General features: G+C 45.0%; 9 protein-coding genes and 3 long non-coding RNA genes across 34 annotated transcripts in view; 7 read left to right on the top strand and 5 right to left on the bottom strand.

Moving 5' to 3' along the window:
* Positions 1–14,167: 14,167 nt before the first annotated feature.
* Positions 14,168–131,077, bottom strand: ANTXR1 (ANTXR cell adhesion molecule 1). Of its 4 annotated transcripts, XM_068920693.1 has the most exons (19): positions 131,022–131,077; positions 127,870–127,941; positions 114,766–114,837; positions 114,047–114,118; positions 110,645–110,726; positions 109,382–109,415; positions 107,184–107,263; positions 104,609–104,677; positions 102,215–102,295; positions 94,760–94,820; positions 91,090–91,188; positions 79,610–79,679; positions 78,180–78,258; positions 64,144–64,239; positions 53,123–53,164; positions 44,610–44,705; positions 43,992–44,159; positions 39,295–39,375; positions 14,168–18,585 (listed from the first exon to the last, which is right to left on the bottom strand). In XM_068920693.1, the coding sequence occupies exons 1-19, from the start codon at positions 131,039–131,041 to the stop codon at positions 18,313–18,315; spliced, it is 1,647 nt and encodes a 548-aa protein (XP_068776794.1). In that variant the 5' UTR covers positions 131,042–131,077; the 3' UTR covers positions 14,168–18,312. The 4 variants fall into 4 exon arrangements, with proteins under 4 accessions (XP_068776794.1, XP_068776796.1, XP_068776793.1 ...); XM_068920695.1 differs by lacking the exon at positions 127,870–127,941 and having other exon boundaries at positions 131,022–131,062; XM_068920692.1 differs by lacking the exons at positions 127,870–127,941; positions 131,022–131,077 and adding an exon at positions 124,429–124,895.
* A 4,638-nt stretch (positions 131,078–135,715) lies between these two features.
* GKN1 (gastrokine 1) lies at positions 135,716–141,460 on the bottom strand. Its single transcript, XM_068920696.1, has 6 exons — positions 141,381–141,460; positions 140,695–140,748; positions 139,720–139,857; positions 139,389–139,499; positions 137,161–137,302; positions 135,716–135,981 (listed from the first exon to the last, which is right to left on the bottom strand). Exons 1-6 carry the CDS (start codon positions 141,390–141,392, stop codon positions 135,887–135,889), a joined length of 552 nt encoding a protein of 183 aa, XP_068776797.1. The 5' UTR covers positions 141,393–141,460; the 3' UTR covers positions 135,716–135,886.
* Positions 141,461–145,440: 3,980 nt separating this feature from the next.
* LOC138062457 (uncharacterized) lies at positions 145,441–147,624 on the bottom strand. 2 transcript variants are annotated; one of them, XR_011136472.1, is made up of 4 exons: positions 147,539–147,624; positions 146,625–146,735; positions 146,213–146,347; positions 145,441–145,644 (listed from the first exon to the last, which is right to left on the bottom strand). It is a non-coding gene; the product is annotated as an uncharacterized lncRNA (long non-coding RNA). The 2 variants fall into 2 exon arrangements; XR_011136471.1 differs by lacking the exon at positions 145,441–145,644 and having other exon boundaries at positions 146,212–146,347.
* A 36-nt stretch (positions 147,625–147,660) lies between these two features.
* On the top strand, positions 147,661–149,905 carry LOC138062458 (uncharacterized). Its single transcript, XR_011136473.1, has 3 exons — positions 147,661–147,777; positions 149,101–149,263; positions 149,799–149,905. It is a non-coding gene; the product is annotated as an uncharacterized lncRNA (long non-coding RNA).
* A 1,971-nt stretch (positions 149,906–151,876) lies between these two features.
* On the top strand, positions 151,877–155,516 carry GKN2 (gastrokine 2). The gene is made up of 6 exons (XM_009669379.2): positions 151,877–151,980; positions 152,309–152,362; positions 152,882–153,013; positions 153,529–153,639; positions 154,513–154,666; positions 155,261–155,516. The coding sequence occupies exons 1-6, from the start codon at positions 151,906–151,908 to the stop codon at positions 155,338–155,340; spliced, it is 606 nt and encodes a 201-aa protein (XP_009667674.2). The 5' UTR covers positions 151,877–151,905; the 3' UTR covers positions 155,341–155,516.
* A 5,903-nt stretch (positions 155,517–161,419) lies between these two features.
* Positions 161,420–168,669, top strand: LOC138062455 (uncharacterized). The gene is made up of 3 exons (XR_011136470.1): positions 161,420–161,490; positions 166,090–166,178; positions 167,658–168,669. It is a non-coding gene; the product is annotated as an uncharacterized lncRNA (long non-coding RNA).
* Positions 168,670–171,901: 3,232 nt separating this feature from the next.
* Positions 171,902–178,579, top strand: BMP10 (bone morphogenetic protein 10). Its single transcript, XM_009669378.2, has 2 exons — positions 171,902–172,386; positions 176,064–178,579. Exons 1-2 carry the CDS (start codon positions 172,053–172,055, stop codon positions 177,005–177,007), a joined length of 1,278 nt encoding a protein of 425 aa, XP_009667673.1. The 5' UTR covers positions 171,902–172,052; the 3' UTR covers positions 177,008–178,579.
* Positions 178,580–189,257: 10,678 nt separating this feature from the next.
* ARHGAP25 (Rho GTPase activating protein 25) lies at positions 189,258–206,281 on the bottom strand. Of its 2 annotated transcripts, none has more exons than XM_068920502.1 (11): positions 206,084–206,281; positions 203,909–204,108; positions 202,592–202,679; positions 201,900–202,019; positions 198,839–199,046; positions 195,847–195,979; positions 194,734–194,807; positions 194,020–194,141; positions 192,888–193,093; positions 191,809–192,392; positions 189,258–191,132 (listed from the first exon to the last, which is right to left on the bottom strand). In XM_068920502.1, the coding sequence occupies exons 1-11, from the start codon at positions 206,142–206,144 to the stop codon at positions 190,922–190,924; spliced, it is 2,007 nt and encodes a 668-aa protein (XP_068776603.1). In that variant the 5' UTR covers positions 206,145–206,281; the 3' UTR covers positions 189,258–190,921. The 2 variants fall into 2 exon arrangements, with proteins under 2 accessions (XP_068776603.1, XP_068776604.1); XM_068920503.1 differs by lacking the exon at positions 206,084–206,281 and adding an exon at positions 205,673–205,792.
* Positions 206,282–208,350: 2,069 nt separating this feature from the next.
* Positions 208,351–231,023, bottom strand: CDS2 (CDP-diacylglycerol synthase 2). Of its 5 annotated transcripts, XM_068920506.1 has the most exons (14): positions 226,015–226,134; positions 221,795–221,994; positions 219,848–219,990; positions 218,751–218,847; positions 218,253–218,350; positions 217,396–217,535; positions 216,935–216,993; positions 216,089–216,171; positions 215,342–215,429; positions 214,745–214,813; positions 213,755–213,907; positions 213,030–213,149; positions 212,270–212,373; positions 208,351–211,804 (listed from the first exon to the last, which is right to left on the bottom strand). In XM_068920506.1, exons 4-14 carry the CDS (start codon positions 218,805–218,807, stop codon positions 211,675–211,677), a joined length of 1,101 nt encoding a protein of 366 aa, XP_068776607.1. In that variant the 5' UTR covers positions 218,808–218,847; positions 219,848–219,990; positions 221,795–221,994; positions 226,015–226,134; the 3' UTR covers positions 208,351–211,674. The 5 variants fall into 5 exon arrangements, with proteins under 5 accessions (XP_068776607.1, XP_068776606.1, XP_068776608.1 ...); XM_068920505.1 differs by lacking the exons at positions 221,795–221,994; positions 226,015–226,134 and adding an exon at positions 230,900–231,023; XM_068920507.1 differs by lacking the exon at positions 221,795–221,994 and having other exon boundaries at positions 225,862–226,134.
* Positions 231,024–231,267: 244 nt separating this feature from the next.
* PCNA (proliferating cell nuclear antigen) lies at positions 231,268–234,513 on the top strand. Its single transcript, XM_068920819.1, has 6 exons — positions 231,268–231,842; positions 232,693–232,790; positions 233,057–233,124; positions 233,202–233,396; positions 233,731–233,854; positions 233,969–234,513. The coding sequence occupies exons 1-6, from the start codon at positions 231,622–231,624 to the stop codon at positions 234,049–234,051; spliced, it is 789 nt and encodes a 262-aa protein (XP_068776920.1). The 5' UTR covers positions 231,268–231,621; the 3' UTR covers positions 234,052–234,513.
* A 2,343-nt stretch (positions 234,514–236,856) lies between these two features.
* On the top strand, positions 236,857–253,569 carry TMEM230 (transmembrane protein 230). 8 transcript variants are annotated; one of them, XR_011136487.1, is made up of 7 exons: positions 236,857–237,012; positions 239,630–239,757; positions 240,286–240,408; positions 241,374–241,542; positions 244,367–244,508; positions 247,647–247,742; positions 253,243–253,569. XR_011136487.1 is itself a non-coding variant. In XM_068920821.1 (5 exons), the coding sequence occupies exons 2-4, from the start codon at positions 239,659–239,661 to the stop codon at positions 241,512–241,514; spliced, it is 363 nt and encodes a 120-aa protein (XP_068776922.1). In that variant the 5' UTR covers positions 236,857–237,012; positions 239,630–239,658; the 3' UTR covers positions 241,515–241,542; positions 253,331–253,569. The 8 variants fall into 8 exon arrangements, 4 of the variants coding, with proteins under 4 accessions (XP_068776922.1, XP_068776921.1, XP_009667669.1 ...); XR_011136486.1 differs by having other exon boundaries at positions 247,359–247,742; positions 253,331–253,569; XR_011136485.1 differs by having other exon boundaries at positions 247,359–247,742.
* A 977-nt stretch (positions 253,570–254,546) lies between these two features.
* The window catches only part of SLC23A2 (solute carrier family 23 member 2), a 57,766-nt gene continuing 54,633 nt past the window's right edge, over positions 254,547–257,679 (top strand). For 5 of the 7 annotated variants that reach the window (XR_011136484.1, XR_011136483.1, XM_068920815.1 and 2 more), the window contains exon 1: positions 254,574–254,700. The gene's annotated coding sequence lies outside the window, so the exon portion shown is untranslated. Of the gene's footprint in view, positions 254,701–257,679 lie in introns of all 7 variants that reach the window. The other 2 variants (XM_068920816.1, XM_068920814.1) reach the window with 2 other exon arrangements.

The raw sequence follows: 257,679 nt of genomic DNA, 5'->3' as shown, positions 1-257,679 counted from the left end.
CAAGACACCGGTCTATAGATATCTCCCTTCCCACTTCCCTCCAAAAAATAAGTTGCTTTGAATGTTAATGCCTTTCTTTTGTATTTAAGCAGCTCTAAGTGCCAGATGTGGGGGCTGAGTGGTGCTCGGAGCCTCTCGCTCACACACACAGCCCATTAAATAAGCTGTCGCAAGCAACAGAGCGATTCCCATCTCGCTCTGTTCCCACGGCCTCCCAGGAACAGGTATTGCTCTGCGCCCTGAGCGGGCAGCGCGCAGTTGTAGTTCCTCAAGTCTTCAGACAGCCGAACCTGGGTGGCTGCTGCTTCCCAGAACGGAAACAGGTCAAAAAGCTCAAAGCAAGGGACTCCTGCGCAATCCACAGGCTGTTTCAAAGCAGTGCCCTACCTGGCACAGGGCTGGTAATGACATTGGTGATTTTACTGTTGATACCTGTCTTCCCCCAAATCAGTTTGGGAACTCTGGTGCACCCCCCAGGCCCTCGGTCCCTTCAGAGCCAAACCTTCACCAGAGGCCCTCTGCAATGTTGTTTCCCAGAGAAACAACAGCCAAGATAACATGAGTTTCAGGGCAGAGTTTCAATGCAAATAACGGGGTTTCCAAACCTGCCCAGCATGTTTCAACGGTAACTGTAGCTCGGTGCCCTGAAAACATCATCTCTGCTCCACGAGCGCCCATAGCCCTGCACAGCTATTTGCAAACTCCCATCGCAATCCCAGAGATGTACAGCAGGCAGCATTAGCCTCTGCAGTTGTCACAGCTAGGCAAGAAAGAGAAGGACCTGAGCTATGCTACATCACGTGTCCCTTGAGAGCAAGGATTAGCCTCCCATCACGCTGAGTTTTCCTGCGGTATCACAATTACAGTGAGTAAACCCACCGAGCCTGGGTTGTTCTCCTGCACAGAGAGTCCTTTGTGAAAGCCCAGAATTAACGCTGCAGACAGCGGATACCAGATCCGAGGAGTCTTTCAAACACAACGCTATTTTCCTGCGGCTGATAGGGACTGAACCACTGGCCGTTTCCTTATTTCTGGATGCCGGATTGGCACCCCTTACAGGAGCGGGTGCCACAGCTCAGGCGCACCTCTCCGCTCAAAAGGCTCTTCTTTTTACGGCTGCCTGTCCTCTTTGCAGGTGGACCGCATTGCTGCCTCCAGAGAGTGAACACCATCGCCTCTTCGCCACTGTGTGAGCAAAGCACCTTGTGGGCAGCTGCCCGAGAGAGCCTCGAGGAAAAGGAGCAACACGAGCAAGCTGCAGGCAGCCGAAACAACTCCCCTGGGCTGCCACCTTCCCGGCCCGCTCAGGTCCTGCCTGCTCTGTGCAGCACAGGCCGGCAGGCCCAGGTTTAGAAGTGTTTGGCATTGAGACAGAGCGATAGAAAACCCACTAAATAAGTGACAAACAGTCACAGATTAGGTATTCTGTATTTGCTGGTTGCATTTTGCACTTCAGCTTTGGCCTTGTTTTTAAACAATAAAAGACTCTGCAGATGTCTTTATTTTTAAAGCAAATGCCAAAAATAGGGCATTCTGCTTTGGAAACGCCAGCGTATCTTTTCTTGGCTGATTCCTTCCCTTCCCATGTGTCAAAACCCCTTTCTGTTGCTGCTGAATTGCTGAAGAATTCACACTATGGGCTGGTGTATGCCCTTATGGGGCAGGGTAGTGGCAGATAAATCACTAGAGAAGAGAAAGGGGAAATTTAGGGAGGGTTTTCACCCTATAAAATACCCAGCAATCTTGCTGGCACTCAATAAATAAACAGGAACTAGTGCAACATGTCAGAGGGGAGCGTGCCCTGCTCTCTGTGAATCTTCTTAATAGCATCTGTCTGGGTCATGCTCCGGGTTGAAGATTAGCATGCTCTGTTTTACCAGCGCTCTCAGTTGCACAGTCAGCTGAACAGCAGTGGGAGGGAGAAGAAAAGGAGAAACAAAAGCCCAACTTTGTTCCCCTCACTGCCTTTTACCTGGAGAGCCTTCTGTCTGAAGCAGCCCTCAGCGCATGCAGACAGTGATTTGCACTCTGGCTGTGCTCAGAGCAAGCAAAAGATACTGTTGAGATATTTATGGCAAGCTCCTGGGACTGGAGAAAAACCATCAGAGGAAGGGTGGCTTTGTGTTAAAACCACGGGTCCGGCATGTCAAGAAATACCCCTCAGGCCCTAGGCAAAGCATGGGTGCACCATTACCCAGAATTATGGTTCCCAGGGCAGCAGAGACAGATCCCACATTAGTTCAGGGGGAATGTGGTGGCCTTAATTTCTCAGCACTGATTGATGAACAGAGAAGTAGATTTTCAGAAAGGGGCAGGGAAAGCCAAGAGACAAACAAAGAGTCTCCCATCGAAACGCTTTTGTCAGGCTGTAAGCTTGACTTCTGCCCCGCTGAATTCCCCTTCCACACCTGGGCTGTGCCATCGGGTCATAAAGATCTGCCTCTTGGAGAAAAAATACTCAGCTCTCAGTTTCTGGAATAAGTTTCATGTTTGTGAAAGGCAGTGCCATTAGGTGTAAGCGCCTTTTTATGGGAACTTCTTTCTTTCTACGTTTCACTTTGGATGACACGGTCTAAGTCATAGTGCCTACTGCTTGGCAAACGTTGCTTTCAGTGATCGCCATCACAGACTAGCTAGTTTGTACAGGAAGACAGAGCTAGGGAGAGGTTTGGGGTCTGAAAACAAGCAGGATTTACACAAAGTATTTAGCAATGACAATTACTAGCATTTTGCCTATGTAATGTTCACATGGATGCCGTTTAAGACAGATGCTCTTTTTCAAAGCGCTTAGAGCTTTGCTAACACAGATCGCAGCAACAAAGCGAGAAGGCGTTGGCCTTCTTGTCTGTTGTGCAAGACAACGGTTACCGCTGGCTTACACAACCACAGGATTTCAGAAGGCAGTAGTAAGACTGCATTGGCCTCCCTTTGCTCACAGCTTTTTGGAGTGAAAGTTTCAAGCTTTTTTTAAAGTTAAAGCTATTTCTAAGCAAAACTCAGGATGTTCGGCCAGCTCTGGGCACTAAGGCTTTTAACAGACTTGTGATAAGACCACGAGGGAGAGGTGGGCCACACAATTTTGCCACAGACCTAACAGGACCCCGTCACCACACCCACAGTGCCCACAGCCTGCTAAAAGCAGGATTGTCAGGGTCCCCGTTTTCCTCAGGGCACCAAAGCCCAGACTGATTAAGCAACTTGCCCGATTTCCCACCTGGAGTGAGCAAGAGACCTGGGCGCTGAGTCCACAACCTACGAGTCCCAATCCAATACCTCAGCCACAAAACCAGGTGTGGATCTGCCAGCAGTTGCCCTTCTGAGAGTGGAAGGGCAGGAAACCAGACTTCTGCTGTTAAATACAGGCCAGAAAAAGGACTCTGCAGCACACTGAGCATTAACGTGCAGGGTTTCCCGGACAGTCTCGTGCTGCAGCTGGAAAAGAAAAAATCCCAACTGCTTCCAGTTGCAGAAAGCGGGGCTGATGCCTAAAGCAAACCGTGACCTGCTCTGCTCCAAGGACAGACCAGAGTCCCTCACACTTACACTGGCAAGATGTCTGGACAGACTAGTTGAAAAGGGCCAGCAGCACAGAAGCTCTGCCAGGAATGGTGCCGACAGCCCTTTAGCTTTAAGACTCCCATCGTTGCTGAAACCAGAGTTAAACTCTGGAAGCCTGATGGAGACTGTGGCCCTGTGCAGCCAGGCGGGCACAGGAAGGAGGATGGATGGAGACAACGCACAGCCTGCATGCCAGTCCCCCCAGCACGCTCAGCTGTGTAAAGTCTAGCAACGTCAGTGCTCTCCAGAGCATGGAAAACCTCTGGCACATGGGCTGTTTGAGTTATAAATTATTTTCCACTTGCTTGAGTTCTGGGAAACCTTTCTACTTCCCTTTCAGGCACCAGCTGAAAGATCAAGTGGGAAAAAGTGTAATTCAAGGGGTCCTGCTGGCAAATCCCTTTTCCCACACCTATAGCTCTAGCAATAGGAGCGCTCCCACAACTGCTTTGCAAGGTCTGGAGTTATGAATGAGCACCGAGCTTGGGCTTTGTATCATGTCCTGTTCAGAATGCAACTTGGATAGTCCCCAGTCCTTCATCCGCTGCTCTATTGTGTAATCCTTTCTTATCCTAATTCGATCAAAACGACCCAGAAAGGGGGCAGGGCTGGGGAACCAACTCCCAAAACTACTGCTTGTAATATCTAGGCTAACTCGGTCCATTTTGACTGAGCTGGGCTAGGAAGGTGCATAGTCAGTTGTGCCTCCAGATCAAGGGCATGTGATAAAATTAAAAGAAGAGCAGACAAGCTCATTCTTTAGCAGAAGGTCAGCCTACTGCAAACAGGGGGAAATATTAATTACAGCAGCACTGCAGAGGTAAATCTGCTGAAGACACCGGATGAGTTTTCTGCCGGTCTTATAACGCTAATTCATACAGGCACCCAGAGGCAACACAGATGCTCAGGGTCTGATGTAAGACGCTGTGCATTAAGGGGGAAATTTTTCCCGATTGCTTCGGCAAGCTCTGGAGCAAGCTGTCCAGGAAGGACGTGGGATTGGAAGGGATCTCATCCCTGCAAGCACAATGCCACCACGCCATCTAGTCCCACTCACAATTCAAATGCTTGCTCCTAAGCCTGTGCGGTCCTGGAGCTCGTGCATAGTTCCATGTTAGCCCTGGAACATGCTCACTTTTTACTGCCATCTGAACAAGAGGGTAGCTGCTGTTTGCCAGAGCCGCTTTTTAGAGGATAACGAAGGACAGTTGCATACGTGTGGAAGCAAGTTTGCCCTCTCCCCCTGTACTGTTTTCAAAAGCCACGCACACACAGGCCTAAAAACCCAGCTGAACTACTCCCAGCGCACTCTCATCAGTCACCGTTCCACAAGACAGTCAACCATACTGAATCTGAGAATTTTTTGCAGACAACTTTTCTGCCACACCAGATAGCTCATCCTTCAACACTGATGGAAGGGCTGAACGTCCATTTCCTCCTCTCCCACTCTGGGAATGGGAGTTAGGAAAAACATCCTTACGTTTAGCAGGGTCATTTCTGCAGGAAGAAGAGGAAGATCTAGCCGACACCATTTTCATGCCAACGTGGCTGCAGACCCACTAGCACCGTACCTGTCCAAATTAGACCATTAGAGCAAAACTGAGAACGCTCAGCCTTTCCCCACAAAATTCGTAGCTATAGCAGGACCAACAGTGCAGAAACGTGTCCACAGTCTGCTTGAATTCGCCCCCACTGTGTCTGCAGTGGAACAGCATTACAAGGAGATCCATTCCTGCTGGAGACTTGTGCAGCTGTGCAAGGAAAGTGCTGCTTGAGACAACATCCCCCCTCCTGCCTTTCACAGGCTAAAGATCTTCTAAACTCCTCCAATAGCCTGAACACACTGCTGTCCTCCCTGAGGCATGGGAAGCAACTGTGAAATTCTGCAATATTTATGCGTTAGCAAACTGTAGCGTTTTGAACTTGCCAGTACACAGACTATCCCACCTCCCAGCTGCAAACCCTTTGAGGAGTGGGATGAGCGTCAGCACAGCTCATCTCTTCCACGTCTTTTCTTCAACAGAAAGGGAGGCGGAGGAAAAAAAACATCTTGAGTTTCCAGTGAAATGATTAATCATGGAGCTGGCTGCAAACAGACAGACGCACATCACCATTGCAAACTAATTCTGCCTAACTGTCTCCCCAGCGGAGTTAGCAGTGATTAAATCATATTCCAACAATGGAGGAAAGGGAGGAAAAAAGAAGTCAGGAATTTTTTGAACAGGAAATACATGGAAAGAGGAGGGAACAGAGGGACTAAATGGGAGCAGCACATCAAGTGTGAAAGACCCAACCTTTGTGCTGCTCTCTGGTGCACAGTTTTTGTCCTTCTCCTACAGTGGTCTGGGGCAGGAGTTTATTGCCAACTGCTGACCCCGATCAGCTGGAACTCACTGCCTCAGGGCTCAGCCGCTCACTTTGTGGAAGAGCATGAAGGTCTCTACTGAGAGCAAAACCAGGGCGCAAGGTAGTTTTGGAGGCTGTAGAACGCTTCCTGCAAGATATTACGTATCCCCAGTTGCCATTGACCATGTTGGTGGGGGAAACTGCTCAGAAAAACTATCCCGCGGCCTCCAGCCACGAGCATCCACCACATCAGTCTTCTAGAGCAGAGATGCATAAAGCTGCATGAAAATTACCTGGCTCTGCCAGCAGCCAGGGAGCCTGATACGTTTTAGAGATGCGCACTAGAGCCTACAGTAATATTTGACAGTTTAAAGAAAATAAATTCAATCTAAAAAAGGCATTTAGTAAAATAAATAAATAAGTAAATAAATGCCAGGGTTCCTTTTTGGCCAAACCAGTTTTCAGTAAATATTCTTTTTCCGGAAAAATCTGTCCCTCTTAATAAATAAATAAATAAATAAATAAAAAGCTTGCCTGTCAAAGCCCAAATCTGAATTAGTTTTTAGGGAAATTAAAACATATTTTGCCTTTGGCTTTCCATCACCATTCCTCTCCCCCCAAATACTGAAAGAAACAAATAAGAACAACCGTAAGGGGAGGGAAAAGGAAAAAAACCCAGAAAGTAGCTCGTTGCAGACACTTCTACCCTGCAAAATATGAGTGGTTCCTGCTAATGAGTTTTACACGTCTCCGCTGTGCTCCTCTCCCTCGGACTCACCACCCCGTCTCCCACACGTGCACCGTTCCAGGAGTGCAGCCCCACGCAGTCGCAGCAGCTCGGCTCGCTGCTGACCCTTGGAGCCGTGGGGAAGTTTTGCTTCCGCCTTGGCAATCCTATGCGGCAATTTGTTTAAACGGCGTTGCCCCTGACTTTCAGAGATGTTCTGCTGCTAATGCACAGACTTCTAGCTAAAGAGAAGACTGTGTTTGCAATGGTACAGTTCTTTCTCTAAATCTAGCTTATTATATTCTCATGAATTTTGCCTGTAACACCAAAGTATTAGAAGACCCTATCAGCTAATGTGAGTCCTACCTACTGTTCTGATCAAGATCTGCATTTAACCCACTGAACCAACTGATTCCCTGGCTGTTTTCCAGCAATTCATGCCTTCTCTTTTGCTTCTCACATTCTGGTCTGTTTCTTATTTATTTAAATTTTATGTTGTGGGAATGTAAAAATGTGCCACAGTGGATTAGACCAGTGGCTTGGGTGGTCCAGCACTTGGCTTCAGCTGGTGTCTGTTGCAGCCAAATCGTTTCAGTAAGAAATCATTTTGAAAAAGACATATAAAGCAAAGGCCAAATCCTACAGTCCTTATTCAGGCAAAAATCCTTGCAGACGTGCGAGTGGCAGGATGCCCCAGCACTTACAGCACTGGCAGCCTTCTCCAGATGCGAGTCCCTTTCTTCCTAAGCCTGCTCACTGCAATGCAGAAGGCCACTTTTTTGTGACGGGACAAGCTACCGTCACAATCAGGAGTTGTACAATTCTGCCCATTCTAGAGACGGGGACATACAGATTGAGCAAATGGGAAAAGCTGTGCTATAAAAGGGCACCGACTATGATGCAGGACCCCTCTAATTTATGCTGCCTCCCCACTGAAGGGTACTTTCCCTAGAAGGAAAGCACAGGCTAAGAGAGCACACATGCGATGGTACAATATTCTGCTGCTGAGCAACAGATAGGAGAGATCTGCACATACATTGTCCAACAGAAGACAAGTCAGGGAAAAGCACAATACAGTCTGTGCATAGCCCCTCTGTTTTCCTGTGGTGCTTTTCAAGAGACTGTCTAAACAGCACACAGTAAGCCTTTCCACTCCAAAAGTCAACGGCTGCAAGAACGAGAGTGAAAGACCAGGCACAGAACTACGCCGTTGCTGCTTACAACCTGCTTGCAACAGCTTCTTTGTAAAAGATGGACAGGAGGAAGTGAACAAGGCATTTCTGTGGCATTCGCTTGCCTGCACAGAGCCTACTTCTCTAAACTGTCCAGTATATATGACTCATTAGCCACTTCTGTTTTACAAGGAAATTTGTTATTGAAGGTCAGGCTTGGAAGGCTCTGAACACAGCTATGGAGTTACAGCTGGAACAGGCGTAAGATCAATACATCTGGAGATAAAAGAAAGCTCTTGCCAAGAGAAAAATCAAAAGTTGTTTTGCAAATGCAAGGAGAGCCAGATTCCCTTCTAAGGCATCCTATAGATCAAGGCCTAAATCCTGGAGTGCTTGTCTTGGCAGAAATCCTACCGTACCAACCTCCCAAACATACCATCAATGCTACCTGAAGGCCAAGCAGTGCCTCTGCAAAGCACAAAATGCTGCGGTCTGTGCCTCCCATCTGCATTGCAACAGTAGAAAGCATGCCCATGTTGTGCAATGGTGCATGACCAAGGGATGCCCAAAAGAGACTAAATCAGAGCCATTACACACATGCACCAAGATACATATTCACCTCCACTTAGCACTGTGTGCCAGACTAACAAGAAATCTGGGGACTTTTCATGGCTTGCAGAGAACTTCCAGATCCTAGGATATAATTTCTGATGCTGGTCCTCACATTTCCAAGGTGCTTCTCAGAAACGCTGCAAAACTTTTGGCTTTGTGAAGAAAACGCAAGCCCTCGCTTCCCTTTAACGTTTGCCTTTCATTTGTTCCCACAAGTCAGAAAATTCACTCCCACACAGGGAACTCCTTTGTCTGCTCGGCCTTCACATGGAAACAAGACTGGATGATGTATTGATAGCATCCAGTCAGGATTAGCAGCCAGAGCAGGGCTTTCTTAGTCACTATCGCTGATGTCTTCCATTTATAATGGGCACTCTTTCAAACCTTGCCAATTTGGCCTCAGATAAGGAGATAGAGTTACCTCCATACTTGCAGCATTACCTAAACTTTCCTCTGCTTGCTATAGGGAGTGCTCAGATATTTTAAAGAGCTAGCGACCTGTTAGCAGGAACTAACTCCAGAGTTTCTTTTTCAAAAAGCCCCAACAACCACACAGTCTTGCAGGCCCTAACAGAACAGCAGCAAATTAGAGATTGAGCTGTAGTGGTTCGCACTAGCCGAGAGCCTGGCTCCAGGACCTATTGCAAGCCTGAAGGGCACAGGCATCACAGTGGATGCCCAGGGGTCTCTCACAAAGCCAGCACAAAAACCGGGGTCAGAAGCATAAACCTCCTGAGCATGTGTGAGACACCTGGTTCCAGTCATTAACCACGAATGCCAGAGGAATGTGCATGCTGGCTGGAAATAGCTTGTGAGGCAGCACAGGGTTAGGTTTTAACCACTGAAAAAGAAAGCTTTCATAGTAGCCTGCTAATCTATTCATCTGAGCTTCAATCTTATTTCTGAAGCAACAAGTGCTACCACCAACTCTGTTCCAGGAGCTTCCTCCCTATATCCTCCAAATCCTGCTTTTCTTGAACCCTGCAGACACTCCTATCCAGACGGAGCTGACGCTCGGGGTCTGCAGCACAGAGATTGCTGCCGTCTAGGTGATGGTTGGCATCACCAGTGCCAAGTTCCCCATCTGGGCTTTATTGGACATAAATGGTTTCTCTTGCTGTGAATGCACCTACAGACTGGATTGCACACAGAACAGGAAAGCACGTGGGAACCTGATTTCATAAGATCACCAACCCTGGTCAGGAAAGCCCTACTGCCCTGTAAAGCTAAAGGGGCCAGGAAGAAAATTACTGAGAACTTGCTCTATTTTTGTTGCCTCTGAAGAACCATTGTGTCATGTCTACTCCCAAATCATTCAGTGCCAGGGTCAAGAATTGAAACTGCAATCCCAACTCACTGCACGTTTGGGTGGCAAATGACTCAGTCTTGTAAAAAGAAGCTTATAAGATCTCCTACAACTGAAAAGGAGAAAATAATGGTCTAGTTTGCCGCCACATTTTGAGGACAGGCTATTCACCTGGGAGCCTAAGCACCTACCTCTTTCATCTTTGGCAGGTTATTTACCTCCATAATCCTCCTCTAAGATAAAGACATTTGTTTTATTTTTTAAGCCACTCTGAGCCAAGTACTGTCACCAGATTATCTCGTGCAGGACTGGGGAAGAAGCGTGCACCAAGCCACCCACATCCCTACCCAGACAGGAACAGAGTTGGAGGCAGGCAAGTGAGAATGACTTCAGAGTTTGACCTTCTGAGCTGGACTGTTAAGAAAACAAACAAGAAACTGTCCGATGCTACTACAGTTATTTCAGTACTTTTTTAGCAACTGGCAGGGCTCTCCTGTTTCCATGACAGCCTGTGAAATACGCATCTGTAATCATTATTATTTTAAGCCAATATAGTATTACCCGCATACGTGGGCAGACGCTGTAGTCTTTTCCCAACTGAGTAACTACCATCAACTCACATTATATCACGTCAAAATAGAAATTCCCAAGTTCTGCCCCGTGGGCTCTTTTCTGGCAGTCAATGGAAACACTGCCCATATAGATCACGCTGGCTCCTTTGGCTCCCTGCTGCTGCATTGCATTAGAGACAGCTAAAAATACCTTCGATCCATTCCTAATATTTTTTCCACATCTGCCGTTGCTGTAGTTACCAGAGAGCCTGCTATGCCAATCTGAATGGGGAGGGTAAGGCCGTTCACACAGCCATGAACGGCGAAGGAATAGTCCAGAAAGATGAGCTATTAAATGCACCCTGTAAATCCCTCTGGGTGCAGGCAGGATTTGCTGCTCCATGAGCAGCAGGGGCTCTTCCCAAACCAGCAGCCACTGCCCCTTTCGCTGTCCCCAAGAAAAACCTCTTTTGCTTGATACCCGACCCTGCTCCCACTGACTCCCCAGCTCTGCCCCAAGACTCTGATCCCTACTCCGCGTTAACAGGCAAACACTGGGGCCAAACCAAAACGTACTACGTGGCCAAGTGGAACAAAGGGGCCATCGATTTGTGTTTTTCATTTCAAAACAATTAAATGACACCCATCAAGGTGCTTGTGAGCCCTGCCTTAGTAACAGGGCAGCAAAGGCTGGCGTTCAGAGAGAATAAGTGGAGAAGGAAAACTTGGGGAACAAAACCAGCACTCTCCTCAGCAGTACCCCTTCACTCTAGTCTGCCTGAAGATTTGACATCTACAGAAATTGTAATTGTAACTGAACTTGGACATTATTGAGCCAAGTTTAAAAAAAAAAAAAACAAAACTCACTCTCCCAGAAGATTTTTCCCAGCTTTTCTTAAAAATAGTTCACAGTTTGCTTCCAGAGCTCACAGCAATGATAGGATAGGATATTACAGGGCAATGCTGACAGGCAGACAAACCTTTTTAAGGCCATACATGCTCACATTTCACATGTCATCAATCACCAAACATGGATTAAAGGAATGCAGACCTACTCTATTTCTGGTTGGCTTTTACTTTCCCAGAGAGATGCCATTGAGTAAGAACTAAAATGCTTAGAAACAGGTTCCTCACACCCACATTCCCAATCTCCTACTAGTGGGGCCTGGATGTACAGAAAGGGCACAGGAGTGCAAATGCAAGAAGAAATAAGCGCTAAAACTAAGCATCTTCTATGAGCAGCTAAAGACATACACACTCAGAAAGGCATACAGGAGCAGGCCTCAAGGCTATGCCAGGAAGGATTTTAAATGGAAATGGAAAGTAGAATATACAAGTCCCCAGCTTTCCCACAAGTAAAACTTACTCATGTGCTAAGTTCAATTTTCCATTTGCCATGGTAGTTTAGCATGCTATATTTTCTCCATCCATATTAACTCCTACAGCTCTGAAGAAGGCCCCAGGATTCAATGTCTATGAAGGACTAGGAAAATTCCTGCTCAGGCTGCAGCCTGGTTAGCTCGTGCGATCGTATCCGCTCACAGCTGAAGGTAGCACAGCCTGGATTACAGCCCCAGGCCACCCACAGCATCAGTGGGGAAGATACCCCCAGCAGAGGGGACCATTCTTCTGCGATCAGGGGCAGACTCCTTTAAGCAACATTTACATGGGCATAGCGGCATCAGAAAACATGTCCCCTGACAGTGTGGGCCTTCCAAAAATATTTTGCCTTCCCCTGCTAGCAAGAAGAACCTTTGAAAGCATTCAAATATTAAAAGATACTTAAATAATCTTAAGAAGTATCAGCAGCTTATTCCAGCAGCATGCTACAGACTTTCAGCCACTCTCCTTGCCTAACATAATTTATTCAATTGCTTATGTTATTTTCCGAGTTTTTAGAGCTATTTCTTAAAAAAAAAAAAAAAAGGTGTATTACACTATCCAGCAACGCTAACAAAAAGAGGATCAGATTATGCTTGAGTCTCCCTGGCATTTCCACCAAACCCTTTACAAAAGCCTTATCTATGACTCAGAAGAGGCTGTCTCTGCCAGAATTAGAAAACCCAATACTTTCCTTTCCTGCCTAGCAAGGAACCCTCAGCTGCGCAAAGCCAGATGAGGAACAAGCAGGGCTCATCTGCAAGGAGAGCCCTTGTGAGCAGACCGCCCCCTCCCCCAGCACAAACACAACTGCTGTTCAGGAAGGGGGCTGCTCTCTGCACCTCACTCGGGTGCTTTAATGCTAAGATGAAAACAGTTCGCTTGCCAGCCCAGGGGGCAAAGGGAGCCTTCTCCCGTTGTTGAACATCAGCCCTTCCATGACCCTGTGGAGCCAGCCCAGCATCAGAGGTCTCTGTCTACCCTGGTACAGCCTCTAGCCCTGAGTTGCAAAGCTCTGGAGAAAGCAGCCCCTTTCCCTCACAGCCTCAACAAGAGAATAAAAGAAGGTGCTGGAAACAGTCCAGCTGGGACTCACCGTTTCGGCTTCTTCCAGCTGCCGCAGGCACAGTCCTGATCTCCTTCACTTCTCCACTTGTGGACAGGCTGGATCCTAAAGCACTCTGTCACCAACCACTCCAAAACCACCTCCTGCAGCCCCAAAGCCACCCGCTCCCTCCCTCAGGAGCCGCTGCCCTGGGGCCCAGCCCCGTTCCAGGTGGGACTCGTTGAGGGGAACAGGTGGCTAATTAGGAGCAAGCCCGAGAGCAGGGCGTGGCCAGGTGCTGCCTCCTGCTCAGGGCTACAAAGAAGTCTTGTGTGGGTATGGCTCTCTGCTTCATGGTAGCTCCAAAAATGTCCTATCTTGAGGTGCTTTTGTCCTGCTGAAGGCGCAGTGATGTAGTCAGCTGAGATGGCCGGCAGAAAGGGGTTTCTTGACCAAGAAACAGGCTCAGGAAGCAGGTGGCTTCCTGAGGTAGTTGAGGCTGGTAGCTACCTGAAAGTGCAAGCAAGCCTACCTGGGTCTCTTACCGTGGTGTTTTTTCAGGCTTTCTGCTCAATGTAGCCATGGGATTTTGCACAAAGCTCAGCTGTGCAGCTGTTTCTGTGCAAGTGCACGCCCTGAACAACCCGGAGCTACCATTAAGGTTGGGCAGGTTTGCGCCATCTCCTCTGAATCTGGGCTAGGCTAAGGTTTAACTTTCCTTACTTTTTTTTTTAGCTGTCCTCTTTGGAGAAGAGTAACTACGAATTTTCTTGATAGTCCCCATAAATAAGCAGTTCTCGTCAGAGCCAGAGAGCATGACTTGCTGAGTACTGTTGCTTCCTCTTTTTTGCATTTGCTAGGTGTACAGGTTTGGTTTAAAAAAACAAAAGAAAATGAACCCTGACTGAGCCTAGGCTTGCTGTGGAAATGGCTAGCTGTCTTTTTTCAAAGGAGGCTGAAAAGCCTGGGCTTAGGTGCTTTGCTGAAACAGGACAGGGTGTTGATGCTGAATATCTTTGTGCTCCATTAATCTTCTTTGTGGAATGAAATATTCCAACTATAGCAAAATCCAGATGGGTTAGTGATGGTTAGGCAGGAAGGAAAAAAGGACTACCAGCAAGTGTGGGTGGAAACATGCTTAGTTATTTCTCGCAGTTGTTATATGAAGTAACTGCCTTTTTGTTAAAGGTTGCTGAGTTTAGTTGCGTGAAATGAGAAGTTATTCTGTAGAAGGCGAGGCTGTGGGTTATCGGCAGAAGAGCAGACTGCTTAGGCTACATCACATCTGAATGCTTTTGTGTCAGATACAAGCGCTCTGGGCCGTCGGGGAGAAAATCACAAGAAAATCACCAAGTACGAATTCTCTAAGGTGACGGAAAGTCAGTTTTATGAGAAAACTTCTTGATCGGGATCCTCCAGTCTCTTGCTTCGTTCCTCTTACCTAGTCAATTAATCTTACGGAGCCCAGCATAAATTTGTGTACTTCTTTAATAATAACATCAAGGTCAGCAAGAGTAACGACTGAATTTAACAAATGACACATGCAACAAACACAGGGAGTAAAACATCATTGCATAGCACTGGCTGAACTGACAAAACTTAAATTGACATCAAAACAGAAGGCTTGTTTTTTTTTTTTTCCTTTGCTGCATCAGGACCACGTTTAAGGCGATGTTACTGACTTGTTACCCTCAAACCTTGCCAGAGCTCTCAGAAAGACAACGTTCCCCTGCTTTCCCAAAGTAAACGGTGACAGAAGATGCCTTGACACACCAACGAGTAGAGAGAGAATTCTGAAGACCACTAAGGTTCACATGGGTGAATGCTTCAAAATACAGCCAGCAACAATTTGTAACTGTTTTAACCAAAAAAAACATCTGAATCCTTGTCAAATGCAACTGCTTAGTCCTTTGAGGCCACAGGACACACTGACAAAAAGTTTTGGATGAATTAAGAACAACAGGAGCAGTTGAAGTGACCTATTTAGAGCAAATGAAACATAACTGTTTGTTTAATGTCATCAGACATCTGGTTAGTGTTGTTTAGACCAATCCTATATATGAGCATGTGCAACTAGTAAACAGCGAGACCTGATGAAGTCTTTTGAAATTGCAGAGCAGATGTAGTGCCACTCAACTCCTTTTGATCTATAACGAATATTTACTTAAAAATTGGCTAGTGTGGATTGATAGCCTGTGTAATGTGTTTCTAGGAAAGTTCTACAGAGAGAGAATACATAGGGTACCATATGTCAGTATATAGTACACCAGCTAATTCAACCTCATTTCCATAGCATTAATTGTCAGTGGAAGCTGATTTAAATTCAGGCCCAAATTTTCACTCTCAGTTGCCTTAAGTTAGGTTTGGAAGTTAATCTTTAGGGACTGGCATTAAAAAGTATGGTTTTTATAAAAAAGCACTGGCAGTACTTTTGAGGATGCCGTTTTAGCAGGCAACGTAGGTTGATCCTAAATACAAGACCAGATACAAAGTCTGCCACTAAACATCTGCTCTATTTTTTCTGAGAATGTTAGTGAGGGTCTACCGAAACCAATTCACTGACAGTAGCGTGCTTCTGTGCCCAGATAATCGCTCCATTTGTAAGGCAGGAACAGTTGGTGTGTCTGTACCCGCTGCACTCTGGCCGTATCCTGCCCTGGATTGGTGTGCATAACACCTTGCCTATGGATCAAGGGCGTATATAGCTTAGAGTTCTAGTGCTCCAATTAATGCTATGTAAAATAGGTATTCGTCACTACAGGAAATATTTGTACATTTATAAAAAAAAAAAAAAAAGCAATACAACCATAAAGAAAAAAATACAACAAGCACAGCTTGATACAATAACATGCCATGAAATATCATTGGCTTTATAATAATTTACTACAACTTGAAAAATGTTCTTTTATCCACACTGGATAGGAAATGCTTCCATCTAACATATGGTAAGCATGCAACAACAATATGTACAACAAAAAATTTGGAGTTTGTTTTTTATTCATAAACTGGATGATTGCATAGAGGATATTCTTTTGTTTCTTTTGTACTGTTAGGGGTTTCCCCCCTTGATTTGGGGAACAGAATGAAAATTTGTATACGCATCTGCAACAAGTTAGCTTTAATCATGGAGTATACAATGCTTTTATTTTTTTCCCCAGCAGTAGGTTTAGATTTATTGGTTAATTGACTGACACACATACACAGACACACACACACACTCAATGCCATATTGTTGAAAACCAATTTCCTTTCCAAGCTTTTTTGAAATATTGAGGATCTGTTAAGAGAAATATCTATCGATCCCGTATTACACTATACCCAGTTTTTACACCTTTCACCATCATACCAAATCAACAACTATTTAACTAGATCCCATCCATCATAAGAGGGAGTCCAATCAAACTTGTGTCAGGGTGTTAAAAGTTTCCCAGTCCCACCTGACAATCACAAAGTCGTCTTGTTGAACTAACCACGGCCTGTAGCTGATACAATCTGACATAGTGAATATCAAAATTATTGTTTTTGCTCCTAATTGGGGACTGCTTTGTGCCGCCTGCAGACAAAACAGTGATATGGGCGAATTAATCAGCCTTTTTGCAGAACAGCCAGCCCTTGGCTGTAGAATGAGTCTTCAGGTCTGTTGTCATTGCTGTATTTATCTCATCTTGTAGATGATACATGGCTGTAATGGTGGGTGAGGTTGGTGAATGACAGTCAGACTGACTCCGAGTCTCACGGTAAGGGTTCATTCACAAAATTCCTTAGCAAAAGGACCCCAGGCCAAGTCTTCGCTGAGTCTTTAACTGGTCTGTTCTTTTTCCTTTTTGAGCTTTTTTTTTTCTTTTTCCTTTTTTTTTTTTTTTGCTAGAAAAGCTAGAATTAGTATTTCCAACAGCATTTACTTGGCAAAGCATTTCTTTATCTGGTAGAAAATTATGAGTATGAAAACTCTTAGATATTCATAGAACTGCAGCTACAAAGACGGTTTACCTTTTATGACTTCGTAATTTCCACAGAGAGTCATTTTGTGAGAACTGATCCTGACAGTAAACTAGGGAGCCAGAGGCTTGACGGAAGTGCCGAGTGATCTCACCTATTTCTAGCACTGTGTGTTGCAAAGGCAGGTGCTCAGAAAGTTTGCTATAGGTTAAAACGTGTGCATATGCAATATTGTGGAATACGATGGGGTCCCATAATGGTAAAGTGAGGAGAAAGCATGCAGAAATGCAGCCAGTGCATTTCTTGGAAGACTGATTCCCATCTTACATGTCCTGTGTGTGATTTTTGCCTTCGTCAACAACTGCTAATAAAAGTGATGCTGTTGAGAGTTGACAACAGTGAGTAAGCACACTGGCTTGTCTTCACTATGAGTTTGGAAGGCATCCACTACTTATTCAGGAAGGGAAAACAAAAAATAAATTTCCATGTGGAAATATTTTTAGGGCGAAAGAATGTAATTTACAGAAAAAACAGAAACGCATCAGTGGTAATCATTTCAAACTGACAATAACAAGGAGCCTAAGGAGACTGGATTTAAAGAAATCAATACACCTAACCACTTGTTCATCTTCAGAAACTTTCCTTTTAAAAAGGAAAACAGCATTAAATTACACTGCTGAACTCAGCAAAGCGATTAATTAGATGGACAAAACTTAGTCTCAACTAAATGCTAAACGCTTCTATCAACCACACCCTCCCTAGATTCCTTTTTATGAACTCTCAATTCAATTCAATTTTTATGAACTCTTCTGTCCCACTGGGAGCACTGAAGGCTGACCTGCTGCGAATTATTGCTTGTCCTCAGGGATGGGGTCAAAGCCTCGTGGGCATACTGATTGGTTTATTTTTCCATGTGATTCATTTTCCTAGTGGCACTCCATTTTCATTCACCTGCACTTCCACATACCAACATACTCAAATCCAGACACCAGAGACCTACCCATTCTCCTTCCTGGATCCTCCAAGATGACAATAATTTCCCTCCTCCAATGCATGGTCCATGGCAACAGCTGCTTGTCATCAGTTCTTTCTGGATTTAAAAGGGTTTCTACACTTGCAGACCTGCTGTTGCTATTATTTGCCCGGCAGCTGGCACGTGGGAGAGACGTGATTGGCTTTCTGTTGTACCTTGAGTCTTGTACCACGAAGTTTGTGCAATTGTCTCCAAGTAGCTAGCTGGGACGTCTGCTCCTGCAGAGTCTTTTATTGTCCTCCCTGGGGGGAACTGCCTTTCCTGAGAGTTACCCTAGTTATTCATTCATTTCTTCAGTTTCTCCTGGAATCACCATGGTAAGACACAGTGAAGTGGCAGGGACAAGAAGGGGAGAGAGCCTTGCTGAAACAGACTTAAGTTATTTGCCTTATTCTTGCAGTCTCTTGGCTTTTCTTGCTTCGATAGTTTGGTGGCACTGATGCACAAGGGATTAAAAAAAAAAGAAAATAGAAGGAGAAAGATGACTACTAAGTGGTTCGTTCTGTTGTCATCCATTTCAAAAATGGTCCGGCTTCCTCTAATCGCCCCTCCCCCCCACCCCCCCGCAAAGATGGATGTCATACAGTACTGCTGAAAAAGCCTCTCAAGCACTTCTGGGAGAGACGGGAGCAAGGCTGACCCCCTAGACAGCTGGGCGAGGCGGGGGCCGGGACGGAGGGGGGGCCCGGTTGGGAGGTGGGGCTTGGGGCGGCGGGGGGAGTGGCGGGAGCGTGGAGGATGGGGATGGGGTAGGGGGTGTGGGTGAGCTGGGCGGAGGGGGGGTGTAGATTGGGGCTGGGGGTGGGGGGTTGTAGATGGGTGCCAAGGGTGGAGATGATGGAGGGTAGGCGTTGTTGAGTGGATATTTAGGTGGGGCCTCTGCGTTCTTCACTCTGGTGAAATTGATGCAACGGCCCTAAAACAAAAGAGGAAAAAGTGGAAAAGCAAGGTTACTGACTGGGGAAACGACATCTTAGCTGAGATACCTTCCTGGCTGAGTGCATATCTGAGGTCACTTTTTATATTCCTGGGCATACCACTGTGTCCCCTCTTGTTCCCCGAGATGGACACTCTAAGCACAAGAGCTGTTTTAGCAACCAAGAGGTAAAAATTAAACACAGCTTTTGTAGTGAAGGAGGACGCAATCCTCTTGTGCTGTCTCCTCATTCCAGGAGCTTTATGCAGAGCATGAAGTACTTCAAGTCATACTGAAGTTGCAAGAGCTGTTCCTGTCCTTCAGTGCTGGCTTCTGACTCAGTGCAAGACCCATGGTCCCTGCCTCTACAGCTGCCTCTCCCCAGACCTCAGTCTTAAATTTCCAACAGAATGAAATCTGGACTTTGCACCTTTGGGGTCTCTCTCTCCTTCAAATATACAGCTTTTGCGTTCTATTTCTAATCATTTACCAACCAGGCAGGCAGGAAGATTCATTTCACTAAAACAGTTACTTGCTCAGAATTTTTCCTGAAATACTTCCATTCTTCATTGGGCTGTCTTGATATTCTAGTGCTCATGTGAAGCCAATAAACTGCTTTTCTTACTCTTCTGTGGGAATGGTGCTAAGCTACAGTTTGTTGTACATTTTTAAACAAAACCTTTGCCCCCTGAGCTGTTCCCTTTTTTTTCTCCTAACTTCCACCTGCAAAAGATCCCACTGTAAATACTCAAACGTCAGAATCAGCATTATTGTATTATGGATTCATTCTTTTAGATATGAAGTCATCCAAAAAGGCACTAGAGGATTTCTGAGTCCCTAGTTTGCTTTTGAATTTGTGAGCGTGAGCTTATTTTCTGTTTTCCTCATTCCTCTCCCAAAGTAAATGTTTTTCCTGGTGAAAACATGCCAAAAGGAGTGTGGAGCCCATGCAGACTGGAGTCCATCTGCTGGGGTAACAACATGAGTAGCTCTGAATCCTCTGCCCAGCTCTGCATCTTGTCCCTGCTGTACCCAGCCTATGGGCAAGTGCTCTGCAGAAGACAGACTCATAGTGAAGTGAGGCAGATGTTGGTACAAAGGCAGAGGGATGCTGGAGAAGGATTGGATGGGGACGAGAGGAGCTGGCGTGGAAGGGACTGACACATAAAGAGACACAGATGGCTCCTCTCCAAGGCCTCTGCCAATTATATCATCATGCTCTGTGGATACGAAGAAACATCTGTCTGAGCCTTAGCCTCTCAGCAGAGGAAAGTGGATTCCTTGCTGAAGCGATGAAGTACGCAGAGCAGCCCACAGCTGAGTGCAGGCTGTCATGTGCAAGCAAAGGTCACTTAAGGAAAACAAGGCATTCAGAGCGCCTTGAACCCTGACAGCATCACCTTGAGGCTGCTCTGAGTGCTGGACACCGTCCTCAGAACGGCTCAGCCCTGGTCTTCTGCCTGCAGGAAGAATCCTTGGCTTCAACTCAGGCTCTCCTTAACCAATGGATCTCTGGGACAGAGCAGAGACCCATATAACTGGCATCAATACACCTAGGGTAATGCCCCTCCTTGAGGATTAATGCCTCTCAGTTAATGCTTGTCCTTACAGCATGAGAATACATGGAGGGGGAAAGGGAGGAGAGGGTTAACCACTGCCCTGTACTGTCTGCTACCATTAGCATCTGTGCAGTGGGGTCATATTCTCCATCTTTTGCACGGGACAAAATGTTGACACACAGGGAAGTGCCGGATGGGCAATACCCTTGACCCGAGACACTACACTCCCTCTGCAGTATCCCAGCATCTCTGATGCTGGCCAACAAGGGGGCACCATATGATCAGGCAGAGAAAAGCCTGAAATAAGCACGCAGCCATCTCAGCTCAGAGTCCTTAGTTCTGTTTTCTCTTTGTAGGCTGGTGTCTGTGCTTTAACAGTGTTTTAATGCACTTTGCTGTGATTTTAAGTAAATAGGGTGAGATAGGCCTGCTGAGTGAGTGAAAGTCTGAATTCAAGATTAACCAATTTTACTCAGAAAAAAGCCCCATGAGAATGTTTTCCTTGTTCTAGTTCCATGTCTCCTGCAATGCAACTTTAGTAGCTTCAGACTATTACTTGCACTGGTTTTGTTTTCTTTATTTATGTTGAAAATAAAATAAACCCGAACAAAAAGCAGCAGTCCAGGAATCCCAGCCAGAGAATAAAAAGTTGCAATTGTTTTTGTGTGCAGAGATATTCTGTCCGGATGCTCCCGGGGGTGACGTTAAGGTGCCGCTGATCCAAATGGAACGGAACACTGCCCAAAGAGCGTTCAAGAGGATGCAGCGAGGCTCAGAAATCCTCGGGTTTGGGGCTGGGGCAGGGCTTGAGGACTAAAAGCCATGTAGCACTCCTGTTGATGCCCAAAGGGTGGCCCCAAATGATAAGATTCTGTGAAGAGTTTGACTTCGCTGGCAAAGACTTGACTTCTTGTTGATGAAAACTGGCTTGGATAAATCAGCAACGCCATTATCATAAGAGAGTGCTAGCAGCTCATACCGATATATAGCTGCACTGTGCTTTACACTAGTTTTTGTGGTCAGCTACCATCCAGTGATCCTGTGTCCAAGAACTATTACTCATATCCATGACTAATGACAACTCGTCACCAGTACTAGGGCTGCTTTGAAATCAGAGAGCTCTTTGCTCAAATGTCTCCACTATCCTTGATAACCATGGTTTAACACAGACTTGTTGGACATGCCTTCTGGCTTGAATGAGAGTCAGACTGGAGCTCTGAGTGTGAGCCGGTCAGATGCAAGCCAGAGAGCAGACAGCATGGGGAGTGCAGACATGAAAGCCAGACTCAACCCTGAACTAGCACAGCATGTAGCTGTCCTCCTTAGACACCCCTTCCTCATTCCCATATGCATTACACTGGTCATACTTTAGTGTTCAATCCTTCTTCCCCTTAAAACAGGATGAAGAGTGGGCCTTTATCTCAGCTCTAGCACACAATTTCCCACCTCCTATTTCCTTTCTTGCCTGGGTCAGCTGCTCTGTGGTGAATTGACTGGGACCTGTTAGGCTACACTTTCTTCTACTGTGCAAGGGGTAATTCTGCAGGGTATCCAACATGTGTGAAGGGCATATACACAGTTCAGGATTCTTCCTCATTTCATGTGAACTGAAAGACCAAGGGAATTCTTCTCGTGTTTCACTGCTTGACGTTTCCCTCACCCATGCAGCTGCGGGGACAATGCCAGATAGGAGTTTTCAATCCAGAATGGACTTTGGCAGCTACGTTGCCTCACAGGAGATGGAGAAGCCAACATCTCTGAGGGAAGGGACTGTCAGACTGAATGACAAGGAGAAATCCAGGAAAAAAATTACTATGCTATTGCACAGGAGAGACAGAAAATGTTTTAGTAGTGCTCTGGGTACGAATGCAAAGCAGACCTGCAGGGAAGAGAACTACTTTAACAAAAAAACTGGATACTAAACACGGATTTCATCTTGCATCTAGCAATCTGATAACAGATACAGAGCTACAGAGGTTGCGCTAGCCAGATTGTGACCACAAACAAGTAATCCTAGAGCACCGGAAGATCCAGCTTTCTCTGAACTGCATGGCAAGAGATGTGTTTTCCCACCTGCAGTTACCAGAAGGGGGCCCTGATTCACAGCTGGGCTTTGTACCATATAATTGCAATAGAAAAACAAAACATCAGCAGCATTGGCCTACTCCTCAGTTCAGTGCTGTTTTATCTGGAAAACTGTCTGGATGAAGATCAAGTTGGCTGGCCAATCACCTATCCATTCAAGTTTTTACAAGGCTCTCCATTGCCAGCATAGTTCAGTGCATCCCACAGAAAAAATTTGATGTGAGCAGTTGTATACCCTCTAAGGATCTAGGCATAAATGTCTTGTTCAGCCTTGGGGAGCTGGATGCATAACCAGCACGGGTATCTGAGGTACTACCGGTAAGAGGAGTGCAGAATCTCTCTACAGTCAACGGAAACATATGGACCTTTGCATGACTCACATTTTAGGAGGGACTGAATGGCCACCTGCTAGGAGCTCCTCTTGGCTATCTGCCTAGGTTTCTCACCTCATTTAGATGTCTAAATTTAGATGGGGTAGATATGGGAGATGGTGGCAAAATCTCCAGCAGGCATTTCCCCTAAGTGCTACTTTGGAGTCTTAAACAGAAGTTGCCTTTTATCTCAGGAGAAAAATCTGTTTAACTAGAATATAACACAGCTTTGAGAATAAGAGGAGCCAATTCCATCAGCCTTTTTAGCATGGAGAAAGTAGTTGGGAGATACAGAATGTATGAACGTTGGGAACAGACTGAATATTAAAGGGTTGCTGCACCGAATGCCTTGGCTAGGTTTTATTTCCCTTTTCTGCAGCCTCAACGCTTCAGGGGAGAGTGTCACAGCTGTGCCTCAGAAGAGACAATTGAAGCAATATGGACACGTTACTAGATGTGAAGTTTAGTGGAATCAGCAAATTCACTCTTGCATTTTCTGTTGTTTTTTAGAGAATACTGCTCGCAGGCACAGGCCTAATGAATTCTGCTTGGAGTGGCCTTGCTCTTTCACCTTCTACAGCTAATTGTTTTGGGGATGAAGGCAGGCAGCACTGCCTCTAAAACAGCAAAGCGCTCAACCTTAGGAGGTTCACCTCCTCTGACCATGGCTCTTGCCCTGTGAATGCTCTGCACACACATTGCCGTGGGGTTGCACACTTGATCCAAGCTTTTCCCTTTGTGCTTTACATCTGGCTGAGAGAGGAGGGCTGCCAGGGCTGAAAGAAAAGGGTGGGATCTGGGGTGAGGGGGATGTTAGTCTACTGCAGTTGTAGCTCAGGGTGGTGGTTGCTGTGCATTCATGAGAACAAGCTATAGCATTTGTGTCTTGGACAGAAACCTGGCAAGCAGAGGTGCATAGAGCAGCAGATGCTCCAGCCAAGCTGGGGCACTTCCTAGGAACTCCACAGCCTTGTCTGAGCCACTTCTCCACTCCTCATGTCTCTCTGTTTTCAGCTAAGATTGTAAACTAGCTGGGAGAGGGACTATCATTTAGAGCACGGTGCACAATGACCTGCTCAGATCTCCACCTGCACAGACCCACTGAATGCAATTTGGCACACTGAATCCAGCCGAGCGGAAGACGAACCTTTCTCCTGAGACACTGCAGTGTTTCTTTCTTCTCTAACCAGCTAACTATCTGGCCCCCACCAGTGCAGGGCTCAAAATTGGAGAAAGCTTTTTTCTTGTTTCACTCCAGCCCTGCTCTTTGTGATTCCAGCTGTTTAGGGAGAGGCTCACATAGTGCACAGCAGAAAGGTAGTATAGGAATGGGAATTCAGTCCCAGAGCCGTGGCATGCCCTCCATAGTACTGAAAAGATATCTCTTTAACAGAGGAAGACTGAGCACTTTTTTCTGAAGTGAAGATGAAAAATGTTTCTGTTTCTCTTGGTTTCCTATCAAGCTGGAATTAATACCTGGAAAAATATCAAGATTTTAAAATCATAAAACACTGGGACTATCTTCTGAGCTCCTGGGTTTAAAGAGAGGCACTGGAAAAGACATGATCCTTAATGTTATTTTGTAAGTCTTATTAATAATTCAGACTTTCCATAAACAATAATCTGTTTTACCCTACTGTTATGAGAGAGAGAAAGAAAAAGAAATGAATAAATGAAGAAAATAGAAAAGAAAGAGAGAAGAGAAGAGAAGAGAAGAGAAGAGAAGAGAAGAGAAGAGAAGAGAAGAGAAGAGAAGAGAAGAGAAATTTAAAGATAAAATTTTGATTTTGTCCCTGATTCTGAATCAAGCACAAAAACTTGCTGGAGCTACTGGCCAAATGAGTAACAGGCAGACATTAAATATATGCAAGAGTTACTGCTAGTCTCTGGAAAGAGATGATGTACTGAACTGCAGCTACTTGAAAAACAAAGAAAGCATATATATGGATGAAAGAAACTAACGCTAAATTTCGTAGGCCATACCCTCCCTACCAAAGATTCCTGGTGCTTGATTTGAACTCAGCCCAGGCATAAAACTTCCACAAACATCTGTGAGGGTGATGAGTGGGGAGAGAACGAAGACTACAAAGCAGAGAGTGGCAGTGGATCTGACAGCAGCTCTGAGCCCCACAGGGAGAGGAGGGCAGTAAACTGGCAGTTTGCCTCCCCACAGCCTACAAGAGCCAAACAGCACAGAGAACTCATGCTGCCTCTCCTGTGGCTATAGAGAAAAATAGCCTGTAGCCAAAGCGCTGTGGATGCCCTCTTGTGAAAAAGGTCTTTGCATAGGGCACTTTACAAAATGTCTCTCCAAAAAGCCACTCTTTCGCGCTGGGATGACGTGATACTGGGAATAGACCAGGGCAGGAATAATCAATATCTGCTTTCCATCACCGTTTTATCATTTGGGGAAAGCAAGGATCAGGGCGCTCTTGGGTTCTAGGGGGTTTTGCTGCCCTGAAACCCTCTGTCAAGATAAACCTCAAAATCCCAGACAGCTTCTGGCATGTGATGGGATTCTGAGAGCTTAAAATAGCCCTGCTTTCACGACCCAAACTGGTGGTGTGCTGCCTTTCAAATCACACAAGGGTGTCTGGAGACAGTTTTACGAAACTGTTAACTAGCTCCTGGGCTTTGTTAGCCAGCCTCTGTGAGTGAGATCAGTCTGTGTTGTGCAGGCTTGGTAATGCCAGGAAAACAATGCTTCCTGCAGCAAGCACAGTAATTACACAGCTACCTCTCTATCTGTTAGTCACCAAACAACTATTAAAACTGTCTCATTTTGTGATAAAACGTGACCGCAAAAAACCCATTCTCATCTGTCTCTTGTTACTAAATACAAAGCCTTGAACTCAGTGTTGCTTATGAAACCTACCGTTCCCAAGACATTCCAGCCACCTTGCTCATTCAATAAATGATAAATTGGATGCTTGATCTATTTTCTCCCAAAATGAAGACTTCCACTATTGGATCATGACTACAAAAGGGTTCTAATAAGTTGGTCTTCTATTGTAGAGGCAACACTGAAAACTATCAACTATTATGGTTTAATTTAAAAGACCTTGTGAAAAGTATTGCAGAGTGCTGAAGTCTGGAGCAAGAGCCAGAATTTTCAGTCGGGTAGCAGTACCACATGACACACTAGATTTAACTTTCTAACACCATGGAAAGAGTGGTAAAACATGGCATTTCCTTCTGAAAATAATAAGGGGGTGGAATTTACCCCACATGAGAATGATAAGCACATTTGCAAAAGTAGTGATAAGTGATCTTATGCATGACTGGTGAGCTCCAGTTAGATCAGAGGCAGTTTCCTACACTGCAGATAAGCATCCTGTCCAAATTCAGGAGGAAACACAGAAAAAAAAACTCTCTAACTTTCTTTGATGCCTTACATGCGGTTTGGTCTTTTCAGATGTTAAGGCAATGGTTTTTATTTATATTTATATTATTCTTTTCAAGCAATATGTATTCCTACAAATTGAAGAAGAAAATCCTTTAAACTCAATAAAGTGATGCAGTTTTCTCAGCTCTTTCACAGAATTTGAAATAAGAAAGAGTTATAACAGCTCAGTCACACTGGCTTATGACTAACGCACAGACATACATACATATATAGCACCATGTATCTGAGGGCCCCACAGTACAAAGAGCGGTTCTGCCAATTCAACCTCCAGTTGAAATCTTACTCATAGGCTTACTCATAATTTCTGGCCTGTGATTAGCTTTTCAGACCTACCACAATCCAGATAATACCCATTGCTCTGCCAGTCTCTGGTGCTTGGTATCTCCAGCTACATTGTGCAGGACTGAACCAGCTGGGAACCTACTGAAAAGAAAACATTCAAGGCAAACTCCTACAAAAAGTGAAACAAGATGATACAGGCTTCTACCTTGCCAAATTGAAGCGTGGGAATGAGCTTAATATCCTCATCTTCAGCTTGTGCCAGAGAGTTTGGGAGCGTGGCTCTTTCAGTGATGAGTGGGCATTTGTATGTCAGCAAATAAGGCCTGATTGCTTTTGCAGGAGCTTTTGCTTTTTTGGCTTATTTTACACTGTGGGACGGGTGTCATTTCCAGGAAGATCTGGTCATTCTTCCCATTGTCTTTCTGGAAAGAGGTAGCTAGTCTTGGAGAAAGGCTGAGTGACACATCAAAGACACTCTCACACAGGACTGTAATCTTTCATCTAAAGTTTGAATAACAAAGTCTACTGGGTATGAGGAAAAGAGACAAAAATTCAAATGAAAAATGAAACACGTTCCTTTGGCAATAGTAATTGGAACAATTAATCAAGGGTAACGGTAAATATCCCTCTGGGAGACAGAAAGAGCCTGCAGGATCTACTCTTCCAGAAAGCAGTGACTCCGGGATGATCTCTTTGGGTGCAATTTGCCTTTGGGCAGAGAAGCCAGGGCATGGTTCAGGACAGGATCTTCTGCTATGCGAATGGGAGAGCAACACAATCCCATGGCTGTTCTCATGTTTTGTCACCCAGGAAAACTGCTCTGTGCAGGGCAGTGCTAATGGCTCAGGGAAACAGAAATTATTGTCCACTTTGCTTCCTATCAGTATTCAGCGAGAAATCACTGCCATCCCTGCAATCCCATTTGCAGGATTTGGCTTGGTTTCCTAAGTAGATCTCTGCATGTCGATGTTAAAGGTATAACCTCGTAATTCTGTCCAGGAGAAGTTTTGCCCTAGATCAGTAGATGACTGGGATGCTCTACTTTATGAGCTGGCTACTCTCTCCACTTCAGAAACAGAGGTCCGGCACTTAAAGAGCACAAGGCCACGCCTGTGCTTTGTTTTTACAGTAATGCGCAGTCTGCTTTGCAGTAGCCCTGCAAGCAGATGAGCAGATCATCAGGCTTTTGGCTTCAGAGCTGTTAGTTCCAGGAAAAAGAGCTAATGTTTAGGTTAATTTTTCCATGGCTATTAATGGAAAACCCCACTGCAGTAATATGTGCAGAAAGGTTACAATTTTGTTCTCAAGCTCTGCAGCCTATCAGCAGAAACCTGTTAGCTTAGGCTCAACAGAGAGTTGAACAATAGCTTCTTATTAGTATCGGTGCGCTTCTGAGTCTGCAGAAGGAGGAGTAGCAGGCAGGAGTGTACATGTGTATGTGGCGACTTGGAGTCCCTGTGGCTGGTTTTATTCTCCGGTCTGAATAGGGAATGTGGTCTAGTGTTTAAAGCAGGGGAATTTTAAATCATATCTCCTGGTTTCTGTTTTGAGTTTTGGGAAGAGGTGGGTTCTTCATAGTTTCTATTCATGATGCTGTGAAAGAACATGGTGTGCAATCAGACAATTACCTTAAATCTGAATTCCCTCATCTCTAAAATAGACTCCAAATTCAAAATAAGAAAGGACCCCAGGGGACTTTGAAGGGGAATATGTTCTGCTCCTGTGCTTTGTGATATTCACAGTGAACTAATAATGCCTAGCCTGCCCCATATTACCATTCTTCTTGGCTACTATGGACTGAACTAGACTTCATGACTTTCAGTGGGAAACACTGGAGGTTTGTGTGGCAGAATTTGAATCCAATTATGAACAAATACTTACAGCTTTTGGGACGTTTTGATTGGATTTGTGCATTCCAAGTAAAGGCTAACTGCTACATTCCTTCTGTGTTTTTTGATATAGCTCTAATAATGCGTCCTCAAGTCAAAAACAGTATTTCTGTGCGCCAGCGATTCTTAACGGGCTTTACAGTTCCTCATGAACCTGCAAACAGCTGAGTTTATTGCAAGTGCATAGCGGCTGACAACCAGTCACTGGTGATTAACATTGAAATAAATTGTGCACTTGTGTTCCTCGTGGTCCATAAGCCACTGGCAATATGAGGTAAGACACAGGCGGTTGTTTTACCACGTATAGGTGCCCACTGCTTCTAAGGATGTACGGGGCTGGGGTCCTTCATTATTGGTATGGTCCTTCACTCCTCTTTGAAAGAGACTGGGCTTTGCTTATCCTCTTGCCTTGGACAAGGGGTGGCGCGCACAGCGCAGTACCTGGAGGCTTCATTGAGCAGTTGATTATAGCAGAGGTAATGCGGAGAACTGAAGCCCTGGCAGCAGAATAGCATTATATAAAGCAGCGCAAGGCTAGCTGGAATTACACTAACCATCCACACAGGATGATCGCTGCCCTGCCATGCACCACATGGTCTCTCTTTACGGCTCTTCTGAAATACCACATAGATGTTCGGATTTTATATGTACATTAACAAAAATAACTGCAGGACCCTGCACTCATTAGGCATTACGCATGTGTACAATGTTAGGGACAGCTGACCAGAGAGGTCTGGCTCTGTCTGACATCCCTGATGTTACATTTCAACCGGCCTGTTGCATGACAAACTGATACGATGTGAGCCACTCTGCTGACATTCCCACTCCTAGATCTGCTGTGCCTTCGTCCTCATAACTTTCATCCTAACTCTTCAATCTGACACTATTCGCTTTTCTGTCTAGGATCCTGCAGGCACCACTTGCTTTCACATCCAGGATGCAGGACTGACCAGGGAAAACCTGGGATTGAATCAAGCTGTAGTTTAAGGCATCCTTTTCTGTGCCTTGGAGTACACATAAAGCATTTGCCATTGGTGCTTTTGTTTCTGGGGGCCTTTGAGTGCCTAACAAGTCCCTGAGCACCCTTTCATTTCAGACATAAGACTTAGGGTTCCCCTCACAAGTTCTCAATGCAGCTGGCCCAGATACAGTCCAAAGTTTTCAGCTGTAGCTGCTGCTTATTTTTAGGAATTTATCGCAATCCCACAGGAAACAATGACCTCACTTTCCCATAAGGATAAGGAGCGTAAGCCCGGCCCTCTGGTAGAAGCTGCACCAGGGAGAAAGTACAAATGTAACATCAAAATGCACTCAGCAAGGAACACACATGGGAGCGCTGTGTTTTCTAGACATGTGTCACAAGGTGACTCTCTCTGCATCAAATTCCTACCCTTCCTGTGAGGACAGTTTCACTTTCTATGATTTTACTTTTGTTCTAAGACCTTAAACACCTACTGAACAAACCTGCAATATCTTCTGTGACAAAATACATGCCCAGACACTTCTGTACATCTGTATTTCAGTCTCCTGGTGCCTCAATTCTACCCCTGTAGCATAGGAATGTTATCACTGTGCTGTTTCAGTAAGGGTTTTATTCCAGTTGGTATTTCATTCACTAAGTGGCTGCAGAACTACTCACTCCACTCAGAGGAAAGGCTGTTTCATTGGCTTGTTTTGCCTTCTGCTCTTTGAAACAAATTAGGAACCTCTGTTGTTTCTCAGCTCGTTGTATGGGAAGGCTGCCCCTTCCACAAGCATACACACACACAAGTGGCATACACTCAGCTCTGGCTGGGAGATTCAACTGCTGCTTCTCTGGAAGCTGCATGAGAGATGTGCTGAGGAAAGAACAAACTAGCAAGAAAAACTGCCCCTTGCAATTAAGGGAAGATTTGAAATACGTTTACAGCTATTCCAAAGATACTCTTAGGTAGCTGGTGTTGTAGGTCCACTGTTTAGCATGCAGATAAATTAGTATTGCTGCACTGTCTCAGTTTCTCACAATATCTGTCCATACTTACTCTTGCCCTTTGCCTCAAATAAGGCTGAAATTCTCTTTTCGTTTTGCATCTGCACAGCACCTAGCACAGTGGGTTTGAAGTTGATGCCTAGAACATATGACTACACCACCATAATGAAGAAGGGGCAAGCTCCCGGGCTATGTGACAGCACTCTCCCTCCCTCTCTTTAGTTTAGATTTCATCTCCTTCCATTTCAGCACTGTGGGGGGAGTGAGAGATGATTAGGTATTTCCCTGAGAGCTCTTTGGAAGCACACAGCTTTCTCCCCAAGATAACGGAAGCCATGGAATGGAGACTTCATTTTCTGAGAGTTTGGATTTCCCAGAGATGAGAAGAAGCTCACATTCCTCAAACAGCACAGCAGTCCATGCTAATCTCCTCCATGAAACACCCAATTATGTGCAGCAGATTAGAGGTCTTTCAACGCATAAGAATGGAGGGAGAAGAAGGGAATAAGGAAATTTTACAGTAACATGGTAATGATTCAGGCTGTTTTAAACTCCCCTGCACTTTCAAGAGACCATGAAGAGTGCCCAGCCAGCAAGGAGTGCTCAGGAGAGCTGTCCCATGAACTCAGAACCATGGTCCCTTAAAGCAGGAAAACTCATGACACATGTGCCAAAGATGATGTGTGGACAGATTTGGCACGGCTAGCTCCTAGTTTCTGCTGAGTTTCTTGTAGCAGCTTGCAAAAAAACTAATAAACAAACACCCAATCCACACACTGGTCAGACTTCTCCTTTAAACTATCTGAGCACCATACAGGTCTAAAATTTACAGTCCTGAACCTCAAAACCCTGAAGATCAGTATTATTAGCACCACATTATAACTACCTGAACCAACAGGCCACCATGCAAACCTACACAAGTACAGAGAACTACCTGCGAATATAGTTATCCCAGCCCACAGCCATGATTGTTGCTAATACTTTATATTTATTACCATGTTCCATCCTTTCCTTTCACAAATGCTTTGGGAAGGAAAACACATTGGACTAGCCTCACTTAGAAGGCAGGAAAAGCCCCTGAGAAATGGAAGGTGTTTAAGTGCCTTGGTCAAGGTCACTCTGTGTGTCACTGGCACAATTCAAGATGCAAGTCAAGGCCTCCAGACTCCCGGTCTACTGCCTGAAACAGAAGATTGCTCTGCTCCCATATGAGAATAGTCCACAGACCTCCAGCTCAACCGGACATCTCACATATTTCCTGTCCTGTGTTGCATAGCTGCGTAGAGGTAGACCCAAACCTGCAACATCAGAGCATACGCTCAAGCGATTCTCAACGAATGCAATGGGGCTTAAAAGTGACCAACATGCAGCACAAAGTCCATGCTTTGCAGAATTGGGCTTTTCACAAGGAATGGTCGTTTGAGATGATCAACTGATATAATCCAGAACGGTCATCTGAATTCCTTAGGCCGTATAAACATTCACAGTGAAGCCTGAAATCATTAATTTGAGGTTTTGGCATTTCACTGCAATATAAAAATATTAGTGTGATGGTAGGTCAGAGGGGAGTTTTGTAAGCTTTTGTTGAAAAACAGGGTTTTTCTGTAGTGAAGATTATGCAATTTGGCTGTAAACTGGTCTTATTTCATACACTGGCTGTTCTGTTTATATTAAGATCACTTTTTATGTCATCACATGCACATACACATACACACACATTCTTCCCTTCCTTGTAGCAACACTTATGATCACTTTAATAGAGATATTTTCATATATTTCATAGCCCCATCCTCTTGCCATAACTAACCACAGTTTGTCCTAAGATCATCTTACTGAGATCTAACAAGATACTAGCTTAAGTGATTTGACTAGTACACTCGCAAAACCATACTAGATCTGGAAAAAGCTCCTCTCCCTGCATTTTGGCTAATTTAAGCAGGACATGTCTTTACACACATGGCTGTGTTATACTTCTTCTCCATATATATACCTATCTGTACCTATCTATAAAACACACAAAATGACAATGCAACTAACACACTACAACAAAAATTTAAAATATAATTTGCTCCCAGACTGAGCTGTTTCAAGCCAAGCTTGTGAGCTTGAAACACATTGTAATAATCTCCTCATAAATTTCTGACAGAACAATGTTTATCATGGAAACGCAACTGACAACTTTAAAGTGACACTAGTTAATTTTTTGGATCCTGTGCTTAGCGAGCACTTTGCACTAATAAGCATTCCCATACTCCATTATAGAAGTGATAAAGTTTTCTAAAATATATATATATACAGAGAGAGAGAGAGAGAGAAAATATATATTTAAATCATCCCCATCTGATGATGTTTTGAATGTAAAAATAACCTCATTAAGGCTGACAAAAATGCAAACCTAGTCTTTCGAAAATGTGAGAAGACCACAGGAATCCCATGTGACTCTGACTTCCTTGCCTTATTGGAAACAGCTGTATCTGTTGCTAACCTCAGACCATTTCCAGGTTTGACTCCAAGGACAGAATTTCACAACCTTCTTGTGCATCTCAGCCGCTTTGGCTACATGTAAAACAGGTCCTCAATGTCCCTCTCTTTTCCTTCTACTTTGTGATAAAAGATGCACTTTAACAAGCCTTCTGCTATTGCAAACCAGACTGAAGTTTGCTTCATGTTTTGTTCTCGGAAATGCAAACAGGCATGTGGCCAGCTGCTGCAGATATAAAAACATGCTGAGTGGGACCTGATGCCGATGTAAACTGGTGTAGCTTTCATGGAGCTACAGTGGTCAAGGCCAGCTGAGATTCTGGTTCAGGCTGCTGCCTAGGCTATGGACAGGCATCCTTTCTGGTAGTCCTGCTTGAAGAAGTCTCAGCTCTCCAATGTCCAGAAACGTATGGCTCTAATCCACTGTCAGAGATCATGATCCCATCGATCTGCAGGCAGCATTCCTCATGAAGGTGCTGGGAGAAGAAGCTGGGCAGCCACACAAACAAGGTGCATTGCCCAGGCAAAGTAGTCTTGATGGAAGGCAGGACTTAGCTCAGGGGCAGCATGCTACTTCAGCTGTCTTGCCTTCAGATCCTGTGCATCCATCCCTGCTAGCATCAGCTTGCCCTGCACCAGCTGGGGCACCTCTAATGCAAAGCTATGCATTGTACATCGTGCCCCAGGAACCACGAATGGAGAATTTGCAGCCCCACGCAAGACTATTTTTCTTGAGCCTGTGTGCAGAGTCTGCAGGGTTAAGCCTTCCAAAATCTTTCCAAATTAGAGAGATCCCTTGACTTCAACAGATCAAGGCAAGGCTTTGTAGAAGTTTAGCTTTTATTATGACAACTGGTACAGTTGGAAAGAAAAAAACACAGCTCAATTTTGGGGCAAATCCATCTTTCTTACTGTATCAGGCACTTAGTTATTCTGATAACAATATCTTTTGCAGTGAGGAAATAGTCCTAGTACAAAGCATCTAAATCTCGATTAAAGGGTTCAGAGCATGAACAGGCAAGAGGCAAAGAGAAGGGATGGCCTGAGGTCACACAGGGAAGGACTACTGGAATCTAAGCATTAGTCCCCACGCTATCCACTGCAATGTATGTAAATTGCAAGTTTCTTAGTCACTACCCTTGAACCTATGTCTTGTTACAGCCTAATGTGAACTTCTCAGGGCAGGGATGGTCTTTCTTGACAATTTGCATGGTACCTAGCAAGTTGCGTGGGCTGCAGCAGATAAACAGTAACAATTTTAGTCAACACAATGCTTGAAGCTAGATCCATGTTTCATTCTACGCAAGCAATCTTTTTGAACAGCTCAGCTAATGTGCTGGCAGCGGATAAAGTAACTGATTATAGCAAGGGATTGCTTATATATGAAAATGATGTAATCCTGGGATTGAGTCCAATTCCTTTTCAGCCTCCAAAGCAAACAGAGATTCTTTTCAGTTACTTTTCATCTGGCTTCATATTGTTATGTTGACCACGTGGGTGAATTAAGGTGCCCATGTGACAACACCAAAGGTTTGAAATCTGCTTCCTTCTGGAAGGAGAAGTAAGGGGGTGCAATTTGCTTTCAGAACGGCTCCTCCTTGCACCTTTTAGGAATATCGTATGATCAAAGGCTCCCATCTGCAAATTTCAGGTGACTCTTTACCAGCCATAATTTTTGCCTGCAAGGGTTTGAATATTTATCTAGCCTTTCCCTGAGAATGCACTATGTGCCGGGTTTTTACCCTGGTGGTTGATTTTGAGGTTGCTGGTTATTGTAGGATGCTTTGCTACTCACTGATTCTCTCATTCCCAGGGTATGTCCATGCTGTAAAGGTTGCTATGGCTGAACTTTGATGGAGACCCACCCTTGGTAGTTTGCATGCAGCTGGCTGCATGGGCATGCTCGTTTTCTGCTAGGCAACCCTGGAGTATTTACTCAGTTTGTGTAATGAAGTCTACATTGAGTGGCTGGTTGCAATTGAGCTAATTAGCCCAAAACGACTCTGGGTGACAGATGGGTAGAAGAAGCCAGAGCACCCAACACAGTTTCCATTGCCTTGCATTATTGCAGAGGATCTGGGATGGGAAAAATGGTTAGCATGGTCTCCCCATAGCACAGCAGGTAGGCTCACACTGCACTCCCCTGAGAACTAGTGCAGCCACCACTGCAGGGCGAAATTATATGGAGGTAGCAAAGGAACTGGGGACGGCTTCAATCTGCATATATCCAGCTTTGTGCTTAGGTGTGGGTGCTTTCTTCAGCTGACAGTGGCAGTGTGATGGAGGGCAGGTGGCGGGGCAAAATTGGATTTGGGATCTCCAAAATCCCTTGGTCTCTCCTCCCCTTGCTTTGCAGCCATCCTTCCAAGGCACAAAACTCCAGCATTTCACAGATAGCTTGGGGCTGGCAGACTCTGTGGTGCAAGGAAATGAGAGCTTTGAACTCTTTTCAGGGCATTTGTCATAACCAGAAGCCAGTTCTCATTCTGGAGAGCAGAGACACTGCCCTGCAAAGTGGTGGTATGGAGAGGAAGTGAGAGAAAGTCAGGAAAAAGCTGGAAAGCTGAAGCTGACCTGCCTTGTGCTGCAAGAACTCAAAGCCCTGTGTCTGACTGCCTGAAGCTTCCTGTCTTCTACAGCTGGCAAGGCTGGGTTTGCACATGGCTCCAGTGTATCAGGGCTGAAGTTTCAAACCAGCTGTGCCTCTGCCTTAAAATCACAATGCTGGCTTGAAGTTGCTGATACCAGCTCTGAGTGGGCTTGGCTCTCTCGGTCGACAAGCTGGGTAGAACACTCCTTTACCTGCCCTTCCTTCCCAGGAGGAGAACAGGATCAAGCCCAAATGTGCTGGTAGACAGCTATGAAATCCCCCTAGCTGGAGGCCATTTGCCAGCGCTGAAGATTTCACAACCTGGTGAGGACCAAGTCTGCCCTTGCTGTGCTCCCTGTCCATGCTGCCTGGTCCAACGAAGCTACTTGGAATCACATGGAGAGACCACAGGAATTTACAGCTGAGCTTGCCACTGCCAAGACAACTCTCACAGCTCTACCCCACTGGCTAATCTTCAGTGCTGGCAAACCCTGTGCCAGAAACACTTTGCTGGGAGAGCATGGGTGGGATGCCTGTGTGTGACTTTACTCCATAGCGCCATGCTGCTGGGATCATCCAAACCTGTCAGATATAGCCAGAGAACATGTTAGATCAACAGGTGAGGTGCCTTATCTCAGAGTGCCGTGCCAAAAACCACCTTCTTCACAGTAGCTGTCAGCCACCAGACACACCACGTACTTAGCTGTATATCTGGCAAGTGTGCTAGTATATACATGAGCCTGTTAAATAACCCAATGCACAGGTGATGCATCCATCACAAGATGCAGGCGTGGTCCTGACTTTGGACAATGGAGAATTGAAATGCTGCTGCTGTGGATGTTGTTGCAAGCTGGAGACACGTCAAGAACCAAGCCCCAGGTTGGAAGGATGAAATGATGAAGAGATTATTCAACTTTAGATTATTACACATCTGCTTCAGAGGATGGGCTGTGTTTACAAGTGATACCAGAGGTACTCTCATTGTGATAGCGGTGAAAAATCTCCAAGCTAATGGAAGGGACTGGATCCAAGCTCCAGTGCACCAAAAGCAGCCCTGACTTCCTGGGTGGGGGATTCTGGCCACATGGCAGTTTGCATGGGTAGAAATCTCCCATCATTTCAAAGAAATGCATTAGAAGCTTTTCTTTGCAACACTATCCTCCAGACACAGGTTTCCTTTAGAAAAAGATTTTCTGTGGGGTTGTTCCTTTTTCTTGATGTTTTTTTCCTGCAAGGAAAGCAAATCATTCACACTGAATCAGGACCATCTGCATTCGAGGCACTGGCAGCTGCAGGAGACACTGGCAGCCTTTTCCATGCTGCTGTCCCCATCAGTTCAGCACTGACCTTCCCACTGGATTTCCAGTCACATTGAAACACTAATGTATTTTATGAGATAGTATTTGATGTGTACTGGCCTGAGAGAAGCAGCTAACCAGCAGGTAACCTGGACCATGTAGGCTTGTCCAACCTCAGGCTTGGACATGCATTTAAACTCTCTTGGGAGAACTGTGGCCCAGAGAACAATACAGGAAGATTTGGTTGGGATCACACAGGGATTGGAGTCTCCGTATTTTGTGAGGCGCAAATATCACAACTATTTTTGCAACTTTTTGCTATTTTTTGATTAACCCTTCTCTCAAGGCTGGTTGCATTTTCCCATAGTTCAATTAACAGCAATACTGCTTCATCCCTTTGCAGTCTCTCGCATGGAACTCTCTAAATATTGTAAAGCTAACCTTCCCAACACCCAGTTCCGGTAAAATCACTTTCTACATCTACAAAGGAGAAAGTGAGATATGAGAAACTAAATAATGGCACCCAAATCACAGGGAATGTCTATAGCAAGACAGGAGGTGATTCAGATATCTCAGAGACTAACCCAGTTCTTGAAAGCTTGGTTCTTCTTCCAACTTTAAATCTAAAGTAGGGAAACACAAAAATCCACATCTCTGCTGAACAGGGGAGGGGAAAACCCTACCTAGTTCTGTCATTTCAGCTGTGTAAACTAATGAATGTCATTGCAATTGTAGTGTTTTACAGTGAGTTCTCACATTGCTTTGGCCTGTGCTGTGGGTGGTGACATCATGTGGTAGTTAGGTCACTACTGTAAAGGAATAAACATAAACTGCTCACTCAAGTCTAAAAGTTATTAAGAATGTCACGAGTGTTGCACATGGTTATTCAGAAAAGATGAACAATTAGGCACAGTTTTGTCTACACAGGGGAAAACAAATGTTCTAAGAGTGGTCTAACCTCCTAGAAAGTCAGAGAAGTGCATCTACACATGAAAGTGCTCCAAATATTTGCAAGCTTTCTAGAAGTCAGCTGCAGAGAAACAGATACTTAGCAGCTATAAGCCTAGGTGTATTTTGAGCCAGTTTCTCTTTCACACTAAATTGTATTTGCACCCAAGTTAGAGCCCGTTTGTAGCATAGCGGAATCATACAGAGGTAAATTTACTTAGAATCTGGATCACATAACACCTATATGGTCTCATTCTGCTATTCCTTATGGTGACAGGACACAGAACTACATGTCTAAGAGATACATCTCCAAAGAGGGAGGGAGTCTGCTCTCAGTTGCACTAATATAGATCACTACTAACTTTATTGGCTTCGATTAAACTGCTCTGGATTCACCCTAGTGTAAACGGAAGAGGCATCTTTCTCATAACATAATCTTAGCTCATCAAGTCAAACAATTTATTCATGGAATAGGCATTCTTCAAACCCTGATTTCTGTGGAAAAATTTCACTAAAGTTGCCAGGCATTAGCAACTAAGCGAAGACACTTTAGCAAATTTTCCCCTTGAAGCAAGAAAATATTAAAACTTTTATTCACAATAGCTCACTGGTCCTGCATTCAATGGAAAACCTTACAGGGAGCCAAATATTATAGAACTATGCTTCTCCACCAAAAAAAATACTTTGTTGTTTCATATCCAGTTAAGTTTCCTGACAGTGCTACATGCAGTTACTTATGCTTTAGGCCAAATATATTCCTGAAGTAACCCCAAACCACTTTGTTGATTTATGTCCGAGGTGTGTAAATTGACCAGGTAGATAGTTAAGGGGGCTCAGAAAGATGTTGAATCTCCATCCTTCAGAGAGGATCATTCAGAACGCAGCTGGACATGGTCCTGAGCAACTGGATGTAACTGTCTAAATTGCAAGGAGAGTTAGGGAATGTAAATTTTTTGGCTCCCATAGTGATTTCACTTCACCCATGTTGCGGACCTTGAACAGACACTAAGTTTGCAAAGGTCAGGTGCAGCTCTTGCTCTCTTCCCAGCTGCATGTTCCTGCATGTCTGCTGGGTGCTTAGAGCATGTGTGAAATGATTGCAGAAGCACCCAGACATTTAATTCCACTCAATAGGAGGAGAAAATACTTTGCAGGAGAGATGTAGCTCTATGGTATCCTGCCTCCCGAGACAGCATCATCCTGTTAAGTGACATTAGTCCATTCTCTTGAATGGTTTCTCTTTCTGCCCATAAACACACATAAATATATAAAATTTCACTGTCCCTTACTCATAAATATGAACACAGATTTTACAAGATATAGAGGGGAATACCTCCTGCCTCTCACAGAACTGTTCCAATTCCTATTCTGCAAACCTTGCTCTGTAAAAATGCCGATGAAATTTAAATTTATGTATCAAAAAATATACTTTTAACATGTTTTCAGAGTTTCACTTTGGAATGTAAGACTTTAATGAATGAAAAAATGCAGGAATATTTCCTGATATTTGTCAGAATTAATTATGTAATTAATTGAAAATGGTTAAGGTTTCTAAGAGCAAGAACGTGCTGGACTCTTACATGGGTATTTTTGTCACTGCACTTGGACAGCTTTCACACTTGATGTTGTGTTAGTCTGAAATTGCATGAACTGCAGTGGCAGACAAAGCTGATGATAGACACAACTGAATTTTTGTTTCTGAGATGTCATGAGTATCTGCCTCAGCAGGGGAAGAGATTCACAACCCTTCTGTCCCACTTGAAAAGGGAGTCAGAAACGTTAGTGGAACTTTTTTTCCCTAGCTACAAGAATTGTTTTGAAGGTACGGTACCTTGTCTCCTGGCTGTGGGCGCATCACAGATACACGGTCATAACCTTTCCGCAGCAAGACCCAGAGAGCATCCAATTTCCCCTGCAATCAAAAGAAATATAGTGTGTTAACTTCAGTACAAGAACAAGCACATTGTGCAGAGTGCAATGCAGGGACAATGCAGACATAAACGTTTTTTACCTATTTGCTGTGCTTTCAAAAGATGCTGAAGAGCAATGTTTTCTCTCCTAGAAACTCCCTCAGCACGTGCCACAGGTGCAAAGGATGAGGCTTCCAGATGAGCAATAAGCAGAATGACAATCGATGGTATCCCTGTGTCTAGCTTTCATGTATACTTTAGAAAATCTCCAAAGGTAATAGGTGACTTGGATCTAGAGTGCCTAGAGTGCTCTTGAGACCTGGTATCTGGTGGTGTTTAGTTTTGTTAGCTGCCTATGAATCCAATCTGCCCTCGTGCCTCTTCTAACAAGGAAATTGGGCCATGAGGTCTTTGTAAAGAGAGACAGGAGAGAGAAAGGCCGAAAAGTGTGCCAGGGCCACACATGGCATAGCAAATCCTTAAGCAGCCTCAGCTTACGATGCATTTGAGATTTCTTTCTGGGAGCACCAGCTGTTGCTTCAACCTCGGCCTTGAGGCAGGTCCTGCAGATGAGTCGTTGCGAATGATCAGTGAATTTAGCCTTGTCACATGTTCCTTTCTGTGTAACTGTTTAGAGACTGCCCGTAGCCCTTTTAAAGTCAGCCAGGTACTATAAATGCCTTGAGGAGGAGGGAGAAAGAAGAGGTAGGTAGGTAGACCAGTAGGTAGAAGCAAAGGTTGAAACAGAGGTAAAAAGAAAGCTGTTAACCAAACCAAAGCAGGCAGAGCTGTTTGGCTGGCTGTAGCAGGCAACACGTCCTGCACCAAATTAGGATGAAAGGCACGGTCCTTTATGATCTTCACTTGCATCTATGTTTCGTGCTGTCCTTCCCTCTGTCAGATGGACTGAGGATTTGGCAAGTTCCTTGAGAAGCTTTTAGACTTGTCATGCTCCTTGGATTATTTGCACTGACCTTTTAAACTGCTGAAATGGTATTTTAAAAGGGGGAAAATCCAGCTGGCATCATGCTAAGAACTAGCAGCAGCAAATAAGAATAATAACAATAATAATAACAATCTTTTAAGTGTCGGTAGCCACATTTGGCACCAGATAAAGCCCTGGGGCATTTCAAACAGCAATCTATCCATTCTCAGTTAACAGCTGTGTACCTACTATACAGACATTACTTTGCAGAGTGGATGTAGAGGGAAAAAAAACCTCTATCAGATAAGCTGGCAAAAGGCAGGACACTCCCAGTAAAGGCTGCTGCTTGTGCTGCACGGAGAGATGGAGGCGTGTTGGACAGCGAGATAACTGGCCCTAAAATGTGAATTTCCTGGCTTTTTGTCAGATCCAAGCTATCTTGGTTCAGTGTTCCTGATTTTAATTCCTTGCTCTCCTCCTCTCGCAAGGTTTTTTTCCCTTAAAGTAGCTTGTTACATGCGTATTTACCTACTTTCCAAAGAGGTATTTCAAGGAGTCCAGTGGAGCAGACGGAAATTTAACATCTGCTCTAACCGAAGGTATCGAGTGCATTTGGAGCATGGGGACAAGGGAGAATTTAAGCTGAATATCAGAAACATTTCCTATGGGTGAGGCCTGTTAGTCTGTGAAATATTTCCCCTGAGAAGTGGTGGAAGCTTCTGTGTTATTTTAAAAACCAGACTGGAAAAAGTAGTGAAGGATAGACTCGAGTTAGCGATCCTGCTCTGGCTGAAAGTGCAGACCCAATGACCTAATAGGCTATCCCTCCTCGCCTCCCTCTGCATGTTATGACTCCGTGACAGCTTCTCTGAATAACACAATGCAAATTCATCTTCATATGCTCATGTCTTCTGGACAAAAGTTTCTGCCAAGAGTGCTGATGAGTTTTGCCAATTTTGCTAATTCCTTACTGCTCAGGAAGAGCAACAGCAGGACCTCTGCCTCATAGAAATCATCCCCTGTTAATGATGAGTGCTCATGGTTGCACTTGGGGAAGTGCTGAGTATAGCTATTCTGTCTGTATACGCGGTCTTTCGGGGTGCAGTCCAGTAAGGGGTGTGGTGGGGATTAATAATTAGGTAAACTTTCATCTACAGATAGACTTAGGCTGCTAAACACCATCCACATGCGGAATATCTCGAAGTTAGGGAATATTTGGATTGAGGGTCTTGGCCTGGACCTGTCCTTATACTGTGTGGAGTTTGGATGGTGGAAAGGAGAGATTTTCTAAAGGAACTAAGGACAAATATCACCCCTGAGATGCTCCTAACACTTATACTCCCCTTTATAATTGAATTCTTGCTGTTACGAAAAAAAAGCTGTTCCTAGTCAGAGTCAGAACTGAACTTGAACCCAACTTACATTGCATCTTTTCTCCAAGCATCCCTTGAACTTTGGAGAATTTCCAGCTGGGCCACAGATCTGCAACAAACTTTTGACTCCTCTGTTTAGAATTGATTTCCTACCATGCAGAATAAACTCTGAAAATTTATTGAAAATCTCCCAAGGCTGTAATCCAACAGCATGAACTGATGAAGGAAGAAGGAGGAAACTCAGCAGTATCTTTGATGGGAAAGGACACAGCTCTCAGCTACCATCTCAGGTAGCCGTGCCCACATGGATTCCAGCTGCCTGAGCACATATTCAGGGTTCTTTGTGCCAAAATCAGCGCTGCTCTGCTTTAACTCCAATCAGTTCCTTAGCTGGTTAGAGTACAACTTTGTGCACTATGAACCCTTCTGACTGCAGAATGCAGAAAGCAACTGAGCGGCATCTCTCAGCTGGATAAGGTCCCAGCAGGAGTGAAACTCCTCCAGATGAGACTAGCATGTTTTATAAATGATTTGCACTGATGCAAATGACAATGCAATGCATTTAGGAACAAAGGAGCAGCTATATGAGATGGTGCTTCCTGCATCCCCACTCTGAACTGAAAACTGTTGACTCTGTAACCTGTCCCACTGTGGGAATGAATAACCTTCATGAACACATGCTGAAGTCATTATGATTATAACACAACTGTAAATGACTTTTTGGTAGGCTATGTTTATTAGATGATAATCTTTAAGGGGGAAAAGAGAGAGGGCATTGGACCAAATTTTCAAACAGGCTCACATTTCCGGATCCTCCGGAAACCACTCTTACTCCCTTGTGCACCCTTGCCGTTTCCATCACTGGATTTGAACCAGCTGCAAGATCAATGAATGAAGAATGCCAAAACATGTGACTTGCCTAAATTCCCATGGGCACTGCTTGGAGCTGATCAGTAACCAGACACAATGCAGGCAAACCTAGTGGTACTGCAGTGAAATCTATCTGCATTGCAATGACTTGGCTAACAGAATATGGCTGAGTAGGGTGACTGCTGCTGGGGAGGAAGAAAACAGGAGAATAAAAACTATATTTCCAGCAGCGAGGCACCTCCCCACTTCGCTTAAAGTTGAAGGAGAGTTCTATAAACATGAATTTATTTTCAGTCTTTTCTGTTACCGATAGCCACAGAGCCGCTACAAATAGCTCTGGACTCAAAAGAGATGGGAAGGATCTTAGCATTTTCCAAGTGGGTTAACACTGAAGAATAAGTGTGTTTTCTTTTTCATTAGAGGAGCTGTAATTATAGAGGTGTAACCTCTTGAAAACCCTTTGCTGAGGACAGCCTAAATTGCCTTGAATGCAAAAGATTAGCTTTCTAACATCTGAGTGTCTTTGTACCACACCCCGGGTGATATGACTGTTGTTTGTGGCTTGTTTCTCTTAACCCAGGAGGAGCATTCACACGTGCAGCGCAGAATTTTCCTTAAGTGAACTATCTCCTTCAGTGAACTATCCTTGCTTGCTTCTTTCAGTTTTGCACACTGCCAACCATTTGTATTAGGAAAGACAAACTGATGGCCTTGGGACAGATGGCAAGAGATGGCGCGCAGGTCCTGTGGGAGACTGTTGTGCTGCTTTGTACCACATGGGACCTGGTATCAGCGTGAATTTGACCTTTCACTTCTGAGGGAGCTCTAATTCAGCCAAACACTTCTTGCAGGGCATCCCCTCCTTGTGAGGGGAGCATGCTGCCCTGCAGCAGGCCTGGCCCTGTGACCCATGCCTGCTGGCAGGCAGACATCCGTCTGCTGCACTGCAGTCCTTGATCTACTACTCTCCCTGGTGGCATCTGGCAATGATTTTTGTCTTTTCTCCCCTCTTTTCAAGAAAAGTGGATGCTTTTTATTCCCTACATCTCAGGGAACAGGCAGTGTGGACTGGAGGGCCTGCCTTTAGAAATGCATTAGAATCTGTAGGAAGAGGGTGGGAAAGAGAGCACTTTGCAGAAGCTAGCTACACCCCTGGCAGAAACCAGAATCCTTTTCTTCAAGTGCACATTAACTGGTCTAAGAAAGCGAAGCATCCCTAAAACCTGATTAAGCTGACAGGAAATTCCCACCGCCCCGTGTGGCTCCTTTCTATGGCACCTCCTTGGCCACATGTGCAGCAGAACTTCCGTATGTACAGCTACTCTAACAGCCTCTTAAGATCACAAGTTCCTGGAGAGTTCTGCGTCTTTGCCTTGAATGTGAAAATAGACCACTTAGCAGAGATCCCCAGGAAATATCCTATGCAATGCAAAAGCTGGATAGAACTTACCTTGATTGGAGAGTACCACTTCCGAGGAGAGGAGGGCCTGCGCATGTTGTTCCCAAGGTTCCTGGGTTCAGGGAACTCATACTCCTGTTCTGGCATCTTGACTCTGGCATTCTTGGCTTTCTCCAGCTTAGCGCCTTCTTCCGTGGAGCCCTTTTCTCCCCAGCGCACCTGAAAAGATAGCATCAAGGCATATTATAACAGCAACTGCTAGAGAGTTACATTCCTGTTGTAATTGGATCCTGGTCCATATTTTCCCTGTGTCCAGATCCAAGGTGAAGAGTGGGGCACAGGCTGTGAAGATTGGAACCCAAACCTTGGACTTTTCCTTCTTTGTGATTCATGAGAAATGTTTAAGTGGAGAAGGTCTTCAGAAAAATTGTCAAAATACTATCTTGTAATTTGTACTGCAACACTGCCCAGCTACAGCACGGACTAGGATCCTGTTGTACTGGAAGGAAAAGACAGTCCCAAACCTAAGGAGTCTATGCTTGGCTCTACACAAGAGCCTAAAGAAGTTTGTGCCTGTCTCCTAAGTATCTTTCTGGGTAAATTGCAAGGGGATATCGTGGCTCAGTTCGCAAATGAGTCCTTCTGATACATGAACTCGTGTCTACTTACCTCCATCCGCTTGATGCCGCCAACCCCTCGACCACCATAATAAGAAGCATCTACTGTTGGCCACTTCTTCTTTGGAAGGCCATCATCATCTTCCTCCTACAAAACAGGAGGTTGCATTGTTAGGGAGCATGAGTAGAGGTGGTAAGGAATAAACAGTCATAGTCTGTGTGGTCCTTTGAGCCTGCTAGAGCCAGCGCACAGTAAAGGTTCTGGTCTCTTGCTGGCTATTTTCCAGAGGATGTACACTCATGAAAACAAAATGTTTCATGATATAAACACCACCACCACTTGAAAGGTACAGTCCAGCTCCAGTAAGAAAGTGTGTTTTCTTTTTAAAGAAGACTCTGTCTTTTATCATCTTTAAATTCAGGGAAGAAAATTGTTTCCGAGTTGCAAAATCATAGAAGCAGCAGCCAAAATAGCATTAAGCATAGCTCAAGAGCTGGGGTCTTTTGGCTGCAAGCCTGGTTGATATGCTAGACATCCGTGATAGTGGCAGGGACTTACCCCTTTGCCATCCTTTCCCTTCCCCTATGCTTGTGGTTAGGGAGGGAAGAGCTGTTGCTGTGATGGGCGTTCACTGACTCATGGCTCCCCATGCTGGAGACAAGATGCTCCTTGATGACCCAGATAAATCATCATATTGTAGTTCAGATTTGACAGAATACAGAGAAAAGCAAGGAAGCAAGAAAGTCAAATTTGCTCCCGAGTTGTTAGAAATAGTCCTTTATGTGAAGGTGAATTAGGAACTACCTCAGTGTGAATGCTCAACAGGGAGAAGAGTTCTTTGAGATGAGTTGGCCAAGTGTAATTAGGACAGAAAGGTCTAATGGAAAAGTTACAAGAATAGAATTAGCTCTTATAATAAGCTTCTGCCTCTGCTGGGGAGGCTGCTCAGGGAAAGCTACGTGGCTTCAGCGGCTTTCTTGGGCTTACACCTGCAGAAAGTCTGGCCCTGTGTGAAAAAGCCGACTTAAATTCTGGCCCTGTGTAAAAATTGAGATTTAAATTCTGTACGTGATTGCATGTGTTTTACATACAGCAGGTAGGAATCTGTGGGACATCACCATACGTAATTCAAGCATGTTCAGGATCCTGGCCTTCGTGATGGCATTCAGATATGGCCCAATTAATTCAATCAAGGAAGTCTCCCTGAGTTTATTTCAAATGGGTCTGGCTAAAGTTCTAGTGAATGTATTCTACATAACAACGTTGCACTGTTCCCAGTCCACACATGCCCTGATCTATAGAGTTCCTTTCCCTTTAATTTCTGCAGTTCAGGCTGCGAACTGGCAAAGCAGAAAAGCAGAGTTCATCAGAAACGTGAAGTATTTCCTGTGAAAAATGTGGAGAGAAATGAAAAACGGTCTCTCTCTTATTTTCTTTCTTTAATTTTTCACAGGGATTTGGCCAAACTCCAAAACTTAATAGCTCTCCAAAACTGGAAAAGCCAAAAATACTTTGAAATTGAACTCCCCAGTAGGAAAACTGAAAAACTGAGGGGAAAAAATCCAAGACAAACTACGCTTTTCATGTCAAACGAGACCATTTTTGTAAAAACAAAAACAAAAACAAAAACTCCCATGAATCTGGCTGCAAAATTTGTCCTGATTTAAAGGAAAAATGAACAACTGAGGCAGAAATACAAGTTTTTTTCCTTCTTAGCTGACCTCTCTTTTTTGCTCTCTGGTTAGCGCTGCTGAGGCTCTTTGCTGCAACCTTAGAACTTAATATCTCTGCATGAAGTTTTCCATGAAGACTTAAAAAAAAATGGAATCAAAGCCATCTAAATATTTTCCTTCAGCAATTCTCTTTCTTTCTCTTCAGCTTAGCATAGACTGGACTTCTCACAACAGGAAATGCCAGGGTTTAGGAAATCTTCCCCACAAGCCCTTAAAAGCCCTGCAAGTCACTTCAGTCTAAGATAGGAGTTCATCTGCCAGAACAACAACAGAAACAGCACACGCACAAAAAGACAACAGTAGACACTTGAAAAACAAGGGAGTCACAAGCTTTCTTCAGGATGAGTCTGTTTATATGTTTTGAAGGGCACGGGAGGTTTTGCAATACAAGCAAGGAAAACATCAGTGATGTCCTACACACTTGGCAAATGTGCTTACAATACATGTGAGTAGCTAAAATAAAGGAATTGGAAACATGGGGGTCAGGGTGGGGAGAGAGCAGGAAAAGGTGAAGGAAGAGGCATATAATACACACCTCCAGCACCCCAGCTCACTGCCCCATTTGTGAGATCTGAGCCAATAACATGGGGCTGAATTCTCAAGTCCCGGCTCAGTTTTGCCCATATTGTTCTACACTTAGCTGTAATGGGGTTCTTGCCTGAAGGAAGAACTGCATAAGGACTTCAGCTTTAACCCAGTAGCGGTATAAAAAACAGTCCCAGAAAATTCAAGTGCATTTAAGGATGCTGGAAATTGACTGTACAGAACTTGGCATCTTTTCCACCCCTAAAATCTGCTTTAGATGGAGCTAGAGTTTCTTTTAAAAAATAAGCAGCAGGACAGAGCTACACTTCAGAGTCAGAGATCCCAATTCATAACTGCTGGATTTCAGAAAACAAAGAGCCGTGTTTATCTCAGAGTCCATGCCGGGCTCTGTATGCTTTGACCTTGACCTGAGGGAACCTCATCTGTGGGTAATACAAGGACAATTCAGGCTCCACCAGGGACATACGAACCACTCCGGGTAAGAATTCAAATTAAATTTGGCCAGATATGAAAAAACTTGGACAACCTACCCTTCTCCCCGCCCTAATAATTATTTTCACAGTCGCTTCTACTCTGCCTGAATCTTGTCAGAATTTAGCTTTTATGGAGCGCTCTGCTGGCACAAAGCACTGTAAGACTCTGGCTAGCCATTCCCCTGAGTAGGAGATGTTATCATCCCTTTTTACAGCTGAGGGAACTTGGAGGTGAAATATGATGTGCTCGCAGCCCATGGCTCCCTCCTGACTCCCTTTCCCCCAAAACTGGACTCATTTCCAAATTGCATGGCCACCTCCCTCAGCTGCAGAGGCATCATAACGCCTTGAGGACACCTTGCTCAGTTCAAGCATTCAAATGCCAGCTGCATAAACCCTGCCTGTTCCAAACCACCCCTGAGGAGTTTTGCAAGAAGATGGCCTTGGTATTTTTCATATTTTTGCCTCTCACTAGTGTAAACCTGCAAACTAATGTCAGAAAGCACTCACAGAGCGTAAGAACATCTGAGAGAAGGCCCTTCTACACATGCTCTGCTAAGGTACAGGCTGAAGAAAGAGCTCAGCCTCATAAGGCACCAGAAAATTCACATACAAGTTCATCCTTGACACGCAAATGCTTAGAAAACCATGTTTCATTGGTCTCACTAATTGTGAAACTCCTAGTTTATTTATGGTACAGATTCTTAAAGATCCTTCCTGAGATTACATCCTCCATGTGCAAAGTGCCGCATGCTCATAATTCAGAGAGAATCCCTGTCTTGATGGAGGTGAAGGAGAAAGCACTTTGAGATATTCACACTCTATGGCTGAGACACTGAGCTGCACAAAAATGAAATAATGTGCCCAAGGCCACCCAGGAAATCCTGCTGCAGAACAAAACACTTCAGGTCCCTGGATTTATACCCCTAGCTCCCAGGTTACATTTGCAGGGACTGTACTGCTGGAGATGGTCATGCCTGAACTACGATTGGAGTGGAAGTTGCTGCCCCATGGAGTCTTGCAGCACATAAGTGCTTCTTACAAGGTCAAGAGGATTAACACTAGTGCTCTCTTTCTAACTCTGAGGGTGAAAAACACCCAGCTGTTCACTGCCTCTACGCAAATGCAATTTGCTGTGCTGGGCCTGCCTAGACATTTTGTATTCAATTTGGCTATTAAGCCAGCACCTTCACAGGGCAAGACCTACACCTCATCTGTTCCCAGTAACATCCTAATTCTTTTTCTCTTAAATGCCTGTCTCTTGAAAGGTTCCTTTTCTCCTCCTCCCAGATTTCTGCACCTCATGGTAAAAGGGCAGTAAAAGGGAAGGAAAAGTGCTAGCATACCACTGTGACCTGGCCTTATTTCAGGAATAACAGAATATATTTCCTGCACTGGTGTCTACAAAAAATTCAGACTAGACCCTTGCTCTGGAGTTTATTTTGCTATCCCCCCAGCAAGGCTTTTCAGGAAGAGAGAGGAAAACGATCTGGAAAAGATTAATAAACACTGATAAATGAGGGTGCCAGAGGCTCCCAGAGCAGACGAATCACTGTCAGTCATTCTTTGGCTTCATGAATGTGCAGTTGTATGCCTGGGAGAAAGAGATTAGCTCAAAAGAGGATCGACTTGGTTCAAGCTGAACAAAAGGTTTCATCTTCTGGCTTAATAATAGCTGCCATGTAGTGAGTTAAATTCCGCCTTTTCACGCTGGCATCCTGTAACAATGATAATCACCTTCAACATCTCATGACCGTGTTGCTGAATAGTCCTTTCTCTCTGGGACTTTCTTCTGTGTGTTTGCTTTGGTGTATGTGGGTAAGATGACAACAGACATAAGGATTATCCAATTACAGGCTGGTTGGTGGCTTGGCCCTGGTGCCATGTTAGGGCGGACTGAGGAGCTCGGGTGATAGAGCAGCATGGAAAAAGTGGGTCTGAGTGATGAGGAAAGAGGGCATGCTCTGGTCATCTGGTAGGTTTCCTGCCTAGTTTTGCCAGGCTTCAGGATACTTTGTGGTCCTGAGTCCCTTTTGCAAGAGAAAGAGCTGCAATGACAGAAAACGAAGCTACAGCAGTGTATTTTAACATTGCCTGGTCTCTGCTTACGGAGCAGAGAAGCAATGAGAAGACCGGGGGATACTCTGGAGTGCTCCAGTTTACACACCCTCTGACTGTAGTCACAGTCTCTCCTTTTGTGGAACAGCCTCGTGGCAGATCTTTGGCATGGGTCAGGTAGCGGAGAGAAAGTTGTTGCAAGCTGCAAAGAGCCCTCCAACATGTCTTTTTTTGATGTACAAGAGGGGTTGAGAACCAGCTTCAGCCTCTTGGTAAACTCCTGGTCTGAGCTGAATAAGAGTTGTTCCAATAAACTCAGCCTGAAGGTGACGGACACATGAATAAAAGCAGCTGGGTCTTCCTCCAGCAGGGCTAGAAAGAGCCATCCTGTGCACGGGAGGTAGAAGAATGTGGTTTTGATCCACCATCAATGAGTCAATCACAGGCCAGAAAGGTGCTCGCTGGTTCCTCAAGGCATTCACCTCTTCCGATTGGCATTAACTCGATCTTTCCTGGCCGTAAGTAAAACCATCTGTCCTTCATCCAGGCTTAACCTCCTCCAGTGTCCTGCGTTGTCTAAGAAGCACAGCAGTAAGTTGACAACCTTTGCAATTTCTGAATGAATTAATTGGAAGTTTCTGGCCAATAATGATTTCCTTCACCAACAGTGAGTGTGTCTCCAGCATGTCTCAAAAGGCCTTTAAAGCAGAGTTCAATAAAACCTTTGGCGGTTTCCTGACGGCAGTGCTGCTTTCCCTTCATTGTTACAGTATAATGCATTCTCCTTGCAACGCAAAGACATATGGGCCTCAGCTCCTAATTCTGCTGATGCAAGAATTCCTCTTGTCTTATTTTTGCCAAGATTTCTGGGAGAAGAAAAAATCTTACTGTAACTGTAATGCTGCTGCTTAAGGGATGAGCCCTCTTTCATGCTGGAGACGAACAGTTACTAGGTTTTCTGCAGGGGGGAAGCTAACTACAACATGTAAAAAAAACTGGATTGCAGAAAATCCAGTCCATTTTCTGTTTGTTTTTAGCAAAGTAGAAAATCTGGAGTATTCAATCCTCCCTGAAAGCATCATATTACAGCCAGTCCCATTCTCTGGACCAGGCTCCATAACAGTAAATGGGACCGATGAAATGTATCCTTTTAGAGCTTCTGCCATTTTTTCCACTAGTGAGAAGCTCTTCTGTCCAGGAAAAAATGCAAAGTGCAAGTCATAGCCTCAAATCCTATTAATTTTTGAACCAGGACAGAGAGAGCTGTGCAGTTCTGAATTTTAGAGGATTTACGTCAATTGGATCTGAAGAATTTTTGAGTGATTTGCTATCTACAGGAGCTGTCAGTACCCTGCTCTGATGCTTCATGATTTCTAAAATAGTATAAACTACATTTACACCTTTTTAACGCCCTTTTGGCTTTTAATTCTGTAAGGTGGTTCTAGGATAATTGAGTATTGAGCTTAGAGGATGCACTCTGGTGGAAAGTACATGCCAATTTATGTGTATCTACTATCAAACTAGTCCTTACAATGTTGGCACATTGTTGTAACTAAAGCCGTCCATCCCAGGGTCCTGAAACAGTAAGAATTATAGCCCAAGTAGACCTTGTCTTGTATTAGCTGGGAAGCAGGTAAACTACAGATCCAAGATTAACGCCATTTTTCAGGCACTGTGCAATGCCTGAACAGCAAGCAGACCGATACTCTGCTCCTATATGAAGAGGATTTGCCCTACACTCTCCAGAGTACAAGATCAGCCTACTTAAAATGAAAGGCCAGTGGCAAACACATCACTAGAGGAAAGCTGTGAAACAGACAGATGAAGAACTCCGTGGATTCTTCCTCACCATCAGAATTAGGGCTCAGAGAAACTACAACCTGTCCAGAGAAATTGTTACATCAGTTTAACCAAACTGAACCTGAGGTGAATAACAACTGGGATGCTGCAACTGGTCTGTTCTGCAGCAACTGGTCTGTTTTTGCAGCACTTAATGGTTTGAGAAAAGGCCTCCCTTGTATGTGAGGCATGCCTTCCACCTTAGCAGAGATGTAATTTCCCCTTCCACTCCTTTGCCACTGAGCCAGCATTCCAGAATGATGTATTTCAATTAATTTCAGCAATTGAATCCCTTGGCTTGGAGGCATGTGTGATGCAGAACAGAGCATGTACAATTTTAGGTTAATATTTTCCTGTGCATTCAGAGGACAGAAGCTGACAAAAGCCAGTGGATTTATTTACAGGCCATAACAACAGAAATGGCTACTTAAGAAAATGGATCAGATGCCTGTGTATAGAGGCCTAGGTTGACATGTCGTTCTGAGAGGGGGGTGCCTTCAGCAGCACATGGATCCAAATGCAAATCTCCTTTGGGTCGAGGAATTTTCAGATTTTGGGTTTTGCTTCAGGTCTGTTTTAAAGGGGAAAAGTGCTACCAAGGTGGATGGATGTTCCAGTACTGGCCTCAGCTCCAGCTGCCCTGAACTACTTCACTGTGCTCAGTGCAGGCAGAAGCTAAGTTGGATTCCACCTTGGTAACACTGCAGAGCACTGAGATTTAATGGCCTCTGCCTTGGCATAGAGCACACTCACTGAGCCAGATTTTATGGAGAGCTGGGAGAGGTTCCGTTCAGCAAACTTTCACTTGCAAGCTGAAGCAGGCAACGAATTTGTCTCCAGAGGCAAAAAGCAAAGGGAATTAACCAAACACATCACTCTGAGCATGGATCTAAGTCTTCTCTCACTTACCTAGTTAGGAGGAACTGATCCAAAACCCAGTGAAGTCAATGGAAAAATTCCCATTGACTTCAGTGTGCCCTAGACATAGCCCAGAGACTTTTCAATGAAATCCTAGGTGCAAAACGGTGCAAGCAAAAGAAGAGACCCACTGTGTGCGAAAGCAGGAGCCTATAAAAAGGGGCAGATAAAAAACTGGGCATATTTCTAGGGAGAATCTACTAATTAAGTAATGGTGATGTTGCTTTAAACCAGTTAGTTGCCGGATTCATCTAGAAAGAATGAGCAGCGTTAAGTTGAAGGTTTTAATGTTGCTTTCTTGTTTCCCTCCATTAAAAAGTTCCCTGCCGGTGCAGCTCTTCTGATGTTCAGATGGTTATATCAGAATTTACATCTGTTCAGAATCTGGTCTGCTGTCTTCAGACCCAATGGCAAAGATTGCAGGCTGCTGTACTCTGCCTTTGCTCATAGCAGCAAAGTCCATGGGATCAGCGCTGTGAGTTAGTGCTCAGCTGCCAAGAGTGATTATGTAGGCTAAAACACCAAAATCATTACCGTGCCATACCAGAAAGGCAGTTAAGCATATGTTTAGGTTCCATTAACTTCAAAGTTAAACTGCTTAGGAGTTGTCCTGTCTGTGAATCAGAGCCTAAGTCTGCAGTACTGTTCTGACCAAGCCAAAGAAGCATCTGCTTTTGTCCTCCTTCCCTCTCTGCTCCCTAGAGGTACTGTATGCATGTACCTGCAATCATTCTTAAATAAATAAAAAACAGATCTCTACCTCATGTCTGGGTAAAAGCAAAGTGACCAGAGTGAAGCACACATGGCAGACATCAGCTAGAAAGTCCCTGGTTTAGCTAAACTGCTATTGGGTTTGAGGGCACAGGGCTGAGCACAAATGCTTAACTTCCTGCTGTGGTCTATCTTCTGCCATGCAGCAGAATCATGACCTCTTGTGAGAAAGCGGAACAAAACTCGTCCTAAACATTGAGGAAATCAGGTTGTCGGCGTCACTTACCTCGCTGTCTTCTGCAGGAGGCGGTGGGGGCTCTTTGATGATCTAGAAGGATCAAAGAGAAACAGAATGGTAAATCCATACTTTGTTCTTTAGCATGATGCAAACGTCACTTAGAAAAGGGGTATATGCCACTGTGAGCTTCTCTGAACTTAGCTATGATATTGTGTGACTACAGGGTGAGTGTGTGCGCCACTGGTGTCAGGGTCACTGAGAGTGAGGGGGAAACAGGGGGCATGCCAAAGGCCTGCTGTACAGACTTTCCTAATTACAGCTCTGGTCTCACGTTGCTCTTTATGTGAGCCCTGCCCTGTGTGAGGTCACAGCAAATTCAGAGAAATATATCCTTGATTCTCCAGTTTCCTAATCCCACTAGGAGCAATAGTCAGGCTGGCCCTAAGCAACACTGATAGCAATCACTGTTTCACCTGAACAACATGCTAAAATCAGCATCTTCTTCTACCGGACACTGCATATGCATATAGTTCCTGCCTCAAATAATTTACAGCCTAAACGGACAAAGATTGGAAAGAGAAACCAAGGTAAAGTGAAATACCCTGGAGGCATTGCAAAGCAGAAACAACCCAACAACCCCTCCCCCCCCAGGTTGTCTCCTGGGCCAATACTTCATTGCAGAGCACCATGCCACCTCATGCTCTTGTGAAAAATACTTTTCACACTGTCAGGCTAATATATTTTACTCTCATAAGCTCTTTAAAAAATAGGTGTGTATATATATATATGTATGTGTTTGAGGTCCTCCCAGCATTTCTAACTAATAAAGCAATCAGGGTGAGGTTTTAGACTGGTCCAGGATATTCTCCATAGAAACAATTTAAGTTTATGTGGGTGTGAGGCTATTATTTCATGCAAAAAGTTTGCATCTGAGGCTCGGCCGGCAGTTGGCTATTATCACAGCCCTCCACTCCAAAAGTAACAGAGAGCCTTCCAAAGGGAAAGCAGTTGCATACAGACACGTCAAACATTTCTCCCTTACAGCAGATGCACCCCTGGTGTAAAGCTATTAAAATGAAAAGATTCAATCCAGCCAGTCATGTGAAGACAATTGCCCCAGGGATGGATTTTCTCTGGGAGATTTAAGTCTATCTGGATGAAGGAGCTCTTCCTTTACACAGCAGGCAATGAGTCAGATGCTATCAGGGTGCTGGAGTGCCTCTGGAGACATAGTGAGTGTCCCCAGCCCCTCTCAGGCCTGGATCCTAGCTGACGAGGCTGCCTAGGCATGGGGTGCAGATGTGTAGGCCTAAAAATTGCCCTTCAAAAAAAATCACAGTCCAAAACGGTAACAGCTTAGTTGTTTAAATGCAGAAAATGACTGCTGCCTAAAGGCCCTGAAGATATAAATATTTACAACAATTCCTCTCACTCGTGTTTTTCCTTCTCCGATGAGCTCACTGTTTTTATTTTCTTCTGCAAACCCCGAGTCATGCAATGTGGCCATTAATGAAGAGCATGTGCCCTTGGCTGCGGAGGAGATGGGGGCTGGTTCAGTCTTTTGTTTATATCTCAATCCATAGCAATGATGGCTGTAGACCTCTGTCTCTACCTGCCCCTGGGCAGCAGGGCTCCTGGTGGCCTACAGTGCTCTCGGGGAACCTGTTAAAGAGCCTGCACACACTGGGAATCAAAATCAAGTCTTTGTTTACTTGCACAGAAGCACAAAGCACACGCGGAAGCACGAAGCGACATTTGAGGAGTGCAGTATGTGTACCCACTGCCCTGCGCCCAACAATACTCGTTCTGACGCAGCAGAAACATGAGCCAGGCTGTGGCTGTAAAGCCACTGACCACGTTATGGAGAAAGGAGGGGTGATGGCCCAGTGAGAGCTCAGGCTGACAAGCAGAGCTGGTGAGTGTCTGATATAGCATCCCTCTCCCTGCCTGCCCCTGGGATTCCTAGCTTGTGCTTTCAGCTCTGGGGGATCCTGGCTCTCTCCCTCAGGAATTAGCCTAACTCCTTGGCTAACAGGCAAGCGCTGCAGACTGAAGCAGGGCGCACGCAGAAACCACATGGCCTCAAGAGGGACTGAGACTCCCCTCTCCAAGATACATTCATCCTTCTTCCCTGCATCCACCTCCAAAAGTACAGTTTTGCTTCCCCTGAGCTCTTCCAGGGCAGGCCTGCTGGGCGATCTAAGCCCACCTTGGCACGCACTAGTGCAGGGCAGGTTGTGAAGCAGGACATGCGAATCAGCTTGGCTTCCATGGACAGCTCTGCCCTGACTTGTGGTTAAACTCTAGTTGCAGTGTACTGCCCTGTACCATGGTATATTGCTGAATCATTTACAGAGCATGCAGCATTTCATTTGGCGGCACCCTGCACCGTCTTCAGTGAATAATCCTTCTTGATCCTCCAGCGTTTTTCCATGAAGTGCTTTATCAGGTTTTTTTTTTTTTTCAGGTTTTTTCAATTTTTTCAGTTGCGCACTGCTGTTGCACAAGTTGCATGCTGACTGTACTCTGTTTTCTCTGTGTATTTCTGGGATGTACTGATTGCATTTGGGCTGCAATGCAACTTGTTGTGTTCTGTGAGGGTTTCACTGTAAATTCTCTGCATGTTCATTGCGTATTTGTTTGAATAGAATTAATGCTGTTGATTAAGTGCATTCTCCTATTGCATTGATCTAAAGCCAGAAAACGAGAAGAAAGAAGAGGGGAGAGGTGAAACAAATGAGATTCAATTGCTAGGCAAACTTACAAAGATCAGAGATAAATCCACTCAATCATCCCAGTTAGCACAAGTACACATGGTACAGAAAGCAAAACATGGAAAAAATCCTGGAAAACACGTTAGAAGAGATTGATCTTTTGCCATCTCTGCTGGCCCTGCAATTCCTTCTGCAGGATGCCATCCTGACAGCATAAGGCATTGAATTATCTTGGAGAGAGGAAAAGCCCTCTAGGCTCTAACCCTGTTCAGCTTCCTGGGTACGTTTGCACAGCTTTGTACATATATCCTCTATATATCTTTGTGTCCATTTGCCTGGCCTTCCATTGCTCAGCACTTTCTAATGTCACACCTGCTCAGGGTATTTTGAGTACGCAAAAGCTATCTGGCTTGTTCGGCTCAGAGGGCTGAACTAATAAACTGCCTTGATGAAAGACTTCAGCTTTGGGTGGGTGAAAAGGGTCTGCGTCAGAGTACTGCTTTCCGGAGAGGAAATTGTGAGTTACCAGCATGGTTTACTCAAAGTTGTGCTCCTTGTTTTAAGAACATGGAGACAACACAGTCTCTTATACGTATTTCTTGACAGGATAAATACTCACACAGCATGTACAAAGTATCAAAATACACAGAAAACCTTTTTAGCCACACTGCAGCTATGTTTTGGTTACTGGCCACTGTGATGGGTGACACGCTGCAGCAGACCTCCTTTTGAGTCAAAATCCCTAATCCAAACCCACTAGATGATGAGAAATTTCACATCTCTGATCCAAAATATACCCTACTGGAAGTGGCCTTATTCCCTCCTCTGATGTTATTCTGGTGTAACATCATGGATTTCAGCAGAGTTTCTCTTGATTTGCATTGGCATGAAACGTCAGGATAATCTGGCCAACATCCTTGGTCCAGCTAAGGATTCAGACACAACTTCTCAGCCAGTATCACTGGAAACTCTTGAGATTACAGACTTGGAAACGGAGATGGGTGTGATTCCATGTATTTGTGTTCTTTCTTGCAACACACACACACACACACAATTTAATATCAATTTCTAAGAACGGATCAAGTTTTATCCACTACATGCCGAGAGGAAGAAAAAGTGATTACGTCCACTTTTAAAGCTAATTACTTCTAACGGCAACTGAACACCCCATAAGTTCGTGACACAGATGCTGAGAGTTTGGTTGTCTCTGCCTCTGAGCCTGCAGGAACTTTGGAAGTTCAAGTCATATGCAAAACATATCTTCTGTCTTGCAGCCCAGGTTTGGAAAGACCTGTGATCTATAAACGGTACAAATCCTTTCTTTCTCCATTTTGGATCCTCATAGTTACAGCTGTGCACGCACATGGGACCCTCCTTCTGCAGTACTCATAGCAGTGAAGCAAATGGGATTTTTGTCCTGTCACACACAAGCGAGCAAAACAAATGCCAAGTAGGAGTAACAAGATCCCAGAGCCAAAAAGCAGTGCCTTGCTCCTGCTCATTTTTCAGAAACAGAAATGATTACTTAAGTGCAAGAAAGAAAACGCCACTGCAGGGAACCCAGTGAGGATACAGCCTGTACTGGCACAGAAGGCTTGAGTCCACCACATTTTGTTCTGGGCTGCGGCTCTTGCCTTCCCTTCCCTCTGCCTCACCAGATGACACATGGACCCGCTGAATGCAATCAGCTGGGAGCACGCTTGGCCAAGCAAAACGCTTAGGCTAGTTTAGCTTGGCAAAGCCAAAGTGTTTGTTCATGTGTGCTGCAATTGTTTTGATAACCCCAAGCCATTTCTGTGATTGCTGCTGCGACTGTATCGCCTGTCCCTGTGTTTTAAAGAGGGAAATTATGATCAATCATCGACCACGTTCGCTTGCTAGGTGAGGGATACCGAAGGATTTCTGCATCATTATTGTGCTATAAAAAACTCACAATATGGCCACTTGTTTTCAAGCAGCAAAGGCCTGTGGGATAGAGTGGTGGCCCCGGCTTTTCTTGTCAGAGGAAGGAACTTCAAGAGTGGCTGTCACCACTTCTAGGCATTTAGCTGTGAAAATTCAGGACAGTAAAATAATTCCTTGCTTTTCCTTCATCTTTCCTCAAAGATCTCAACGTGTATGCGACTGACACAGGTCTCTGTTAGCTGACATGCCTTGATGTCACAGATGCACAGAGGAGCAGCTGTTTCTGCTGAATGACCCAGTGTAAAAGCAGAGCGATGCTATTAGCCATGTCCTGGAAGCGTAAAAGCATTGGAAAGGACTGCAATTTCTGTAGCCATTCAGGCACAAGCAAAGAGACTACATGTTGAATCCAAATTTTGCATACTCCAGGAATGTGTCTAGGATGTTTTCCATCTTGGGAGAGTAGAAAATTCCACCAGTTTGCAGTGTCCAGCAAACAAGCACTCAGAAATTTTCCCTGGAGTTTTGTATGATAAATAGGGGCAATGTGTTCCTCGTCAATGAAGGGTATCTGCTTTAAGATGGAACAGAACATCAGTTAGAATGAGGGCCGTGCGTGAAAACAATGCAAAATTAGATATAAAGGACTCTGCCTCTAACTGGAATGAAAATGTGGGAAGGGAGGATGCCGATGATTTGGAATTTGTCCTAATTTACATGCACTCTTTTGGAAATTATATAACATGTATTGTCGCTGTCTTAATAAGCAGGATTTTCATAGCACTTACTTTGACATACTAGTGAACAAATAGAAGTTAAAGACATTTACAAGTAAGCAGGAAAAAGCATCAGGGAAACATGCTGTAATTCTGCCTGGGTGCATGAGAAAGCATGAATCCATAGCCATAAAAAATACTGTATTTGAATAGACCAAAGTCCATAAGGTCAGAATCTTTCACTGACAGCGTTTGATGCTAAGGGAGTAAGTATAAGAACTGGACAGGTACGGAGGGCATCTTCTCTCACCGTTTGGCAACCAGCAGCTCTGTGACCAAAACCAAAGCCGACCTTTGTCACTCCTAGACACCAACGAATCTGTTCTCTGTGAATCTGAACCATCCATTTTCAGACTAGTTTTGACCTCCTCCAAGTCCTGTGGTAGAGAGCTTAATGGTTTATTTATGAGTTAGGTAAAGGAACATTTCCCTTTTATTTGTTTCCTATCTGCACCTACGGGTGCCCCCTAAGCACCCATTAATTCTTTGGAAATTTGGTCTACGCTTCATAGCCTCTAACATAAGCAGGAGCCTATCTCTGTTTCTTTAACTGCAATACAATATATCCTCCTTCCTAAACTTAGTAGTAAGGGGTAAATGAAGTCCAACAGAAAAGCTAACTCATACTTTTAAGCTAACCTCTGTTGTTGACCTAGAGGCAGATACAGGAATCTCGATTTCTAACAAAACTAGTAGAAGGAAAGACAAGGCTGCTTCAGACCTAAGACTTGAAGCTGACACGCAAAACCAACATTTAATACAGATAGTAGCACATGTCAACATAGGATCCACGCTAACTTGTTTAAAGACAGCCAGTTACAGGGCATTATATCCGTATCTAAACTATCCTGATTTGACTGACAGGATAGCTGAGAGGGGTGGAGAACTGCTGTGAGCGTTCTGGATGATTAATAAGACTATCTTTACCTTCCTACTGCCCTTTGTGCACAGCAATTGCTATACCTCCCTTAGCAGAAATATGGGAGCCACAACAAGGAAGCTAGCTGAAGGGCTATGTCTTCCTTCTTGAAGCAAAGTCAGGTCCTGTTGTTATTTACGCTAGTTTGAATCTACGGTAATGGTGCTGCCTCCAACTATTCTGGATCGACTGTGGTGTAAATGAAGGCACTTATTCAGCGCAGTATGTGTTGACGCAGAGCTTGGATGCTGCACACCAAGTTAGCTCCAATAACTTCAGTGAAACTGTACCGCGTTACAGTAGGTGAGTGCTTGGCTCAATAGTTCAGATCCTAACCCGGGGAAGGGACTGTGGAGCCCACAGGCAATCTCCCTCTCCACATTCATGTCTCTTTCTCTCCGCTTGCCTCACTAATATTGTGAACGATTCATGACCCTGTACTCCCTCCTCCCTAAATCACCTGAACTGTGGAAAAACTGTGCCTCAGGCACACAGGAGAGCGGGTGGGAGTCAGAATACGTGGACCCTCGTTACTAATCTCCATCAAGCCAATGTGCACCACGTAATTTTATGACTCTTCAGGGTTACTGTAGCATCGATGCATTTCCTCCCCTCCCCATCCTCCGGATTAGCTATGATTTTCATGTGTTTTTAATATACATTTACTGTATTTTCTCCATCCAACTTTTTGTTTCCAAAACTCTTGGTCAGCTGCAGTACAGACCAAGAGCCAAACAAATTGCTGGGTTCTTCCACGCTTCCTTCCAGAAAGCGGCGTAAAGCTAAAACTGGCGTCTAGATGCTTAAATACCAACACCTCGTTTATATGCCAGCCACACCCCTGTATTTAAAGAAGCGGCAGTAGAAAAATGGGTAAGATGATGCATATATTCAGAAGGGGCAATTACCATAGGCCAGCCTCTCAAGCCCCCTCGGCCACACAGCATGGATGCGTAAGGGAGACAAAAGACTCATATTTACCTCATAAAGCTGTAAGGACTTGTGATATATGAGTATGTGAGGAAATGCTTCAACTCAGAATCCCAGATGCACCAGGGAATTGTTTCCACTCACATTCTCTGTGTTTTTATCCCCTGGCCTGCCCCAGCTAAAATTCAGCCTGAGGCTCAGGACTGGTTGACTCTAACGACTGCTTCAGTTGTGCCAGGGCTGATCTTTCATGCAGGCTCTGTTCAGGTGCAAAGCATGGCCCAAACGCAACTCGTTTTACTCCGTCAGTTTGCCAGTTTCAGTGTCTATGGGTGACTCCTGCTCTGTGCACTGCAGTGCGTTGGCACAAGGAAATTGTCCTAGCATAAACAGGCCTTCCAACTTTTGTATTAATTAGGGCCTCACTACACATACAAAACACTGTAACAAACTCCCTTTTCAAGTCAATTATTTAACAGTGCGCCTGCAAGCCTCTTTAAGGCTGTTTTGAAGGCTTACTATCTATTTGGCTTACATCTACATTAAACCTGAGCCTTATGTTGGCCTCCTACCCAGAGGAGGATTTCACCCTTGGGCAGATAGAGAGCCTCTTGCACACACAGTTCTCTTCGGAGCTCTTTCACTTGTTCGGTTTACTTATGTTCAGAAAAAGGGTGGGGGGGAAGAGGGGAGAACAGGATGGGAGACAATAGCAAAATGCGCACTGATACGAACAGGGCAAGGATCTGGCAGCTGCTGTTTTGCAAATATGTTCTGCACAGGGAAAGTGCAGTTGTCCCGCTATAGATGTTCTCACATTTTCCATTGTTCTTTTCATGAGCACATTGTTGGGTATGTCAGCTTAGCTGAATTTCTTTCTCTCTCTTCTGTTGTTGTTGAATAAATAACCGTGAAACCTCTTCAAAGGTTAGCACCTGGCTCCGATGCTTTTATATCTCTTCACTGATGCCACGGGAAATTTTGCCTGTGCTGATATCAGGCACAGCAAAGGCCTAATTCTTGTTCTGATCCACTAAGCAACTATTGCATCTACTGTAAACTGAGTGGTAAATTCCAGACTTCATCCCAGAATACTCTTGAGACCAATAAACTTGGATACACTTGGAAACAGCATTTCTTGATGGGTGCATGCCAAGGAGATACTGGGTTCCAGACAAATCCCTGGGGTAAGTCTATTGACTTCAGTGCATTACTCCTGGGATGAAGCTGGCTTGGTGTCTTTCCTGGAGAACTGCTGGATAATAATGATTCCTATTTAATTAAAAAGCACGCCAGGAGGAATTTCAGGGTTTAGAAATGTGCTTGTCACTCAGAAACAAATTTATTCTTGGTAAGAAAAAAGTGTTGTTTTTTTTTTTTCCCCCTGGACACATACACAATTATCTCTGAAACGTCCCTGGGCTTGGATCCACAGCAGTGTCTCTGGGTCTGCGGTTTGATTATTAGAGGTTATTGCTTGCCTGCTTTTCTCGTCTGTTGTGCAAGCCAGTTCCTCTGCCCTTAATTCACTCGCTGTTTCTGACAACACTGCATTCCTTAACATGCCATTACCAAACTAGTAAATAAGCAGTGTTTCTCTGGTCTCCGTTTCCCCACCCGAAACCAAGGGGGCTGGGTACCCTTCCAGGAGTTACCTTTAATTTTACAAAATCTTTGGGTAAGCAATGCACAATGAGATAGCATAGCTGCTGATCTATTTCCAGACATACTGGACTGTCATCCCTGAGAGATGAAGAGATTTAGTACAGACTCCCGAATTAAAAATCTTTCCAGCAAGTCAAGGGATGTGTTTAACATACATTTGGAAAATATCAGTGTGCTAGTCCCCAGCTGGAGAGCTATGTAAGAGGGAATGTGGGAGGTAAAGCAGAAGAGAGGGTGAGGAAAAGCTTTTATCTGCAACAAATTTTTTAAACATAGAACCTAAATCTGGAAAATATTAAGCTCACAATGTTTCGTGTGGATAGCAGACTCCATCTCTGCTGCGCTCGCTTTGCTTATCTGGATTGTATTTCTCACACTGGAAGCAATGCTATTGTATGACCATTACCCTTGTATTGTTTCAGTGGAGCAGTCCCATACCACCTTTCTTGAAGCATAGCTCCATACTTCCTTTACTCCATACCCTGCCTCTTTTGTCTATGCCTTCTTCACACCAGCTTCACCACTCTCCTGTAACAGAACCTTAAAAGGGCAGTGTCTCCTAAGGGCCTTTCCTCTGTTCCACCTCAGTTCTCTACCAAATCCTAGCATAAATCTCTGCACAGGGTGTATCTCCATTGACTTCCATGCAGTTGTACCAGTGAAGACGACGGCCAGACTTCTCTGGGGATGTGCCATCTAGTTTAGACGAATAACTCTCGGCCACCTACCACACCGCTGATCCTTTATCCGTTTTTAGAACGGATATTTTTTATTGTTCTGAAGTGTTCAAATAAATTTTTTCCCTTCTGGTTTTCATCTCAAGACAGAGGTTTGGTGCAACAGGGTGTAAACTTAGAACACTATACCTGATTTAAAACCAGGAGGAATGACAGTCACCCAGGAACCTCAGCCAGTTTGGACAGTCTCAAAAGAAGTATCTGAAACATTACACACAGCCTCACACCAAAACCAGTCTCCAATTCCGCTGACATCTGTACATCTCTAATTCTTGTTCTATATTTGCAACACAAAAGATCCAAAGCAAGAGTAGAGCTTTGCTGTATTATATATTCCGCAATAATCAGTCCTTGTCCTGATCCCCATAGGAAAAGGCAGCCCCAGGGGATGGTCAGGAAAGATGTACAGGGGCATGGCACATCTTTGCAGTCACACAGCTTGAGCAAGTGTGAGAACAAAGCTCATCTCTTAATTCAAGTCCCCTGATTTCTGCATAGTCTCCTTGACCACTTCTTTCTGAATGTTTTCTCCTGATTTTTGCCTGCCTTTTAAAATTACTAACTCTGTAATTGTGTTTAACTCTGCAGAACTTTTTGTGAAACAGTATGGATAAAAGATATCGCTCAAGGTGAAAAACAGTCCTACTTCTAGGGAAAATTGCCATTTGGATATTCCAAAGTGCTTTTTAGACATGCTGAGCCTGAAAAAAGTAGCTTAATTTTGCAAACATTTGGAGACTTAGAAACATCTTCTCCTTGTACATAAGGCAGAACAAGGACTTTAGCTTGGGTTCAGCATGCCTACCCTTTACAGGGGTCCTGCAACATCGGGATGCTGATAGAGGGATTAGAAAGCTCAGAAAAGCTATTCCTTTCTAAAAATTTATGGAAACTAACATGTTTCAGCCAACCATTTCCATTTTGTGACCGAGAAATAAGACTGAAAGGCTCCTGACAAGGTCTGCGTGCTAGCAATATTTCTGTTTCCTGGGGGTAATCCAAAAGGCCAGCGAGATTAAGCAGCATGAAACAGTGTCAGCAGTGCAAGACACCATCTTGTTCAACGACCACGCTCATGCTCTTTCGTACTAAAAAACTTTGCCTCCTATTCACTCGTCACGCCCAGGAGATGCTGAATTGCTGTTGTGTGCTGATGATTTCTGTCCCGCATTTTACTTTAATCAAAATAAAAGAAAAATAGGGAAGAACTCTGCATGTCACAGCAACACAAATGCTTGATGAAGTGTGGTAGAGACCACTCAGAGCTGGAAGGCTCTTCCATCTCCAGGGTTTAGAATTCATTGCAGCCTGTCAGCAAATTGACTTCCCTATCCTATACATAATTGCTGGCAGCTCATTCACAGAGAAATGGCACGACGCAGTTAGCAACGGTGCAGATAGACCAGGGTTGGGAAGGACTTACCACTGTGCAGCAAAGAGGCCAGAACCACCAGAGAAGAGCCAGTGCCATCAGGAGGAAGAGGATCAGCAAGGCAATAGCCAGGATAGTCCCATCTGACTGGAAGAAAAAAAACCACAGACTGTGTGTGAACACCATTAACCCGAAACTCTCCTCTCCAGAGCACCTAGGCAGTACATCCTACCTGTAGGCATACATACACACACAGCCCAAGGGCCATTGCCATATTCCATTTACTTTTCAGCCAGAACACACAGTTTGGCTCCCTCCTCCTACAGATAAGGGTGGCACCCTCCCCTCCCTCACCTATTGCATGAGGGGCTGAGACATCTAGTTCATTTCCTAGAGGTGTAGGCTTTGTTGTGTCTTGATTTCCGGGCCAACCTCACAATTACAGAAAACACTTCGGAGCAAAATTATAATACTCTGAGGAATATGGAGAAAGTAAAGACTGGGAAAAGTTTTCCCATAAAAAAAGAACATAGAAACTCGCAACATGATGTTTCACTACAGTTTCATTCTCTTTTCTTCGCAACTATTTTCCCTCTTCATATAAACGAAAAAGTAATGTCAGAACTAAAGCTTACTCCAAATGGAAAACTTCAAGGAGGAGCTCTATGGGCCCATATGGCTCTACGGCCCCATGGGTCATCCTGCGTTTCTCAGGTTTTTAGCAGTGGGGAGTCAGGATAGCACTGCCATGAGCTTTTCAGGGAGTTTTGAACATACACGTGAACACAGCAATAGTAAGTTTTTTCTGCATCAAAAGCCACTACCTCTGGAAGATCCCCTTCTTTGCTAACTGGGAAACTTCCCCTGTTTGAAAAGGCATTTGCAATTCTCTGATCACGATTTGCAATCCCAAGTGCTGCACAAACCAGCTCAACACAGCAATCAGAATTGAATATGCATTTTTTCTCATTCCTTAGATTTAATCTGAAACATACGCTCTTGGCTTCCTGAGGCATGCCAGCTTCTCTACACTACTCCCCCACAATATCATCATATTCTGAGATAAGCAGGCAGGCAGCTAGTCCGGACTTGAGCCCATTTGAAATGTTCTTGATATAAGAGCCAAACCTTTAAGAAATCCGACTGAAACCTCAAGATGACAATGCCATATTAAGGATTCATTCAAGAGCAGACTGACCTGTAGTGTTGGGAAATAGGGTGACTGCTTAAGTCACTGTCATTCAACAGGCCAGATGATCTCCCATCATACCATAATGTCAAGAATAACAGATAAACAATCAGGTTAAGAGCATTTACCAAATCCTCGTTTGGTGTAGGAGGAGTTACTGGAGAACTTGGATCAAGCCAACCTGATCTTTCAGACTTGGAAACAAAAGAGAGGCAGTCCACACAGGAGAAGAATTCACCTAAAACATCTCTGGGAATGGAAATGGGACCCCAGAACAAAATACAAGCTAGTTCAAGATGACAGGGCTGTGTGTTTGGTGCTGTTCCTTTAGAGACAGAGCATAAAGTCACATCCATCATCTGCAGAACGGAATTTGCTAACTTTAGAAAATGTGGCCCTGACTTTCTGAACTACCATGAAATCTTAGCAATTTTCTACATCTAGAGGCAAAAGATGCAGACAGCAATCATGCTCACACATGCACTACTTCCATTAAGAATACTCTAAACTCAATTTGCAAAAAATAAGACTATTTAAAATGCCTTTTAATTAGCTTTTTAACAGCACTCATTTTTACATTTTTCTTCTGCAAATATCAATTTACATTACCCTAACACATCCAGGTCTCTGTGACACACCTGATACAGCCAGCTGGTATTCTGCGTCTCACAGCAGTGAAACAGTCCTGAAGACTTGAAGGATTTGAATTGCCAGATCTTATATTTCTCACTCAGATAATGTCTCATGTTAAAGTCAGTGTTGCCAGGCAAGTCTGCAGGAATCAGTCCATTTTTGATATCAGAGACTGACCTCCCCCCCCCTCCCCGAAGTTTGTGCTTGGTTTAAACCCCTTCTTTTGGTTTGCTTTAGAACTAACATTGAACTATTCCAGACAAACATGAACTGAATTTTCTGGGCTCAGCCAATAGCTACTAGGTGTCAAACTGGGACTCTTAATCAGGAACTGCAAATCCTATCTTCATCTGCTTTGACTGTGCTGTAGTTGCCTGCAAACTAGGCTTTGAGGTAAACCTTAGCAAGTCAGACAAGGATAAAGCGCACGCATACAATAAATTCTATTAAAATCACCCAAAGTGACCTGAACTCTGCTTTTGCTTTGTTTTATCTTTATTTCATCATCATCTGCTATAATTTAGCTATTATTCTGGGCAATATCTATGGTTTTATAAAACTAGAACTTTGCATAGATGGAAACAGCCATTTTATCTGAGATGAATAATAAACAAGAAGGAAAATATGCCTGCTAAAACATTTTGCAGAATTTCCACTGACATTTTGAAATCTCTCTCCCAGTCTTATAGCTGGTTAAAAAGCAGCACTGAAGACTTTTGAAACGTCTGTTTTTATTCCATTCTTTTTTTTTTTTTAAATCAAAATTTGGAAGGTAGTGCAAATGTTCATGGAAACACTGAACCACAGAATATTTCAAAGAGCTAGGTTTGACACAGTTTTTCTGTCAATTTGGACCAAGAAAACAACTTCCATTCTAAAGACAGAAAAGAGAATTTTTTCATGAAACCAGTGACGTTTTCATGGCCATGGTCATTTTTCCCCTAAGGGAAGCTTCTGACAGGAGCTTCAGTTCAGACCCTTAGCTTTGCAGCAGCAGCGTTCTGCTGTGCACTTAGTAGCCGCTAGGATTTCTGCGCCGGTACATGTAAGAAGCCAAACTGTGATTGGGGGATTCCTCTTGTCATGGGAGAAAAACCTGATCCACCTCCTAGATTATAGGTACTCCCATCTGGGATGGTGGAGGGGATGGCAAATTCCAATCCAAAAAATAGCATAGGCTATTTTTCCTTACGTCTACCCCCTAAACATTCAGATAGGTGCTATCCTCTAGAGGAAGTCACTCCTCCAGTAAAAGCACTCAGCCTCCAGGATGACCATATCTAACTTAGAGGTTAGTATAAACTAAGTGCATACATTCCTATAACAGTCAGTGAACAGAGATGACCACTCCAGAGATGTTCATCCCACAGAGGACATGACTCCCCCTCCAGAATACATGTCCCCAGCTACTGCCTACTGAGGTCGCTGCCTAAAACCAAGCTCCTAATCTTTTGGCCTCAGGAAACACAAATGCAATCATGTGGACAGACAAAATTTGTGATCCTAAGCCCCTGTTTTATCTTAGGCATCCATGATGCTTCCAACAAAGAAACTAGCATAAATCAATGAATTGCAATTTCAGTGACACCATAGCTTTTTCTGAAGTTTTTTCTAAAGAACATTCTACTAGGCCGCAGATGCGGATGTTTCTTTTTCTTTATTTCATTTTTCCCATTACTTTCGTTTAACACTACTTCCTAGCTTCCCACCTTACTGCACTGGCATTTGCAACATGTGTTAAATATTCCAGAAAAGTAACCTGGAATAAACAGCCCCAGAGCTACAGTGCATGGACCTTCAAAAGCTTTGACTACTGATAGGCAATAGCGATGAATGAAGTGCTAGCTCCAGCTAATAAACGTGCTCATATACTGCAGTGACAAATTAACACACCACTGATTTATAGGGATAGGAGGGTGGTTAGCATGCACGCTTGTTACCGCAACAGTAAACGGATTTCACTTTAAGCATATGTTTAAATGTACCAACTTCATCCTGTGCCTAAGAGGGATGGACTTCTGTTAGATGCATGCATCAAGCCCTCAGCTTTAATAGGTTGTTAAGGTTAGGTTTAGTAAGAGTACTTGATCCTAACTCCTATTGACTTTACTAGAAAGTAAGAAGTCTAAATGGTCTGTTGAATCTAGATCTTACTGCTTAGTTCCGCACATGCTACTTTGGAAAACTCAAAGGTGACGCTCCCTATCAGCTAACTGCTCTTAGGATGACAGGCAGCCCATCAGTCCCCTCCACTGTGCAGCAGAGTAAGTCAGAGCCTTTCCAGTTGGCAACTGCAGCAGAGGATCCAAGGCTGTTGTGCAGCCTGGCTGTGTCACCTCAAAGGCAGGCTGCAAAGCTGTTACCATTACTGCTTCACTGCTAGGAGTGCAGAAACATCTGAAACAGTCTGAAGACGGCCACACAACCAAGCAACGCTTCAGACTGATTCTGCAGCAAGAACAATTTAAGTGACGCTTGTCACTCCTAAATCTTGGGTTCTTGGCAAAATTTAGGGCAATATTCTTTCTGAAACTTGGTTTAAAATAAAAATGACATTTGGTAGGGAAGCGGGCAGAACAGTGCTGGAAAGGTGCTGGATGGAGTTTCTGGAGTCTACAATACTACAATATTTTTTTCAACAGGCAAGTATTTCAATAAAGTAAAAATATTTTGTTTTGAAAGTGTGTTCTCAAAGTGCTGTTTCAACTTAAACTTTCTTACCAAGGATTTCAATATTGCAGGTGTTCTTGTGCTTAGAGATTATACCACATATTTTCTAGTCCGGTTTGGCATGGTCACAGGAAAAATAGTCCACATTATCTAGAGAAACTGTTTTGATGCTTCCAAATTAAAATTTTTCAGAATTTCCATTATGTGATTCCATCTCTACCCCCAATTTATTGGTCTGCTTTGGAAATCCTATTTTCTAAACCATAGGAACACGCTGTTGGTAATATACCTACCACACTTCAGGGTATCATAAAATAGTTTATGTAGTGGTGTTAGAGTGAAACAATTTATGTTGTTTCTGTTTTAGATTTAACTGTTTGGGCAACCTGTATCAGCAAAAACATTTACTGCCTATTATATTTGCAGCATAAAGTAATTAAGAGCAATTTATTTTAGAATCAAACCTGAAGTCATATGCCCTGGAATTCCCATGGAGCAATTCCTCAACTGGTAACATACAGGGCAAGGGCCTAGGAAAGCGCTCATTAAATTTAATCTACAGTTTCATAAAGCCTCTATTGATCCAATGGTGAATGCACTTTAATTGCCTGCAGACTTAGCAACACTTGATAACTAGCAGAGCCTTAATTGTGCAACCCAGAACAGAGTTACAATTGAAAAAACCCTACTTTAACAGTGAATTACGTTCCCTTTAAGTAAAAATGGGCCTTCAGTGAAGGGAGTCATTAATTTTTACTCCAAAACTGCAGTGTTTTCTTGATTTTTCTAACCTTTTCTTTCTCCATATTGAAAGATCAAATCCAAACACTGTTTAACTAGATGCGAAAGTTACTTTTGTCCTTCAAACAGCCACAGAAAATACCTGGACACCTAGGTGAAGCGTGCCAGTGCCCACCTCCTTTTGTCGAATGCAAAATCTGTCGAGGTTAAGAGGCCCAGTTCTTTGCAGCTGACTTCAATGCCTCCTGGGCCGTTGGGAACGCAAACGTGGCACCCAAGAGCCTTTCCAGAACAGTAGGCCCATTCACAGAATTCCTCATGTGGCATCTCGCTGAGCATCCCAAGCCCTTTATCACAGGTTGTCACCGAAATAACTGCTCCAGTATAAGATGACCAGTTCTCTGGTCTGGTCTATGCAAGATTTCCTCATTGCCCCAAGCGCTGCCAGGCGCAGCAAGTCACTGCACCCATCACTTCAGCATGTACAGTTTCAAGAAGCCCCATTTCTACAGCAAGGTCTGCCTTGGCCCAGCTGCCAGCCAGCAACTCCAGGATCTGACACCCTGCCCAGGGCTGTGGAGATGTTAAATGCCTGGCAATGCACCAACCACCTTGCAATCTTCCTACCCCAGAGCCATTTTGTAGCACCAGCATCTCAGGGAAGGACAGGTTCGTACACACTAGCACTGCGTGGGACCCTAACTTTAAAGGGAATAAACCTTCCAGAGAGCCCAGTTTAGGCATCACCTAGGCCTCCAAAACATAGCCTCTCCCCCAAACCGCCCTAGCCCAAAATGTCCCTTTTCATCTGCTCCTTTTTACAAGCGTAATTCCCCTAGCCTTCCTCCTGAAGGAGCAGGGTGCAACGTGGGAAGACATCCATTATAAACTGGATACACACAGCAGATAAAAATGACTTTCAGTCATTGCTAGTCTAAGGCAAGTCTGTAACATCCTGTCACAGAAATGTTCTCCCACCTGGTGTGCGACTATCTCCATCGTCTTGCCTTCTTGCAAAGAAGTGCTGTATGTTTCTCATCAGGTGATACAGGACTCCTTGCTCTTCAAATCAAGGCACTGGAGCTGCCTATGGAGACCTGTTTTACATTGTCACTGGAGCCCTGCAGTTTTCACCTCCCTTCCAGCTTTCAGTCAGAGAGCTGCTGGTGCAAGAGGTCATTAGTGGTTTTTCCTCTTCTGGGAGGGTTTTAGAAAATGAACAAAGACTTATTTTAATTCCTAGTCTGGCTTCTCTCCGAGATGCTCTTTCTGCACTGAAGAACTTGGCAGCAGCCCTCCAGTCAGCAGAATAAGACTGACTTCCTGCCTGTAAACACTGCCTCATAAGTTATTTCCTCTATTGGACGTTCACTTTTCTGACGATGCTTGGCATGCAACCTGTTTTGCGCGCATCCGCATGCGTACACATTCATAAAAAAAAGCATTTAAGTAGTTTCTCCCTCTTTAGTTCTTTAGCAAACTCCTAACCTGGGAAAAGGAATAAATCTCTCTTTAAGAGTTTCCCAACTCTACCAGCCATTGCCTGCTGATTCTTTTTCAAGCAACATGAAAACCACGGCAGCATATACTCTCCAGGCAATTAACAGGTGAAAACGAAAGTGCCTACTGTGCTCACACCACTAAAGCTTAACACGGGGCAAGCTGCTGTATGAAATTGGTAGCATGCTGTGATTCATAGCTGAGGAAGAAGAAATAATCTGTTAAGTCTTGGCACCAGTGGATGCCGAGGATGCTCACTTCCCATTACATTTGGGGTCCTATGCTTTGTATTATTTGGTGTCACAAGATGGGGTTTTCACATGTTTAGGACAGAACAAACCTTAGGATAGATGACACCTTTGGTGCCATCAACTATCAAATGTCCACTGATGCGAGCAGTTTCATTCTACTGCTGACAAAACACACATCCTTAACTATCATCTGCTGCACAATTACAATACTCTGGGTCCATCAGATAAAAGGTGGAAAAATGGGGAACCGTACGATAGTATCTGTAGGATAAATATAAGCTGTATAATTCCAGGCTGGGACTAGAGGTTACATGAATCTTTATTTTCCACCTCAAAAGAAAGTCTCTCTCAAATACAGCCACTCTAAAAAAAACAAAAAAAAACAAAAAAAACCCATCTAGTATTAAAAGATAAGAGTGAGGAAACAGGTTATGGCAACAAGAATTCAGTTTTCGTGGTCTATGAAAATACACCATTCATGTACTGCAAAGTCAGACCTAGGCACGTCCAATTGTTTCTCAAGTCCTTACTGTGATCACCTAAAGCTTTTTTCAGCCATTGGAAGCTTTTGGCTTCTGCTAGCACGGAAACCTTGGCAACAGAGAACAAAGGTTTGTCATTTACCTGCAAAGCAGACAGGTCAGCCCACCTAGGAAGATGCATGCCTTTGTAAGGGCATGGAAAGCTGACAGCATCTGGCTGACAGCAACAGCATTGTAACGCTTCAAGTAAACAGCCTTGCTGCAAGGACTTCAGACTGGAGCAATTTGGGGCAGGATCTGTCTTTGTCTTCTGTGCTTACACAGCACCTGGAGCAAGTCAGATTCAGAAATGTGACTGACTGGTACAAAGGCCAAATAATAAAGACACAAATAAGAATATCAGCAGAAGGCTGGGGGGGAGGCAGGGTTCTCTGCCCAAACCGAGTCAAGAAACAGAGCCAGAAAGCAGCAACGAGGACACAGATAACTAAGCATTATTTGTAACCACAATAGCTCCTAGACACTCAGAACTAGAGGCTCCAGTTGCTACTACAGACGCCCAGGACACATCCACAACCCTCCTAAAGAATGGTTTCAAGGGCAGTCTCCTCCTGAGAGCTCAGTCCAAGTAGTCACAACAAGGCTGAAGAGCGAAAGGATTTTAAAATCCTCACTGCATACTACACAGAAAAGATGAACTTGTCCAAAATCACAGGGGGAAACAAGCCCAGCTTCTCTCTAGACCAGGGTGATGCCACAGCCTTTAGAATATCTTTCACTAGAAGCAATGCCCTGCCCTAAGTGTGCCTGGCCTTTGCAGGCTTCAGTATTCAGGGCTGCCGTTCAGCATCTTTTGCCAGCAACAGAGGTCATCCGCATGTCCCTGCATAATTTTGTTCTCTTATGCTTAAGCCATGCAGCAACAACACAGCCTCATCATCCTCTCTGTGGAAGGGGGTGGGGGGGAGATTCCTTCCCCTACAGGGAGCTTTCAAATGAAAGAACATTCTTTAAAAGGTGCAGATATTGAAAAAACGTCTTCAGATAAATAAATTAGTAACTCTCCAAGACAAGCAAGCCAAGAGACAAATTCATCAAATACTTCGAGGCAGCTGAGCTCTGTCATACTAGAGATGTTGGCATCTTATCCCCCAGCTAAGCACATAAACAGCACACTGTCTCCAAACCTTAAGAATGCTCTCATTCCAGCCATTCCCTTGTTCTGGTGGAGTAGCTGCCAATGGTCACACAGCCCGGGCAAATGCCACCCTAAATTATACTCAGAAGAGTCCTGTCTTAATTTTACTGGGTAATATGCAAGATAGTGGGGGGTAGAATTTAAACTTCTGTCCGCAACCCCTGTTTTACAAGTGTTACCCTCTCGCTCCTGAAATAAACCCAGCCTTCTACTGTTAGCAGCTTCACCAAAAGCTGGCCAGGAATCCTCGGTTTCAGGTGTGCAGTTAACAAAACCTTTGAAGGGAAAATAACATCAGCCATCCACAGAGAGGGCACAAACAAGCTTGCTCTTGACATGCAGTAACAGTCTGTCTAAGCTGGAGGGTTTCATCTGCATTCCATAATTTAATAAAACAAATGCTCTGCCCAACCACAACAGTTCCTGTGTCTGGCTCATTTTTGACAGCTAAATGGAAATCACTGCATTCCTCCAGTGGTCAAACCTGCTTTTCTCCACAGAGCTCCTCACTAAGTACAGACCCCTGCCTGCTGGGCCTGGCTGCCCGTTTCTGCTGCAGGCACACTGGGAGAGGGAGCAGGACACAGCCCTCCCAGTTTCCTCTCCCCTGGAGCACATGCCTCTTTGCCCTACACCAGCTGGGGATCTGTGAGACTGTATGCTGGCAGTCCCCAACCACCCGTGGGTACGCAACAGCTCATTAACTGGTGCAGGCTCACTTTATAATCTGCCAAGCAGCAGGTGCAGTATCCCCAGTTTCTCTCCAGTATGCCTCAATTTTCCACCCCTGGCAGACAGAAATATGCTCCGATATATAATTGTCTTGGGGCATCTGGCATGGTCCAGCCACGTTTCACGTTACAGACTTCAGAGCCAAACAGCAGAAAAGCCAAGATGATGATAAAACCACAACAAAAGCCTAATTCCTGAGAAACTAATGCAAGGGTGGGAGAACGGAGGAGGAGTTGTAATCACCAAAACAAAGCAATTCTCCACTAATCTTGATTCTATCTTTACCACAAAGAGACCTGAAACCTGGGAAAGGCTGAATTGCCATTTTGCAACCAAATCTTACCACTATTAGAGCCCAATGAAAATAATCGATTAGCTCTCAACTCAGAGATGCGCATGCTTGGATTTTTAGCCAATTCCAAACTTGGCTTGGGAGCATCAGCGAATCCAGTGGAAGTAATGCCCTAGCTACAGTACAGGCAGACCAAACCAGACCCAAACCAGTTTTTACCCACCATAGTTATGATCCTACAAACTGCTACTGTCTTCAGGGCCACACATTTCTTGTGGTGATTCACAAATGAAAGTCATGAAATCCTATATAAAAATCCACTTCCTCCTTTTATTTGAAGGGAACCTGGGTGTAATCCATGTTCCCTTCTTTCATTCTTCTCTTTGTGTTAAAGACTGCCCTCTGCAAACTGAGTGGTCCTGTGGAATTCCATGGTCAATGTTTCTTACTACCTCCAGAAAAGGACAACTCAACCTTTGCTTACAGGCCACCCCTGCATGAGATCAGTGAGTCAAGCCAGGTTCTCTCTGACCCGTACTTCCTTACTAATCAGAAGGGCCTTGCATTTGGAGTTTGCTTGCTAACAGGTGTATGTGCCTGGGCAAATTCCGAACTGTTACTTATCCCAAGGGATTTAAAGGGGCTTCTTCACATGTGTAATCAACTTTCCTGCCTCTAAAAAAAATCCTCCTGAAAAATCCACTCTGTGGCCAAGTTCTGAGGAAGAAAAACAAAGTAAAATCCCAAACCAAAGACCCACTATCGACTATTTTGTACCTCAGGCTTGAAAATAATGGCACCTATTGAGAAGAATTTTGATTCTTTTCTTTTAAATGGAGTCTTCGTTCCACCTGATCCAGCTAAGATCACATTTACATGATGATAAATCTTCCAACAAACGTACTCTAAATTGGAAAAGCTGAAAGTCCCTCAGCAACAAAAGCATCTTTACAAGTCTCTCACATCTTCCGTTTTTCTTTTATTACATGAAAAGAATCCATTACTTTTGTCAGAGAGGAGAGAATTGCAGTGAAGTACCAGGAAAGCCTGGGGAATTGCTTTAAAATGGGATTTGAGCACTTCTGGCAATTTTGTTTTGGGAACCTAAAACATAGCAGTTTCTTGAGCCCCATGGAAATTGGGGTATAAGTGGATATACAGTCATGCCTATACACTGATTTTAGAAGGCATAAGCAATTGAGCAAAAGACAGAACATAACAGGAGCCCGTGCGGTTTATTTTAAGGCATACCTTGCATTTTTTGGCTTCAAACCTTGAAGCCTGCCACATTTCAGGAAACAGAAAACTAGGAAAAGTGAGAAGTCCCAAATAAAGCACAATGCACACACGGAGTCCAGGTGAGTGGATTCCATCTGCCCTTTTGTATGCTCACATTCAATGGCGGCTAATTTGGAGTTGATGGATTTGACAAGTCGTGTCACTTAATGCTTGGAAGTGAGACATTTAAGTCACTCTCAAGAGACTAGGAAGAGGATGAGGTCAGCCATTACATATGCCTTCATTCCTAACCTTCCCTCATTTTCTCCCCCCCACCCCCACCCTTGAAAAGCTGTAGCAGACTTTACACCTCAAGCGGAAAAAACGCAAATAACAGATTAAGCTGGGCAATACGGGCTCAAGCAAAAGCTCTGTCAGTTCCCAGAGACTGTCAGGTTATACCAGAGAGGGATCTGCATCATTGCGTTCAGGGCTACAAAACTCTTGACGTTCCCTGAAGTGGGCCACAGGAACAATACTTTTGCCACGCATTCAGTGTTTAAATACAAAGGCAGCATAGCCTGGGAAAAACACTTTTACCTGGCAACCTCACAAAAATGACTGCAATGGGCAAGGCAAAGAGTCCCAGTATCCCATTTTCAGGGGCCGGCACTCAGTGTTAGAAAACATAAGAGTACCCAGTGCTCTTCCCTCCATTTCCCTTCCCCGCTTCTAACAGTCACAGGAGTTGGGGCTTGCTGAGTAACAGCACGTGGCACTGACACGGTGATGCTCTTCTGAAAAAAGTGAAAGCTTTGATCCCTTGCTTCTTTCCCCAGAAATGACCTATTGTTCAAAAATGAAAAGTGTTTTTTTTCTTCTAGAGTTTTCACTGCTTAATAAAACTGATACTTAGCTGTCTCATTCCTAGGAGTCTTCAAATATTAGATACAAGGTCAGAACCTATGCTAATATAAAATGGCTTTATGGTCCCATAAATCCATGAGAAACTGGTCCAGCTTTCTGATCATGGAAACCTACACTCAAATTAGTGATAACAAGACTGATAAGAGATCATATTAGCTGGATAGTTAGAAGTCTAGGCTTGATCTGTCCTGATCCTCAAATACCTATATTAATCAACAACTTGAGTTAGAGTGCTTTTCCGACTCTCAGTTTTTTTGATCTTTGTGTGCTGGGAATGTAGCTTTCTTTGCTTCATCTATGCTCTTAATTGAAAATAGTTTTTCATGTCATTTCTTTGAGCTAGGTCATAGCATAGAAATATAAAGTACAGAGAAGAACCAAACTACCCATGGTTAGTTTGCAGACAAGTCTTACTGTTTTTTTTCCCCCTGCTTGTTACTCTCACTTCATTTTACAGCTTTCCAACTTTGTCTTCAGTTCTTCAAAGAAACAAACTTCAGGTCTAAAGTCAGTTAAACAATATATTTGCTACTTATTATATATATAATGAGATGAGTGTTTTCAGGATAGGAACCTTTGCAACCTTAAAGCGGGAACAGCAGTCTTGGCAAACCACTTTTATTATTAAGAGGACAAACACCACTACAAAAAAAAGACAAAAATGCCTGCTTACCCAGAAGAAGCTTTCTAAATTAGTGAAATCCACAATATAATTTTGAAAGTAGCCACTGAACGTCACTGCTTCTGGGTTTAAGATGTACGAACTGGATTTGAATTCTGGCTGCTTAGGTGCATTGAAAAGCCAACTCCCCGTTTCCCTCTCTAGAGGCATCAAAGAGTAGCAGGCACTGCTGTGAAGTGTAGGGATTTCTGAACACTTCATTATAGCTATTAAAAAGTACAAAGAGGAACAAATATTTCATCTCCTATAACTTGGAAGTAATAACCTCATTTCCAGAAGAAGCAGTATCATCAGGAAAGAATAATTTTTTTCTAAAAATTCCTCCCAGGTCTTGCTTCACATGAGCAAAACACAGGAAAACATTCTTGTGTTTGTGCGTGTCGGCAAATTACATTTTCACCCCAAGAGAAAGGGAACTTGAACCAAAAAATTAAACCTTAATAAAATAAACCCCTTCTTTCAAGGCATAAAGATGTCTTTGTAAGCTCTGGAGAATAACCCTTCGTGTAAACTTTGAAAACTGCGTCTGCGTACAATCTTGTCTTTGTTCAAGAAGTGAAAAGACAAAGTGACACAAAAGATGATTTTCTTTCCTAGTCTTGCGCATCAGCCTTTGTGGGCCACAGAAGACTGCTAGTAATCGGATGTTATACAACTCGGCCTTTCACTTATTCTGTATGGAAACACCACGTGCCTTTGCCAGATAGGGAGCAAAGTTGGCACCCTCAGAGTTTCAAGGCTTGCAAGTCTCTCTCTGGCAAGAATCCCCTAGCTTTCCACAAAAATCTATGTCCACATAGTTTAAGTCAGTACGTGAGAGAACTAAAGCAGAGCCTCAACCATTCCCTGTATAGAAAGTGAGCCTTACTGGAGATGTATAAAGCTGAATACACTGACACATGAAGGATCGTTCTGAACTCAAAGTAAATTCCTCCAATACCTTCCTTAGCACAAGTCATTTCAACCCTATAGCTGTGATTTCATAGAAGTAGCGTTTTCAGCAACACTGGGAATCGTAAGTGGTTTCATTGTCCTATGCCTGATTCCACAGAAGTCTTAGGAGTACAGTAATCCAGGCACTACTGGCAATGAAGCACGTGACTGGAGCTTAAGCGAGCTGCTTCAGTGGAGAAACCCTCTGATTTTTTGGCAACCATACTGGTTTCCAGACAAAGGGTATGATCACTACTGCTGTGTGCCTCTCATCATTGGCACCACCCACTGCGAAAGAGGAAAGTCTAGGTATGAAGCCAGCGGACTTGTTTCTTCGTCCCTGTGTAACGGACGAGCAAACATAGCCACCTCCAGGCTAGTCCTGTTCTAGTCTGTGCATCCCATAACAGATACAGAATCTGAGTTGTTTGCTGAAGACCCAAGTGCTTTGCCATATTACGGTGCCCATGATACAGAAAATACGAGATTACCATGCTTACAAGCTCACCTTTAGAGCAGGGTGACATGTCCTTTGCACACCAAGCTTACAAGCTTGAATCCCTAATACTGGTATAACACATCTGCTGTTAAGTACCACCATCCCACTGAATCGTTTCAGAAGCATGAATCAACACTTACGCAATGTGTGCTGGAGATGATGACGGAGCTAGAGATGAAGCTCAGGCCATCATTCATACTGACTTGTAGAGCTGCTTCCCTGGAGACAGAGGAGGGAGGGGAAAAAGAAATAAGTCAGGCCAACTAGCCCCACAATCCTTTACTAGATACATCCCCTGGAACTGGGGCTTCTGATGCTTGGGAGCAGCCTTCCATACAGACTAATTCACACCTTCGGTTCTGTCCCCCCTGCCCTCTAATGCACAACTGCCAATTTCAACCTATGCTACCTGCACAGCCAAAGTTTGCCAGCACAGGTAGCTTTGTTTCAGTTCTCCTTTCCCTAACCCCAAGAGGGACATAGCCATAGTATGCACGTTCATGTCTGTCACATTTTCCTTAGCCAGGTATGATTTAGGTTGCCTCTGATCTCCTCCCACCTGTCTTCAGGGAACACTACTTCTCAGTTGACTAAAATGCTATTTGCTGCTGAAACACCCTACTTTGAACATCGTTAGTCATTAAATGTCTATACCTTTGAACTGAGAAGCCTAGAGATATACCTCTGCCATTATTAGAGTTGGCTAACAAATACAGTATAACAGTGAGGAAACATCTTTCATTAAGCAATGTCACTTATTAGCTAGACCTGGATTAGTTAATCTCTCTCCTCTAAGTACCTAACTTTGTTTAAACTGAGACTATCAACACACCAGTCCTCTGCTGTGATCGGAGCTCGCTTTATCTGCTAAGGGGAAGCCATAACTATCAGGCACAGCTAAGTTCAGATCACAAACCCCAGAGAAAGAAAAGAAAAGGGAGCAGAAGAGTCAAACCATTTCTGGATTTGTTGGTGGGAATTAAATCCAGATTAGGATTAGATGAATTCAGAATCTTTCTGTCTTTTGCATCAACTGCATAAAATCTCCCCTTTGAAGTAAGGGATGATTTTCTTCATTAACAGGACGATGTTTTCAGTTGAGGCTCTCCCTTGCTTTGCCCCCCCCCCCTTTTTTTTTTTTGTGCTAAAGAAAGAAATCTCTGTTCATGCAGAGAAGTCCTTCTGCTGAAAACCCCACCAGAAGTTCTGGCCCAAGCATTTGAACTATTAAACTACTGCTATCCTGAGGTTTTTGAGATCATTTCAAAGAGGGCCTCTAAATTTATTGATGCTTTGCAGTTAAAACCTGCTGTAGCCAGTTTTTGCATTCATATATTTGCCATGACCCGATAATCTCTGATCCACAGTGGTAAACAACACTCTGCATATTCTAAAGCAGTGTTTTAAGTTCCCCTGTTTGAAATTTGTGGTCTGGAAAGTGTGATCCATTTGAATGAGAAGCATAAGAGAGTGTTGGAATTAGATGCGTATAAGATCAACAGAATATAGAAATGAGACAGACTCATTTTCCCATAGGAAGAGTAAGTATTTGAATGTGTAGAAAACATACATGCCAACTTCTCGTAACACAGGTGCTGGGCAGAGCAAATAGGTATCTTCCACGACGAAAGGCTTCTCATCTGGAATGGAAGGGGTACTGTGATTTATCACACATCAGTAACAGGTCTTGAAGGTCAAGATTACAATAACATTGTTCTCACTCTTGGTACACAAAACTGACATCAAACACGAACTGCGTGGAGGATAAAAAGCTACTGCATAGCTGCTGCTGCTGCTCTGAGGTGACTGCATGCTTGCTTTTAGCCCACGGTGCTACATAGTAAATACAAAGTAAATGCATCTCAGCAAAAGAGCCAACACCTTGCATTTACCCATCCTGTGGAAAAAATAGGGAAACATGGCCAATGCTCCTTCCTCGTTTGCTTGCAGAGCTCTCAATAAAACTGTCTTGCTTGCAGCCTGCCACAGCTCCCATCCCAGCTTTCTCTCAGTCTCCTTGTGCGACAACATCCCACAAAGCCCTTTGCCCTTCTGCTCCTACAACAGGGCTGGCAAAGACAAATCACCTGCCTTTGCAGAGTTGAATGCCTCGGTGTAATTAGAAACCCCCCACTGTCATGCAGCATCCTCGCCATCCCTGCAGCTACTCTGTGCTGTTGAAAACTGTCACATCACAGCCACAACATAACTGGAGATGCAAAGCTTTTTGAATCTTCAGAGTAGGTTATCCCAGCCTCTCTGTATAGCGGATTCATACGGAGTTGCACCAGACTACAAACACTTGGACGTAGCTGGGTTAAGAAAAAATGCACTTCCTGGAAAATTTTAAACTTCCAACACAGACTCATTTGAACTTTAATTAAACCTTCCAACCTAAGTTACTCTGATTCTATAAAGTGGAGTGAAAAGATTATCAATAGGAGACTGCTTTGGAAACAGAAACATTAGTTAACGGTCCTCTTTTGAAGAACTTAAATAGAATTTTATACCAGCTGCTGGTCACCAGAGAAATGGGGATCCCAAGGAACTTCCTAGCCCACTTGCCAGCTCACTAGAGGTCATGCAGGTTGGCAGAAAACCAGGCAGACAGACAGGCTGGTTTCCTCTTTTTTCTTGGCTAGAAACCACGCATTCCCACATAACAGACTGATTGTGCTGAATCAGCATTTTTCCAGAAACGCGTCACTGTTGGAAAGCTTTCTACCAGCTGTATTTATAGCAATCTCTAGGGCCTTCCATAGAGATGCGTATATACATCTGAAATGAGAGCTTCATCAAACATTATCAATTTCCTAAAACTTTCCAGTTAAAACTTTCATTTCGTTTGAGGGCTTTCACTGCCTTTTCCCAACAGATTTCTGCTCTTTCTGCTCTCCAGCCTGTAGGGCCAGCATTTCCTCCCTGCTTATGCCTCACCACAGGGAAACAAAGAGCAAGGCTTGTTTGCTCCAACAACAATCATTTGGAGGGAGGCAAGGAGCACAGAAGGCCTGATTTACACATGCAATTATTTGCATTTCAGTTTTAAGGGATGGACAACATGACCTGGGTTCTCCCACCCTGTTCCAGTTGCTTACTATATTCCTGTGAAGCGAGTATTATTCTGGGTACACTGGAGGATGAAAGCTGAACTATGGATACAGCTGTCAGACTGATAATTTACGTAAATTGACAGTTCCTGTTCTTGTCCCATCTCTACGCATGGCAGCCAGGGGAGGAGTCCTCCCATTCTATGGGACAACGTTAAAACAGCAGAGCAGCATGCCACCACCTTGCTTTGCCAGTTAAAGCACAGAAAGCAAAACCAGAGGTCTAACCAACAAAAGTCTCTAACTAAGCACACTACGCAGGTGTGAAACTTCTCAGGGTGCATATAACACTGGCAACATGGAAGCAAGGTTATAAGCAGCGTTCAGTGTCTAGCAGGTATTGCTGACAGCAACAGGTGAAAGGAGCAAGGATGAAAGTTTAGCCAAATCATTTAGTAATCTAATGAAGAGTTGAGCTATTTTGACTGTCTGGTCTTTTGTTTTTGAGGGCACTTGTACAAGTTACAATTCCATTACAGGTGCCAGTGGAAAGAGGAAAAGCAATGAAGAGACCCAAAACCAAAGAGAACACAGTAACCTTCTCAAAAGAAGTTTCTGTATCAGCTGTGAGCCTTGCTCGCTCTTCACTTGGCAGCTGAGGTAATTCATTCACACAGGCAGTCTAATAACGATTAGGGCAACAGCAGTAGTATGCTACTGATCCTGGCCCTATTCTCAGTAGGTAGGCTCAGCCAAGTTCACTCAGAAGCAGGGCCACACAGCACGTTCCCCTACAGTGGGCAAAGCATAAAGGGGAGATGGAGACTGCAGGAGGCTGGTGCCTTACTGCAGGCACAGGACTCAGTCAAGCGTTCTCTCCCAGACATTCCTAAAGGAGATGGTTCCACCAAATATAAAATTTCGGAAAGCAGTAATATTGCTCCAGTAATTCATATCACACATTATAATTCCTATTTCATACTGATATACTACTTTGCTCTGGCAGTAACATAAAGAAAAGATTTCCTCAGGCAGTTTAGGAAACATGTATTTTCTATACTCCATTAAGAAAACTGAAATATCAATGAAAAGTTGTAGCCTTTGTTGATTTCTTTTTCCCTGTTTTCAGCTTCCAGCAGTCCCAAACCTACATACCACATGCACATAAATATATACACATGCTTGAATTTTTGGGTTGCCCACAGTATTTTTTTTTTTTTTTTTTTTTTTTTTTTTTAAGAGGACCATTTGACACACACACAGGCAAACAGCTGAAAATGAAACATTTCAACCAGCTATATGGTTTTCATCAACAGGCCTCACTTAAACATCACAGCTTAGCTACTGAGAGTGGTCTTCAAACTTTTGTGATCCTTTCTAGATCCGTGATCCTACCGTTGGCCTGGCAAGCGCTGTATATTATTGCTGAATTCCTACAGCCCCAGTGCAAGAACACAGACTCACATTCCCACTGCGATAGATTTTTGGGAGTGGATGTTGTTTAGCGCAACACATTCCTAGGCTAGCCTTACACCATCTAGACGATTACTTCCTCCTCAGGAGAGGGGCTGACAGACCATAGGTATTTAAACCACGTGATATAATGATACAACGCACATCCCACACGCTTCATGTTGTATCCAGCATAGGCACTGGATTTATTGTGAGCTTGCTTAATACAAAGGCACTCACAGCTTTGCAATGGAGCTACCAAATGATAACAGAAGCATTTCCCACCCACTTCACACAAGTGGGAAAGATCCACAGAAGTGGAAAATCTGGCCCTGACCTACAGAGATATAACTAAATCCCATAACGTTATGGCTTTGTCTCAGTGCACACATGAAGAAGTGAAGACCGCTGTCTCATTTTCCTTCATCAACACTGAAAGCCAAGGCCAATGAATGTCCCATGCCAGCATTCAATGCACCAAAAGCTGGTTTAATTTTGCAAGGCCTTTTACATGGATCATTCCATTAGTTTTTCATATCTTTCTCTCCCTTCCCACCCCCGACTTGCATCAAATCTATGCCTCCAGAAAGTTTATCAGCCTGAGTCCCAAGAGAGGGCTCTCTTGGCTGGCCAGGCTGGCTACAGGGAGAAGGTTTTGTTTGGAGAATGTTTGTGTTTCACCACAAAAATGAATGACTATTTTTCTTTACTCTAAACAAAAGAAGATCCATTTGGTTTGCATAACTCTGGCCATCTGACTCCTTCCTGGAAAACTTACATTGGGAAATTGAACAAAACAAAACACTTTTCATCTGCTATTGAGTTTATATCTGCAGGATGCGTTTGAAAGAACGCTGCCTTTTTTGTAGGCTACAGAAAAAGCTTACTATATTCCTGTGAAGTGAGATGAGCCCGAATGCTCCCAAACTCTGGATCTCATGCCAAATCTGAACTTTGTGGTTTGGACTTCTCTCAACTGACAGTATTAGTGGAAGAGCTGTGAAAGGCAGGAGGCAGAGCGCTCTGACTAGATGGGCAGCACAGTCAGCAACAGGAAGTGAATTCTGTTCTCAGCTCAGCCGCTAGCTGGCTGCGTAGCCTTGCAAAAGTCACTTTGCCTCCTTTATCAATGCTACTGAAAGGTCTCCCAGGCCTTGATCACATCTCAAAGACCAAGTGCAGAGTCTAGGCTTCTTGAGGAAATCCTGCATTGCCTCACCTCTGGAGAGAGTCTGCCCACAGGAAGGACACATGTTACTCCTCACCTATGTACCCCTAATTATTCTGTCAAGCTAAACAGGATTCTCATGGTATTTAAAAGATTAAAATAAATAAAAATATCAACCCACAGGACACAGCACACACAGGCAACTAAGAAACTGGTTGGTCCTAAGGCATAATCGATTTACAGGGGCGTGGAGAAAAGGGAGGAGTTTCATCCTGGACCAAAGATACATCTGCTCTTTCTGTGGACACTCTTTCAGCAAGGTACTTCCTACTGCTGATCTTCCTGTAATTCATTGCCCAGCATTTCTACAAGTCTTAACAATTACCTATAGCCTGAAAAATCTATTAATCCCAGCATTAGTGAGTTTCTTTGGCCAGTAGCAGTATGTCACCTTTTGGCAAGCCAGGACTTGGGAGGTTTATTAATATTATGGTTGAAAAGTCCTCCAATACATGACGTTTCTAACGCATAAGAGCAAGTTTTGACAGAGGAGAGAAAAAAAAGACACAAACAAGATGACTAGCATACCTTCATTAAGGCATATAGCCCAGCTGAAGTTAACAGGTTTTTCTTGGGTTAACCAGTTCACTCCAAGAAACAACTAGCAGATCAAATAGGGACTGCAAAGAGCCTACAAAGATTTTACAAAAGTACAAGTGCTTTCACATTGCAACCCCAATACGCTACCCCCAGCCAGTTGCTGGACTCACAATATCAGCAGTATTTTAGTCCAGACAAGGTGGCAAAATTTTTTTGCCAAATTCCCTGCCTGTCCCCAACCAACAATTTCCTTCCGTTATCCTTGTATTTGTGATTTGTGTTCAACTAAAGCACATATCACAGAAAGATGCTTTGACCTGGCGGTCTTCTCTGGGAAAGACAGCTATAGTCCTTATTAGACTAGTACAGCCAAACCAGGGCAAGGAGGGAGAGGGGGGAGGAGGTCTGGCTGATCTCGCACAAGACTCCCTCAGAAATGTCTGTGCTAAAAGGCTGTTCACTTGTGTACTTCAGTCCACTTGAGACGCGCAGGTTAGTCCTGAGCCATCGCGAGCCGTAGAACTTCTGCTCTGCCCTCATCTAAGACAAGACAAAATACCTCAAAAAAATCTTCATATCACCTATCAAAGCACAGGATCTGTTTATCCTGGCTGACTCTTCCTCTGATGCCACAACTTGCAACAGCTCTCCAAGGAAAGGGTGGTGGGTTTTTTTTTTTTTTGGTTTTTGTTGTTGTTGGGTTTTTTTAAACTTCAAACCCATTTTGTGGGGAGGTAGGAATGCAGAGAGAGAGACACTGGAACACTCTGAGCTAGAGAAATTGCCTATGAAAAGGCCCCATAAATAAGAAATGAATGCTTTGTTAATGCTGTAATAAAAACCACATTGAGATCATGCTATAATTGCTCTGCTTTGTATAGGGACACATGCGCTTTGAATGCCAAAGTCATTCAGAGCAGAGTTAGGGGATGATTTGGGGCAGTGGGGAAGAGATGGATAAGCACAAAACCATGATTCACATTCATAACTATTTGTATATGGGGACAGGGGGGAATCTGGAAGGAAGCAGTTTTCTGATGGGTTCATCTGCTGTGCTTAGGATTGTGTTCAGCAAGCACACATGCTTAAAGAATACTAACAAAACTTGGCAACGCCATGCTACTAATTTGCTCATGCTCACAACTAGCAACTCAGGACAGCAGCACATGCTCCAGTGTAACAGAGTCCCTCCCGAGAGGAAGTCTTTCATGGGTGTATCTTGGTCCAGCTCTACAGCAGGTCCAATCTGACCTCACGGAGCTGTTCAAAGGTCTGTCATGCTTATTAGCACAGATATGATACCGACATTGTACTGAGACCATCTTTCCCCCCAGTAGCGTACAGTATAAATAGGAAGTGAGCTAGGTAAGCACACTGCCCTGCAATTCCCCTCCTCGCGCAGCCACTCAGCCAAAGTCTCCCGCTGCACTGCCCCGTGCTTGTTGCTCCACACATTGCCTGGACAGCTGCACGGAAGAGAAATCTACTGGGGGCTGGCAAATGCACAGGAATTTCCCCCCCCCCCCCCCCCCCAAGAAATCTATGCACTGCAAGTTGTTGGAGCCTGGGAGAGCATTTGAGGGAAGCATGACTACATTTCTCCTATTTTCATATTCCTGGTTAAGCATCAACTTGGGACGCCCTTCCAAATAGGATGCTACGCTCACCTTGGTGTATACTTTCACATAGCTGCATCTAACTTTTTCCTAGAAGAAACAGGTGTAATGAAATGGACGGACATTAGAGACCGGAGCTGCGGAACAGTAAGCTCCTGAACTAAGAGTGACCAGGCTGTGAGAAGACAAGGAAGATATCACAAGAAAAGTACCATTACCGTGCTGCTGGGGAGAAGAGAGAGGCAGGGTAAAGAAAGTGCTCTGGCAGGCTTTGAAAGTAGAGAAGAGAATTCACAGAAGGCATTTGATGGGCAGCTTCAGGACGCAGTTCCCTCTGTAACTCACCTTGCTGATATCTGGCCAAGCAAAGACCTGCCCTCGCTGTCTTTGCCTTCATGTCCCTTGCTTCTAGTACTTAGTGTTTGTTTGTGCAAAGGATCAGTTGGCCAAGCGTCCAGAGCATTCACTAGAACACAGAAGATCTAGTCCCACCTAGGCCATGGCACATACTGTTTCCTCACCTACCTTTCAGTCCGCTACTCGATTTTAAATTACCTGGGACAGAGTTTGCCTCTATGCCCAGAGCTATCTTGGTTGATCTTGCACAGTCTGGGCAGACAAGGATATTTTAGCACCACAAAGCAGTCAAAAGTCACTGGATAATTACTTTTAACTCTCTGTAGTCTGAAACCAGTTCTCCTAGGTACTGCTGCTGGCAGAAAAACCCTGCTGTTGAACATGAAGCTGACTACAGTCCTGCTCAGCCAAATATTCTTCATTGTTTCTACAGATGTTCCTTTTTCTCCTCCCCCCCCTTATCCCATAGCTATGAACATTATGAGCAGACACTCTCTTCACCTGCCACTTTTCTCTGCCAATAAACGTAATAAAATCTATTAGCTCATGCCCTTAACCTCAGCAAATCCTAGCTGTGCTGGTCTACGCCTCATCTGGGATAATTTAAGGTTTTAGGAACTGTTGGCTTAATGTTATCTTTTAAAATACCTCCCTCCCTGATACAATCAGAGGCTGAGAGGTTTCAAACAAACAAAACAGCTGAGCTATCCTGTCTCCATAAGGCTTCCATAAAACCGCAAGTTAACTCTTACACTAAGCTGTTTGCAGCTAAGTGCCACAAAGGCACTGAGAACACAGGCTGGAGCTGCAGGCTCCAGTAAAACAAAACACCAGGATATAGTCTCATGTAGAACAGCTTAAAGTTAATAGATCTGTGCCAGCTGACACCAGAAGAAACTTTGGTCTGAGAATGTTAATGAGCAACTGCTGAGTTCCCTCTACTAATAAAGGGTTTGAACTCAAATGGAATTCATGGCCTCTTGCTTCCCCATCACTGCATCAAACACAGTCTAGGACTGTGCAAAACGAACTGATGAGTTTTGGTGTAGTGCCAAGGAGGATGAGCTCAGTTCACCTATGCATCAATTCAGGACACAATCAGTGCATCAGGTCAGAGGTGGGAAACATATTTGGCTCTTACCCTCATTTGCCATGATCTTTCTGTGGACACAGGAAGACAACTTCAAACAAAAAGGCCCACAGATTGCACTGAGAATAGAATTTGATTTTTCCTGAGAGCTACTATGAAATTTTGATGACAGGCACCAAAAATTACTCAGCTAGATGAGCACCACACAAAAAGGGAGGAAGGAGCCTTCTTCCTCCCCCTGTGCACCAGGGCAAGGTCACAGTGTTTGGGAGTGAGGTAACCCTCTCAAACAGCTCCTCCCATTGGCAACACTGGATGTTTTTTGTCTCCATGGGCAGGACACACTGAACAGTGGAAACCTGATGGATGATATTGCTTAGCTCTGAAGACTTTTGGATGTTTCCAGGAATGCCTTGCTCCAGAGCCAGCCAGCTCCGAGGAAGCTCAGCCGGGAAGTGGTTGGGAAGGAACAGCAGCACAGATGGCAGGTCAGAGCTAATGAAGCCTCACGTAACTGAACTTCCACAGCTATTGACAGGAAAGCAAGTAGTCCCCTCTGGCAGAAAATACATGGGGCAGTAAACAAAGTGCTGAACAGATTTCACGTGGAAGAGAAAGGAGGGATGGCAATAGCAGCACTTCCCTACCTCACAAAGCAGGCAGAAATTTTAGCCCCACACCTTGGCCTTCTGTTTAGGCTCAGAGTTCCATCCTGGACTCACAAAACAACGGGAGACCAAGACAAGAATAACTGTTGGACAGCTGTGGAGGTAGAAATGAATGAAGAATAGGCCATTGAGAAGAGAGACCTGCACCCAACCACTAGCTTCAAAAGAAGCCCCATAAACCAGGAGGAAGGGTACCGGGCTGGATTTCAGGAGACCCACACACTTGGAGCAGATATCTTTTCCCTTCAGTACCTCAGTTTACTGCCCCTGTTTTACAGATGGGAAGAGCTTACCTGTAACTTTCATGCTACTTTTTTCCATAAGATAGATACAGGTATATTTTAAAATTCCCAATACAAAATTCAAAAGAAGGTCAAAGGTCCCCATTTTTCAGCTGTTCAAAGCTCATCCTCCAAAACCTTTGCGCTCCAGATCTTGAAAGCAAATTATAGAACAACGGGAAAGCAAAGAATTTGGAGACGAGAGTAATAGTGTCCTTCCCAAGACCACTCACTTCTGAAAGGCTGCAACAGGGACACGTAGGGCCAACAAAGCTTCAACTTTCAAAACAGAGTCCCTGTCACAGCTCACTCAGTGGATCTGCGTTCCCCCAGTTTTGCACAACTCGGGTTCAACAGACCATCCATCTCGCAGAAGAGATTCATAGGAACGCTGCTGTTTTGTGAACTGATGATGGAATTGCTAGATTGACCCTTATTTTGTTTGAATCAGGTGCACTACTAATCATAAAATGATTCTTATTTTGGACTGGATTCCCTTGCTGACCTCTCCCCACTCTTACATTAAATTGTCCCATTTGCAGCTGCAAATAGTTACTAACTAGGGATGGACTTGGAAGAAGGGACAGCTTTCAAATTCCCTTAAAGTTTGACTTTGTTTGTGGAATACTAATTTCAGCCCTGGCTGAGTCCAAACATCAGTCCGCTCCACCCTAACAGGGTATGACGGAAAAACCCTGTCTCCTGCTCCCACCAATATCGCAAGCTATCTCAGCACTCCACATGAATCCTTCTTACTGAACTTTTATCAGGTGCTGGACAGACAGTCTGGCAAGGGTCTAGATTTAGGACTATGAAGGGGAAAAATTGTCTCCTAGAACAGAAATAGTTGGAGTCACAGAACCAGACTATTAACTGGAGCTCAATTAGCAGAGTACTCCCTGCATCTCCATAAGGCAATTAATTGAGCTTATGGTTTTCCCCCTTCCCCAAAATGCCTCTCCAGAAGGCACATTTCCTCTCTGAGCTCAAATCTGCTGTTTGAGTTCTGTCACAGGCTGCCTGATCTCCTCCTGTGGTTGCTTCTCAGCCCCAGGAACACTAGTCCCTGGTAAAGTCCCCCTGAAAACAGATTACCAGGGCATTTGAGGATCAATGGATTAAAGGCAACATTGACATGACTGCCAGCCGGACCGCTGCTTATTTTACAGTCATAAAAGCAACTCCTGAATTTAACTTCTGCTACTACTCTGATTTTATCTGTTATTTATACCATGTTTTGTGCTTGGATTGTAGCTTTCAAGTGTGAGATGCTGGGCCAGCTTATTGTAATGAAAAAACGTGGCTTTAACTTTTACTCTTGTTCTGTCTTATTTAAGTGACTGGAAGGACATTCTTTAGGTTAATGCCTACAGCTGCAATACTGATAAGTGCATTTTATCCTTTGCTCTTTCACAAGCTCTCTGGGTGACATTTGTTAATGCAAGCCACCCACATTCCGGCAGAGTAAGCCCAAATCTCTTTAACATCCAGGATGCAGTTTCACCTGTACTATACATTTGCTGTCCTCCTCCGAAGCTTTCAAAGAAAGAACTCTCCTCTTCACTAACAGTAAGAGGCAGCAAGAACATCAGCCCACAAATTTCACCAGGAAGAGAAAAAATAGAAGCCAGTATTCTTCCTGAGAGACTGCCTTCGACCTTCAGGTTTCTCAGCCAAGAACTTTTGGTAAGTAAAAGAAAAGAAAAGCCCTTAACCTCAGGGTCATAAGTCTGAGTGCCTGAGACACCACTTATACCAAAACAGTCACATCACAAGAAAAATTGTTGAGCTTTAACCATATTCCAAACGGATTCCATAATACTGCTAGGGACGTGAGGGCAAGATTTAAAAAGCCAGACCTAGTTTCTATCTCCTCCCAGGCAGGAGGTAAATCCTGCCTGTGGTGGTCCTAAAATTGAAATGCTGTATGCGTCGACCCAGTCTTTTAAAGCCCATCGACAGCACAAGTCTCAAATGGATCTCTGGTATGAGGGATCTCCAGGACTTGAAACGAGGCCAGGCCAAGCTACACTGGGACCACACGGCCACTCCTAAATCTTGCAACTTTAGGGGCTTTCGTCATGCTGAGTGATGGTGTAGTAGCTCCTACGACTCCCATGATAAATGTCCATGCTTCTCTTAGCATAAAAAGATACTACTGCTTGAAATTCCATCACCGACTTCTTTCCTTAATCAAAAAGAATTCCTGCACAAAGTGGAAGTTTTCACCCAAATTATGTTTTTGATACAGAATGTCCTCATTTTAATAGAAAAACAGCAAACACACAAGCTTAAAAATGCTACAAACTGTCAGTTCTAGCAATCAAACCTCAAGTTTTTCGGTTTGCACCAAAAGTGACTGCAGCCAGTTTTATGAAGTCTTCAGCCCTGGCTGTAAAATCCAAAGGATCCAGATCTCTTCCACTCCTGACAGCTACAGCAAAAGCTTGTGCAGTAAAGAAAAACTAGATGAGCTTTTCCTCGGGTTTACAGCATTTTTTCCACATTCAGTCAGCTCTATCCAGTACACCCCACTACCCTTCCCCTTCGAAGGGCATTCTTTCCCATCTAATAACTCTTCATGGAGTCACGTGCCAAGATTGGCTTTCCCTCAACTTCACACCATTCTGCAGATTTAATAGCACCTCATCTCGTAATTATCACCTTCAGAAATCAAAGGTTTTGGAGAGGCAAAATGTTTTGCAAGCAAATGCCTACCAGTGCAGGGGGTGAGGGGAAGAAAAAGAAAAAAATTCAAAACAGCTTACTGAGAGTAACTGTGTCATTGATCCTGAAACTGCAGAGCACTCTGTCAACGTTGCGGGCATGTCGAAATCCGTTTCCTCTCACAACAACCTGAAACGACTCTGTAGCAAAAGAGACAGTAGATTATTTCATCTATATCAAGACAAGAATCATAATTTATACTAGGCAAGTATGTCAGAAGTTTTCACTTGAGAGGTCTCAAGCTAAAACTTGTGATTTTTAAGCAGTTTTAAATTTTAAAAAAAGGTTAAAAATGGAACTTCCTCTCTCTCCCTACTCCATTTCAAGTTGTATTTTATTTCCAGTTTCCAAAAAATAGAAACATCTAAATTGACCTGCAGCACAAGCATTTAAAGTCTCAGAGGCAAACCAACACTCCTCACCCACCCAGAGCTGCCATTTTAAAGGGCAGAAAGCTGTGGTGAATAAAAACAAAAGTACTTTTTAGAGGAAAGGAAAATCATCCAGCGGAGTATAATGTGAAGCAGCTGAAGGGCTGCTTTCCTAGATAGCGGCAAAATTGTCACGATTTCCGTGAGTTTTGTCACACCACATGTCCTACTAGTTTGCAGAATGACCATAAATCCTTGGCTGGACTCATTTCCGCACCGTGACAGGGGACTTCAAGTATTATCCAGCTTTTTAGTCTCCGAACAGACTACGATCTCAGCCTATGATCTTGTGGGCATTTCCCCAAGTTTCTCTCTTTGTCATTCTACCAGATCAACTTTACTAGGTCACTAGCTAGTTGGAGCACTAGCATAAAGGGGGCAGTCATCAACACTTGAGTGCTGAATTGAACAGTCTCTTCTGAAGCAAGCATGGTTGAGTAATGAGATTATACCTTCAGAAGTCTTTCAGACCTCTCTACAGTCCTCTTTCCAATAATATTCCAACTACTTGAATCTAGTACTGGAAAAGGTTTACACACTTCCAGCAGCCATCAGCATTAAGACTGCCTTGTGAAGAAAGTACCATTTTTAGACTTCCGGATGGCGAAAGCGGGCCATAATCTCAGAAAGTTCTGGCAGCAAGCAGACATAAGGGCTCAGTCTCCGCAGCTCCCTGTGGCACTTTACTAAGAGCAAAGAAACCAGCTGCCCCCTCTTCCTGTTTCGATCTAAAAGGAGAGACATTCCCAGATAATCCTTGCTGATGTTTACAAGTCTTCCTCCTCCCTTCTTCTGCAAACGCGCATCAGACAAAGCATTTCATGGTCAAAGACACTGCAGGAGTGCTCAGTGCACAAACACACACCACCATGCTTTTAAAATCCCCAGCAGCAACAGTGAACCCAATTTTTGCCGATTCAAAGTTTTTCCCTTGCACTTCACAGTCACCTTTTTTCGTCTCCCTTAAGGACTTGCACACTGTACTTGTCAAAAGAGCACATTGGCTCTGGAATCTGGGCTCTGTTCCAGGTCCCATTCGTTTAGAGCCAAGCTGCAAATCATCCCATCACATCTAGCCAGGGAAGTTGCCTTGCAGGCCCATTATGGGTTGTCCAAGTGCATTTGGGAAGAATGGGGGAAGAAGCGCTCTGTTCTGGAGCGCGGGGGCTGATAAATACTTAAGAGAAATCACAGAAGTCTCAACTGCTAGGGAATGAGAGTTCAAGTACAGTTAAAGGACAGCATATCAATGTCATCAGATTAACCATGATGATCCTATCTCTGTTTGGGACCAAAATGAACGGGTCCAGTATGAGCCCTGCATTACCATAGGGACACTGGCATTTCAGGCAGATGTGCTGTGCTGAAGGTGCATCACTCAGTCTGGGACCAGTCTACAGTGCAAGAGCGGTCTTAGATGAAAGCAGGGTAACATGCAGCCCTCATGTTCTCTCCTCCACAAAAACATTCTGCCACTGCTCTTTATGGATACACACAAAAGAAAATGGTTGGGCATCAGAGCCAGACCAGCAAGGATTTGTCCCCCAAAGACACTGACGCGTGTAACTTTCAACAGCATTTTCGTTAGTCTCAAAAGTCCTAACTGATGAAAGTAGTTGCAGTTTGAAAGCAACGGAGTTTTTGCCTGAACTCAAGAGGAGTCCTTCAATTGAGTTACTCAGTAACTTTTGGTGTTTTTCAAAGTTAACATCACTTCTCTTGAGAAGTTCTGGCCAAATTCCAATGTGGGCAATTTATGCAAAAATCTCTCCATTTCCTCTTAGCTACCTCTTCCGTATACAGCTGTACCTTGACCCTAAATTCTCATTAAGGCACAGTAAGCGGGAGCGATAAGACGTATAAGCAACTTGCAAGCACATTAGAACATGCTAGAGATCATAAATCTGGTTATAAATAATCTTTTTATTTATGACATTGCATTAGCATCATGGCTTACCACTTGCTTAAGAGCATCCTCTATAAGTGATGTGTAAAGTGGATCTGTAACTTGACATCATTTCCTCTCCCAGTCATTTATGGGGCATTACTACACTATGGTCATGGTGATGACCATCTGCTATGCTCAGATGGACAGAGCCCTGTTTTGGAGCCTTTTTGAATGAAGCAACTATTTAAATGGCCAGCCAAAAGTCAGAAATAGAAGACTACAAGCACTAAACAAATTCACATCAGCTATGCCATCTTGGCTTCAAGAGACAAAACTAGTTACACACGGAACGCAAAACCAATCCCTAGTACTTACTGGGCATTTACCTCGGTGTCTCAAATCTGCTAAAAAAATACAACTATCTGTACGTTTAGGAATAGAGATAGACACTTGTTCCAGTAACAGGAAGTACAGGAAGCATGAATAAAGCAGCTGCTTTGGAAGTGAAAAAAGAATTAGTGACAATTAGTCTTCTTATTTGGTCTACCAAGTTAAGAAAAAACAGATATAGAACTTGTCACAGATTCATCTTTCTCTGTACACTTCAGCTCTGGTCTCGACCTCTCTACTTAATGAACTGCTACACCTCAAACAAACAGTTAGGATCCACTTTATAAAATGAGGAAAAATTCACAGGAAGCAGATGCTAAAAAGAGCTCTCAAGCTTTCTTCCAAGACAACTGGGCTTTACTGAACGCAGAAATACTTGCCAGGATTATAAAGCCACAATGTACATAGTGTAATCCTATTAAAATGAGCACAAAAAAGTGGTCAGTATGATTCACACTAGTATTTAAACTTCATTCAATTGACTTGTGTTCTCAGCCATTGTATCTCCTCAAACAAAAAACCCGTTAGCTCAGGGGCTTGCTCACTTGACTTTCCCTAGTTTAAAAGCATTTCTCTCAATCTTGTAAAATGATTTTGCAAACCTCTAAATCAAATTACAAAAGATAATGTTATTTTCTGGTTTGATTTTGGAATTGTGTAGCATTTTACTTCAACTTTGGCATAGTCCAACTAAAACAGGCTGCTTTGATGGAAAAAACATAATTTAGGCAAAATCCCTACTGTCAGATTCAACCGGGTTTTTTGCAAGAAAAAAAAAATCCCATTTCATATAACTTGCAAAAATGGGAAATAAGCAAGCGACTAAGATTAAAAAAAAATCTGATGGCTCTGAGAACCAGACTTTGGTAGAATTTCACAAAAAGGCAAGAGATTTACAGCCCGTTAATTAGTTCCTTCTGCACTCTCCAGGAATTAGAGCTGGATGGAAAGGTATAATCATTTTAGGCAGCGTAAACGACTGGGACCTCAATTTACACTTACCCCCTGCACATATACTGGAAGGCTCTGCAGCCAGAATTTCAATACATGATTTCTTCAAAATCTAAAAGACAAAAGAAATTTGATGAAGTATCTCAGAATTGTTTCTATAAAGGCACAAACAAATCTGAAAACATGAAGGAGAGAGCTTCTCATCTATTCTCATTTATCTTGACACTGTAAATGAGTCTGTTGCAATTACGTCGACTTCACTTCTCACTGTGAGGCAAGCATACAGGCGTCATTGCTCTTCTGCTACAAGCTATTGCTATGGGAAAGGCAACTGATGCCCAGTCTCCAGTGTCTCAGGACAAACCTGCCTTTGTCAATGACACAAGTTTGTATGCAGGCTATCACCTGGAATAACTAAGCTGCACTCCGAAAGGTTAAACTAGACAGGTAGAGAGTCAGTGCCCTCACTGTGCAGTCACATTTCCTTCCCCCCACTATTTCAGAGCCCAGAATTGCAGTCAAAATTTCACAGGTTTAAACAACTAAAGGCATTTAGCTTTGCACTGAAACATCTCAAGAGCATTAATTTGGTTGCTTCCCAAGCCTCAGCACAGGGGTTGAAACTTCTTAAGTTACTCTAACTTGATCCACAAGAGCAAGTCTGAATACATCCTCAAAATTTCACTGTGATTTCAAATCAAGATGTAAGGGCAATTTTTTATTTTATTTTATTTATTTTATTTTATTTTATTTTTTTTTTTACACACTTCAACTAGGGTTCCTTGCATTTAGATTAAATCCACTAGGAACAAGCTTAAAGTAAGCAGCATATCTTCATAAGGGTTGGCACCGACTTAAGCCATTTGTGTGTAGACAGAGATTTAAACAAAGACTTCAGCCTCAGACTTGGCAAAAGAGGAGCACTAGGTTTGCATACTCTCTGTTCTCATACTTTGCTAGAATTGCTCAAGCTATTATTTGCAAGCAACAGCCTTTCCCCTGCTATGAAGACTCACACAAATTCTTAACTACACACAGTCAAACTTATGACAGCATCCATAAGCCCTTGTGAGAACAGCAGCAGTAACTGAGAGCTGTGGGTGTTCAGGATTGGGCTGAGCAGCCCCTCGACGAGGTAACACCGACCAAAATTTAGGTCAGCTCCAAGAGGCAAGTAAATGTCAGCCAAACATCATGACTCAAATCCAACACAAAAATTATTTTCCCAACTTTAAATTGAAACATCTGTAAGGAAAGAACAGCAACTAATAAATTCTTTAAGAAAACAGATAGTTCTCTGCAACCATGGCTCTCTACCTCAGAAATATCTAGTTGCAAAAAGCACAGATGTAGTGATGAATTTCTTTTAAAAAAAGAAAACAAAAAACCCAACCCCAAACTTTTAAACAAAAGTGAGTTACTCAGAAGCAGGATTGGTGGAAGCTGAAAGGATACCAAGAGACTGAAGTAACCAGGACCGTCTGAGCCGCTGGCAGCCTGACAGCAAGGAAAAAGAGAAGACCTGCAGGAACAAGGAGGCTATACAGGAACTGTCAAGGGGAAAAAAAAAGAAAAAAGAAAAAAGAGGCAATAGTTGAGAGCTGAGCTGAAAAGCACTAGAAGAATTTGAAAAGCAGAATAAGAAAAGAGATATGTAAGAAATAAGGAGAAACTCTTCCAACATATCTGTCTTTAGCTATCTACCCACCCACCCTATGACACTCCTCTGCTGTTCCCCCCCCTTTCTCATTCCAGCTTCTACTTCTCTGAAGATAGAGCAGTTTTCTCCAGACATGACTGGTGGGGCTAATGAGCACAATTAAGAGTGCTATGTATTTTTTCTTTTCCACTGAGAAAGGTCTCATTTAAAAAAAAAAATAGTATCTTTTCACATTTTTTCCAACTCCCTTTTAGATTTTGTTCCTCCAGCATTCCCAAACCTTTTTTTTTTTTTTTTAAATACATTTTCTCCTCTCCTTCACTGACTTTCAGCAACAAAGTGAAGAGGAGGAAGAAGCAAATGGGATGGAAGAGGAAAAGATGAAAAAATATAGTAACAATCTTAATCCTTAAAAATCAAATAAAACCCCCACAAGACAAACAGCTTGAAATTCATGAACTCTGTTCAGTCATTTGCAAACAGTCACACTGTAAGCCAGCTCTGATGGGTGTGGAATAGCAGGTGTCTCAATTAGATGATGCAAAGCTCCCTTCCAGTCTAGTCCATTTCCATGAATATAAAACACTGGCCCTAGCAGCTTTTTATAGTGCCAGCTGCAATATTTATTTTCATTTAGAGTAACAAAAAGTTTCCAAGCCTCCAAGCACCTTCACTTTATTAAGTGAAAATGAGGCAGCAGTAGCTATTGCAAAGGAATTCCTTTATACCTCTTCCTTGTTACGAAAACACATACAAAAGGACTCCCACCTATTCAAGGCAGAAGATTTTGTCCTTTGAGGGCTGCATAGCCTTCCTTCCTGAAGGCTGCACAGCCTTGCATGGGCTGTAGGTGCACTTCACTCACTCTGGGCCAGCTCCCCAGGAAAACAAAGTAACACGCAATAGTGGTGATGCAATGTCCCACTCTAGTGTCTATAAATCACTGACAGCATACACTGGAGAACTGTCTCTGCAGCTAGCCTGTCTTCATTATGGCCTTAAGGCAGCTTGCCTTGGCATCCATGCAGAAAAGTCCTTGAAGCACATGCTGGCTTTTGAGGAGGAAGCATTCCGTTGTCTTTAGTGGCACACGCTTAATGACCAAGCTCAGCTTCCCAAATCAATATCCCATTGTACTCCGAGGGGCTCCAGTTGTGTTCCAACTTCAGACAAGGTCCTGGGAGGACCACTTTGTTAACAGTTGTTGACACTCCAAATACAAAATATAACAAATGGATAAAATTATAACTTATGGATGTGGAAAATGGCATTATTGGTCCTAGCTCTCCCTTGACCAGGGAGAACTTAATTTAGCATTACCTGTGGCTAATTTAGTCTTCTGCCAGGCAATGCATTGAAGACCAAGAACCAGGCAAGACCCTGGAGGTCACCTGGGAAGTAAAGGAAATGAAATTCTGAAGCTGTTGAAAGCTTGTATTTGGTATACTGGCCCATGAGCATGCAGCCAGACTACTTCACCAGAGCAGCTGGACATTTCTTATTAATTTTTCATTGCATTTGGGAATTCTCATTAGCAAACAGGACGTAGAAGCTTAATGGATAGGTACTGCCCATCAGTGTTAGCATGAATGGCCTACAGTCCAAGGCTAGATACTCATTATATCAATCTCTGTTGAACTACCAAATAGCAAAGTCTGTTGCCAATTACAAAATAGTACTTTTACTTTATGCAGCGCTTCCTGACCAATAACATCTACATGAGCTAAGTAAAATAAGTACATTCTTTAAATCATTTTTAAAGATGCACTGGGGGCAAGAAAGAAGAAGTAGAAAGGGCAATCACACACCACTAAAAGTAGTGAGAAACGCTATACAGTCGGGACTTGGGGGTTCACAATCCTCTACTTGAGATAGGGTAAGGTAGATGCTTCGAGTTGTCGACTTTCTCTCTAGCTGATGTAGAGAACTTGGCTCCAACAGAAGACAGATTCAGAATATCTGCACGAAGCTCCCGCTCCAAATTACCTCTGGAGATCCTCTCCTTCCTTACTGACTACAGAAGGAGTTTCTAAAGCCAAGCTTGCTGAAGTTAGGCAACGTACATGTAAAGCACAGCTAATATGTTAGTGGTAAGTCAGACAACTGACTAGCAAGTTTGTGCACAGTACGTGTTTGGCACATACAGGGCATGCGTCTTGCCAAGGACATCACTTTCTCTCATGCATCTCACACGCATGGACTCTTATCAGCTCTCCCCCTACCAGAGACTGCACAGTATGAATATTTGCTGGTGAAGCTTTAACAGCTACCTCAAGAAAAGCATAAACACGTCACCACATTTCTCATACTTGGCCTACCAGATGCTCATGTCAAGTTCTCACAAAAGTTACCACACGACACATACCCAGGACTGCAGTTTGTCTTTTGATTGCTTTGCCTCAGAAGCAGAGACATTCATGTAACAGAAGTATTTGGTCAAAATACATTTCCAAATAAAATTCCTCGGGGTGAAGTCGTGCACTGAACTGCCATATCAAGTCTAACAGTTGATACAGGACTTGAAAAACATTGAAAGGGCACTACACCATCATGAGAGGGTACAAAAGGATGAATAATTTGCTCAGTGTTCATAGACAGAAGACAGTCTCACAATACCAGCTACTTCGTACTACCATGCTCAGAGAATCCTATCTTAGGAAGCTGAGAGTAGGTCTCCATTTGAGATCAGCTCTGAACTAGCATCAGAAAAACCACAGTGCAAAGGATCAGGCAGTATTCTCGCTCCAAGTCACTGCTCTAAGTCAATGTTTTGGGGGAAGGGGTGGTTTAGAGGCTAAAAGGTAAGCAAAGACAGTATCCTCCTCTTGACTTTCATGTTGCTTTGTGCTTCATTGACTTCACCGCTCACACCACACATACTGAGCAGCAGATGAACCCGAGTTTCAAGTTTTCCTAAGACTTGCTCCATTTGCTTTAAATTGACAAGTTATGGTCTGCAGAAATTCCTCACAAGAGCTACAGCAACTAAGAGAAACGTGATGACGTACTTCAGTTCCTTCGATTTGCTTTCCAGCTTATAGGAATCAGGTGCCTGTTTCTCTACCAGATCCTTCCCTCACTCCTAACACACCAAATCCCCATTAAATGTTGCTTCAGCTGAAGCTTTAGCCATGGCTGTTTCGCTATGGGGGACAGTGAAAGCAATTCATTTGCTTGATAAAAATCCCACTGGAACTCAAAGGAGAGAAAGAAGGACCAAAACCCACAGCACATCAAATGCCTTTAGCTCCCACCCTAACAATCATGTTTTTAAGCATGACTTCAGCATGGGAATGAATCTTCAGTTCATCTAAGCACAGCCTCCAGGGCACAGCCTGAACAGCTTAGCAGTGCACACAGACAGTCGGGTACAGCATTCCTCTGACAGCACAGAGCAGATCTCCCTGACAGCTGCTAACTTCCAAGACTTGGTGGCTCCCGCACGCTGGCTGGAAAGCAAGTGCAGGTGTACCAAAACACTTGCAGACCACCACCCTGAACTTTTGCTCAGCAGATGTAGAGAGGCCCAGCAGAGAGCTGGCCTCAAGCCCTACCTCTCCCCAGCTCCCACCCTCTTCGGCATCCTAGAGGGACCTTTAAGTCTACTGTCTCTCCATGCGCAAAAGGTAGGGACGAGTTTGTTCTCTGAGACAGAGGGGAGGGCGGCAAAGTCAGCACACCTAGAGCAGAAATGCAGGGCAGTTCGTACTAAATCACTACAGGCCTGAACAAACCCAAGTCCCCGCTTCTCAGAAGTGACTCAAACTCTAATCTCTCCCAGACTCACTGTTGTATGTTTCCTTTCCTTCAGGTTCCCTGCCACTTCAACCAGCAGCTACAAGCCTGACCAACCTCCTCTACACATGGCTGAGCATCCTTACCATGCCAACTCTTAGACAGGAATCAGTGAAGCTTCCAAGTCTCATAGCTCTTTCAACATGAAAATGGTCTCCTGTGAACACAAACACTTTGCTCGCCCCAACAAAGAGGTGCTTTGCAAGGACAACAACAAAACAGACTGGAGTAGCTCTTATTTTCTGGGCAGAAGCAAGAATCACAGCTATTCTACAAAGTGGCTAATGCCCTTCTTGCCATTCCTTTTACATACCTCCTTTCCACCCAGCCTACTGCCATCACTCCACTCAAGCATAGAGCACTATCTGCTTTTTAGGATAAATGCTGTATTCTTACCTTCCAGAAAGGATCATCAGGAAGCATGATCCCCATATGACAACACTACTCTTATCAGCGAGAGATCAGGTCACAAACTCATTACTGTGCAATTACACTTCCTTGTAACCCTCCTTTCTAGAGCTGGTCAATCTTGCACCAGTCAGCTGAAATGGTTCTTAACTAGGTTCTTGGAGGCTGACGGCTTCCCATTCTGTGAAGTATAACTGGAAAGGAAGTCAGAACTGTTTCTGGAATTCATTAAACACAGCTGCAAAGGGAATGCAGGGCTGGGAAGCAAACTAGTGTTTTTAGTTGTTTTGTTGCTTTCTTAAATGACATGCAACACCTGATTGTCCTAGAGAACTGAGGCAGCAGCTCCACACTTGGAGAGTGCCAAGAAAACCAGTAACCAAGGGATTGTATTGCATCTACATGCAAGAGTGCAAGAGAAAACTGAGCCTGTGCTGAGGGAACAGTTTTGCTTGGTACTACGTGGTCAGAATAGCGTGCAACTGCTGTAAATACAGAAATCTGAGACCCCCTTGGTGAAGCTACCCTTCCTAGCTTGAAGCGGAAAGTTGTAAATTTCATCTGTGTCTTATCAACTAAAAGCTTATTCCAAAATGAACACAACACATATCCCTAAAAGGATTTCCCATCCTTCTTTGTAGTCATGGGAAACAATCTAATTAGAATGGCTATTGAATAGTACTGAGCAGAGGAAAAAAAAAATACAGAAAGTGATCTGAAAACATGCTGTGCCAAGCATTTGCTAGGAAACATTTTACACTTATAAAAATGGTACCTATATCCTTTTGGATATTGCCTTCCCAGCTCAGTCAAGGGAAGCACTGGCTCTGGGTGAGGCAGGATTAAGTCACTCCATTTTAGAGCTAGAGACAGATGCGACAGGAGGTTCCACTATTTCCCATTTGTGCAACTCGAACACAAGCCATGGGAAAGGGATCAATCCATGCTGCCCCTCTACTTGTCAGCTAAACTGCTAGCTCTTGTATCCCAGCCATTCAGCTGATCAATCTGAACAGAGAAACGAGGGGCAGGAATATGCACCATTTTTCTAGAGGCCAAGCGTAGAGTGCTAGGTTTTCAGGATTTCAGTATACACAGCAGGATCCCTTTCCCATTTCCATACAGGTAAGCAGTACAACGCATCCTTGAAGACAGAAAGGACGCTAAGCAAGCGGAGGGATGGAGAGACCAAGGAATGCCCCAGTTCTTCATATAAAGCAATGTGCTCTAACATGCCTCCGCTGACCCACTCTGTGACCTAATCCTTTCTCTGCCCCATTTGTGATGGTAGCAGCCTTTTATAAGCTGTAGCAATGTACCTAGTCCATTCAAACACATACTTCCCGCTAAGGAGGGAGACGCATGGGTAGAATTAAAGTATTTGGGCTCTGGGTCAATTGTTTTCTTTTTGGGAAAAGAAACGAAAGAAGTACTCAAAACTTCCTCTGTTGTGACCTGTTTATGGACTCAATCTTGAAGTAGCAACATTAGCGTAAACAAAAGATGTCTTGAGAGCACACCTTTGAGTGGTTTACTAGCAATCACTAGGTCCTTGGGAACACAGAAAAATTAGGCCTTCAGCTGTGCAAGCTAACACAAACACTAACATGCACACGGGCAAGCACATGATTAAAAATACTTACGGAGTCTATGATCCCCTGAAGGGCTTCAAAACCATCATTCACTGGAAAGACGTGATCTTTGCTGTCGGCAATTCTAGCCAGCTGACGGAGCAGCAAAAGTAAATAAAACAGAAACGCAAAGAATGAGATAAATTAGCCAGCAGGCAGCAAGTTAAGAGCTCTTCAGACCCATCCACTTGCAAGTGAAAAACACATACTTTTAAGTACTCAGCGTGGACTGCTAATGCATTGTAGTTTGCCAAGCATTGAAAAGTTGATACCTTTATAGTCTGGCTGATTTTAGAAAGCTCTATATTGGCAATCAGAAAAAGCTTCCTTAAGTTTAAGGACAAGACAAAACAAGGCTTTCACCAATACCCAGTGCCTAATGATTTTTAGTACAAAACGTGTCCCCTAGACAATTGTAAAGCAGCCAGCACAGCAGCTTCCTGAGGTGAAGAGGCCATCAAGGCTCTACCATTTTAGGCCACCGATACAGGAAAGTACTTCAAGACATATGTCATTTAAAGCAGGCAAGTAATCAAAGTGATTCAGTATTTCTGCACACCGAAAGAGAGAAAGGCAAGTTATCCTCCATGCAGAGATCTACGCTTGAATCATCTTTCCTGTCAGGACAGAGATTGGACCATTTGTTCCAGGCTCAGCCACGTTAGATCCAAGAAGAGGAAAGCAGCGAGCTAACCAGAAACACTGTCTGAACGGGGAAAGGGAGCAAAAGGGCATTTTGATGCCTACACGACAGGAAAAAGAGGGCCAGTAACAAGGTAGCAGTAGGGAAGAGAAGTGGGACATCACCTGCAAAGAGCTCCATGCAGGTTCATTTGTTAACAGCATAGTAAAGGTTAAGGCAAAAACATAGGCCCCATTCAGAAATAATGAGCTCTCCATGCATTTGCTGGAGGTGAATCAAGTTTTACTGCTGCAAGGCCAACATTTGTTATAGTAATTCTCTCCCATGGCAGAGGTAACATCACCCAGCAGGCCTCTTTGGCCTTTCCTGTAGCATTGCAAATTGAAGGCAGTAGACTAGCCACACATTCCTCTCTAAACCCCACTGGGCTCCACCTCTCCAGCTCACGTCAAACAATTAGCGTTAGCAGTATCAGCAAAAGCTCCCGTTTCCCAAGGAAAACACCACACTGCCAGCCTCCTGGTTTGTGTCCATCAAGAAATATTCCAGGCTATCTCCTCCCGCCCGCCCATTCCGAGTAGGGCATTAAAGCTGCTTACTGCTTGTTGGCCAAGACACAGCAGTTTCCGTAAACCAGGCTATCGTTTCCCAAATTCATTCCCCATAGCCTGCCTGGTAGAGCCTTCTGGGATTTCAGACGGACTTGGTCATCTAACTCCAGATAATCTCTGCAGCATCTCAGTGACTTCAAGTTGTGGCTATCTTTGAGGTCAACTACCTTAGATCTAGTCTCTCTGCCATTTTTATTCTCTCCTTGCTTTTCCTATGACTTCCTTTGGGCTACACTATTCTCTGCTTTTGATTCAAAGGCACTAAACTACCCTTTGCCTTTTTATTTTTAGAACAGAAGGCTTAAACCCTTTGAGTATCACTAGGCAGTACTAGATCTAAAAATCCCTCGTTTTGAGTCTAATGAGAACAGCAAGAACCAGCAGCTTCCTCACTGTCTGCAATGCAACAGCAGTGCTCCTGTTTCCGCTTTTCCTAAGATGCGATGCACTGGGGCAGCTCCCTGGAAAGCCTTCAGGACCACTCTCAGTAACCCCAAACTCTGCAGCAGAATCCCCCAGCCAAATCAAAGTTTTGCTTTGGTTCCTAATCCAAACAAATCAGAATTCCAAGCTTTGCAAGAAAGCTGAATTCCTGCAAAAGCCTTATGCAGTGTTTCAGCACTCCACTTAGTACAAGTGTTTCCATTCATGGTGGAAAGTTATGATGTCAGCTGTTACACTTGAGGTATGAAATACTTCAAGGACACTAATACCTACGATAAATTTAGAAATCTTAATCTGTTAAATCAATGGGAAAATGCCCCAAAAGATTAGTGTCTGTAAGGAAGCTGACTGTTTTTCCATAAAATTGAGACATTTCCACAACATATTTCTGTTTCAATCAAGCTTTCATCTTTGAAAAAGAACTATGCTGTAAAATCAAAACCCTCACAACCTTCTTGCACCAGTCATTCACAAGAGTCATTGTGGCATGCAGAGAGAGAGGCAGTTCTCTGCATATGGAGGGGAAGACCAAAAGGGCTTAAACCCAATGGAGAGATCCAAGGCAGGTCAGGCACTCCCTTTAGGCTGTCTCACAGCCAACAGAAAGGCAGCAGACCTCTTGAGAGGGCAATTCAGGACTGAGTCCCTGTGCTCTGAACATCCACCCTTGCCAAGTACTCCAGTAAACACAATGAAAGCCTCATTTACCTGTGTCTCATTGAAGTCTTTCACACCAACACAGTACACTGTTGCTCCCAGGTCACGTGACCGATTAGCCTGAAATAAGGAAATGTAGGATGACACAGATGCCGAATTTACAATCAAGACCTTCCAGAAACCTGCCTTGTATCAATTGGTGTCTCCCTCCTCAAAATGAGGAGCCAAAGGCTTGCCAAAATTGAATTTTAAAAGCTTTCCTCCCTGATTCTGCAGAAAAAAAATCTGCTACTACAATAGCTACTTGTTCAGTACAACTAGAGCCAAGACCTTTGCCATTCTTTTTTTAAACCTGATCTGCTCATCTTCCTAGCCATTCCAACCTCCTAACTTTTGTCCACCCAACGCGTGCCACACAGAACAGACTAAATCCATTTTCTTCTCAACATTTAGGATATATCCCAGTAAAACAGTAACCCAAAACATTCTGGTATTTACTACTCCAGATATCTGTGCCTGGATTCATGGCATCCACGGGTGAGGAGACATGCAGTCCACCTGTGGCAAAGCTGTATCACTCCTATTACCTATATAGCATCTCAAAGTAGGAAAGGTTTGATTCTCCCAGGATATTCCACTGGCCTGCAGATAAAAGTTGTATTTAATATTCAGGCAAGAGCATTTAGAATAGATGCTTTCTGCTCAAGTATAAATCAGATAATTTGATCTTATTTCGCCTGCACAGGAACACCTGACTTAGAAAACCTGTTCCCAGGGGAGACCGTAGCAGATGAGATTACATCAGTACAAGGCTGTAGTAGCTCAGGTTAGATAGTAAAGCACTTCACAAGGAAAGCCAGCATTATTCCAGCTTTATGGAGACGCATTTAAACACAAAGAACTGCAGCAACTCGCACTAAAAGCTGAGCTCAGAATTTCAGTTCCTTTAGCTCACTAACTGCTCCTCCCCAAACCAAATGCAACACTTTTGACCTCTCAAGTTGCTCATTCATCTCCAAGAACAATCTTGTTTTTTCCTCAGGGATTTTTGATTTCAGAAGGGAAGAAAGAAATGAGCAACAGATAGTAGAACTATAGACTCCTAGCATTCATTTGCGCAGTAGCATTTCTGTTTCAATTGTACAAAACAACCATGCTTTTTATTGTTATTGGATTTAAAATTGTACTTTTTTAGAAAGAAAAAAAATCCTGTCTGCAGCTAATTCATATAATGCTTGGTAGCATCTTCCAAGTTCAGTTTATCATAATTCATGTACAAGTGTCAAGTGAGAATTGGTTAATTTCTTGAGCAACATCACGCCTACTATCAAAAGGACTTCAGTATGAACATTATATAGCAAAGCTTGTTAAGCGCTCAATTACTGCTCATCTAGTATTTTGCATAATATGCCAACTTAATGAGGGTGTTTAAAGTCATGAAAATACATGTTTGAATCTTACTTTTAAAGCAAGTTGCCCAATCTTTTTTGAAATTTGATTACTGAAAATATTGGCCTCATCTTGTCTTTCATTTTACTTGCATAGTCAATTTCCTCATCCAGATAAAAACATCTAAAATCTTTAACAGTCTTTCTTGGTGAGGTTTCCGGTTAGGTGAGCATCCCAAAAGTCAGACATTTTTTCAAAAACATTAATGAACTTCTAGTATGAGTTTTATTTAAGTAGTTCTTTTTAGAATTAATATGTAGCATTTAAACACTTCTTGCTACCTACGCTGGCATTCACCTTAGCTTTCTCTCCAGGCCTTGTTAAGGAATCGGTAAGTCCTTTTTAGGATACACAAACCCAGTTGCTCCAGCAGAGATAAGCTCCTATTTTGTGCACCTAAGGTGGGTGGCAACTGCTCAAAAATACTCAGCCCTTGGGGTACCACTCACTGACACAGCCACATTTTCAGCAGTAACAGGACTCCAGCTGCATCTAATACCTCACTTGCATTGCAGCTCCAGGCTCATCATGCAAGTTCCTGGAAGGTAAAGTTCCTCAAGACACAAATAACCATCAATGGATTTGAAAAAGCAAGCACCTATTAGCCAGTCCTCTGCATCGTATGGCAGCAAGACAGCACTGAAATAGGCCTAAGCTCTTTCAAGTGTCCCCCGCAGAGGATAAGAGCAGCTTTTTGCCCTACAAGCATTTTTGAGGACTTGGAATCTTCCTAATGAGAAATAGGATCAGGAGTAGAAGTGTTTGTGCAAACTTCAGATTAGATCATGTGAAAGGGTTTTCAGTGCTACAGAAGATTATATAAAAAAAATATTCATCCTCTTTCTTTTCTTTCTTTTTTTTTTTTTTTTTTTAAAAAGAGGGTCAAAATTAAAAATGAGAAGATCTAAATATTTCCCAAGACACTCTAGAAAACATTTTCAGCAGCAAACTCCTGGGGTTTTTGTTGTTGCTGGGTTTTATTTTTGTTGTTGTTTTAAGTCAGAGATGTTGCTGCTGTTAAGATGAATCTTAATACACTCTAAGATGCATGCCTAAAGAGCCTGAAAATTAAGTTTTGTCACCAGGAAAAAAGTTCCTCATATCTTTTGCTTCAGAAGCAGCAAAATCAGATATTCCACTGTCTCCCAGGCTAACAATGTGAAAGGGACACTCTTACCTCCCTCTCTGAGTAGAAAAAGAGGTCCTCGTGGAGTTCTCCATCTGTCAATGCAATGATGACACTTGCAGTTCTGTAACCTAGATGAACAAACTTTATTAAATGCAACTCAAGAACAGAATGCAACTAAATTAGCATAGAACACATCCTGCTAATGACCTGTTGGCAGGCTTAAAGGACCAGAACGATGAGCATCAAGTGCTATGTCCTCACCCTCTTTGGCCAACTGGTTTTCAGAAGACTTGAACTTCGGTAGTTTTTCTTACCATGTCACCTGTCTACCGCACCATTTTTCTACCATAGTCTTTTGAGGTGTCAGTGATTTTAACCACCAATGCCTCATGACTATTTCAGTATTTCAGACCAGCAGATGTATGTAATCTTAGAGAAAAACTTTTCAAAAAATTCCTAGTTATTTCCTGGCTTTATTGATATGTGTTGAGGTGATATAGCTATCAACTCAAAAAATCCAAAGAGATCTTCAGCTTATGACGAAAAGCTGAATTGGGCTTTAAATCAATTTGGTAAAAAAGGATCTAAAAACCTTATTTATTCATCACTTCTACATTACATATATTTGGCAATTTAGTTAAACGCTACATTCTTCCTGTTGCAGTGATCATAGTCCCAGCTTTTAGAAGTTTTTGTTAATTTTAAGGTGCAGCTCAATAGAATTCCTTTCCATTTCTGACAATAGATTTACTAGAAATCTGAAGGAGCTCCACAGTTGCATCTTGCATAAACATTGTTAAGGAAAGTGAAAGGTTAAGTGTGCCAAGACTCATGTCTGAAACCCTGGTAAATTATCAACCTTTTATTGTCTTAATCATCAAGGGGTTTTTCCTGCCTATATGAGCAGCTGTGCCTTTAATGATCTGTTGGTGAAGAGAAAAAAAAAAAAATCAGAACACAAGCAACTTCTGCTGAGGTTATCTAGTCTAGGTCTATTTGCTTTCTGACACCTGAATCCTGTAGCGAGTTCCTGACATCAAGGAACAGGAGGCTGAAGCGAGGAGAATATTGTCTGGCAATTCTGAAAGAACGTCCATCGCTTATTTACTGCGGAACACAGATCTAAATATCTAGTTTCCTTGGGCCCACTTAAAAATCCTCAATTAAAAAAAAATATGGTAATTGCACAATAAAAGAAGAAAAGCGCTCAACAAGCAACAGGCAACACGTATGGTCGTTCACGTTGCAGATGCCAAACGCAAACATCTAGGGTCTTTCTCTAAGAGAGAGAGAAAAGTAGGTTCTTCTCATATTAACTTTTGAGCCCAAAATACCTTCTGGAAGTGCCTTTCTTCCTCTATTGACCACTGCAGGAGCCTCATCACATACTGTAGGTGGTATAAACCCTCCTCTCATTAGAGCAAAGACAGAAATGCAAAGCCAACTTTCAGACTTGAGGACCCAGTTGCCCAATGCTTCTTGCATTTGGTGGCAACCTGTTCCCATGTAGTACGTATACAGGCACATAAAAACATTACCAATGCCAAATGGAATTGTTCTAGCTCTATATTCCATTGTGTTGCTGTCATGTTTTAGGGATCACTGCCAAATCCATGCAGACGTACTCACATACTTGGTTTTACTCATGAGTGGCCCAGACGAATCATTAGGACTGTTTTTGTGTTCAGACATCTGGTCTCTTATCTTTTGCTTTCTAAAAAGTGATGTTTTATTTTGAATTTTATTTTTTTACTGCAGAAAAATATTTTACATTCATTACGAGGACAGGAAGAACAAACATTTTTGCAGTTTTCTGCACTTCCTACTCAAACGACTAATTGCTTGTTGAAAGAACTTTCACCTAACAGCATCTCCACATCTCACATTTCAAGATGAAGAAATGGTCACCTGAGTCCTTAAGCAAAGAGAAAGACTGGTACCAAGTATTTTTGATAACAGTAGGCACCTGCCTGTATCTTCAGGCCCCTGGAACCATCCTGGCTTCTCACCTTTGGCCTGAAATGCAGTCATTCCAGACCCTTAAAGCTCCACCTGTTCTTTTTCCTCTTCAGGACAAATGACCCTAAACACTATTGAATTCCTGTAGGAACAGAAACCACCGCTCCCCACCCTTTCCTGCAGTGTAGCTGAGTTACAAACAGAAATTAAGGATATAAGTAAAGCAGGAAGGAGGGAGAGGTCGGGGGGGGGGGGGGGGAAATCAATGGATCAAGAGAATATCTCACCATGAACATTTTCATAGTAAATCTGTTCACTTGCCTGAAATTAAATCAGAAGATTATTAGCAATAACAGAATAATAATACTTCACAGGCATCTATACATGCACCAGAAAGAAAGAGAAGGTGGCAGTGAGAATGTCACGTTTGCAGCCTGCATCTTATTCAAATGCAAAGTTTCCTTTAAAATTCAGAACTCTTCCCTTCTCTAATCACTCTTGGGAAAAGCTACATAACCTTTGATTGCTCAGCCATTCTCCCCTCCAAGTAACACCAGAAACAACGTAGTCTCCTACTAATCTATGGGAAATCACATGCACCCTCCTTGAGGAACCTCTTAAGTCCATTGATAAATATTTCCCAGCACTTCTTGATGAACTAGAATTGCCAATAAACCAATTGCAGAAATATCCTTATGCTCCTGTCTTCTGCTTTACATACGCCCAAGTGGATTCTGGAAGACAGAAGGGCACATGCTTCAGCGTGCACCAATTCAAATACAAGTAGTGGGCCAAAGCTGCATCGACATTTTGAAAATGCTAAGAGCAGATTCTCTGTTCTGAATTTAAACTTGGCCTCCAGACTTTTCCAGCCAAGTTCGGGAAGTGACTAAATTTTGAGATTTGGTTTTAGCATCTCAGTCAGGTCTCCTCAGAGCTTACAGTTTTTCTCCATATGTTTGAATGCAATTTATTTTCACTAGGCAGACAGTTTGCCAATCCTGCAAAACGCAGGTAGAGAAAGGGTTGGGGGCTGGGGGGAGGAGTTCCCTCAGCAGAGGTTTTAAAAGCTCCCGAGTTCATGTCAAAAGACCTAGAAGCAGAAGATAGGAGCAATTACTTCAAGTAGCATGGTTCGCCTGCCACAGTGAACAGGTTAGAGCCATGGCTTCAGCCCCTACTAAACTCCAACAAGCCCACTACAGCATCCATCCAGCAGCACTCTGAACAGCTTTCCACCCCTTCAAGTGCATGGCTTGAAGTGGGATTGCAATGCCGAATTCATCTGCCCTGTTCTAAGCCGAAGAGGCAGCTCCCTGCAAAGCTGAAGGCAAGAAGATGGGTAAGTGGCAGGGTCCAAGGCTCCCTTATCCCAGCTTGAACACTCGATGTGTACACCCCATCCATGATGTTCATTGTTCAGTGTCCCCGTTGTACAAAAGGCAGATACCCCCATTTACTTATCAGGGAATTATTAAACAGCTTCATTAAATATTGCATGAGAAGCACCCAGAAACAGTTTAAAGGCACTGTAAGATTGATCTAGTTACCCTTTCAAATCCTTCGTGCATGTATGTGTCACCTCCTGGTAGGACTTTTTGCAGCTCTTCCAGCCCTTGGCGTATCTGTTCCCTGAAATATGAATGCAGACACATTGTCATATGTGAGATCAAATTTACCAGAGTTGACACCCAGGTGAAGACATGCATGGCAGAACCAGAGAGCAAAAAAACAGTTAACCCAAAGTTCATATACACTAAGGTAATGTTTGGATAAATGCCTTTGTAAGGATATGGAAAATAAGGCAGAGCTGCTGCCCTTTATCAGTACCACACCTTCAGTTCCTGTCCAAATTGACTCAAGGATTAAAGCCTTTCCCATTAGCTCATTATGATTCAGGGTATCTGGTTTGATCTTTTGGAAACCCAGGCACACTGACAGATCAGTTGCGGGCTAAGTGGGGCAGGCCCCCGTGTTCCTCTATTGAGTTGCAGGCACCAAACTCTGGAAGCCAAGTACAGGCCAGAAATCTTTCCAACTAAGATAAAGCCCCTGCAACGTGGGTGGGGTATGTCTGAGCAAACTATCCTATCTTCATGGGAACTGGATAAAGTCCCTGTAGGCAGGACCACACTGACATGGCAGCTCTGAACGCCAGAAGTCAGTTTTGTCCCTGCAATTCTTCATTGGAATCAAAGAGTTTAAGCACAGGAGAAAACTACTGTCATTTGCCCTTAAACGTCAATTCTCAATTACAGTTCCAAATTTGTTCACTTCTAAACAAACTGCAGCTTGTTAAACTAGTCCTTGAAATGGCACAGTTATGCTGATGCCATCAAAAAAAAAAAAAGACTTAAGTATGCATTGATCTTTTTACTCCTGATACAAATGGGATCAAAAAAAAGATAAATTTATCTGTAACTAAACACGCTAAGGAATTCAAGTTGATTTTGGACCCTTCAGCAAAACTCACAGCTAGCACACTTTAACAGCATTAGCCCACGTGGAGCAGTGCTGACGGACGTTTAGAAACATGATTGAGACGGGATGAAGTTGAAATCCAGGAAGCAAGACCTCATTGCACCTGAACTGGGTGCTCCTTTCTTAAAATACACACCTCTCCAAGGCAAAATTTTCAGAATGAGTCTGATTCTTAGAGTCCCTGCACATTTTCATTACTTAAAACAACACTCATCTCAGTGATTATCACATATGCAATTTCACACTTGTAACGCTGAGGGCACTGGTGAGTTAACACTATCCAGACCACAGAGGAGAACGCTAATCCCCACAGAGAGACAAGAGCATCTGCTTTTGCCACAGACTGTAGTATCAGACATTCAAGAACTCATTCCGTACCTGTGATACCCCAAACCAGGTTGTACTTTGAGCTGTATACTGTAGACAGGCTAAGGGCAGATATTTCCTCCATTAAACCACCCCAACACCCTGCCCCCAAATCAAAGCTTAATATAAAATCCAGAGCATTCCCTGTGATCACAACTATTTTTCAAGTGTGAACACTATGATTTTAAAATAGACAAAGGCCTTTAAAACAAGTGACAATCCAGTCCCATAAGAGGCAAAGAGTTTTTTTCACAAGGAGAATAAAGCATGCTCAAATGATCTTCATGTCCAGTTGCTGATACACCGGATGGAGGCAAGAGGGAGGTGGAAGAGGTTTTACCACCTCTCCCACTCCCTGCTAAGACAGATCAACAGACTTGAGTGAAGCCCCCATCTTATCTGTCAGTCCTCCAATAAAACAATCAGCAGCTCTCCAGTCAAGTGGGTTGTGACTAGTGATGTATCAATATCCTGTTTGCAGTCAACAGTTCTAGGACACCCAGATAAATATGAAATGCGTTTCCACATGGGAGACGCACATAAATACTGTAATTTAAAGCCCTGAACAGGCCAGAGATCTTTGCAATGACATACATTCGCAGGGCGGGAGACAAAGAGGAAGGGAGTCAGGTTTTCCTCCGGCACCAAGTCAAATATTGTTAATTCTCCCTTTATACTTAACTGTTGCAGTAAACGGCAAAAGATGTTTAGGCTGGCTGTGTTTAATGATATTTAAGGTTGGTATGTGTGAGGACTGCTCTTTAGGAAAGCAGCCAGTTTCCTATTCATTCCTCTATAGTAGTTGCTCTGGTATGCAATTTCATAGGCATCCAATATGTAAAACACATGCTGACTTAGGCAGTCTTCACATGTGTTACATATATTTTTGCTCCACGTGGCAATGAAGTTAACAGAGGAAGCAATAGCAACTAAAGGACCTTGCCCAGCTCTTCTTGAGGAAAAGAATCAATCCCATAGATTTTTTTGCAAATAATTTAGAATTTACAGGGGGATGACAGAAACATGCTTCAGAAACATCACAATCAAACTGTCATAGCCAAAAAATATACACCCTTGCAACCCATCCTTAACACTCTGCTTGCCTATAATAATTCTCAGACCTCTGAGAAATTGTTTTCTTTTTATCAGGAGTATGGGAATCACCTACTGCTTTTTAGTTTGTTTTTATGGGAAGAGAGTTTTACTTAATTGTTTGGAGCGGAAACTTCCTAAGAACGCTTCAAAGGCAATGTTAATAAATCCTTAGCTTTCGATAGCCAGAGAGGCTTCTATTTTCCTTTTTCATCCCCAGGGCAGGAAGGAATGAACTCCCCAAATCAGCATTAGAGGCACAAGTAAAAGAACCCTCAAAAACACAGGATTAAAAATCCAAGTCTCAAAGATCTCCCTAAACTATCTCAAAGGATCTGCTTGAATGATAATGGAAATTGGGCCGCTAACTGCCTAAACCTCTGATGAAAAGCTTCAGCCCAAATCTTTTGATTTTACTTCTCCCCCAGCTAGCTCTTAACCTTGTATCTTCTATTACCTTTCATGTTGCCACCTGCACCAAAAAATCACTTCTAATCAATTGCTCTTGAATTGCTTGCTTATCTCTCCCTCTGGTGTGCAAGGACATTCTGTCATGACTAATAAAGTTAAGGATATAATGATGTAAAATTGAAAGAGCTTTACACTTGTAAAGCAAGATTCTTTCTGCAAAGGGGTTGCAATCTCAGATGGATAAGGAAAGGGAGCATAACTGCACAATGCTCAAAATACACCACACTTCAGTTAGAATGAAAGCCTGAAAACCTGTAGAAGACAAACTCCCTCAATGAAAGCTGTTTGAATTAAAACTCCAGCTGGCTATAGACAGATATTTAGAAATTTAAATTTAGGCAGCAGTCCTTGCTTAAGAGGCCTTGGTGCATTCTAGCAGAACCAGTGTTATGTGAAAACGGTCAGGTGATTTAGGCAATTAACCTCAGCAGCACAAAGATGTCCCCATACAGCTCACTGAATTGGGAATCATTGAGCAAGGAAGGCAGAGGAAACTACAGGAGGAGATAAAAAGCTGCTGTGCGCTCTTAAGCTTGTCTTACCTGTCTTCTGTTAACCTCATTAGAATTGTCCCTCTAGTCGAAAAAACAATGAAGGACATCCTCAGCTGCGGGCTGGAGAAGAAGATACACAAAAGTAAATGATTTTGGCAGTCTGCTCACACACAGCTCACTATATGCTTAATACCAAACACTTAAGGTATCTCTCTGGTTGCTACTAAGATTACAATTCAAGAGGATGAAAGGAGACAAGGCAGCAAATAATGCTTTGCCCTGGGTCTTCCCAAATGAACCAAGCCAGGGGAAGTCCTTCTAGAAAACATAAATTACTATTTGCATCATGCTCTTGGGACTGCAGAGGCAAGAAAGGCTTTAGGGCATCCTGTTATCACCATGGAGATGAAGAAAGGCTGACTGTCTTGATCATAACACATTCTACCCCTGTTAACTCAGCAACCATCTTAGAAGAATGAGGGTTCCCTCTCCACAAAAGGATAATTTGGTCAATGGAAGTCAGGTGGGGGAGGGAGGGTGGAGGAGGGAGACAATTTGCTCATCTACTCTGATTTCTCATACCAGAGCAATACATTCTGTGAAAAATGCAAGTAATCAATGAGATGACCTGAGAAAAGGATCAAGAAATCTTGCATCAAGTCCCCAGGTGTAAAGCAGGGTGTACTCCTTGACAGAAACTGAAAGCCTGGCTCCTAGTTGCTGGCACACACACCTCATTTGGTTATCTGCAAATCTGCATTTCTTACCTTATGAACTTACGAGCCAAATGTTCCACAAAATGATATATTTCATTCCAGTGGTGCAGGACACTTCCTGATCTATGGAAACAATTATTGCAGGAGATATTAGTTTAATTGCCGCTGTTGCATAGTTTTCCCAGCCTAATGTATTGTTAGACATCGCTCAGCTAGCCATTTCCTCTTAGTTTATAGTCCTTAGAAAAGGACTCACTGTCCTTTTAATAAACTTTTCAATGAAATAAGAAAAACAGTAAACCACATTTCCCATTAACTTTGAAAAGCAAGAACAGATCATTTATGCTCCATGCAAGTGTCTGAGCCTACACTTCACAATGACATATGGCACTAACATTAGACCTTTAGCACAGCCTTAAACAAATAACCTAGTGTTAGTGTAAATCTGTCTCTATCTCGTATTCTAGGTGAATTCCACCAACTCACTCATCATGCCATTATGTAGAGTTTTCAGTTCAAGCACCTTTTGGGAATAAAATACAGTTGGAAGGAGGAACAGACTCTTAAGCCTTTCCAGCATATTCACTCTGCTAATGATTATGAAAAGTAAAATACCTTTGGTCCACTTCTCAGCCCTTCTGGTTCATTCTATCACACCTTAGTTAAAGACAAAACAGACCGGACTAAAGTTTTGCTTCTCAGGAAAGTTAGCCAGAGATTTTAGTGGAACAGGATTATTCTTCTTCATATTGTAAGAACAAGGGAAAAAATAAGGTTAATCCAAAATCTTTCAGTGCTAAACGTGTCTTCTGGCACACTGATATAAACACTGGCATATTAATGCTGGAAAAAGATTTCCTTACTAGAGTTGGAAAATGTCACAACTTATTGGCTTATTCATTGGCTACAATTAAAAATATTTATTAGGAGAAATAACAGTCCCAGCTTTAACAGAAACAGCCTGAGGCTGGCAAGAACCTTTGAAATTATGCTTTATTTTCATTTCACAGAAAAAGGAGAGGTAGCCGACATCACTGTTCTACCTTAGATCCGAGAGTCCAAATCAATAGCCACAAACAGATTCACCCAGATATTACAGTACCAGTATGCTCTGCGTGACTTCCTCAAAGCACAGCAAGCAAGCAAACCGCACCGTACAGGTTACTCAGAAGTTTCCTGCCATGTTCCCCTTATGCCTGGTTTTCATTTACAGCCATTCAGTAAAAATCTTGGCCTTATCCTCTTGTTCCATGATACCATAAGCTTCTCTTTCTCTACGTCGCCCCTTATGCCCCTAGGCAGCCTTAGATACGGACATGCAATAAGAAACCTTGCACAGGTACATAAACATACAGTCCATCTGGCAAAACACCAAATATACCCCTGGTTCTCTTTGCACAAATGACCTGATACCAGTTACACCTTTTTATGCGATTCTGTGATTTAAAGATAACCTTATACACACCTCTGTTTTGTCTGCAATCATAACTACAGATTACAGCGGCCTAACCATAACCAAATGCTAGCAATTCTAAATTATTCCTCGGCTCTTAAGGGTACAGAGAGGAAATCTTTTCACTAGACCAGGACTCCGATTCATTACCTGGGCTCCATGCAAATAGGTATCAGGGAGTGCCAAAGAAACATCACTAGCAAGGGCCGTGAGGAACTGATTAAATCTTGCAGGCAGTGGGAAAATTGCTGTCTTCTAACAGGAGGATGATGTACAACAGGATTCACCCTCAAAAACAAAAAAGCTTACCCCCCACTGCATATTCAAACTACTAAGTTATATCCACCTTTGCTTGGCATGAACTCTCAGCACTTAAACCCAAACACACCACATATCACCCCCTCCCCCCCGAACATAACCATGAATATTTCTGCAGGAACCTATTCCTTCAAGTTTGTGGAGGTCTGCCACTCCACCATCAGTATATTTTCATAGTAAGGCTGGCATTTCTGGCAGTACTCTTTTAGATAGTCCAAAGGCTACCTTAGTAACATGGGAGCTTTCTTATACATCTCTAGTGGGCTAAACATCCAATAGAACAGAGATGCACATATGAAGTCTCCTCCACCACCACCCCGCAAAGCATGGAACAACTTTCTTGGGAACTTCAGCATAACAGGCATCCCAGGCTCAAACTGCCCAACTCATTTCTGAGAACAGGCCAGAAAAAACAGGTATTTATTCTCTTTACATAGCAAAGCGTAAAAGAAATACTTGACATTATGGCAATGGTTACAACATCAGTCTCTAGAAAACACACAAAGCCAAGAATTTGTTAACTGTAAAACAGACAGCGCTACCTCCTTCAGCAAGATCTATACTGGCTTTAGACCATGTATCAGCCTCTTCCTAAAAGAAAGTATGCCTCTTCCAAGTTCCATGTAGATTCTGAACCATCTGGTAGCAGACACTTCTGAAGCCGGGTAGTTTCACAAAAGCATATACTAACCAACCCTCTCCTAACCATCAGATATGAAGACTATGCTGTATTTCATGCTAAGCAAAAGCTTAGCTCTCAGCCTACAGCGATACAGAAGATCTATCCAGCCCTCACTGAGAACAGGACACTGCCCTAGAAGCAGCACTAGTTTTAAAAAAGTGTGGTTATTCCCTCCCCTTCATTACAATGCCCTGAACAAAAGTCGATTGTCACTTTAAAAATTATTATTATAGCAAGGCAGTTGAGAATGAGAACCAGCTACAGAGCACATATGGTATGTAGGTCGCCATATAAAACTCATTTTCCATGGCTCTGGGAAGCCATGCATTTTTTGAAAACAGCGTTTGCCAAAACTAAGCTTAAAAACCAATAGCTTAATTCAGTGATGTGCCAGTCGACAGCACATTAAGCGTTTGCTTTTGCAACTGTTCTTCTCCTGCTCTTCAGCTATTTGAGCAGTTTTCTCAGCTATGCAGTGTCTTTTAAACCATACTTATGTGGAGAATTCAGATCCTGCTGCCACCTTTCCCTTCATCCTTGCTCCGTTCTCCCACCAAGACCCCCATCCTTAGCCCCTCTGGAACAAAACTGTAAACATCTAAAATTACAGTTGTTCTTCCATGAAACCTTCCCACACATCTATTCATACAGAAGAGAGGAACAACTCAAAGTTCAAGAGCAGCAGAATGTTAAACCTCTATTTTAAGAGAGCTTCTTACCATTGCTATTATCATAAGAACAAACCCATTCTAGTCCACAAAAGAAAAAGCCAGTTTCTGCTTCTAGCTACAAATGCACTGGGTGCAGGGTAATTGTATTAGACTACAATCAACGTACTCTTCATTTGTGCCAAGCAAGCTAAAAACACGGTCCCAAATTGAAGGCTCACACCTTTCCTGACAGTACAGTACTCCTTCTAGTAGGAGCAGCTTTCCATCTCTAAAGAGAGAGCTTGTGGTATATCCACAGTTAATTGCTCCACCTAGTCAAACCCAGGTCTCAGTGGCTATACATGCATGCACAGGTGCACATTGAGAAGGGAGAGATACTCTTAACACATACATGTCTTCTGCAACTAACTTCCAGACTTCCAGACACAGTCTTCACTGAGCAAGAAAAATCCCTGAACAAAAACAAAACAGCCCTTTCTGCAGTCAGAGGGGTTACAGACACACTGACAGCTTGCAGCATTCACCTCCACAGCTTTCAGCTGTGTTATTGGTAAAACCTGCAGTAAGACTATTGTCACTTGCAGAGCCTCTTACAAGAAAGGCAAGAGCTGTGAACAGGAGAAATATGTCTAAAGCCTAAGAAAATAAAAACCACTTTAAACTTGTATCTCTTTGTATTATCAAAGTGAAATAAAATTATTTGCAAGCCAAGACTGAGCAGCTGAATGGTTGATGCTATAAACTTGCAGTTTAAGTAAAGGCTCACACTTAAGATGCCAAATTCTCTCACTAGAGAAAGCCTAATACATGGAAATTAAGAATAAGTAAACCACTATGCCTTTAACAAGAGAATGATACATCCTGCAGTCAACTGTGCTGGCATTTTGTATATCTAAACTAAACTCAAGGGAGAAAGAAGCTCCACGTGGCTCAGAATCTCCAGACTCAGAGAGTCAGGCTCTGGCTAAGACCTATCCTTCAGCAGGTGCTTCTCTTCTACTCACTGCAATGGGATGGCACTATAACACAAAGCTATAGCAACTCAAACCTGATTACAGTTTGGCTTTATATTACACTGCTCTCCTAACTTCAGGAAGGGTTTACTTTTCCAGACTCCCGATTTCAATTTCTCCCATTGTACTTCCTGAGAATACCCATAGTGTTATTTCTAATTCACAGCTAGAAGAAAACAAACAAATCCACAGACCCTCATATAACAGCTTCATACCAGTTCTACACGCAATGTGGCTCAAAAATATAAAAGGACACCTGAGTTGATTACTGATGTTGAGTCAAATTCTTCTTGAGCTTCTTTATTTTTGGACTAACTTCAAGATGTCTCACAGCTCTCAGAGAGGTGGCATTGACCCAAGAAGTTCCGCAGCATCCTTTTACCAAGATCTTCAGAAATAACATGGAAGGCTCAGAAGGTGCCCTCTATCTTTCCAAATACTTTAGGAGCAATTCTGAGACCACCACATAACAGACATCTTAGATGATGCAGCTCTAAGGAAATGCTATTATCTTGTGCTACTTTTCACATGAGACTGCTCATTAGAGATACTGTCAAGCATTTGAGGCTAGAAGTCCAGTTCAAAGCAGAATAAGCCTCTAAGCCCAGTCGCAATCCAAGAGGAGAATACTCTCCCCTGCCTGAATGGCAAGGGGATATATAGAATAACTTATAAGCAAGTAACCACAAACTTATATCTGCTATAGACAGAGCGTGGAGCTCTGCAGGTACACACACAGCACTCAGCATAACGCAGCTCCCACCCTCCTTCCCCCTTTCACCAAGTAGCAGCTTACTTTGCATTTACCACAGGCTAAGCACATGCAGACAAGTCTTGATCAGCAACGATTTCATACTCAACTAGCTCATTGCAATGTGCGGCTGCATTCCTGCAGCACGCTTGGGTTTGAATTATATTCATTCAGGCAACAGGCAAAAAGATACAAGAATGTGCACATTTCTCCATACTACCTGCTATACACCCCTCAACCCTGATACTAAAACAAAGAGTAAAAAACCCTAAACCTCCATATCCTTGCAACTCTCAGTCAGCTTAACAAAATGTACACCACTGCTCTTAATTCAGGTCTGTAATTCCATAAAGACGATCGAGTAGCTAGCTCTAGCTCTGAGCCTAGGTCAATGAAAAACAAAAATGAACTTGAATTTTCTTTCCTCAGACACTAGATTTTTACCAGGTACCAGCTAAAGACTTATTTCTTCAGGTAAGAACAGCTGGAATATTATCCAGCTCTGTAACAGTCCTGCAATTAGCTCTCCTGGAGCATTCATGATCCCAGAGGAAAAGGCACTATCACAGGAAGCAGTTCATACAGGTCAGTCTCTCTGCCTGGTGACACAAAGTATTTCTCGTCTGCTTTCCATCCCACTGTGTCCCCTAACTCTCCTACTCCTTATACAGGTGTAAATCAGGACTTAACCCTGCTCAAATCACAGCAACTACAGCTACTAAACTAGACTCAAAGAAAGAAACATTAGGATCTGCATAGCAAGAGTTGCGTTCAGTACAATTGGTTAAAAATATCTCAGTTGTCCGGCTAAATAACGAAGGGATCACAGGAAACAGCTTGGATTACTTGCTTTTCTTTGCCAAGGATCTTTCGGAGCCAAATTTTCATTCATGCATGTAGAGTTTCTTGCATGTTTTCCACACATGGGTATAAAATGCTCACATAGCAAGCAGGAGCATAGCAAATACAGGCTTTGACATATACAGAATACAGCAAAAGATTACTGAAAAGATTTATTGCTCATTGTTTCCTACCTGCAAGTCATCTGGAAGCTGCCACTATCAAGTGTTCAGCTAACTGTGCTGGTACTCGGATACTATAGCACTAGACACAATGTCAGTTGTGACTGATTAATGAAGACTACAACCAACCCGCCCATGAGTGATATTTGAGAATAAATGGACAATGTCAGCAAAAACAAATATTTGCTTTATGCTTATTGACACCATCTCACTGCTTCCTCGCCTTTAATGAGGACCTGTGGTCTCATCTCACATCCAAAGCTATAAATCCTTTGGCACCATCTTTGGCCATATATTTTGATAGCATTCAGTCTATAGGAGTCTCAGTCCATAACTAAAACCTCTCAGCACTCCAGTACTACAAGCAGCAATACAAAAGGAGGCCTATCTAGGGCCAGCTGTCTCAACAACTCACCCAAACACACTGTAAGCCTCCCTCATCTCCCACAACACTGAGTTCATCTTGGTATGACCATCAGTTTAAGAAATGCTCAGCACCCAGCAGAAATAGATCCTGCATACTGCCTAAGCAGCAAACATCATATCCACAACTGTGCTTTAAATAACTCTTACATCTTTACTTATAAAACCATTTTTTCAATGAAAGCCTAAGGAAGACTGATTAATCCGGTCTTCATTCACATGAATACAATTCCACCGTCTTCAATGAACCTGCTGTCAGGCAAGTCTGAATCCCAGGTTAGCTGCTTGTGTCTTAATACCGTATTTTCATCCTTTCAAGATAACTGTGTGTCAAGCAGTGATTCTGACGGTATCCTGCAACCTTCGTTTCCTCCAGAGTTGGAGACTGCACTGACAATTGCGCGATAACTTCATCTTTGCTTGGAGAACAGTTGGCCCAGCTTGAACTGCAGTTGTCTGGGATGTTTCTGTACCACTTCTGGAACATGCTTTTGCTAGCCTGAGGTCCAACGGCCACAGCACGGGAGACCTGTAAACAGGCTTTTGCCAAGTCCCTGTTGCTACCTAGGTGGTATGAGAACTCCTCTTGGAAGTGATAGAGGACGTGCAAGTGCATGCACAAAAGTTAAGGATGCTACTGTAACCTAGCAAGCATACCTGCTGCATTTCAAGCTTCCGTTCAGTTTGTTACATGCACACCACAGCTGCAAGGCATAAGAGGGAATAACAGGATTATTTCTGAATAACTGAATTCCCTTCTCATGACCATGAAGAATGAGAGAGTTGATTCAGGTCCTCAGAGCATGCCATCTGCAGCATCATGTCTCCAGCTGTATGCAGATAGCCTGAGGAAACCTGGTTTCCCTTCAGCAGTTCATACAGCATGTTTGCAGGAGTTAAAGGAGAACGCTGCAGGGAAATAGAGAATCACTTGATAGGAAAAGCCTATGACACTTATTCTTCCCTCAACGGGTTTCATGTTAACTTCAAAGGGGCTTTTTGAAACATGCTTGAAGAGCCAGTGTTTTCATGACGACTGTGTATAATAAAGCAGCTGGAACATGTTGCAAGCACAGCACAGATACAAGGTGCTAAACAGAGTTAAGTAGTCACTAAATCTAACCAGACACTGAGGCAAAAGGGTCAGTTGAGGGCTCTGGTGGCTTCCAGAGCTGTGTTTATTGTTTTAGTATTACTTCTTTGATCCCTGAAAGCAGGTTGCTTAATATTTTAATGGCTTTCTTCCACCATTGAAATTAACATCTCATGTTTCAGAATGAAAATCCTTTCTGCCTTTGTGTCCTTTATCATCAAGGCTTTTAATTACTCTTAGAACTACTTCTGTTAAAAGCAGCGAGACGAGCCCTGAATCCATTATTATCTTTTCCTAGTTCGTCAGGAGGCCTCTATAGGAATCTTATCCCTCTTGTGTTCAGGGCATCACCAGCATGCATGAAGGCAACAAGTGAAGGTAGGAAATGCCAGGCTGAATAAGACCCAAGTTTTATATAACTTGGGCTTAGCAGTAGAGGAGTGAAAGACAGTTTTAAAGACAGCCTGTATAGGATAACCTATTCCAACTCCATAAGCTCTCATCAGCCTGCTCAAAGGCTGAGCAGACAATCAGGTCCATAGCATGCTAAACACACAAGTAGCTGAATACTATGACACTCCTCCAAACTCCACTGGAGGCAAAGGACATTTTTACATCAACAGGCTTTGCATCAGACCCTTGTTTATTTCTGCACCAGAAAAGTGCCAGAAATAGTGATCCTGCAACTGTTATAAAGCAGGATTTATTGTTGGATTCCTTGACACAAACACTGAGGTAACCTGCCTATTCTAAAGTTTGGGCCAAACTTCACAACCCCTTGAGCAAGCCTAAAAAGTTATACCTTTCAGGAGGAGGACAGCATGGGGTAGGGGGTGGGCAAAGGCTGTTAAAATTATGTTACCTCAGATACATAACAGAGCACTATCTATCAGATTTGGAAAACCCTTCAATTCTGCTTCAACTTCAGTTTGTGAAAGCTCTTGCAGTACAAATGATTTTTCCCCTTACCTAGCAATAACAGCAAACATTCCAACTAACAATAGAATATCCAAAGCAACAAAATGCATTGACAGGACGATCCTTCTGCTGAATGAAGTAAAAAGAAAACAAAAAACCCTCTCCCCTGCAGTATTAGGGCAGGCAACAAGCATACTAAAAAATCCAGTGTGCTTATCTTATTTTTTACCCAGTATTTTGTAATGATGTGTTATGTAATTCAAGATCTTTTATACTAATGGAATGCGGGAGCTACTGCAAAATACTCTCAAGGATGAGTTAGAAAGCTTCATCTGCAAGCAGGTTTGGCAACTTTAAAATACTTTCCTCTCTGTGAAATTTATGGCTAATAATGTCAATATTATGATGAGAGAATATGCTCTAGCATGCATATTCTCCAGTATTCCCAATTTTTTAAATAACTACTTTAATTTAAGGAAATTGAGACAGGAATTTTAGCTAGTGCTTGTTACACTTTTAACTTTTAAGTTATTTCACTGCTTCAATATGAAGCTCTCCAAAACTCGGTACATCTCTGTTTCCATATTGTTCAGAGCACAATCTGAAGGCCTTTAAATAGACAGTTACCAGTGCCAAGATGATGACACTATCAGAACAGTGATGAATAAAACGAGTAGGAAGTTATCTCCAGTGTAAACAGTTAAGCAGTCAAAATATGCATTTAATTAACTGGAAACAAAGAAAATCTGACTCAGAAGAAAAAATAAAATTCACTTTAAATAAAGCACTCCAGCTATTTTCCATCACAATGATGGAAATTAGACTCTTTCACACTGACTAGCCACCTTTCGGAGACCTGTCTTTATCTGCAAGCTGCTTGCACTAGAACACTTAGAGCTAACAGAAGAACGATACAGAAGCAGTTCACCAGGCAGGCTAGCGTTTCCTCTGATTTTTCCGCTACCAAATTAGTGCCTGCGATAACCACCCTCCAAACCTTGCTTTTATGAGTGCCTCAACCTTCACAACTCATAGCAACATCAGAGGTGACCAGCGTGCTGCTCTTCTCCCAACCACTGTTTTAAGAAACTACAAGATCAAGTACACATTAAAACATCCATACCAGCCACAGCAAAATTTATAACAACTCGATTTACAGAACACAATGGGATTATATACTAGACCCACCAAAGAAGCTACCACAACAAAAATAAAATCCAAGCAGTAAGGACTTTTGCAGGTCCCTTGGGGACACAGCAACTTCTACAAAACCAAAATCCAAAGAAAACCTCTTCAGTGTCAGTGAATGCCATTCCAGTTCACGCCTTGGAAAGATTTCTCTGAAAAAGAACAAAGTAGGACTGACTTACTTGTCTAGAATGAAATACAAATCAAATCCTCCATAACAGGCAGGACCACCATTCTCTCTCTTTCCACCTTGTCCATCACAGGCTAGCAAAAACGTTGCTAAGAAGAAACACTTGAAGCCAAATCTCAATACTCTTTCCTTTGCAATGGCCATTATATCCACATAGAAGGAGGGGGGGAAAAAAAAAACCCTCTTCTTTCAAGGCTCCTTTATCTCACAGACTTCTCTGCAAAAGCCATTCAATGACCTTTAAATATATACATATATATTTTACTCCTTAAAACTCCACTTGCAACAGTTGTCCTCAGAAATTGCAAGACTTTCCCCCTATTTCCCTTGCACTTCTGTTTCTTGGTTTCAGATTTCAAGATGCACAATACTGTATTTTTTTTTTTTTAAAGGGACTTGACCCCATCTCACTTGCAGCTCTCTGAAAGCAGCACCATTGTTTTGCAACAAAACGAGCAGCCTCCTAACAAATCTTACTTTGTCACAGGCTTAAGAAAATATGGGGAGGGTTTTAAATTTTTTTCCCTTAATTATTATTGTTATTATTAAGGATAGTAGGTTTTATTTTTCTTCGGGAAAAAGAAGCTCAGAGAATGCCACCTTGTGGCAGAAACTCAAGATAACTGAAGTCTCTTGAAAGATGTTAATTACATCGTTTGTGCTCTGAGCATACTAAGCATGTACTACAGCAGCTTTGGGTATAAACAGACAAGCAGCTAGCTTACAGGGAGACACCTTCATTTACCTGATCTTTAGGCTTAAAGACCAATATAAACCTGCAGTAGCTTAGCAGACTTGACTGAAGCTATTCTACATCCCAGTAAAAACAAGCCACACCAGGTTTAACCCTTTGCATTTTCCTCATCCTGAGGAAACACTTAACTGTTTTTACCAAATGCTGCCAGTGCTACTGAGGCAGATTTCTCCCTCTGTCTATCCTTAGAGGGCTCACTAAAGCCACCAGAGTCTAAACCCACCCTTTTCCCCAAGAGCTAGCCAGGAAACTTAGCTTCAGCCTCACTCCCATTTTCTGTCTCCCTCTACAAAGAGCACCACAAGCACCAAAATTCACAGACACAAGAAAGCTAACTAAAAAGAGAGAAACATCACTGAGACAGAGGAGCCCACACACTAAAGGCCCTATCAGCCCCCAGGGGAGACAGCAGCTAAACCAGAGGCCCAAAGGACAAGGGTTCCTACCCTTCCCTCCCAAATCTTCTCAGGCTGCAGCAACACAAGCTGTTCTCTGAGTGCTAACTGCTGATTAGCCAAACAGCTTCAGATGTTGGCACTAAACATCAAGAGACTTGGGCAGGTTTCTGACAGGGGAGTCAGGCTTTCAAGCTGTTCTTTCTTACTTAAAGAGTTAAATTGGTCTTATAAAAGAATTCTTAGCAAAAGTTACCATTCTGAGGAAAGACCAGGAAAAGCAGCAGAATAGGTTTCATGGGAAAATGACAAACAGCACGATAGAAGACTTTTGACCGAAGTGGAAACACCTGGAATACACGTGAGTCAGGCACCTTGCTGCATCACTGATTAAAACTTTGGGAGTAATTCTCTCCCTCACACCTGGGTATGCTCATCAGCTACACCAGCTCCATCACCTCTGGTGTGGATAATATGGAGACATAGGCAAATGCCAGGTACCTCCCTGGTCCTGCTGTCAAATCCCAATCACAGCTGTCAGAAGTAGAGATTCCCTTGGAAGTCAAAGCATCTCTAGGGTTAGTCGGGACAGAACCAGGTGTTTTGGAGATGGCTATTTTCAGCCTCCACACCTAAATTCAAGAAGTTGGGAGTGTGCCTGTGAGTTTCACTTCCTCTCTGAGTCTGAAAGAAGAATAACAGAGCTTGCTGCTATATAGGCAGAGATCTATGTTAGGGTATGAAACCTCCTAGCACAGGTAGGAATGCGACTCTGGGAAATGTTTGTGAAAGCCTTTTACTGAAGTAGCTGTAATGCTCCCTAAGCTGGGGGCAAGCACCTGCCCTAGCCCTAGGTAGGCAAAACATGAGAGGAGGAGCTCCTTTTTGAGTAGTGCTGTAAAGGAGATGGAGGAGCTGATTGCTGGCTTGTATCTCTAATTGATCAGGCTGCTTAGGTCTTGGGGGGTAATGCTGCTAGAAGATATAATAGCGTAGAGTTATGATACCTACAGCCAGAATGTGTATGTTAGGTAAGCAGAAAAAGTTTGGGATTTTAAAGTCTTATGTAGGTGATTCTTGAAAAGACACATAGGTCTATGGCTCTTAGGCCTGTACTACAAAAATTGTTGTAAGATGCATCAAGAATTTAATGCATGTGTTTGGGTTACTGTATTGTAAGGAAGGAGTGAGGCTGATTCATAATTTTTGGTCTTCTAAAAGAAAGTGAGCTGAATGCAGGAAGCAAAAATATCTCTAAGTAGGAGGGGCAAAAGAAAAATTCTTTCTCTGGGGACTAATGTGTTGTTTTAGAGCAACTTTAGAAAAACACTCGGGGCTTGATTCTGATCTGAGCTACAGCTAAAGTGGTGTTACTGCAATCATAAGTTTTCACCCACTTATGATCTGTGTCTGCCTAAAGATTAAAAGCAGACTAGGAACCTTTTTTATCTGACTGGCCCTGAGATAAACAAATATGGAGAATTAAAAAAAAAAATCCAAAACCAAAAAAACCCTGTACTCAGGGAAATAACTTTGACTAGAAGCTAGCAGAGGGAAAGAAGGGGGGCGGGAATGGAAGAGGAGATCAGATTCCCCATGTAGCTGTGGATTCAGGCTGACAGAAGGCCTAGTAAAGCTTGGGGAAAAAGCCAATGAATGAGGCATCAGAGGAAGCTTAGAGCCCTCTGAGATGGAGGGAGCTGCTGACAAAAGTGAAATAGCATGTTTTATGCCGTAGCTTTGATTTTCTTCTGAGCTAGTCCTCTTCCACATGTCTGTCTTAAGAATGTGTCTATCTGTGTATGATCTGGTAATAGTGGCAAAATGAACATGATGCTCTGAGAAAAGCAGCTCCTTTGTAGGCAGCCCATGTAAGAGACAGGAAGGGGTGTGGGAATTTTTGCTTCTGTGTCCCTCCCTTGCTAAAAATGTTAGAAAGAAAAATATTACAAAGAATGTAGCTCTGTATGGAAGACTTAACATTTCTTGGAGAGTATGTCTGTTGTGTTTTGTGTGAAAGAGATAAGGAGAGTGTCTTAATTGCATGCAGTAAAGAGTTAATCAAAGTCCAATCCTTGGTGTGTGAATAGAATTTGCATATTGTTAATGATGGGGAAAGTGCTAAATAGCATCTGCAGATCTTGTTTTAACACCTACCATCCTGTATGTATCTAGAGGACCTTTTCTAAAAATCACAGCTGGGAAGAAGTTGGTTCTGTCAGTTTGTGGTCACAGCACTGCTGCTGATAGATGACAGTATCATACGGGTTTTATGAGCGCTCACTTGTTTTGGGGGTTTCTCGGCAGCTGGAGAGGTGGGCAGGTTTTGGGTCGCTTTGGCTCACAAATGTCTGACCTGTAAGGTAGATAATGGTCTCCATCAGGATCTCATAATCACATTCTGCAGTTTTCAGGGCACTTTAGAAAGATACAGCTGTCTGCATGGATAGATGAGATCTAATGAGCTGCCAACGTTGATTATTACTATTGTCACAAACATATCAGCACTCTACAGGAACTACTTCCCTCTATGTTCAGCATAGGTGTGTCCTTAAATTCATTGGCCATATATGCAGGTGGTGTAAGTGAGCATAGCTCTTTGAACATCAAGAGAGCTATATTGTTTTACCTCCCTTGAGGATAATGGACTGTTCTGTGTAATGACTGGTGCCCCCTTTACATTTAAATTGCATTTCCAGTAAAATACAATTCAAGGCTGACCCCCAGTGGCCAAAAGGTTTTTTCTTCTCTGGGTTGCTCTAATTTTTCAATGGGACCAATAACTCCTTTATCTTTTGCTTTTACCTGACTTTGCCTTTCTTTGATTTTGTTTGCCTCCGCTGTAATGTGTAAGGAAGTGTTGCAATATTTTCCTTGTGATCACAGTTTTTCCATTGGCTTTTTAACAAGGGCTACTAGTTCATGGCATGTATATGTAACTTCTTCCTGGAGAAGACTATTAGGCCGAGCAAAGAAAAGGAAAATACGTGCCTTGTGAGGTATTAAAATCAAATAAAACATTAGAAAATACGATGTAGGGAATAATTCTGCCATAATCTAAGATGATCACGTGGTGTTCCTGTCCAAGTCTTGTTTTTATTTCTAGCCAAACCTAGCTAGGAGCAGGGGGAAGAGTCGAGAGCGTTGTAGTCCCCTTTCATTAATGCTGCACAGTATAAGCTTATATAATAAGGCTATGCAGCTCCGGACTCCCTTCCCTTCCCTCAGCAGTGTTGCATGTATATTCCTCCTGTTTGCCTTTATTTCAACCGTTTCCAAGCAATTTGCCAGCACTAGGGCATCCTTGCAATGCTTCTGCAAGTGATTTTTATATTCATGTTATAGCCAGACAAGATTCAGGACAGTCTACACAAATGGGCTTCTATAATTATGGGTGTCTCTTCTTGTATAATACAATTTAAACAAAAAAGATCAGCTCCCACTGATCCCACATCTGGACCAAACGGTGAGAAAGGCATTAGGGGATCCTGGTTTTTGGCACTTCTGAATTTCGGGTGGTTGAAACTGACCTCCCTTCTCAAAATCAAAGCACTCGGTTAAAAGTGTCTTCAAAAATTTGAAGCTCAAACTTTGAGAATGCTCTAATGAGCGAGTCCAAACCACAACACAAGTATCCTGATGCTCAGTCCCCTGTGACTCATAAGAACGCAAACTGAATATTCTCCTTATGAGTCTGCTCAGTGTGATCGGGCATTTAGCATGGCAGTAATTAACCCCTTGGAGAGATTTTTCCTGTAATGTGTTTCCATGGGAACAGGTTTGATGACACAAAAATGACAGTGAAGATTTGGCAGAATCGGGCAAGGAGAGGAGGAAGGAAAAAAGGGAGGTGGGGGTGGAAGGATAGTTTAATAATGTATGATAACCTGGCTAGCAGATTTTACTTAAGCAAAATTCCTTCGGCTCTGACTTACAGAAATTAGACTTCAAAAGAATTGAAGCTGAAAGAACAGAGTTATCTGGAGGAAGGAATGCTGACAAGATCAGTGAGATATTCCCTCTGAAATTCTGCAACACTTTGCTCCTCTTGTTTAGAAGAGGGAAATGCCAACCTAGGGTTAGTACCTCAGTTTTACAAGTGATCATGAAGATGGTATTAGACTGACCCAGCAATCACAAGCCTTTTCTCATCCATGTTGGAGTAAAAAATATAGGGGAGCTACTTCTGGATTGACTGTCCACTTGTTTTCAAGCCTAAGGATTTACTTTGAATTAGAGCTTTCAAAGGAATGAAGCTCACTTCTAAGCTGCTGGAACCATGCATTTTTCTTGTGGAAGCTGGAGCAAGGTATGTGTAAAGCAGCTAAAATGCCTTTCTGGACACTCGTGGTGCCATAGTCAAAAATTGCACTGGAAGAGCATGTTTCGGAATAATGTTAATTATGATTATGTTCACAATATGATTTATATTTACTCTCTGGTAGACAGTCTCCCATCATTTCCCTTACTGCTAAGTTGGATAACCTAGAAACACAAATCTATCATCAGACATGTGCTGTGTCAAACCATAGGAATGTCTTTCTTGAACCATAGTTTCTATGTCTGAACAAAGGATAATACTCAAAGGAGAGCTCAAACTAATAGTGCAGCATTAGGAAGAACTGATCTGAATCAGCATCCACCTCTCAAGAAAGCCCACTGAGAACAACCTTACTTTCATAGTCCCCTGTCAGACATAATTACTGCTTGGACCCATCTAAGGTTAGCTCTAATCCAACAGTTGCTAGACCCTGGTTTTTGTGGGCATTTAACAGTCTATTAAAACTGGTTGTGAATAAAAAGACAAATTGTTGGTAATAGGCTTGTCTCCTATTTCCATATGAAGCCAGATTTCCTATTCAGGGTCTTAACAGGCCTTTGCAGAAATTCCGTACACAGGGATGGTCACAAGAAAACAGAAGGAAAGCTGCCCAGACAATTCATACCATGACAGTCTCTTCCTACCTGCTTATAGAGTGAAACCAGCTCCATTAGATTTGTGTTAGACTGTCAAATTCATTTAATTAATGTCAATGTCAGCAGAAAATGAAAGGAAGGAAAGCTCACTGCTGTTGTTTCTAATGAGCTAAGTTATATACTAACCAAAGCACTGGGATAGTTAACTTGAGTTTATTCATGGTAATGCAGCAATTTGCATTTTAAACAAAAGGCAAAAACCTGTTTGCCCTTGAGTGCTATTCTGCCTGTATGTTGAGCAATAGCAGAAGAGAAGCAAGCTTAATGGAAAACACTTGCCATCCTGACACCATGAGACTGTTAAGCTAATATAAAATCACTGCACATATTAGCAGAGAATAACTGAGACCCATGTTTATAAGGCTTGAATTAATAAGAATGCCATCTCAAACAATATGGGGAAAATGGATACCTGGAAGGAAAAAAAAAATTAACCATGACATATGATCTTCTACTTACCTCACTTGCAAAAGCTGCATTCACAAAAATACCAAGGAAGATGAGAGGCAGAACCTGTAATGTAGAATGGAAAGGATTAAAAGCAACTTCTATGCACCCTGGAGATCTTTTAGCTGCCAAATGCAACTAAGTTTGAAGGGCCACAAGCATGTCCTCAGTTCTCCTACTTTTCCATAAACATAGCTCTACAAAGCATGATCCTTATCCTTTGCTTCTAAGGACACCTACAGTAAAAGTGCTTTCAGAAAGCTCATTCTAATTAGCTAAAATGAAAACTGACACAGTTGCCCTCTCAAGTCCCACATATCCTAAGCAAATCCTATACCAGCTCACATTATTGCTTTACTCCGCTTATAGTTTAAAATGAGTAAAGGCTTTAGAAACTTGCATAATACTGAATTAAAATAGCGTCCAACAGGACAGAGTTAACACCGGGGGGAGGGGGAAGGTGGTGGAGGGGGACAAAAAATAAACTGACATCAGCAGTTGTTACAGAACTTGTGCCTGGAAGTTTAATACTGATTGTGGTTAGAGAAGGTAATGTTTGGCAGTCCCTCACAAGTGAAGAATAATTTACTACGATAGCTTATGCAGGATGACAGAAATGTCACAAAACATGATCAACAATGGGATTCTTTCTGCTTCCTGCAAGCCAGGGAAAGCTAGACACATAGCAGTCTTTTTTTGTCTTTGAGAAATTTCCCAGTAACATGTTATTTGTTTACCATAGTGTCATAGTGTCCGCTTAGCCTGGGTGCTTTGGGTTTTTTGTTTTTTTTTTTTTTTAGTGTTTCAGGTTTTTCAGCACAGATATTGTAGGGTCTGGGTTTCAGCAATGCTGAACCCATGGTGGTAAGTGTATGAAAAGGTGTTTATGTGCTTAACAAAATGAAAATAAACATCCTACGATGTACAGAAGAGAACTGATTAGAGAGTAGATGCACTCCTTTGGAAGTGTAGGATTTTCTTTTTAATCATACTGTTCATACCTCAGGTTGGGATTTCGGATAAGGAAGGTCCCTGAACTTTTTCTACTTTAAAAAAAAAAAAAAACAGACCTCTTCTTTTTCTGACTTTGTTTTTGCACATCTTGCCCTTTCTTCTCCACTAGATTTGATGGAAGCAAGGGGTTGTGTCAGTGCCTCACAGAACTGGAGCTAAAGGTACTACAGTAAGAACCATTTGACAGAAATCTGAGGTTGTTAAAATACTTAGAAATGTCTCTATTTTGTCTCTAAGCAAGATTCACTGCTGAACACACAAAATCTTCAAGAAGATGGATTTGTAAGTCTTGAAATGACCTTATATACTTTTTGTGGGCAGATACAGCTTTAAACTAAAGCACCCACATAAAATATTTAACTTTCTCATTAGGAACACATGCGAAATAGTAGAGCAAAGAAAAAAAAAATTAATGTATTTATCTGTGAGGCAAGGCATTGTATTGTCACTGACCCTGTTCCTCCTCAAAGACTTTTTTTTTTTTTTTTTTTTTTTTACAAGACATTACTGACATGCACTCCAAATCGGAGTTTGGGCTGAAGCAGTAAGTGGAAAAAAGTTCACTTTTCAATTCGTGTTGCCTTTTTGGGTCTGGCCCTCTCCTAATCCTGTTTACAAATCTCTGAGTATTGTCTAATGCTTTTGTTACTGCATATACCAATAACTGTGGCCGCCTTCTTAAATCTCAAATTCTTACATGTCACAGCCTGTGAGAGAGCTCTACAGACATGTGCCATGAACTGTTCTCTGCCCCTAAATGTCATTTCCAGGACTACGGAGGGTGGTCTAGGCTGGAAGATTTGCAGTGATGCTGTCCCTATGGTAACTGTTCTCCACAATTGTCATCCCAGCACCATGAAGCAAAAGTGTACATATGCTCTGGGGGTGTGGTGGTAGGCATAGACTCTGGGGCAGGATGACAAGACACAACAGCTCTATTTGAGAAAAAGCAATACAGCTCTTATTGATGCATCAGGCTTATGTGAGCCCTCTTTAGAAGCCTTGTATTGCAGCTTCGCATTTAGCATCGTGGAAGTATTTTTGTTGCTGCTGAGAAGTGGTCCTTTGGTTTATTAGGTGACTGAAGTTTCCTTTTCTTTCATTCATGCACACTTGGCATTTAAACATACACTGTACTACCAAAAAGTTTTTTTCCAGTCCCTTCTGGAAAGGGACTTAAATAGAGAAATACCAGTAAGAAGGCAAAGTAGGGCATGACAACAGCTTAAAGAATGTCTTAGAATAATGTATAGTGATTCTAAAATTAGGTGAAAATCCCCTCCTGCACTTTGATTCTTGCCTCTTTCTGTTGCGTTTAGCTGAGTAAACTGAGTAAAATGAGAACTGATGGTGTGGCAAGAAATTAAAAAGAAGAAAAACAAAACACAAAAACTCCAGTGAAATGGCAGAAAAGGAGATGAGCAGTAGCAGAAACTTGTTTTTGTTTTTTAAACAAATTCTGCCTCTCCTGCTAGGGTTGATGTGTGCTAATCCAGATAATGTAGATGCTTTTGCCTTTAGTTTGGGTGCTTTCACCTGAGATGTGCTTAAGCGACCTTCATCTCATTTTAACCTGCTAAAGAATTAAGCCCGTTGGGATCAGTAAGAAGGCAGTGGAAATTGAGGCACGTTCTCTGGCTGCTATTCTTCTTCTGGAGTTCACAGATTCATATGCATAACCCAGGACATCCTCCCGTTCTTGTCTGAAGAGAGGAAATATTCAGCCTTGATTTTTTTTAAAGTCTCTAGCAATGGGGAATTCTTGGAATTCTTCTTGGTAAAGATTTAGTGTTTAATGGCCCTACTGTTTAAAAATTGCACTTCATCTCTAATCTAACTTTCTCTAGCTTCACGTTCTACTTCTTACTCTTGGAAGCCTTGTTTCTTCTCTGTGATAGTGGCTTGACCACATATAGTAAATCTGGCTTCGGGTCCATTGCAGGATCAGAAAAAACTGTAGTTAGGTGACAGTCCAGTATAAATGCACTCTTCTAGTTCACATTTGTTCAACCCCCCTCCCCCTCAAAAAAACAAACCAAAACAAAAACACTTTGATAGGGTAACTTCTTAACAGCAGGCTTCATGCTGGGTCGAAGTATATAAAGTACAGTTTTGTCTTCCTAAAACTGACATAAACCTCACATAAATTCTTTATCATATGCCCTGGTTAAGACACCAGAAACTGTTAGTGTATTCCTAAGCTTGATTCATTTCAAGTTTTTACTTCTGGGGAATCTGAAATACAGAGATCTGGGATTAACCATCAGGAAAGCGTAAAGACTATTTCTTTCTCCATGTCCCTGGTAGCATAAATGGAATAAATCTTTCATGTCCCTTTACAGGCACCATTGCGGCATTAAGGAAGGAAAACTAAGTCCATGTTCTTATGTCTTCAAGACTGACTTGGAGGAAGTTGGGAAGAGAGAGCCGGGAATCTTGCACTATCCTCTGTGGATCAAGAATTGGTGGTGTTTTGTATATGCATCTTTGAGACAAAGCTTAATCTGCCGAGAGTTGAATTTGGTACCTTTAGCCAGCTTTCACTTCGCATTGAGAAAAATGGAGGACCTTCTTTATTTTTGGAATCCCATAAATAACCCTATACATCCTAAAAGTAATTAGAATTCTCTTTCTCGAACAGAACAGAACAAAGACAAACTCCTTGCGTATTTCTTCTCCGTCTACTTTTCATTCCACGATAATCAAGATTTTTCATGTAAGGCATCTTTGCCTTATTTAAAGCAAGGCCTTAATTCTGTATGTCATTTTTGTAATGTACATATGCTGATAGTCACTCATCTCCAAAAAGAGCAAATGTCCCTTCCTCCATGTAATTGTTAATTACCTCGGTATTTTGTGATACCAAACTAAAATTGAAGGTCTCTAGAACTGTGTCCTGCGTTAAGAGTAACTTTTTAAAGGAGCATCTCAAGAGTTCAAAAGGGTAGAGGAGTGCAACCAGGCGTTTTGATAGCCTAAGGGTTTGGGTGGGAAGAGGGGACTGGAAACTCCCCTGTGCACATCAATGGCACGGCTATGGCCACTTCAGTTTTCATTAGTAATTATTTCTCTTCTCTGTCTATTTTCAAGCAGTTGTCCGCAGTTCTTTGTAACTATAACGCAGGCTGTTCCGCTCTGTATACACAGTTCTGTACTACTGCTGAAGATTAATACGTATTCTAATAATCAACAAAGAAAAATAATTCCTCTATATTCTGTGTGTGTCTGTCTGTCTCCCTAAAATTCAGTAGAGATGAATCGTGGGCTCCATCAGGCTAGCTGTGGTGCTTCAGGTTTAGCTTTTCATAACAGGCTTGCTTTCTTGATGAGCCTACAAAAAGTATTCAAATGTCGTATTTTGTATGTTCTTAAGGGATTCTCTTCTGTTTGTATCTGGGGGCGGGGGGAAGGGTGATCTACGCTTGCTCTCCTACCTGACTTCTTGGGAGTGATGTACACGGAGTGGGACCACCTTTTCAAAAGACTTGGCTCTGTAGCGAGGCAAGGAAAAAGCAGCTACAGCCTCCTTAAACTAATTTGCTACAGCTTTCCCCCCGCCGCCGGAAGGTTTCCCATACGTATGCCAACCAGGCCCAATCTTGATCTGCTTCTGATGCCACATCCTGATCCAGAATGGGTCTCAGACACAGATGATAATGGATGTAGTAATGAGAAACTAGACAGAGTTGACATCCATGCTAAATGTGTTTAATTGAAAGACACTGTCACCAACTGATCTGCTTCACGATCTGAATCATGAAGACTGAAACACTTGCAAGATGTAATACCAGGGGACAACAGCAACAGGGATGGCTTTGTGCAGTTAGTAGGTGTCCTTGATAGGTTCAAGAAAGGTAAAATTTTCAGGAGCTCCCAGTGTTGTCACAGTAACGAATGCCAAGAACAAAAAGGATATTAAGTTGAAAACATGATCCTTGATTGTACCAAAATTGGGATCCTTAAAAAAGAGAAAAGGAAGAAAAAAAAAACCATATAGCATCAGGTTAATACCTAAGACCGTTGTAAGAACTCTGTACGTTCACTGGCAGCCTTTAATACATGAGACACTGCACTCGTGGGTTTTTTTGTTTTGTTTTTTAATCAAAGCAGTTGAGCAATTTCAGTTTTCAAAGCAATCACTGAAGGAAAATGAGCACCAAGTAGGTGGAAATACTGCTATGGCAGAATGGTAACATGCTATGTAGGCTCTGCAGGGCATATCTCTAATGAGAGAGTTTGCAGTCACTCAGTTTGCAATTCCTTTATATGTATTTCAAAATAATGTATCTTTTCCCCTAAGACAGTTATAACGCAAGTGATCAAACCCTGACTATGGCACCTGCTGCAAGCTAGTTGGTTTATGCTTGTCTTCATAGCAATAGCTGGCATTCTACAACAGTGTATTTTTATTACTCTAGTCAAGGAGCGTTTCTTATAATTGCTATTAAAGAAATAGTCTAAATGAATGAGTAAAAGATACTTTTGTAGTCACCAAACACAACTGGATCTTTGACTCAAAAATGGATGATCACAAAGATGTTCTATTCAACATTCTTTACATTTGCCAGTACTAGTGGGCATATACTATTAGTATATTATAGTGCATTATACTGTTATGCTATTGTTGTTAATATGCCCCATCAAGCTTTGACATTATTAAAGAACCCTATATTGTTTAGGTCATGAAACTAAACCTGCAAGGTGTGAAGCAACTTGGCTTAATATTGTAAAACATGAATGCGTTTATTTGATTTGGCTTTCAGCACAGCCATTTGATGGTAGGATCGCTCAGCAAGCTATCAGCAGTGTGTAAACTGAAGGACAGCAGTTCTTGAGACACTGCTACTTCTGTACCTTGGCATTACAGGTAAGTTCAATCGGCAAAATTCTGGGCCAAAAATTAAGCCACCTTATAATTTAGTAAAAGGATAAGTAAGAGCTCAGATCAGGCTAATTTAACGAGATTGTGACTCAACATTGTTCTGATCCAGATCTGCACAGATACTGAAGCCTTTCTGCAGTTCTGGAAGTTCTTGGTTTGTGTCTGTCTCTAGTTGGAACAGCAGCATTCATGTATTGTTCCCTAAGGAAAAAAACTCTGCTCAGTTACACAAATAATTCATTTGATTGCACTCACCACGAACTTCATGCGCTATATAAGTCGGGAGCCCTTTGCACAGAGCAAAGATGTCTTCTCCATAAGACTTGAGGTCACGGACTCTTTTTTTTGAGACGACGTATACGAGATCTTTTGATGGATGTCTTTGACCTTTCGCCCTCTAAACAACATCAAATAACATCATTCAATAAGATCAGTGTCTTGATTCATTTAATGATATACGTATTCCTATCTCTGGAATGGTGACTCAGTGCTTTCTTTTTTTTTTTTTCTTTTTTTTTTTTTTTTACTAAAACAGTATTTTGTGCAGTCTTTCAATCTGCTGTGTGAATGTGGGACCATCAGCAAGCATAGAAGACAATTCCTAGGTCAGGTCTTTCTAAGGGAGACAAGATGAAAAGAAGCAAAAGAGAACAACTGGAACAGCTGAACAGGAAAAGACAAGCGCGGCCAATATGTTAACATAGACCTCCTGCAAAAGTATTTCCTTAGTCACTCCTACCCTAGAGGTACTTGGGTTATAACTTGAAGTGTAGAGGGAGAAGAAATCTATTCATTCAGTTTTCTAAAACTGGAACCAAGAGGACAGTAGCAGCACTTGGCAGATGTATTCAGATTAAAATTATTTGCTAGCAGTGCTCAAGACCTCTTGGAGAACTCTGCTGAGTGTTTTAATGGGGAAGGTTCTCTGAACTCCTCCAGAGCACTTTGTTTCAAATTAATTTCAGACATATTTTCCTACCTGAATGCTTTGTACTCTGGATAGTAAAGTTCCTAATCACCCATATTTTTTCTTATGAACTAGGCTTCCTGTTGGTTTGCATCGCTCATTATTCAGCTATAACCACAGGGATCCTACTCTGGATCACACTGCTGATGTAGGGGAAAGGCTGTGTTGAATCTGAAGAGATATCCTCTTATGCCATAAAGGAAAACAGAGGTCCAAACAGTAATATCCAGAAAGTAACCTTCTAAAATTGGAAATGAGGGTTGAGATCCATCAAAATGAACCATTTTTGGTTCTTACTACCCAAAAATAAATAATACCTTTAAGGTTTTCTAATATACTTTTCTAAAGCAATCTGCAGAATCTGAACTTCCTCAGAGAAAATGTAGAGTTTTGTAAGGGGGAAAAAATGCACCTACTCTTTTTCTATTGAAAAACCATCCCCCTGGTAAACGCCTGAACCAGATTACTGTTCAGCATCAGTATTGCAAGTAGTGCTGAACTTCACTGGTGTTTCCTTCAATAGGAAACAAAGGAAGAAAAAAATCTTGCCACGTGTGAAAATGTAGTCCTCTCAAGAAAGAGAAAGCACGCTGGTAAGGAATAGCTAGATGAACTCCAGGGTGAAGACACACTTAGCAGGGAGGACTGAGATTGACATATACTTTCAATATTATGGTGGAATTTTATCAAAGGGTTCCTGAAAGCCCACTCAAACGCACTTCCTTCTTGCTGGTAAGCAGGAAGCTGAGATAAGCTTCAGAGGGCAACAGAGATGCACCTTAGTGAAAGCAGGCCTGGAGCTACAGATAAAGATGAATCCGTACTTATATAACTCTCCCCTTTTCTTTCCCCACCATGCCCTCTTGGCCTTTAAAGCCAGGATTTTAGAAAGGCTCAGCTCTCAGGCTCTTCAGGAGGAGTGTCTGAGTCCACAAAAGGGTGCTGAACGCTGAGGTATTTTTTAAAATGTTTGCCCTAATCATGTGGGCTGAACTCACGGTAATATGGTGTAGTTCTCTTGAAAAAGTTATGCAAAGGCTTGAAATTTTATCTAAACACTTCTTTTCTCGTTACTGGATTTTTTTGCTCTTCTCCCAATAGAGTTGCCTACAAAAATACTTTTTAGCCTGCAAAGAATGTGAGATTATGAAGAGTACTCTGCCAAAAATCTAACATTTTTAAACATAAACAGCAATATTAAAAATAAATAGTCAATCTATATCACAGCATAAAAATGCATTTTCTAGGTGATACATAATGTAGACAAACATTAAAAATTTCCATTGCAAGTATCTGAAACAGGATATTTTAATTTGTCAAAGTTTACAAATTACATTAATGTAAATGGTCATTGAAATGATACAAATTTATAACAAATGGTTTAATCTTAATGGCTTTTATATTAGCTGTTGGTTTAAAAACTTTTGAAAATAGCATTCTCTCTGATGATCCCATGCTTACAGTTTACGTTTGCTTTATTGTTCAGGTTTACAAGTAACTCCCCTTTTTATCTTACCTTTTTTTTTTCAGTCATCTTGGAAATAGCAACAATATCAGGCATCACATTCTTGTTCATTTTAGAAATGAAGCAAACCTTCTGTGCAAATATTCTGGTTGCCATATAGCCCTGTAAAATAAATTTATTAAGATCTAGGATTTCAGTTCTTCATTAATTGACATCAGAATGAAGTCTGTATTAAAAATCAAAGTAATAAAGACTGATAAAGTTTTTTACCCCTGAACTTGGACCTAAAATTTAAAGAATAAGAAACAGTCTATTTCAATTAGTTGTATACGAACTAGTTGCCTTGGAAATTTTCTGAAAAAGCATGTTCTTCACCACTCACCGTATTGTAGTTCCAGATAATGTTCCATGAGTCACGGCCATCGTTCATGTCAATACATGCCGTGCTCTTTTCTTTGTTGATTGACAGAGTTTGGTGGGAGTTTTCACCAGTGCTTATTTGCTTATTTCTATCCACATTCTGAATTTAGAAAACAAAATTAACATTTTAGACTTTCAGGCTATAGTTAATCTCCTCAGTGCTTATAGGAAATCATCTGCACCGCCCTGCGAGAGGTTAGAAGGGCTATCACACCAATCCCTGAGATCTACGTGGCCCAAATCAGAACCGTGCAGCGATTTTTGACCTAGGCCGAGCGGAGTGAACAAAGGTACCAGAAGCAGAAAGGTCAGCACAGTGCTCCATGGGGCTGATTAGACATAGATCATTTACAGCCAGACACACAAATACCCTTAATGCCACCTTTCCTATTAAAATAGCCACAGGTCTAAATCCACAGAGCAGTGAATGAGAACAAATTGGATGAAGACTCAGTCAGGATTTTTCTAATTGTTGTAAATTAACAGGTTGCCTAAAAAGGCACTCAAATTTATGTTCTAAGTCAACCAGATATTTCCTTTACTTGGCAAAAATAGAATCCTCTAAGACTGATGTGGAAAAACATTCAAACTGTTTTGGAGACAGGTTCAGTCCCATAAGATTTTACGTGGTTCCATAATGCTTTTTTTTATTTTTTTTTTTTAACTATAACACAACAAACACTGGCCCACCAGGAGCTCCTTTAGTGACAACAACAACATTGTCAAAATGACAGAACAGTAAGGCCATGCCACTCTGGAGTAGCTGTAACAATTCTTTCAATAGAGTCACTGAATAATTTCTGAAGCTTACAATTGCCATTTTATGGTTTTACCTTTTATATACAAGAGAAATTGCCCTCCACAGCAGTGGGCAAAATTCAAGAAGCAGGAAAGACAGAAACAGAGCAGTGATGTATACCTTGGTCACCATACTTACCTTACCAGCAAGAGAAGGAGTCAACGAGAGTCCAAAAAGTACAGTAATCACAATCTGAAACGAACATTTAAAGCGTATAAGTATAAATGCAGGCCTGGCTGACAAATCTGGTCGTTAAGAATCCTTTCTAATGACTTTTTCCTAGTCTGATCCTGAAGTGTACTCCTTGGATTTCCTCCCCCCCGCCCCTATTTTTTTTCCTTTCACACTGGAATTGCAAAGGTCACCTAAATTGAGTTTTCCTTACTTTACCCTAGAACAATCCAACCTAGATTTGTATGAGTAGTTTACTTTCAAGAACTGAATCTGAAGACTCTACTGAGGGGACTTACACAGTCATATACTGAGATTTCATATGAGTGAGGAGAAAGAAATTTACTCCAGTTAAATATTACAAGTGGCTAGATCCATTACAGTGTTGCTCCAGTTTTGCAAAAGGACTGTTGACAACAATGGGCTTTAGATTAGGCTTCCTGTAGATTGGATAATATATAGCTAAATCTTTGCAAGAATCCTTACCTCTTGATCTGTTTAGGTTACTATGGTCTGAGCTGTACTCTGGAGGAATGAAGTCTGAGAAGAACTTTTTGCTATAAGTGGATACAGGCAAGCAGGCCTGTGGTATGCAGGCAATGGTTTTGCATCAGAGTTTTAGTTTATAAGAAGAAAATGGCATGTATACTCACAGTGGATTTCATGTTGACTGCAGAGCGGATGCAAGTGCAGCTGGAAAGAATGTTAACCTTCCACCTTATATATGCTAGTTCTCAAAATTAGGTGTGGAATGGTTAGATATTGCAATAAACTTATCTAGCGATTTGCACCCATGTCTGCATGTCAGTGAACATTATTTCCTGCTATAGCTATTACATAAATATGGGAGTTGTACTTTGTAAATTCTAACCTAACAAAGCCTGACAAATTTACCGGATAAGAATCTGTTTGCAGTGAGAAATTCAATATGTTTAATGATAACTTTCTGATATGTACTGGCTTTCTAATTACTTTTGAAAAATCCCATGGAACTTGGGCAATATCAGGATAACTGCTAAAATCCAAAAAAATTTTTAAAGGAAACTAATTTCTTGCCCAGTGAACCAAGGTGAGCCACTCTATTTGCATTGTAAAAATTACAGTACTGAGGTCAAAAGAAAAAAATCAAAAAAACAAAGCAAAAAACATGCTCCAATAGCTGTCTATGAAGTGAAGCCACGTGAATATACCTCATTTCACATGAACAGGGGCAAATGGATGCTTTTATCTTCCTGCTGTCCTTGCGGAGCTTTGTCTGGAAAAAAATGAACACAACGTATTGTGAAATTTCAGCATTTTTCCAGTGAGTCCTGGTGTGACTTAGAAGAAATGCTGGCCTGGGAATCTGAAAGCGTCAAAGCCATTATGCGTTCACTGGACCTGACATCTCTTACAGCCTAATCCCAGTCAGTAGATGCTGGGACCCCAGAGAAAGCAGTCAAGATTAAGTTAAATTCTGCAACTGCACTTGGCCAGCAGGTTTTGTGCCTGTGTCTGAGTAAATAGCCATATCTGCAGGTGCGCATATATAGTTGCGTTGCATCCTCCAACCCGGCCCAGCTACAAATATGTTAGCTTTACACTAGATGAACACAAATGGACTAGAGCAGCAGTGAGAGGATTTATTGCCACTGAAACAGTATGTTTTTCAAAAAAGAGAAGAAATTTCAGCTGATATATAGCACAGCTGCAAATCTCTGGGCGGTTTTTTTGGTTGTTTTTCTAGACTGTGATAAAAGTTTTTCATCTTGCCTCAGGTTATCTTTCTGCAGTGAAGCAAAGAGATGACGATTCACCTGGGGAGGTTTTTGTATAAGTATTTTTTGTCTCAAGTTGCTCAGCCTGATTTTCTGTGTGGTCTTGGTGTGATTTTGTATCTGTAGAAGGAAATCAATGTAAAGATCCCAAATTACTTTCCAACTGGAATTCAGTACATCCTCCAAAAAAAAAAAAAGCGTTTAAAATATATAAAAACGATTTATATCCAGTGCTGCAAGTACATTAAATCAAATTCTGCTTTAAATTTCGCTGAGGCTAGTCTGCCAGTCTCCAAGGGGTGTTCTTCATAAATACCACTATGCTAAATGGGCATCGTATATTCTATGCAAGCGATAGCCCTTGTATGAATCCGAGCAGAAACACGTTTGTGCGCGGGCTCTGAGGGCAAACAGCAGCCACCGCCGCCTGGCGGCGGCGCGGCACTGAAGGGAAAAAGGCCCCGAGGAGAAAAGTGAGGAAAACCCGTGCCCGAGAGGGATTAAACATATGCTGAAGAAAACAAAAGCTTGCCTGAGTTGAGGTGGAGTGGGGGAGGAAGCGGCCCTGAGGCGGCGCCGGGGGTCTGAGGCGCGAGCCGGGCGTGTGGTGAGGAGCTCGCTAACGGTCGGCGCTAACGGTCGGCAAAAAGGGCGGGAAAACGCGGCTGAGGCGGCGGCCTGGGGAGAGGGCGGCGAGGTCCAGGGCCGCCGCGCTGCGCCGCGTCTCAGCCGCCCTGCGAGGAGCAGCCCAGGCCCTCCTGTACCATCCCAGCTTTATCCGTTTTGGAGTCTTTTGTGGTCTTTTCCTGAAAGATTGCCGTTATACCTGCTGTCAGTGACTCAAGTAAGGATATTACTTGTTTTGTACGTTAAAAAAAAAAACACAAACAAGCCCAACTCGCAAACCAGGTTCACTCAGCCTTGTCTTACAATACACAAGGTTGTTGGAATACATTTATTAGGTGGTTTTATGGCTTTTTAATGATACTCAGGTCACGTTTTTGAACTTTTCTCTGTCAATATAAGCAGCTTTTTTTTCCCCCCCCATCTTCAGTTTTAAGATATAAATAAAACTGAATCCTGACGATCTGCCTGCTGCGGGTTAAGAGAAAATGAGAGCTGCACGTCGTAAGATAATATCCTGTGAATGTTTAATACTGATGCCACATGCTAATGCGCTGCCCTCAGAGAATTAAAATTGTTGCGGATTATGGAAACTGTGTTTAACGAAAAAAGCTCAGGCCTGTTCTTTGCGGAGGAGGATCTTTCCTTGTGCAGTTTGCAGTTCCAGTTTTCTGCACTATTAAGAATATCTATCTATCTCTTTACTTATATGGTCATTTTACTGAAAGTCACAGTTTTGATGTCTCTTCTGGTTCACTGGAGTCTGTGCAGTGACGTTGCTAGTTAGCAATCTCTGTTTTATACAGTGACTCTTTCTCTTCCTGATCAGTTTAAGCCTGTTTCAGTTCCAATATATAGTCTAAACTGAATAATAAGCTTTGTAAAATGTATTGACATCCTAATTAGATCAAGAAACCAGCCAGAATGTAATATTGGCATTAACATCTTGAGGTTTGGAAAATCCAATTACTGTGCTTTGTCTGAAAACTGCACTGCCTCCAACTTTACCTATGACAGCCACCTCGCTGGTTGCTGGAAGCTAAACTATTTCTTTAGCTGTATTATATATTTGAATTTTTTCTTTTATTATTGTAGAGTATCCCTCTGTCACCCTGGACTGTGGCTGCTGGGACGGTGTGATGCTGTACTGCACCGTGTATGCTGCCCAGGTCAGATCCCTGCTAGCTCGGGGGGCTTTAAGTCACCATCCGTTATAGAGCCTTGGCCAATCTCTTCAGGCCCCCAGAGAGACATTTCCCAGTGACAAGCTATCAGATAAGTAAAGAGGGTTTTGCTCACGTTATCTCAAAGAAAATGTAACGTAAAGCTGGAAAAGGAGAGGAGTTTCTCTTCAGAAACCCCAGGCAAAGTGGACAGGAGCTTTGTTGAAATACTGCAGCCATATGGTTCCTTTTCTTTAGAGGTGTTAAAATATTGTGAGGTGCAGGCAGCCAAGCTCTGATTTTAATTTAACTATTGAAGGCCCACCAAACATTTGACTGCACAAAACAGGCAGCCACATTCTTGATTTAGAGTAGCCCTTGACTGTTTCTGAAGAGGAAAGTGTCTGAGATTGACTCCTTTCTAATCCCCAATAAAATGGCCTCTGAACAGGGAAGGAAGGTGAAGATCTGATACCGCCCAGCCAGCCCTAGTTACTGAATTAATCATTTCAGACCTGTAGAGCAAATTAGTCTCATTTTTCCGTAGGTCTGGCCTAATTACATTTTTGCTCTCTCAAATTTCCAACTACACTTTCAGTTGGTTAAGGTGTACTTGTCTGCTTCCTGTGTTAAAGTTTTATCAAACATCATTAAATATTGGCGATATTTGACTGCAAAATGTTTGCATTCCAGTAAGGCACTTATTAATTCTCCTATATTGACAACTGGATTTCTATTCCTATTAGACCAGTTATACATCTGTCTATTTGTAATTTGCCGTAATGTACTGCAATGCTTATTATTTTTATAATAAAAGGCTATAATATTGTATTAATAGTAAGTTAAATTAAAATAAGTCACATATTTATTTTTATACATTTGGATTTCAGTTATAATTATTTCAAATATAGTTATGCAGGAGGTAATACCTTTAGCTTTTGGCAATGATCAATAATTGCTTAAAGCAGGAAGTGAAATCTCACTGGGAAGTTTTACAGGATCAGATTTAAATGCCTGAATTGGAATTTTGCAAGAACACTAGTTTAACAACTTGTCTTGAGAATTGCTTGTATTTTTTTTCCAAGGTTTAATGAAATCACAGCGCAAGCCGCTTGTAGGTTAATGATAAACTTTATTGAGAGACAGTAGCCTACACACAGAGCAGAAGAGACAGATAAAGAAATAATTGAAAATGTGATCAAGATAAGATTGTCAGGAAAAAAAATATTCGTTGTGGGTACACTGTTATGTAAATAAATTCTCTTCCTCAAAATTTCATCAGCAAAAATTTTACGGCTAGTGATGGCAGTAATTTAAATTCACTTATTTGATCCGCGTTTTCAAACACGGAGCATCTTTTAGAAAGTTTGATCCTGAAAGCAAAGAACACCAAAACTCATATCACATTTAGACTGAGAAAATCTGAGAACAAGCTAGACGAAAGTTTTCCAACACAGTGTTCTTGCACTAAAAAATGTGAAACTTAGCAAACTCTCCATTCAGGAATTGATCATCTTCTTTCTCAATTTGTCCTATAAGCAGCTGTTAGTGCAACTTTAAAAAAAAATAATGAAGAGGCAAGTTACAAATTGGAATTTTGAATCTCAGAATCTTGCTCTGGCAGGACCCGTGGCAGCTAGGGCATCAATGTATTGCGTATATGTGAAGGTTCCTGAAAAATTCAGACTCCTATCAACAGTTAGAGGCCAAAGCCTTTCTGTAATGGCCTGATCTTCTTAGTTCAGCTGTACTCAGGAGAGTGACAGATCTGCTTTTTTTCCTTTCATACAGATTCACTGATTTATAAAAAGTCATAGAAAAACAGTGTAATTTAAACATGATTTCAGTAGCTTGTTAGCCTTTATTTAAATCTATATTTAATCTTTATTTAAAAGCTTATTAATCTCTATTTTGTTATATATTAGTTACAAGCACACTCACCTGGAGCTAGGTAAGCCAAGTAAGTGGGAATTCCTCTGCACAGAGCTTGAATGGGTTTTCCGTACGGGGCCAGGTTTTGAACTCTGGTTTTTGACACAGTGAAGCAATGCTCCGGGGGTGGAAGTGGCCAAGGACCTAAGCATCAAAGAAACACACCCAGGAAACAGCATTTAGAAAAACCAAAAATGGGATTCAGAATCCACATACCCATCTTAATGGAGAGGGAATTATTCATGTCCAGTGTAACTTTTGAAAGACTAGAGACTAAACTTCTGGAGTGGTTCAGTCCTGCTGAGGAGCTTTTGCTCAGCTCTCGGAGCCCTTTCTCCACTTTGCAATTGTAGAATGGATATTTTTCTCGGGCAATTCAATAGATTTCTCAACAATTTCTTCTCAACACCATCTCCTTTACCTTGTCTCCTGGAGGCAGTGGAGGAACCAATACAATAAAAGGCAAAATATTTCTGTTGATTTTACTAATGATGCAGGTCTTTTTTGAAAATACTCTGGTTGCAGCAAAGCCCTATTAAAAAAAAAGTGCAAGAGATTCAGCACTTTTTAAATAACTTTTCTGTATAACAATACAATAACGATCTTTTTCTGTACAGAAAACCGTAATGTTAAACATTTTGTTACTGCTTTTTAAAATAGTATAGTTACAGTGACTCTCATTTGTTGTTCAGATTTCTCTAAGGTAAAAACTACTGCCGCTATATTTTTATGTTAGATTTAAGATTGCTGTGATAAATTGTTTTGTAGTAATAGTTACTGTTAGCAATTATTCTCTTGGAGACAGTCCCTCAAATATTGAATCAGTCACAAAATGCATTGACTTCAAAGGAGAGGGTTTTTTTATGAGTGAGATCCAAGTGTGACTCAGAATATTTAGCACTAATATTTTGGAATTTATCCTGCAACAGTTGAAGACTGCTGTAAATATTGCTATGCTTCATAGTCGTGCACTCACATCTCCTGGTTCTTCTCCTGTGCTCTGATCAGACAGCCGTGCCCTAACCTTGTATAACTCAGATTATTTATGACCTAGAAGTTACGAGTAAGAGAACGTTGCCCTTTCTAGATCTCACATGTGCCGTGTCGTCCTTGTATCAGAGCACTTCCCTCTTTCAGGTTTGAGTAGGTACATGGAGTGAAATCACTGCCAAATAAGAAATTTCACCAGTGGAGTCCCAAAACTTTTGCCCTTTTACTGTATAATCCCTATGGAAACCAGTGATATAGTTCAACAGGTGCCAAGAGAGACTCAAAATAATTTAAAAACTGTCTAACTTTAACACTGTTTTATAAGGAAGCGATGCATATACTTACAGTGAACTTCATTTTGATGGTAGGAAAGGCAAGTTCTGCTGGTATTTGATGTGTACTCTTCCTTTTTATACACTGACATGCCAAAGATAAGTGTTAAAATAGGTTTATCTTCCTGGCAGGTCTCTTCTGTTCACAGAATCATGACATATTTCCTGTGGAACTGATCTGATAACAGCAAGCTTTGATACCAGCCTGATTGAATTCATTGCAAATGGGAAGATGAAAGAAAACTTTTCATGGTAAGTTCAATATATTTAATAATCACTTCTAAAAAAAGTCATCGGAACCAGAAAACTGATGCTTAATACAATAAATTCCTAGTAACATTTTGTGCCTACATGACAAAGGACTCAGCCTAATTGTTTTTATCCACAGTTCATAAAATTTTTAAAACAGCAAGATTTCCCCCACCATTCGTTTAAAAGACATTGAGTCATGTCCCCAGGAATCATGAGACTAGCTCTAAATCATAGAAATTACTGAGTTTTTTCTTTTGTTTACCTTCCTGTCTGAATCCTTTGAGCACTGTTCTGTCTTTTAGGATCTGCTTACCAATCTTGAGGCCTGGCCTCTGTATTTTAACAGAGGTTCTTAGCAGAAAGAGTATCTGATTACAAACTGAGGGCTAATTCTAGAAGCTGGACCATAAACTAGAGATAGCCAAAACTGGGTAAGGGGGAAGCAGTAACAATGGGCATTTTCTATCAATTATTATGTAGCAAGTAGATTTTTTTTTTTTAAGTTTATCTGAGGTTGAATTTGATAATTATATATAGAACCACTCTATAGGATGAGTTATTTACCTTGTTTGCTAGTGAGCGGAGGACTGTTTTTCACCTCCATTTTGTACCCACTTTGCAATTTGCGAGAGGTATAAAATAACGGTGAATGAAACCAGTAAGTTACTAAGTGAAATGATTTGTGGATGCCAAATGGAGGCAGGTATGTGCTTAGCCTCCAAGATCCAAAATACACAGAATAGTCTATTTTCTATGTCACAAATCCTCTCATAGTCTCTGAATATTGAACTAATCATCTAGTTCTCATGAGAAAAGCATTGAGAAATCAACTATATTATGCTGATCCCAGTGGTGTCATCAGCGATGAGCTGGAAAGCAGTTTTGTCCATTTGTTGCAACAACCATGGCCAATTTGACTATTATAATAATGTGTCACACTTGGAAGTCTGAATCGCCAAATCCTCCATCAACTTTTGATTACTTCAATAGTTTATATGGCAGACATACAGAGCTAGAGCATTTGATATCAAGACAAGCTTAAGAAACTAGTTACAGTAGAAGAAGCCAGGAGAACGGAGGAGGAGGGAGACTCTTACTGTATAAGATCCTGTTCTTTGCCTAGTACAAGCTTGTTTCTCTCTGTCTCATTTTTAAAGCTTTACCCAAAGCATTCTCTGTTTCTTTGCTAAATCATTGTATCAATGTATAGCAAACTGTTATGGCTAGGAACCATATGAGTTTTAACCCAGTTCTCAAGTAAATGTTCTGTTTTCCACACACACACTTAAATTTTCACATGTTTTTGCTTGTGTCATTTTCTAGCAAGAGTAAAACTACTGAAATTATTGTTGAATTGGCCCTAGAAGCTTCGTTTTCAACTACTGATTTGATAAATTCTGCTTGACGTGTCCCTTGGCCATGCAGAATTTTCTAGGCTGTGTCACCCTGTCTTGATCCAGTCAAGTGCGGCCAGTTGTATGCAAAGGTAAGCACAGAGAATTTTGTTGATTTTTGAGGTGTTGCTTGATTCTTTACATTCCTCCCACCACTTTCTCACTCCCTGATAAGACAAATATTTATCAAAAGTACCTGAAAAAAACCATGAGTCTCCAGGAGAGTTTTTTTATGCCAGCATTATTCCCACCTGAACTTGATTGAATGAATCTCCCTTATGTGTCGAAATTCCGGTGTGGTAGTCAGACTTGAGCTGAAGTTGTACAAGTATTCATTTCATTCTGTGTTCAAGGTTCTTTTGTTTAAATTATTTTTAGTGGATGCTGGTGCCAAATGTTAGTCCAAATTCTCCTTGCAATTTTACTTATGTAAATAGCAAGTCATTCTGTAATTTAATCATATTTCACTGGAGTAAATTAGAATGTACTTGAAAATATTTGGCCTTATGAAAATATTAAAGAAATTAACAGTTTCCTGTGACAGTAATTAACGTTGCTGTGCTGTTGCAATGACTTGCAGAATGTATTGCTTTGTTCCAAACGTTACTCAAATTCCATTTCCTCCAGGCTTCAGTGTGCCAATATGGCCGATCTGACCGCAAGTGTAACTTGAGAAAAAGTGACTTCATTTGGGAAAAAGTTCGAGAGTTTCCACTTAGAGCGAAAGCGTCCAAAGCGAGAAGGCTACCTTGAGAAATGTAAGTATCGTCATAAAAGTTCAAATTCACCAAGCAGTTCTGAGACTGCACCAGTCACTTCCTAAGCCAAACCTCACTCCACCTGAGGACTGATAACAGTGAAAATTCTATTCAAGGAAGTTAGAGCATCTTATAGCCCTTCTCATGCAGGCTTTTACTTCAGTTACTTAAACTAGATGAGCACTTAACGGACTGTGGCATAGTCTTGCCCTTCGGTGAATGCGTGCTAATTTCAGATATATTAGTGGGAGATGTGGACTCAGATTCACTGTGGACAAAAAGTCTCCCGAAAGAGAGAAGGATATACAGGCTCACCTTGAGTAACAAGCCTGAGTCAACTGAAAATATGTTCTTTTTTGTAATAAGGTTAATTAGTAAAATTCTTTTTAGAAATTAATCTTTATTTTTTGGCCTCATATGACTGGATCATAAGATTTCACCTAAGGTCCAATGTAAAGTGAAAATCATTAGTGAGACAAGGGTTATTGTAATTCTTCACTAAGTACTGCTGATTTTGCGTATTACTCTGCTCTTACATGTGTAGAAGTGTGCGTGTCTGCAAGAGAGCTGAAGCTCATGCTTCAGCCCTGTGAAAGTATCTCAAAAGAAATTAAAATATGAAGATTAATGGGAAGTTAATTTCAACTTTTAATTTTAGCTTGTAGTGCCTGAATTCTACTATAAGCACGTGTGGAAGACTCATTTCGCTACCGAAATCTGTTTTGTGAATATTTCCAACATATCTGTAGCCTTACAAACAAAGAATCATTTGAGAAGAATGGGGAGGGGCAGCTTTAAACAGGAGGATAACATCAATCTAATCTAATTTAGTTTTATCTCACCGTGCTTGTCACATGAGCCTTTGGTATCTGTTCATATATCCTGATATATTACTGAGCAGCATGGCTTTGCCACACTCAGGATCACATTTTTTGTGCAAAGTTATGTGGAATAAAGCAAATATGTGCAATTTTCTCTTTTAATTGAGGCCTATTTGCAGGGCTAGATTTACATACAACCTCTGTCACCTCTTTTCTAATGACTGACATTACAGAAATTTGTTGGCTATTACTTTGTACTCTCATTTCATCAGAAGAGAAGAGGCCTCAATTATCATATTCTGGTAGAAAGTAGAGTGTGATTCCTCAAAGTACCTGCACTGCCTGATGTGGAAGTCACCAGGAGATGAAATAAGGAGTCCAGACAAGGTCATATTCATAGGAGACCAATATCATGCAGTCAGTGTAGTTTTGATAAAACACAGAGAACAGTGGTAGCTTTAAGTAAACCATCCCCATCCGGCTCCTTTTGACTTGTGACCTTGGACAAACCACATATCCTGTCGAATTTTGTTTTGTTCCTTTTTATACTAGAGAGGCTAGTAGTTATTCAGCTTGCATCTGTGAAGCACAATTATTACCCCTGACTATGTCAGTAATTTCAATACATGTGATATACACCATGGCAACTGTTCAAAAATGAGCAGCACTTTTTGTTAGAAAAGGCCATGTACATACTAGTTGGAGGAAATGGATGAAAAATTGGTCTGTTCATTAGCTGGCACTTAGGCTACCATGATATAGGTATTTCTTTCCAGGATTTGTCTGCAGAGTATCAGGCGGCCAGGAATTATATTTCAGAAGACAAAGTGCAGTTGAATAAATGAATAACAGAGTCTTTTCTGATATCGTTTAATTCTGGATTAGTATCCTGTTAAATATTAAAAGCTTGAAACAGCAAGAGTTGAAACTCCTCCAGAGTTTAAACCGGCAAATAATAGTCATTTGTAGAGTGATTAATTTTACAAAAGCTGGCTTACTGAGCGCTTTTGACATATCAGGATCAGGTTATCTATGCCACCCCAATATTCAGATAAAGAGGCTTACCATGGTGTGGCATATAGATATGGAATTGCTCGAGTCATGAAGAACATTTGTCAAGTGACTCCCACACCTACAGCAAGATATAAAAGTTGAATGTTGCTGGGATTCTTTCCCATTTTCACTTTCTGCAGCCTCTTGTTCTTATCTGAAAGAAAAATGAAGAGATTTGTGAGTATAGACATTTTTATTGAATTTATATTTTAGAAAGTTCCTTTCTAAAAGCAAAAAAAAAATGCAGAAAAGATGTTCTAATAAGGGGGTGCAGTACTGGGATTAATGATATGACCTGTGTATTGTTTCTTGTGTTGTTCAGTGGGATATTGCATTTCTTATTTGTGCAATAATCTTGAACTCAGAGGAAGCACCATTTGAGCAAAGAATGTAGAACTTAATCCCAGTTCAGAAGTGTGATTTATTATGTTTTATTGAGCTCTGTCCTGCCGGTGTGGCACTGCCTTATGTTTCTGTTGAGTATGAATGCTTATTCCTTTTGCAGGCTGCAATTCTTGCTTTACTGGGAGTCTTTTGGACTCAGACTTCTGCGTTAGAAGTAAGTAGACTGACAAATCTTCTACTGCATGTACTCATTTAAAATGTATTAGATTCTTGGGCATGGGGGAATATAATAGCAAGAAAAGCACATGAGAAACTAACAAGATGCTTATTGCCAAGGAGACAATCATACAAGCCAAAGAGGTGGTTCTGTGCAGCCATGTAGCAGCAAGAAATTCTAGCGGGGTAGCCTGTTAGCTCAAACTAAGATTTGGAGACTGTCTCAGACTTCTCTGACAATCTCTGCTGTCACACACAATGACTTGGCTGCCCAATATTGTTCATCTTTTCCTGCAATGTGGCTTTCTCCCCTCCTCTCCCACCCTGAGTTGAACTCTTGGGCAATTAACCTCCACTGTGAGGGCCTCCTGAGATTGCCAGAGTTGTAAAGAGATTTAGGATTTATGTGAAGCAATCACATTTGGTTATTTGAGAGGAAACGCTTTCATTTATCTTGTACCTTTTAAAGATATAAGGCCAATAATGATGAACAGTTATTTTGTGTTTTGTACCAAAGACCTATTACCTGCCAGTACCTGGCAACGATTATGTCACTGCAACTATGACTATCGACAACGAGAAGAACTTAGCTGATGTCCATGTCCGTTCTGGGGCGTACTCCTCTGATACCATTTTTGACTACCAGCATGTAAGTAAATCCAAGAATCTGCCTAGACTCAAACAATCTCTGTGAGTAATTTCTAAACGAAGAAAAATTATTTTAGTGTATTGTCATCATGAGTTGTCTTGAAACTGTTTCTTTTCAGACTTCCATCACTTCTCCTCCCCTTCTGCCGTCTCTTTGTCTCACATGTATGATGATGTAGTTGTTTAGTTTAGACTTGTAATGAAACTCGTGGTTATTCATGAAAGGGAGAAAAATGTCATTGACTGCAATGCAACAGGGTCGAGATCAGGCCACCATCACTCATGTATAACAAGTACGGTAGAAGTCCATGGAAGAAGATAATTTCTCTATTATAGATAGACATTAATATAGGGAGGCTGCTTCCATTCCCCATGATGACAGTGTAAATGGAAAGTCATGATAGGCAGTGTAGCAACTTTACATGTATTCATTCACCCTAGAGAACAGGGGGGATCACCAAGTGTGAGTGGTAGCAGTTTTTAATGAATTAAATTAACGATAATTTTTTATCACAGGGATATATTGCAACAAGGATGTTTTCAAGGAATGCTTGCTTTATTCTGAAAATAGAGAAAGGTTCCATCCCAGAGCTGCAAGAAATTGGACGCCTGGCTTTTGAGAAACAGGTGATTGTATGGAGAATCCTGTTCTGTGTATAAGAAAGTTCTGTTTTGGGATGGTATGATAGAAGCCCTCCATTCTACCATTAAGAACAGCTATTGCTCTTAGGATTCTCTTTTATTGGATTTGCAATGATGAAACAGAACTGGCAAGACAAAACTTCAAGGGAATAACATATACAATATTATTTTAAGATAATGAATGATCATGGCCCACCCTGCAGTTTTATAGTGGCTGGTAGTTATAGTTAGACCTGTAAGATCCTGTGTCTGTGGAAATAGTGTGCTTGGATATTTTTGGGTAGTCCCAATATGAATTCACACAAGCTTCTTCCTTTTTTTTCATTGTCATGCTAATATTTTAGAAATGAGATACGTGAAGTTATTTTGTTTGCAGAAGCAGTATTTGGAAATCAATTTACTTTGAGCAAACTGTGACTTTCCTACTCGGGCAAAACTTTCATGAAGGTGATTGAGAGTATTGCCTGGAGATGAGCTTCAGCTCTGGCCCATCTTACGACAGCGTAACAGTAGCACTTCTGCAGCAAAATATAGCAATGCGCTTTTTAAAACGCCTGCACAGACTGGGAAGATTAACATATGTGCAAATTGTTTAACTGTATCACAGTCAATTAACATAATTTTTATTACATTAATACAGTTCAATTTTGCTAAGTTGATAGTATTACTATCTAGTGAATTTTGTTTACAAATAGATAAAAAATGTGTGTTTTATTTAACAACTTGTAGCTTTTTCAGCTGGTGCTTTGTATGAGGCCAAAGGAAGATAATTTTAGATTTTGGGATTTTCTCACGGGTTATCTTAGTAGATTGAAACCAGAGCTACATTGCTGATGATATTTAACATTTCATCTTTAGACTTTGAAGAAAATATACTCTCCAAATGATGTGTGGGTACTGTATGAACCCGGCAATTCGATATTAGCGAATATAAAGGAATGGTTTCTCTATGGTAAAGCCATTGAGAATCTCTGCAGAGATCTGCCTATCTACAAGCTTGTAAAGACTCAAGGTAAGTAGCAAGAACCGAACAGACATAAACCTTCCGTTACCAGCAGCATCCAAGCACCTTTCCGTCCTTCACACCTAAATCCCTGTGGCACCTTTGCGAGGTTGCAACAAATTGCCCCATTTTAGAGAGGAGATGTAAATCACCTAGTAGGATTAAAAGCGTAAGGCCCTGTGATGCTTTGGAAAATCCCGTGAAGCGCCTTTCTCATCTTTAGGCATCTGAATACCTGGAGCAGCTGTCCTGAAGTGGTTTGCCCAGGGTCACAGTGGAAGCAACCGTGTAGCAATTGTATCCAACTTGTGCCCTGATGATATAATGGTCCCAAAATATATCTAGCGTATGCCAGGATGGTACCTGGTGTATGCTGGCTGTAGGAAAGGAGGAACACAAAGGTGATGTAAGCCACACAGATATTTCCTCGCTTTGAGTTGCGCCATAAAAGTTTTACACAGTACCTGTTCAGAGCAGTGGGAGCCTTGAACAAGGCCATAATTGGGGATGGAAACATCTGTTTGTGTAATTAACAGACTTTTCCTTACTGGATTCTGGGAACTTGTCACTGAAAATATCTTCAATTTCTTGTTTCTGTTTTAGCACCACTAGATTCTCGTGCTTGTGCCAACGCAGGAATTCCAAGCATTTTGGGCATTAAAATCTGTGAAAAACTCAGCTAGACATGGTCTTGACAATTCCACTGCTTAGAAATGGCTTATTTTCCTGTGTGCTTCCCTAACTGCAACCATGTTCTTAAACTGAGTCAGATCTTACTGTTAGACTCAATCGGCCTATTCTAATCTTTGAACACGACACAGCTGCGATGCACAAATAAAGATAATGCAGACATTCAAAAGCTTTGTTCTTTTCTTCATCTAAAAACAGAACAAAAATAAACCATGCCTTCCTCTAAAAAAGATAAGCTTCCTTTTGGCGCGTTCGTATACACAGGCTGCAATATGATCTAAGCACTAGTATATGCTTCGTGCCAATGAAGGAATAATAAAAGAATGTTTTTCAGGGAAAAACTGCCCTTTGGCATCAGCACTGAGCATCTTCAGGTGCTGACTCACCTCATGTATGATCACCAGAGAGAATATGGGAGGGATCAAACCGATGAAAGGGTGGAGGGAGAAGTGGATATACGTTACGAACTATCACCAAAACACTTCATAATATCTTTTAGCAGATTTGGTTTGCGTGTTAATTTTAGAGATGTGTCTGAACCAAAGCCCCATATCCTAAGCCTGCCACTTTGAGAAAGTTCACTTCTAGAAATTTCAACCCCTGCTTTGATAGTGCTGTGGGCCAAACTGAGGACCGCTGCAGCTTAGCATCGTGTTGCTAAGCTGCAGAAATTCTGGATAGCAAGCAAGTATTTTACAATAGCTTTCAGATTCTTTACGGATTTACATTGGGATTTGCAAAGAAGCTTGCTTTCTGCAAGGGCAGTGAAAATTTGTAGCAATTTTAATAACTGCGGTAGGTCAAAGAATCCTTTGTCCGGACACTGGACAAACGCAGAAAGAGGAGATGGTCCCTGTCTGTCCCAGATTTTGTAACCTCGAATACTTTTCTTTCACGCCATGCCAGTGTGAAAGGGTCGTGGCCACCAGTAAGCACCCCACATATGTTGGATAGTAGTTTATAGGTCAGGAGCTGATAGAAATGCGATAGGAGGCAGTATTGGTGCTGCCTGCATGATCCTCTAGTAGATATCAGTGAACGGTTAAATACTTATGCATCCTTTCCATCAGTGCTTGGAAGGAGTGTGTATTTTTAGGCTGAAAACTGAATGTTTGCAGTTTATTGGAGCCTTGAAGGGCTGCCAGAGAGCAAGGCAATCCTTTGGAGTCCAGCAAACTGGCCCCAGGTTCTCAGTTTGTTATTTTCGAACCAGGCTCCTGGTCAAACCATCTGTCACTTATTAGAAGAGCATTTTATCATGTTACTGTGAAATTTTTCTTTTAGATTAATCCTATTCACAATAGGCTGCAGGTTTTTGACGATCCAGAGAACATTTCTGGAAGGTCAAACTTTGGTGATTAAGTCCAGGAATATTAGTGTACATCTCCAAGGTACAGGATAGTCTATTTAGCCATATTTTGAAGTGGAGTGCTTTGATGGAAAGTAGAACTAGGAGCTGTAGTTGTGATGTTCTTGCCTGATGCACAAGGAGGGCACAAAGCACCTCAAAGCACTCTTTGAAAGCACCACTTTGCAAGAGCAGTCATATGGGTTATTGTGTAACCTTCAGACCTTTTACTGTGGTCGCAACAGCCAGAGAGGCTATTTAAAGTGGTGGCTTTCTTTCAAGACCTTTAAAAACCGAGTTAGAAGCTTCAATCTAATTTCCAAGTGACAACCATCACGTTTCAACCCTCTCCTTCTTTATTCTTCCTCTGACATAGGCTGTGGAAGTCGTGGCAACCCCCTGACTCAGCCAAGTTCTGCAGAAACTAGGAAATAACTCCTTAACTAGTTCAGGCTTTACTCTATGCGGTCTTTGGTATATGTGTGTCTTTGGATTATTTCTCTGAGGATGCTGACATGGCATCAGCTATCCAGTAGAAATTTGAAGACTAGTGACTGAAGTAGATCCCAAAGGAACAAACTAGTAGAGCTTCCAAAAGGGCAGTCTGAATGCACAAATATGATTATTATTTAATTCAAAAGTTATTTAAAATAATTAGTCAATGCAATCTGGCTTTCAGTCTAATTGTGGTATACATGAATCTCAATCTCTACTGTCTATGCAACGTAATGGCCTGTTGAGATTCTCATCGTACTGATATTGATTTAATCAGAATTAGTTACTTTAAAAAAGCCCTCTGTGTACTACACTGTTATTTATTCATGGAACAGCGTTCTGAGATAGACGAGTGAGGTCTGATTAAAAACAGAGTGGTGATGCACTGTTATTCAAGGTGCAGGGCTAAATTCCCTGTTGACCCAGGCATAAAGAGCATTACTGATGATAAAAGGAGTCCTATTCACCTCTTGCACAGTTGCTTGCAGATCCTGAGGACTATTCTAAATAGACAAAATAAGGAATGTGTTACTGCCTTGGTTTTGTAGATAGGAAACTGAAGCAGGAGCTATTCTGTAGGGTTTACTTGCTCTGATGGAAACTGTGACCAAGGCAGGAACTGAATCCAGCTCTTCCACTGATTGCTTGGAAGAATCCCTTTCTATAGCGTGATGTCTCTATTTCATTTAAATTTAAAACATAATGGAGTGCTTAATTCTTTTGTTTAGAAAGTACTACATGTAAATCAAGTACCAGTAAGCTTATATTGTGTACTAGCTACTAATTCTGAAGGCACTGTTACATAATGAGTAAATTTGCACTTGCTGCTGGAGCAAGCGATTAAACAAAATTCAGTGAAACAAGCCCCACTACCTTATCATCTGCCATTTAATTTGGTTTGAGCTAGGGAAATAAAGTGTTTGTTCCTAGCTTACCTTTAGTTCACACTCTCATTGTATCCATCAGGCCCGTTGACAATACATTTGAATTTGGACTATGGTGTTTCTTATTTGAAAAATGACATTTCAGCCATGCATGTGTTCCCGTAGCACCTCCAATGCTGAGCTGCACAGCTCTGGAAAAGGTTCTGGATAGAGCACCCTGGAGGCAAATCTGTTACGATGCTGCTGCACCTTTTGGGTGCAGCTCGCAACAGCAAGAAAAGGAAGCGCAGAGAATCATGCACCCCATTGTCCATATGCCCACCTTTTCATTATCCCTGTTTCTCAGAGGCTGGTCTGTTTTCACGTGACCGTGTGCATGGCATATTACAGCTCTCACTCTGCAGATCCTGAGCCCAATCTTATTGACATCACCAAAATGCAAATGATTTCAAAGATCATGCTAGAAATGACTGCAGAGCAAAAAAAACTGAGTCTGAGTTTAGTAACTGTAACTGCAGGATGAACAGGGGTGTACACCCAGCACCAAATAAAAGCAAAGAAAAGGACCTATGCAGGAGAAAGAATTCTGATATTATATGTATTTGATACTGTAGCTGGCTAGTGACATTTCCTGCCTAGGAGCAACTTCCTTGCTGATCCAGGGCCTAAATCTGCAGTTTGCTAGATGTTTTATGTCCCTACCTTATACTATAATTAGTCTGTTTTCATTTCTTTGCAAGGTGGTGAATGTTATTGCTTGACTACCGGGAATGACCAAGGAAGTAAAAAGCAGTGACAATAGGTAAAGCGTCCCTTGGAGTTGTGGCCCATCTGTTGTCTTAACTGTAGTCTGATGATGTTTTTAATCTCTAAATCCACAACCTGACAGCAAAGGGTCTGGGCTGAATGTTCATGATCTGAAAGAGATATGAATCTTTCCTTTTATTTATCAGTTAACATAGACATATGTTCTACATAATATGAGGCATTTGATATCCCATAGGTATAAGTAACTTTGTGGGTCATCTGTGGGTAGGACTTTTTTACATTGTGATCCCTGAGAATACCCAGTGGAATGGATAGAAAATTCCCACCAATTTCCATGGGAGTGGATTGGAGCCACCTCCTAGGTGGAGAGCAACCAGTGACCATTCTCAGAAAAAAGGGAAAGAGTATTGTTCAGAGTCAACAAAGTAGAACACTTATTAGGACAACTGTGAAAGGTTAATATGAGCAGTAGATGGTGCACCAGCCTTATTAGCCTTAAGCGTGAGATTAACATCATGGAAATAGCACAGGCATGTGGTGTATCTGCACCAGGAGAGGGGCAGGGCTGTGGTGATCCTACCAGGACTGGAACGTGGGTCTATTATAAAAATGAAGAAAAGAGCCAGTGCACAAGCTTAGATCCTAAAAAGGTGTTGAGGGAAGGAGTCTAGAAAGGAAAAGAGCATCAAGATGCAACTCTTACTACCTTCAAGGTTACCCGATCTTTCTAAGGGCTTCTTTCAAAGTAACATACTTGTGTTTGAAGTTCGGCTAGCTTCTCAGCTAGTCTTGCTCTACAAAAAGCAGGGAATTTATTTTATGTAGAAGAAAGAGAGCAAATGGGAGTGTGTCTGGATATGTCTGAGTATCTGTGCGTGTGTGTGCCTTTGTGCTCGAGAATGCTTTTTAAACAGCTTTTATAAGTTAAAATAGTATTTATCCTAGGTCAAGATATCAGAATAATGCTGATAATGTGCTTCCAGCTTTTAAAAAAAAAAAAAAACAGGTGATTAAAGGCATGCCTGGGAGCCCAACAATGGTATCATTGGATGCACACTGACAGGCAGCTAAAGTATGTCAGGCATTTAGGGGGAGCAGAATTAGTACACATTCCAGTCACATCTTCACCTCTGCTGCAATTAACCTTTCTTGATCCTTGTATCAGTGGGCTGGAAGGATCTATGGTCCCTCACTGCCAAGGACACCAGTTTATCTAGTCGCCTGCACTACCCTTTAATCCAAGATCTTTTTACCATTGAACCCATTCCCCTTAGAACCTCCCACTACCTAACATTTCCCAGTGTACAAGACTATTCATCCAGTCCTCAGTTGTGTCACTTTTGCTGATTGTTTTCATTTTAAAATCAGAGATTAGCCCTGAAACGATTTCCCAGTAAGGGGTGAGGTTTATTTTCATTTAAATACTATTTAAATGGAAAGAGACTACTTAAATTAGGAGGAATGGCAGATTTGGACCTATCTTGTCTGATATTTGAAAAAAGTTTTCAAAATTGCATCAAGTAATGAAAAAGGACAGCTATTAAAATAAGCAAATTTTCCCTAATAGGACAGAATTTCCAGAGAAAACTGGAGTCAAACAGGCTGCAGAGTCAAGCCCATTATTTGAAACAAAAATTGTGCGGTTTGGAGCCAGCAAGCCAAAGCTGTGAATCTGAATGTCCTCATTTGTTAGGTCTTTCCACCCTGTTTGTACTTACAGTGGATAGTAGCTGAAAAAATCATCCCTTAAGTTTTAGAGGAAGAGAACTCACCTCTTGAGTGTGTCTCTAAAACAACTTGGGAGCAAACTGCGGCAGTCAAACAGAAGAATATTGCAAGATCCATGTGCAAGAAAGAAAGAGGCAACATGTCAGCAAAGGGAAAGTACGTGCTCAGTTTGAATCAAGGTGCCTAGTTTTAGGTACTCGGATTTGAAACTGTTGGCCGTAGAAGAGGGTGAGCTGGGTTTTACAAGGTTATTTGTTTTAAAAAAAAGTGACCATCTTGGCCAAAGAGCACATCAGATTTTCCGAGGCACAGAATTCAATCCTGAAGGTATGTATTTACTTTCTGCTTGAGCTAAGAACTCAGTTTAATTTCGATTGACCACTAGATGGCAAATTGTTAACGATAATCTCAACAATTGCTTTTTAATTGCAGTTCTGAGTCCAAGCTTATTTTTAAGGAGTGATATCTTGCTGTCATTGGGCTAGTAAAAACACTGATTAGGTGCAAACCATAACTCAGAAATAAAATAAAATGAATCCCTGTCAACCGGAGACCTGTTGCTCAGGAAGTAAAAGCTGGGTCAGGATGAAGAGGATTAGAATTCTTTCTTTCAGATTTCCATATCTCTGAGATGTTTATTTTCACTAGCTGAAGCTCTCTCAATCCCTTAATATTTGCAACTTCTTCACCGTAATATATATATACACATATACGTACTCCTACTTTATGTAAAAAAGCAGTGCATTTGCATACTGTGTATTAATCAGAGATTTCAAAATGTTCTAGAAATGTATACAGTGAAGATTCACAAGGTGATCTAACGTAAATGAGTGAAATCATTTCTGTTTCAGAAAAGGGATGCAGCAAAGGATGAAAACTAAATCTGACAAACATGAGTCACACACCGATTGCGAGCACAGGTAAGAAAGGAAGACCCAACACTCTTGTTTATTAGTTCGATGACACCTAACCAATCTCATCTTGCCAACTGTCTCTGCCCCTGCCCAATTTTGCTCAGCCACACTCCTCCCTTAGGAATAAATAGCCCACAGAGGAGTTCTGCTCTCTAGGTCAGTTGTTTGAGGCAGGGGGGCTGGCTGGGGTTTTGTACGGATTGTAGCCGGGTCTTTGTCCCTTGCAGGCGAGTCCTTCTATCCTTAGGACTTGTCATGGCCACATCCTCTGCTGGCTTTAGCACCTATCTCTTCCTGTTCTGCGATGTTTTTCCTTTGCTCTTTCTTTCAGCTTTGTAGGAGGCAGCCAGCCTCATGTGTCTCTGCAGTTCCTGTTTCATTTAGTTTTTCCAAGGGTGCTTATACAGAAAGGAAGGTGATTCAGACCCGAAGAGTTGGGTCTCCAAGTTGCTCCAGCCATTTCTTGACAGATGGAAAGGCAGATGTAGCATAAAGTAGACCCTACTGTGGCTGTGCTCAGATTGAAAAAAGCATTCTTTAAAATTCATTTTGTAATCACTGGTGCTAGGATGAGAGCTGTTGTGAGGATATAAAGGAGGAAAGATGGGTGAAGCAATACAACGAATTATTTTGAGGAGGTTCTTGTAGTTTAGGCAGCTTCTAGGACAGCCTGGACTGTAAAGGTAGTTAAGGCCTTTATCTTTTTGCAGGCAGTAAATCCTGCCCAGCAGTTCCCAGGTAGGATGCAGAGTCCATACACCCACCCAGTACCGTGGCAGTCGCCATTCCAGCTGCAGGGGAGTTTCCCTGTTCTCCTGCTGCACTGACACCATTATACAGATGGTCACATAGGGCTGAGGCACCCTTGTCAGGCATTTAAAAAGTGTTAAACTTGAGACAAAAGGACTTCAAGGCTTGAGCCCATAGGGGTAGCCAATAACCATTTCCATCCCCTGTGACAGGAGACAGGGGCCATTTTCGCCTAAAGCTCCTTGATTCAGAAATTTGCCCCAAGCATGTTGGGAGGTGTTTGACAGCAACACATTAAGCAAAGTCCCTGGGTGCAATATACTGAGAGCTGAGCCAGGGCACTCCGCCACTCGTCCCAGATAAGTCGAGCCCTTTAACACCAGGGACTGCGAGGAGCTTGTTCCATGCTCTCAATGAGATAAGCTGCCATCCGCGCTTCACGAGACACTCCTATCTGCCAAGCCACTCTGAGAAAAACTGGGAGATGTGCAGCATGATTTAAAGCACGTTACAGAGTCCCCCAAGCTACTTACATATGGTGGTCTTGCTAATTAGAGGAACGACCAGAGGTGTGGGATCCTTCAGATACAGGACCATTTACGAATAGCTCATAGGTGTTAAACAGCTGTGAGGTAGATAACTACAATACAACATGAATAATGATAGAAATTGCAGTACCAAATTCTAAAAAGTGGGAGGGTCATTAAAAATTCTCTGACTAGAATGTATTTTGAAGCTCCTGAACCTCACAAGTGTTAACACAACACAAACGTACCTGAGAGAAAAAAAAAGAGAGAGAGAGAAAGAGAGAGAGGTCTTTATCTGCATACACTGCCACAAAAATCGTCTCGAACTGATGTGATGGCTAATCAGAAGACAGCCTGTTGAGTGTCAATGAGGGAAGTTTCTTGGCTGTAAAGATATTTTACCTAGACTTATTACCTAGGGACTCTCATTTTCCATGCACGTTGTGTTTTTTAAAAAGCTCTTAAGTTGCAGTCACTTTTTTGGTATGTTATTCAAATTTGGAGTCCAATTAGCTGTTCAGTTTGATCTTGCTCTTGGGTATCTTTAAGGTTTTTCATACAGGCAGGTGAGGAGAATTCAGCAGTTGCCTCATGAACTGAGGTATTAATAGCACTTGATCAAATTCCTTAATAATGCTAACTAATACATATGTATTCTGAGCACCCTAACAAATAAAGCTGCTGAAGCCAGACTTTAAAATCAGAAGCAGACAAGCCAATCCCATGCAATTAAAATTGAGCTGGGCATAAGTTTTTTCCCCTTTGGAGAAGTAAACTAAATGGCAAAAATTATTTTTATTAATATGTTTCTCTGAATTTTTTGAACTTTCACCAAAAAATAATGAACATCTCTAAAATAGTTCCCCTCTCTCTCCAATGGTTTTGACAATGAAAAACTGTAATTTAAACATTGGAGAGGCTTTTTTAAAAAGTAGGGGGGAAGGGTGTTGCAAACTTTTCAGCAAGTTCTAGTGTAATTTTATTAGACAAGTAGAATATTGCTTTGTTCCCTATTTGGAATATAACCACTAACCCATTTCTTCTGCACTGGAAATAATAAGCACCCAAAAGTGAATTTCCGCATTCATTTACTGATGACCAGGACTCATAAAGGGCACAAGACCACATAGTCTAGGAGGACCAGACCATGTTTAGAATTTTTTCCTGTGGTGTAAGCCAGAATTAATCAAAACTTCTATGCAGTCTCCTCACAAAGGGTAGAAAAGACAAAATCTGATATTAACCTGTGTGATAAACATAACTAAGAACAGCTGCTAACAGTCCTTATTTATCCAGTATAATTGCAAACAAGTTACAGAAACTCAGATGTAATACATTTCAATTCTTTGGTTTTAAAGGTTCTATTTAAACAGGATTTTTTTACTGAATCAATCTCTCTTACCGTTACACACAATTTACTTTCCTCATGTGATCTCAACCCTAACATCAAATAACCAGGATAAATATTAGACATGCTTGCCTAATTTTTCTTCTTCGTGTTCTGTTGAAGTGATTATGAGCTGTTGGATTTGTAATTACTGTCTCACGTGGAGAAATTGCCTATTTTTGACGTAAAACGCTCCAGCTCTGCTTAAGTATTAAATTAGTCCAATAATTTCAAGTTATTAATCAAAGTTGTCAACAAAATAATTTCTGGTAAACAGAGCCTGTTTTCTTCCAACCAGTTGTTTATGATTAAAAATCCATAGTTCTAAAAACCAAGGGCAGGATACATTTAGTAATTGTTCCCAAGAACTTTGTCCTTTTAGGGCTTTGGGAGTATTTAAATGGAATTCTCATTAAGGAAGAGAATGGTATTCCTCAAACAGCCCACTTGGACACAGCTGACAAAGACAGAGGAACAATTTTGGAGATTTCTGAAAAGTTTTGTTCACGAGTCTTGCTTTTGTCAGTGTCACTGAAGCTGTTCAGTGACTTGCCCGAAGTTTAACACCCGAATGAATACCAAAGCTACATAAAATAGCTAGATGATGAGAGAAGGAATTTCAAAATGTAGAATTAAAACTTTCTCTTGACCTTTTTCTCTTAAACTGTGCTGTGAAGCAAGTATGATAAAAAGCTGGCGGAGTTAAAACTCCTGGTATTATTAAACAGCATGACAGCATGCCTACTCTGCTGTTCGTTAGCGTTACAGTACAATCACTTTCTATGTGAAGATCCCAAATATTGGTTTATTTTTTACCATGTCCCACCGTGGTAGACTGAATTAGTGAATTTTGTGACCTTTACAGGTACTAAATTTTAAATAACCTTTGTGTATTAGTAAAGATCTCTATTTGTGCATGGAGGCATATACCCATATAGTAGGGTTGCAGGCAAATCAATAGGTTTCTTAAGACAGCCCCCATCAAATAAAAGACGTGCAAATATTTAGCCTAATGCTCCTGAAAATGCTTTTGCTAAACGTAAGCGTTTTTTTAGCCTGTGTTGCATTTTGAGGACTAGGAGGGAAAAAGAAAGACTGAATGCTAGAATTTACAGAAGCAGATGCAATAGCAAGGGCCTGCTTTGTCTTTCTCATATAAGGATCAAAGAATTTGTCTGCATGTCGTTCTTTCACGATGAGAGTGATGTGTGTACTCAAGCAGCTAATAGCACAAATTTCCTAATAAATATAAGGAAAACCCATCAGACTAGGAAACGACAGCTCTTCCAAATAACTTTCCAGAGAATGAGCCCACAGGGAGCTGGGACTTGCGGTAACAATGAGGCCATGCGTTTGCAGTGAATTTGCTGCGTGTGACTGACAGGACACTTCCAGGAAGGCAATGTCCAGCTATTGCCAGCCCTGTGCTTTCTGTTTCAGTTGCTTAGGCTTTGTGCCGACTTGAAGATCTCTGTCGTTCTTTATCTGTACTGCAGCATGGCCAATGACCTGCAGCTGAGACCAGGTCTCTGTTGCACTAGCGCAAATGTGCAGTGATGGACTCCCATCCTAAAGACTTTGCCACCTCAGCAGGAAAAAAACAGGTAGAAGAAAGGGAATTGCCAATGACCACGCAGGTGGTTTCTCTGCCCTGTTCATTAGTACTTCCCTCATTCTTTTTTCACTTGCCTGGAAATAACTGATGGATAAAGCATGCCACTGTCTTCCCATATAAAGCTATTGATGCGCATTTCGGTGTTGTCTCTGAAGGGACACAAAGAGATCGTGTTATACAGCATAAGTAGTTCCCTGCCCATATGGCTAAACAGTGACTTTCCTTCTTCTCCCTGCTTTTCTTTTTCTCAGTCACTTCAGTTGTAATGCATTGCTACACTTCTCCCTCCCCACTCTTTCTTTAAATACTATCTTTTCAATTTCCAGTGACATCCGAAATTGGAACAGAGAGCTGCTGGGAACGGCCCATTTATGGAAAGGAAATCCAGAGCAACCATGAACCAAGGCATACAACGGTAAGGACTTAGGGAGATGCAGGAATGGAAACTAATTTTAGTTATTCCATTGCAAGCTCATCACACTGTCAGTGTCACACTCTTCTTTATCTCCCATATCACATCCAACAGTTACCTCATGCCACAGCCATCTTCTGACAGAGACCGTTGTGGGGCATTTTCGCAATAATTTCTTGCCAGTATTTTGGAAAACTTCAACTCATATGCTGTGATGGTCACTGAAACGCATTAGTTTACGTCACTCTCTTTACTTCTTTGAAACGGCATCTGTGTCATCCTCATTAGAGAGCAGCTTTGAACCAAAATCTCTGTTATTTATGCAGCCTCAGCTTTTGGAAAGGATTTAAAATTTGCCCAGTCTGAATTTAAAACACGTTTGGACAAGATGCCTTCCTGTCAGTTCAGTTTGGACGTTGAGGTTTGATCAAAATGCTGTGATAGAGGTGCATCTTACAGCAATACCTGTTAACACTGTATGTTTGTTAGATTTATTTCTGAGTTTTTAAGGGCTGAGTAACATCACCAAGGCCCCTTTCGATATAATACGCGTCCTGACTCACAAAGCACAGCACATTCCCCTTTTCCTATGAAAGCAAACACTTTTTTCCTTCATTAATCCTATCTTACTTATGGGCAAAAGCAGTCATGTTGGCCAAGAGTGACAGCTCTCTGCGTTATACTGGAAAGATTCTCAAGCTTGACATTAGGTTTTTCTCAAAGGTTTTAGCAAAGAAACAAAGGTTCACTTGTGCTATAAGGAAAATCACTTGCAGAGCCAGGATGGAAGGGGATGTTTTCTTGTGGCAAAAGCAGGACATTATATGTTGAATTCCAGAAATCTCGGCACAGTCACTGGCTCTGCCGTCGATATCCTGTGTGACCTTAAGACAAGTCAGTTGATAAATTTGCTTGTTCTATGAAACAGGGATGTTTCCCTTTACTGTCCTGTGTCTCTCCTCTTTATATACAGTGTAAGTTCTTAGGGGACAGGATTTGTTTTCTACATATTGCACAAACATACATCTAACTGTTGCTGACAAATAAGCATGAAGTTTGAATGAGAACTGTAGTGCTCTTTGAGATCAAAGCATACTGGAAATATCCAGTGTTTGTTTGGTATCCTGTCTCTCCTGCACTAAATAAGGGGATTTGGAGTTGCAGTTTGAAGATCTGTAAGAAAAATCTCAAAAAGCCCATACTGGATGCAAATCCTTTCCATGAGAAATTTGACACGAATGCCCTCACCTCTACATCCCAGCCACAGCTTTAACTGGGAAGGATATTTCTACTCATGTTTAAGCAGGGCAGGCAACATTTTTATATTCCTCTCCTCTGCAAATATTTATTTTTTCAAATATTATCTTTTCATCGAATATCTCTTAAACATATCTTACAAATTTTTGAAGGGGTAAAAGAAACATTAAAAAGCCTAATATTTAATACCAATCTAATTTTAAAATGTTATTATATTTTCTGAAGGTATGGACTACTGAGCCAAAATCCATCTGACTGAATTCACATGTGGAGAAACTACACGTGGACTTCTTATACCTAACTAGCAAACTTTCATTTTCTTCACTGAGGAACTGTTTATGTCCAAAAAGTCCAGGACAAGCAAACATTAGTCACTCTCCTGGAGAAGGTTTCTTGTCCCAATCTGTTCTGAGTGTGTTAATGAGAACAGGTGTTCCTCCCTGAAAAAATCAGACTAGAGAAGGGTGAGGATGCTTAAAAAACACTTCACATTCTTTTTCCCCACTTCCTCTTACTCAGAGGAGCGTCACACCCTTTCAATCATTGTATATTGTCGACCTTGACACTTCGTAAAGCCCTGTTTCACTTTCTAGCCTTTCAGCACTGGGCTTGCTTCACACATTCCTGCTCAAACCCATGCTCTTCTGCTGCCTCTTGACGGAAGAAGCCGCGAAGGCATCGGCTCAGAGGAAGTTGTGGGGTGCCTGAGATTAGAGGCTATTTTGGAGCAGCACAACCTTTGGGGCTGACCCTTTCGACAGCTGAACTGTTCCCTGGAGTTGCTTCGTACCCTCGGCTACCGCTGGCATCAACTGCACTCACGTTCCTGCCTGATCTGCTCAGTGCCGTGGATGGGAAAGGGCCTCTCTTTGCTCTCTGGGCGTTTTTTATCCCTCCAGTTCTCACTGGGACATACAAATGGAGAGTGTCCAACCTATAAGGCCACCTCCACCAGAAGAACATTTTCCGACTTCAACAGGAAAGGCAAAACAGGAATTAAACAATGTTGTATGTGTGCTGAATGTTGCAGGAGCACTGCAGAAGCTCAGATTCTCATTAGCTACGTTTTCCTGTGTAAAACTGCAAATTCACAGCAGAAATAAACACAAACTTCATAGGAATGATGGCCAAGAGCCCTTTCTACAACTCTGCCTGCTTGATACATCATTTATTTCTAATGAAATGGGCTCATCATTTATGTTATAAATCTGATAACAATTAAACGGTAATGATTATTAATGTTCCTTCTCCAGCTGGCTCAGTTAATCTGTTTAGCATAGATTTCTTGAGGGCAGTTTCCTTTCCAGGGAAAGGCCAAACCTCTTCATTTCAGTGACATGAAATAAAACCCTTCTGTTAAAACATTTTAATTCAGCAAAAAATATGCATGTGTTAAATTCATCAGCCTACAACCTAAGGAAACAGGAAGCTGCTTTTATATCAGATATACTCTATGGGTACTGCTCATCTGGCAAATCCCCAGCAGGCTCTAAACTGAATAAGCTAAGAAATGCAGCAAAAGCTGGTTTGTATGTAACACAGCAGGCTGCATTGCCCTTTAGTATGCTATTGTTCATGGAGTTATCAAAACAAGAGTGGAAATGCAAAGAGCTGGAATGTCTGAGCAGTAATTGAGTTCCTACTGAGCCACTGAATCAAGATGACATATTTGTGGATTAGAAAATTTATGTCAGATCACTGTGTGCAGTTTTTACTTATGTATTTATGTCTGCAGGGTGTGAAATTACAGAATCGTAGAAAATACGTCTGGAGTTAGCAGAACTTAGAGAGGTCACTAGTCCGGCCTCTGCTCCAAGGCAGCGTCAGCTCTGCTTATGTCACGGCAGTTAAAGTAAAGCCGTTCAGTTTTGTCACCCAGCAAGCTGAAGTTGCGCAGCTGATTAAATTTTAATCTATGTTAAACAGGAGTGAACCTGGAAAAACTCCTCTGACTCTAAAATTGTTTATATGTTTAACACCAGAGTAACAAAGAGGAGAATCTGACTCAATGTGTGATTAAGGGCCAGATGCAGTCCTCAAAATAGCCAGTGCGCTCGTAGTGAGAGAGGAGATTCAACTAAAAATCTCAGAGCAAACACTCTAAAACTTTAAAATCAAAACCTTTACCTCTAAATCTCGTAGCAAACCCAAAACCCTCAGAAGGAAGCCATGCAGTACTCTACATCCCAGTGTTTACAAGCTCTGCAAGGCATATTTTCATGCCTGCTGCCTATGCATTCGGGCCCTTATTCCCGTTTGAGAAGAAGAAACAGCTACAAGCAAGCGCTAAGGATAAGGCTGTGAAGCGCTGAGAAGTTTCAGCACCGGTTGCCTTCCAACAGGCAGTAGCTCTTACAAGGTGCTTACCTCCTTAATTTTAAAAATATGGGCTTTTATATATGAAGTCAGTGCATTTCTGAAATAAATATTCAAGCATACAAATGACCTTTTGAAACCATTTCTGTAGGGACTATGCTCTTACTGCAAATCTACTACCTGCCCAAAGCCAGGCCAAAGACCTTGCTTTAGAGGAGCCAGTTATTGTGTTGCGGAAGAGTTAAGGCTACGCACCCTGCAGTCTTTTCTCCCCATTCTCAAGGTTAGTCTCATTTCCCTATGGAAGGTCCTTAGTTAAGCGTAGTGAGGTGATGAATCACCGACAAAAAGAAGATTGTGCTTTTCTAAGTTAATGAATAAAAGTGACCTGAATTCAGCTCCAAAATTTCCCTAAGTTTTTCTGTGCTTAGCTCTGGAAAGCCACAGGAGTCATAGGATGAGTCTTTGATAAGGCTGCAGAGGATTTATAGATAAGCTTGCACAGGTAACTGTGAAATCCACACTGAGATCTAAATTAGTCTTTCTAAGCGCAAATACCACTTCCAATGTACTGTAGCAATAGCAGAGACCTTGATAATGAGTTTAGCTTTTATTGTCAAGTTCTCCCTATTTAGCAGAAGAAGAGTTGTTGAATGAAACAAGTTTTAAAAGCTGGCTTTTAAACTGGCTGATGCCTGGCTCTGTGGCATTAATACTACTCATTATTTTCACAGACATGTATGTTAACATTTGTGAAAAAAAAAAATCCAGAAAGTTATAGAGTTGTGCTAACAAATGGCCGGACGTGCTTAGCCATAATGGAGAAGCAGAGTCCAGAAAACTCAGCAGATCTGTGGAGGTTTCCTCTTTGAGTTAAGCTCTGTAGTGCTTGCAGAGAGAAACTCAGCAGTGCTAATGAAAAGAGATTCTTTGCTTGTATGAGGCTCACATTTTGTTGAAATTTGCATGTTCTAACAGCAAAGTGCTACTAAACAGTTTTAGCATGTCTTTTTTGCAAAAACGTTCCCTCATTACCCACCTAATACCTCTGAGCCATTTTAAGTGATGCAAAGGTGAGTTGTGAAGAGTAGTCTGTGGGCCTGTGTGTATTGTCAGTCATTTTTAGACAATCTGACTGGGGGGTGCTGTGATTAAATGACGAGTAAGTGTAACCTGCCAAATCAGATAAATAAGGTACAGAAGAAAATAAAGATTTTAGGAACCATTTGCAAATATTGCAGTCCTCCCTCTGTTTCTGAGCATTTATATGGCCTACAGCACTGAGCCTATTCAGCTCAGACAGCTAGTGTTAATGTTCAGATCAGGAAAGAGGGCTCTGTAGCAAAAATAAACTCAGCAAAAAGTACTTATTACTTGCACTTTACCACTAAATTCTGTGGTGCCAGTGCAGGTGAGCGGTGTCTGCACAGAAGGAATCGAAGCCAAACTTTAAAAGCCGTGTTCTGCTCTTCCCTGACTTGTGCTCACTTTCTGTTCAAAAGGCTTTTTCCAGTGGAGCCCTCGCAAAGCACAGTTTCATAGTTGCAATGTGGGAGATCCTCCTCACCCAAATATATTGAGCTTATCTGCTCCTCTGCATTCAGGGCCTTGTGACCCCAACATTGTGGCAGTGCCTGGAGCTCTTCTCGTGTGCTAGATGCTGTACGAGCACAGAAGAACGGACTTTATCCCAATGAAGTTTCTTTGTAAGTAAAATATAAAGATTGAGCTCTACAATAGTTTTACAATGGGCGGTTCTGTTGTTTTAAAGGGGCTCTTCCTTGCTCTTGGTGCAGAATTCATAGGTTTGGATAGAGGCTCTGTAGAATTTACGCACTAGCTTGAAATCTGCGCGGCAAAAAGTTGGTCATACGTGCCAGAGAAAGTCGGCTACCAGGAGGCAGAAAGAAAGGGCAATTCCTCTCCGAGGAGAAACTTGTCCTATCTCCTAGTGTCCTAGCGCAGAATGTTTACAAAATGCTCATTAAGGGAAAGGGGATTGCGAGATAGCGACGAATCTGGTGAACAGCTTACACTCCACGAGATAAGAGAGGCAAGGCGACCATAGAAGAGAGCAAGCCATATCCAATTACCGAGACCTGGTTTTGGGGAGGGGGAAGGGTGAAGAAAAAGGGAGGGGGCAGGGGGAGAGAGACAGGACGGATCACAAGTTTCAAGACAAGAGCTTCCAAACTTGTCATCTCTCTGTGACACAAGCCGCGTACAACCCAGGGGATAAAACCGCCACTTAGCCCACATGAGAGCTAAAGCCTGTTGAGCGTGGTTGGAGGCTAGAGCGAAGTCATGGATTCTGTAGCTCTTCAGCTGTGGGCTCTCCTCTCTCTCTTGGTTCACCTTGCCTCTTGCAGTCCCATCCTGAGCTTGGAGCACTCTTCCTTGGAGGAAGACGTGCCACTTTTCGACGAGGTCCTCTCCGAGCAGGATGGTGTTGATTTCAACACACTGCTTCAGAATATGAAAAATGAGTTCCTGAAGACATTGAACCTCTCTGACATTCCCCTGCACGAAACGGCCAAGGTGGACCCACCAGAGTACATGCTAGAGCTGTACAACAAGTTTGCCACCGATAGGACGTCTATGCCATCTGCAAATATTATTAGGAGCTTCAAAAATGAAGGTAAGAAATGTGCTTCTCTAGGAGAACTAAATCGGAAAGGGTACTCTTACAGTCAGCGTGAAATAATATTTACCAGGTATGGAGCATGAACAGCACTAGGGGGAAAAAGGCCTTTCAGTGAAGAAGCCATTGGAAATAGGCAACTAACACCACATGTACAAATTTTATGCAGATCCCACTTTTTGTGAGATAGATCCTTTTTCCGTTGCTTTTGAGATTGTAAGGTTTTGAGGGAAGAAGATGTTTCTTTTATATCTGTACAGCACTACGCGTAATTTGGGTGTGTTTTCATTATCCTTGTAATCACACATATCATTTGCAAGAAGCTGGTTGATTTTTAGATGGATACCTTAAGTCAAATTTGAAATTAAGAGGAGAAATATTTTCACATGCCGTTCAAAGGTGCAGTATATGGCTTTCCATATGGCTATCCTTCCGCTATTGATCCTCATGGGGTTTGTAAAGTTTTCTTCCTTTGATGTCTGAGCATAGCCCAGCAAATACATAGAAATACATGAAGCTGAATTTGGATAAACTTTAGGTTTTACTTTGGCAGACTAGAATATTTCCTATTAAAAAAAAAAAGAAGAAGAAGAAGAAGAAGAACTGAAAAAAGACCAGTTGTGAGCTTAGGTGGTTCTCTCTATGTTTCTGCTTCAACATTTTCCCTCAGTTTAATGAGGAAAATATAACATTTCAGTGCTGACATTCAAATGTTTTTGTGTCAGTACCTATTTGCACCAATACAGGTAATATGTTAAAAGTATTTTTCAAGTAATCATTTCCAAACCTGAAATATTCCACTTTGCAAATACAAGTGCTTTGATTCTTTTTAACTACTCGGAGGTACGTGCAACTATTCAAACTGCTGTGGATCTTCTCTCATCCCTCATCAGTGTAATTAATGAATTATAATGCTGATTATTACTTTTTTCTGACATTCACAAATTCAAGATGACAAACTATCAGGAGAAGGCTGCGTACCAGTCATTTTGCTTTGGCAATGCAGTAAGGTGCCAAGACAGGATCCAGCAGTGCTGAACTGTTCTGCACTTCTGTCAGGCCTGGGCACCCTTTACCAGCAACACGTTTCTGGTTTGAAGAGGCCCTGCCTTGCAGTTTAAATCTTCTTTACATATTCTTTTTCTGCGGTGTAGTAATATGACATTACATTTATTGAAGGATTGACAGCAAACCAGTTACACCTGCTGGTGAACTGTTACTCATCTGAACAGCCTTGTCTGTAACTGATCATCAGCATAAATGAAGAAATATGCAGAAACAAATACTGTTCTTTTCTCATATTTCCACTATTCCGGAGAAATAAATCAGATAAAGTTTGGCAAGTACAATATGCTAAAGAACAAAATGCGGTGTGGTTTACTGAGGTAAATCTGCAGCCATTTCACTGGCAAGACTGAAATGGTTCCAGGTTTACAGTACTGAAAATGGTACAGACTGACCTATGGCCGGTAACGCATGCAGCAATTCACGATTCTGTGCCTTTCTGTAAACATTACGGAGATGTTCCATGGCTTTTTCATTGCTGCAGAAGTCTGCACCAGATAGGGTAAGCTTAGTGTAACTTTCTGTCGTTTCTGTGTTCCTCTCGTTTCTAATCCAAAACAGCAGATGCAAGGTGAGACTTGTTAACACATCGCCTTCATAAATGCATACAGTTACAGGGACTGTTGCACTTACTGTTTTTTATCTGTCTTGAAAGTCCATGAAGCTAAGAACCATTCATTTCATGCCTGAGGAGTTTTTTTTGTAGAGAAAGTGAATTACTTTCAATTATCAAGACAGTAGGAACAGAACATATCATGAAGTTTTCAATTCAGCTGCTTATTGAAAATTGGCAGTAACTTTATTTCATTATTATCCATTAAATTCTTTATTAACTTTGTTTTAACTGTAATGAGATTATAGAAATATAACATGCTGCACAGCTGAAAGCGGCTAGTCGTTTTAACCCATGGAGCATAATATCTCTATTGCAAATGGGACTATAATCGCCTACCATTTCTTAAAACTTGAATAAAGGTCTTAAGGTAATTTTTTTTTTCCTATAGACTCCAGATCACCCTTCCTGACCCTGTCAGGGGTGCACCAATAACTGTAAGAGAGATTTCACCCTATGGGTTTCCTAGCTAAAGAGCAAAGCCACATCCTGACTTATAAATGAACACTTCTCGCTCCCTGCTAGCACTCACCCAGCCTCTTACAGATGGTGTGGCCTTCCCCTCCTTCCTGGTGAATTACTTGAGCTCATCTTCTAGATGGTCCGGTGGCATTTCTCCACCCTACTATCGTCTGTAATGACTGCAGACTTGCTTTAGCATGCTGAGAGTTAGGAAATAGCAAAGGTTTCTTCCCGTTGCGAGGTTATGGCTGAAGCACTCCTGTGCTTGAGTAGCACTGCCTTTTAGCCTGCAGTCCATCCCACCCTGGAGCATATTCAACTCCCACCTTCATCAGTTGATGGGAAGAGAGAAGCAACCAGAATTGCTCTTTGTTTTTTTGTTTATGAATGGATGGTGAGGCAAACAAGAAAAAAACCCAGGCAGGTGCCTCAAAGCCCACTTCATGTCAGTAGGACAACTCCTGTGCTTGCTTAAGTGCACGAATGGAGCACAGCCAATACTTGCAGCATTATCCGTGTCATTTTTCTTCGAGCATATCAAAATTGGAAAAGTCAAAGATGAAGATAGTAATAGATCCCAAGCCATTTGCCCCCTCAGGCCTTGCAGAAATGTCACCCATATGACCCGTATGTCCTAGTCTGTCTACTGAGCTGTGAGTGACAGCACAGTAATCCAGCAACAAAAGCACAGTCATTATTAGCAAAGATGCCTGTACTGTGTGAAGAAATTTTGCATGTTTCCCATGTGTAAACAAACAACGCAGATAGGACAGACTGACTGACTGACAAGCAGATACTATGTTCTTCTTATATGTTTTGTTAACTGAAGCTGCCAAAAGTGCCTGACTGAATACAGCTATTTGGCTTAGTTCACTTCAAACCCATTGAGTCTGTGGCAGGATTTCTGTTGATTGGCGGGTTTTAGATCGGGTGATCACTGCCTGCTCCTCCTAACAAGGAGCCTTTACATCTTGCAAAGCATCTTTTTCCTCTCTTAGTGCCTAGCCCTTTCAGTTGCTGATGATGTTTGAGCAGAAAGAAACACTTGCTAGCACAGAAATGATAAGCAGACAAAAATACAGCTTGCCGTTCCAGCGTACACAGTTTATATATCACCTGACTGTCTCTCAGGTTCACTGCAGTGCCATATTGGTCTTCTCTTCCTCTCCTATACTGACTAATGTTTTCTTCTATTTGTTGAACAGTTGCTGTGCAGTAATCTAGAAGTGATTTCATTTCAGTATTTGGCAAAGCATTTTTAACATGTAATCCTACTAGGTGTCAAGGAAGTCCCTGAAAGCCACGGTGATCAAAAGTGAATCTAGAAATCCAGGTTTACTGACTTGATCATGGCTGGGATCTCACCAGCCTTAGACATCTAGAATAAAATAGCCTTTTATTGATCATCCAAGTATGGTTTTGGGAAACAATGCAAGACCACTCTTCTGGAATTGTTCCGCTGAAACCAAAGGAATGCAAAACGTGTGCTGGATGTATTGACCTTTCTAAAATATTTGATCTTTATCATTTCCAGACTTGGCTTCCCACCCGATTGGTGTTGTAGGAATTCGGAAATACCCCCTTCTATTCAATGTATCCATCCCTCACCATGAAGAAATCACCATGGCGGAGCTGAGGCTCTACACTTTGGTGGAGCAGGACCGAATGCTCTATGATGGGCTTGACCGGAAGGTCACCATTTTTGAAGTGCTGGAAAATGACCACATGGGTGTAGGAGAAGGGAGAAAGACAGTGGCGCTGGCATCTAGGCAGATCTATGGCAAAAACAGCGAGTGGGAGACCTTTGAGGTCACCGAAGCCATCAGGCGCTGGCGAAGGGCTGGCCTAACCACACACCGGCTGGAAGTTCATATAGAGAGCAAGGAAGGGGAGGAGCAGAACGGAGAGGGGAAACTCGATATCGACATCAACTCTGAGGCCAAGCATGTGCCCTTGTTGATTGTGTTCTCCGATGACCAAAGCAATGACAAGAAAGAGGAGAAGCAAGAACTGAATGAAATGATAGACCACGAGCAGCTCCTGGACTTGGAGAACCTGGAGGTCGGCAACTTCCACAACCGGCCTGGCGAGGAGGCACTGCTCCAGATGCGCTCCAACATCATTTACGACTCTACTGCCCGGATCCGGAGGAACGCAAAAGGCAACTACTGCAAAAAGACTCCGCTCTACATAGATTTCAAGGAGATTGGCTGGGATTCCTGGATCATCGCCCCAGCGGGATACGAAGCCTACGAGTGCCACGGAGTGTGCGCCTACCCCTTAACGGAGCATGTCACACCAACGAAACATGCCATTGTCCAGACTTTGGTTCACCTGAAGAATCCCCAGAAAGCCTCTAAGGCCTGCTGCGTGCCCACCAAGCTCGATCCCATCTCTATTCTCTACTTAGATGCAGGGGTTGTCACCTACAAGTTCAAATATGAGGGCATGGTGGTATCAGAGTGTGGCTGCAGATAGTAGGAGGGAACGCATGCACGGGGGAGTGCACAGGGAAAGTATTTAACGATTCAGTTTGTAAATTTGTACATTTTGGATTTCCTATTTAATAAGGTTATTTAATGAGGCATGTACAGATAATTGTATGTTTCCTGTCACGGGGAATGGGCAAGTCATATGACTGTAGGGAATGTATATTTTGTTCCATTGCTTGCTTCTTGCTATTCTTTCCTGTCCAAATTATGACTGAGTCTCTCCTCATATCAGGGCACAGGCCAGATCACTGGATTGTTTTGGGGGGCTCTTCATGCCAAAAAGGGGCAGATTCAAATTCATAGAAATAAAGCCACATATTTTTGTACTTTTTAAATGTTGATTGGCATCTATTTCCAGAGCTATCAAAGCTAGGTGAGTTATGGGTGATGCATACCTAGATTGTTTAGCTGTTGTGTAACATCTCTCCAAATCTTTACATGCCCAGATGCCTTTGAAAAATGATCTCTGTAGATCTTAAGTCCTGATAAGTCTCAGGCTCCTAAATCACAGAGGTATAACACATTGTTAGTTTTTTTTTTTTATTTTGTCCTTTCTTTAGTCTTTCCCAAACTTGGTTAAAGGTAAAAGGCATCTTGTCAGGGATGGTTTGGCATCCAGAGGATAGAAGAGATCTATTTCCCTTCCTGTCTTTCTTAGTAAAGCAATGGGCCCAGGAGCGATGCCAGGCTTGTGCAGTGCTCTGACAGGCAGTGGCAAGAAAAGCTCTTTGGGCACGTTTATCGCAAAAGCACCCTACGTAAAACAGCGCTGGCTTTGTCACGTTAGCCATGTGGTGTTTCTCACGGCCCAGAGCTTTAGGTGGTATACATCGGTGCATTAACTCTCTTCAGTCCTTGAAACTGTGCCGGTTTGTACCAGCTAAGAAACTTGTTCCCCCAGCCAGTCCAGTAAGTTACATACAATACATCTGTGTAATCCAGCTCAAACTGCAAAGTAATATTGCATGTAGTCTGCATAGAGCTAGATAGAAAAGGAAACCCCTTCATGCCAGCTAGATAGAAAGGATCTTTCCTTTATGCATGTGCTCAAGTTGTCAATTCATAAAGATATTGCCCCCCCAAACTATATATGATGGAGTCACATGCCATGTTTCCGCCACTCTTCTGCAACAAACCATGGTGATAAGAAGGTGTCAGAGCTGAGAAACAATAGACCCGTCACTTTATTTATACTAAGCTGCAAATTTGTCAGATTCTTGGGAAAGTGTAAGTGATGTTGACTCTTTTAGCCTGTAGCAGAGCCTACTGTACTGTCCCTGCATCTGTTTTACACTTTTAAGGGAAAGTTATCTTCACTGCAAGTGCTAAGGGTCTTTGAAAGAATCCCTCTAGCACTTCAGGGGAATGAACACAAAAGACTTTATCAAGCACTAACTAAAACCAGTTTCACCTATTTTTCACACATATTCTTCTGTGCTTCCCATAATTTATTGATCTATTTATTGACTGCCTGCCTTTGTAATATAATGTAGAATACAGAATGTTTTATTTTTGTGCTTGTATGTAATCCCACTTGGATAAAACCTTGCACCAATCCTATTTTACACGGAATCTCTCTGTCGAATTGTGCTGCACAGAGATTGGGTTGTTGATTTCTTTTTCCATGCTAGATGTTTGCAAATACCATATATATCACAGTTATCTCTCTTGCTTACAGCCTGTTCACCGTAGTGATTTAAATAGCATTCTAGAACACATACGGTCTTGTCCAATATTTAACTACTCTTGCAGGGTTATTATTTCTTTAAGTGGTCAGGTTGTGTAGTTTATTGTAGAGTTATGCAGTCTCCACTCGGGCTGTGTGTTTCCAGATAGCGGGCTGCACCACGGGACTATATTGCTTTATGCCTGCTAAGGATCTTGCCCGCGAGTGGCTGACACTGCTCACAGACCTTTCCCCTGAGCTACACTGAAATCGTAGTCTGTGATTAATGGCAGGTTAAAAGAATTCATAAGAGGTGTGATATTTTGCTCTGCTGACATGAACTGCTGTAACCAACGGTTGAAGTGTCACCACATAGATCCTTTCAAACTATCCACTCTTCTTATGAAGCTATTTGCCAAGACAAACCATTCACCTTGTTAGGAGTGATAATCCAGCATTAGGGAGATAATCTACCATTTGCTTTTATCATCTCTTTTCTGCGACTGTTCTCGTCACAGTGATCTGACCGGTGTGTTTTTGCACCACGGTCCTTTATACGCTATATTATGGAACTATGCCAATGTGTGTAGAGATGTCATTTTATCAGTGAGTAAAACCGCATCTAAGAATTTTTACAAGATCAGTAAAAATTGCAATGAAACCAATTTGAGATTAGGGGCCAGCCAGTCTTTTTGATATTAGTAACTTGTCTTTATATTGAAACATGGACTGTGCTGCTAATTGAAGAGAATCTCAGACAGAATTTGTGATGAAAACCAGTAAAACGGAAGATGTATCCTGTGTGCTATTTTGGGAGAAATTTGAGCATCTTGTGACTCCCACAGCTGCAACTATGTTGTTCATCATCTGAGATCAGAGCTATTCAGAGTATTATTTCATTTTATCAATGAGTGCCTCTCAGAATTGCCTGCTTTATTGGCAAAACCTTACCTTACCATTGAAAATAACTAGACAAAGACATCTGCTGGGTGTTCCTGCAGCCAGACAGCAGAAATCAGGCAAAATAACACAGGAAAATGGGGACAGTTATTTTATCACACTATTTCCTTAAATAACAAATTAAGGCTGTTACTGCAAACTCAAATGTACTTGCTTTTAAACATGTATGTGGTCCTCTCCATATAGCTATGACACTCACAAATAGTATGGTAAGTGCATGACAAGAGCCAGTACTACAAATCCACAAGTGTCAGTAATGTCAGCAGAAAGTCCCTCAAAAATATCCCAGTGCATATTTTCTTTTTCCTTCTTTCTTTCTTTCTTGCTTTCCTCCTTCCTTCCATCTACCCACTCATCCATCCATGCATCTATATTAGTACTTTGGCTTCCTCTGTTTCTTAAACAATTTATTTTTCTCATTAAATAGTAGTGTGCCTTGATTTTCTTTTCATTTCTGATCTATTTTATGTCAACCTGCTAGCAGAGTCCTGACTTAAATTTTAATAACAAAAATCAAATTTTAAAAGGTTTTGTAAAAATATGACTTCAGTATGGAAATATCTATCCAGCCAGCCAGACAGTCATCCTTCCCTACATTATTGCATGCAACTAAAGGAAGCAGCAACCCTTTCTCACAGAAATCATCAACATCAGTTGGATTTTCACTTTCATCAGTTTATAATTTAATACATACGAGCAACCGTAAGCAGATGTGAAGCTTTTTTTATGCTGGATGCTGTAAAAAATGCCGGGAAGTGCTTATGGCCCAAATAGACAGGACAGACAAAGGGTAGGAGCCGAAAAAATGAATTAAAGAGAGGAAGAGCATGGATAACATATCAGCGAGGGAGTTAAGGATAGAGTTTTGATCTTGGATTGCTGCTCTTAAGTCAACACACAATGTCTACAGAAGAGCACGAGCTTCAAGACATCTTACTCGTCCCTTGGCCTGTGAAGAAGTCAGCTCTGTCTCCTATGCAAACACTCAGCACCCACGCCAGATTCCCCTAAGCACTGGGAAGCCTGATGTTGCCTTAAATGATCCATATCTCTTAGTTATCCACACGTGGACTAAAACTTGCTCAAGGAGCAGATTTTTCCCCAAAGCTTCCTTGCACTATCCCTTTCTTGGGCGCAGTCCCTGGAGCCCAGGCTCACTCCACCTGCTGTGCTTCCCCTAGCTGATTGAGAATGCAGATTCCTGGCTGCTTGAGCATTAAAGCTCAACAGCTCAGCATGACTTTTTCTGGCACCGCTGCCCCAGCCCTGCCAGCCCCCTCGCTCTGGGCAGACGGGCCGCTTGGGACAGTTAGCTGAGCCTGGGCAGGACAGGCAGAGCCCCGTGCCGTCCTGGCACTGCCCTTCCTACATGGTTCAGAGAGCGAAGCCAACTGAAAACTCCAGCAGTCTAGAAATATCAAAAGGTCCTACAATTTTGAGCAGCATCAGGCATTTTGGTGCCTAGCTCACCTACAGCACAATGAAAGAGGCTCTATTAAGTATCTTCTGCGCAAAACACGGAGCCAAACCCTAGCTAAATCCATCATTTATGAAAAAAAAGAGATTTCCTGGCACTTGAACAGCTGCTTCAAGCATTTGAAAAACTACAGCCCAGTGTTAATTTAAACTTCCTTATAACCCTGTTCAACATTTGGAGAGCAAACACTGTTAATAGGATGGGAACTGTGGTGGTGGTGGTTTGCTTACTATATTGAGAAACAAAGCCAGAACAAAACTAGCTTGAGATAGAGGTTTTGTTTACATTGCTGACCCATCTGTCTTCATTAATGCACTATTTACAGGAAAAGTTAAAAAATTAGCTTCTGCTCCTTCTTCAATTGCAACAGCAACAAATAAAGGCTGAATGGTTCGTTTGCCCTCAACTAAAAATGGACATTCTTATCAAAACCCCTTGGAAGAAGTTGTTTATTATGTGAAGCATATTACTGTTGAGTCCTAGCGCTGGACCCAGGCATTTTGGCCAGAGCCGTGTATTTCTAGCACAAGCGATGTCGGGAGCAAAGGGAGATCAGGGAAGTGCCTACATCTGAAACAACGGCACCCTACGTGCTGGCTGCAGAAAGCAGAAACCACCAATAACACTTGGCCCTTGTCTTGGCCTAAACCCCTGCCTCTAAGTCTAAGGGAGAAATAATGTTGTTTTTTTTCTTTTATTAACCTGCACAGGGTAACAGGGTGTGATTCCCCTGGGTATTGAGAGGGGACACATCCAAGGCTAAGCGAGGAGAGGTGGCGTGGGGCGATACCCCTTTCTCTTACCTGCAAGTCAAGGGACCACACACACGTGCTTCAATTTCTAGCATTCAGACGCCTACATGAGGACAGATGACTGCCACCCTAGATATACCCATCCCAAGTTTTCAGCCAAAATGAGGCAGGTTCACAAAAACCTGCTAGCAAGCCAGTTTAACTTGACAGGGAAAAACAGCCAGATATGGTCATACCTTTAGCTGGCAAAGCTGTAACCCAAAGAGGCTCTGAATTTATGGCCTACCACCACTGTACTTGCTTATACCTGGCCTGTTTCGTTCTGAGCTCCCCACAGCCCTGCACTGTGCTCCGCAGATACGCCGCTAATAGGTGTAAAATCCTACTGAAAATAAAACCATCTGCAGCTGTTCTTCAGCCCACGCAAGAGTAGGTTGCAAACTCATTGGAATAGAGACATCCATGAAAAAAGAAACCCTCAAACCTCTCAGTCTATAAACCAGAAAGTCCATAATTTCAAAAGCAGCCAGGTATTTCTGAGTTAACAGCCCATGTGCACATCCCAATCCGGGGTTAGGTTTTCAAATGAACTCAAAATCCCAGGCATGTTCTGGAAGCAAATCTGTCTCTTAGGCACCTTGTACCAGTCTCTGTCATCCCTTCGGCCCCCTCTCCCTCTCCTTCATCCCTGTATCACTCTCCCTCTACTTCCGCTCAGGCAAGATCCATCTCCCTGCAAGATGTTCCCAAGGGAGCGAGACTCGAGGCACGTAGCGTGGCCGCCCAGCGGCCAAGCATCCTTCGCACGGCCGAGCAGCTTGCTCTGGAGACGCAAGGCTATCAAAAAGCAAGAGGAGCAGCCGCTAGAATTACTGCTGCTTCTCTCAGATAAAAGTGGATGGAAAAGTCCACCTTTTGATACCCCTGTCAAGAAGATGCATAGTGGGAGGGGGTCCAGCTTTCCATGCTGAGCCTTGTTAACACCCCCTGCAGCAACAGAGTGCGTTTGCTCTCACAGGCACCCTATTAAGTAAGAGCTTATTCTACTGCCTTTCAAGGAGTCACTTCAAATGTCAAGGAAAGCAGAATTTAATCTAGCGATTAGCTGTGAAAGTTTCCGCCTCCAAGCCCATGTCACCACACAGCACTGCTGGCAAAATTCATCAGGATATAGCTGCGTTATTCCAGTAAAGTGAATTACTTTTTCGAGCGGACAATGCCAGAAAATATAGAAGAGTGCTGCTAATGTGTACACTCTAATATATCCAGCGGGTGATAAATCACATCCAGCTCGAGCCAGACGAGCTCACATTGGAAATGGGAAGTTTGCCTGTTTGTTTTAAGCTGTTGGATACATGCCCAATGCGATTCTGTTCACAACGCAAATTGATCAACCTCCTGTTCAGCATTTCAAGGGCTTAGCGGGACCTTTGATTGCATTTTTTTTAAGTAAACAAAGGAAATATGGAGAATAAAAGTAATCAACATGGCTGCAATAAAGGAAATGATATGAGAGGAATGGATTTCCGTGACACAGAGCAATGCTTCCTGAAGAGAAGGGTTTTTTTCTCTCTCTAGCTCCAAGGATTATATTTTCTGTGATGGCCCAAGATATGGCCAATGAAGGCAGCATACTATATTTTATTTTAAACGAGCAGTTGCAGTGCCATTATTCCAATACATTTCAGAGGAGCTGCTGCTTGTCGCGTCTGCAGTGACTTTTAGGACGAGATAGACCCTGTGGGATGAGCGGCGAGAGCCACCCTGCTTCAGTGCCCTCTCCAGAGCTACCCAAGCAATGTCACCCGACTCCGTGCGGCTGAGGCTGTCCAGGACATGAGCTTCAGATGGTGTTGAAAAGATATGTGTCGAGTTAAGTGAGAAGGTTTAAATACAGGGTGGTCTCTGAAATCCAGTACAGTAGCTAACTAGCAACAGCGGCTAAACAACAACCCCATCTTCCATAGCTCACAGGTTTATGTTGGCTTTGCTGTAGCAACTCCTTATCTTTCCAGAGATTAGAGCATTTTAGATCAGTTGTTGTGAGATTTGGTGGAATCCATTTCCTGAGCTGTCACCGCTGGCTAATCAGGCAAAGTCAAAATACAAAGAGAGTGGGAAAGTGAAAGCAGTTATTGCAATAATGAATGTGCTCTATTAGCTTTTATCGTTACCAGATTTTACATGTCTGGCACAAGATACAGATATGGAGAGCCTTGCAGGCTGAAATGTAAGCCGTCGAGGCTGTGAGCAGAGCAAGTGTCTTATTGTAGGGAAAATGAGTCCTTTTTAGCATTTTTACAGTTACTCAGAGCTGGCATAACAGTGCACTGAGTTAGTGCCTGTTGTGCTTGTCCTGGGAGCAAATCTGCGCTACCAAGTCCAAACCTGAATCCCACCATGGGTTAAAATGATAACAAGGATCCATGGAAAACTGAGATCCTTGGCTAGAAATCTTAGCTCTAATAATCCTGTAACAATTCCGGTGTGTGGATGGATGATGCACAGAATTTTTAGGGATGAACATCTGCAAGATGCTCTTCCTGGCTTAAATTATGCCTTTCTCTATCATCTCTGAGGGACACCTCTCTGAATTTCAGGCACTTAAGAGACCAAGGGACTTTTGCTTTCCTTTGCTTTTCCTCTTTCATCTTCCCTTCCTCATTCTTTTGAGCTCCTCTGCGAATCAATGGCTTATGCCAGCTGCAAATTTGGCCCAATAATATTGATTGCACGTGTCTCATGCTTCCAAACCAGGCTGATTTCCTTTGTCCCGCCTAATTAAAGCGTCGAAGATAACCAGAGCACCCTGAGCAGCGAGCTCGCTTGCTAATGGTGGCAGGAACAGGCTCTGCTTTGCAGCGCATAGGCCCTTCCCAAGGGGGGCTGCCACGCACATCCTCCAGTGACGCTGTTCAGGGCACTGCATGCAACACTAATGAGCTCCCAGGCAGGCAAACAATTTAGACAAGGACCTCGGCAAGCTCCCCAGAGATGTATTAACCCCTGCACTTTCTGCATGAGAAAGGAGTCACTTTTAAGACAAAGATAGGCCCCTGCTGCACGGCCTGCTTGGCACGCACGTAGGGATGCGACGGCCTTCAGGATGGCCAAGTAGCCACCAGGAAGTTACAGATGAGAAGATCCTGCTTGCTGTTGAACGAGGTTTTCCCTCTAGCCGCATGAGAGGCCCCTTCAGAAGGTATTGCAGAGATGAAACCCGGACTATCGCAACTGAGCATCGCCAGTCCCCAGGTCTGGCTGGATTCTCCTTCTGTGCTTCAGCTGCCTGCCAGGAAGCAAAACGCAACCCCTCGCGCCTTGCAGGAGACTGGAGGAAATGGAAATCCTATTAGGGGGCTTGCAACGGTTTCTGGCACATTCGTCCTTGCTGGCTTGCATGTCTTTGCCTGCGTGACTTTGACAGACACATGTATTTCATAAACATTCATGAGATAGGGGAACAGCGTTGGTTGGCCACAGCTCAGACGTGTTTATGCGTTACTAAATAAACGCAAGTGCAACGAGGTGGCCAACGTAGCTGGTGTGATTCATCCTCGCTGCCTTACTTTCTGCACAGCGGTGGATAAGCTCAACTCAGGTGGCCACACTAAGGTGTCCGGGGCCTCTTGCGATGCTGTAGGGTGCCCAGGGCAGTGGATATGACCCAGAGGTGTGTGCCCTTCTGGAGCAACGACTGAAGGCCAGACAGGCTATTTTAAGAGGTCTCAAATGGCACTACCCACAGTGGGCAACCAAATTGCATCTCTGTACCTGCCCTCAGCTGCTCTTCTGTCAACAGCCAGCCTGATTTTCCAGCATCTACGTCTCAGGGAAGAAGACCAACGTCTTTACCACCGACACCAATGTTGTCAACGCTTCTAGCCTAAGAAACTGCTGGTCTACTGTCAATGAAAGGAAGGATTATCTACCATGCCTAGCTATCTAGTCATTATCTCAAATATTTATAGATTGGTTTCCAGGACTCCTGAGTCCTTTTCTGGGTCTGTTTTACAGATGCTGTGGTTTTGAGGTCAGATCACCATTAAAGAAAGGACAGGGAGCTAAGACGTGGGGCAGCTCAAACAAAACGCTCGCAGCAGAGCAAGAATGGGACCTGAATCATCTGAGCCCTAAATCAGTGCCCCCAAAATCCCCAGTAGAGATGCAAACCACCTTATAGATCCGTCTCCAGGCTGTGATGAGATGTCAGTTGCTTTGCCCCTGGCCGCTGTTCTTGCATGTTATTGCTGAGCAGTCTCACAAAATGGAAGAACGACCCTGCTACGGTTTTATTTTTAAAAGCAATCCTGCTGCCATTATCCGTGAGGCTTTGTATTTGAGTGTGCAGAAACAGTTCAGGGCGGATGACAGCAATTTAATCTCCTAGTGCTTTTCCATAACTCCTTGTGCCATCCTTGACCCTGCGCCAATGCCCCAACACTGCCAGCTAGGGGAAAGATCTGTGGAGTTGATGACCCTGTGCCCCAAGTGCCTACAAGGGTGTTGCTTAGCTCAGTGATAACAGCCCCAACTGATTGTAGGGGACAGCACAAATAAACAAATTACCACCCTGAGCTTTCTTGCATCAACGCAAGTCAGGAGCAAGCCCAGCCAAATCAATGGGGCCAAGTCCAACCAGTGGCTTATACACGGATGCCACAGATTGGGTCACTCGACAGAGACAGCGAGGCCGAGGTGACCCAGCGCTCATCACGGCAGGGTGCTCCTGCTCCCTGTACAGGAAGATCTCTTCTGAGGGTGTGAAAATACTTCAGTTTCCAGCAGCAGTTCGACTTTGCGCCGCTCCGCTCTGCCTCCCCACCCGGCTGTGAGCTGCTGGGTTATGAATGACTGTCTGCGAGGGGCTTGACTGGGGTCCGTGTTTCTAAAGAGTTCCGCATTTAAAAAGCAAGGCCAGGTTTTTAGCAGGCGTCAGTAACACGAATGCACGTAAAGGGAATCATTGGCAGATGTTGAAATCCACCCCGTATGCTCCGGGAAGGGATGTGCAGGGTGAAGGTGTCACTGAAGGGATGGTAACCTGAGTTGCACCCAGGGATGGCCTGGGCCACTCGTTATCAGGGACGTGAGAAGGGAAACAAGGCAAAACTGATGGGGAAAGGAAACACGAGCCTCCCCCATGCTCAGAAAGCAGATGCCGAGTTGATGCTTATCCTGATTTCTTTAATAAGACATTAAATACCTTCCCTCCTTAGCTGCCCTATAACTGCACTGATTTGAAAATAGCTCTCTGGATGAAGCCACGGCATCACGGCCAGCTGAAGTGATTAAAAGAAAACATGCCCCCATTCCCGGTTCCCGTTATCGGTACATTGTGTGAAGAGGGTCTAAATATCGCACCATGTTTTTACGCGTGATAAAGCAAATTTTCACAAGCGGCACCAGCGGCTGCCGACAGCATCCCTGTGCACGAGAGCGTCCCCCTGCGCCGCCGAGCAGCGCTGGCGCGGGCAGGCTGGCTAGAGGCGGATACGGTGAGGCCGTTCGGACAGGGTTTTACATGGAAAGCCTCTGGCTTTATTTGAAGCCTCCGCATGTGATGGGTGAATGGGGGAAACAGGACGTTTGCTGCTCTTGGAGTCCACTGCTCCTGGCATTGCTCAGCTCTGTGGATCCTCTGATGTCTGATAAAGGCTGAGCGCACTCTGGAGCCTTTCAGCCGTAGCATCCCTCCGCTCTGCCCCCGCGCCTTATGATTAGGGAACTTGCACCCAAATTTATGTTGTTCAGGCTGTTACCTGGCTGTTGTATTGGGCCAAAACTGCCTTGCCTTTTCCAGGGACCAGCAGCCAGACAGGCACACACAGCATGAAGTTATAACCAAGTTAAAACCAAGCTCCCCGTTAATTGCTGAGCACTTTGGTTTGTGGGAATTACCTGGAGAGGAAACGCTTGTAAAGGTCAACCACCAGAAGGGTAACCTATTGCCAGACATGCTGGTGAACAGTTATTTGTACAAATAGTCTCAATTTGGCAGCCTTTTCTTACCAAAGGCAGTCTGTTTTGGGGGTATCTTTCGGCTCCTGTGCGAGGGAAGGAGGAACTGTGTTATTCAGTCATTCTGGGGGAGAACAACGTGTTCTTGCTGTTTTTCTCACATTTGCCTAAACCGCCCTAAATAACGGCTGGACGTTTTCCCCGCACGTCCATCTCGCCTCCTACAACAACTTGCTATTTTATGCAATAGCCAAGCTAAAAAAAGAAAGCAACTATCATGCCAAAAATGCAGCTTTGATAAAATATGAGGGGAAAAGTCAGCATAAGTGTGACTGGCTCGAGATCCAACGAGAATAATGTGGGAAGGATAATTTTGCTTTCTTGCCTCTCACGCCTACCAAACCCTGACAGCTGGATACGCTGAAGTGAATATCTAAGAACGACAAAACAGATTTTTGCTCTAACGCAAAGAATGCTGGACAGTAAGAGCAGGACTGGAATTATATCCTAGAAGACATCATCTTTTCACTGCCTTATGCATAGTTTAGTGGGTCTAGAGGCAGGAATTTCCAGACCACCTGACCTCCTTGGAAAGTCTATCTTGTAAATATGACCACTGTAAACACTCCACATTTTAATGGGCAGAATATCTTCAAAGCTGCTACTCTGCCGTTCGAAAACAGACGTGGCTTGATAGAGGTTCTTGCAGCCTATCTGCAAAGGAAGTGGAGGAATGCACAGTTTATACTAAAGTAACGTGCACTTGTCCCCCCCCCTCAGCGACTTCTGAGACTCGGCCAAGACTTTTCACGTCATTACGATCTCCTGCAGCTGGCGCAGGAATTATTTGCCTCTTCACACTTTTGATCTTAACAGAAAGGAGTGTGTGGCATTTCCAGCCCAGATGGTCGCGTTTCACTTCGAGCCAGGCCTGCACTGCGCGGGTCCGATGGACAAGTTTCTCCTGAACGTCCTCCTGCGCACGTGCCTCCACACGCATTCGTGGTGTTGCCGTGAAGGCAAAGCAGATTCGTAACAAGCTCTCTGGAAAGGTAAAAAGTTAAATAAAACAAAACACTGAAACAGCTCTCTTGAGGTTATGGGCTTTCGCGGCGTCTAAAGACACCGCTATGGAGCTGCTCGCTGAGGAGCTGTGCAGTCCCTGGGGGTCCTAGGGAAGGGGAAAGTATCTGGAATCAGAGTTTATAAGTGGGATGAGCTATTTATGGGCTGCATTCTTAAATGCTGTTCATCTTTCACAAACCTTTCCTTTACCTATATTTTAAATTGTATCTGAGCAAAGATGGATTCAAAATACCAAATGAGTCTTAAGTTTGAGAATAAGGAGGCTGAGACTAAGGAGTCTTGGCTCAGTATTAGAGCTAGACTAGTCCCCAACAGCAAGGCTGACGACAGCAAGTGCCATATAGACAATATTGACTTTTATTCCCTATTAACATTTTCCCAGTCCCATCTCCCTGCTTTTCACGTAGTTTCCTCTGTGTTGGTTTTTCTCTCCGAGTCTTTTTTCTTAGCAGTGTCTGCCAAGAGGGTCTGCAACCCGTCTTGAGCTGAACTTTTGGATTGCCAAAGCCAAGTCCTCAGTAACAGTAATCCAGTGTCATCACATTAATGCTACCATGCTTGCCTGGCTGGACTGGAGCCACAGAGCTGTGTATCTATCTGGTCGAAGACAATCTTGGTTCAAAACTCCTTCAGATCTCCATGTTTTTCCCCTTCCCATGAAGGCTCTAGGCTGAGATGAGGCTGTGTTTTGTGGCTCACCCTTCTAACATAAACAACAAATGAAAGGTTTTCTTGCAGAGTACTACTTCTATCTCCTATGTCGAATGCTTCCAGCAGCGTTGTAGGCCCGTTGGCTCCTTGCACTGGAGAGCTGGGCCACCAGGCAAGGCCGGCTCGCTGGCGGGCAGCAGAACAAGCAGCTGAAGCGACACATTTTCAAATAGCCAAAGTGGCAGCACAAGGCCTTCAAGTCCTGTTAGTCCTTACGCTGACGGCAGCAAGTGCATAGCCTGATGGGGAGAGTCCCAGCATCACAGCTGGGGTGCAAATCCAGGTATCCACCAAGGTGACCAAGGGAATCCTAACCTACACTGATGAAATGATGAAAAACAAAGCGAAGTCCAGATGTGTTATTCTGTGAAAACTGTCTCCTAGGGAAACTGGGGGAAGCCCCATTTTCTATAACAGGAAAAGTTGCTAAAGAACTCACTTTGTATGAAGAGCTCCATGTATAAATGCTTGGAAGTGTGCTCCAAGGCTTCAGCAGCAGCTGTGCCAGATATACATAACACATGGCTATGAGAAACAGTGATCTAAAACAGCTGAACACTAATTTATCTAAACAGGGTTTTATGATTTATCAGTCTGCTCAGACCATTTGTACCCGGAGCCTTAATATGGATGAGTCTAGCATAACAGATTATAGCCAGTGACCATGCATTAGACCTCTTGTCAGCAGATCAGAAAGCGTGGCTGGTCTTCTCTCACTCTGTAAGAGCAGTAACGAAGCATGTGTGTTAATCCAAATGATTATTTGATCTTATTGCAGAGGGTGTCTTACAGCATAGCGTCCAGGTACATCAAGTGATGTGGCTGTGCCACCTCCAACTGGGGGGCTTTTCTGCCTCCCCGGTTCCAGGATTTTTGGTCTTTTTGTTCCACTCAAAGCACTATGGTATCTTCAGCAAGGAGAAAGCTGAATGACAGGACGGCCACTTGCTGGTTTATTTCTGTTAAGTATAATATATATTTAACCTGAACTCCTACTACAAGACATTCTGGTTGAGCAGCAAGAAGTATTGGCCTGTTCTACAGGTAACTTGAGCAGCCAGAGGAGGATTTAAGAAATAAAATGAAGCGAAAGAACATTTTTGGAATTTCCTGTTTCACAATGTAAACCAACCTCTAACTTCAGGGCTCCGTTCTCCGAACCAGCCCACGGTCCGTAACAGGACGCTGGCCTACATGAGTCCCTGGCTCTGATCCCGCTGGGCAATTCCTTTGGATGCTAAACCATGTAGCTGCATTTTATGTCTGCACACATCCAGGTGTCTTCTCCTAGTTGTTTTTGGCGTTGGCTTTGCTCCTGGATTGGGCGAAGTTCTTTATCTCCTCCTCAAGCATTTTGTTTTTCTTCTCCATGTCCTCCCGCGAGCGCTCCACGTTCATCAGCTTTTGTTCCAGTTCCTCCGACTTCTTCTTCTCCCTCTCAATGTCCTGGTTCAGCCTCACCAGTTTGGCCCAGACTTCGTAATTTTCCTTCTCAAGGCTGCAAAGAGAAACGAAAAGGAGCGTGAAAAGATGGAATTGGAGGAGTGCTAGGAAGGCATCGTGTGGCTCTTAATCAGTCAGTCCTCCATGTAATTAAGGAATAAAATAATTCAGAGCTGCCGTCCTGATCTCTGGGCTACTCCGGGAACTGCAGAACTGATTGCCTCCACCCTGGGAGATGCCTAGCAGCCCCGGGGTGTCTGGGCCAGAATAGTGGCAGTGTTTGATCCTAAATCCCTGTTCCCTTGACCCTCAATGACCGCATCATATAATGCAATAAGCACAATACATGCAGTATTTAACAATACCTTAGCAATACATGAAGCTATAGTAACACTAATGGTTACAACCATACGATGCTGTAATAACAGTACTACTGAGTTCTGGATAGTATAATGATATAATATTGTAGTAATACCGATAATTATGACCATATAATTATTGCAGAATTAATATGGTAGCAATATGATAATATTAGCAACTACATCAGGAGTCTACAGGACATGAGCATTGAATTCTAGACAGTACACTATAATACTATACTGTAACATTAGTCATTACTGTAATACACTGTGTATTATTAATGGTAAATAATTCTATGAAGTACTAATATTGTAATAATATGGGCTGAAGACTTCACACTCTCCAGAAGGCAGCGTTCGCCAGTGCGTTACCTTTTAATTTGCTCTTCATAGTTATTTTTCTGTGCCTTCATTTCTTTTTCCAGCTTCAGGATCATGCTCTGCAGGAACTCCTTGCTCTCCTGACCAGAATCACAAACGCCAGTGGTGCTGCTGCCGGGGCTGGCTATTTCCTTTGGCTGATGGTCGGGGCTGGGGCTTGGTAGGAATTGCTTATCGGAGCCGCTGCTCGCCGTGCTGGGGCTGGAGCAACTGCCTTCCCTGCTTTCTGCCTGGGAGGAAGGTACATTATCATAAGTTGAAGCTCGGTGAAGGTCAAGCAGCTTAAAAAGATCATGAGACAATGTTCTTTTATGTCCATCCGGGAGCCCAGAAGGCATGCTGTTCCCTGGGGAGGATTTCCAAAAGTCACTGGCAAATATGTCGCTTTTGTCATTGCCGCCTTTCTCCCCCTGAGAAGCAGCTGTCAGGAAAGATTTCCTGTTAGGTAAAGTCTGAGTTCTTTTCCTAGACTGCATTTTCCACATTCCCAGGGTATCTTTGGATTCACTATCTTCTCCAGGCACGCTTGAACTCGCTGCTGGTCCAGTGGCACTGCTGGCATTTAGGTCGTCTCTCTGAAAAACAGACCTATGGCATTAGACTGTCTTCAGCCCGTTGTGCGCCCAGACATAGATTGCAGCGTCTTCTGAAACTGCAGTATTTACAAAGGTCACATTTTAACATGCTAGCGAGAATGGCCAAAAGTTTTCCATAAAAATGATTTTGGCTTGAAGTGTGTTTTCTATTACAAAGAGCTTTTTGCAGGGACTATCTCTTTCTGAGAAAAGCCCTCAGCATTTTCACTTCACCAGTGTGAACTGAAAAGCTTTCCTCTGTTCTGCCTTTTAGCTAAAAAGCTTTAGGAGTTTTGATTTTTCCCAGAAGAGTAAATTTTCCACAGGAAAGAACTCATTTTTCTGACGTAGATATTCCAGGGGTGACAGTTACAGATCTTTAGCCTATTAATAGCAAGTGCTCTTAGTGGCTTGCTGACCTGTTAGATCCCATAATAATTATCCAGCCCTTTATTAAAACCTCTGCTGGCCATTTCTCCAAGGGTCTAGCCTTACTGTTTGCCTTTGGATCAAGCTGTCGGTCCTGGACACCCTGGGGTCTTCTGCAGCGTCCCAGCCCACGGAGCTGCGCGGCACAAGGGCTTTCTTGAAGTCATTATTTTTTTGGGTGGGTGGAGATGGCAGTACATCTTTGGACGCGGGAAAGAGGTCTGCGTGGTCACTTATCATCACGGTCATCACTTTCTGAATCTGTGGTGTGCCTGGAACAAACAGGAGAGCCATCAGCGGCGAACCCAACACAGCAAGCTTGCTTTCCCCTGGGTTTTATGCTTTTTGGTTGGTCTTTCTGGTGTCTGAGACAGAGAGGCAGACAGAAAGGCAGGTGAACGCAAGGAGCATGATCATAAAACCAAACCAAGGGGGAGATTTCTGTATCACGCCGGAACAACAACCAAGCTGCGACTCCACTCAGCTGAACCAAGCCACAAGTGTGCTGCTTTGGCTCGGCAGGCAAACTACAAGCATTGGTTATACCACTGGATGGCTGAATATCATCAGCAAAAGAATTTGGGAGGTCAGAAAGGAATTTATGTCATCGTTTTAAACCAGGCACCTGGCCTCACTTATGTTTCTTCCAGGCATGCAATAGATGTTATTAAAAACAGAGCGGAGCTGAGGGATTGTGTGAAACCCCCCCCCATCTGGGGATGTACCTCATGCATGAGGCTGCGGAGCATTTGGACGTGAATGACCTTCTTTGGCCTTAAAACATTTCTTCTCTTAGTTCTGGTGTCTCTGTCCCTTGCCCAAGGGATTGCATTGTTTGGCTCATCTAAGCAGTTATTTCTTTGAGTTTCCTTTGTTTCTTCAAGAAGAATTTCACACCTCCCTCCTCCGGATGAAAGAAAGGTGACTTTACCATTGTCCTGAATACTTTGAAATAATCAGTGGAGGGAATGCACTGTTCAGCTCCTAAGGGGTTTTTCACCATAGACACATTTATAGCCCAGCTGATTACCTGTGGCTTTACACTGCCCTGCTGTACCACTGTGCCCAGACACGTGTCTGGCTTATAGCCACGGGTTTACCATAGAAAGCTTTAAATTTTAAGACTGTGGATGCAGCTATCTGAGTATTTCAGTGTTCTGTGCATTCCTATGCCAGTCATTCCAGGAGTCTCTTTTACCTCTCATAATAATCGCAGGATCCCCTATCTTTGGCCTGATGAGATTCACTCCGATCACTGTTGCCAGGTTATCCACGCTCATCTTGTTGACGCTAGAGTTCAACTGTATTTCGTGCAGAAACCTGCCAGAATCCAAGGGCAAAAATTCCAATTCAGAGAAGAAACGCTCCTACACGCACGCTGTTATAAAATCCGGATCATCTGTCTAGTTCGTCCTCTAAACCCCAAGGACAGAAATACATATTGTCCCATATAACTGTGCTGGAGCCTTGTCTTGTGTCAGTAGAAAAACTGCCATGTCATGAGCTGCTGGGTTCTCCTCTTCCCACCACCCAAAAAAAGAAAAAAGGAAGGAAAAAAAAAATTCTAATCTTAATCGCAGTGCCAGAGAAAAATCACACATCACCCAGGGCCAAGCTGGGTGAAATTCAACAGTTTCATTGTAAAAGACTTTGTCTAAAATACTGCACTTCATGTTATTTCTCGTGGGCTCACAGGTGAGTTATGGGGCTTTGGGGTAGGCATTTCTGCTCAGACCTCCTTCATGTGTTCATCCCTGTGGTGTGAAACTCTCCCTTAACAACGGTAAGGATCTGATGCCACATGACAGCTTGCGAGAGCCCTCTCTAGAGGAGTCAGCTTTGGCCTTTGGGGTGATATTTTTACTCGCGAGCAAGAAATCTGAGCTATTTATACCTTAGGCAAAGGACTGACCTGCAGATATAGCTGAGGAGGTTGTAGTTGTCTCGGGGAAGGAGGGACAGTTGCTTCAGTAGTTCCTGATGACCCTAAAGGCAAGTTAAGAAATAGCTCTGTAAAGGTTCATATATGAATTCACATATATGAATTGCAAACTGTCTCTTGGTCACTCCAGTCCATCCCTGCATGGTCTCACCTCTTGGTATTTGCTCACCTTGGGAATGAAATCCAGACAGGCATTTATTTGGGAAACCCAGCATGGACCTGGACAAGGTTTTGCACAAAAAGGCGGCCGGTTACCCAGCATCTCTGCTGCCAAAGCAGCGAAGACGAGAGTAGGGTTCGATCCAGCACAGCACAGGTATGCTGAGCCCTTGTCTCTTACGAGGGCTGACCGTGCCTAGCCTCAAAGGCAATGACATGTATTTGTATTTGTAGATGTATTTGTATTTGTAGATGTATTTGTATACATTTCTAATCCAAAACATCCTGAAGTGAAACCACCTGCAAGAAACACTTGCCCTTGAAACGTAGGTGCTTGTAGGGCTGAACGCAGCGGTTCGTGAGCTCACGCTGCTAAGGATGATACCTGCCTTATTCTTTTGGAGCGTACCTGTGTTTCTCTACATATGAACAACATCCATGAGCGTTTTCTTGGGAGGTGAGGGGGCTTCTGGTCCATCAAAACACAGCGTTAGTAAAAGACTGCTCCAATCTGCTTCTCGCTTCTCTAACCCTCTCCCAAATCCCCACTTCCTCGCTCTCGCCCCAAGCTCTTCCGCCAGCCCCGCGCAGGGTGAGAGACGCTGCAGGATGTTGCACTTCCTTCCTCTCCTGCTTTTCACACCCTCCATTTGCTGCAAGGACTCAACTAAAAGAGACACTGAGCAGCTCTGAGACTCTTCTTTTTTTTTGGCCTGGTGATTGCACGTCAGTCCTTGTGGCCCAGTTAACGAGGCACCCGGATATGCTCCCATTCGAAGAAGTGAAACTCCGAGAAGGGGCGGCGAGAGGCTGTGCCGACCCAGCCGCTGCCAAGCAGCCAGGGTCTCCAGCTGCCAAAGTGCCACCGTTCAAACGAGGTTAGTTTTCAGGCCAGGAGGAGATAAACGAATGTTCTTTTTGTACCTTGCTCTCGTCCGCATCCAGCACTTGGCCACATAGCAGGAAATCCTCGTACTGCATCCAGGGCACAACGGGCTCTGGGAGCTCCCGCAGGTAGAGCTTAAAGAGCGAGGCCACTGTGTGCACGTCCGTGTCTCTGAAACAGAAAGAGCCGCTCATGGGAGGCTTGCACCCAGCCTGAGAGCAAACCCCTGCCCAGCACCCGGCCATACAGTTAAGCTCCCCGGACAGAGACAGCAGATGAAGAGATATCAACAGGGAAGGTGAACCATGCTGGGGGGAAACACGCCGGGGACCACGGCCCTGCTTCGGGAGCGGACTCAGCCCACGGGAAAATAATGCCTGCAGGAGACTTTCTGCCCCGCAGGGGCAGCAGGTCCCCAGCGTTCGCGGGCGGGCTGCGTCTTCCCAGCCCGCCTTTGACTCACGAGCGTTTCCATGCAAACGCCACCCAGCATTCGCCTCTTTGGCAGGCACTCCCCACTCCGCGCAGAGCTGGCGAAGCTCACCCACGCTTTTAAGATTAACAGCAATTACTGAAGATGTTCTGCTAGGACAGATGTTTGCAGCTTTGCATACCATATAGTTTACATTATGTCAAAAGGACACTGTCAAGATTGTCAGCCTCTAATTTGACCCACCTTGTAGTCGCTAAACTGTTATAAACTTCTAGCAAAAATCCCCCAGGTCATTTATTTTCAGGATTCGTTGTTTTTTCTGTTGTTGTTGGTTTTTTTTAATATTATATTATTAACTAACCCACATAGTCACGGGGGAGTTTTTTCAAAGCCATATTTTTGTAGAGCCTACCAAAACACCCCATTAGGCGTCCTTGATGCCCAGGCTGTGTTTGTGTGAGCCAACGTGCCTGTGCAAACCCAAACAGGCCGTGGCCGGGGAGGAACACACTCCGCAGCGTCAGGCGGCTGCGGCTGTCCTTAACAGCTGAGCCAGCAAGCTGCCGGCCTCTGGTGTCACGGAGGGGAAGCCCAGCTTGGCTGGAAGCAGCGTTACCTGCTGCTCTGCAGCTTCAGGATGCTGTATTCCCAGCGAAAGCCTCACGTCCAGCTTTAACCACTGCCTGTTCCTGCTCACCAAAGCTCCTGGGACATTTGCTGTCGGGCTGCAGGGCATTTTCTGAGTGCTGCATGCCTGAACTCGCGGGTGCGCTTTGCTTAAATTGCCCAACTTTGCTCCCGGTGATGTGGCATTAGGGCCATTCTGCTCTCACTTCCAGGTGGGGCATGGAAAATCAACTCACAAGCCCTTTTGCTTTGATTTTGGTAGCCTCACCAAGCTTTTTGGAAGAAGCAGAACATCCCTGCGCCCCAAACTCCCGCAGTTTTGAGGATGAACATTTGTAGGGTTTAGATAAGAGCTGGGAGATGACAGTCGTTGCACCTGCTTGAATCCCAGCCCCAGTGTCACAGCTCGGAGCTCCCTCCACCTATATGAGCCGCCAGGGCTTCACCATGTGCTTCGTGACCAAGGGCAATACCTCCTCCAGTAAGAGCAAAGCGCAGAGGTACAGGAGGTAAGAGGAAAGCAAAGTGCGACATAAAACGACAAGAGAAGAGCTCTTCATTTGACTTAATAATCTGGCATATGTGTGGGTTTTGATATGGATATCTCAGGTGCACAACAGCCCCTGGGCACATGTAAGACGGTCTGAAGATGGGAAGATGGTGCTGACGTTCGAGCCAGCGTTCACGCCGGTGGGTGCCCTGTTACTGGCCTTCTCAGCTCCCACTTCAATGAGAAAAAGTTTCGGCTGAGCTGTACAGGGTCGCTGTCACCCAGAAACCTCCGTGGGACCCCCGCGCTGATCACCCCGAGCCCGGCAGCACAGAGTTAACACCATCAGCTGCCAAAACCAGCGGCTACCCTTTCCTCCTCCGCGCCCCGCTGCAAAACATTGTTCTGCAAAAAACAAAAAAGCCTTCACCTTCCTATGACCCCTGCACAGGTTACAACAGGAAAGCTTTCTGGAAGTGTTGGCAGGATCCAGGCACCAGGAAAGCGAGAAACACTCAGCTGCAGAGCCAAAGGCCAGGCTGGTTGCAGGCGCAGAGCAGCCCTGGCTCTGCCTTTCACGCCCCGCAGCGGCACAGGGATTATTTAGGTAAAAGCGCTGCAGCTTCTCATAACAAACTTTCTGCATAAAGCCAGGTAATAAGCAGGAAAAGTGTTGTGGTCCGGGACAGGCCTGGGAACGCCAAGACTCAGCCCCCACTGGCAGCTCTCCCGAGGGCGGCTCAGGGCAGGGCCCAAACCAGGGCACCGAGGCCAAGAGCGAGGGGTTAAACCCTGGCGCAGCTGAGCCAGGAGGTGGGCCACCTCGTTAGCTGTAACGAGGCAGCTTCAGAGTTTGGGCAGCTGCTCTGGGAGCAATCACGGGGGCTTTGTAAAGAGCTGCAGCTGCAGCCTTTCTTTCCTCTCTCATTTTGTGTGGGGTATGGCAGGGGTAGGAGCAGCACATCTCTCTCTAGTGCTTCTTGCTCTGCTTTTGGAGGAGTTAGATTGCCAGGGATGAGGTCTGGGGTATGAGGAGCCCTGCAGGGACAGCCAGCTCTCTTTGCTTTGGGGAAGCCATGAGGAAAGAAATTCTACCTTGAGCTTTAGGATCTTCTCTCAACTCATTCACAACCCTCTGCTCGCTCTCCTTTCTCTAACCCTTCTCCTTACACAAACCTCAGCTACTCAGGGCAGAAAAGCAGAGAAAAGTGTTATCCTCTGCAGTCTCAGTGGGGACCTGCTTTGAGCATGGGCCTTGGAGAAGGAGGGTGAGGGACACCCCTAAACTCTTTTCTTTTTTTCTATCACCCTAATGTCAGCAGCTGGGCTCCCACCTGCTGTGCCCTGCTCCACCTTTGCCTGCACTTTGGGCTTCTGTTGAATCTTCTCTCCTTGCTGAGCCCCTCTGGACTTGCTAGGGGTTCAACAGGTTGCTTTTCCTCAGATTTCAGGGGGCAAAAAGGGGGGAATCCAGCATTACCGTTCAAATGAGGGCCTTTCTCCAGCATCGAAGGCATCCCGGAGCTGTTTCACCAGGTTGTCCTGGCCGGGGAGGCGGAAGATGCCCTCCTCGCTCATGCCGTGCTCCCGGATGAACTCCGCGCACTTCTCCACCAGGATGGGGACCTGGTGCTGCCCGAATTTCTGCTCGTAGGCCATGGTCTCCACCAAGTGCTGACCAAACACCGCTAGGGAAAGGACACATGGGTTAAAAGCTTTGCTCCAGGGCAGTGAGCAATACTGTCACCCTGTTAAATGATGGCTTCACAGAGGGATGCTCTGAAGCCTTATTTTGACTGTGCCAGCTTACAAATTTCAGCGGCAGCTCTGATGTGCCAAGATTAGGGTTTGGCTTGAGCAGAAAAATTCTTCTTGGCTCTTTTCTCTCCTTGCTTCCTCACCATCCTGGTGATTTTTCTGCTCTCCTTGCAAGCCTTAAGGACCGCACAGTGCCTGGCCGGTGGCGCTGAAGGTGCAGTACCTACTGCTGCGCGTTGGGCAGCAGCCGCTTCTCCTCCTCCTAGTGAGGAGCCGCAGCAGGAGGGATGAGCTGCAGAAACTCTCCCAACTGAAGGAAAAGGGAACTTCTTCCAAACAAATAACTGCAAAAAGAAACCTTTCCTCTCCTCGCAGTAACAGCTCTCAACATGATTCAAAGCAAGCCACAAGCCATGGGGTTTGTCTGCCCTGCCGCCTGCCTTCTTCAAAGCAGAGTGCCAAGGTTAACTTTGCCTTTTCCATGTACAGAGAGAAATGGGAATAGCAGAGAGGCAGGGGCGCTGGGAGGGAGCGCGAGCTGGTCGGTCGGACGTGCAGAGCGCAGGAGGACACCAGGAGTGAATGGCCGCGTTCCCAGGTGCGCGGGCACCTCCGGCTCGGGGAGAAGTGGATAGTGCAGCACTTTGAAACCCAGGGCCTTGGGTTTGGGAGCAAAACTGCCAGAGCTGAGCTGGGCTCAGGGGTTCCCTTGCTTCCAGCCCCTGCTTTGCTTCAGGGCAAGATCAGTAGTAAAACCGAAGTCTGTAAAAGCGAGTTGCAAAAGCCTCGCAGAGGTTTGGGGCTGGGCGTCTTACTTATCTAGCTGGTTTCCTTCCCTCTCTCCCTCCTATGACCCCCCTTTGTGTGAGCAAAAGCAGTATTTCAGAGCAGGCAGTACCTTTCCTGCAGAGCAAGGGCTTTTTCCTCCTGAACTCGCAGCAGAAGAGCAGCTCGAGGGAGGGAAGGCAGCAGCCTGCATCCCAGCTCTTCCTCCTCAGAGCCTGCGGCATGCTAACGGCGGCAAAGTCCTGGCTCCAGGGCTTTAACGGCAAAGCCTGATACTGTGTTTTGCCCTAGCAGCGCCTGTTCGATGTGTTCGCCTCGTGCTCTGAGGGCTGAAATGCTCCCTGCGTATCCTCCGGCTCAGCGCAATGCTCGTAAACCCTCCTGTCGGGAACCACAGGGCTTGCCAGCACCTGCCCGCTCGTGGGGGTTTATAGGAAACTCGCTTATGCTCTTAAATAATGAATATAAACCTGTCGTCGTGCAGAGTAAAAGCAAATGGCTTTTTTTTTCTTTCCTCCCCCCCCCTTCCTCCTTCGGTAGCTAGCTGCTAAGGCTTAGCACCCTGCGGGCTGGCGGTTGCCTTCGCTCGGGGAAGCCTCGCGGGGCCGGCAGCAGGCTCTGCGCTGGCAGCCGGCCCCGCGAAGCAGCTCCCGCCGCACGCTGGCCCGGGGAGGCCGGCGGCGTTTTAGAAAGCAGCGCTTGGCCCTTTGCAGCCGCTCCGCTTTTTCAGCGTGGCGCAACTTCGCGACCGGCTGCCGTATCGGAGTCGCGCGGGGCTTCTTGCGCTGTGGCTCTTGCCAAAACCTGCACCGTGCAGCCTGGTTGCTTTAAAGGCACACGTTGCCTCGGCCTTGCGTTGAAGCCCAAAGCCTCAAGCGTGAAGTTTAGGAGTCCGTTAAGCTCGGTATCGACGTAAAGTACAGCTCCGTAGCGCCTGGCTTCTCTGCTGTGCTCAGGGCTCTCTGTATTACTACAGATGTTTCACCCATGTAGGGTCACTTTATCCTGCTGGCAGCCTCCTCACTTTAAGCAAGGATCAGACCTGGAGTTATTATTTTATGTTATAGTGGGGGAGGAGGGGACAGTGCCCTGAAAATTGTTCTCAAACAATCCCAATTTTAGATGAGTAGCGCTGCCTGCCCCCGGGGCACAGCGCGTTTCAGGGTCAAGGCAGAAAACATCTCGACTGCAGAGGAAGCCAGCTGTGGCAGGGTCTAGGCGAGGCTTATCTTCTACTCTAGCAGGGTTGCAGCGCCCGCTCGCCTTTGAGCTGCCGCGATTTGTGTTAACGCAGGAGCGACAAGACGCCGGCGGAGAGCGGAGCTGCATCGCGCTCGTCTTACGCGGCCGCAGCGCGGGACAGCGACCGTGCCTCCTCCTCCTCCCCCAAGCGCGTCCCCGGCGGGGACAAATTGATGGTTGGCTCCTTCCGAAGCGGTTAACGCGTTACGTTTCCCTGAGCACGATTTTGCAGTGGCATAAAAAACTGCCCGCAGGCCTGGAAGCGGCGACGCCGTCCCCGCAAGGCTGGCAGCACGCCGCGGAGAGCAGAGCCCGCAGAAACGGAGGAAAGGGGGCCGGGCGCTCTGCAAAGCAGAGCAAGACAACGAGGAGGTGAAAGGCAAGATTTTTCGGTGCTTCGTTCCCTGCTCTGCCACCGACCTGTTGAACAGGAGTCGTCCTCGAGATTGGCGCTTACTGGAGCCAATGGGTCAATGAGAAAAGGCCCCTAACAAGGTTGAACGGAGCCCAAAGATCCTCATTCCTGCTTGACTACCAGTTCCTTAACTCTGCCCACGTTTGTACCAGACCTAACGGCACCGGGGCCAGTCTAGGAGAAGGTTTCTAAGGCATTACGGCATTATAAATAATGATTGCTCCACCTCCCAGTTTCAAGGATTAACGAGCCTGGGTTTGATTTCCTTGCCTACAAGGCACTGCGGAGCGCAAGACGCTACAAAACAGCCTCTCCGAGAGCTGCTGGCGCTCCCCTTTACCTCCTGAGGCCGACCCCAGCACTCTGCGCAGAGATTTAACCCACTCCTCCATCTCAGCCTGGGAGTTCGCCATGAGCACGCAGGAGTCCTGCCCTGCCCGATTCTGGTCTCCAGAGATCCCTGCAAAAAAAAAATAATTAAAAAAAAAACATTTATTAAGGGAATTGGAGGAGCGAAAGCATGAATACTTGTTGGTTTCTTTGCTAAAAGTTTTGGGGTCCCAAACCCCCAATTCATCTCTGTTTTCCCTGCGAAAGGAAGCAGCGCTCTTGTGCTTCGCTCTTGCTGAAGCTTTTCAACAAGGGAACGAAAACTGCTTGAAATTACGGCGAGGGAAGCGTCCTGCCCTTGCAGCAGCGCTGACGCGAGCGGGGAGACCAGGCTCGCAGCGCCGGACACGGGCAGTGACACAGGGCTGACGCACGAGTAGCAAAAGCAACGCGTTGGTTATCACGTACCAGGCAACGCTGTGCAGACGCTGCAGATAAGGCAGAATAGAAAGCTCTCTGCTATCAAAGGGAAACGAAACAAAACCTCAAAAAAGGCTTTTTCCGGACTAATTTTGGAACCGCTCCATCAGGTCTCGAGCGAGACCTGGCCCCAAGAGCCTCCCTGGGCTCAACCACGTCCGAAAAGCGCGCAGCAAACCGGAGTGAAGCGGAGACTGGCACGCAGGGTGCTGGCAGCCTCACCTGGGATGATTTCGAAGATGAACTTCCCTCCTTCCTCCGGGTTGCCGGCCACCTCCTTAATGGTGCTTCCCAGCAGAGACAGGCAGCCCTAGGACCAAGGAGAGCAGGAGTTGCAAGCGCCCGTTTCCCGTTGTCCCGTCCGCGCGAGGCTGACGCTACCGTGCGCCGCAGCAGCCCTCGAGACCCACATCCTCTGTTTGAACAGATGTCGGGAGCTGACGGTTTTTTCTCATTGCAAAAAAACAAACGAAAAAAATCTTCTAAAAAGAAAAAAAGAAAGACTTTTCAAACACTAAGGGACACTTCTTAAGCGCTGTCTTTTTCTGATGAGCTGGTTCTCAAGCTGAGAAGACTGGTTGCTATACGTTGGTACATTATATTATCCTTTTTTCTTCTCCCTTTCCACTTTCATCTCTTTCTAACCCCTGTTGGGAGCGAAGAAAGACCTGAGGAGGCAGGACGTGGCGAAACGCCGGGGTAAAAAGGAAACTCGTTCCTTTTACACAGAGACCCGTGGAAAACAAAACCAAACAAACCCCAGCGCTTGTGGGAGAGGAACGGAGAAAGGAAGAGGGATGGCAAAAAGGGAGGAAAAACGGCCAAAAAGGAAAACAACCCTTTTGGGCTTGGGCTCCGTCCTGGCGCGTCCCCGCGGAGGGGGCGCTGGGGCCCCTTGAGGCCTTCGCCGGGCGGGAAAGGAGGCCGGGCGGCAGCAGTTTTGGCCACCCAGCAGCCGCTCGGCTCCCGTCGGGGGCGAAAAGCGGCGCGGCGAAAGCCAAAACTGCAGCTGCAGAAACACCGACAGGCTCAGAGCGGCTTGAAATCAGCCGGGCCGGCGCAGCCGGCGGGAACCTCTCCGGCGAGGCAGGCGCCACGCCGAGCGGTAACGCTTTCTCAGAGCGCTTTCTCTTTCTACATCCCCTTTTACAGCCGGGGAAACGGCTGCTCCCAGCCAACCCCACCCCGAAACTGGGCAGAGGCGGCGACGGGCCCGCAGCACCTCCGCTCGCAGCCCCGCGCTCTGCCCGCCGGCCTCCCCTCGCTCGCGTTGCCTCTCTGAGCGCTATCTTTCCCACCGGCGACGATTTCCGGGCAGAAGAGCTTTTCCGCCGGAAGTGAACCGCTTGCCTTGAAACATCCCCAAACGGGGAAAAAAGACGGTGCAAATTAAACCCGCCCCAGCAGGGCTTCCCAGCGCCGCCTGGGATCCCGCCGGGGTCAGCTAGGGGGGTCTACCACCTCCCCGAAGCGTAAAACCTCTTTAATCCCCGCGCTGGCCTCTTTGGCTCCGAAGGCCGCTGCGAAAGCCCCTCGTACCTGCGGCTTGGCGTCGTCCTCGTCCTTGTAGTAGTAGAGCCGCTGGCCCTTGAGCACGAAGTAGCGCTGCTGCCAGTTCTTGACGATGGAGCGCTGCTTCTTGAGCCAGCCGATCTTCAGGGGCCGCTCGAGCGGGTTGGGGGAGGCCGGCCGGGCGCCGGCGGGCGCCGGCTCGCCCGTCATCACGCTCTTGGAGCGGGCTGGCGAGAGGAAGAGAGGGACCGGCTGGCAGAGGGGCGCGGGCAGCGGCGGCGGTCCGCCGCGACCCTGCCGGGCAAAGGGGCAGGAGGCGGCGGGAGCCGCGCTCTGCCCCTCTCTCTGCCCGCGCGCCGCGGGTTGTAGCGGAAGCGGCTGCAGTATCTGTCAGGGTCCGCTTCCTTTTTCCTGCGTGGGAGTAATTGTCTTGCAAGCGAGAAGAAAATTATTAGCCTTTGTTTGTTGTTGTTTTTGGGACGTCCTCCACCCCCCCCCCCAGCTGATTGCTGCAGCTGAATAACGCCCCGGGCGGCCTCCAAAAAGACCGCGTGAAAAACACCCCTTGGGCCTAGGGATCCTGACGTCTCCTGCAGGAAGGAGACCAGAAAGTCCCCGGCTGCCGGTAGCGTCGCTCGGACGGCTTTTTGTGCCCCATTTTTTGTGCCCCCGGTGCCCATGCCGGGGATTTGCGCGCGGCAGCCAGATCCCTGCCGCATCTCTCGCTGCTTCTGCCATACTAAATGCCCCCGGGGAGGGATTATTTCCAGCCGGGACCCTGATTTTTGTCTCTAGGACCTCCTGCATCGCTGTCTCAGCTGAGCGAGCATTAAGGAGGCTGAACTACCCGATCTCCGAGACGAAGAGCCCGGTCCGGGCACCGCGGGCCTCCGGGTCACCGGCCGGGAGCCGGGACAGCGGCGGCGCCTTCGGCCCCCTGCGCTCGGGGCGACGGCCTGGGGGCTCGGCAGCGCCGCGGCTCCAGAGGGTGCCGTGGGCGCCGCCCCGCTTCCCCTTGCGAAATCCCCTGGCGCGAGAAACCCCGCGGGGGCTTTTCCAGAAGGCGCTGGAGCGTGTTCTCCCTGCAGAAAGCAGCTTTTCCACTAGGAACCTGCGAAAGGATGGCGCCGGCCCCCGCCGGCCCGTCCCCCCCTCCCACCGCCGCTCCAGAGCATCCCGCGAAGCGCGGGGCCCGCCGGCGCTTTCCCGTCGCATCCCGGCTTGGGGCGTCCCCCCTCTAGAGCTGGGGTTTTAACTTTCGCAAGGGATTTGCCAGCTGGGCCCTTTGGAGAACTGCGGTCGGAGAGGCGGCCGCGACCCGCCGGCCGCCGCCGGCTCTGCGGCTCGACGCCCCCGGGCGCCTTTGCTCCCGGGCCGCGTGCGTGAGTCGACTCGCTCGTACGTCTGGACGCAACGTTTCGCGAGCCGCTCGCGCGCAGCGTCGCCCCCGTTGCCACCCCGGCTTCCTCGACGAGGAAGGGGCAAGAAGGAGCCGGCGGCGGCCCCCGAGGCGCCCGCCGAAGCGTTTCCGGTGCTCCAGGCCTCCAATCTGGAACGTTTCCCCCGAAACGTCCTCGCTCCTCCTCCAGCACGGTGCCCGCGGCCGGCTCCAAAGCCGGCTCCTGCCGCAGCCCCGCTGCCAGCGGCCTTCGCCTCCGCGCACGCGCGGGGCCGGCCCCTGCAACCCCTTCCGCGCGTCCTCGCAAGGACCGCAGCGCCCCGAATCGCCTCCCGGGGGGGGGGGGGGGCCGGAGCCAGCACCTTCCCTGGTTGCATGACCCAAAACCAAACCTTGGCTGCGACGCGAGAGGAGACGAGGGACGTCGGGGTGGGCTAAGGAACCCCAAGATGGCCTCCTCCAGCCTTGCACCTCTCTTGTCCTCCCTTTCGGCACCGCCTTTCGCCTCCGGCCGCGCTCGCCCCCACCGAAACGAGCCGCAGCAAAGCCCCGGGGCGCTTGAGATCTCCCGAAAGCCTGGGCCGCTGGGTGGTCCCGAGCCCCGACCCCCACCCTCCCGGCGTGCAACAGCCCCGGAGCGTCCTCCCCCGGCGCCCAGGGGGTCGGGGCTGCGTTCGCGGGTGCCACCAACCCCCCCCCGGGAGCAGGATCCCGGCAGCCCCGGCCCACGGCTCGTCCCCCCCCCCCGAAAGGCCCCGGCTCAAGCAGAAACCTTACGGGCGTAAAGAAACAAATAACGGTACCTATTTTCGCGGCCTCCGTTTTCAGGTTGAAATCCCAGTTCCGGGGCAGCTTGAGCGACATTTTGGATCAGGAGCGGGGCCGGTTGGCGGGGGGGGGGGGGGTTGGGGTTTGGCTGGTTTGTTTTTTGTTTGTGGAAGAGGAGCCGGGTGGGGGGGGACACGCTCAGGAGATGGGTTGAAACGAAGCCCTCACAGTCTTCTGGGGACGGTGGGCCGGGGGTTCGATCCCCCCGCTTGCGGCACGACGGCGCGGGTGAGGTTGCTTTGCGGAGGTACTTCCTCCTCCTCCTCCTCCTCCCTTCGCGAGCGAGCGCAAGCAACCCCATAAAAGTACTTTCCTGCCCTTCTCCTTTTCCGCGGCGCTCCCTTTTGCTCCCCAGCCGCAACAAGCTTTTGCCCCCCTTTTTTGCTCCTTTTTTCCCCCCCCCTCCCCGCGGTGCGTCGTCCCCTCTTCGCGGCCGGAGCGGCGGCCGTCCGTCGGCCCGGCTGCGGCGCTGCGTTTCGGCGCCCGGCTTCCCCCCCGCCGCCGCGTTGGAGGAAGCGGGTGCCCTTCTCTTGGCCGCTGGCGGGCGGCGAAAGCGGCTGCCTCGTGGCCCCAAGGGCGCAGCTGAATCTTTTAAAACTTGCTAAATCGTCCCCAGGGCTGACGGTGAGGTTTTTGTTTTTTGGGGTGTTTTTTTTTTTTTTGCACCTAGGCGGCTCTCCGTCAGCGACCGCAGCCGGGGGGGGACGGGGACCCTTTGCGGGGAAGGCAGCGAGCCACGTTGGCCGCCGCCGCGCAGCGTTTCGACGCCTCGGGAGCGGCCCCGACACGGGCGGTGGTCGGGGAGGTGGCACACTCGTGCGGACGCATGGCGTGCGTTGGACCGGCCCCGGCGGCGCTCCAGGGACTGGGCAAAGCCACCGGCCCTGCTCCAGACCCCCGAGCTCGTCCCGTCTCGTTCAGCGCTGTCCTGCCAAGGCAGCCGCCTCTCCGCCGCCTCCCCGGCCCGGGGAGGCCCGCGCTCCGCGGAGGGGGGCAAGGTTTTGGGGTTTTTTTGGGTTAACGCCGGCAGGGCGCGAGCATCAGTTCGGGACGGGGAAGGAGGCGGCGGCGCGGAAAGCGGCGCTGGCGCGAGGGAGCAGCCCGGCACGCTCGGCCTGAACCTTAGCAAGGCCCAAACCCCTGCTTTGGAGCCCCGGTTCCCTCCTAACCCCCGGCGAAGGGCGCCGTAAGAGCCCTGGAGTTGAGCATCATTTTTCCTGCTATGACTCAGGAAGCAGGAGGAGCTCCAGCGCGTCACGCAGCTCCGTTTCCTTTCCTCACCCGGCCTGCCTTGCACCGCCTGCCCGCGCAGGATGTCACGCGGCCCCGTCCCGGCCATGGGAAAGGAAATAGCGAGTGTTTTCACCCAACGTCGTGCAACCGAGCCCGAACCCCGCCACCCCCGGCCGCCCGGCGCAGCCGAGCTCGGCTGGCCCCGGCGCGTCCGGCTGGTGCTCGCGCCAGACCGCGGGGCTCCGCAGGGCGCATCCGCAACGTCCCGCTCCTGCCGGCGCCCCCCCCGCCCCCCCGAAAAAGCCCTCGGCAAGGCTCCCGGAGAGCTGCGTTGGCTGCCACCCGCCCGCGTCCCCGTCCGCCACCCTGCCGCTGGAGCTGGGAAAGGGCACGAGCGGGACTTGGCTCAAGCCGGGGCTGAGCCGGCCCCCGAGGGAACCAAGCTGGGCCCGTCACCCTGTTTGGCTCTGAAACCCTCTTCCCTCCGCATTTCGGGGAAAACAAAGCGCGAAAGGCGCTTTAGCTGACGGCGGGAGCTCGAGGCAGAGGCGGCCGCGGAGGCCGGCGCAGCATCCTCGCGCGCGGTGGCGGCGCCCGGCCCCCGCGGCCGTCGAGCGCTTCGGGCACGTCAGCGGCCGCAGCTGGCGCTCGCTTAGCTGCTGATCAGCCAAACCAACCCCAGCGCTAAAACCGGTCGGGTTTGCAGGCAAGCCGGCCGGCTCTCGGGACAAGCGGCGAGGGCAAGAACGGCGGCAGGCAGGGAAACCTCCGCCTTGGCCCCTGCCGCCCTGCGGGGCCGCGAAGCTGCCGCGTGGGTTGCAGAGGGTTTCAAATAGACCGCTGTGCTTTAAAGAGCACGGGGGGGAAAAAAAAAAAACAAAACCCAGTTTCCAGCATCTCCCCAGCGGACAAAGGAAAGTAATTTTGCCCCGGACGCTCCAGGGCAGGAGGCAGGTTAGGGCGGCTCTGCCCCCTTCGTGAGCAGGGACGAATAACACTCCCCAACGGGTAATGGAACTTATGTTTATTTAACAGTAACATATGGTATATAAATAGGGTAAATACTTTAAAATGTACAATATATCACATTCGGACAGTCAGTGAAAGAAAGGCGACGCTACATGTCTAGCTAAACCATTAATCAAAAGGACGATGCACAGCGAAAGAAGCAGACGGTCTAAACGCAGCAGAGCTGGAGAACAGCAACACGCGGCGACGACAGCGGCGGCTCCGCGGCCCCCGTGACGCTCTGTGCGACGAGCCAGGAGCCATACCTCGAAGGGTACCGGCGCTCCCCAGCCGACGCCGCCAGCGCTCGCCTGCAGCCCCGTGGCAAAAGCTGCCCCTTCGTCGCGTCCGCGCCGGCAGCAGCCCCCCCCCCCCCCCCAGCCCATCGCCGCAGGCGTCGTCTAAGCAAGAGACGGCGGCGGGTACAGAGCCCCGACGCCGCAAGCAGGAACTAGGTCTCGCTGTTTTGCCGAGCGCCGCGGGCCGCCGTCCGCCCTGCGCAGCCGATTTGCAAACTCATTCGGGCCGCAAGCGGCGACAGAGAAGCTAATTCCCGGCCGGGACGCGTCGAGCCCGGCCCATCTCCCTGAGCAGCCTTCACCCACCAGCAAACCGACGTCAGCAACGTTTCGGGCCGTCTCGTGGCGCTGTATGAAAGCGGCTTTCTAGCGACGTGCCGTCCCCTTGCTCGTTAAAAGCCCGCGGTCCCCCTCCCTCCGTTCCCACGCTCGATTTCCCGCTTGCGGCAGCTCCTGCCGCGCAGCTGGCAGCTCAGCTCACGGCCCCGCGCTCCCTCCCTTCCTCCTCCTTTTCCCAGGTGGATGCACCGTCTCCCACATAGGCTTCGCGAAGGTCACCGCGGGATGCTGCACCCTCTACGCGTAGCTCTACTCTTCAGGACCAAAGCAGGCTTGAGAAGTCCAGCTGTTTCTGCTCTCCCAACCCTACGTAGCCGCTCAACGCACCTGCTTTGCCCTCCAGCGTCCGCATCCAGCACTACACCGTCACAAAAGGCCCACGTTTTAGTTCAGATCGGCAGCGTGCAGCGCTCTGTGGTTGTTTTGGGTTTGTTTTGCCCCACTAGTTACAACTAATAAGAAGTACACAAGATTTAAAGCAAGAAGAGCAGGACGCTAGAGACCCGTCACGAAAAATGCCCTATTAGAAAGAGCAATACTCTTTTGTAATATTTACCGACGCTGTCGCTTCTCCTGATGACTGATTTATGACCCATCAGCGCAGTACAAGGGATTTTGGCGGATGCTGGCATCAGGAAGGGAAAAAAAAATCCAGAAAAGCCCCGGCTTGTCTAACTGCAGGACAAACTACTTTTCAGGTCCTGCCCAAGCCCCTGTGGTTTGCCCAGGTGTTCCCAAGCCCCGGTACCGCTGGCGCGCGGCCCCAGCCCTCCCTCTGCCTAGCTATACTCAGCTAAATCGTTGCAAATCGCAGCCTAAAGCGCCTGTTGATCAAACACGTGTACGTGCAATGGCTGTGCACGTCTGCTCTGCAGTTGCCGCGCAGGAAGATGAAGCGGTGCTTGCAACACGCAGAGCGCCGGCTGGAAATACGAGAGAGAGAGAGAGAGAGAGAGAGAGAGACACTGGTATCTCTGAATGTATTTACACTCGCGCTCTCGCACGGTAAACGAAAGCAACGGCAGAGGCAGAATATGGAGCATGAACTACGAAACGTTTTCAGGTGTTTTATTTTGCGTCGACGGTTAGCTAGCGCGCGGGGTGTACGTGTCTCGGCGGGGGGGAGTGTGCGTGTGTAAAGGGTTTATGTCAGCAACTGCTTGGAAACAACACTGTACTTCTGTATTATCTTTCCCTGTCGCTCGTTCGCCAGGTTAAAATAAAGGTAAAGTTTCTCTCTCTCATGCACAAACTCTGGAAAGAAGTAAAATCGGCGTCACCTTGCACATGGGATAAGAGCTAGTATAAACTGGGGATATTTTCACTATCTGATCACCAAAAAAAAAAAATAATAAAGTTTTACAATCTTTAGGGCTCTCTTTTTTAAATAATAAAAAAGTACGACAAAAGAAAGGAAAGTCCTCGGCTAAAACTCGCAACTATTAAGTGCACCCTATTTATGACAGCATTTAGTAAGCAAAGCAGGACAGAAGCCTGCAGGTAACCAAAGCCAGACTGAAATGCAACACACACCATGATAAACTCAGCAGCACGACATCTAGAACTCAAGTAACAAACAGGTGAGAGACATGATCCCTGAAAGAAAAAAAAAAACCACCAACTCCCACGGACAGCACCAGCGGGGTGCCGGAGCCCCAACTTGCACATATCAGAAAAGACACCACGTTGGAAACGGCTCGCCACGTGAGTTAAAAACATCCCGGTGAAGGGTTTCCACCCATCAAGAAGCAGAGCAGAGGTTCAACGTTTCTTTCTTAAAGGTCACGTGAGGAGAAAAAAAAATGAGCCAAGTTATTTAAAAGGTTGTTCTTGCTTGGTAGGATTTTCTCAGTGAAAGGTTAATGGTCTTTACAAATACTTATTTACCTGACTCAATTTTGAAGCAACTGGAACCTCCCACGTTCCTACAGCAGCTACCAGTTTCTTGATTCCTTGCGCAAAGGAATCAAAGCCTTCACTGTAGTCTATTTGTGGTTTATTTGGTTAGAAAAGGTCTTATTTGCCAAAACACCTGCCACAAAGGACAAACGTGGGAGGCACTGCAAAAAAAGGCAAGCCAAAATAGATGCCCGTGCCTGGTTTGGCAGGGAAACTGCGGCTGGGCCAGCACACGGGCCTCTTCCAATTAATCGAGCCTTAGGCTTTCTGGGAAAATCAACACGTGTATTCACAGTTACCACCAGCAGAGAATTAGGGTCCCCAGCGGTCCCGTCGGGCACAGCTACCAGGGGAGACGGGGAGGAGGAAAGAAGCCGGGGAGCTGCGAGGCTTCGCTTTCCCTGTTGGCTCCGACGCACGCAGAGGATGTCGCACAGACAACGCTTTGTGTGTTCCCTGCATAAACAACACTCAAAGGGAAAGTTAAGCTCTGCCCACAGGCATCGAACGTAAGAACAGATCCACGAGAACAGCTGCACCCTCCTATTTCACCTAACAGTCCTTCCAAGCCTTAACTCCTTTCCAGCTACAAACTCAGATTTGCTCATTTTAACCAAAGCTATATAAATATATTATTAAAAAAAAAACCCCACAATTCAAACATTTACCAAGAAAGGAAGAAAAGTTACAGTGAAATGAGGCCTTGTTATTGTCTTAAATCAGGCAAGCCAGGAATTGCCTTGGGGAGACTTGTCTGTTTTTCAGTTCTGTTCCAATTGCCCGGATGTCTATGCGTCCTCCAAACTAGCTAACATACCCTTGTCGACAAGGTGCGCTTTTAGCGTGTTGAAGATGTGGAGCTGCTGGTCTGGCCGCAAGGTTAAGAACTGCTGGATCAGTTTGCTTGGGTTAGGACCTCTGAAACACAAAAGTATCATTATCAATGAGTCGCACTGCTAAATCTCAATGGTCTGGGAGCCCAGGCGCAGTTTGATCAAAATAATACACTTAAAACAGTAGTCATGTTGCCTATTCCTTCTATAGGTGGCTACAGAACTATTCCGTAATGCAACCGAAATGGATTTTTCCGCTCAATCAGCCCTGGGGAAACACTGCTCAAGACCCAAAGGGCTGCATAAGGAAGACAGAGCAGTTTCAAGGGGGCTAAAATAATACACCTTGGGGAACAGGGGTTGTGTTCCCAGCTCGGCATGGCACTGGCAAAAGGTGCTTCCCTTCTTTGCGCCTCCCTTTCCTCTCTCTCTCTTTGTCTTGTGTTTTTAGATGTTAATCTCACGGGGATAACTGCTGTCTCTTACTATGAGCCTGTATGTCACCCAAGTTTGACAGGGCCCCCAACCTTCACCGTAAAGCAACAAATACCTGATAAAGCTTGCGATGTACACGTTAACAAAGGTGGCCATCAGGTACTGACAGTCAAAGCGGTCCATGATACCTCCGTGGCCTGGGATTGTGTTGGCAAAGTCCTGCGCAAATCAGAAAGGATTGCATTAAGCAGTCCCAGGTGCCCATTACCTCTACTTGCTCTACGTACATCTAAGCTCTCCACTCATACCCGCGCTCTAATTCTTCTGAGAAGGCAAAAGTCAGCCTAAGAATTAATTTTGCTCGACATCTCCCCTGGTTTTAAAAGTTTCTCCTTTATGCAGGCTATTAGTGCCTGAGGGACATCACGGTTTAACTAAGATCTGTCAGGGTCAAGGAAGGCTAATGTTTATTGCTTGCAACCCTGTCCTGTCTTTCAAGGCATCTTAACTGTAGAGAAGACTGCTTACACGTAAAACCTCCCTGCAGGACATCAAGGAAAGCCCAGACTGCAAAATTTTCTGATTGGGTCTTTGTTCCTCTACCTCGAGTTCTGCGTTAAAGCAGGGTTTAAAATATCACGGTTTGATTTTTAAGGTCTTCCCCCTCACCCATTCAGTCAAAAAACCTGGATCGTGCCCCATCATTTTATTTGTGACAGAACAAACCTTCTCTTCCCTCCCAAAGCTCCCAGCCTTTCACTCCTTGGAGCAGAGGGACAATATATAGTGGCAGCAACTCCTAATGGACAGTCCTTGTCAGTTCAGTCTTTGCCTTCTAAAAGGTAAACGGCCTTTGAGAAGAGGGGTGTCCTTACCTTGATTTTGAAGGCTCTCTTAAATCCACTAGCAAAGAAGCCTCCAAACGGCCCAATGAGGGAGGCAAAAGTAGACAGTGCGATGCTGTGGATTTGGAAGGGGTACATCCGGACTGTCTTCTGCAGAAAGAAAAACACATCAGAGGAGGATTTTCACAAAGTACAGCACTTCCCTGAAGCTTGCTTTGCTAAATCCAAAGCCAAGACCTGCAAGCGACCAGTGGTTCTGCACAGCCAGCTCTTCCAACACGCTATATACACGTCCTCTGGGAAACAACATTAGGAAGATGCCACTGGGCCTCTTCAAGTGCCTTTTGAACTTCCCTCACCCCTATAGGTAAAGGTTATCTTCGGAGTCTCAACACACATCTCGAGGCAAATCACACTGGGACCCAGTCTGTATGAAAGGGAGCTGCAAGATGTCTTCTAGATCATCTTGGCCACCGCTTGCCCCTGTTTCCGTACTCCCCACGCTTTCGGCCAGTTGGTTCACAACTAGCTTCAGCCACCAGACTTGGGACAATTCCTTTGGGACTTCCACTAACAGGGAGCACCATTAATTTCCCTCTTTACTGGGTCAAGTACCATCATTCCTTGTCATGTAAGTCTGTGGAGCACTACAACATAGCCCTCCTCTCTTCTTGGTGTTCTGTCTCAATAAATAAAACCCTTTTAGTAGCCTCCTGCCAGGCAGTCACTAGCAGTGTGTGCAGTGAGAGTCCTACCCAGCCAACGATAGACTGCAGCACCACGGGGATGTTGTATTCCTGTAGCTGGAACAGCTCGGATGGCTCACAGTCCACTGTGAAGCTGTTGGTGTCATTGTTGAATTCCACTGGACAGGTGAAGCACCGGTACCCAGACATCACGTAAGACAGCTTCAAGGAGACAGAGAGAGAGATGCATCAAGAGAAAGGAGGATTAATGTTTCCCAAGCGAGGAGGCTGAGACACTCCCAAGGCAACTCAAGGAGACGAGGCTAGGAGGGAGCCGCGTTCCTGGCTTCATTAAGAAGATTACTCTCCTGAGAAGCATTAATTGGCTAAAGGCATAGTAAGCATTTTCTTTTAAGAAGCGCATCTGTTCAGCAAGCAGTGATCAGAGGCCCTGCATGAACGGGCTGAGACAGGCTGCACCATTTGGCTGAGCAGACAGCTACAACCAGACAGGGGGACAGTCATAAAAACAGACAAGAATATCTTAATACTCAGAGATGATGCAGGCCTCATGACTTCCTATCCAGTTAAGGGCTTCGTTTCAATTGTGCACACAATGAAAGCAAGCTGCTCTTTCTCATGCTCTAGTCCCACGGTACAGCAAAGTGCCAGACAGAGCACTGAATTCCCCACATAGCACTTGAAACGATGCACCGCATTCATCCAACGGGATCCCTAAATGCTTCGTCTACACACGCACAGCATCTGTGGGAATACCCCGGTCTCTACTCTTTGGCAGACAAGAGAGAAAGCTTCAAGGACAATTACTGTAATGAACGCGTCGTATGGTCTACAGGGGACCTTTCTCCAATATGCTGTTCCCCCTGCAGGACCTGCACGCAGCACAATCCATGGCCATGGACCAGCTCAAATCCTGGTCAGCCAGGCAAGCGTGAAGTTTTTGACAAAAGCCTGAACAGCTTGCCTGCATTTTTTCAGGCAAAACACCGTCACCTTATGAAGGGAAAAGAGCAATGAAGTAATCACCATGTTACTTACCAGCAATCCAAACAAAACGGTGGCAAAAAAACCTCCAATAAAACCCTCCCAGGTCTTCTTTGGGGAGAGCTACAGCCGGAGAGAAAGAGAGAAAAGGGGGGTAGTTAAAAACTGTGCATCTACGCACAGCACCACACACACAAGCAGCCCTTCCTCAACTGTGAACTGCTGAGGCAAGCCGAAAATGGTGCAAACAATCAACAAATAACAGCTTAGTCAAAACCTCACACTACCCTCTTTGTTCAAAATGCTCTGTTCTACTTCACAGCCTCAAACATTGGGACATGTCCAAATGGGAGATCAGAGAACAGGGACTGGGATTAAGACCCAAAGAAGCCAAAAATTAGCCAAAGAAGCTAATTTATTCTTTATTAGTAGCCTTTTCACAGTCTTTTTTCTTATTTCACTTATCAGATGAAGCTTTTCAGACAAGAATTTTTAAGGACCTGTCTGTAACATGCATTCAGCTTCTTCAAATATCGCAGCCCCCCCTTCCAGTAGCTACTTCCAGTGCTCTAGCCTGCTCTCCCATCTAGGGTCAAGGGCTGCATGCAACTGAAAGGCGCCTGTAGTTTTGTTCGCCAAAGCGTTACGAACCTTGATGAGCGGAGTGCGGCCAAAGAAGAACCCGAACATGTACGCCATGATGTCGTTGCAGATCACACAGGAAATTGGGACAATGAACCTAGATGGGAGGAGAATCGAAGCATTTGAAAATGCCAAGCATCAGACAACTCCGAGACTTAACGAAACGAGCAATTGCTTCATCATGTGTTCTCCAGTGCCGTCCCATCAACATCTCCCTGTCCAGTGCAATCTCACAGCACACGGAGCAACCACCTGAAGCTCCTAGAAAAAACCAAGGTGTTACCCTAGTGCTCTAGACTAACCAGCAGGTCGCACACCCAAAACAGCCTGTTTTAAGCACATTCTTTCCTTTTTTTGCGACACGTGTCATGCTGTTAGACAGTTGCCTCCGCTCACCCCAGAGTGGCTGCATCTCAGCTGCCAGCAGACTGCTCTCAGAGCACTCTGGGCTGGTTCAGGCACGCACAGGAACTTACAGTGCCGTCTCACAGCAGCCAAAAGTAGTTGCTGGCACAGCTGGTTTCGGGAAGACAGATGCTGCTTAAGACCAGCACTTTGTACTGCCCAAGTAGCACAAAGCAAGTCCTAAGTCACCGAGGCATCGCTCAATCTTTTGCTTTTCTATTCTGAATGGGTCAGCCCCTGGCAGGAAATATCTTGGCCATTTGTTTTTTAAAAGAATAGCCTTCACTAAAAACACAGTAATTCATATTAGGCTGCAGGAATCACAGTGATTCAAAACACACAGCAACTCACCATATCATTCCTTCAAAGAGGTTGTGAATGATGAGGTGCGACTGGGTAACAACAATTAGCAACGTCACGTGGGTCCATCCAAACTGGAAGAGAAGACAGCATGCAGTCCAGTCTGCCTAGAGACATCTCTCATACGCATCGCTGGCAGAAATCAAATGCTGTTAGGCACCTCTCAGAGCCCAGCTCATGCACGGGTGCGTTTCTAGCGTACACCTTCACCACGACAGACACCGCAAGTCGCCCAGAGCAGGGAACAGTGACATTATTAACTAATAATGGACACGTTCTTCAGCTCCAGCCCAGACCTGAACTTCACAGGGAAGACTTCTGCTGGACCAAGCCCTCTACAGCCCACCCCTGTCCCACACATCCCAGGCAGCCTTCTGACTATACAAGAAGAACACAAGGCTGATGGATATCCAAACTGTATCTCTGTGTGCAGAATCTAGCGGAAAGCAAAACTAGCTGGGTCTGTGGTCAAACACGAGCAATACCTTACTGATGTTTGGAAAAGGGGACATAGCCAATTAACCCTTGTGCTGAGCTACCCACAGTACAAGAGTCAAATAGTCTCGTGCAGTCATCTCATCTTGCAGAAAGTTTCTTAAGAGCATCCTCAAGTGCAGAGAGAAGAGAATTCATGTTTCCAGGGAACTCCAGTCAGGGCCACCTTCCTAAATATTCAGTCTGCTCGCAGTAATTTTCCTTCCAGGCAGCATTACAATGCACAGCCAGCACAGAAGCATCTACTGGCACGTATTCCTCTATACAAAGTTTTCAAGTAGCCTATATTATTCATTCTTCTGCCTCCAACTGGGGGCAGCCAGCCCCTGTGTTTAACCTTACCATGTAGAACTGGAGGCGATAGTGTTTCTTCACCAGGCTCAAGACAAACATGCAGAAACCTGGTGGGAAACAGAAGAAAAATGAATGGGTGGGAACATGTCTTCAGCAGAAAGAAATGCTTGCTTTTTCTATGACAGTGCACAACTCTGCAGGCTTTTTGAGTAAAGCAGCAACGTGAAGTGGGGAAATGCACTGTTCTGGAAGTCGCATAATACAATTTCCTACAAATAACACTTGGGCAGATAGCCAATTAAGCCTGATTGCTCCCAGATGAATTAGAGAGGGTTTTTTTCCACAGAGTTCTTTTTTTTTCTCTGCGAACTTGCTTTCACAATGTCAACTGGATACGCTACGGACACCGCAAAAGATACAATACTTGCGAGAAGAGTACTTCAAGAGATCAAGGAGATCTCCTCCCTCCAGCCCAAGTAAATTTAACCAACAGAAAATGTGGTCTTTACCTGTTAAGTACAGGGCAAAAGAAATGAAGCGGTGGTATTTGCTGAGAATTCGCAAGGGCTCCTCTCTTTGAACCAGGGTGAAGAAATAATCTGTTACAGTCTCGCCATAGAAAAAGTAGTTTACGCAGAGCAGGAAGTACCTGTGGATGGATGCACGTGCCTGTTAGCAGGAACCCTAAAAGTGTTCTGGAGGAACACAGAAAGTGGCTGATCCCCAAGGTCAACGGCCTTCTGGAAAGTGACGGCCAAAACTTCATTCCCCCCACTTTAGAAATGACACCTTCATTTAAAATAGCGCTTGCACCACCCACTTCCACGTCTCAGTGGATCATACTCTGTTTGGGATTGGTGTGGGCCTTTAGATGCACAAGGACTTTCTGCCTTTAGGTGGCACTCCTCAACAGGCCTTTAGGAGCTTGTGCATCCTAAAAGCACGGCTCCTCCCCTCGTCACAGCCTTGCTCTGGCTGGCATCCGGAGCCGCTCAGCCCAGCTATGTCCCAGGGTTCAGCAGTGTTTCACAACCACCCACAATAAGCCTCCCACGCCAAGTGAGCAACCATGTCTGTCTGCAAGTGGCGACAGCCATCAGTGCCGTCCCTTGCACGGATCATGGCGTTCCAATCTCAGCGCTTCGTAAACGGCGGGACAAACTATATCAAGATATCTATCTGTCTGTATTTGTGGGGACGTTTCCCTTACGAAAGCTGCTAACACACAAAACCAGACAATTCACAGCAATCCTATGGTCCCTGTTTGAGAGGTTGCTAGAAGATCTCCTTGCTGTCTCTCCTCCGCAATGAGATGAAACGTATCACTGCACTCAAGAACGGAGAGGGAAGCAGTCACCCTACTCACCAACTGAGCGTCCTGAACCAGGGCAGGTCATATGAGTGATATACGTTATAGCCGATAGTGATAATCTCGTGAAAACATTTGATCTGGACGCACATTACCTGCACAAACAGACATCAGGAAGCTGTAACACGTGTTGGTTATACACCTCTCTCCTGATGGAGAGAAAAAAACATGCATGTGCATAGCAAAAGATACTTTAGCAGGTGTTATCAGGCAGGCAGAAATCTCTTAATCCAACCTGTGAAGCTCATCATGTTGTTTTTCCCTCCCCTTTCCTCTGCAGGAGGTTTCTAACAACCTTCCATACTGGTGTCAATTGCAGCCAAATGCTGGACCGCCAGGGCAGGCAGTCACAGATTCGTTCCTCCACGGACAAGCCCAGTGAGCTGAACGGGGACCACAGAAACACGAGGCTCTGGATTTCCTGCACCAGTGATGGTCCCAGCAGCCATCCCCCCGCCACTGCCAACATTAGGGCATTTCTCTGCGAGCACTTACTATCATCATTAAGACCATGGGTCCCAAATAGATGATGATGAAGAAGAAGGTGATCATTGCCAGCGTGAGGATGCCTCTTACCCACCAGTTCTTCCATCTAGGCCGCAGAGAAGGAAAGAGGTTAGAGAGAGCCAGAACAAAGGGAGCAGGACAGCAGCTCTGCTCTCCTCTGCACACCTTCCAGGCAACATCATAGGCCAGTACCTGAGCCCTGAAAACCCTGAGTTTCCTCTCTGCACTGCAGGGAGAGCTTGATCCACTGACCAAGACCTGGTTGCAGCAGCTGCAAGGCTGCAGCTCAATTCAGTCGTCGCTGCTATGAACCTCACTAAATGCAGGAGCAACTCCGAGGGCACTGAAACAGGACCCGGGCGAGCCTGTTCCTGTTCTCCTACAGGCTTCCCACACCTCGGACAGGCGACCCGAGTAGTCCCCAGTCAACGAAACAGGGACCACTTCCCCTCCCTGCGCTACTTTTGAAGAGGAGACATTGGCCCTCACGTGTTGTATCCTCACTGTTCTCCAACAGATTCCACCTGGAGCCTCTCCCATGCTCACAGCACACACTTTCTCCTGTGATATGAGTTAGATGCTCTTGCCCCTGCAGCAGCCCCCAGAAGACATTTCCAGTTTGTTCTTTAACCTACTCCTTATCAGCAAGTTTTTCTCATGCATTCTTGCAAAAGTAGGTCAGACTAGTGCTTAAAAATCGTTGCTGTTGAAGTCTTCACTGAGATCATTCGCCAAAATGAAAGGGACTCGCAGACAGCTCTGGCTAAGCTAAAAGAAATGTAATGTGCTCCCTCCAGCCCTGCAGCGCTTGTCTGTGACTGATCCTCACCCACGCGCAGCAGCACGGAGCCAGGAGCGCTGCCCTTTGCTCTCCTGCTAGCATTGGTGTCAGGTTCTCTTTCCTGTGGCCTTGTGGGCACCTTGCTGCTTGCCTGCCAGGGACGGAGAGCGCTGCGCTGCAGAGCGCAGCTATTTCAGCCTCCATCCGCCGACAAGACGCTGTCTTGGCTCGGGAAGCCGCAGCGAACGCTGCAGGACCTGCTGCCGGGAGCCCAGCAGCAGTGGGGGAGTGTGCTCAGCGCTACCTTGAGGACAGGTTGGAGAGAGCTCTGTTCAGGACCTCTGGAGTGTCATCGGATGTCGGCACCGGAGGCGATCCTCCAAACTCGGATTTGCTTTCGCTGTCCGATGCTGTCTCTCCATCTAGCTTGTTTTCGGACTCTGACTCCTGCAAGTGAAAGAGGGACACTGAGCTTTGCTGGATACAGTGCTAGGACTCTTGAAAGAAACTCAGATCAGCCCCGTAGACGCAATACCTACCACCGCTCTCCTGGCTAAATGGGAGAAAGACGACGCCAACATTGTCTGGGTACTACATGGGGTTATACCCACAAAAAATAACATCAGGTGCTTCAGGTGATGGGCAGAATGGGTTTTACTGCCCCGGCTGACTCAGCAGCAGCTACAGAAAAGGATCTGATCCCTCTGAAGAGGCAAAGATGCCTCACAGTTGACTGAAAAGTATCTCCAAGTGCAGCAAGTGTTTAAGGGACACAGGCTTGTTAGCAGGAATTTTTGCAAGGTCTCCCAATCCCCAGGCAGATCTCCAAGCATGCAGCATTGCCCCTGTCAGACAGAACGAAAGGCCTCCAAGTCGACAGGCTCGAGGCCTCCAGACAGACTTGTCAAGTACTAACTTGACATGCAGGCACTAAAAATAACACCAAGGCCACGCTCAGAAAGCTGAAGAGGAAGAACATGGCTTATCGCTCAAGCCCAACCACCTCTCAGGCCAGGCCACAGAAGAAATCCGATGTGCCGGAAAGATACAGCACGTGCTCTCCCTGCCCCTTGTACTACTCCAGCACTTAGCTCCGAGCAAAGCCTCCCAGTCAGTCCCATCCAGCCCTCTCCAGCGGCCGTTTTCCCTCCGGTTCAGCTCCTCAACACAGGACAAATGCAATTTTCTACGTTTTGCCCGTCGTTTTATCAGCAGAGCTTCAGCCTGCTCCTTGCCGGCTCTTGAAACGAAGAAGGAAACCTCCCCTGCCTGGGGAGCGCTTGCCCATCAGGCGCCCAGGGCGCTTGATCATGCGCTATTTTAAAATTCCCGGAAAAGGGAGCGTGTTTGCAAGAAGAGCAGGGAGGGAGCCAAGCTGACAACCGCTGCAAGCTCTGCAAACGAAGCTACTTAATCGCTCTGGGCTCCCGCGGCCCTCCAGGGCTCCCGGACAGCGGTGCCCCGCGCTCGGAGAGCGCCAGAGCAAACTCCCGCTGGCGCCGGTTTGGCATAACCGAATCGAGGGGTATCTGCAGTTCACTAGAGCAGTAAGGCTTGAGCGGCGCCCTTATTCAAGGTAGGAAAGGATAATTACTCCCAAGCCGTAAGGTATCCGTGGCTGCAGGCCAGGTTCTTAAAACAGACAGGAACAGCTAGACGCTGTCAGATGGAGGCAGCTAAAAATACCACGGTGTCGTCAGAGGATCATTTCCGGGGGTGAGCGAAGTGCCTGGCATCGCACCGGCGCTTAGGTACTTAGGGCAGAGAAAGGCCACCATCATCCATAGGTAGAGGCTAAAACCAAAAACCTTGAGTGCAATTTTTAATGCAATCCAAGTATCCATCATCTCAGACGAGTCCAAGGCTCACTGGCCGTGCAATAAAAGGACTGAACGTTGAAACGAGAAAGCAGATCCGAGCCAGCATCCCTGCATTTTATTCCCCAGCTGTGCCATTTGGGAACGCGCTGGCATTTCAGGGCTAACTGCAAAGCAGCCAAATTACGCCTTGCCTGTAGCCCAGAGGATCAGAAGTTTCGCAAAGTGCTCAGAGGCCAAAAGAAAGGGAAAGAGAACTGATGCCTTCCCCCTTCCAATCCAGTTCAAGAAAAAAAGCATAAAAGCAACCGAGCCAAGCTGGCCGCTGCTGAAACGGGCAGTCCAGACCCCTCCGGTACCCCAGCCCCCAGTTCCCCGCACCAACACTGACGTTGCAAGCTAAACTGACATAAATCATCAGCGTCGTCGATTACCTGATCCACCGACTTCAGGGCGACGTCAAGCCATACCTCAGGACGCCCAGCGTCGTGGTCTCTTAAGAAGAGGGGCAAAGCCTTCACTGGGTCAGTCCAACGATACACGCATCCCGTTATTCCCCACGTCGTCTCCAGCAGTGGGAACAGGAGAGGTTGTGCAACACACACGCAAGACCCACGGCTCCAGCTAACATCGCCTGGTTACTCCCCGAGAGGACAAAGAAAGCAGTCAAGGAGTTGGTCAAGATAAAGAGACGCCGTTAGGGTGCAACGCTCCTGCCACGTGTCTTGCTTGTTCAACTTAAAGCCTGATGGCAGTTGGAAGAAAACATTTCCCCTGAGGGAAAAAGTCACCAGTCAAACTGATGGATGACATAAATTTTAACATCTTCATTTTGAAAACAACTCCGTATCGGAGATCAGCTCTTCTCCCGACTTAGATCGCTCCCTGAAATAGAGCGTTGGGATTATATAGGACATTGTGGTAGATACAGACTGTGGAGAAGACTCAGTAATTGACGCTATTTTTATTCCTTTTATGCAAATTGCAACCATCAGCCTACAAATCAGCAGTTTAAGCAGCTGAGCGAGGTGCTAAATAACTTGTTTTAAGCCCTAGCACGATGCACTCTGGTCTGGTCTACTTAATCCAGCTGTGGCATTGCCATGGTAACAACCTCCCACATGTTTCCACCACTATCTCGCTAGCCCTCAACCTGAGCCAGACAGATCCCCGTCCACAAAGGAGAACCGCCGGAGAGCCACGCTTTCCGCAAAGTAGCTTGCAGCCGCAAGCAAGAGTGCAAACCGGCACAGATGATGCTAAATGCCATTCACCAAGGGCTGCTGCAGCCAAAAATCTGCGCTCGTTGCAGAGCGGGACTTTGGCAGAAGAAGAGCTTGCGGCTGCAAGGGGCAAATTAGAGCTACATCAAGCCACAGGCGGCAAATACGGCATCCAGTGGTGTCAGCACAAACTCAGCATTTCGGGGCGGCTGGATCCCATAGACGGCAGTCTGTCATTGATGGTTTAGGGTCAATGGATTTGCTTTAAATACGCATTATGAGCAAGCCATCAGAAGCCAGAACTGCACAAACCTGCAAGCACAGCAATACCCCTTTTAAGTGTTTATGTTGTCTGATAAACGCAATATAGAAGACAGAGTTTCACTTTTCAGGTTTTAGAAGATACTTTTAGAAGATTAGCGTCTCAATACGCTGCACATGGACTCCTTACTTATCAGAATTGCTCACCCTGCAGAAGGGACCTCAGGGCAGCTCCTGCCTTTTCTTTTCTACCTTCAAGGTGAGACGTGATCTTGTGACTGGAAGTAGAAAACTGGGATCCCAGGCTCCGGGCTCCAGGCAGTCTCTCTATGTGATTTGGGGTACATCATTACATCTTCGGACGTCCATTCAGGAAGAATTCTCTACAAACCCTTAATCCTAGTATTTCTACCAAGGCCATGAATTATTCAGAGAGATAATCACCTTCTGCTAAGTCTCCGCAATGGGCTTCAAACTTGAACTAAAATAAGCAAAACCCCCAAACCGCTACCTAACAGTCTTCATTGCGATCGACTGTGCAAACAAGAGACGATAAATACATTCAACTTACAGCAAGTTAACCAAGAAATCATGCTTTGCCTCCTTTCCCAGGCGCTAGACCATACTCCTTCCTTAAAACCTCAAGGGGTCTTTCCTGTGCGTTTAACAAACGCAGCCATAAAAGCCCAAGAGTACATAAGCATCCACGGCTACCTTTGCAAAGCCCCCTCCATTTTCATAACTGGAGCTCAGCCTAAAATCGAAGCCATTTAGCCACAGGCTCATCCTCACATACACCTTGCCATGCTTTAACCTTGTATGACTTTGAAGCAGCACTGAGCACAACCCAACACCGGGACGCAGAAGCGTCAGTCTTGGGCCAGGGTCTAGTTGAACTAGATGCTGCACAGACAAATCAAACCTTTCAGCAATGCTTTTCACTGCTCGAGCTCTCTGGATTACCGGGTACACGTTAAGTCTATTAAAACACAAGCAGATGCAGCATCTTCGACTGGCTTTTGTTATCAAAATGGACTTCATACGTTTAAGGGCTCTTTTTGCATAAATCTGCCTGTCCAGCACTTCAGGCGAGCCCAGCGCTCCGTCTCCAACTTCCCATCTCAACGGCGAGAGCTTTTTAAGGAATCAAGGAGATAACTAATACAAGAATAAAATGGAGATGGCAATGTATGTCTTCATTCAGTCATTTCCACATTAGTAACGATGAGAAGAAAGAGTAAAACCCACAGGTCTCTTCAAGGGCGGTTTCTCCTGATCGCCGAACCGGAGGGGAGAGAGGGAAAAAAACCCAGATACCTACTTGCTTGTCATATTTGCAAGAGCTGCGCATCTAAGCAACACTTGCGAATAAATATTTCGTCCCCTCAAAAAAGTTACAGGAAAAAAGAGTCGTCTCGGGTTTCTTTAAACGACTCTTGTGAGCAAGCAGCGCGGGAGTTGTGCTCGCATTTCTAAACGGCCGTCTCGCAGCGCAAGCTGTGAGCGCTGCTTTTTTTGCCCAAGTCTCCATGGCATGATCTCAGTTGTCATAGGAACAAGTCAGATATCTGCCAGCCAAAACCGTTCTGCCCAACACAGAGACGGAGTTAAGCATCCAACGCTGGCAGATTGCATTAGCTCAAGAAACCCCATCATTTGCGCACCTTTCTTGAAGCGAGGCCTCGTTGCATTGGGACTTCCTGCCAGCTTTTAATAAAAAGCAGTGACGTGCAAGGGCTAATACACTGCTAAAGAGAAACATAACGTCGTCTTTTGAGGCAAGAAAGCTGATGGCTAGAACAACCGGGGCCAACCGTGCGAAAGCCCCTGTTATTCTCGCCTCCGAGCCCACGCCATGCCCAACAGGATTATCAGCCCAGACAGCTCTCAGCTCCGGTATTTGCAGGATCAAAGCCAATATAAAATAAGTCTAACGGAATACAAACCTGACAGCCCCAGTTATGAAAACCACAATGTTTTTCAAAAGTGGTTTTACTTATTATGTTCGCCGCTTTACCTCTACGGCAGTGCCCATCTCTGCAATTCAACACGCTTGAAGGGAGGAAAATTCGGAGACACTAGAAGGAAGGTGCACAAGCGTCTGGGCTTGATTGGTACTATGGTCACAGAAAAGCATCGGCTTTTCGGAGGCGGCAACAAGGCAATTAAATCCAAGTTTCTCCTGTGCCTCCATCAAGATGTCCCAGCAAGACGGCCCCTAGGGGTGCCTGCTCGGTGTATTGTCTCAAAAAACAATGAAGAAGGTCGGTTTTCACTGCTGTTGATAAGGAATTCCCTCCCCCATCCCCAAAAAACACATTCCAGTTCAAAGCGCGCAGAGAAATTAGGGCAAGCCCTACAAACGGAGGCCAGTAGCAGATAACATCACAAAAAGCGTAAGCGCTGGCACGGCGCCTGAAATAATTAAAAAAAATGCCTGTTGCCACCTCAGATGCCTGAACCGAGCCGCTCTCTCTTGAACGCGAGCAAGCTCAGCCCGTCAGCGGGGTCCGACGGGGAGGTACGCACGGTCCGCGTTTAGCAGAACAACAGCCTGCTTAAAACAACCTGAGCTCAGCGTCAGCAGACGGGACTCACGCAAAGTCACGCGTCCCCGTGACTCACTCGGCACAGGGCAGCGCCGGCTGGACGGCGGAGCGGGCTCTCCCTCGGCCCGGCCCCCAACTCACCATCCGCTCTGGGGTTTGTTTATTCCAGGAAATCTAGAGGGTAAAACGCTCGCAGCTCCGAGTCCTTCTCAGAAGCTATTGTATACAGAAGAGCACAAAAATAGGTTGCCGGTTCTGGCGTTGCCCCAGGATTTCCTACTGCTAAGAAAGGATCCTGCCTCCCTCTCTAAAATGGAAAGATTTTGGAGATAGGCTTTAGCGCTAGGTTCTCCTGGATCTAACCGGCATCTCTTTGCTCCCGTGGCATTTCCCCAGCCGGCAGACTTTGCTGTCCCTGCGGAGACAGAGAAGCATTTACAGGAACGGGAGAGCGAAGCTCCTAAGTACCTCCTGGAATCGGCGTTTGAAAGAGGCTCTCCCAGCTCGGAGAGGCGTCGGCAGGATTCGGCATAGACGTTTCAATCTGTCGCTAACTGGGAGAGTCGTGCGAAAAAGGAGACAGGGAACAAACAGCTCTGCAGCGATCTGTACTCTACTCACATCGGGAGGTTAGTGCAGGAAAAGTCTATTTTTGTCCACCAAAACGAGAGCCTGCATCACGCCAAGGCTGATGGCTTCTGACCCTCAATTCCTCTGGAGTTACGTACGTTTTGCCAAGACCTAATGGGAAAAAAATCTTATCAGGCTAGTTAATTTGCTAGTAAGGGGATACCCCAGTCTTGTTCAGACTCCTCTCTCAGTCAGTCCCTCTGAACCTATCCGACAACGAAAGCAGGCGCGCAGGACGTTTAGATGAACTCCTGGCAATCCCGAATCGACAGTGGTGTTAAGACACAGCTGCCGCTACGAACTTGCAGGCGACCACACAACTTGTTCCAAGGAGAAATCTGTTAATTAGAAACAGGCAGGGGGATAAAACAATCTTCTCGCCACTTCACGTGTCACGGGCGGTTTAGGGAGGGGGAAACGAGTCCTCCGTTCAGGATACGCGCCGGCCCCAGCTGGGAAGAGCAACACAAAACTCGCATCCCAACTTCCCTCTTCGCAGCGGCGGGCCTCCCTCCGGGCCACGAGACTGGTCCCCGGCGTCTGGTCGCAGGCAGGCGGCAAGGAGAGACCCCCGCGGGTAAATTGTCTAGTTATTAAATAAGGGCGGTACGTAGACGCCAGCTCTGAACAAACCAAAGGGGCTGAGTGACGGAAAAGCAACAAGCGTTTCAGGGGGGTTTCACCCGAGCATCCCGAGTCTCGGCGCTTGCGCCATCGCGTCGTCACATGCGCCTCTGTGCGAAGGGCCGCCTTGCAGTCCTAGAAGGAGCGGGGCGACTCCAACGCGCTTGCTCCCTAAAGCAGCAGCGTTTTCCTGGGATCAGACTCCTCCGGCATCACAGAATCACAGAGTGGTTTAGGTTGGAAGGGACCTCTGGAGACCATCTAGTCCAACCTCCCTGCTCAAGCAGGGTCCTCTAGAGCATATTGTCCAGGATCACATCCAGACGGGTTTTGAATATCTCCAGGGAAGGAGACTCCACCACCTCTCTGGGGAACCTGTTCCAATGCTCTGTCACCCTCACAGTGAAGAAGTTTTTTCTCAGGTTCAGGTGGAACTTCCTGTGGTTCAGTTTCTGCCCGTTGCCTCTTGTCCTGTTGCTGGGCACCACGGAGAAGAGGCTGGCCTCATCCTCTTGACACTCCCCCTTCAGATACTGGTACACGTTGATGAGATCCCCTCTCAGTCTTCTCTTCTCCAGGCTGAACAGGCCCAGCTCTCGCAGTCTTTCTTCCTAGGAGAGGTGCTCCAGCCCTCTAATCATCTTGGTAGCCCTCCGCTGGACTCTCTCCAGCAGTGCCATGTCTCTCTTGTCCTGGGGAGCCCAGAACTGGACACAGTACTCCAGGTGAGGCCTCACCAGGGCTGAGCAGAGGCACAGGATCACTTCCCTCGACCTGCTGGCAACACTCTGCCTAATGCACCCCAGCATACCATTGGCCTTCTTGGCCACAAGGGCACACTGCTGGCTCATGTTTAACTTGTTGTCCACCAGCACTCCCAGGTCCTTCTCGGCAGAGCTACTTTCCAGCAGGTCAGCCCCCAGCCTGTCCTGGTGCCTGGAGTTATTCCTGCCTAGGTGCAGGACCTTGCACTTGCCTTTGTTGAACTTCAGGAGGTTCCTCTCCACCCAGCTCTCCAGCCTGTCCACGTCCCTCTGAATGGCAGCACAGTCTTCTGCTGTGTCAGCCACTCCTCCCAGTCTAGTATCATCAGCAAACTTGCTGAGGGTGCACTCTGTCCCAGGGTGCATCGCCACAAACGAGCCAGGAAACGGGCAGTTCGGAGGAGGACGCGTGCCATTGGCAGAAGGGAGTAGTGGGCCGCTGTCTGAAGGACATCACAAGCAGTCTGTGCCTCTTGCATTGGCTCCAGGGCAGGCCAGGAGCTGGGGAAGGTAGTAACCGTTGACCGTCGGTTATAACGAGCTCCATTAGAAGTGCAATCAGTCCCGTCTCTCCTTGCCACAATTAACAGTGGCGGATAACGCGGCACGCCTCTCGGCAGCCGCGCATAAAGCTGAGCGTTAAGCAGCGAGGACGACCGAAATCAGACCTGAGATTGCATCCGTGAAGAATAAATGAGGCTCACTCTTCAGCAGAAGCCAAGCAAACTGATGCTCAGGATCAAGTCTAAAATAATTTTAAGAGCTGTAAAAAAGGAGCCTTTGGGGCAGGTCTGAAAGAGGGCTTGTAATTCTGCCTCTCTTAACCATGCACTAGACGGAGAGAGGCATCGCATCCATGCCCCGCTCTCTCTCCCTAGCCAAACAGCAGCCTTAACTGCTCCTTCCTTTTCTTCGGCACGGGCCAGGCAACCCTTCGCACCAGCCCTTGACCCTCCCAAGCAGACCTGAAGCGGTCAGCGCTAGTGCTCAAATACCTGGCGTTTACTTAGCATCTGCTGCAGGTGCGACGAGACGCCGAACGCGGCACCGTGGAAAAAATTCGCCTGCCCGGCCCGTGGCGCGGGGACGCCGCAGAGCGCGGCTGCTGCGTGGAGGACCGCTTCCCTTTGCCCTTGCAGCTGCTGCCTCTCCTGCCGGGGACAGTATTTTCCACCAAGGCACTGAGGGCCAGTGACAAAGAAGGGGGTAAACAAAGCCCCGAGTGACGCCTGCCCGTTGGTGTGATCTCCAGCCCAGATAAGCCTGCCCCTAAATAGACTTGCCCTCCTCCCCTTCCGCAAGGCCAGCCCCTGAGATGTCCCCCACCGATTTCCGAACCAGTGCAACGTTCCAGCAAAAGGCCAGAAAAGGGGGAAAAAACCGCTGCCCTCGCTGTCGAATCACAGGCAGCACAAACCACTACTGAAGAATGACATTAAAATCCCATTAAAACAGCAGAAGCGTTCAGGAGCTCTGCACATACTGTGAAATATATATTTTTGGCACCTTTACTACTCTCTTTGGAAGCTGGAAGAGAAAACGGGATTCACCGGGATGCCTACAACACGAGCGATCGTATCTCTTGTCTCCAGTTTTACATGACGAATGAGCCTATCAAGTAAAACGCAGCGTCTACGAGACGCGAGGGAGAACAGCAGCTGCATGGTAACAAGAAACTAGAGTTTGTTCCAACCATCTAATCTCAGCAGCAGCAGCAGCTAAGAGCATTTAAGTCCTTCGGGCGAAGAGAAAACAGGCACCACGCACAAAAAACAGCAGTTCAAGTTCTCCTCCTGTCTTTTAACCAGAGAGACCTGATGGAGTTCGCTCCTAAAGGAGTAAGAAGATGCTGCCTTATGCCTTTCGGGAAGAAGACTGTGCTGCAGGACAGCTTGACAAAAGTCCATTTTAAAAGGTTCTTGCCCAAGGGTCTCCATTGAATGAGCGCGGTGTCGGCTGTAAACACCGCCTGGTGCCAACGGAGAGGAAACGGTCAAAGCTGTGATATCGTGCAAGGGTTACAGGACCTGAAAGTGAAACCAGCCTCTCTCTTTCCACCGTCAAAACAGAGCAAAGTGGAAACAAGCACAAAGCAACCCAGCTTACGACTTTCCGGGTCCGATCTTAAAAACAGCCTTGAGGCTTACAACTCATTTTCACTTGTTTCCTTTAATACACCAAAAGCTCTTTGCAAAAAGCCACAGCTGTTTCTGCAGAATATAATACCTCTCGCTAAATCGTTCTTCCCGGCGAGGCTAACCGAACGACGCAGCGGCCGTGGGCATCTCCCCGCTCGACAGCGATAACTGCACGGCGCCCCGGACAGGCTAAGACCACCGATAAATAGTATGAGAAGAGCCGTTTTGCGGCCGGTTGGCTTTCTACCGATGTTAGGCTTGATCTCAGGGGAGGAAAGAAAAAAGAGGAGGAGCCCTTTAGAAGGCCCATTATATGTTTAAAAAAAAAAAAAAAAAAAGCACAGCACGGAGATAACAAGATCGCGGTCAAACTAGCGGCCCTCTGACCTGCTTTAGCAACACAGCACGAGCAGCTAAAGCAAGACCGCGGCTTGGCAAACGCAACTATCTAGAGGATAACGGTTTTGCTCTACGCAGCGCCGCGACAAAAAAGAGCGCTCTGACTGCCGCTCCGATCGAGGTCGGCCAAATCCGCCCCGCAGCCAGCCCGCTTCGCGCCAACCACGCACAAGGCAGAAACTTCAGACGGGCACCGAGGCAACCCGCTCGCAACGCCGTCAGCGCTTTCCAGCTCCCGTCCTCTCAGGACGTTAAACCGCGAAAGAGGTTTCTGAAGGATTATCTCACGGCCGGGCGCAGAGCGCGCTCGGCGGAGGAGGGAACGCCACCAACACGACGCTCCCGAGGGCCGGCTAAGGGCAAACGGGGCGGCCAAAAAAACGCGCACGCTAAGGCGCGAACGCAGCGAAGGAGCGCGGTCTCCCTTCCAGGTGTTGCCACGCTTCCTAGGGTTGTTATTTGCCCAGAGAGACTTCTGCTCTCTCCTTGACAGCTCAGTGGCTGCTTCTCCCCGGCCCTTAGGGCGCAGCGAGGGCTGGCGGAGCGGCGGCCGAGCGCGGGGTTCGGAGCGGGAGCATCGCGCCGCGCTGGGGCCGCAAGGAAGGCAGGCGCTCCAGGAAAGCGAGAGCGGGGTTTCCTTCCCGGGGGTTATTCCGAGGAGAAACGCAAGCGTGAAAACGGCCTCGAAGCGTCCGAGGTCTCGGTGCCGCGACGTCTGGCCCGCCGCGGGGTGTATTTTGCCAAGGGTTATATGTTATAACTCGGAAATCCCGCGTCCCCTCGGGGTTCCCCGCCCCAAAAACCCGCCCGGATCTCCGCGCTGGGAAGCATCCGCGGCTCGGCAGCAGGAGGAGGAGGAGGAGGAGGGGGAGGAAGGCTCCGCCGCGCACACGCAGCCCCGCAGCGCTCTCCGCGGCCCAGGCCCCGCCGCCCCTCCCCGCCGTCCCCCACCTTTTCCTCGGGCTCCGGCGGCGGCGCCGCGCCGGGCTGGCGGCCGAGCCGCTGCCGCAGCTCGCTCATGCCGGCGCCGGGCTCCGCTCCGCGCCGCTCCGCGCCCGACTCCCCCCCGCCGCCGCCGCCGCCGCTGCTGCCGCCGCCGCCGCTGCCGCTACCGCCGCTGCTGCCGCCGCTGCGCCCGGCCGCGGCCGCCAGGGGGCGGGCGAGCGCAAGGCGCGCTCAGCCAATCGCCGCCGCGGGACGGCCCGCCCGCCCGAGGGGTGGGTGGGTGTGGCTTCTAGGCCCCGCCCATCACCCTCCCTCCTCCTCGGCTCCGCCCAGGTGTACCCGGATGTGCGCGCCGCTCCGCCGCGCGCCGCCATGATGGGTGGTGCCCGGTGACGGCAGACGGACCCTGGCGCCTCGCGTTCTATGTGCGTGTGTGTGTAACGCGCGCGTTGATTGGCTCTCGCCGGGGCAGCGGGACTAAGGGGAGGAGCGGCGCCGGGATTAGCCGGAGTCGGGGTGGGGGGAAGGGGGCGGGGCAGCGCGTGACGTGAGCGTGGATCGGGCCTCGCTGCAGGGAGCGCGGGTCGCGATTGGCGCCGCCCCGGAGGTGGGCGGGGCGGGGGGGCAGGGTATAAAAGCGGCGTTTGGCGGGCTGCGGCCTTTGGCGGCCGCTTACCTTTTCTGTTTGTGCGTGCGGGCGGGCCTCGTCGGTCGCTGCCGCTGCGAGGATGTTCGAGGCGCGGCTGGTGCAGGGCTCGGTGCTCAAGCGGGTGCTGGAGGCACTCAAGGACCTCATCACCGAGGCCTGCTGGGACCTGGGCTCGGGCGGCATCAGCCTGCAGAGCATGGACTCCTCGCACGTCTCCCTGGTGCAGCTCACGCTGCGCTCCGAGGGCTTCGACACCTACCGCTGCGACCGCAACATCGCCATGGGCGTCAACCTCGCCAGGTAGCGGCGGCCGCGGCCTGTCGGAGACTGGGGACGGGCTCGGCGCTGAGGGGAGCAGCCGTTAGGGCCCGTTGGTGGGGGCGGGGGGGCGGGGGGGCTCGGCGCTGAGGGGAGCAGCCGTTAGGGCCCGTTGGTGGGGGCGGGGGGGCGGGCTCGGCGCTGAGGGGAGCAGCCGTTAGGGCCCGTTGGTGGGGGCGGGGGGGCGGGCTCGGCGCTGAGGGGAGCAGCCGTTAGGGCCCGTTGGTGGGGGCGGGGGGGCGGGCTCGGCGCTGAGGGGAGCAGCCGCCGCCCCTCCCCCATTCTCCACAGAACGCTGGCGCCGTTTTTCGCCGCGCGCGCGGGGCCTGGCGGCGGCGGTGACGTCACTGCCGGCGCGCCGTGGCGGGAAAGCCGGGCGGGGAAGGGGCCTGGCAGGGCCCTGCCCGCCATGGCGTCTCCCCGGGTGGCCCTGCGTCCCCTCCGTCCCAAGAGACAGGGAGGCAGCGGGGGACAAGCCTGAGCTCGGCTCTTGTTAGCCGTCAGGGTGGCTGGAAGCGGGGGGGGGGGGGTCTGGCCTCCCAGGCCGAGGTGCGCAGCAGCATGTGCTGCCTTCCTGGCACTTGGCTGTCATCTAAAGGGTTCACTGCCCTTCTGAACTTGTGGGGTGTGCTGCAGGTGCTAAAGGTGAGGGTTTTGTGCCCGCAGAAGGGAGTAAAGGACTGCATAGAAATCATAATACAGGATTGTGTCAGGTGTTGCACTGGAGGCTAGTGGTTGTTTCTTAGACGACTTTTAACACTATAGAGTAGTGAGCCCATATTTTTGCCCTATCAGGCTGGGACCTTTTACGATCTAGTTTTCGTTCCCCTAGCATGTCAAAAATACTGAAATGTGCTGGAAACGAAGACATAATAACACTCAGAGCAGAAGACAATGCAGACACACTGGCTCTAGTGTTTGAAGCACCAAGTAAGTGTTATGTTTAGTAAATAATTTGCTCCTGTGATGTTTTTAGGTGATCTTCCTAAGTATGTGGTGATCTTCCTGTGTCTGGGTGGTGGGGCCAAGAAGAAATACTTCAGAAGCTGGAAGGCTCTCAAAAATGGGACTAAACAAGATGGATCCCGTTATCCTAACTGAGGTGTTTTTACTCCGGAAAAAATTTTGGGTAGAACTTAAATTGAGGATGATGGCTTTTTTAAACACTTTGTCGGACTAAGCTTTGTTTGTTTTAGATCAGGAAAAAGTGTCTGACTATGAGATGAAGCTAATGGATCTGGATGTGGAGCAACTTGGAATTCCAGTAAGTAGCGACAACTGAAGTGTAGTGACTACATCAAGCTTCTTGGTAGAAGTTTAATTGTGACACTTCCTTTGCAGGAGCAAGAATACAGTTGTGTAGTGAAGATGCCTTCTGCTGAGTTTGCACGCATCTGCAGAGATCTCAGCCACATTGGAGATGCAGTTGTCATCTCTTGTGCCAAAGATGGTGTGAAGTTTTCAGCTAATGGAGAGCTAGGAAATGGGAACATCAAACTGTCACAGACCAGTAATGTGGATAAAGAGGAAGAAGCTGTAAGTTGTGTTGATGGCTAGCTGTTGTTCTCAGGGTTAAGGTTTCTGCTAGTAACTTACTCTCTATGGTAGTGTCATAGGCCACCTACAGGTAGATAAAGATGGGTTGTTTTTCTCCACTTTGTAGAAGCGAGTCAACAAATCACTGCCAACTTTGGCCCCTTAGCCCTGGGGTCTGCCGTGCAGTGCTAAGCAGAACAGAGTGGGGAATAGTGCTGGCTGTTCTCTGCCTTTGCCTGAGGTGTCTAGGTCTGTGACACTGATTTATTTGACAAACTTGGGGGAGCTTGTGGCTTGTGTTAATTGAACTCTAACCTGGCTGATGTTCTCCTAGGTTACAATAGAGATGAATGAGCCTGTCCAATTAACCTTTGCTTTGAGGTATTTGAACTTTTTTACCAAAGCCACTCCACTGTCACCTACAGTCACACTCAGCATGTCTGCAGATGTTCCTCTTGGTAAGTAGAAGCAGCTCTTCTGGGAAGTAACCCTGTAGAGCACTGTCCTCTTAGAACTATGTTAAGAGGGCTTGATTGGCTTTTTCTGAACTATTTTCTGAATATTTTTTCCAGTTGTGGAGTACAAGATTGCTGACATGGGACACTTAAAATACTATCTGGCTCCAAAGATTGAAGATCAACAAGAAGGTTCTTAATTGGGCTGGGAGATCTGCTCAGCTCTTTGGAGAAGACAACTGACTTTGTGAAGGAAATTGTCCGCACAGTTCAGCAGTTTCAGTACATTGGACCGTCAAATGAGCACTGTTAGGCCTGTTTTGTAGATACTTTTGTAAATATTTTTCAGCTTACTGTTTTGCTATACTGGTGTCATTCAAAATAGGAATTTTTGCTCTTCTAGATTATTCCTGTTCCTCCAATAGTCTTTATATGCTGTCTTTAGTTAAAGTCTTCTACTCCTTTTGATTTGTGTTAGAGAAGGAGTGCAATATTTAACTTGAGTAAATATGATGTTGCCTAGTTTTACCTGTGAACTGTAGTTCACTAGGGTTACTGTTTAATGATGCCAGGAGTTCATTCAACCTTTCTTTATATGTTTATTTTTGAAGCGGTATTCTAACTGAAATGTGGAAAATGGAAATAAACATGATTTGACCTTTTTTATCCTGTTTGGGTATGGATGAACTACAGTTTTGTTGAACTGTGTTGATGGTACACTTGCCCCTCTTCTGAAAACTGGCTCGAACAGGCAAGCTTATGCTTGTATTGCTCTGGAGCTCCCAGCTGCTACTGATGGTCATGAGTAGCAGACAAGGGCGGCTCAATCCCTGGGTTAACTACACTGAAGTGGACAGGACACTTGGAACTTGAATAACTAATCCCTCAGTGATGCTGTCTGCTTTAAGCAGGTAAGGCTTGTGAAAGGCCTTGAGTGCGTTAGCTTCATAACTGTTGCTCAGCAAATGCAAGAGCTGACTCTAACAGGGACTGTTCCTGTAGCTGTCAGTATTACTTGAAAATCAAGTCTGAGAGCGTATAGGCCTGCTGAAGTGTGATAGTGACTAAAAGCTGCTTGACCTGATGGAAGGTTGTGGAAAACCTTTCCATTTTCAGCTCTGCCTCTGTTTCTAGTTTATTTACAGCAAGTCACTCCTCAAGTCTCTGCGTGTTGTATTCATTCAGTGCCTTCAGCAGTGCAGTCCCTGGAGCTATCGGCAAGGCCTCTTGATTGAGGGTCTTGGTGATCATATTGAAGTATAAAAAGTAAAGTACACGCATATAAGATTTAGAGCATGTTTTACTCTGAGGGCTTGATCATGAAGGCTGTAACCAACTTGAAAAATAGGATTTGAAAACGGTTTTAGGCAGCTACTTTGGTTTTTTTCCTGTGGTGTTGCCAGAAATCCAGGCTGGAGGGTAAGTGTTTATGGGTATGTGAGCAACTCCACTCTTAGGAATGAGGAACTAGAAAAAAGGCATTTGGCTTGATCAGTGCTCAGTGGTATTAGGACTTACAAAGGGGCCTGTTCAGCCCTGTGGGTGTATTTGTATTTAGGAGGCCCTATACATAGTCATCTATAGGAACTTGGGCGTAAAGTGGCTGCTGACTTGTTAGTTGCATAATCTTAACTCTTCAAAGGTGGTTTAGCAGAAAAATTTCACAAGGTGGCAGTACTAGATTGAGGTAAGAGGCATAATTTCTGCTGTGTCAGAATGATACAGCTTCCACCATGATTGTAACTAGCTCCTGCTCAAAGCCTTGGACTGGATTTTTTTAATGCCTCTTGCCCTCTATTCTTAATGGATAGTAGTACTTGTTTCTTGTTAGAAACCCTTTTAGACTTCAATTTGCTGCTGCTGCTATAAGGTAGATGGGTCCTTGCATGTTCTCACAACTTCTTCCATGAGCTTTGTTGTGTGTATGGCTCAGGGATGTACTCCTATTCTCTTGAACTTTTTAAAGTTGATGGTGAATTGAGTATCTTAAAAAAAAAAAAAAGGGCATTGCAAAAACAAGATCTGGCTCAACTGCCCTAAGTTATGGTATAGCAAGGTAAGTTCTTCGGGCAAGAATCAGATTCATAATATTGTGATACTGAATGTTCATTTTTCTAACTTTCATTTGAGTGACAAGTAAAACTGGACTAGTAACTGAAACCTGAAATCCTTTCAGGTGCAACTTCCTGCTGTATTGGAAATTATTGAACTTCTATTTTTCCTATCCTACCTATCATAACAAGATCATAACAATTAAGCCACCTAGCTTATTTTTAATTCTTCACAACTGCAGCAACCCAGTCTAGGAGCTTCGTGTATAGGAAACATCAAGTAATGCTATAAGTATCTAGGTACTCACGGTTTAGGGAAATATGCTATCTGCTTTCTGGCTAACACCCTACATGCCTAGATACTGGAAAAAAAAATTACCTGGCCCTTCAAAAATTGTTGGGTTTTTGTTTTTTAATTAGTGCTATGTGTTTTTGTTTGAAGCAGTAAGGGTTTAAGGTTCATACCCCTTCCTTAATAAGAAAGGTTACGTTGAGAAAGGGGAAAGACAATTCTTTTAAATGTAAAGAGATTGGGCTCTCAGGCACGTAAAATCCAGAACCTGTTATATGAATTCATGAGAAGGGGAACCATGGTAATTCCTGTGATGAGCTGGGGCAAGTGAAGCAGCAGCTGTATTTCATCCTCTCAGTGTTGATCCTGGTGCTTGAAATAATTTGACGGATTACTGTTGCACACCTCCAGTTGTAATGGAGGGCTGTGCTCTGCCTGTAAATGGTTTAATTACTTCTAGGGCTTCCTTTAGAAAATAAAGCTCTTCTAAAGCATCTGAAAGATCACATGTGCAAGAACAGGCTCTTTCCCAAACAATCTATAAATACTGCCCTAAAATGGACTGTCTTGCTTTCCTGCATGGTGCTTGCCTGTGGGACCAGCATGTATGGCCTTGCCAACCTGCCTAATTGCGCTGCAATTTCAGCTGCGGAGGCTGTGTGAGGCTCAAAAGCTGGCTGAGCTGAGCCAGCAAGAGGCTGCTGCCGTAACCTGGAAGGAAACGACTGGTGTCAGGAATAAACTTCCTGGGTTGGCCTGCGGCCGGGGCAGCGCGGAAGGAGCGGCAGCGGGAGACATGGGCTTCCCCAGCAGCACAGGTAGTGGGTAACTGTCTTTGCGCCTCTTTTTATTAATATTTTGAATCTGTTAAGCTGCCTGAGCCACGGCGCGCTGCGTTGGGAGGGTTCACAGACATGTTGTGAACTTCCTGTCTAGCAGCGGAGAAACCATTTCGGGTTCGAAGGAGGGAAATCTGATGCTTTTAGTGGGTTAGCGTTGAGGTTTGAGCCCCTAAAGGGGCAAGAGATGACTTCTCCTACCTCTGCTGTTGGCAGAGGGCGATAGAAGTTTTTTGCTGCTCTTTAGGGGAAAAATAGGATTACGTTTGTTCAAGCGTGGCATTTGCTTTCACTTGCGTGCTCGCCTTGCGAGTCTGTGCTCCCTTCTGGAAGTCATCTTGCAGGCAGTGCTGGTTCTTACTATGCTTAAAAAGTGACTGTAGCACTTCATGCTAGTGAGCTTAAGTAGCAAGCATGCTTCAGCATCTGTTCGCCTCTGAAAGAGCGCAGCGGCAAGCTAGTTTCTGATTTTGACCCGTTGTGGAGCGCAGACGGCGTTCCGCTAAGCTCAGCGGGCTTGTAACAAGTTTGACCCTTAAACACGCGGACTTAGTGAGCGTGTTCTGAATTTGTCCTTCATAGCCTCTTTGGTTAGCAGGGTGACTTGCAGGGCAGGAATCTGCTCTTTCACAAGGGTAAATTGGAAATAATTCTTAGGAAGCCGGGAAGGATAGCTGGGTAAATAGCGTGACAGTCAGTGGAAAGCCGGTCCCATGTTCCTTGAGGCTGAAGCGAGGGGTGGAGAGTCAGGAATCTGACACAGATTTCAGATGTGCTAATTGCTTCTGGGTCCCTCATAACTCCTGTCTACCCCAGGGCATGTGGGGAGGCCTCTGGGGTATTAAAAACCCATAATTATGGTTTCAGAGGATTAAAAATTATGGATGTGTACAAAGCTGAGGATGTGTTCTCCCTTTGGAGGTGGGTGAGGTGCATTATCAGCAGAGATAACGTGTTTTGTCTGTGCTTGCTTTTCGTACAGAAAAAGCAAAAAAAAGTTCAAGTTAAATGCACAGCAGAGGCAACATTGGGCTTTAACTGCTGCAAATTAAAAATTCAGTTCTCTTTTTGAAGGAGAGAAATGCAACAGCCATGGGGTTTGAGTTGAGAGGATGTTGGGCTTTCTCACAGCAGTCTAATTTGCAGGAGGAAGAAACCTCTAGCAAGGAGGATTATGGCAGGAGGAGCTTGTCTTACTCTGCTAGTGAGAAGATGACAAAGGATTTCAGTTAAAGGGGAGCATAAAGCTATTACCTTGGATGTCAAGTAGCATTATGGAGAGAGCGTATGTATCCCTCTAAGGGTAGTTGGGATATGCATCCTTGGGGTTTTGCTTGTTTGAGTTTTGAGGGGGTTTTTGAGAAAATAAGCTATTGAAGGAGGAAGGCGCAGAGCTGTCAGCCACTGGCTCAGGAAGGGTATATTTTGCATCGCTTTCGGGAATCAGTAGATGCGTAGGGCTGCAGTTCAGGTTTGAGGCCGTGTGCGAGCGGGTAGCTGAGATGCGGCTCCCGTGCTGGCGGGCTGAGGGCTGCGGGTTGTCAGGCCGGCTTAAGCTCTGGCTCGGCAGTGAGTCACGCACGCGTTGGCGGCAGGACAGGCCCTGGCTTCGGCTCCCAAAAAGTCAGGTTCCGTGGTGCGGTTCTGCCCGTCTCCCGCGTACAGTCCCCTGGGATGTCACTGCTGACAGCAAAACCACAGGGCTTGGAGTCACAGCGCAGCGAAATTGCAGGGTACGACTCTGGTGTAACTAAATAAAGCTCTGCCCTGAACGCCGCCTCCTTCGCGGCGCTGCTCTAGAGAGACGAGTGACCTATGCGTCTTAGCTCCTTGCTGTTTGCTTGGTTACCTCATCTGCTAATGTCTTCAGCCCTCATCAGGCTCCCTCTGTAGTCACGGATCGAGCTGTCTGAGGGATGACAGCTCTGTTTCAGGCTAGCTTCCAGTGGATTTTTTTGGTTTGGGTTGTGTTTTTTTTCCCTTAATGGCTACATTGCAAAAAAAAAAAAATTCTTTGCTGGTTGAAAGGCTGCTTTTTTCTTGGGTTTATTTGTTAGTCGCCTTGTTTAGAAGTAGCTGGAGACCTTGAACAACTCCCTGCTGAAACCGTGCTCCTTGCAAAGCAGTCTTTTGGCTGCTTGGGCTTGTGAGCTTGCTGAGGAAGGGGCTTAGCCCTGCACTGGCTTTCAGCATCCTGGACAAGTGTATAAGGATACTTGCTAATGAGCCTTATGACACCCAAATTCATATTCAACTTGCAGGGTCTATGGTGCCTGGCTCTAGGGGAGAGCTTATTTATACCTGGCATTATTCAGGAACTTCTGTCATGTTTTAAACATGTTCTACTTTAATCTGACTTTGCTTTCAAATATCGACATGCCCTAACTGTCCCTTTCCTTGCAGTTGAGGCTTGGTATTTTAGGCTTATATACAAAGCTTTGTCTGACAAGATTTAACTCCTGAAAATGAAGATGTCTTTGCTTAGCACAGGCTGTGTGTGTGTGTGCGTGTCTTAATGAACTTGATCCACATGTGTCTCAGGCTCTGCTATCTAGATTGCTCTGATTTTATTTCTGTTCTTGCATTTGTTTTCCAGGTTCTAGTTGATGCCCGGGCCTCCTTGTTATGATGCCGTCACGCACCAACCTGGCTGCTGGGATTCCCAGCAGCAAAGTCAAGTATTCCAAGCTCTCTAGCACTGATGATGGATATATTGACCTGCAGGTAAAAAGCGGGGAGGAAGACATCATTGCACGGCTGCTCTGACTGTAAGCTGCAGACTGCTCGGAGAGGCACTATAACTTTGCCTAAGCGCGTGAAGCTGCTTTTTGTTCATCTCCACCAGTGCAGCCTCATATTGGAAGGGCACAAAGGGCTGGGCTACAGGCCCAGCACTTCAGTCCTTCTCCAGAAAGTCTACGTAGAGCCTCACTGTGGAAAACAGAACTGCCTTGAGCCATGCTAGTGCTGGGACGCAGCTTATTTACTAGAGTCGGCTCTATCTCTTCTGTGGAGGGAGGTGAAAATCTGAGGATGGATATTGATGGCTGCAAGCTGATGGAGCTGATCCCCTTGCTGGCAGGGACACGAGCAGAGCTGTTGCTGTGGCCGTGCCGCACGGGCCAACACCTGCAGTGGCTTGTCTTCTGTCCTTCTCCCTGCTAGTTGTGGGATTCGCGTCTGTGCTATGGCCGGGGGTAGGGGGGAAACGTGCTGATTTTCATGCTATTTAATGTTTGTCTCCATATGCAGTTCAAGAAGAGCCCACCAAAAATCCCCTACAAGGCAATTGCGCTGGCTATAGTGCTCTTCATGATTGGGACCTTCCTCATTATCATAGGAGCCCTCCTCTTGGCAGGGTATATTAGCAAAGGGGTAAGTGGTTTGGGTGTACTTCTGTTGCAGATGTTATTTTGTTTCCCCTCCCCAAAGCCTGCTGTGGACCCTTGTGCTCAGGCTGGAAGTTGAGAGCAAAAGACCTGTGAAGCAAGGAAGTAATCCCCCGCAGCCTCACTGGTGTTTGCTGCCAGCTCTGTTTCTCTGGCAGCAAAACCCTCTGCCGCCTTTAGTTGAGCAAGACTGGAGCTGGACTGGAGATCTGCGAAGAAGGGCTGGGTTTCTGTCCTGCCTGTGATGTGGTTTTGTTTCAATGCTCCATAATTGTGGCGGTCAGGTTGCTGTCTTGATAAAACTTTATGCTGTGCTCATTGCTCTCCTAAGGAAGGTCTTTCTGTAGGAGATCTCTAACAGCTATATAGGACACAGCACTATTTTCCTTATCTCTCTGCACTTGCATTGAAAGCATCAGGGAAGAAAGTGGGTCTGTGTTTGCATTTGACGTTGTGCTCCACTATTATGCGCTTCTCCTTTTACCTCGTGCGGCACGGGATGGCTTTACAGTTGGCAGCTGCTTATCGTGCTGGAAACATCAGTGTTTAAGCTGTATCGGAAGCGGTCCACGCGTAGATAGGAGAGCTCGCTTTTGGCCAAGCGTGTAGGACTGAGCCTGTGGTTGGCAATTTTGTAGTGTGATTAGTGTTTGAAGGAGCCACCCCTCCTACCCGAAGGGAAGGTTCAGTTGAGGTTTCCTGTAGTAAGGAGCAGAAGCCAGACCAGGAAGAAGTATTAGAGCTTTGTTACACTGCTTGAGCTTGCAGAAACAGAGGGATTTCTGACCTGAGCTCAAGTTTAAGTTACTGTTAGCTAGCCAGACCTCAGAGACAATAGATAAGGTGTTTTGCTTCACTAAGCCCTGTGAAGCGGGATGGGCAAGGGAAGAGCTGCTACAGATCTCTTGCTGTTGCACTTAAGGTTTCTCCTGTTTTGTCCCTCTGCTGCAGGGAACAGACCGTGCAATCCCTGTGCTGATCATTGGGATCCTTGTGTTTCTACCTGGCTTCTACCACCTGCGTATTGCGTACTATGCTTCCAAAGGCTACCGGGGTTATTCCTACGACGACATCCCAGATTTCGATGACTGAACCACGTTCTAGATCACGTTGTAATTAGGTTGGTGATGAGAGCTGTTAGCTGCCCTGGATATTTGGGGGGGGGGGGGGAGGGGGGAGGAGGGGGGGAGAGCATAAGGCTGTAAATGAAGTAGATCAGTCACAAGATGCTGCTTTCTGGTGTTGTAAATATAGTGTTGAGGTGTTACCAGTTTCTCATTTGAGGGAGTTTTAAACATGGGATTGACCAAAGGGATTGCAACATTATGTGGGGAGAACATGTGATTGATTTTTCCTCTTTTGGTTACGTCATGCTGGTTGCTTGTAAAAAGTTCTTCTTGGGCAAGGAAATTTTAGCCATTTTCCAAAAATAGATGAGCCAGACAGTTTCATCAGCACAGATATTTGTTTTTCTAACTATTTTCTAGAGTTTATTTTCGTTTTTGAAGAGATGATGGATATTCTGGGGTTTATTGTTGCAAACAAGTAGCAGATCCAATTTTTCTGGCGCTCTGTCCCTCAGGCGTTTCCAATGTACTTGTCTTGTGTTTGCATCTGGAATAATGGAGTCAAATTCACGCAAGAGGGATAACTGCACTTGCATGAAATACTTGACAGTGCATTTGCTACACAACTCCTCTTGCTAGAATGATAAATTATTTACTTGGCTAACATATTCCTCAGAAGCGAGCAGTTTCCCATGCCCCCTTTTGGCAAAATCCAGTTGTCATGCTTTAAAAGGACTGTTGTTGGATTTGGCTTATTGTCTTACGCTTAATGGAGACAGAGGGAGAAGAATTGGAATCCAGATCAGGATTCAAGTGTCTGAATACCAAAGTTTTTTGACTAGTGAGGAGATTGGAGGCACTTGAATTGTAGCTGTCTGTATGTACATTTGGGATCGTTTTGTCCTCCTGTAGACAATATGCTGTGCATAATTCCCTAGACAAGTAAAAAATCTGTATAAATTTGTACTGAATAAATCTAGTTTGTATTGTTTTGCTAGCTTCAATAATATGTTTTTCTGGGGAAACAGACTGATGGCTCTATACTTGATGTAAAGTAAAAAGTAGGTGTCTCCTGAAGCGGAAATGTTCTCTGTCCCAGAGAACGAGTGCACAACAAGTAACAGAAATACGAGACTCAAGTATATGTATCTAATATGAATAAACTTCACTATATTCTGCATGCAGTTCAAAATCTCATCTTTTTCACATTCAGAGGTAGGAACGTGTGCTAAAAGTTGTTCTGGGCAACCAGAGTTAAGACTCTGCTGTTGCCCACAGCTTCCTTTTCAATGGCACAGGTAGCCACTGCGATCAGCAATAGGCTCTTGGCTGGGCCAGGAGCTTCAAAACAGCTCCGTGTGTTCCAGGACTCTTTGTGGAGGGTTGAAGGGGATGCTCTGGCACGTGGCAGTGCTGCTCGCTTCTGGGAAACTGGAATTGCCCTCGGCGGTGCAGCAATGCAGAGTGTCAGCACAGATTAACTCCTTGAACTTAGCATGTGCTGCTTAAATGTGTAAGGACCCCAAATTTCCAATTGCTTTGATTCAGGGTCCAAATGCCTGGTTTTTTTATTGTGCCACATAACAGCAATGTCAGAATATGGCTTGCAAGCTAGTACTGATAGTCTAGAGTCATTTCAGGCTAGAGCAGATTGGCCTTGGAGGTGTTCTCGTGAGCAGAGAGGGGTTCAGCAGTCTTGTCTCTGGTGCCGAAGGAAGTGGTAAGTGCCTCCTGCTTCTGGAGCCCAGCTTTCCGGGCTCTGCCTGCCTGCTGAAGCCCTAAAATTTGGGGAGGGTGATGCTACTGCAGCAATTATCAGTCAGCGGCAAGGATGCTGCGATGGGGCGGACTGAAAATTTTCGTAAGGAAGAGTGGCAAGTCTGTCTTTCCCCTGCATCTCTCCCCTAGTTGGACTAAACTGGCTTGCGTGTGCCCATGTGTCATGCCCTGAGGAACAGCCTGATTGAATTCAGGATGGCCCTTTGCGTCTCCGGAGGGAAGGCCAACACGTTCCCTCCTGCCCTGCTGCGTCATGCTGGCCCTGGCCCTTGCGTTCCTGCCACTGCCAGCTTCCTGCTTGGATGTCAGCCCTGCTTCCCAGATGTTGTCGCAAGCTGCTTGGCAGCAGCTGAAATCCAGCAATTAAAGCTGGGTCTGGCCAGGAGAGCTGATGTAAAACCATGAATCAGCCCCTATGAGAGGTTAGGAATGTGGGTTGGTTTTTGGGAAAGGGGAGAGGAAGCAGAAGGGAAATTGAGCTGGAAAAGGCAGAGGGGGAGGGAAAAGATGCTTTTAGGTTTAAAAAAAAAAAAAAAAAAACAAAAGTGAGAATGATGGGATGCAGAAAGCAGGGAAGCCTGGGGCAATTGTGAGGGGTAAGTAATTGTAGAGAACAAGAGAAGAGTGTGCTGATGCTTCTGGAGGGACAGCAATTAATTGATTTATTTTTTTATTTGATAGGATCAAGGTCCTTGGGCAGCACAGTGTAAATAACAGCTGCTGCTGCCCTAGTGCTGCCAGGGCTGTCTGTATGAGCAGTGGACAGCACTGTGCTGCTAGGCACAGTGACATTTTCCTTTGTACAGGGATATTTTATATCTAATTTGGAAAAAGAAATTCTGGGGGGAAAAGATATGAGCAGCACTAGAAATATTTATATCCAGGCTGCTTCATTCTTTGAAAGCTTATTTATTGTATTCCACACATGGTTTTCCTCCAGGGTTTAAGTCTGTATATGTTCAGACTATTGACTGTCCAGCAGTATACCAAATACCTGGTGTTCATTCTTTCTTACTAAATAGGCTAAGTTTACATTTATTTTGGAAGAGTGCAAAATTTTACTGCATTTTTTTTCCTTTTTGCTGCTGCCCCCCTCAGTGGCTGTAGAGCACGGATGCTTAAACCGGGAGCGACAGCTGTGGCACGAGGGAGCCTCGGCTAGGCCTTGTGGTGGCTATACTGGGACGAACTCGCTGGTTACCAATTACCTATGCTGATCTGCACAGAGGAGGCGTCCCAGGTATGTGAGGATGAGGGACAGAGCTGGCCTAGCCCAGGGTCACCGCAGGATCCAAACCCAGCTGGATGGGGAGGTCCAGCATGCTCTGCTCTCTGCTGTCTTGAGTGCTAGAGATAACATCCCTGGGCCGTAGATGCTTTAGTTTCTGATATGCAGAGCGCCTGGTGCAGACCCATATAGCAGGGGTGTTCCTGTGGTGCAGGTTTGAGCATAATCAGTGCTGTCAGCTCATTTTCTTAATGTTTTCCTTAAAGCCCAACCCCAGGCATTATGTGAGCATGAAGGCATTGCAGTTTTCCTTCTCGACGGTGACGTTGCCCACGTGCTGTTGTTGCAGTGCCTTTGCAGACACGTTACAACAGCATCTTTCAAGTTTTTCCTCCCAATCCTGTCGTGCCAGGGGCCCGTTTCACATGCTGCATGTGTGATTCCTGCAGCTGGCTCATCTCCTTTGCGGCCTTGCTTGGCCTCCCTGAATACTTGGCTGTATCCCCGCGTGCCCAAAGCACTGCCAAACCCCGCAGTTAATGGCTGCACTCCTCAGTTCCCCTTCTATAAAACAGGTATTGTGGATTTTTTGGGAAGACCTAACTCGTGACAGTGATGAGGATAACGGGAAAACCCCAATGAAGAAGCTCTTGGTTCTAGAGCAGGGCTTGAATGGCAAATAAGGCACAGGCCTCACGCTGATGAATGAGGATAATACTGAATAGCTATTTCCTTTATTGAGCATCATCCATTCTGGGCGCTCAGTGAGGCAGCTGCCTCGGAGAAAAAAATAGTCAGCATTTATATAGCTCGAAGGGGTGGTATTATGCACAGAAGCTCTGGAGCGAGAACAAGCACCCATATTTCAGGCTTCTGTAGTCTGTGAGCACCTGAATTCATAACCCCAGTGATGTCACAGAATCACAGAATGGTTTAGGTTGGAAGGGACCTCTGGAGATCATCTAGTCCAACCTCCCTGCTCAAGCAGGGTCCTCTACAGCATATTGCCCAGGATCACATCCAGACGGGTTTTGAATATCTCCAGGGAAGGAGACTCCACCACCTCTTTGGGCCACCTGTCCCAATGCTCTGTCACCCTCACAGTGAGGAAGTTTTTTCTCAGGTTCAGGTGGAACTTCCTGTGGTTCAGTTTGTGCCCGTTGCCTCTTGTCCTGTTGCTGGGCACCACGGAGAAGAGGCTGGCCTCATCCTCTTGACACCCCCCCTTCAGATACTGGTACACATTGATGAGATCCCCTCTCAGTCTTCTCTTCTCCAGGCTGAACAGGCCCAGCTCTCGCAGTCTTTCTTCCTAGGAGAGGTGCTCCAGCCCTCTAATCATCTTTGTAGCCCTCCGCTGGACTCTCTCCAGGAGTGCCATGTCTCTCTTGTACTGGGGAGCCCATGTCCTTCTATTGCTATTCTGTGCGGTGCGTTTATATGGTTATGTCCTTATTTTAATTCCATAACGTTGCCAGGGAGACATTTGGAAACACTATTCCAGGGGCCCCGAAGGCTGAGTTAGCAGCCCCAGAGAAACCCCCCAAATGCTCTTTTATTTATAAAAGCAAAGACTCATTCTAAGTCAATTCCATGATTTTTTTTAAGTGGTTAAAGCTAATGAAATTTCCTGAGCACCATCACAGCAGAGCACCAGCTAGGCAAGCTCTTCGAAACCTCTAGGTGAAGAAACTGAGGGGAGGAAACAAGGTAGCAGCAGAGGCAGGGGAGGCCCTGGGTAGCTACAGCCATTAACAGCAAGATGTGAAAACTGATGCTACACCCTAAAGGGCTTTCTCTGTTCCTCCTTTGCCATGGCTCAGCACTAGCAGCACCTTCTGCACCCCCCCCCCCCAGGGCAGAATGGGGGCCTGTCCCCTCCTCTCCAGGGGGCTCCTTGCTGCCACAGATGCCACCAGCCAGGCAGAGTGGCCACCAGCAGCTCCATCTTGGAGCTCTATGCCACATGTAACTAATGTTGATTTCTTTTTTAATGCTTCCTGCAGCTGGAAGGGAAGTCAGGCAGCAGGTCCATACCAAGCAGTGACATTAAGGCACAGCGCTGAGGAGCCAACCTGCCTCCCATGTGCTCTCTGGGGGACCTCAGCAGGACTCCAGGGGACATCTTATGCCCCAAGGTGCTGCCAACAGCCATGCAGAGACCTCTGTCGGCTCCAGCGCTGCGTAAGGTTGGGGACAACAGGGACACGGGGTTTATAGCAAGGTGGGGATCCAACACCGGTCATGGCCGAGGTCCCCGTTGGGACATCATATAGAAGGGGCCGTGCCTAGAAGGGAGGCTCTCCCACGTGGCAACCACAGGAGACTCTTGAGGGGATGGAGATATGCTCAACAGCAGCAAGGTGCAATAGGAAAACCCTACTTAGGAAAACCTAAGGAAAAGCCGAAGAAGCATTGGAAGCGCTGTGCTGGTCCCGAGCAGCTCTGTAAAAGGACCCCTGGAGAGAAGAGGCAGAAACTGGGCTGAGGAATTTGCCTGCAGAGCTGGGTGCTGGTAAGGAGGCTGGGCTGTTCAGTAGGTTTGTTACCGATTTTTGTCCCACAAAAATATTTTAGTATAAGCCATGTGAAACATCTGTAGAGAGGAAGGAGAACGTGATGACTCGCTTGAAGCATGCTGGATATGTCCTGTGTACTATAAATATAGCCATAAAACAAACACTTTGAACAAACAGCACAATCTGCAGCAGCATCTCCAGGGCTTTTCTGGTACCCATCATGAGAGCACACACCGAGATGAGCCCTGCGGCGGGGGTCTGCTTTCTCTCTGTCGACTCCAATTAGCCAAATTCAGCAATATTTGCCACCGAGTGGCTCAATGCTATATTACTGCTCTTACAGCGATATGGATTTTGCCTGGCATAAAAGAAGACAGAAACCCTACGGGGCAGGAAGAGATGACTTGGCGCAACAGCTCTGTCCCTTCTAATCTGATTTCTGCTACGCTCAGCTTACGCTGGGGTCTAAACGAGTTTCTCCACACTCCTCCCCTTCGTGACTCCTTAAAAGTCCCAAGAACCAGCCCATTCGTGCAACGGCTCCTCGCATCTTCTGCCTTTCTCCAGGCTGCTCCCTGAGCCTTCTCCTTGCCTTCCCTGGGCGGGTGTTCATCCTGCTCTCCTCCTGTAGGATATCCACCTGCAAGTCATCTCCAGGACACTCGGCATCTGCCCTTCTGTGGGCCCTCCTCACTGTCCTCTGGAGCTGCAACTCATTGATTCAGTGGTGAGTGAATTGCCTGGCCCTCGGGTCTCTCTGGCCTCCCAGCAGCTAGCAGAGGAGCCAGTCTTTGGTTTGCCTCCTCAGGCAATCCTGCCCTCATTTTCCCCTTCTCTGGCCGGTGAAGACCGCAGGCCAAGAATACGCTTAGTCTTTTTTCCTAGCATTCAGCCCCAGCTATGCCTTCATGCTGCGAGGAAGTCGAGATCCAGGAAAAACTGTGGTATGCCATGTTCTGCACTAAGCGTGTGAAATGTAGACATGCACGTTCACAGGGTTTCTTTTTCTCCTTCCTTAATGCACAAGGAGCTTGAGGTTTTTAGGAATGCTGGATTTAACTAAAAATAGTCCAGGCTGTTCAGTGGGCTATGGCAGATTCCTCCCTCCCAAGAGAATTGGCTTTGTTCTGAGATGGAGCCAAGGGTCAAGGTAAAAAAACATCTTGCGGGGGGGAAAAAAGCTTAATTGCAGATTAGAAAAGATTGCTTCCAAAAAATTGTATCGACCTTTTGCTGCTGCAGCCTGGCTGTTTTGCTTCTCCAGGTTCAGTCAGACTTTGGTGTGTGCTGGTGGGGTATATGTTACCTTGAGGCTTCGCTCTGTGCTTTCACCCGTGTCTTTTTTGTGGCCTGTGTGGCCAGAGCTTACTCATGGCAAGAATCAGGAAGCAAACATTTCCTTCCGCTCCTGGCTGCATATTGTACTTGTGGTGGATGTTGAGCCATGATGCTGCCCTCCGTCTGTGGAGCAGCATAAAGGCTGCTCTTGGGGCTTGTCTCCCTGACAGTACCATGGACCTACAAGAGTCATATATAACTTTTGCAGTCCTGCTGCAATTACAGTAAGGAATAAAATTGCAATGTATCTTCTCTGAGAAGGCTGTTTCTGCTCCTGCAAAATAGCAGTTTTGGCACAGAAAGCATAAATTCTGTGGGGGAATCGCCATTTTAGCCTGAGCTGGCAAAAGGAAGGAAAAAAAAATCCACCAGTCACCACTAATTAGTTTTATTTTGAAATATTTACTTGGACTGAAGTAGTAGCTGCTCTTAAGTCTTTAAAGGATTAGCTGCCTGCTAGTCTGTAGTGCCTGCAACCATTTATTTAAGCAGTTGCTGCAAATCATGCTGTTAACCTGTCATGCAAGGTTTTAACCTTTCTTTTCTTGACAGTGAGAAACGCATAGTGCACGCAGTCTTGCTGACGTGACAGTGGGAAGTTATTACATCCAGTCAGGTCCTCTGGATTCTTTCCCCAGCGTAAAATGCTTCTGGTAGGAGCTGAAAGATAAGAGATGAAAACAGTAATAATTCTGTATTTTACATAGGCTATCACAAAGCCCAGCTATTGAGGGCTGTAAAAAAAAGTTTAGGGAACATGAGATGTTTGCAAAAACCCCAGCCACGAGGACTTCCACCTCTGAGCTTGTCCATGGTGTGTTGCATAACACTGTTCTCTCCAGGTAGGATGTAGCGTTTCCATTGCGCCGCATCCCCATGTTCGGTTGCATTTGTCATATGTTGCATCATATTTAATGCAAGTGGCTGAAGCAATGTAACAAAACCAGGCTGCCCGGGAAGGGCTCACACCTGCATCGGCTTCTGAGCTAAAAACTATATTCAATAAAGGAAAATGCACGTGAATTTAGGGAAGCTTCCTGCAGAACCTTGACACGAAATGCTGCACCAAATTCTTAGCTGGCACGAACTAATTTCAATTAGAGAGGCCACTGTGATACAAAACAGACTTTCTTTGTGTAAGAGGTTTGGGCAAGAGCTTTCTGCTTTGCTCAGCTCCCTCTTTATATCATAGTCTCACCTAAGCGAGGATTATTTTGTACTCTCTTGCATGTAGTGTATTTAGCGCAAAAAGAGAAGATCTCAGATCTTTAATGCTACAAATACTAATTAGCATCACTGTATAATTTTATATTGCTTATTTTCATTGATATGCCATTAGAAAAGGTCTACCAGCTCTTACAATATTCATGTTTCCCATCTCTCCGAATACTAACAGAAAACGTAGCAGCACGACTTCTTCACAGTTATTTTGGGTTCTTCTTTTCTGGGCCAAGTGTCTTATTTTCTAAGCCTCTGATGCTGCAGGTCAAGTGACTCCTCTCTGCCAGAGCTTGCCTGAACTTTTATTTAATGATACTGCACCAGACTGCTTGGCAGGAGTTACGAGCAGCAGGGAGGTGGGACTTGCGCACACAGAGCAGGCAGGCAGGCAAGGAGTTAACTAAATGAAGGGCAAATTGTGGTGAGAACTTGGAGTGCATTTTCCAGGCTCTGCTATGGATTTCCTTTGTGTCCTTTCATCTGTCAGAGTCTCTACTCTGGTAAAAGGGGCTGCTAGTCCTTCCTTTTTTCTATTTTTATTTAGGCCGTGAGCCCTTCAAGGCATGGGCCGTACCTTAACCTGTGTGCAGCGGCACAGCGGGGAAGCTCTGTCGGGAGGGAACTATAAATAGTGAGCCTGTCCACCCCTGTGGCATCCATGCTTGCTATAATTGCCTAGTTTGCACTCCTGTAACAAGTGTTAGTTCAGCTGTTAGGGAAAGAAGGAACTTGAAAGTATTGCCACAGACTGTTTCCAGCTCTCTGTTTGCCCGTTTAGTTTTGGTTTGGGCCCAGTTCTCCCTTCTGGCTCGGGAAGTTCTTCTTTTTCTGGCCAAGCAAATGAAGATTCCCAGCAAAGCATCTATTTGGACAGTCCAATTTCAGAAAAAGCTTTTAGCGGGCTTGCTGTGGGGCTGCCTGTTTCCATCTTCAACCCGTGCCTCTGCACAGTGCTCATTTACTGTCTTTTGCAGACTCAACCCCCCACCCCCACCCCGTGAGCAGCAACGATCATTCTCCTATCGTTCCTGACATTGCTGTGTGTTTCTGTAACCAGACGTTCGCATGATGAATTAAATGAGTCATGGGGAGATGGTGGATAAAAGCAATGACAAAATCCAAGACTGTCCTTTGCTCTCCGAGCAGATTGTGGATGTTCTTTCTAAATTACTTGCAAGCGGGTTCCAGTAATGAAAGGTTGGACAGGGCTCCTCTCTCTGCTGAGATGCATGAGGAAGCAGGTGTGCTGCTGTCCATTCTTTGCAGAGTAAAGGGCCCTCTTTTGAACCCCCAGTGGAGGTGGTTTAAGAAAACATGTTTCATTCTGTGCTACAAAAGCCCTCTAAAGGGATCCCATGCGACTTCTACAGCACTCCATGTCCACACCCTTCTGCAAGCAGATTAAGTTGAAATAAGTCACTCTTTGGCCTGGTCCTGCCTACACACACGTGTCAGCAGAAGCTGCTGTGTATCGCTGCAGCTTTGAACAGCAGCCACATGTGGAGTTTGATGCAAGGTGGCAAAACCTAACTTGTCTCCTGCCTGGAGACCACCTCTTTAAAAGATGGTCCCCATTGGATGGGGAGCTGCAAGCAAAACACTGGTGCGGGTGTGCACCAGCAAAGCAATTGCGTTGGGAGTTATCAGGCCCGGACTCTTGCACTGCCTTTTCTGCTGCCGCAACATCTCCAAGCGAGGAGATGCGGCTCCAGCAATTTAGCAGTGTCGGCAGCCAGAAACTGGCAGGAAAAGAGAGCAGGGAGGATAAATCCACTTTTCCAGTCCCCTTCCTGTTCTCGCTCCTCCTGGTATACAAGGGTGTTCTCCCTGCTAGTTGCAAGGATAATGCTCAAAAACCTGGCCTGGAAATGAACTCTGCAAAGTGAGTAAGCACATCTCCTCCTCCTCCCCGTGCCAAATGCAAGCCTTGCTCCTGACTTGGTGAGCTAAATCTCAGCTATTCAGTACTGCCCCTGAGGTTCTAGACATAACAGCATCAAGAAAATTAGCTATTCATCCAAAGTGTGAGCTGTCCGGTTGAATTAGTGTTACTGTAAGTGTCCTTGAATACTGTTACTCCTCATATTCATTGACAATGTTTGCATGAGGATCGTGCGGCTAGTGTGCTGCGACGCGAGCGGTCTTCTAGTGAGAAGCACAGGAAGCTGTTCTGGGTTGTTTGTACCCTGCTGGATTCTGAAAGCTGGTCTCCATTTGCAAAATATTTTGCATATACATAAATGAAGGAAGGTCTCCTTTCCCTGGAGCCACCAGAGGTAAAAGCATGTTGATGCTAACAGCAGGGATCTAACAATTCTGCAGCTATGCAGAATGCTTCTCCTTTTCTGCTATTGATTTATTTGAATTGGGCAACTGTAACTTTGCAGCCTCTGCTATTTATCTTTCTGTATAGCAAGCACAGCAATACATCTTCCTCTTGGATTGCTATCTGAGGCCTCAGTAATTTGAGTACTTGGACCAGAGTAGGCCAAGTCTGAGATCCTTGGACCAAAAGTCCTATTTGCTATTAAGAGCACTTTCTGCTAATTAAACCTCATAAAACTCTTCCTGAGTCTATCTCCATTCTGCAGATGACAAAACTGAGGATTTTGCTCTGATGATGGACTAGGAAGTATGTCACTCAGTGTTAAAAATAGTTCACACAAAGAAAAAACTTTTGTCAGCTCTAATTTCACATTACGCTGTGGAGGGGAGGAACAGCAATCGAGTCATGATTCTCCCCAAGATGAACCATTAAAGTATATGTAGGTCAAGGAACCTAAAATGGTGTTTTCCACTAGGTGGTGATAGACAGCGTTTTTAAAAGGGGTAGTCCGCTTTCCCTTTCCTGATGTTACGGCATAGAAACCCCCGGTCTCTCCAGTTCAGTGTTCTCTTCCACACATCTGCTGCTCCGTATTTTAGAGGAAGATGAAAAAACGTGACTGCTGGTGAGTTATAAGCAGCCTTTCCTCAAGGAGCTTGCTTTCTCCTCCCAGGCAGCCACTGAGATAGCAGAGGGTTAGTTTTGAGGGTTAGTTTTAATTTTATATAAGCTGGTAATAGATACTCTTCTTATCCGTATTCATGTCCTGTGCTGAGTTGTTCTAAGTTCGTGGACTCCACCTCTGGTATTCACGTAGGATATTGTTAAACTGATGTGAGGCAAATTACGGCTTTGTCTGTTTTTTTTGGTTTTTGGGGTTTTTTCCCCCCCCTTGGACAACATAAATAGCAAATGAGCTCCTGAACCCAGATTCCAGAAGGATCCTCTTTGGCTGTAACTGGGTGTGAAGTTTTGATTTGGTGTTTTGGAGAGCCTGTGCTCAGATCGGTGATTGACCCTGGGGTTTTGTCCCAGCCAGTAGCTGGAGTGGAGGTGAAGAGCCTCCTGACTCTCTCTTTAATACCCTGAAGGATAACTTTAGTAACATCGAAACAGTTACCAGATGGAGGTTCTCTCTACTTTTCTTTAAATCTCTAACCTGATGAAAATGGCTTGACCAAAATGAGGTGGCCCTTTGGCTTCACCTGAAAATCTTGAATAAACAGGGGGGCCTCCAGCCAAAAAGATTTCAGCATTTAAATTCACGCCGGTGGCATACGTGTTGCATCTCAAGATAACCATGACCTTCCACAGCCCTGTCCTTAGGATTTTCATTTTACAGAGCCATGAAAAAACAAAACGACACTTGGGGGAACGTGTTCTTTGAAGGTTACCCCTGACTCTCACGATGTTGCGCTCCCTGGCTGCAGGGAAGGACACAGCCCGGAGTCGGGGCTCCCCAGTCCCTGCAGCAATGCCGCCTCATGGAGCTTTCTGGTTTCACGTGGGCACCGCCACACCGCAAAAATCAAGTCCCCCTGCTTGTGCGCTGCTCTTGAGAAGATGGTCCAGTGATTCAGGCCGGCGAATATCACAAAATAGTGTTTGCTCGTGTATGCTCTCATCCTTACTACTGTGACTATTAAAATGTTTATCCTGCGCTATGAAAGCAAGCGTAACGACTGGTTAACGCAGAGGGAGGAACAGGGGATCCAGGGCTATGCTTTGGCTTTTTAAGAGTAGTTGCAAGACTTCAGGACTAGTTGGGGGCGATCATAAGGAGGAACGTGGGCTGTGTTTCTTGGCCGCTCGTCCGGTTGGGAATCCAGGCGCAAACCGGCTGTTGCGACCGTCTAGACGCAGCACCGCCTCACCTATTCAGGTGCATCCCTGCGCGAGCTCTGAGGATCTTCCCCTCTCCTTTGTCCAGGTAACCTCTTGGATTAGGTGTGGTTTTTATAAAGGAGAATTTGCAAAGGGAAGCTGTCGCCGTTAAGATCTCGAAGGCCTGCGCCGAATAACTAATCACCGCTAATTTCTCTGGATCGCCTCCGTGGCTGCTGTTGGGAAGGACACGGAGGGGCGGACGGACACGTTTGCCGGCTGTCTGCTTCTCCCACCTCGCTTATGGGGCCCGTGACTCGTTCGAGGCAGAAAGTCACTCAACGCGTTTATAAATAACCCGCGGGTCTTTCCAGCGTTTTAACCGCGAGGACGATACACGCCGATGGTCACGGGAGAACGCCCCGCGTTTCTGCCCAGCGTAAGACGGGCCCCAGCTCCCTGCGCAAGTGAAAAGAGGCTGCTCAGCCACTTTTTTGGGGGGGCGGAAAGGGCCCAGGGCGAGCCAAGAGCTGGAAGAGCAACACAGACGGGGCGAAAGGGCGCGACGGGGGCGTCGCGTCGTCGCCCGCCGCCGAGCGCTGCCTGCCTTGCCTCGCCCTCCCCCACCGTTTTTATTTTATTTTTTAATTTTAAGGAGGTTTTTTAAAGGAAAAGGGGCACGCGGGGGAGGGGGGGGGGTGTCTCCCCTCAGGGCCCGCTGCGCCGGCTGCCGCCCCGGGCCTGCTGAGCCGCCATGGCGGCCGGGCCCTGAGGGGAGGAGGGAGGGAGGGAGAGAGGGCGGGCGGCGGGCGCCATCTTAGCGGGGGCGGAGCGGGGCCCGGCCCGCCCCTCTGCTCTGCCTGCCGGGGCGGCCCCGGCCCCGCCGCACTCGCCGCTGCCGCCGGAGCGGGAGCGGGAGCCGGAGACGTCGGTGCTGCCGCAGCTTTCCGCGCCGTTTAGCCGCCCGCTATGGCAGGTGAGCCCGCCCGCCTTCCTCCTCCTCCTGAGGGAGATACCCGAGCCGCGCCGCCTGCCCGCCCCTCAGCCCGGCCGCGGTCACCGCCGCCCTCCCGCCCGCTGTCACCTCCATCCCCTCTGCCGCGCGGCGGCCGCCTTCCTTCCCTCCCTCCCTCCCTCCCTCCCTCCGCGGCCCCCGCGGGGGCTCCCGCCGCTCCCCGCGGCTCCGCCATCGCCCCCCCCCCCTCGCCGCGGGGCTCCACCATGTTGCCAGGCTGCGCCTCACCTTGCCCTCCTTCCCCCCCCCCCACCCCGCCGCTGTCATCCGCACCGCTTCTCCCTCCCTCCCTCCCCCGCCGTTTCATTTCATCTCCTTCACGCTTATTATTAGCATCGTCATTATTCGTTTATTTATTTATTTATTTAAGCTCCTCCGCCGGCCGCCGTTGTCCCCTGCGGCGTCGCTGCGCGCTGGCCGAGAGGGGCCGGGGCGGGGGGGGGGCAGGGACCCACCTGGCGGCGCGGCCTGCGCTGGGCGCCGCCGGCGGCGGGCACCTGCCGGCGCCGCTTCCTTCGTTTGTTTCACCTTCGCTCGTTCCCGTATTCGTTCCGTTTGAAGCGTTTGAAAGAAAACGGGTGGCGGAGCGGCCGCGGATGCGGTGAAGAAGGCAGGTTACTTCTGCGCGGCTGCTGGAGTGGGGCGGCCTTCCACCCCGCCTGATCCCGTCCTCGTGATCTGCTGGGAGGTGGTTTTATCATCGTTATTTTTTAAATTATTTTATTTTATTTTTTAATGATCTGCCTGTTCGGTAGCGCGGGGTCGCGGCACGGGGTGTTTTCTCTTTTAGGGTTTTGGCTCTGCCACCGGTGCCGCGCACAGTTTTCTTTTGTCTTAAGGGAGATTTTTGTCAGAAGTAAGTGGGGTGGGGAACCGAAAAACCCCGAACGAAGCTTGTCCCTAACCTTTCATTAGTTTTCATTACTTAACGTTAACAACCAAGTACCTATGCAGTGCATTTCTGTTGCTACTGGGTTTTTTTTTTTCTTAATAAAAGCTTTAAAAAAGATGAAAAGGTAGGGGAGAACTTAATTCCTGCCCTTTCGTTTTGAAGCCACCGTTGTCATATCTGTAGGCTGAGAGGACAAGCGCTTAACGCAGCTCCGGGTCCGCGCTTCCCCTGCGTTGTGTTCCTCAACCTCCCCAGGTGAGTGCTGGGCCGGGGCTGGCCCCCGGCGTGGCAGCTGCAGGCAGAGCCGGTAGAAGATTCTGGCAGGAAAGGGAAACCCCCAGACGGTTTTTAAGACAAGGTAAAGATCTCGCGTGTTAATTTTTTCCACCTTGTTATTTGCCGCGTACTGCCGCCTCTTTTGGCGTGAGCGCCGTGCCGGGTACGCGCTAGGCTCCCTGTTGAACGTGAGCAGCGAAAACGTGGAAATTGCCAAATGCTCCGTGTTCACGGGAGCCTCCCAGCTGTGATTGCGGCGCGGTGTTGCCGTACTGGAACAAGCTTTAGCCTAGTTTAAGCTGAAATGAATGGCTAGTTTGGTTAGTGGTCTTCCTGGCACCTGGAGTTTGATGCAGGCTGTAAAACGTAACAGAAAAGCAGAAGAAATACTAGAGCAATTAGCTGCTGGTGTGCTGCACGCTGCCAGAGCTTGACTTCTGCTGTGCACTTTGATCTGCCTAGTGATTTCACTATAGATAAGGGATTATTGCAACAAGTAGCTCAGATTAGTAAACTGGAAAATAATCCTTGAGATAGGTAGAACGATTGGATTAGTAGTTGAGGAGCTCTTATAACCCTGCTCCTAGCTTCAAGTCACAATACGGATAGCTTGGATTGAGAGCAGTATTAAATATGGGGTTGCACCAAAGCAAATTCAGCATTGGGTTAACAGTGAGGTTAAACGAGCCCTGGGATTTTTATCACGGATTAGCCAACTAGATTAACCAATCCTTTAGCTTTCGTAAAGATGCCTACAGGAGTTGAAAACATCGATAAGGAAAGGAGCTGGGGACTGCTTTTCTCCAAGGTGGTGGGTTGGGTTCCTGCTGTTCCTTAACAGGCCACGTTCATGTGGTTTAAAATCCATCCCAATCTGTTACTTGTCTCTAAGCCTTGCTCTTAGCTAGGCTTAGATTCTGTGAGTTGCCTTCTCGAGGCACCTGGCTCTCTTGTTGAGTAGATGTAAGGAGCAGGATGGAAATCAGATCCTCTGAACACGGCCTCGTGCTTATGCTCCCCCTTAAATCAGGAAACAAATCTGAAGGAAAAACAGCTTTTCAAATAGTAGGGTAATTTGGGCTGCAGGTTGATGAATGTTTCTTCTGGTGACAGCACCAACTTCAGCAGCCCCTATCCCTCACGGGCTGCATGTTCCCAGCCTTTCAGTGACCCCTCTGCGGTGCTGGTACAGTTGTACATATTGCTGCTCAGTGAATAAGGTCAAGAAGCTGTTTGGGAATAGTCTTTTTCTTTTTTTTTCCTGCCTTGTTTTTATTTTGAAACAACATCTGTTTGGAGAATTTTTACCTGTTCCTTGCCCTACCTGAGCCACAGGTAGGCCTGTCTGTATGTCCTTAAAGCCATATTGAATGATGCGTGTGTTTTTTTTCTGAAGATGACTGGCGATAGAATTTAAATGCTTTCTGGCCTAGAAGCTAACAGGGAGTTGAATTCCAGTGGAAAATAAAGGTCATATCTTTGTTAATGTTGGTCGGAGACAACTTTCCTCAATGTGAGCTTAAGCTAATAGCGGTGTGATGTTTGTTGCTTTTTAATTTTTCCAATAGAAAATGCTATGACTGTTGGTTTTCCCCATATCTGCTTGAAAGTCTCTATAGGAGAAGCTGTTTGTGTTATTTACTATTTCACATGTTTTTTAATTGGGTATTTTGGGGGTTTTGAGTTGGGTTCTCTTTCTTTGAGTCTGTTATGTATTGGGGTTTTTTTCTTTCCCAGTATAACCAAAACTGTCGACTTCCTCAGACTATTGG

The sequence above is a fragment of the Struthio camelus genome, chromosome 27 (genome assembly GCF_040807025.1).
Source record: "Struthio camelus isolate bStrCam1 chromosome 27, bStrCam1.hap1, whole genome shotgun sequence".
Taxonomy (NCBI): Eukaryota; Metazoa; Chordata; class Aves; order Struthioniformes; family Struthionidae; genus Struthio; species Struthio camelus.
Note: the sequence above shows the minus strand (reverse complement) of the source record. Positions and strands in the feature narration are given on the sequence as shown.

Coding starts and splice junctions, on each gene's coding strand:
- ANTXR1 (XM_068920692.1), bottom strand. CDS start 124,580: ATGGCCATTGCAAAGGAAAGAGTATTGAGATTTGGCTTCAAGTGTTTC. Junction 114,119..114,765: donor TTGGCTCGTAAGTTCATAAG/GTAAGAAATGCA, acceptor CTTCTTCTCCAG/CCCGCAGCTGAGGATGTCCT. Junction 44,706..53,122: donor CTCCTGCAGAAGACAGCGAG/GTAAGTGACGCC, acceptor CCTGTTTTGTAG/GAGGAAGATGATGATGGCCT.
- GKN1 (XM_068920696.1), bottom strand. Junction 139,858..140,694: donor CTCCTTCTCTTGCTGGTAAG/GTAAGTATGGTG, acceptor TTCTAAATTCAG/AATGTGGATAGAAATAAGCA. Junction 137,303..139,388: donor AGATGACTGAAAAAAAAAAG/GTAAGATAAAAA, acceptor GATGTTGTTTAG/AGGGCGAAAGGTCAAAGACA.
- GKN2 (XM_009669379.2), top strand. CDS start 151,906: ATGTTGCTGGGATTCTTTCCCATTTTCACTTTCTGCAGCCTCTTGTTC. Junction 151,981..152,308: donor AAAGAAAAATGAAGAGATTT/GTGAGTATAGAC, acceptor TTCCTTTTGCAG/GCTGCAATTCTTGCTTTACT. Junction 152,363..152,881: donor CTCAGACTTCTGCGTTAGAA/GTAAGTAGACTG, acceptor TTTGTACCAAAG/ACCTATTACCTGCCAGTACC.
- BMP10 (XM_009669378.2), top strand. CDS start 172,053: ATGGATTCTGTAGCTCTTCAGCTGTGGGCTCTCCTCTCTCTCTTGGTT. Junction 172,387..176,063: donor TAGGAGCTTCAAAAATGAAG/GTAAGAAATGTG, acceptor TATCATTTCCAG/ACTTGGCTTCCCACCCGATT.
- ARHGAP25 (XM_068920502.1), bottom strand. CDS start 206,144: ATGTCGCTCAAGCTGCCCCGGAACTGGGATTTCAACCTGAAAACGGAG. Junction 204,109..206,083: donor AACGGAGGCCGCGAAAATAG/GTACCGTTATTT, acceptor TCCTCTCGCCAG/CCCGCTCCAAGAGCGTGATG. Junction 194,142..194,733: donor CTCCTCAGCTATATCTGCAG/GTCAGTCCTTTG, acceptor GGATTCTGGCAG/GTTTCTGCACGAAATACAGT.
- CDS2 (XM_068920505.1), bottom strand. CDS start 230,968: ATGAGCGAGCTGCGGCAGCGGCTCGGCCGCCAGCCCGGCGCGGCGCCG. Junction 213,908..214,744: donor CCGTTTTGTTTGGATTGCTG/GTAAGTAACATG, acceptor GTCTCCTTGAAG/CTGTCTTACGTGATGTCTGG. Junction 211,805..212,269: donor TACATCGCAAGCTTTATCAG/GTATTTGTTGCT, acceptor TTTGTGTTTCAG/AGGTCCTAACCCAAGCAAAC.
- PCNA (XM_068920819.1), top strand. CDS start 231,622: ATGTTCGAGGCGCGGCTGGTGCAGGGCTCGGTGCTCAAGCGGGTGCTG. Junction 232,791..233,056: donor TCTAGTGTTTGAAGCACCAA/GTAAGTGTTATG, acceptor TGTTTGTTTTAG/ATCAGGAAAAAGTGTCTGAC. Junction 233,397..233,730: donor TGGATAAAGAGGAAGAAGCT/GTAAGTTGTGTT, acceptor ATGTTCTCCTAG/GTTACAATAGAGATGAATGA.
- TMEM230 (XM_068920821.1), top strand. CDS start 239,659: ATGATGCCGTCACGCACCAACCTGGCTGCTGGGATTCCCAGCAGCAAA. Junction 239,758..240,285: donor ATGGATATATTGACCTGCAG/GTAAAAAGCGGG, acceptor CTCCATATGCAG/TTCAAGAAGAGCCCACCAAA. Junction 240,409..241,373: donor CAGGGTATATTAGCAAAGGG/GTAAGTGGTTTG, acceptor CCTCTGCTGCAG/GGAACAGACCGTGCAATCCC.